Here is a 215,224-nt window from a genome sequence, read left to right as displayed (position 1 = left end):
TGCCAATGTACTGGCATTGTTTTTACCATCGACGGCTTTTTACGGCCGTGTGCGAGCGAAAAAGCCCGGCTTTCCCGTGCACAAGCTCTCTCTCTCTCTCTCTCTCTCTCTCGCTCTCTCTCCCTTGCTTTACCGATTTACGAGTTTAGTAGCGTCGAGTTTAATATGTCGTGCGATTGCGTGAAGCGCTGAAAACGATACGAAGTTCGTTGATCTATTCTTTCTATTGACTGATAACTTTCGAGGACCATTTATAAGCAATTTAAAATTGACCTATAATTTTCATACTCATTCGACATTCTAATACCAAACTCTATATTAAAAAAAATAATCTTCTCCGTATCATTCAAACTCCCATAACAATACTCGTCAGAATGCTCCAAATATATGTTGTAGAATGGTCACAAACTTATATTACGTCGGAACGTTACTACAGAAATCATAATTAAATTAGTTTAGGTATTAAAGTTATAAATAATATCAGGCGTATAAGTAGAAATATTCGTATTTTTTGCTGAAAATAATCATTTATTTCATTAATAAAAGGAAAGAATACATTGATCAAAGTACTGTTCAATGCTAGCCACTATTTTTTCCTATCTTTCTAGTAATTTGCGGATTTCTTTTCCACAAAATGATACATCTTTTAACTCAATTTTTGACTTCTTCAAAAGAACGGAAGTACTGCTCAGCCAAGCCATGCGTTATCGATCGAAACCCGGTAGTCGGAAGGAGCAATATCTAAAGAATACGGCTGGTGGGATAACACATCCCAGTTCAATGCCTTTAACGTTTTTTATCAGGTTTTGCAACATGCATCTGAGCATTTTCGCGTAGAAAAATCACTTTGTTATGTCTTTTGGCATATTCTGATTATTTTTCCTTTAATGTTTAGCTCAATTGCATCAGTTGTTGTCGGTATCACTTACCTGTGATGGTTTCACTTGGTTTTAGCAGCTATAGTACTTCACACCCTTCTAATCTCACCATATACAGAGCACGAGCTTGAAACCATGAATATTTGGCTTTACCGACGATGTTGATGCATGATCAGATGGTCCCTGTGATTTTTTACGCTTTGAGTTATCGTAATAGATCCACTTTTTATTACCAGTCACAATGCGATGCAAAATTCCGTCCTTTTTTGCCTTAGAAGCAGCTATTCGCAAGTGAAATATCGTCTTTCAACGATTCTTGTTTTCAGTTCGTATGGCACCTAATTTTGTTGCTTTTGAGTGAAACCCAATGCATTCTAGCGCTATAAAATGGCCGATTGAGTAACTTACAATGATTTTGCAAGTTTTTCTTACGCTTGACATGAGTCATCATAGTAATGCCTCTAATTCTTCGTGTTCAAATTTTTTTCGCTGGGCCAAGATGTTCTTTGTCTTTGATATCAAAATCGCCACTTTTGAAATGTGCAAACTATTTCTGACACATTGTAACATCTAAAGCATATTCAGGGTATACTTCTGAGAGCAAAAGATGAGCTTTAAATGGATTTTTCTTTGAATTAAATCAATAAAGTAAAACTTCCCGCAAATTTATTTTGTTGGCACGTACTCGTATTTTGATATTCTCATCGAAAAAAAATGTTTGTGTGTTAACTTATATTCACTTTGATAGATGAAGTTCAATAGATTTTTTGATGTTCTTTCAGATAGAATAACTATCAATTTCAAAAGAATGGCGCGGATGACCGATATGAAGTTGTTAACGAATGTGAACTTTTCCCTCAAATTCCTAACAGATCATAAATTTAATATCAAAATTTTGATATAGGTTTAATTAGACGTTACAATAATACACGCTATGTAAAACACTTACAAATTAACAATAATAATTAGAATTTAAATGTTTAAAACGATAAAATTGAAAAAAGAAATAATGTTAGAGTCGAAACAATGAATCGGAAATGAAATATGCAAATTTTGATATTAACAATGATTTGTTTTAACAAATAAAGTAAGTATTACGTTGAATACCGATACCATACAAGAAATTGAAAAAGATGATATGTCCAGGTATCGACACCATAGGAGAAATCGGAAAATGTAATATATGAAGGTATCGACATCGCATGAGAAGTCGAAAAAGTAATATGTCGAGTTATAACCAAAGAAACAATTATATCGAGGAATACTCTGGGCACTATTTCAATGGACTAGGTTCTATTGAGGATACCACTATAGAAAGAAAATCACGCCATATTTACCTCCATGGTTGTGAGAAAAAAATATTATTTATACATATATTTAATTTAATATATAAATAATTTTATTAAATCATTTTTTATAATTATAAATCATTTAAAAATATCTTTGAATTAGGAGTTGGCTTTATATATAACGCATAAGATCACTATACTTGATCATAGGAAATTCTATGCGAATCTCGAGGAGACGCTCCTACCACTCATCCAATATCTTTCAAAGCCCCCTATACTATAATTCATAGCTATGCGTTTATTACAAAGAGAAAGACCTAAAGTATATATGGATATAGTTACATATTTTAAGTATACGCAAGTATCTTGGTCAAGGAAATTGATGTTTGTCGTCGCTGTAAGCAGGTATGTGTGTCGATATCGGCGACGCGACATAGCGCCTCTCGCTATCTGATGGCCCAGTTTAGCAAACTCTCAGCTCTACCTCCTCCTACTACTCGAATGCCACCTGGACTTATCTCGGTAATAGATTCTCGCCTCCAAGAAGCGCAAGGCTTCGATAGCGATCGTCGTCTCTCCCTCTCTCTCTCTCTCTCTCTCTCTCTCTCTCTCTCATCGGATATTTTAAGCTCCGACAGCTTCTGTCAATGTTACACGACAGTTGTCCGTAGATAAATGTCTCTAATGCGCATCAAGCTATGCATTTTGAACTCAACTCTACGATGGCGACGACAACATTGACGCTGAGTATCCAATCAAGTATATATGAGGATATGCTTGATTACATTATACTAACTAGTTTACGTAGATTTTATTAGGATGATAGTATTGGAATTATCTTAAGTACTTGTATAACGTTGTAGCTTAAACTAGTTCTCTGTGTTGTTAGATCATTAGAACAAAAAAGTACAAATGTATTCTTAGCTTGATTATGTAAAAGTATATAACATGAGAAACCGTTGAACAGAAAGATGCAAACATGAATGTTTGATAAACTACAATGTGGTTAACGAAAATTATGATTTAATTGATTTGCATTAGTAACATTTTTGTGCTTAATTGAAATTCTTACGATTACGTTAATAAACATAATTGTATTCTTCGTAATAAAAATTTGATATTAAACTGCGTCGTAAACAACGGTAAGGTCCTCTTCGCCTCGTCTTATAGCGGAATTTAATTTCTCTCGAAAGTTGAAATACGCAAAGTAATAGCCCGACGGCAAAGAAAGAAAAAAGAAAGAAACGAAACAATTAATGCTGGTCGTAGTGAGAGAGGGTGGCGCACAATGTTAAACAAAGTCCGCGATGAGAGAAAAGAAGAAGAGAAAAAGAGACGACTGAATGTTGAAGTGGAATCAGTAGCAGCAGCAATTGAGAGGGAGAGAGAGAGAGCGAGAGAGAGAGAGAGAAAGAGCGAAGGAAATGACCGAATTATTATCAAGCTCACGTTTCCCTCGGCTATCTTATTTAAAAAAGCCGCGCAAACAGCTATCTCTTGCTTGCGCGCGTGTAATATTCGACGCGCATCTCGTCGAGGGAATTATACGAGCGACAGAGAGAAGAGGCTCCGACGTCTCCTCAGAATCTGAGCAATTTAATGGAAAATTCGTTCCAGCTGGCATAGTCGAGTGAGTGAGTGAGAGAGAGCATACCAGTGCGAAAGACGAGTAGAACGAAGAGAATGATAACGCGTAGATAATAAGAAAATGACAGAGAACGAAAAAGCTACCGAGAAGATCAAAGGAGCTTCTATGCTTTTTACGGCAATGAGCGAAAAAGGCTTTCGTTATTACCCGTAGTAGTTGAGAACTAGAGATAAAAATTGATTTATAAACTCGTTTTTGCACAAGCGTCAGCGCACGTAAGCTATGATTTTTACAAGTTATTTTTTCACACTGATGGTACACCCTCTTTTTTCTCTTTCTACTTCGAGGTTTTGGAATCGGAAAATAAATTGAAGTGCATTCGATTAATGTTCTCGAGTGGAGTTCCTTTCATTCGTAAGGAAAATTTTTATTACTGTTTGATTGCGGCTCTAGCTGATCGAAAAACTCGCTTGTTCTCGAGAGAGCACTGTAATTAGAAGTGTTGAAAAGGGAACGCGAAGAACTTATTCCCTTTTTTTTTAATAAATCGATCAGATAAGTCGGCGTCGACAGTATATGAACGATACTGTCGATAATTCGCTCCTCAGATTGCAATTAATGTTCCGTCTTTCGCTCATAGTTACGTTTATTAATTCCACTGCCTCTGCAATTTCAAATTGATGTATAATAATCATATTGAAGAGACTCCGAAATTTAATCAGTTGACTATAAACAGAACTTTGACATGCATTGCCTTAAAATTGAAATCAAAAGAAACTATAATGTTTGTTTTTTTTACAACAAGCTGACTACCTAAATCGCGCTCTCGTGAATATTTTCTATACGATTTACATTATACGATTTATGCAAACGCTATACGTATGTACTTAGAAAAACAAATTTTTTATCATAAGTTTAAAAAAATTATTTAGTTTTCTCCATTCATTTGAAAATATTCCAAACGTTATAATATATCGTCATGTGCTCTTTTATACCATTTATATCTATTTATTCTTCCATACTTATAGTACATTTGCATAATCTACTACTTTTGTTTGTTTTATCGTTCCGTCAACTTATTTCAGCATCGAATAGTCGTTATTGAAGAGGCTATCATTAGGCAACCTAGACCATTAGGTGTAATTTACGCAACTAGGTTGCATTATCATTAAACACCGGAATGAGAACGTCTACATACTTTTTTTTAGCGGAAGTTCGATAAATGTGTAAATAACTTTCTATAACTCTAATATAGTATTTAACGTAACAGATAAATTTGTATTATTCAACTGAAATCATATCAATTTTAGTTAAGTGAATGGATTACTCCACTCCACTCAACTAACTTTTATAAAAAAAAGTTTAATGTACAATAAATTTTTCGGAAATGAACTAATATTACAGATAATAACAAATCTAGCTCACGTAACTCACTAGATATTAATTAGTAAACTGCTACGTTAATAACTATTCTGTACAATATATTAACTCTGTATGTTTGTCATAAATAAACTGAAGTCGCAACATTTGCAATTGAATGCTAACTATTTCAAACTCGTAGCTTGGCAGTATTTCAGTAACTAGTGACGATTTCACGTTTCGCTTGACATTCCACCAGACTTTATGTTATTCTTTTTAAGTTAACTTTCATTTAAAGACTACCCCTAAAAATGTCTTTTTTACAAACAACCATGACAATTTATTCATTTGTTGTGAGTTACATAAGCACCGCGTTTCTAATTGACTGCCTTTCGTTCTTTTTACTATCAAGTTTGAACTGAGGCAGTAAACTTCATGACAACGATGTGATAACAAAAATTGCTTTTTGCAGTCATTGTTTCACGTCGTCTAAAATTCTACGGCTCATTTTCATATTTGTCCTCGAATGAACAATGTATTTTTCAAATTTCAGATTGCAGTAATGAACAATAGTGAGGATTAAGAATTATTTTTATATATTTTTTAATAAATTTGTTTCAGCGCGGATTTCTTACTCTAAGCGTTGAATGAAAATCATTTGTAAATTCATTCTAAATACCAGCCCATCGATTAACTTCATACACGATTTCCATGTCATTTACAGCGAAAAGTTAATGAACGTTGTAATCAAACTGACAGTAGAAAATGATCATTCAGTTTTCAATTTTCTATGAGCAGCATGGTTAATCTATAAAAATAGTTCTATTGATTCTAATCGTTAAAATCATCAAAAAGTAAAAAAAGCTAAAAATAATGTTTACAAGTTTATTCAACTGCAAATTTTTTTTTAAAAGGAAAAAAACCAAAATAATATAAACACGAAGATGTTTCTCACTTAGCATTAAGAAATCCAAGGCGAAACTTTTGCAATTATCGAAACGTATAACGTAGAAAGAGGATAAGGGGGGGGGGGGAGATAGAGAGAAGGCAATCCTTTCATTCTCTCGTATCCTTGAAAACTAGCGTGTAAGTGGTGCACAAAAACGTCCACACGAGTACTGAAGTACAACAATAAAGCCCACCCCTCTATCCTGACTCGTAAAGTACAAAGGTTTTTAACACCCACTTTCCTACCACTGAGCTGCATACGCGTAAAGTAAGCTGACGCAATACAATCCGATAGACCTTTGCTGCTACTACTCTCTCTCGTCCGTGTTTTTTTTTTTCATTTCGCCCTTGTTATTTTTACCGACTCTGAAATATCATCCCAAGCGACAAACTTCAAGTTGATAAGGCTATTTGTCATTTGGCGAAGAATTCTTATTTTATCCAAGCAGCTGTATTTCCTTTTATTTTCTCTTTTTCCTCTTAGCCGTGCGTCGTTTGATATTGAATGATATACGTAGAGAGAGAGAGAGAGCGGATAGTTTTATTCGATATATCCTGGCATGGTGTTGACAAATAATAAAACAAGAAAAGATCGTCAATCTACAGCTTTATTGGTTGCACAAGAGGGAGGGAGAGAGAGAAAGAGTATACCTCCATGCTGCTGTGACATATACACATTGACGGGAACACCAGCGTCCGCGCACACGTTCATCGATATTTTTAATAGACACTCATTCAATCTTGCATCCACACTGACAGTTTGGCTCGCGTGCATGAATTTATTTTCATTTGTCTGTTTTGATCGAGTAACTATTGCCATAAAATACTCACTGTGAAATGTGTCGTGTAGTGCGCAGTCAAATAAATGTTCAACCTATACGTAAGTAGTTTTTCACACGCATAGATTATTATTTGAAAATTCAAAAGGTAGCCTATTCTGAACTAGTGACGTATGGCTTGATATTGGCTTGTAACGATTCTTGAGTAATGTGAACTATCTATCGAAACTGGAAAGACCAGCTTCAATAAGGACCAAACCATTTTTTCATTTCATGCGAAGCGTGCGCATAAGAGAAAAAGTTGCGAGAAAAACATAAAAACAAAGTTGTCTGGGTGATATGGCAAAGCCAGTAACCTCAAGCCAATACGATAGTCGTCAGCTATTGTCAAACAAACACAAAACTCCCTTATAAAACTCATATTCAAACAGCTATTCCGCGGCGCAAAGAGGCTGTGAAAAAAGAGGTAAGAGGTGGAGTCTCCCGTTAGCAAAGAAATCGTCGCGAACAATCATCGCCCAAAGTTTCAAAGAAAGATCAGCGTCTGTTTATGAGTGCTGTAGCTTTTATCTTCAGTTCTACACGGCGCGGCGCACGGGACTTTAATCAAACGTGAGCCGCTTTACGAGTGCTAGACGAAGGAGCCAGTCAACAAAGGTGTAAACCCACGTGGAATTTCAGATACGCGCCAGTGGCTCGTGACTGGAGCTCCGGGGATACTTGCGATTAATCCGAAACCAGATACCCACACCGCAACCTTTCTCTCGTGCCTTTGTGAGTCCCTATGTCAAACGATCCGTTTCGCTCTCGATTGTTAAAACCCACCTTCCTTCTTTCCTTCTTTTACCGATCACAAAAGAGCTCATTAAATTTTATCTTCGCGTTTTAATCTTTATAACCTTTCGCGCCAAGCAGATTTCCGCGAGAGTTGAGATGAATTCTGGCAAAACGCCTGACGGATGGCCTACTTTCCAGCCACGAGAACTGATTACCAATCGCGTGCGTTTGTTCCCTTCCAAAACACCGCTTTTCAGTGCTCTACAACTGCCTAGCTAGGCAAGAAGGGCGGGGGCAAAGGCTCAGATTAACGCTTGAATAATTTGCTCGAGAGAGCTACTGAGACTGCATTAAGATTGGATTGGTGAGGAATGAAATTAAGTGGGCACAGAGAGAATCTAGTATATGTCTGACTGAATCCGCGCTAATTCTACTTGGATTACCTGTGTGGCCTCTTACAGACGCTTCTCCTTTTTCCGATCGTTCTTTTCGTTCTTTCTTTTAAGTACTTAATGCATTTCTACCACTGAAAGTATGAAATAACTGAAAATCATCCGTACACATACGTAAGAAAATTTTATTCTATTGAATTGTCAACTTGTTTCGCGACAGTGAATTTATATTGTATACACAACAGAAGATGTGAAATGAAAATCTGCATATGTTGTATAAATTACTCCAATTAAAAATTATTAGACATTTTGCAGTGGCACAAATAATAATTTAGTAATACGGATTCAATATACGTCACCTCCTTCCGTTGAAATATTTGATCAGAGATTCTACAGAATTTCATACATCAATATTTGTTGAATTTTCGAAGAACGATGCATTCAATTTTATATAGGGTAGTAAATGTAAGCTATGAATATTTGACCGTTGAAATAGTTTTTTATTTATTTCAACACTCTCAAATACTCAAAACTTTTCAATGCCTTTTATATATCGTGGATATTATAAAAAATTTTTTAAGACTCTAAAATTAGAGAGATTAGATAAATCTAATCATTAATGCATAATCTTCCAACAACAATCGACAAAATGCAAACTGAATGAAATAACAGTTAAAACGAGTTTGTAAAATAGCCTCTTCCACAGAGCAAGAGTAAAAATAAACACTATAAAGGCAAAACAAAATACAAAACTTGCTTATGAAGCAGGCGAATATGAGAAAAGTTGAAAAAATAAAACTGGTCTTGCGCGGGCGCATGCCTGTAGTTGGAAAAACGAAAGGTAAAACGTAAGCCCGCGCAAGAGTGTATTGATTAAGCGTACCTCGTCGAAAAATGACATGCCACCTAGCATGCCGCGCTGCAATAATTTTTACTCTTGTCATACACCAAAAGGGAAAAATATAGAAAGAGAGAGAGAGAGAGAGAGAGAGAGAGAGAGAGAGAGAGAGAGAGAGAGAGAGAGAGAGAGAGAGTCAGCGAATTCCGCAATAGTTATACCGCACTACTGCCCGGCGAGATTTTTCAATTTTCATCTAATTGTTCAGGCACACTTGCGTGTCGAGATTGCCCATTGTATACCGTATTTTGTCTTTTTTTCTGGTTAGTTTTTTTTTCTTTTTGTTTTGCCTAAGGATTCTTGAGTATACGAGATACGGATTTAATCAGGCCCCACTATAAAAGCGTGATTAGCCATAAATTCCAAGCTACGTACGCGTGTAATGAGCCTGTAAAAAAGAACAAGAAGAAAAGACGACGGCGTTTCTGTTTGCGCGTTTTCTAGGATGGTCAATATGAGGTGTTTGGGTGTAAAATCGAACGTTCATTTTTTACGTGCTTTGAGCTGGAAGCAATATAAATAAAAATTGCAAGAAGCACGTGTGTGTGCAAGCGTAGAGATAATAAAAAAGTTCGGCCATATGAAAATAAATCAATGAGCACGTTTACGCTCTAATAAATGTTGCGTTCGCGAGCGCCGAGTTAAAAACAAACGAAAAAGATGTGAACTGCTACCGCCGCTGCTGGTGAATAAATTTTTAATGAGCCCCATTCATCCGCAAGTGAGTGGTTTATTCTTTCGGAAAATTAAAAATACAAAAGACTTTTGCAGCCGACAAAATTGTCTGTCATTTATTTCGCGCGTTTCAGATTTTACTCTGAATTGTGAATTGCATGGGAAGTGACCTGACGTTCATAAATCTTCCACGTTTCTCAATCCCAACCCGAACCCGACTGACAATTAACCTAATTTACGAATATAAAATTTCCCATCTTGTGCGTGCGGGCGTGTGCGTCCGTGCGTGTTTGTGAAGAGCATTTTTTAGCAGTTGCCGAGCGAGCGAGCGCGGCGACGCGACAATGTCACCCAATCCCGTTCATTAACTTCACATTAACTTAGCTTCATATTTTGATTGATGGCTTCAACTCAAAGCGAAAATAATGACGAGAAGGAGCAAGAGACAATGCTTTTTCCGAACGTGTTGACTGTTTAGGAAATGAGTTTGATCGATTGAAAAATGCAATTCTGTGTAATGAGGAGAATAAATGTTGAAAAAGTCGACAGCAAAATAGTTTATTTGGCAAACTGACAAGAATAAGGTTTTTCTGATGGATGAAAAATAAGCAACAAATTCTTTGCGACATTGCACCTAGAACGTGCTAAACTTTTCGAATTTTTATTGAAACAAACATATATATTAATACATTTTCTTATCGCTTATTGAGCGAAGCCTTTATACTAAAATATCGAGTAAAAAATCTTTCTACTTTGTTGATAACAGGCTGCCCAAAATCAAGAATATCAACTACATGCATTTTTCTAACCACAGCACTTTTGAACGGTTATTTTTTTCTGAAGAAACTAACAAATCTGTTAACGAAACGTCAGTTAGTTGTTTTCTTCCGTATGCTTCCATCGATCTGGCAAAGCTTCAAATAAAACAAAATCAAGAATATTGCTCTGAATAATTTAGAGTGATACTTATCGTTCCCACAGCTTAACACGTACTCAGTATTGCAATGACCATCGAGGTTGGCATAAATCGCTAACCTTCGAGTGTGGTAGCTGCAATTAACCCATTAATAAATCTTGTGACGTAGTTGTGATTCGGATCTTTGGTTGAATTTCTTGACTAAACGTGATGTCAACGTATTGCCGAAGACAATAGGGCGTAAATCCAGGACATAAATTAAGCCTTTGGAAATGCAGAGCGACTTACTGATTGTCTGGTGACTGAAACTTGAATCCGACCTGGATAGCTCTTTATACCCGTTTACTGGTTGTATAGCAACGAGTTGAACGTCAAACGCCCGTCCGAATGCTTCTTCTGAATGCGTTGATTTTTTGCAAGACTTGTGTAGAACGTAATTTATTTTATATTGAGTGTTGTATGTCTTTATGTATGTTCAATTGTTTAAATGATTTCGTCATGATATGACATCCACCCATCAAGAACACAATCACAAGTAATATTGATTAGACTGGTTTAATGATCTGATAGCGATATAAAATTAGCTTCATTCTCTTAATTTTCCATAAAAAATCAAAAGCATGACGTAAGCCTGAAAGTAGCATTGTCACTATCCTATCACGAGTCATTAATATTAGAGTCCTATCGCCTGAGTTTATAAATTTGTCAACTCATTGCTGATGACTCATTCTCCTCTTTCAAGTTCGTGAGCTGACTTTCAACTACTTCGTTGATCCACTTTTAATCAAAATCAATAGACACAAGCAAGTTTGAAGGCCGGATTTTAATCTCAAACATGACATTATTATTTCATCGTTTAAACAATAAAATGTGATAGGTTTGTTTTATTCGTGTGTATTAAATTTTACATATTCTGTTTCTTAAAGCGGATAAGACGAGTTTCAAGCAAGTTCATGAAACTTGACATTAGCAGTTTCTACGTATAGATTGATATTCATTGGATCGTGAAATTTAGCAAGTAACCCGTTCGCTAAAAATACAATAACTTTGAAGTTATCGTGGAACTGTTAAACTTGTACAAATACGTTTTGAAATGAATGTTATATCCGTAGAAAAATTTTTTACCTCTGAATTAAAAAAAGCCGCTAAAAATATCCTGAACACTGAACGTTCTCGCTTGTAAAATGGAAAAAGTCTCATGGAAAAAGCGGCAATTCAAGCCCTTGAAAAATAAGAAAAGACCGTCAAAGGTTAAACAGCCGGGACGGAACGTCAACCAGCCATCAGAATTGTCATAAACTGGAAACTAAAAATTAGCCTGGTCATCGACCGGGCATTTGTCGAAATAAAAAAAAAAGAAGAATAGAAAGAGAAACGTGTCGTGGAGAGGGGGTAAAAGCTTGCAATGTCAACAGTAATATCGTTTAATACACGCCACGGTAATTAAAAGCTTCCATTCGGTTACTTGAGCGATCGATCGATATACGCGGACCCCTATATATACCATACATACACTCACTGTCGCATGTGTACCAACTCAGTACGAGTAAAGCTTGTTAATATCAGCTTCCATAATGGCACTCGGACAAACGTGCTCCTCTATAAGCTTATATCCGTATGTGAATGTACACCTTAGCTACGAATGGGTTGTACAGACGGATGTTTAACAGGCAGTCAATAACAACATATTAAATACTTTACTATTATTCGATAGCACTGAATAAAGAATTATTTGGGTATTCGAAAAACGCAACAAATCACATTTGCACAAACGAATAAGTACTGTGAATAAGCTTGTTATTATCAAGATTTCAAAATAGCTTCATGCTGTCAAGCTCTCAGTATTACGAACAAGTCTGACCAAAATATTCATCGACTATTCTGTATCCTCTTTACTCGGTTATCTGACCTCTTTGAATATTCAATGAAATGCGCGAAATACAGAAATGCACACGAGTATATACACTAAGAGACGTTTCGTGTTTCATTATTACTGCTTTTGCCTCTTTTATTCTTTCTGACATTGTACATAAAAAGACAGCTAAGCTACTCAAGTGGAATATTTTACTTGGCACCAACTCTTCTGTTACTAGTTTAATCAAGAGTCGCGGCAGCGAGTCGCATGCAAGGAGGCACGAAATAGCCAGAAAACAGCGGCAGCGCGCGACATTCTACACAATAATCAAAATAACGATTCCAGCTTCTGGTCAAAATCATAAATTTATTTTCTCGCTGACGCTTTTATCATTTATTATCAGAGCATAGTTTCACGTTTATCGACGTAGTTTTTAGAAAGTTATTTGAGGTACAAGGTTTCACACAATATGTTTGTTTAGGCTTTTTTCGTAAGACCGAAAAATTTGGCGCCTCACGTATCGGTAGAGCTATAACATCTTTCATCTGAAAGATTGTTATTCTAGATTCTAAATTACTATATTGTATACACTACAACATTTATATATATGAATATTTATAATATTAAACTGTAGTGAGTGAAATGATTTCCCATTGCAATACATTAAAGCCTCATGCGAGTACGCTAAAATCTAGAAATAGTTTAAAAATCATTGTTTCTCTAGCTACGTGCTAGTGCATATAAAATATAATTTTAATAACTACTACGAAACGCCAATGTTCTGTTAAGCATGTCCATATAAACAGTTCAAAATTGGCGCTTTGTAGAACTAATGAAAATCACAATTTGTGTACATTTGCATGCAGCTACAAATTAATGATTTTGAGCCTATCTCTGGGTTTTACAGCGTATTAGCATAAGATTTTACTTTCCTCGAAATGTGTGTTGTGAAGGTTAACGGGGAGTAAAAAAAGATAATAAAAATTTCAAATTCAAACGGCGTAGATGCAAATAATTGCTGAATGTATGATTATGGTGAATGAAAGCACTCATGTAATCTTTCACGGCATACTCTTCACGATGACCAAAAGTCTTATGGTACATTAAATCCAATGTTGTAAGAAAATTATTTTTTCAAGAATAGACTCACAGTGCAAGAAAAAAGAAAGAAGCATCTTGAATATTCACTCATACAGGCATCGCAGAAGCTTGCTGTTGAATAATAAACGAGTTTTGTGCTGCAAAACTCTCTCGAGCGCTCAAAATTCTCAACGTCTCCTTATTGTGTAGGCGGCTCGCGCTCGCATATCTTCGATTCCGTCATCGACAGACACATGGAGAGAGCGAGAGCGTGCTCATGGTTTATTCAAGTAGAGATGTCTAGCTGCGACGAAGACGACACTCACGAAAGAGAGAGACAGAGAGGGTCAAGCATTACGATGAGTGCATATATGTGTGTGTGTGTGTGTGTACATACATACATACATACATATACACGTATATAGGACGATGCATGCGCATGCTTGATTGCACCCTCAGCTTAATTAAGCAACGTCTAAGTACGCTCCTCTCAGTTATGTGCCGCGTGTATTAGGTATTGCAATTTTCGAGGAGCGCTGCTACTCTGCGCCGTTTGATGTGTCCAGCATGCGTTTGTGTATTACATCGAGCTGTTCCTGATTCGACTTTGCGATGAGAGAGATATTGTACACGAGACTTGCACGTTGCTTTTGTTCTCAGGGGGATATTGCCATGATCGCGAGCGAATTGGAAATTGACGTGAAGGTAAGACGTGCGAGTTTGCGTCACTTACCAAAAAAGAAATACAGGCGCACAGGTGAAAAATGTACTTGTTCTTTTTCATCGGATGTCGAGAGATATCGGTATACAAATATAAGGTCTCGAACTCTCGATAAACACCCATGCGTGCGCGAGGAAACTCAATAGGCAAAATCAATCTCCATGGAAAGTACATTTTAACATCTTTCGTAAAGCACTTGCAATATTTTCAAGAATTCAACTCGCAGCCACCCCCGATCGGCGATACGATATACTTGTCTAACTACGCAAGACACAAGTTAAAACCGAAACTGACGATGGTGAGGAAAATGAAAAGAATGACTAACCGGCAAAAACATAATAATAATAATAATAATAATAATAATAATAATAATAATAATAATAATAATAATAATAATAATAATAAATCGGCCATATGGGTCAAAGGCAAACCGGCTAGGAGAATACAAGCGTCTGGCAGGGGGGAAGATTACGCGTGGGTGAGGGTAGATTCCGTCACCTACGTTAGCGTATATTTGACCCCAAACTGCACGATGGCAGTGTACGAGGAAAAAGTCGGTAAGCTGGAAGACGCCCTCACAGGTCTCCCGGGTGACTTTGTCGTCGCGGGAGACATGAACGCGAGAGCGGTCGAGTGGGGTATGACAACGACGGACAAACGAGGAAGACTGCTTCTGGAAATGGCCGCAAGGCTTGATCTGGTAGTGGTCAACCAAGGGACGACAACGACCTATAGACGACCGGGCTTCGGATACTCAATACCCGATGTGACGATGACGTCAGACAGGATCTCGTCGCGGATAAGAGGATGGCGGGTGACCGAGGACTATACAGCCAGCGATCATCAGCACATCGTCTTTGAGGTGACAAATCAATCGACGAACATACGAAACGGACAAACTAGAGACAGGACTTCAACGTATTGGAACTTACGACGACAAGATAGAGAGCTGTTTGACAAACTGCTAAGGGAGGCACCGTTACCCGCCGAGTCTGTCCCGGCAGAGCTTGGTCTGCGGGAGCGTGCCGAATGGATAACGGACAAGACAACGGAACTGATAACGGAACTGTGCGACGCCACGATGACTCGACGCAAGGGCCGAACACACAAACGAGCAATGTACTGGTGGACGGACGAGATTGGCCTCCTCCGTGGGGAATGCATTGCCTGCCGCCGGAGGATGAACCGCGCACGGAAAAAGAGCAGACCAGACGCGGACGAACTATCGACAGCGTACAAGATGGCACGTAAGAGACTGACCACTAAAATAAAGGACAGTAAAAACCGATGCGCTAGACAGTTGTGTGAAGAAGTGGAGCGGGACCCCTGGGGACTTGGCTACAAGATTGTGACCAAGAAATTGGGGGCCCTTGGCCCTTCTGAACCAAAAGACAAAGACACCATGAAAGCAATAGTAGATGGACTTTTCCCAAACCAACCAGAGACGGAAGAAATGACGAACGAACAAGAGACGACAGTGCCAGAGTTTGTCGGGGCAGAGCTTATTAAGGCTGTGTCCACGATCAAGCCTGGTAAGACACCCGGACCAGACGGTATACCGGGAGAGATCCTCCAGCAGATCGTGAGCGTACGTCCAGGACTCCTCCTGGATAAGTATAACGCGGTCTTACGTGCGGGCATCTTTCCCAGACGATGGAAGACTGCTAGACTGGTTCTCCTGCATAAAGGAAAAGGAGAGCCGAATAGTCCGTCTTCCTATAGACCCCTGAGTCTTCTAGACACAGCGGGTAAACTTTACGAAGCGTTATTGAAACCAAGACTGACGAACGCGGTAACTGCAAACGGAGGACTTGCAGGAAACCAGTACGGATTCAGACGGGGCTGCTCAACTATAGGGGCGATTCGACAAGTGACCGACGCCTTTCGGCGGACGAGGCTCGTGTGCTACGGAGCGAGGCCAATAGTACTTCTCGCGACTCTTGATGTCAGGAATGCCTTCAACTCCGCTCGGTGGGGGGATATTCTGGAGGCCCTACAAACTTTCAGGGTTCCCGAATACCTGATGCGGGTGATGAGGGAGTACCTACACGACAGATGGATTCGATACGAGACGACCGACAGAACAGTGACCAGACGAATCACAGCAGGAGTCGCCCAAGGCTCAATCCTTGGACCCGACTTCTGGAACATACTGTACGACGCACTACTAAGACTACCGATGCCACCGGGGGTGGAGCTGGTTGCCTACGCCGATGATGTGGCTGTGGTGATAATAGCCCGTACCCCGGAGCTGGCGCAAATGCTTCTGAACCGCGCGATGTTACGAATCAATAGATGGATGACTGAACGCGGACTTAGCCTTGCCCTGGCCAAGACAGAACTCATCCTTCTGACGGGAAGCAGGATTAATACCCTGATTCCCATGACAGTCGGAGAGGTATCGCTGCGGACCAGTGGGGCGGTCGAGTATCTGGGGGTGACCCTAGATACGAAGATGACCTTCTGGCCGCACATACAACAGACAGCGAGGAAGGCGGCAGAGAGGACTTCCGCTCTCAGTCGTCTTATGGCAAATACATTTGGACCGAGACAATGGAAGAGACGACTACTGATGACAACGACCCACTCGATCATGCTCTACGGGGCGGAGGTGTGGGCCGACGCGTTGGGGGTCAAGAAATACTGCAAACGACTGACAAACGTACAAAGACAGGGAGCACTGAGGATAGCCTGCGCCTACAGGACAGTCTCGGCTGAGGCTGTCCTGGTGGTGGCGGGGGTTATCCCGATAAACATGCTCGCCAGAGAGCGGAAACGCGTGTACGAACGAAACAGCGACATGACCAGAACGGAAGCTGCCCAGGACGAAAGAACTAGGACGATGACGGACTGGAACAAACAATGGAGGATGAGCACGAACGGAGCATGGACTAGACGACTCATTGACGACCTGAGACCGTGGACGGAGAGGCAATTTGGGGAAGTGAATTTTTACCTGACCCAGTTTCTTACCGGCCACGGGTACTTCAGGAAATATCTGTTTGACAGAAACAAAGTTAACAGCGCCGACTGTAAATACTGTGGATACAAATGTGATGACGCAGAGCATACATTTTTCAAATGCTCACACTGGAACGACGAAAGGCAAAGACTGGAGACGACGCTTGGAAACATCACGCCCAACAACATTGTGGCAAAGATGCTACAAGACAAAGACTACTGGACGGTAACGGCAACGTACGTTGAGACTATCCTACGAGGGAAAAAGGCGGACGGTTGCCTGGAAGTCGAGTGTTAGACGAGAAGAATGCGGGAGTAAATGGTATGAACAAATGGATGAATGTGAATAAACGGACGTAACGAAACGATACAGGACCCGTGGACAACGAGAGGACTTGACGCGGTTCTCCAGCGGGAAGTAATGCTTACGCGGTTCCCCGCTGGAGAATGGTGTAGGTGGACTTTACTACTCTTCCCCGGATGGTTTACCCTCCGGTTGAAGAGAAGCGGGATTTGGGCGGTCAGCTGGTCTTCGACGACCCGGAGGCTCCTTGCGTTCGATTGATAGATCGCTTGAAACAGCCCGGTCTGAGAGGATCAGCGAGTCACGTCACACGGCGGGTGGGAGAGTGTAGGTGGGTAGCTTCGGTGAACTGCCGTCACACTCCAACCGTTATGGTCCATGAGGATTTATCCTGTTTTTTTACCACCATAAAAAAAAAAAAAAAAAAAAAAAAAAAAAAAAAAAATAATAATAATAATAATAATAATAATAATAATAATAATAATAATAATAATAATAATAATAATAATAATAATAATAATAATAATAATAATAATAATAATAATAATAATAATAATAATAATAATAATAATAATAATAATAATAATAATAATAATAATAACGCCGGGCTGGTCTAGTGAGTGGTAACACCTCACTGGGCAAATGCTAGCTTCCAACGTCCACGACGTGCCCGGTGGAAACGTTGTCCGTCGCGTCAATGCTCTGAGCAGCAACGCCATAACGGACACGGCCAAGAGGAAGATATGGCTCACAAATGACGCAAAAGATAATGGTATTCTGCCGATGTGTCCAACCATTAATCACTTATACACATACACACTCACACACTACGCAAACACTCACACACACACGCCTTCTGGCTAACCGGGGAAGTGAATGCTCGGCGACCCTATAAACGGGCCTTACCGAAAAGCGAATGGTAGGGGACTCCTATAAACGGAGCCGCCCGAAAGCGAGTGAAGGGGATCTCTCTAAACGGGCTCTCCCCGTGAACGAAGCCCGGTTTTGCCCACGGGCACTTACATACACGCACACATCACAGGGGGGAACACTGAACACACAGGGTAAACACACAGGGGGGGGGGACCTCAGGGGCCGTGCGTTGTCCCAGCGCGGTTCGTGGAGTCGCGACCACGAGGGACCACTAGCATAACGGGACAGAAAACTATGGAAAATGCATAAAGAAAACATTGATTTACCTCAAGTGGTAATCCCTTCTCAGGGAGAATCCACCCCGGGTTCCGATCGGGTGAAAGCCCCGGTGGCCACGGGCAGCGGCAAGGATTTTGAGGGCCGCACCTTGTGCATGGCGAAGAGGAGGACAAAACGAAACGATACGAACAAAAATACACTGAACATACCAGAACGACAGAGGACAGACAGTGTATCAAGTGGCGGCAGCGGGGTGAGTTACGCCTCCACCACAGACAACCAAGAACAGACGTCAGGACGAACACCCACGATAAACAAAACACGAGACATGACTGAACTACTAAGGCTAATACAAGAGACGGCGACAAAAATGGCCGAAGCAGCAAACATACAAAAAAACATGAATATGACAGTGAAGACTGGAATCAAGACAATTCTCGAGACTGTGGACATTGCGCTGCACAAGCGGATGGACACAGCTCCGGAAGGACACCGACGAGACAGCAACAAGACAAGCACGACGACGAACAACAACGCAGAGACGCCACAGACGAAACGGAAACGTTCGCTGACCGGAACCACGCCGGAGCCCTCACAAAAGAGGCCACCGATGACAGTTTCGACCAAAAACTGGCAGACCGTTACACGGAAAAAAACAAAAAAGAAAACGGACGCAAGGAATCGACCTGACAAGGACAGACCGGCCCACCAGAAAAGGGGACTCGCTGTCCTCGTTAAACCGGGGACACATGCGTCGTACTCCGATATCGTCCGAAAAATCCGGACAACGATCGATCCGAAGGAGAGTCACGTACAGGTGACGACCCTGAGGAAGACTAAGAACGGTCTGTGCCTATTGAAGCTGCAGGTAGACGCAGACAAACCAGACGGACGCGACGTATTTGAGCGACAGATCCAGGAGGCCATCGGGGAAGCGGGCAGTGTCAGGGCTATGACTTCCAAGGTACAATTGGAGATCATGGATCTGGACTGCGTTGCGACTCCGGAAGACGTGACGGACGCGCTCAGACGAGAGTCTGGGCGAGACACAGACTTTCGGGTCCACATTTTCGGTCCTAACCGCGCTGAGCAGTATATGGCGGTCTGCGAAATGGAATCGCGAGAAGCCGAGGCGCTGCTGCGGCGCGGTCGGATCGGAATTGGCTGGGTGCACTGCCGCGTCCGAAAAAGACTGACGGTGACGAAATGTTACAGGTGCCTGGGCTTCGGCCACGTGAAGGCCGAATGTACGGGCAAGGACAGGACAAAATGCTGCCGCAAATGCGGCGCATCCGGACATTACGCGACGGAATGCAAAGGAGAACCGGTCTGCCCACTGTGCTCCGAGGCCGGGCATGGGGACGTCGCCCACCTCGCCGGAAACGGCAGGTGTGCCGTGTTCCGGGCCGCGCTGGAGGAGTGCAGGAGGCGTGCCGGAAGACGGACAGAGTAGTACAAGGAAACTTGAATAGAAGTAGGACTGCAGACATGCTCCTACCGCAGATAGCCGACGAACATGACGCGGATATTCTGATCCTGTGTGAACCATACAGGAAAAGGATGTCCCAGACATACATTACAAACAGGACAGAGACCACTGCTATCTGGGTAAGGGGCGCCGCTCAATTTCGAGTCTCCAACCGCGGAGTCGGGGACGACTACGTCTGGGCTACAGTCGGCGCTGTCACTTATGTCAGCGTCTACTTGACACCCAACTGCACCGCGGCGGAGTTCGAAAGGAAGGCGACGCTGTTAGAGGACGGGATCAGGGACCTGCCCGGAGATGTCATCGTTGCGGGGGATCTTAATGCGAGGGCGATCGAGTGGGGAATGAACGAAACGAACCGACGTGGACGACTGCTGCTGGAAATGGCCGCAAGGTTGGACCTAACAGTAGTAAATACGGGACACACGCCGACGTACAGACGACCAGGGATTGGAGACTCCATCCCTGACGTGACGATGACGTCGGACAGAATCCTGTCACGGCTGAGGGGGTGGCGGGTGGTCGAGGACTATACAGCCAGCGACCATCAATACATCGTCTTCGAAGTGGCGGGACGGACAGAAACGAGACAAACGAGAATCCACCAACCCCCGCGGTGGAACCTTAACAAACTTGACCGACAAAAATTTTCGGAGGAGTTGACGGCGGCATCAGCCCCGGGGTCGAAGATTCCTCCTGAGCTAACGGGCCGGCGAAGAACGGAAAGACTGACAGACGAGACGGCGAAATTAATAAACAACTTGTGCACCAGCACAATGACGAAACGACGACAGATACAAAAAAGACGACCACAATACTGGTGGACGGACGAAATAGCCGAGCTACGCAAGATATGCCTGGCAAATCGGCGACGTGCGACGAGGGCTGGAGGTGGACCCGAAAGGGAAAACCTTCAGGCCATATACAAAACAGCACGGAAGACGCTGACGAAAGCAATACGGGACAGCAAGACGCGATGCTGGAGGAAGCTCTGCGAGGAGGTGAACGAGGATCCCTGGGGAACCGGCTACAAGATTGTGACCGGGAAACTAGGGGCCCGAGTCTCACCGGCACTTAAAGATGCCGAAACAGCAGGACGGATTGTTGACGGATTGTTTCCGACGCACTCGATTAGGACAAACGTGATGGATGACGTGGACGCACAAATGCCCCCCGCTTTTACCGCTGAGGAGCTCATCAGAGCAACGAATGCGGTGAAGACGGGTAAGGCACCGGGACCGGACGGAGTACCATCCGAGATCCTCCGGCTCGTGGCTCGTCTACGGCCGGAGATACTTCTTGACTTGTACAATACGTGCTTGACGACAGGAACGTTCAGCGATCGGTGGAAGGAGGCGAGGCTCGTTCTTATTCCAAAAGGTAGGGGCGACCCTGGCACTCCTTCGGCCTACCGGCCGTTGAGTTTACTTGACACTACTGGTAAACTCTTTGAACAATTACTCAGACCGAGACTGACGGACGCGATACAGGCCGGAGGGGGTCTCTCAGATTTGCAATTCGGCTTCAGGAGGGGTCGGTCGACGATTGGAGCGATCCAAAAGGTGATTGATTCTTTCCTGGAACTAGACAGACACTGCCATGCGGCGCGACCCATTGTGCTGCTAGCGACGCTCGACATCAGAAATGCTTTTAACTCGGCCAGGTGGGTGGATATCTTGGAGGCGCTGAAAAGCAACTTTCGGATTCCACCGTACCTGGTTCGGGTTGTGGAGGATTATCTGAGAAACAGACGAATAACGTACGAGACGATCGAAGGACAGGTAACGAGACAGGTCACCGCTGGGGTGGCTCAGGGGTCGATACTGGGACCCGACTTTTGGAATGGTCTATACGATAGTCTGCTTCGGCTTGGGATGCCACTCGGAGTGACCCTCGTCGCCTACGCTGATGACGTGGCAGCGGTGATCACGGAGAGATCTCCCGAGCTGGCGCAGCTGACGTTGAACCAGACCATGAGACGAGTTGGACGATGGATGACAGAACACGGACTGCAACTCGCAACAGAAAAGACGGAACTTATGCTTCTCACGAGAAGACGCATACAGACGATACTACCCATGAGAGTGGGCACATACGAAACGGAGACCAAAGGGGAAGTCAAGTACCTTGGGGTAACCCTTGATACGAAGATGACCTTCTGGCCTCACATACAGAAGACAGCCCGAAAAGCGGCAGAGAGGATAACATCCTTGAGCCGCCTGATGGCAAACACGACGGGACCGAGACCAGGAAAGCGGCGACTGCTAATGGCGACAGTTCACTCGATCCTCTTATACGGCGCGGAAATATGGGCAGATTCCTTGAAGACAAAGAAGTACTGTAAGACAATGACGATGGTACAGAGACAGGGCGCTCTGCGAATCGCTTGCTCCTACCGAACAGTCTCTGCGCAGGCCGTCCTGGTGGTGGCGAGCGTAATACCCGTGGATCTTCTTGCCTCGGAACGCAAAAGGATCTATGGGAGCAGCGCAGACATAGGACGAAAGAACGCGGCAATCGTTGAACGCGAAAGGACGATCGACATGTGGCAAGACCGATGGACAGAAGAACGAGGTAGCAAATGGACGAGACGACTGATACGGGACGTGAGACCGTGGCTTGGAAGGAATTTTGGAGATGTGAATTTTCACGTCACCCAGCTCTTGACGGGCCACGGGTACTTTCGACGGTACCTCCACAATATGAACCGAGTACGAACACCCGACTGCAAGTATTGTGGACACGAACGAGACGACGCGGAACACACGTTTTTCGGGTGCGACCGCTGGACAAGACTCAGACGAGAACTAGAGACAACAGTTGGCAACATCACCCCCGATAACATTGTAGAGGTGATGCTGCATAAACCTGAATGGTGGCGTTTAGTCGCTACCTATACGGAAACCATACTAAGACGTAAGAACGCGGACGACTGTCTGAAGGACGACTGAGCAGACGGATTGACGCGACGTAACGACGCACGGTAAAACGATACGAACGAAGGAACACAGACAGAACCCCCAGTCAGAAGTAATATCAACATAGTCCCTGGCTGGGGGAAGGACAACAAGGAGATGGCGGTTTAGTGGGTAGGCCTGTCTTTTTTTTTTTTGGGGAGTCCCACATACCTCCTTAGATCAAGACTAAGGGGAATCCGCAAAAAGGATTCCGCAACTCCTTGTAAAAAAAAAAAAAAAATAATAATAATAATAATAATAATAATAATAATAATAATTATTATTATTATTATAATAATAATAATAATAATAATTATTATTATTATTATTATTATTATTATTATTATTATAATAAATAGTAAACGCGGACAAAGGCATTCGAAGTCTATTTGTTGCGTGCCAAAAGTGCAGATCCTTTGACATGTAAAGCTTTGGGAGGTGCAGTTTTTTCTTGCATCGTTTCTGCATGCTCTCCAACGAAAACTCGCACTCTCGACCCTATTCAATAATTCAGTAACAGGGCGTTGGTAGATGAGAGCGCCTCGTCTTAATTTTCCACGGATGCATTATTAACGCGATCGACTTTTCCCGCGCGGAGAGAGAGGGCTCAGCTTCTCGCGCATACCCGCGTGTTGCTCTTTCAACATAGCGCACAACTCCGAATTATTCAGTTCGAGGTGGAAGCGTTCCTAATCACTCAGCGGCTCAATTATGCATCAATCCAACGAACGAGACCAGAGCTATGTATGTACGTCCGACTCAGCGAATTAAACGTAGTTCTAGCTCTGTGCCCCTTTGCTAAGAATCGATCGAAAAATCGATAGAAAATAACGAAAACTTTGGCATAATGGTTATTTATACTAGTTTATCAGACTTTTTTTCGTATGACATAAGTCTTAGTTTCGTCTCTTTGTTTAATTTAATATGCGATTCTCGAGAATATCTATATTTAGTGAGCATCGCTACACTGAAGAAAATTTAATGAGGGTGTCGAAATTTAAGCTTGCATCTCATTATAGCTTGCGTTGTCGTTTAAAAATGTCGTGTGCTATTTGATTGGATGAATAATCATACCGGTATCAGGACGTTTATTCTCTCAATCTACTTTAGCAATGCTCGAATAAAATTTCAGATATTTCTTCGTTTACCAGTGTTCTGAAATAAGCTTCCGCGCCATAATGATGCTTCGTCTGTTTTTCTTGCAAATGGCGATAAACAAAGAGTTGGATTAAAAATTAAAAATACTCAACCATCAAAATTAAGGGACTGGAAAAAAAATTGTCATCCTTTTAGTCACTAAGTACAATATTTACCTCATTTAAATTTGAGAGGTTAGCAGAAAAACACGTCATTAAAAATGAATGGGGACAGAAGGGAGGGAAGGGAAGAGAGGAAAAAGTTGCGGTGAAAGTTGTGCACGGGTTAATGAAAATTCAGCCGAAACTTTCCCATTGAATATTATAATGTTAAAAAAGTTTCTGCGTGACAATAAGATTTGCAATTCAAAAAAGAACCAGAGTTTGACAAATTAGTAAATTTCGTTTATATTACTTTACTCTCAAGGTATAGAGCTCAATATTTTTGAAAGCCGAGTGAATAATATGAAGGTTTAATTTTTTAAACGAACGTACTCCAGTTATATAACATTAGCGTGATTTTAAATATGTATTGTTCTGCGACATTCCCAGTGAAATGAATCATTTATCTTCTGTAAGATACACTGCATCAGCAAATAATTTACATTCGGATTAGCAGACGAATCGGGTGGTTCATAAGTGTTCCGTAAAAAATAACGAGACCATGTTACTCGACACAATAAATTATTGCAGGTATAAATTTATATTCATAAATTTCAAGCAATAATCAGAATAAAAGCTGCTCTACGAAACATTAAGTCGAACCCTTAGTAGTAGAAGGCTTATTATTGAGGATAAGATTTATTCAAACCATGCAGAATTCAAGCTGACGATTCTCAATTCAAGTCTCTCTACCTGCAAATGACGGCATATCAAAGAGAGGAACTCGGAAAGAAAAAGAGGATGAAGCTTTTGAGTTGACGACAATATCTCGTCGGTAACAAAACGCCAAAGACGTCGATCTAATGCTGGCGAGCTTTGAATTCCAAGTTGGAGATTTACAATAAGCTCGAACATACTTCGCGCACGTACAAACCAAGTTCGCAGATGCGTGAGGAGTTATATAACGACGTTGATCCCTTATTATATATATAGTGTCTATCATGGAAAAGGAGTTGCGAGAGTGCACGTTTGCACGTTTCTCGCGCAACACATGACACGTCGCTGATAACTTTCTAATTCCCAAGTTCGCGCGCGCCAAAGTAAAGACTGATTATTTTGTGTAATTTAACTAATCGCTTTGCCAAAGCCTCAACTTTCGTGTCGACGCACGGAGCGCACGTACAAAGATGATTATGGATTTAGCAAAGTTCTTTGGCGATTGAGACGATGACGGTGAAGAAGTTTTCATCGATAATTTATTCGTTAATTAGAGCTTGCAACAGCGGCACATGAGAGAGTATATGAAATTTGGTATTCTCTTAGTTTGAATTTAAAGTTCGAAGATTACGAATCTTAATTACTGTATACAATTTTGTGCTATCTTAGCTATGCGTACACTCCGCCAAGTAGCTGAGCAAACTGACAAGTTCAGCGGGTTATTGCGTTAGAGAGGATTCACATTTATTAAGAATCGAGACAAACTTTGGATTTCATGCACTTCATTGGATAACAATCGATTAATTGATCAACTTAGTTAATTGGTAATAATCCTCGAATAGAATGCAATCGAATAGTTAATGATACCGTGTCATTCCTAATTTTATATTCTTGACAATAATATTTATGAGAGAAGTAATATCAAATTGAAAGACGGATAATTTTTTTATTTCAGGAATGTTTCAGTGCGGTACTTCGATAATTGGGTGAAATTTAGTAAACGAGAAATTTCTTCACAGCTTATGTTCCTTCATACATATCGACATTATTGTAGAGAAAGAACTATCAACGATTGTTCAGAATGAAAGAGCTACAGTAATGTTCTATCCATTTTTTCCACAATAATGTAAATAGATTATATTTTTGCTCATTGTAGTTACTCTTGTGCCGTCTGATGTGAGGTGTAAGGTCAGTGAGAACTCACTGGTACAGTTTAAATCAAAGTATAAATTTTTGTAGTTAACATGTTGTAGATTCCTTTCGTAGTAGATGATACATCAATCTCATTAATAGATATGAAATTAAAGAAACGATTTATCCCTCTAGTTACAAAATACTGCTGCATATTTTGGTTATGCCAGTGAACGAGTTGATTGATAATGGTAATCAATATGAAATAAAAGAAAATACTATAGTACCATTTTGTTTACATGTATACCCATAAAAATAAATCAAAATACGTTAAATTAACTGAACTCCAATTTATTCAAATTAACGAAACGCTGGAGTTAAAAGAAGAAAAAAAACTAGCTGCAGCCATCTTGACGCACGTAAAACTCATATTCGCTCGCCGGAGAGTGAAAGAGAAAGCGTTGCACTTAGATAGTCTAAAAAATTCAGGTGAGATAATCATTAGGGCAAAGTGGTAGAGGATCTTGAGAACTCGTTAAAATGATCGTAGATCAGGTCTCCTCGCTTTCTATCTCTTTCTCTCACTCTCTCTTACAGGTCAGGTTGATATGCAAGTCGTCGCGTATGAAGAAGCAACGAGAAGTGGCTTAAGGAGAGTGAGATAGAGAGAGAGAGAGAGAGAGAGAGAGAGAGAGAGAGAGAGAGAGAGGGTGAACTAGAGGATTTGATTTATATGTTAATCGCCAGACAGATGTCGTGCGTCGTACTCGTCAGCCAAGTGCGCAATCGCTACTCCATTTGCGTTCCTGTCTTCTCTCTTAGAGAAAAGAAAGAGGCCACTTCCATTTTTCTGCTGCAGTAGAAACTTTTCCTCAGAGATTTTTCGATTTCCTTTCTCTCTTCTCTCCGAACCTTTGTTTTTCTTGCTTCTATTTCTTTTTATTTTTTTAATCTTACTGAATTTTTCAGGATTATGAAGAATACATTGAAAATGCTTGCAGCTAAACAATCAAGGTTATTAATTATATCTGTGCAAGTGATGTTGATGTACTTCACAATTTTATATAAGTTTGTTTTTATTATTTATGAGATTCGAAGAATTATATATATATTTATATTTTTGTTGGAGCCTATGTTGATATTTTATTCATACTACCCAATTTCATGAAAATTTACGTTCTATTTGCTTTATATAAGAGAAATATATATTACTTTAATTAGGTATCAAACTCACATTCATTCTAGCATGATATAAGTTAGTAAAGTATGAAATTTGATGTAATAAAAAATAAGAATGATCGGATATTGTACAAGTAAACTATCAAGAAACTCAAACATTATATTGCAATTATAATGTTATTTAACCTATGAATAGTCGATTTAATAATCCTTTTGTGATTAACATAAAGAGAAATAATTATCTAACAACATTTGAATATGTAACTATGAACTTCATTATTAATTGATTCACTAATCATAAAGAAACGTTATTCGCGTAAATCTGATTCTTAAAATAATTAATGATGCCACCTATATCAAATAAAACCAGAATGAAAATCTAGAATGACTAATCCATATTTAATCATTAAAAAGCGATACATTAAATTGCAAGTAATAATCAATATCAAAAAAATCTACAACACTTATATAGTCGAACACATACAGGAGCATAATACGATATTTGCCAACATCATTCAATTGTTAATTAAATGACATGCTATCAGTTAATCATTTCATCGCGCGTGCGTGTGTGTATGCGCGTGTGTGCGTTTTGTCCGAGGCAAGTGGTTCGACTTTCAAATCCTTTTCCCGCTATAAACATACCGTTCAAACGATAAAACTAGCCAAATTTTTTCAACCCTGAGTTTATTTAAAATAAAGGAATAATCACATTTTTGCAAAGTATTTTCATTGAATTACTATTTAGATTTTACCTCAGAGGATGTACATGTCGGCATTGATTTACGTAGGCGATCGAGTATTATTATTAATTATAAGTGTGTCGTCCGCTTCAATATGTATTAGCTTCATTATCTCATAACATTGCTCTTACTATTAACTTCCTGCTAAGCAATGGCCGACTAATCGATATACACATCATGCATAGCTAGCACGTATCTATTACGCCACACATATGCTAATCCATTATCGTTGAGTATTACTTAGATACGATTTTACATGTGTTAGTTTGACCAAAAAACTTACTATAGTTTATTGAACTATACTAAGTACTATGTAAAATCGAATTATTACATTGAACTTTTTTTATGGATGCATTGCTATAATCCGATGTATACTTATAAATATTATACGACGTATAATATTTCATATTATCAAGTAAACTATCTTGTTGCATTATTTCTTCATCAATTTATGACTTAAAGATTCATTAATGATTACACATAAGATTATCACATTGTAGTATTGATATGGATATATAGTGCATACACTAGTTTTACCAATTGATGTATCAACGCTGAAGATATCGATTACATTTTATAACACTTTACACAGTCGAGCCTTCGTCATCAAGATCGTTATAAAGGAAAATTTCGCCAGATATACAAAATCTTGACTGCAACTCTATCAATTAAGCTATATGTCCCTACTCAAAGTGAATATTACAAATCTGATTTGCTATTTCGGAACAAACGTAAAAGCAAGAGAAAGAGAGAGAGAGAGAGAGGGGGGGGGGTGGAGATAGATTTGCTTCCAGAATAAGATCCACTGCAAGTCAACAATGTACGACCAATCAAACTATAACAAAGTTCTATCCTAACGGGATTGCCAACATAATTGAATTGAGTACCACGTCGGTTAATACACAAATGCTGCATTGTGTGGTGATTTCAGCATTTTCTGAAATTAATCTATAATATTTACTTATTTATAAGACCTTGCACATAAAATAAAAAATGTTAATGTAACTATTCCTCTATTATTATAATCGATATTTGATACGGATTTAGAAAAATGAGATTTTCAGACTTTTTGGAAAATTAAGCTTTTTTACCATTTTTTATGATACACATAAGCTGTCTTTAACTGTATACAAAATAAAAGAAAAGTATAAAGGCATGGAGATTATAAATATTTAAATTACACCTGTGTAATTTGTGTTAGTCTGTAGACTGACATTCAAAAAAATCTAGAAAAGCGATAATATATTTCTTATAATACTTGCCGAATCGACCTCTCGTTATAACCATCATAAAATAGCACCCTTGTCCTTTAAACTCTATTTTTTTATTAGAGATATTTTTTTTCATTGAGATATCATTGATTGATGTTAAGTATTTTAGCAGTTTTGCAACAACATTAAGATCACAGGTTACAGGGGTGGGTTGGGTTAAGGCAATTGGGATTCAAGGGTCTAGGGTTACATAAGTCGGAGTTAAAGTAATTAGAGTTCTAAGATCAGGGCTTATATGGTCACAGGTTACAGAAGTGGAGGGTTAAGGCAATTAGAGTTAAAATATTAAAGTACTTAATAACCACTGATATCTCGATGGAAAAAAATAACTCTAATCCGAAAAATGGATTTTAATGGGCAATAGAGCTGCTTTGTCGTGATTCTATTAGTATTTGAAAAAAAATGTATCCACGGTGTTAGCTAATCTCGAAAATAGTAAAATATCGTGATTTTCACACTTGTAGCTTAGGATATCTTGAGTACCTTAGGTGATGGAGCAATTCTGAAGCCAATTATTGGTTCAGCGTTTCGAAAATTTATGGAAATAGTACATTACGATACAAGTGCGCAAAGTAGGCGATTCCCGCACGCGCGAGGGTTACCGACCGAGCGAAGCGAGGTCGGTAACGCGCGTGCATGATCGCCTACTTTTCGCACGCGTATCGTATACTATTTACTCGTACGAGATGCGAAAAGTTCGATTATACTTTGAATTTGTGAGATGGGTGGAAAACGAAGGTTTTATAATTAAGGAATAAATGTGGAAAAACACGCAAAACATTTTTTTCCCCATTGACAATGTAGATGGCGAAAAATATTGGGAAAACGAAGTCCTTTCCCACTCCACCCAACTCATTTTTAAAAATGAAAATTCAAAAACTATGTTCTTGAGGTCCGACGGAAAACATTCTGCCAGTACAAATTTGGCAGTTGTCCTTTCGCGTTTGTCCTTTCTAGTTCCTTGCAATTCAACAAAAATGTCTAAACAAAAGGTGCTACAGAAATAAATTTGGCAAATGCAATAGATTTAAATAAACATTAAATTTAAAAACATTTAAATTACATTAAATTTTTATAACTGTAATGTAATCATAAATATGTCTGGAGATAAAAAATAAAATTGATTTTTCCTAGATTTTTTTCATTGGAGAAAATTTATCTTCCTTAATTACAGTAACTGGCGAAAATTTGTCTTCGCCAATTACAGTAATCGGGAAAAATGTATCTTCCCCAGTATTCCCTCGTTAAACTTTGTAGGCATTGACGCATTTTTTCCGTGCGCAAAGTATTTCCCCCACGCAGTTAGCGTGCGCAAAGTATTTCCCCGTGCGGGAATGGGTTTGCGCATTCGCAGTTCCGTGTTACGATAAGCGTGCGGGAATCAAGGGTTTTGCACACGGAAAAGCGTGCGCAAAATCGAACTTTGCGCACGCTGTGCGAGAATAGTACATTACGATACAAGTGCGGGAAAGTAGATTCTTGTCTCGTGTGGGTTTTACGCCCGAGCGAAGCGAGGGTGGAAGGGTACACGAGACGAGAAACTCTTTCCCGAACATGTGCCGTACCGTATTTTTTGATACGACGTGTGGAAAGTGTAATTTTCAACGCACGTTTTCTGCCGAGCGTGCGGGAAAGACGCACTTTGCGCACGGAGTGTCGAAAATATATTATCGTATTTTTTCCATTTTGAATTTTTGTCGGCCTCTACTATTTGAAAATCAAGTTTTAGTTGCTGGCCGCTCTTTTCTCAAATAGCTGACCAATTTAGGCTTACATGTTCTTGAATAATCTGGTAGCCCCTGGCACGAAAATAAATAACTTTCATATAAAATGAAATGTAATAAGCTTTAAATTCATTTGTACCATCTGCATAACAATTTTATAATTCCTATCCCATAGAAAATCGAAAATAGCCAAAAGTACGTGATCTCAGAAAATTTGCTCCTGGCATAAAAATGTTGAATTTCCGAAAAACAAATACTAATAGATACCTTTTAATTTGTACCAACTAAAAATATCTTCTATGCATGTGCCGGTGTAAAATCATAATTGACGCGCAAAAATATTATATTTTGATGAAAGAAACAACGTCATCACTTCAATTTAATTTGTACCATCTAAAGATAACAATTTTAATATTTGTATTCCTTATAAAAGCTAGGAAAAATTAAAAAAACAAGATCCCATAAAATCTATACACCATATGAGATTAGTGCATAGTAGCAACTGTACATTACTCAGTTGTAGCATAGAGTTTCTGCGCACTGCATACGTGAAACTTCAATTAGACCCTAGCTTAAAAAAATAATTTTCAATAGAATGGAATTTGCTCCACTCACCTATGTTGACCCAAGAATTTACTCATATTACATTTTCCAACAAAAAAATATACGAAGGTGTTTCTTTTTTACGCAAACTTTAAATGATAATATCTTGCCGAAATATCAATATTTGTTCAATCCTAAGATCTTAAAAAATTGCTAACTATTACAAGAGAGTTGACTCGTTATAATATATTTGAAAAGTACATTATTTTTTATAAAGAAATTTAATATACATACACTAATAAAGCAGCCGCAGCCAACTCCGTAAGTTAAGTATGCGCAAGACGACTGTTTGAATAGCTTATGATACCAATTACATTATTCAAATTTCTTTATAAAAAATAATGTACTTTTCAAATATATTATAACGAGGCACATTTCTTGTGATAGTAGGCAATTTTTCAAGATCTTAGAATTGAACAAATATTGATATTTCGGCAAAATATTATCGTTTAAAGTTTGCGTAAAAAAGAAACACTTTGATAGTTTTTTTGTTGGGAATTGTAATGCGAGCAAATTATTTGGCCACCATGGCTGATTTGAGTAATTTCGACTTTATTGAAAATTATTTTTTTTATTTTGACTATTTTCCGTGGCTAATCTAGAGGTGGTGGTGTTTGAGCCATTGTAGCTCTCGAGAGCCAATAGGCCAATACGCATTCATGATTGCAATAATCGTACATTAACTCATAATCCGCGAAGTTCAAAATTCCAATTATTTGCGACGATTGATCATCAATAATTTTTAATTTATTCCACAAAATTATTAATCCATTCACTAGTTCATCATTTAAGCAATAAATTTTGTTCATGACAATTATTTGTTCATTCACAAATTACTTCTTTAAAAAATCAGTGAACTTATTGGTTTAGACCTATAACCCAAATTGGAATGGGATTAAAAAACTAGAAAAATTGATTTAAAAAATTAATAATTAAGTCAATCGTTAATTCATAAGATGAACTAACAGCATCCAAAATAAAATCACAAATAGAATAATAATTTACCAAATTAAAAATATAAAACCCTTTGGCGAATAATGAAAGGCCCGTGACCACTAGTCAAAATAGTGTGCATAAGTCTCAGCGTGTGTAGCACTTCACCTATGTTATGCGGCAGAGGTTGAACGAACAAGAAGCGATCGACCGTTACCACCATACACCGACGACACGCCGTCGGTTTTTTCTACTCTACACTCACATACACAATCTAGTCACTTTTTTTACAGGGGTCCAATTAACATAAATATATCTGGTTAAATTTTAGTGATATCCGGTTTCAATGTTAAGCTTTCATACTTTCAAAAATATCTTTTGTTTTTCGTTTAATGCTGATAGCAACAGGCAAGCTGTTATTAATTGCTACAGTAGTACGAAAAAGAAGCAGAAGATATTTTTAAAAGGAGCAAATATAGAGCTATTTAAAATAAACATGGGATTTACACAATTTATAGTAATGTTCATTTTTGAATGTTTTTACTAATACATAAAATTATTTATATGAAATAGTTATTCTATAAAGAAATTGTTTTAATGAATTACATTCCATAACTTCACAGAATATTACAATGTTAATATAGTAATATTGATTGCAATAATGTAGTAATTTATTTCTTGATTAAATATTTGACATTTATTTATTAATTTAATTATATAATATTTTAATTTAAATAAACATTTTTGAATAAAAATTAATTCAGTATCGAAACAGTCGGAACGATATTCATTAGAATTGAAATAGGATGTCATTAGAATTTAACCGAATATATTTATATCAATAGGATCCTAACCACCTTACCTATTTGCTATCTCTCTCGTTCGCACGTGATCAACATACCTATTTTTGCAGGAATAATATTCCTATTTTGCACGCAACCCTTATCGTTGTGATGAAATTTGTTATAGACACGATGGTCAGATTAGATTATATTACGTGTAAGTGGTACTACGTACGTATTATTACTAGGACATATGCGCACTGCTTCGACTAGTGGCGATTATAGTCTTTAATCATAAGTTAAAACAGTTTAGATTTGTAATTCGATAAATAATTATTCTATTTGCGATTTAATTATTTAGATGCTGTTAGCTTATCTCGTGAACTAACGATCGGTTTATTTATAAATTATTTTATAAATTTTTCTAATTTTCTACTCCGATTCAAATTTGGGCAATGAGTCCAGAATCAAAAAATTCAATGATTTTTTTAAGTCATAGGTTTTTGATGAACAAACAAATATCTTCAACAACATTTATTACTTAAATGACAAACAAAAAATATAGTTATTTTTTTCAAATAAGTTAAAAAAAATCTATGTGCTAGCTTTTAACACTTGATTTCATCGATACTCAATTGTTGAAAATGATTTGAATTTTCAATTTCACGGGTTATCAATTAATATCCGGTCAATCTACAATATGCAATCATGTATGCGCGTTGGCATATCAGCCTCAGTTAAAGAGCCATTGCCCTCCAGTGAAGATAAAGATATAAGATCCATGCTATTAAAAAAAACTTGATTTATATTTTTTACAGAAAGATACAAATTATAATTTTTATATTTTCAGTTGATACGAATTAAAAATAACCTATTAGCATTTTAGTTTAAAAAACCGTCGTTTTTGTGCCAAGGGTATAGATTTTTAATCGTATGATAAAAAGAAGAAGTAAATATGCTGTACGATTACACAATTTTATAAATGTATAATTTTTATGATTCGTATTTACCATAGAGGAAATGATTTCGAAGTATGGATAAAAGTGGCAGTGTCGATGATTCAATTATAAAATGTACGTGAGAAAAATCTACACTTTAATAAAGTCAATGACCAAGCGTATAATTTGCGCAGGTCAGTTAAACGTCATCTCTCCGGGTAAATATTATTCTTAGCAAAAATTATAGGAGGTCCAGTGGCTTTAATCGTCACAGCGTTGAAATTTTGTGAAACAGGAAATTAGAGATAGTGGGACTACCTATTCTGACTGTTTCACTTTTAGTTTATTATCAAAACTCCCAAAGCAAACTTTTCCAAGATATGCTTATCTCGAAGATCCTCCTATCTGAGAAACTCTCTTTCAACTACAGTCTCTTTCTCTCTTCCAGACAAGTTTTTCCCGGCAGATCGTCAACATGTCCAAGCTGTTGCTGCTGCCGCTTCTATTTCTACTCTCCGTCATCGGTATTCTCCGTTCACGAAAGTAAGTTAGAGCGACGAAAATCTCTTGAACTTGCCTTTTTTTGCAGCTACGGAACAGAGTAAACAGCCTGATATAGCCGACTTTCCATACCTCGTGAGTTTCCTTTTCCTCTTAGTTTTTTTTATAAAACTTTTTACTTTGCATGTATTTTTATTACTTTCAAAAGATAAACAACCAACAATGTGGCAACTTTTCTCGTGTGATTATTATTTCGAACACACATTGCTGATGCAATAACTGTCCATGCGCGCGCGAGCAACATTAGTCAGATCATATGAGAGGATTGCTTATTCGGAAAAGGTGTAAATACTAAGCCATCGATCACACATTCAATTTGACTTTCTATCTTATTATTATTTTTATTATTATTATTAGTGGTGCGCTTGTATTTGCAGAATTGTTTTCATTGATGATTACTTTATTGAACAGTACATCCAATGTGCCGGTTAATTTCGGGGACATTCCTTGCTGATACAGGCTATTATCAATTAATTATATAAAAGGCGCATGCATAGTGTAACCCTGGGCAGAGGTCAGAAAACATTTTCTTGTACATATCGCGCCTGCGGTCCAGTATGTACACCCAACGTGGATTGAATCGCGACCCCCCCAGTTAGGTTGGTATGAGACTATGAGTGCTACTTTTAGTCCGTAACGGTGGTTTTCAGATCGGCCATAGTATAACGCTCGTTCTTAAATTATATAATTAAAACCTAAAATCAAATAATCATGCATCTAAATTCATTATTCGGCAAACAATTAATTTTAAACCTAAAAACAAATTAGTAACGTTTTAGCTTTTTATCGTATCTTAAAACGAATTTTCCCGCGGTTTCTTCGTTCAATGCAACGACGGAATTCTCATACCAACCTAACTGGGGAGGTCGCGATTCAATCCACGTTGGGTGTACGTATTCCACTCGAGAAATCAATTTGAATTTTTTAATTTATAACCGATTATTGCATCCGCTTGATCGATGTTGGATTTTCTTTGCAGAAGTGTGATTTTAAACATTCTGATTTTAAATATTCTGCAGCAATAACAACACTTTGAAGTGTTTTATTATTACCGTATTATTAATGCAAAATACCAATATTCGCTAGCTGTACTTAACATACTTACCGAATGCATATTTCAACAAAGAATTCAAGTTTTAAAACTATTGGCAACGAAATAAAAAAACATAAATCACGCTCTCACTCGTATATCTTAATACTTACACCACACACGCAGTTGCGAGTTTTACCTACATCCTAGCCATATTTAAAAATCCAGAGACTAGCGAACTAAACAAAAAAGATAGACTGACACATAGTTAGACAAGAGGAATATTAGATTGAAGTGGAAAGGGCCAAAAAAGCAAAATAAATATTGTTTTCGCTTCGAATTTGCCGGGGTGGTGGTCCGTTGATCAAGGCAAAAAAATGCAAAAGAATTTGCGAGTGAGCGCGTGCACGCGCGCAATGACCCAGTAAAAACTGCAAGACACGAAGTCCTCGTTATTTCACCTCGGATTTAATTTGGAGGCAAAATCGAATTTCCCGACTCCTAGACGATATGCGTATGTATGTAGGTGTCGGTGCGCAGAGATGGGAGGCACGTGTGCAGCGGTGCCCTCGTCCACGAGTCCTGGACAATAACGCCAGCATCCTGTATTTACGAGTACGTATATTTAGATAGATCCGCGTGCTCACCTGACTTATTGTATTTTGTTAGACTATTGATGAGGTGTACTACTGAACTTTTTCTTTAGCTCTGCTGTACCAAGGATCAGTGTGTTCACGGGTTCAATGGATTTGTATCGACGGTCTACTGAAGCGAGGATATTTCACGTCAGCAAAATTATTGTACATCAGAGCTTTGATAAAGATCTGCTGACTAATGATATCGCCATGCTCAAGGTAAATGAGTTTTTTTTAAGTAAAACAAATAAATAGTAGGATAAATCCATTTTCATTGATACCCTTGGCTAATATTGATAGAGCGAAAAAATTACTTGGAAACATCAGTTAACAAGTTCTTTTCTTTAATTTTTACATTGACAATAAATAAGTCATAGAGATGTATCCGGAGAGTTCATTTTTCACATATCTACAACACCGTGCAATTCCAAAGGTAACAATTTTCGATAAATCTCAGAAATAAAGCAAAAAAAAAATAATATCGACGACTTCAAATAATTTTGACATCGTGTATTTCCCGCTTGTCAATAACACTTTTAAATGCCAGTCACATTGGTGATCCACGGCCGCAAGAAAACTACATTCGAATAGACGCCGGGGTAATGAGGTTGAGCGCAGCCTTGTCCCCAAGACACGATTCCATAGAGTGTATTGTTAGCACTCAGAGGTCCACCAGAATCACCTTGGCAAGAGTCTTTACCGCCGGTTTTCAACTGACCAGCGCAAATCATGCGTTGGGTGATGGGTTTTACTCGTGTATAGACGTCCTCGCATGTCTTGCGGTCGACTATTGGCAGTGTCACTCGCATCAGTTGCTCGGAACTCGCTCCTCCTTGCTGTCATGGCAAATACGCTTTGCGGTTTAGACGATCGATCGATTCGTTTGACGACAATCACACCAGCTTTAGTCTGGTTGACAGCCAATTTTAGTTTTTTCTTTTTTTTTCACGGGTCATTCGAAGTGATGTTGCAGTATTGTTATTTGTAATATACAATAAATGAATCAAAAAATCGTTTGGCGTAACTTTACGAGTAGGAAGACCAGAATGTAGTAAGAATTAAGAAAATATTTATAGATTAGGCGAAAACCTTGCGAATAAACGGGCATCAAGCGTCCAGCTTGCGGAGCGCTCGTATCAGCAGATAATACAGTATTGTCTACTAACCGAGGTGGCACCCCATCCAGTCACGTTGACAATCTCGCCAGACAGCAGTTCTCTCTCGGGTAGATTGATGGGTCGCATGTTGTCTCCATACTGGAACTCGTCCTCAATCTACAGTACAGCAAATCTCTAACTCATTTACACTCGATTCGAAAAATAAAACAAATTACATTTGCTTTACCTTTAACAGCGCTATATCGTAATCTATGGCAGCAGAATCGTAGTTGGGATGACGTATAACTTTGGCGACTTTATGAAAAGTGCCATGGATACGGCTACTACTGCCAGCTCCGATGCGATACAGCGACGTCTCGGCTCTGTTGACAAGAGACGAGTAAATGCTCTATGTGGCATCAGAAAAATTCAAAGAGGAATCGAGCCTAATAAATTACCCGACACAGTGACCAGCGGTGACGGCCCACTTCCGGCTTATGATCGAAGCGCCGCAAGTGTGCAATCCCGAGCGCTGTAACGTTAGCTGATAAGGATGCCGTACTATGTCCACCTCGACACCACCTACTATACGATGGTCCGGCAACAATGATCGTTCTGCGTACACTGCAAAGTAAAAATGTTAACGAAATGCCTCTTCGATTTTTCCTCTTTATTTTACCGAAATGACGATCGACGAGGAGTACAGCGAGTAGTGACAAGGTGATTCTCATGTTGGCTAGTGGCATAGTGCCGTTAGTTTTCTCGGTACTTTATATAGGCTGGCACTTTATCGCGTTACGACTAGTATTTACTTATCTCTTTCGCCTTTTTTCGTACAAATCACATTTGTTCTTATCTCACATTGTTAAATTATACTGATTAATAACAATTCGCGATCAATTGATCGTTGTGCCGGTTTTCGATGAACATTAAATAAATATTGATATAATATGAAATAGACTGTGTCATAGTTTGATAATTTATTGTAACTATAATTGGATTAAACTGTAATAATGACGTTGATGTATATAATTTTGTAACGTGCAATAATGTGTTTCGATGTCATTAGCCGCGACAAGCGATATTGCAAGAAACGCACACAATATACTTAAAGGGTTTTACTGAGCTCAAAAATGATTTAACAATTTGGTAAATTGACGATAAAAGGGATACCACTCCGAATAAATTTCGAGCGTTTTAGTGAAAATAAAGCATGGTTTAATTTTGTAAATTATTTATGACCATAAAAACTTAAAATAAAATAATTTTTTAACGCATTTTCATTAGCATTGCATTTATTTTTAACGCGTTTCGATCTCTTGAATTTTATAGAAAGGCTTTCAAATTTTCTAATCAATAATGATCCAGCCTAAAAATAGTCGTGAAAGCATGAAGAACTCAAATTTAAAAAATGGTAATTTATTAGAGTTTTTGTGAAATTTCCAGATAAATTTGATACCAATATAAATAAAATATTCAAGCATGGTTCGATATGTAAATGCATAATTGACAAAATTAGTTCAACTATGGTTGATTAAATATCTCATAAATGTTCATGCGTAGCTCAAACTTCTCTCCATACTTTTTGTCGTCGAATGTGTTTAAAACAAAAAGGCCCATTGTAGAAAAAGCATATGCGCTACGATTTATGTTGGCAGACCAGGACAACAAACGCTAATCTACCAATATTCCTACCTTCATCGAACAAATATCATTTAAAGGACGGCAGTGTGCTGCATCTGGTTGGTTGGCGAGGATCTAAGCTTTCAGTAGAGAAAGCTTCGCTCGTAAATCAACGCTCATGTATTAACTCGATGCCACGGTACCGTGCGCTTACTTCTAAAATGTTCTGCGCTACCAACGCAAACTTATGCCAGGTACGTACATGTGTATGAAGCCACCACTCCCATACAAGCACCTCATTTGTCTCTTTATCTACTTTGAGTATTTTTCTTGATATGCATAGCTGGACATTGGAGCAGTGCTAGCCAACGATGATGTACTTGTTGGTCTTTTGTCGTCGGTTGATGCTAAATGCGTGTATCCTGGTGTTTATATCAGACTTGGTAGCTTCCTACCTTGGATTAACAAGATTCTATCCATCGATGGTTCACTTGCTGCCTGATTGTTGTATTTTTATTTTTGTACGTACACATAGACACACACGCATACACTTTGTAGACACTTACTTTTCCCGCTAGAAAGTATAAACTTTATTAAGGGTGGCGATAGTTTTGGCTAAGGAATTTTCTCATTTGCTCCTTTTGCTCTGCTTGTTCAAGAGTTTCGATCTACATTTCTATTTTGTTCTCTTACATGTTGTAAATTTCTATAATTGCAATTCTTACTTAGCAATGACATTATTTAATACCAACAAAAAGACTTTTAAATAATGTGGCACAACTTTATACTAAATTCACATTTGAGACACAAATAATACAAATAATACACAGCTATACAAAAATAAGCGATACGCAATTTGTGAAAATAGCAAGTTAGCCTGCAAATAATCAATAGATCAAGTCAGTTATGAATATCAAATTATCTGAAATTGATCTGCGCTTTCAAGATAACAAGATTACATTACAAAATTCACAAGAGACTGCAAAAATACAAATTTAAAAATAAATATAGCAAATGTTGATAACCAGAAAGCCCAAAAACTAGAGTAATGCATTAATTGGATATTTCAATAAGCTGCAGCAATATCAGAGTCGCATATCGTTCGTTATTAAATTAAAGAGTAAATACCTAGACGACAGATATTGCAGACATAGTCAGCCTACAATTCACAGATTTATCAAAAATGTCAGAGCATGACATCAGCTCTAACTAATAAATCTCCGAAAAGTCGCACATATATCGAAGCCTATACGAGTATACGTCTTTATCTGCGCGCGTTGGAGAGGGTTTCGACGAGCTATTTACGAGGAGGGGGGTTATGCAACGAGGGGTTTTAGCCGTCAAGAGACGAGCGAGCGTACAAGCTTTATGCATAAATTAATGCTTGCCGGACATTGCCGCATGTATATTCATTACGATCTATGCGATAAGTCACAAATATATAAAGGTTGGGTAGTTGCTGCATGACGGTAATTTATCGGTGTCGAGTAATCGGCCACTTTAATGCCCCCGGCAGAAAAAACCACATCATTTGACAATTTTCCAATTTCACGAAGATCCCGAGCCGTCTTCCTCTGGTTACATAGAAGTATTGATTTTTTTCTTGAGCTCCCGGAGACGACGAATTATCCTCTGCTCTGTAACCCGCGCGGAAGGAGACGTGTTATAAATCTATTTTGTCCCCGATTTAGATGTTCTAGCTATGACGAAGGATAACTTTCGATGACAAATCCACGATGGACAAGCCTTTTATCGCTTTGTACGGGACAAGATTTTTTTTATGAATACGTGATTACGATTGTACCATGCTACCATGCCACTGCTGATGTGCATGCGTGTGTGTGTGCGCGCGAGCGTGTCACTATCAATAATTCCTCAGAGCGAGTGAAAGCTGATGTAATTGTAGCGAATGTATTCGTACTCGTGATGGCTTGTGAAAAATGCATGAACATTTGTTTAACGGACAGTTGTTGTATATGTTTTCGTGATTGCTGTTGGTGAGTTAAAAGGTTTTTTATTTTCGCTCTAGCGTGTGTGTGTGTAGATTACGATGCGACATTATTGGATCGCCATAGAAAGACAGAGACAGAGAGTGAGAGAGAGAGAGAGAGAGAGATAGTTGCTGTTAACAATTTTTATACATTCAGATTAGAATAGTTTTGAATTTTACAATCGATAACCTGCAATTGTTTTGCAGTGATACCGAATGAATTTCTTTATCTTTACCATCACATATGTAACCGGATTTTTCGAGATAATATTTCATTAATCTTTTTCACTCCTTGCAATTGTATCGTAAGATTGATTTTTATTTCTTAACGATAACCTGAATACGTATGTAAAGTTTTTCTTTGTTTTGAAATTAACCTAGAAAAATAGAATACTATATTCTTAAAATAGATTTTTAGCTTTTTCAATGGCTTATTTATTAACCATTTCACTACTTTGACATATTCGCTAATGTGACCAGAAATAAGACAAATAACTAAGATTTACTGTTTTACCATCTATTGAAAATAGATGAGCAATTTCTCAAACAGAAAACAGCTAAGTATTGACGAGCGTTTTAACGCAATTATTTTGCATACTATCCTTGAATATTTTCATTTCATTAAACTAATAATACAAGTGTAATTTTGCCTTTAATTCCCAACAAAGCCTATAAATTTAATAAGGTCAAAATACTATCTCATAACGTATAATTAACCTTGATGAATAACGAACTCTCGATCAAATTATAAAATTGCAGATCAAATAATGTGACGATAATATAGTCACAAATTAAATAGTTTGTTTCGTCATTAAGTGATGAAAAAAAGAAAAGAAGTTAACATCCTCCGGCAAATTGGCAATACCCATTAATAACCTTAGGAACTGATCATCGCGAAAACTTTAGCGCGACAATATCGCAAAAGGGGAAGGGGACTATGCGACAAAGCTCTTGTCCGGGATGCATAACTCACTGTTAGCAATGTGTACAAGGTGCCGAACTATTAGCCAACATTCCTGATAGGCCCGCGTATTATCGATTATGCCGCTGCCGTGGTGGAGGCTGTACGCCGCCGCCGTCGGCCATAATGCCAATTACCTCGGAAGAGTAACTACGCTCCTGGCATTCCTGCAAGTGAGAGAGAAGCTGCTGCTACACTACTGCAGTGCAGGCTAGCAACGCCTGTTAATCACCTCGCCTTTTGTTTTATCTGATCTGCTCTCTCGCGCGAACTCGCACATGCACCACACATTGTTCTCCTCCCCTCCCCCCATCTCTTGTTATCAATTTTACATTGGTCTTGCTACAGTGTGATAGAGGTGATTTGTACGGAGCAATTCCTATTTGATTAGGCCAGCTCGTTAATGCGCTTGTTTTATGGCACTTTTCTACAACTTGCACAATAACTTAAAATATAACTGAGCTTTACTAATCGAACTTTTCTTTCGCGTTCAATTTGCCTTTTATTGAAATAATTTGAAGCGGAGGTTGATATTTTTCAATAGTGTTTATGTAAAGTGAGTCAATTTTTACTATTAAAATTTTGTCCACGACTCTACAATATTATTTACATAAGGATCTGGGAGGAAAGATGCTTCGGCTACTTAGCAACCTACTGGGCATGCAGGTTGCGACATCCGTGGAAGGAGAGAATGCAATACAAAATTCACGACGAAGAATCAATTAAAACAAAGTCTAATGCCAGCCAATTTAAACAAAGAAATTTAAAAGAAAGAAACAAAATTTATGACCCGGCAATACCTCGCCCATACCGGCGATCGGGGCGAGGCGGCATCCTCAGAGAAGCATTAAACCTCGGCCGGTCGGCACGAATGCTCGCCCGCGCAGCGATGAACCGCTCCGGCCGGTTTCGAAGACCATAAGTTGCTCAACAGTCGCACTAATGCTCACCGTTGAGCAACAGATCACCTCGAATCGATGACTCCCGTGCAAGGTGTGCGCGCGCTCGGTAACGGGAGAGAGAGTGAGAGATCTCCCGCTGCCGTAGGTATCGCTGCTGTTACGTCACCGTTCCTCCCGCTGTTTTTGCTGTTGAGGTCCTCCGAGCGCCGATGACAGCTGATGAAGCGTCGGCTGCACCGTTACGAAGACTGGGACAACTCGGCTCACCAAACAAACTGAACTAGGGTGCTGCAATGCTGAGAGCGTCTTCTTTCCTTACTGTTGCCTCCTCGGCGTCCTGCCTGGAAGTTGCTGGAAGAGAGTGAGCGCCCGCTCAACGCTCGCACGCACGCCGCGCTGGCCCTCTCCCTGTACTCCCAATCCCTCGATCTCTCCTCTTGCGCGCGTCTTCGCTTTCACGGCTTGTCGAAATCGGCGTCGTTCCTCACTCCCGGCTTCGATAATCCGCACTTCAAACATACGAATCGGGCATGAGAGGTACGCTCACGCACGCACACATGCGTCCGGTCTGACGAGGGCGAGCGTGCAAGTACTGCGAGGCAACGGACAAAGGCGAAATCGGAATAACAAAAAATAACGCTAGAATGCTCTATTATTTACTAAACGTAAAAATCAAATGTTTTATTGCAAATAAATGAGGTATTTATTAATACATTTTTCGAGCGGAAATTTATTTCATATTTCGTGCTAATTAATTTGCGTGCGTATATTGCATCGATGGCGCGCTTGTTAATTATACGGAAATATTTATAAAATAATTGACTCAGAAGTAACTTTACACGAGACAAGAGCAGGTTTATCAACGGTTAGTATATAAACTTTGTACACCGTAAATAACTCTTCCCGAACGACACTCGTATTTCACTTTTAAAACTTCGCAATAGGGATCTGTATTTTATGCGTCGCGTATTTTGTGAAAAAAAGGAAAATCTTTTGTTTACTTTTTATGCAGTTTTTACAGTTTACGCTGTTTATACATTAGATACGTGATTCTTGATACTACAGGTGAAGATAAAACATAAAACTATCGCTATATAGAATTGATGTTCTTTTTCTCCACGCAAATTACTGGATAAATCAATTGCTTACCTTTTTTCTAATTTGTAAAATTCCAATAGAAAATATAAAAATTCTTTTTTTTTACAGAAAAGTATACAAATTGTGAGAACAAAAAGGTTTATAACACAAGAAAAATTTTTCACGCAGCTTTTATAGCTCCCATTTGCATGTTACGTTAACTTGTAAAATCCGATTAAAAAACGTAAAAAGTATAGTGAGAAGTTGTCCATTCAAAGCTAACTAGATTTGAACGTGCAGAGTAAACTTTAAGCGAACGTGTTCTGACCTATATTTCAAAACAAATGTTTTTATATCAAAGTTCACTTGTGTTATAAAAATATTATTATTTACATCTTCAAGAAAATCTTAAAAAGAAATAGCTTGTCCACGTCTAATATGTAACTAATTGGTTTATTCTTACCATCAAGTAATGAAGTAGATTCTAAAAAATTTTCTCGAAATACAGGTCAATATGTATCATCTAATCATTACTCAAAAAATACTTTATTAAAAAAACACGTTAATTATAAAAATAAGAAAAAAGAATGTACTTTAATGCATTAAAAAAAAGAACATCAAATTTAAACGCAGATGATCCTCCATAAAACGTCGGCAGTATAGGAAGGTGCATGGCAGACGCAGCAGCTCAGAGGCCAGTCTTTTCGCTGATCCAGGCGCGCAACGCCGTGACCCGCGTGTAAACGCCAGGGTAGGCAGCCTCGGCACAGCCGAAACCCCACGATACTACGCCGATCAGCCGACCATCTTGCACCAATGGCCCACCACTGTCGCCCTGTAAGGTGTACGATTTAGCTGGGATTTCGTCTTTTATATCAGAGAAGAAGGAATTCTTTTTGTCTCTTTCTTTCTCTTTTCTTTTTTTACAGTGATTTACGAGCACTGCTTTGAGAATAAGTGGAATGTACTAGTTCGCTTGTTTTTTTAATGAAAGCTGGTCGATTTATGTTTCCTATGTTTCGATTTAGATATTTAAAGCCATACTCAAACGGTTTTTTGTCGTTCTGAGTCATAACAATGAATACTGAGCGTTTTAATAGCGTTTTAATTTGTGAATCTATTCGTTTTAAAAATAATTAGTAGAGGAATAATGTTATGAAGTTGTCCATATCCAAATCAAATCTTCTAATGCTATTTTTCAAATAATCTACTTTTCGTAATTGTTATTTATCTTCTAACGGATAATTTCCAAATTTATTTGAGATAAATTAAACGATTAAAAGAAAATCAATATTATAATGAAGTTGTATTATAGACAATGAGAGATATGTATTTAAAACTATGACTAATATATAGTAAAAATGATTATACATCCGAAAAATATACTAGTCAGATTATTCGTTAATAATAAAAGACAAATTCAAGTAGATTGAAAAAGTAGATCAACACGCAATTAATTTAATTCCACAACTGTTTCGCACTTGACTAATAGCTTTGTAAATAGCCCGCGTAATGTATCGATTATGACGTCTCTCAGAAACAAGATTAAACAATTTGCTCTTCGTCCAACCGTAAAAAAACCAATCAACTACCTGGCAAGCATCACTGCCACCAGTGCCAGCACATAGCATCCTGTTAGTAATGCGTTTACGTCCGTATAATCGTTGGCACTCGGAGTTGGCTAACAAAGTGACGGAGGTCTGTCGAAGTTGGTTACTTATTTCACCTTGACTATCGAGTACTCCCCAGCCACTCACCGTAGCTTCACTACCATCTGAATAGTCATCGGAGTGGGAAGCCAAGTCGATCGGTTGTACGTTCCGGTTGAACTGCAACGGCGACTCAAGCTATAAAATATTAATTATTAGCGTCACGACAAAAACATAAGGTGCTTGCGAAAGGCGTTTACTTGGATAACGGCGATGTCGTAGTCGGACTCGCGCGCACTGTAGTCTTCGTGGACGATTATCTCACGCGCAGTTTTGACCTGACCTCGACCACTCAGCGTCGACGAACCAGCTTTTATCGACAATGAGCTTGGGAATACTCTGAAAATATGTTATCTTTATTTTAATGGATTTCCTTCTCTTTGCCTGTTGTCTGTGAACTTTACGTACGATTTTAAACAGTGCGCTGCTGTGATGATCCATTCCTCCGAGAGTATGGCACCCCCGCAACGATAGCGTCCATTGTATCGCAAGAAAACCTTTCAGCAAATTGTTCACAGTGACATTTTATTTTCGTGCGAGTCTAAATTTTTTTGTATACATAAAATATTTACTTGATAGGGATGCTCGGAAATTGTGGTTTTGTAACCACCGACAATTCTTCGGTCATCTTCGTCGACGATTTTCTTCCCAATTGTTGTTGAGGGATCATCTATGGATTCTCTTGGATCTGTAGATATGATTTAAAAAAAATAGACATTGATTTGACAGCAAGGCATCTATAAAAATGTTGTACAGCCTATAATGCGACAAGTTTCTGTTCACAAAATAACACATATATTCATAATTTCTTATTAGAAAATACTAGATGCTCTCGACTGTAGAAAAAAACGCCACACCCATTCAAAATACAGAGTGTTTTCAACAGAAAAATCAAACAGAAACGAATGTTTTCACGTATGTAGAAATAGGATATATTTCATTTAGCACATTATTGATTGAAAAATATATGGTTTTCACTTTAGTTACTAACGCACCGCAGTTGTGCTTTTTAACTAACGAAGCTGTATGTTTTTGACAGTATAAACACTGATGGATATTACACGAAACCAAACGAAAACTCAAACGCATTCAACTACAATACTTGAAAAAAAATATGTACAGATACCGAGAGAAAAAAGTAGCGCAATTCGGTCAAACTATTACCAAAACCTGCGAGAATCTCGGCGTAGGTGCAGCGTACAAGCAAACAGAGCACGACGACCGCGATGTGAATATCCATCACGCAAACGCTATGAAACAACGACTATCCATTCCGAAGCACGGAAAGTTGCTTTTTAAAGAGAAGTCAGTTAATCGATGTCCCCAGAACCCATTAAAAAAATGGGAGAACAAAGTATACACCGTTGCGTTGCGCAGCAATAACGAATCTTACGAGGTTAATTGCTAAGTAAAAAACTCGGTCACGCGCGTGCGGCACATCTTCTCCATGGGAAAGACACAAGAAAGGAAGAAAAAAATTGTAAATCGATATTTGTTCTGCAGAAAAGCGCGATTACGCAAAAAATACGTACAACTTTTCTTGCTTTCAAATGGCTTCAAAGACACGTTGAATTATACGACAATGCTTTAGGTCTAGAAGTAGGATAATTCATCGTTATCGAAGCTTCATGGGTGCGACAATATATACAAGGCGCCGAACTATTAGCCAACATTCCGATGTCTCTATCGATTATCCTACCAATACGCTTGAAAATCGGTCTAATGCCAATTATCCTGCCGAACGCCAACGAGAACGCTTATCTCGTGCCTTTTTCTCTCTCGTTTTCTTCTTTTCTAACGATGCCGCTATCGATTTCCGATATAGTTTGACTTTGTACGATTATCACCCCATGTTCCCCCCATGTTCCCCACCGCTGCAGTGGAAAAATGCAGACTTGTGGATTATTCGCGATTTTCTCGTTTTCTCCTCTTGCTTGAATCGTTATAATTAACGGGAATATCATGTTGAAAACGTATATAAAGAGCGAGGTCAACTTTTAGTCCACGTGGCTCCTCGAGACGGGAAGCGGAATTCTCGACATACGTCGCAGAAAGAAAGGAAGGCCACGTTTCGAGACCGGCTAAGCGCTAATTGCGTTAGGGAAAGCGGAGAACGCAGATAGAACCAGAGCTAAGCAGTCAACATGCCGGAATGCCCGGCCAGTGCAGGACTACGGCATCGATTAGACGCTACAGTGAGTAACGACTAGGAGTTTCCCTTTGTGACCATAGCTCGGGTTAAAACACGACAAAGTGAAGCCGATTGGAGCTGCTCTCGAAACTCGACGCGTTATGTTAAATTGTGTTAGATTTAGGTTGCGTTTGCGTTACATTTAAGATGCGTCTGCAATGTAGCGTAGCAACTTGGTCATACCCGCTCATCCGGACCTTCTCGAAGACCACCTTTCTACGCCACAGTCGACCTGGTGGTGGCAGACTCGCAGGAAATGTGAGGCTTTTGGCCCTCGCGGCACTGAGGTCATCCTCTTACAGCTAGGAACATAAGAGACGTTCCTAAGCTACATGATAGCGAGCGCCAGAGCTAGTAAAGAGGAGAGGGTGAGCCCTCGTTAGGGCCTAGCGCTACAGCGACGGCGGAAGGAGAGAAGCAAGGGAGGGGAGAAAAACTTGAGCCCCCGCCCTGCGTGGCGGAAAACAATTAGTATCCGACTGTCCTTCAATGCAGTAAGAGCTCAATCCTGTGTAATCCTGTGCATTACAAAAGAAACTGTTGTAATAAAAAAAAACTAATTTGAAATCATTCTTTTTTATTCCTACTCAACTTCGCCCCTTCAACAATTCATCTATAGCGACATTGTAGCATTATGAGCCAATTAATGTGTATTAGCACGATTTAAATTTCAAGTTGAACATAATCTTCGTTAGATGAAAATTTAATAATAATAAATACATTACTAAATTATCATTTGCCGAAATTTGTAAGCTTAATCAATGTCAAAGACATACATAAATATATAGAAAAACTACGGGAGAATATTAACCCAAACGCTACCCAGGTTAAAATCCTATCCCCTAGGGAAACGTAAAAAAAAACGTTCTCCTTCCATTAAGCAGACAAACGTCGTTTTAGCAAATATCGCATGATAAGACAGTGCAGTACGTAGGGGCGCTAAAACCGGAAGGTCGAAAGCGTCACAGACGAAATTCTCGATATTGACGGCGTAAAGCAAGTTGATTAAGTCAGAGAGGTTCCACAAGAAGCCTTAGAAGACTCAGATGGGGTAGATAAATAAATGTTCTCAGATCAGAGAAATCTGAAATTGGCCATAGTCACAGTCAACAAGATAAAAGTAGAAAAATTGGAACAGTTTGATAGACGTGGAGTAGGCTGCATCAACGCAAAGGTTTAAACAGTAGATTAACTACGAGTACACTATTTCCCTTGTATTGAGAGTTTACTATCTATTCAAGGTTAAGAAGAATAAGATGGCTAGCGGGCCTCCGATGATTTGACGCCTGCTTATAATTGACAAATCTAAAAAGGTCAGTGAGCTTTTCTACGATGAGAGAACATGCTTATGAACTGCTCTGGTATTTCTCTGACTATTCTAACGATCAAGAGTTTCTTGATTTTTATCCCCCCCCCCTTTTTCTCCACCAAAACTATATTATACTCTTACCCATGGTATCAGAAAATTGTAATATTTTATTAGTCTCAATAAAAGATATAATAAAAATAAAAAATATATAATAAAATAAATATGAATCTATATAATATAAATTTTATAAATATAATATATAAAATAAATTTATAAAATCTTATAAAATATATATTATAAAATCATATTTTGAATAAAAAATATATTTCCATAAAAAGCTTTTTCTCCGACCAATCAATCACGCACGGAAATTCGATCTTGCCATCGCGGTTTGAACAATCGACGACAAGGAAATCAATCGTGCGAAATTCCAAGTTTCAGGTGAGAGTACAAGGTAGAGAGAGTCCAATCAGGCAGTTGGCAGAAATAACAGAGCTAATCCATTCCCACACTCAATTCATACGTACATACATACATAGAGTACGTACACGTGACAGACAGAAGGACGAGAAAATCAGAGAGGCTATAGGAATAATGCAGCGGCTTGGTCAATCAAAGCGCTGTAGTTAGCTGTATATGTTTGTATTTGTTCGTTAAATCAGGTATCGATCGTACACGTTTCTCTCTGTCTCTGACAGCACGTACAGTAAGACTTTTTGCTACTCGCATTTCCGTAAAGCCAGGTAGGCAGATCGCGTGCGCGAGCTTAATAGCTTACGTATACGAAACTTCATAATTACCTGGTACAACGTTCAAGTCCCTTAAGTGCGCCTAAATATTAATAGTTACAACCGCAACTGTTTCATTGCCGGCTGCGAGAGAACCTATGTGCACGCGCGCGATTTAACCTCTGCAGAGAGCGCAGAGCGAATTTGCTTACATTGTCGCCTACCCACCTGCTATGAGTATTATACTTCTCTTCGAGAAAGCTTATATGCACGCCGCTGGCTGTACTTTGGAACGCATGTTTCGGATAGTTTTTATGATCGTCGTTAAGCTGCTGAAAATTACCTCGTTTTGGAGCTATTGCGCATGTCTTCGCATTTTATAATGCGTCTCACGGACTGAATCTTTATTGACTTTTACATCATTTTGATGGTTTTCTTTTTGCTTCAAACAATAAATTAATATCTTTGTTCATGCGAATCGTTGAATCATGGCCACTCCTTACCTATAATATGTCACTGTCAGTGTCCGTCAACAAAATTCCATAAAAGTCCATTATAGAAATTACTGTTGCTATTTATCCTTATGGACTGATGAATTATAAAAATATTGATTAATCCGATAAAAACACTAAACTCAAGATCGACCGAATTGATAACATCTTCGAATTATCGTCAACAATTGTTTAATTAACGATGCATTTCTGTCTTTAGAAACTTGTGAATGGCCATAATCAAATTTATTAATTATTTACTTGTAATGTTATTTTAGATCCACTTTGTAAAACTTAAAAATTATTTTAAACAGTAAAATTAAACGATCAAACGAACTTCCCTATAAGTGAAGTTCAATCAAAATTATATATATTCGACCTCCATCTAAACCACTACATATAAAGTCTACGTCATCTTGACGCTTGGTATTTCATAATTTAGAGTTCAGGACGGAACGACGTAAGTTGTAAGTTGTATTTGCTTATATCTGAAGCTGGAGATGTGCAGCATGTTGCATCAGAGGCTCTTGTCGCACTCCCTTCGTATCATTTAAAGACAAGGAAGGTAAAAATTTGTTAATATTTTTTTTATTGCCTCAGGTAAGTATTATTAGCTAGTAATGAAAATCCTTGGCGAGATTTACTTGAAGGGTTATCGTTGCGTCAAAGTAGCCTAATTTAGTTCGGATAAGTTCATTTTTTTCTAGTATCTCAATCGTTTGACCAGAATCGGGCCGTACTTTTTGCCCAACCAGACTACATTTAGAGATCCGATGAATTATGCGAAATTACAGATCGTACACAATGTCTTCCCTTTGAATTCCACGATCAATTTTGCGTGGGCCTATTTCTTATCCTCGATTGTTTTGACACCAATTTCTTCAGCGTCTAAAATTATGCCTAAATATCGATAGCACGCAACGGTAACAAATTAGTTTTTTCATCGTCTTCGAGGAAACCGAGTGATTCGAGTAACTTTATGGTTGTTCCTATATTTTATAGATATTTTTTGTACGTTGCTCCGAATAACGAAAATTCGTCAAGAAACACACATCAAGTCCATCCTGTGCTGTACAGCTAGTAGGTGATTAGTTTTATTAGTTTGATAAACAGATATGGGCTTATTGACAAGCCAAAAAGGAATACAGGTAAACTCATAAATTTCACCAAGAAAAAAAGAACCGTAAATATTTGCGAGAAGTCAGATGAATCAGTACGAAATAGTACGCGTCTTTCAAATACACGTTTGAAATAAGACACCTTTTCGACGTTAGTTTCATCGTGGTTCGGTTGTTTTTCATTTTGAAATATGAGGCATCATGTCTGATTTTTAAGATTGTCTTTTCGAGAACAATTTTTATTTAAACGCTCATTTCTCGATGTATAATTATCCTGTCACATTCCGTTAGAATGTTTTTCTGCATCGATTAGTTTTTCTTTTATCAGTGAGCGTTTTGATTTAAAAACACGGGTGAGCGCATCACCAACAGCTGCCATGGTGCGGTTAAAATCATTTCTATTTCAGGCTGCCACAAGTCCTATGTCTTTTCAGCAATCGTTCTCACTAAGGGTGGTGTAAACTTCGACATTCACTTTTACCGTTAGTATTTGAGTAAATACTTGTCGCGAAGTTTTACGCACTCTTCCTTTTCTAAATCTAATGTGATCCATCTGTTCCAATACGTTACCAAGTTAAAGTACCAAGTCATCTGTTTGAAATTCGCGTACGCAGGATTTTTTCATAACAAGCCTAAGTCTTTTAGATCTATACTAACAGATTGATTTGCTCCTTCGTTATGACATTATCGTTGTACTACTACCTGAGCGGATGAATGGTTTAACTTATATAACACCAGATAATATAGAGGAAGACATTGTTTTTGGAGGTGCTAAACTCACCCTGAATTTCATCGTTTTTGCCAGAGACTATATTACGGTATTGATCATGAGCATTTGGACGATGTGCATTGCATTGTGTGTTGATTTGTTCGTCAAAAAATTAATTAACATTGATTAGTTAATCCACTAACATTATCCGTGTAACAAATAGATCTACGCACAATATACTGCGCAGCATCCAAGCGCGCATAACCATATCACCACAGTAAGGCTTCACATTTAGGGGCTCAGGTTTCGTTCCTGCCTGGGATTCATCCGGGAATCATCCGTCAGTAGCTTTCTCGAGTGGTCCTTGCTATGGCATCGCATCACGGGCATTGGACTGCGTGACACGCTGCCACTTCTTGATGAACTCTCACCGGAGGAGCTGTAGTTTCTCCAGTGAGTGAGACATGCTTCTCTGGTATCGCCGTGTGTCATGGCGGTTTCATGCATTGGAACATTCTAATCTTCTCATTCACAGTAGTGATCTCGTGGTCTCGAGTGGCATCTTGGTTGGACTCTCTGACGGCCGTCACCTTGTATCTCGGTTTGGAGACTTTGTATAACTTTCGTCAAGTTCTTGACGATTTCTTCCATTTTTAATTATTCCACTGCGTTTCACGTGATGCAATGCCGGCCGCACGAAAAAACGTTATGGGGGGTCAGTGGCGCAAGCCGCTGAGGTATACCGTGCTGCGTAACAGCATCGCCAGATGCAAGAGAACGCAACTTCCGTTCTGAATTCTAAACTTTGGAACGTCAATCATAGAGATGACGTTGAATACGTACGTAATCATTGAAAACGAGGTCGAAGCCTAATTTAATAAAGACACCAAATACAAAACAAAACGTTCGCGCTAGAGCATTAAACAACCATTATAATAATCGCAAAGTCATCGTCTTTTCCGACGGAATGCAATAACACCTGTTTAATCATCGTTCCGAGACACAGACAAGTCAACTGATAATATTTATTGTGAAACGCGGAAAATTCTTTTGATCGTCAATACAGTCCGCTCGGTCAATTGACAATCATATAAAGATCTTATCACTCGCCTTGGACAGACGTCAATTAGCATAATTTCCAATGATTCGCTGACTCGCTCTCAGTTCTCCGAACTTTGTGACAACGTTTGATCGATGCCCAGAGTAAATTTATCCTCAGTTGTGCGACGACAACAATGTCGTCATAAAATTGCAGTCTCGCACGCGCTAGCCAGTCAAGCGCCTCAATCCAGACGCTTTTTACTTCCTTTTTCTTCCGTTTCTCTCCATCTTTCGCACGACCAATTTCCTTGTCTTATCGTGGCTCTTCATTATCGGCTAAGATTACGAGTATTTGTGCACTCTGATAAGACAAAGTCAATGATCTCCGTGTAAAGGAAGCTGCTCTCTGACGGAAATCACTTTCTTTAGTATTACCAAAAAGTGAGAAGAAAAGATCGGGTAATTATTTTCTCTGATTTTTCTTGTATGATTTTGGCGTCGGTGCCTAGTAGTTTACTTGCAAAATAGCTGAGTAATTGGAGCTATTAGTTCGCTTAAAGATTCATTTCGAATAAGTATTGTTGAAAAGATGACTAACTTTATTCAATTTCACCGTTCGATTGTTGAATGGATAATACTGTGGCAAGTATTTAATGTGACATTAATAATGCATCTGATGTTTCTCGTCACTCAGTATGAAAATCAAATGTGAGTCTCACGCTAAACAACTTACGAGCTATTTAATCATTTGATAAATGGCGACATCGATGGGTCTCGAATGGGACTCGTCACAAAGAAGAAAAAAAGTGGACGGAAATGCGTCAATTAAATTGTAAATCAATACTCGATCTTATCGTTGGCCCAGATCTTATGTCAACGCATTTGATCGTTGCAGATTGAGCGATATCGTTTAGCGTGTATTGTGCATCGAGCGCGCGCAACGGCCTGAAAAATGGAAAAATGCAATGGACGCACGGAGGGTCTCTCTCGCTCTTCATCTCTTTCTTGATCATGCAAATGACTATTTCAGCGAGAGCGAAGCTGGCGACGCGTTGATCGTCGGATTTATATGCTAATAGGGTCCGCAGCTCGAACGTTAGACGGGCCATGTATGTTTGTACAAAGATGCCAGAAATTCCAGCCTGCCCGAATATTTTGCTCTCCCTCTGACTTTAACCTCTTCCATTATCGATGCCTCTTCCGCTAGCGAGTACTACTATTATATTAGGTGGCTACAGTCCATTTTCATGCATACTTTATGCCGTGGACATTATCATTTGCATATTTATAGGGATACTTATTGAACACTTGCCACGGCAGCAGGTTTTTATGTTAAACGTAGCTACTCGAATCGTTCGTTCTTTCTTCTTTCTTACCTCATGCTTCCGTCCATGTAGAGCCGTGTAGGAGGGAGGATGTTTTACAAGTAAATCGATGCAAGTACACATCTTGGAAATTTTTCAAGAAAGTGCCCACGTAAATTATGTTACGCAATAACTATGGATTACGATTGGATCAAGCAGGTATTACTTGTCGAATGTATATGTGCGATAAGGAACAAAACAATAATATATTAAATTCCTTAGATAGAAGCTGATATAGGTTTTTCCGAGCTTTATATAGTGTTCACGCCAAGCAGCTCAAGTTCAGTGCAATTGAACAAATAAGCAACGAAACTTATTGCGACGATGTCTCGAGTCTTCCTCGCGTTTGTAGCGCTGTGCGTATTCGCGTGCCACGGTGCACGTTTGAAAATTGTCAACGGTCAACTGGCTGATATCAAGGATTTCCCATACATGGTAAAGAATCATACATGAGATAAAAAAGACAAAACCGAATATTCGTGTACGAGTTTATAGGTTTCGCTACAATATAACGGGACTTTCTTCGGCCATGACTACGATCATTTCTGTTGTGGTAGTATTATCAGCAATGAATGGATCATAACTTCTGCTCAATGTGCCAATGCGTAAATCGAAAACTAACAAAACAAAAGAAGAAGAAAAAGTAGAAAAGTCTTATTATACTGAATCTTTGCTAAAACTTTCAGGTTTGATACCGAAAAGTTTCATGTGAGAGCCGGCTCATCCAAATACTACGAGGATGGAGTAGTATACAAGGTAGCCAAAACATTTCTACATCCCAAGTTTAATCAGCTTAGCTATGATTATGATGTCGGCTTGCTTAAGGTGAGTTCAACTGTTAAACTTGCTCTACATTTACAAATCACAAGTATTTGGGTTAATTTTTTTTTCCTTGAATATTCAGCTGATCGAAAAGATCAAATTTACTAGGAACGTCGAAGCTATTAATTTACCAAAGACAAGTTTATCCATTGGTTCGAATGCGAAATTATCTATTGCGGGATGGGGTGCAACGCAAGTGTGTATTACTATATATACACTTGCATAATTGTACAGACATTAAAAATAGTAAAATTCTCAGTTACTTGGGCCGATATCCGACCTTCTTCATGGAAGTCAAATTGAAAAGATAAGTCGTGAGAGATGCAAGTATGCCTATGGATCTAACAGACTCACTGATAATATGTTTTGCGCGTTCACTGAAGGATTTGGACCATGTGTAGGTGATTCTGGGTCTGGGGCCATTCTGGATGATCAGATAATAGGTAAATATGATAATTTCTTGCAAGTATGTTTAGACTTTTGACTGTAATTATTTGTCGTAATTATCTTGTATATAAGGTGCGCGTGCGTGTGCATCATTTTTTAATATAATCTTATTTTAATATAATCTTAACGATTAAAGCGAATCGATTTCAAAACAAATGAAACATAACTCTGTTTGGATTGTATAAAGGAAAGTATTTCATTTACTTATGCATATATTTATTACATGCATGTCTAAAAGGCTTAGTTAAAATCAATCGGAAGTAGAAATCATTTCCGTTTTTTAAAAGCAATGTGTTTATGAGCAACAATAGTTTTATGCATCGAAATTCTATCTTGAATCCAATCCCATTTGGTCGAATAAAATTAAATAATACAGCTTCGCTAGTACAAGTCAATAGGCTAAAACAAGTTTTCATAGTAGTTTTTAAACTAAAGGACTACAGTGATTAATGAAAAAATTTGAATTGAACAAGAACCTTGTTGCTAAATGAAGTAATAATGTAATTAAATAGGTGTGACGTCGTGGACTTACGGCTGCGCATACGAAAATCCAACAGTATACGCGAAGGTAAGTTCAGCGCTCGAGTGGATAATCGGAACGATGAGTCATGATAATGAAGAATCTTACCAAATGGTTTTCTAATTTCACTGTGTCGTCGCATATCGCGCGCGCACAATAGTATAAAGCGTTTTGTGCCAGGCCGTCAGATCCTCCCTCAAAATGAACAACCTAATGCGCAAGCTAATACGAGAGTGTGTGCAGGCGACAATAAAGGCACCCACGAGGGCGGCATGTGCGCGCCGCTTATTGCGACAATTTTGGCAGAAACTCGGGGAAAGAAGATATTAGCGGCGCACACATCGCCACCTCATAGTAACATTGGCACTGTATATTTTTTCTTTATTTTACTCGTCTGTAACTGATGTAGAAATTAATTGATTAAGCGTGTGCTAGAACAAATGTAAATTTAAAAGCGAGTGAGAGGGAGATTCACAAATTACTAGAGTGATGATGTCATTAGTTAAGATTATCCGTGAGACGATTTTTTTCTCACCGTATGCTTTCGACTTTAGTCCCTCTATTACGCAAGCTTGACGGACGAGCTGGATGATGCCAATGAGCGATGAGGTGAGGCTTCTTTATAATGAGATTGTCATCCCACTGGAGAAATGGAGTGCGCATCTGGAGTGTAGAAAAATAGCCGCGATTAGATGTTCTAAATGCTGTTGTATTCTTTTTATTTCCTCTCCAGTGGCTTCTCTTATTGTCCTGTTTATGTATTAACAGTCTTTCGAGATAAGTTATATACCGTCGTTGAATATTCACTGAAAATCCGAATAACAATGGCAGTAAAATATAAAAGAAGGCATAAATTTGATCATAATTGATTGTATTTACAAAAAATATTTATAAAATTAAGAAATTCCATGAAATAAATAATGAATTTTTATTACGCTTCTGTGATTATTGTAATTTTGTGCATTTAATCAGGAAAAATTAATTTCAATTAACTTTACAGCATTTTAAACTAACCACATATTTTAACATACATTTTTCAATCATGATAAAGTAACATATACAGTTTTCTCGGCAAACATTATGCTAATCATTCTACCAGTAAAATCTACTGTACGAGCATATAGTTGATAAATTCCGTACCGTTTCCATCATAAATTCACAGCCAAAGAATTTTCTAATTACGCACGATCAAATCGAATGAAACTTGACGTAGAAGTGTCTCTTGCTCCGTTGGAGAAAGTGAGGAGTAAAGCAACATTACAAATCCACGAGGACAGCTGTGCCGCGCTGATTCGAATTTTCCAGGGACGGTGAATTGGCTGTCGTAGCGTGAGCCATAACGAGCGAGGGTGAGAGAAAGCCATATTTTCTATGATAATGCGCAATTAAAATGTAAATGAGCAGTAAGCGCGGCTGTCCTAAGCAAATATATTTGTAAAAGCAAGCGCGGCTGATCGCCAGCGCAGCGTCGCGTTGTCGCGTTGGCTGCCAACTTTCCGTCTTGCTTATTACGCCGTTGTCCTTTCCTGACACATCTGCATGACCCTTTGTTCGCTCAGTCAAACGCATTTTCTTTTCACTTATCAATTTTATGGGTGTGCATTTGTCTACATAAAGCTTAATTATTTTTAATATTTGACACTCTATTGTGGCGACGGCTCGTGCATTTTCTTCTGGTGGCATTATTATGGCAATATGGACTTCAGTCGTAAAAATTGCTTGCAATCATAGGAGGCTATGAATAAGTCTACTGCTTGAAGATGTATTCATATACTCATCAGACTATGATATTTCGTGAAAGTTCACAATAAAAACTTATAAAATTCTCGAGAATCGAATGTTTAGTTTACTTACTTATTTATATATCACAAAGACGTAATTCTATTTATCATAGTGATTGTTTATCTAAAACAATTTAACTGCCTGTACGATAGCTAAGTTTCGTTATTTTCAACCAATAGCATTGAACAAGAAGGTGCATGAGGAATAATTGGACTAATGAAATACCACACGAGAGTCAGCGAAGCAAGTTGATATTGAAAGTAAACGGTATTAAATCAATGGAGTGGACACTACACTGTCCTTTTAAGAGACCTATTATATTTTTATTTCTATCATAGGATGCATTAATTATTATCTTTACTATAATCAATTTTACAAAATGAAATTTTTAATTCAGTCTATTCTGTACAATTAGCTTTACGCATATTTATAAAAAAGAAAAGGTTTAGTTATTACGACCAGCTAGGAAAAAGGCAATATTTCAAAAAAGTCTCGATATTCGCTGTATTCAATCGGAATGGAAACAGAATAAAGAGCCATTTGTAAATTGTTGATACATTCAACAATGAGCAATCTTGGTTACGTGACTGCGCCCATATTGTAATTTTGCCAAGACGTCTTGGGAGCGAGCAATGAAGCGTTTCAACTAGATCAAACGGGTTGGTCTATGGAAATCTCGCAGCCGTTTTGGCTTAATCGCGACTCGTGTTCACTTCGCAGCCTCTCACTATATATATACATATAACAACCAAGCCTTGGGCCATTCCAACACTCCTGGGACTCGGAGAGGAGTACAGGTCCAACAACTACAACTCGATGTGTATACCTTCATTTATCTTGTTCTTCTACCGTTGAGAAAGAAGCTTCTACTGTTGCTGCTGCTTCTTCTTCTTTCTTACCTTTTCATCGTTCGCTGGCACGCGCGTGAGTGAGGAAGAAACAGAGACGTGGGTTTAAACGTCCTCGTGCACGTACAAGCTACTTCGCGCTTCGCCAAAAACAAATAAACTACTAAATATACGTGTTAGGCTTTTACTTTTATTTTCATCAGTGCTGATCTCCACTAATTAGTTACACACCCATCTGCTTTTGATGCTTTTCTTTCAAGATGCCTGTTGTTTATTTAGATGTTTGCTGTTTGTTACTGTGTCGGTACTCGATTGCTTAAATAAACGTTGGATCATATTATAACAACTGGAACACAAACCAATGTGTGAAATTAACTCAGTGAACTTATCTAATTCTAAAATATAAAGTTGCAATTATTTTATTAATTGACGTAGTATATTTGCCTCCAATTTATACAATTACAGTGACATTTATAATATTTGAGTCCCAGTTTGATAGATCCTATAAATTTGATATCCTATAAAAAAATGATAAGTCGTCAATATGAAATTTGAAATATTCGTTATATAAATTTCAAAATAGAAAATTTATATTTCAGCATTCAATTAATGTATAAAAAGTTTCAAGTAGCACGCTGAGTCCTTTAAATTCGAAACCTGTCAAAGTCATTTTTGTCATTTACATTTCACGTGCACAGCATTAAGAAGTTTGTTTCCATATCTATATGTATAAGTCTATCGAATGATAATTAAAATTAATTCTTATTTGTCACATTCAAACTGAATACAGGCTAAATAATCACCAACCAACGCTAAAATACGTGCGATCAATATCTCACTTTAAACTCTTCCAACCACTTTGATATTGATATAAATATATTTCAATCAAGCTCCAGAGAGAAAAGAATAAGGGGAAAATTCTACAGGTACTCTATATTTTTTCCAATTTCACTGCGTTTACCACCCACATATCTAAACAATAATTAATATAGCGCTAGCTATATGAAAATAGGAAAGAGAGAAAAGAGAAAAGAGAGGTATTCCAACAAAAATATTTCTCTGAGCGCATAGTTATGAAAGCAGCAATTTGCACACAAATGATGGACAATCAAGCGCCATTTCTTTCATCGTTCGCGCTCGCGGCAGTGGCGTTTTTCAAACGGCGAAGTTTGCTGAATTATAACGAAAATAAATGAAAGGAAAACAAGAGAATATTGAGGCGCTTAGAAAAAAGGAACTTGGTCGGCGCTCCATTTGTCATTCCGCATGCCCTTGCCGCGAAAGAAAACACGGAGAAAGACGAAAGTATATGCTTGTTCAATAAGCCGTTGCTAGATAAGTGGCTTTTGCAATGCACGATCGCTTGTCTTTGCACAGTTGTAAGTTTAAAGAGCAATTGCAAATACGAAAGAGAAAGTATGATGAAGGAAAAGAAAAGAAAAGTATAAAAATATCTCTCACAGCGACGACGGAGTGCAAGGGAAAAAAGCCTGGCAGACATGATATTGGAGACGGGCGTGTGCGTCTAAAGGGGTGGCACAGCCCAAATAGAAAGTTGCACGCATGCAAATTCCTCGGGTGAAATGGCCAAGACGTTCGCTACTCGCTATAAGTAAATAGAAGTTTTCCGAGGTACGACTTTCGCCAATGCATCTGCGCGACTTGGCAAGCATCTGTTCGCGATATGGGATTTATCCTATCCCACCGGATACTTTCTCCGAGACTTTTATTTCTTCTCCTTTTACTGAACCAACTCGAACGCCAACTTTTTTTGCTCTTCTTTTTATCCTATGGTCAACATATCCCCCTTAATCCTCGCGTTTCACACTAAACTGACGAGTGTTACAGCCGAATTGCAAATGCTTCTAGGCGGGTGTGTGTTGCACCACTTTCCAATTCCCGGGCCTCTGTACAACGGACTGCCTATCCTAGCGATTTCAGTAATTTTCTTTCTTTAACGAGACAATTATATTTCTTCGAAGAGGAGAATGAATATAATTTTCTGTCTACTTTCCACGATGGGAAAGAATTCGTCATGATATTCGGCTTGACGTTTCATTTGACGCATTTTCTAAGCAGCGTCAAGCTTAAAAACGAAGCTTTCGCATTTATAAAACTTGATCTCTTAGTTTCCTGGAATATAAATTGTTCGTTCGAAGATTAAATGAGACTTGTCATCTTCCAACGTAAGTCAAACATTTTATTTTGAGTTTTTGCTCTTCCGAGTTATTCGAAAATTGACAAGTTCATTTTCCGGAACCCTTTAGACCCATTTATTGATTGATTTGTTTCACAAATTATCAAACGTCAACATTTCTGAAATATATATTTCACAAATCAAAAAAATTGTTGTATGTTATAGTTATATAGCCGAAAACAGAGAAATTAGTTATACTCCTGAAACAAAAATGAATCGACAAATTGCTCAATAGAATCTCGAAGTTTAAGAGTCTTTTTTGTCAACTTGATGAAACTGTCAATTTTTGCTGTATCGAACATTTGATCTTCACACAGCTAATTCAGATCTCCTAATCTACGACAGGTTCGTACACTGTGAACTTTTAGCGTAGCATATTTTGCACAATGTACACAGTCTTATCAAAACAAGTTATTTCGAACATAGAGGCAGTAGCAGCTTTCAGATTATGAGTCATTCCACGTTCAGTGATTTCTAGTTTTCGAGTATATACACGAAAGTACCAGAGAAAATCATTATGGAAGAATTGTAAATTCTCTTCAGAATTATTTGTAATATTCGGTGTTTAAAGTTCAGTTACAACAGAGTATTCAGATATAATTTTCTAAGTAGAATAATACGCGTGTGCGCGCCGGATGGAAAACTTTGCTAAAAAACTTGAATACTTTATAGCGCTTAGTTTATTTATACAATATTACATAGTCTGTTGATATTTTTTATTGTATAAGTCAGATCCAAGTGTTTCAAGTTAGATTATGAAATTAATTAGAATACACACAGTTAGATGTATTATATTTGTAAGACTCTACTTTTAATAAATAACTCTCGTACATGTTTTATTATAAAGCAATCATGTTTTCTAACATACCTCATACGTATATATTTCTCTCTTTCTTTCTTTCACATCCTCATTTCAGACCTTACATCAACTGTCTCTCTTCATACACACGTTTCGGATCATCCCTCAGTAACAAACGTCTACAATCCTACATATTTTACTAATGTTTTACAATTTTTTACGGTAGATTATTTTTAATTTCTATGTATAAAATAATTATATGCAAACTCAGTTAATAAAAGGTTAATTTTATATAGTACATAGTGTTGATGGAATAAATTCTTCCAACAAAATAATAAATCCATTTTAATTTTGACAAGATACGGGGATATATATAAATGAGGCACATGCGTACGGTAACAAATCTGAGCTGAAACTTTTTTCCTAAAGATACAACCTAGAGAAAATATCTCACCAAAAAAAAGCTTGTTTCGTTGCAAATATTGATCCTAGTCGAAAACTTATTTCCACCCCCCCCCCCCTCTGTAAAAACGTATAATTGTATTTCAAAAGAGAAAGCTCTATTATTGCCATAAATCAAAGAATCAATTCGGAAATAAGTTCATTGTCGCTAAATAATTATATACTCCATATCAAATAACTTGTGAAAAAACACTTATAGTTTCAACGGGAATAGTTAGCAATCGTATAAGGCGACAATACGCAGACAAATACAAACAAACAGACACGCACGCTCTCATATGCGTGCGCTTCAAAAACGATGTAATTCATCTACACACGTACATACAGTGTTGAATCAGGGTCGTCGTGGTCAGCAGTTCGTGCGCGTGGAAGCGATTTCATGGGCCAATTTGTTTACAACGCCACGGTAGTTTCTTTAGTAATCATAGCCGCGTGTTTATCGGCTTGTCGCTCGGCTCATTCTTCCTTCTTTTTTTTCCCCGAAGCACTCATCCGCCCGCCCGGAAACGTGCTGATAACAATTATGCGCGTGTCAGATAAAAAACAAAAATGTACTTCTGTGGGAAATAGGCCGAAAAAAGCAAACGAACGCATACCGTTGGTCGTTTGTCTTTTTCCGCTAAACCGATTCATTATGAATTTTGTCAGCTCGTGGATTTTTCCTGTCTGTGATTTTCCTTGTTTTTTATTTTTAGCTTTGCTACTTGATGAGCGATCACATCGTTTACATAACATACAAACGTGCGCGGCTGCGGTCAATTAATTAATTCGGTTTGATTATCGCGCTTTGCTTTTCGTTTACCATAGCGCGCGGCTGTTCTGTACAAACACGATCGCTTAATTAACTATGTATATGTGCGCGAATTAGAGGCGTACGCTTTCATAATTTATTAGTTTGACAAGGCGAAATGGAGTGTTGAAATTCTCTCTCTCTCTCTCTCTCTCTCTCTCTCCTCATTCCCTTTTCGAAAGTTTAAGGAACTGTGGCTATGAGTTATTTATTAGAATGGTTCTCTCAAGTAAAGACTGTATATATCATCTATTTTCAATCGTAATTAGTGAAAGATATTCATGTACACCGCTTGTCAATCTTCATTGGATACAATGAAACATTAATGAAAAAATCGACCATGCACTGTAGATGTATATATTTGCTTTCAAATATACAAAATGCTCATCATAACTGCTGTACTCAATATCCGTTCGACGTCACAAAGTCAATTTTTCTCGAATATTTAAAAATAGACACAGTAAAAAGTTTTCATTCAATTGAGTGATAAAATTTGTAACACAAAAGTATTCATTTACACGCTTAAATTTGAATTATCGAAATTAATTGAATTGAGTAATGACAACTGATTGAAATAAACAATTTATTGCTGCGCCAAGTGGTAATCGGAAAAAATAAGGAATGAAAAATTGATGACACCAAAAAAAGAAATCTCTTATTGCACGTATCTCGAAAAGAAATCAGGTAAAATATTCAGGTTTGGCCTGGCAGCTTCTTCGATTTCTGAGACATTGATAACACTCTAAAATGTAGTCCTATATTTAAAGTGAGACAAATTGAAAGCAAATGATGACTGTGATTCGATTTTGGTGTATCGACCGATACGTGGAATGCTATCGATCAACAATGAGCATTGAAAATACAAAAGGCTCATGCATGAAATTACACGAACATTCGCGATCTAACGGAAATGAAAAGCTGACAATTTGACTGATGTAATGCTCGCATTTTGATGCCAAAAATGCTCGCATATCGCAAGCACGAATGAGATTCGCGGTGGGATAACACGCCCAACGGAAGAATGGTCGCCATGCTCGCAATCGATGTCTAATGCGGGATTACGGCTGACGGGCGTAGTATATAGCGCCCGCGCGATTCACATAAATTAGGCGCTGCGACGGAATCCTGAGCACTCTGGAAATTAGCCGCGTAATCCGGGCGACAATCCTGTCGACTGGAAACGTCTTTTCTGACTCTCTTAGTCTGGAAACTTGTGATTACCCGCATCTCTCACTAGTGTAGCAAATATTTGATGGAAAAATAAAAGTGGAAAGAAGAAGGAAAAGTAGTGTTGAAAAAATACGCATGTAGATTAGATAAGGATTACAGAAGCGACGGAGGACGATCTTGTTGGGATTTGCCTGAATTAATCGACTATTGAGTCGCTTTTGGAAACTCTCCCTTGGCGATTTCATCTATATAGCTCTTGCTATGTACTTGTTAGTTGACCCAGGTGCTAGTCTAGCGACGCTGCTACTGTGGGTAGAATCGATTGAAAACCGATAGCTTTCATTGCGGATAGTAATAGCACGTTATTTTAGTGTAATTTGCGGAGAAATAACCGATTCGCGTTCGGATGATTATCAAATGCAACATTGACGAAGGCGGCATTGAAATTCCTTGAAGTAATTTCAGCACGGTAATTCGTAACGTTTTCGATAATTTAGGGTTTAGAAATCTACACTACACGTGAGAGAAGCGATGGAGTGTCGAATGCCGAATGCGCGTAATTTACGATTGCGAGTATTTGTGTTTTTGAAAAAGAGACGTAGAAGCGTCTCACCCCAAACTGAAGCGCAGGTTTATAATAAAAAAAGGAAAAGGAAAGTGTGGCATTAATTCTGAGTGTGGAGTAAGGCCTTAAATGACGTAAATGACGAAGGGCAGCAGCGCATCGGTCGTTTCGAAATCTCTACATGCTTTTCCGTAAAATAGAACTTTTACTGCTTATTAAAATAAGTAGATAGGTAATGATGAGAAATGAATAAAAAAGATGGATACAAAGTTTCTCTCACATCAATATTTCACAATACAAATGTAACTTTCTTCATTTACATATTTTTTATTTCCCATTCTAAATAATAGTATTATAACAATCACATTCGCAAGGCTTCAGGTAGATTTCAGGTCAAAATTAATTAATTAACTCTTTTAACCAAGACTCTTGTTACCTGCTGCCTAGAGAGCTTAATTTTTTTCAATGCCTTTATCTCATTTTATACGCATATGTTAATTAAGCTAGTTTTCGTGCACAAATTAACAAAAATTTTAGGATCATTCTATTTTTATCAAAATAACTGTTCGCAGAAGAATTTTCTTGAGTAATTGAAGCTCTTTAAAACTTGTTATAACATTTTTTTCATCATCTCATTTTTGACTAGTATAAGCCGTGAAATGAACCGTACTTTATAAAAATGTTTTGCTGAGATTCTAAACGTTCATATAATGACGTAGAATAAATAATTAATATGCCAAGGCCAACTTGGAAGACCTAAAATCCTTTATCCAAAAAAAAATTTCTTGAAAACTAGGTAAATTTGATTAGAATCTCATATCGATTGACATTCACTTTTGTCATTAAATTATTACAATATAAGTGACATTCAATTAGTACAATTAAAACTTACTTATGAAAAATATACTCGACCAATCCAAAAGATATTTACAATTAAACGTATCCAAAGGTATCAAGTTCTGCTCGACTCAAGCTTAGCTCGTGAATAAGAAATTTGCTTAAGAAAGAGCATAAAACGTGATCATAAGCATGCAACGTTGTTAAGAATAAAGCGATGTCACTCTCGTAAGAATTAAAGCTCTGCCGAGCCATAGTCATTTAAAATACTAAACAAAAAGAAGTTTTTCGGTGGTAGTAAGATCAGAATTACTCACGAAGGCTAAGATTGGATAGCGTAAACGCGAAAAACAGAAGCGACGCACACGGTGTCCAAAGAAACAAATGGAGAACAAAAAGAAGTTAAGTTACTTTCGTAGCTTCAAAAAAGAAAAAAAGGAAGAAAAAAGTAAACAAACAAAAAAAGTAAAGAAAGCAACGAAATGCCAAGGGTATAAAGAAACGCAAAGCAAAAATCTAATAATTTAGTCACAGAGAGATGCTCTCTCGTATCAGAGAGAAAAAGTGAGGAGGGGGGGGGCGGAGAGAGCTTGCGAGAGTAAAAACATTATTACGTTTTACGGGGTGGCCGAGCTTGTACATTTACCTCTTCCATTTATCCCTCGTTCTCGCCGAGCTTATTTTTCCCTACCTTTCTCTCGGGCTGTTCCATCTTTCTTCCTTTATATCCCACCCAAATACAACCACCTACGTGACTTCAGTCGGAGGAAATTAAACCAGCAACCGTACCGCAGTGAATCCGCCTCTTCCCTTAACGTCTCTCGCGTTCACCGACAACAGCTGACACTACATACGTTTTGTTGCGAATTTGAACGATTGCTTGTTTATGCTCTTTTATATATATAGCGCTGCTGCTGTTAGTTGGGCTATATAGGAGTTCATTTTGGACATTGTCGGCCTACATAATATGATCATGTTGCTTTTATTAAAATTTTTACTAAGCTTTGCTTTTTTACAACGACTTTTCCACGTGTCAGATAACTTTTATTCTGTTCTTCCTTGTTTTTCGACTAAATATGAAATTAATACTTCTTATTATTACTTTGACCTAATAATATCTGAGTGTTAGTTGGGTGAATTTGTAAATGTGTTTTTATAAGATTTCATGGGCATCAAAATTCGATGTACACTGATATTATTTTGTTCAGTTACATTTGTATAAGTCCATTGCTTTTATATTACAAGTTACTCAAATGATACATACCTAGGAACTATTTTTCTTCTTATACAGATCGTTTGTTTTTAAAAGTATCAAGATATGGATCATTAAATATATTGCATCACAAATTAAATTTTCAAGCAAGCGTTTTGCAATGGCAGCGAAAATAAAAAAAGAATTTATAAATAAAATGATAGATGTTGTTTTCTTAATTGTAGTTATTGTTTTTATTATTCCATTAAGAACTACGTTAACGTGGAACGCTGCCGTGGTACACTAAGTACCTCTACACATTAGTCTTTTTTGAAACAGTTTATTATTGAAACACAGTACTTTTGTTAATAATGATCGCTTTAAAAAACAACTGTTAATTTTCAAGATTAATGAAATGACGATTGAATTTGTTTACTAAAATGAAGTTATATGAGTATAAAATATAAAATTTCATCCGTTCAAATTCGATTTTTAATCATTTTATCACTAGTAATAAAATAATATGAAAAATTTGTTACTTAAAATTTTCTATATATTATGATCAATGAATTTGTAATAAAAATATTGGACTATCTAATATTGTTTATAATATAACAGTATTAATAAGATAACTTTGAGAACATGGATATTGTGACGTTAATACTATTTGTGATAATATTATAGTCCAACATTCGTTATATTTTCAAAATACTTTTGTTAAAGTAGTAGATCGAACAAATTATTATATTATAATTCAAATTTATCATAACTTATCATACATTTTAATTAAATTGACAAAAAGAGTGGAATTATCTTTACTCTCCGCGATATTCCACTGTTTTGAAATAGACAATATTTTTTCGTCAAGTAGCAAAATCAATATATAAACAAAACTCAAGTGTCTTCTTTATTCAATCCAGCAACGGCCTTTCAGGACTGCAGTGTTTCCGCAGTCTCAAGCTTAAACACTCAAGTACTTTCGCACAGTCTTTACCATTACAAAAAAAAGAAGTTTCTTTTAGCAAATTTACAACTACAATTGAAGGTAAAGTAAATCTTTTATTTTAGGTACTTTGCAAGTAGTTTTCACATCTTGCAAATCACTTCAAAAATATGAAGTAAACAAAGAAGTGAAAAATTATTATCTTAGCAATAAAAGATGAATGCAAGTCTCAATTTTTCAATCGGAAAAGAAGATTATAATTTTTGTATAAAGTAAATAAATGTACAGGGAAAGAAAAACATTAATACGTAATTAACACAATAGAAGTTATAACTTTTATTTCTCAGCCACGTAAGTCGTCGATACACTTAACATCTTCACAAATTTATAAAAATGCATAATAAGCAATCGCAAGATTCCGCTATCAACTTTTGTTTTTGTACACATTCGTAAAAATTTTCATATAAAACATCTTTCGATCTTTACAGCTTTAAAAACCCACACATTATCCAAAAATGCAATGCGTTCGAAACAAAATGAAAGTAATTTCAAAAGCATCAAATGTTTCTTTTATATTACATGAAATTCATACTTTATGTGGATAAACAATGATTGGATCGATATTTTCATTAATGTTCAGAAAAAAGTTTACGAATTACATGTATAATTATCTTACGCTGTCCACAACAGAATATATTTTGTTTGGCACATTAATGTACTCTGCCAATAAGATTAAATGCGCCAGATTTCTATATTTCCTAACACATTTTTCCGTATAACATTTTTATTCGCAATAAGTATTGCGTCTGTCAGGCTTATCAACTAAACTTATTAAAATTACTATAAATTGTACGGTACAAAAATTGTAAAAGTGTTGAAAAGCTTTCGTGTTAAGATTTCATCTTAAATAAATAATTAGACATATAATATATAATATTGATAAAAATTTCAAAGAAGAAAAGTGACATAATTTGAAGATCAATGAGTTATTTTTTCTGAAAGGACAGTAAAAAGTATTGTCAAAAAATCGAGTTATAGAAGAATACTGTTTTCGTTGCGCTAATATTTATTTAACCCTTTATTCCAAGTTTCAATGTCTTCGTAATATCTATTCATTACATGTTATTTCATTTAATTAGTGATATTTTTCGTTATCTTTTAGTTTAGTTATTGTGCTATGTTAGATCATTTCGTAAATTTGCTATTTCATTTTTCAACGTGTTAACAATTGCATCAAGATTTTTTTATTCCTTATCAATGACTGCTTACCAATTTCGATTGCCAATTTGATAAGCCAAAAAAAAAGATTTTACAATTTCCTTCTAAAAAGAAAAATTACGTATAATCCATGCGTACAATTGGCGAACCAATGGAAAAAAGAAAAATTCACTTACTCGATGGGTATCAGCACCAAGAGAATATCGATAGGATGCGTGTAAAGGAATGTGCATCAGGCCATTGATTGACAAAAACATTGTTGCTATCAGCGAGGATTTTTGATCATCTTGAGTGGATCTCGAGTATATCGCGCAAACACCTCCTTCTTGAAGACTTCAAAGTGTTTGCGATTGACGCTGTTCTGTCGCTCTCGCCATGCTGGCCGACTCTTACGCGTCTGCAAGCCCCAATGGACAGTGAACACCGGTGAGAGTACCTTGAACTTGTAACCAGCTACGTACATTTCGTACACCTGTAATTATTTCCAAACCGCGCGTAATGTAGAGAGTAAACGACGACGGCTGAAAGCCAGAATTAATTAATAATCTCTCGTGCGCAGTAATTATACAAGCTTTGCGGTGGCGCCCTCGCCTACGTATATGTGCACATTTGAGCGATCAGGAATCGCAATGAAAATTTGCGCTAGTTCATTACAAATGGAGTTGATGAGACTAATGAATGAAACGATTCTTTCTCACATCTTCAAATATCTTTTGCACAAATATTGGATGAAAATAAATTAGTCCTAGCATCACAGGAATTGATTTATCTGAAAATACAATTAGACTTGAACTAAAAGCTATGTACATTAAGCTAAGCATAAATATGTTTTAATGATTAAGGTTACTTCTAACATCTTATTTAAACTTGTAGGTTCATGAAAATAAACCTCTTTCTATCACTTCATTAAAGTGTTTCAGCCCCATGGAAACCACAACGGGAGAACGAGGTGGACAAGGTTGCAATGTCCTCCCGTGGTGTACGAATATACGATTTTTCCACGCATACCCGTAAAAGGGGTGATGCTGCGCCCTCAGCAGGCGTCAAAGAACCACATTGACTGTCTTAAATTAAAGTGCGTCGTATACGTGCGATGCATCATGTTTACCGCTCTCGGCTGCGTAGAGCACTTTACTAAGGCTGTCAATGCGATTCTCATGCTCCCTGCTATGAGTGCGCACAGTCATCACTGCACGCAGTGTGTGGACGTCATGTTGAATAATAAAATTTTCAACACACATGTGTGTCCGATCAATGCTTTGTGATAGCGGCTATGGTAATAAGACATTTCTAAACGAGCATGCGAGGTTCAACATGTTCGCGTAGTAAAAAACATGTTCTCAAGGTTGCTCATCCAGTGATTAGCGACGTTGCGCTGCGACTCAGAAAAAAGGTAAAGTGTAAATGGAAAGGAAAATTTTTAAGCGTAACGAAAAGATGCGACGTATAGAAATTTGAACTGCGATAATCTATGTTATTAGATCATAACGTTTAAGGTATGTAAAGGACTGAATGCGTGCTATAAGTTGCAAATGCAATTGATCGCATGACATGCTGCGGCAAATTGTAGATGCAACTCTCTCAGTGTATGCGCCTACATGCCGTGCATTGTGCACCACCGTGCTGCATCGCTAAGTTACAGCTGCGGGTTTAGCCCTGGAGGCTGTGTTCCCCGCAGTACGCACGTGACTACAATACTGTTGGGCCCTCACATACGAAAAGGGTCAGCACATAGTTAATCCTTAGCCGATTGTTGGTGAGCGGAGAGCCAGCAAGACCGCATGGACCAGGAGAGTAGGAACGTTGAGGAACTATGCGCGCGTAAAGGCCCAAAGCATTATCGCGCCGTAGCAACGGCGACTGATAGGAAGAACAAAAAAATTTGAGCAGCGCCCGACAAAGCGGAAAAACGATGGTTCTTTTTTGAGCGCCGCCTATGTATATCACTTTGACAACTTCATATTTTTCTCTCGCGCACGTGTATCTTTGATCAATCTAAAATGGCGTCCGAAGGCCCGAAACTATTTCAAAATTATAGTAATATGCACTTCTGAAGTCTAATCAAGTTTTAGTGGGCAAAATGACTTTTCTGAGTTTTGTAACAACAGATTGGATGCATATTAGCAAAATTAGGACAAACAAAAGATTTTCCAAATTGTAGCCACGATGAGTCAGTTAAAATAACATATTTACACTGCTTTATAGCCACTGTATAGTCTTCAATCCTCTTTATTCAATAGTTTTATAAGCTTTCAGAACTATTAAATCTGAATTCATTATTAGCTTATCAACATTAAAAACGGCGGACCGAAAACTCAAAAATAACGATTCAGGAAAAATAAAAAATACTATCATATTCAACGTAAAATTTGAAATCAAAATACTTCTATTCATTTTCTTGCTCAAAGCCGCCGTAATTAAATCAAAAGTTATGAAAATATCAGAAATTGGAGTTTCCCAATTACAAGGAAATAAATTCTCTTGAAGACCGTAGTTTTCATATAGATTTTCTTTTAAATTTACGAATTACCATCTTACGTTTATGAATGCTGAACTTCGGAGAACATTTGGTCACAAAATTATTTCAGTAGCTATAATGGCAATGTTATTTTTATGAATTTATTCTTTAATATAATGTATCCAAGTTTGTATATATCTCACAACTTCTGAAAGGTAATCTTATCCTAGATTGGATAATAAAAGTTCCACAGATACAGGATAGCGGCTTTAAGCGAGAAAACGAATAGAAGTATTTTTATTTCAAATTTAACGTTGAATATGATAGTATTTTTTATTTTTCTGAATTGTTATTTTTGAGTTTTCGGTCCGCAGTATTGGATCCACCATTTTAAATTTTGATAAGCTAATAATGAATTCAGATCTAATAATCCTGAGAGTTTATAAACTATTGAATAAAGAGAATTGAAGATTAAACAGTGGCTATAAAACTATGTAAATACGTTATTTTAGCTGACTCGCCGCGGTTACGATTTAAAAAATCATTTATCTGTGCTAATTTTCTTAATATGCATCAAATTTATTGTTTTAAAACTTAAAAAAGTCATTTAGCACTCTAAAATTTTGATTAGACTTCAAAGGTACATATTACTATGATTTTGCAATAATCTCGGGCGTTCGGACGCTATATTGGATTGATTAACAATAAAAATCAAAGTATCTCGAAGTATATTTGTGAAGTACAACTTTCGGATTCCGCATCCTGATGAGTTAGAAAGTACCGAGAACATAGTTAAAAAATTCTTTAACAAAAGTCGATAATCTGCATTTTTTCTTGTTCATTGTTAAAAATAAACAATTTGCGGTCATATACTAATAAATTTAGCGATGCCATTTTAAAGATGAGACTTTTCACATAAGAATGTGTATCACAATATTTATTTTACACGGATTATAACTGAAAGGCACGAGCTTAAAGCTAACGTTAAAATTTGGCCATTTGAGCGTCAAATGATAAAGTTTAATTGTAATAAAACCGCTTTTGTCCTTACTGTTTTTTTTTACGTCAGTTATTTAGTTCAATAATAAAGTTCGTTATTGCTTTATACTTTCTCATTTTTTTCATTAAAATAATCATTTCAAACATCCTAATTATTTTTATTTCATCTCATCTCTTCTCAACAATATTTATCAAAGAATAATCTTGAGAAAAAAAATGTACGGACAAGCGATTCATAGACTTTGAATAGAATTGAATTTGGCTCTTTTTTCGCCAATATCATAACGTATTTATTAAAAAAAGTATCTTATACACGTAAGTATAACTCTCGAGGTATCGTGAACCGATATATTGGTCGAGTTATGGCTTGAGGTTCAATTTAGTCTCTCTTGGGCATCTCGTCTATTATTTACCCCCAAATTGTATTTATGAGAAAGGCGTATTACTCGAGATATAGAGAAGAAGGAGAAAGAAAATGAAAAAGGACTCGTATAGCTATTCCCAACAATCGAGGGATATGAAAAGAGGCGAAAAATTTTTTCTTTCTTTTTTATTAGTCGCAGTAGTGTATATCTCTCCGTTACGGCAGTCTATAACGAAGGCAATATAACGAGATGAAAAAAAGTTTTATCCGATCTAACCCGATCCGACTGAATCAGATTCGATCTACATTTTTTAAGGACGGAGGTATATATGCTAATGCGAAAGAGCTTTTTTGTTCGCTTGCTTGTCAAAAAATTTTAGAGTTAGGTTTTTGAAAGATGCTACGGCGTAAATTTGCTCACTGTCGCGCACTAACAAATCATTAATAATTTATCAACGAGAAAATAAAGAAGAGCTTTAATTTGAATGAAATAATAGATCGTAAATTATGGCACAGTATAGGAAAAGCGTTCATTTCATCGTACTCTCCAATGTTCATTCGCCACAACCAATTAAAAGTGGAAAAAGTAATAACGAACTATTGAACAGCAAAAAAGCCTTTTACGCGCCAAACACGCCATTCAGACATTCAAGCCATTCTAGCACTGAAAAATAAAATATCACCGCATTATTCCCAAAAAACAAACAACATCAAGGAAAAAAAGCAGCTCGAACAGCACTCGAAACTCAACGGCGGCGTATACGTACGTATTTCACACGAATGCGCAAACTCTCCGCCGCGGTGAGCGTATGTATAGTAATCGCCGTGCAACCTCAGAAATTACAGTTCTCGTCGGATAAAAAGGAAGAAGCTAAGGCACATGAAGGTTCTTTTTCGACGGGGGGAGGGAAAAAAGGTGAGAGCGAGATTTCCAACGTTAATAACGTGTGCAAGTTCGCGTGTAAAAGTAGTAAAAGCCTCTGCTATTAGCCTCTCCCGTCGTGCGAGTAATCTGAACTCGGACAGGCAACGGTAGCAGCTCGTCTCTTCAACCACACACGTGCAATTACTCGAGCCAGCAAAATTTCCGAAATTCGCCATAAAATCTACACCTACAGTAAACATCGCGCCTTACATATCACTCGAAATCTATGTCTGACTCTGCAAAATAATTGAGAAACGCGCGCTGCTGCTGTTGTTCTGCACAGCTGTGCGACGTATATTGTAACTCCTTGATGTATGCATTGTTTGCGCGCGTGAATGCCGCGGATGTCTGCATGATTAGTGTCACTTTTGGCGCTGTCTTCGTGTATAATTTTGGGAACGGAAGAGACAATGCCGGTGTGGTTGGATTATTATGCTACGTGGTGACGTGACGCGTGTATTATTTTGTAATCCAGGATATGAGTGTTAATTGTGCGAAAATGAATATTTTCAAGAACGATAATGTTACTCTATTCTTTTCAGTTATTTGCCTATTAAGCTGCATACAAGTAAGATGCACTTGATTTGTGTATTTCGAAGGAAGACCAGCTTATTATCTTTCTAAATCTGGCATAGAATTATTCCTTTGATATATAAGAAATATTAAACACCTGTAAACGCTCAGTATATTAAAGCACGAGTATACATTACGAGCAAAGTGGGGAGACTCGTGCGTAACATAAGGCGAATACAAATTTCTAGCAGTCGGGCATTCGTTCTTTTAGTATATTATCATTATGTAACCGATGTACTAGCATAAGATATTAATTTTAGTTACAATATATATAGCGATTATACTATGTATGATGATGTTTCATTCCCCTACCCTAAGTGCAATTGATAGATCACAACTCGGACAAAGCTAATTATAATTTAATTATGCGAAGCGAATTTTATGTGGATTCGAATTATCAATCAACATGTAGATAATATCTGCGAATAATCAATCAAAACCCACATAAAATTCGTTCAATGCTAGGACACGGCAACGTCCAGAAAATACACTGTCACGTATAATCAACTTAGTAAGTAATTTTTCTGTCGACAATTTTCAAAAAAATTATTTCAGCTAAAGACGATGAGCATTTGGAACAATAATACCAACCGGATATAAGATTACCGAATGGAAAGTAGATCTATTTCGCTCAAATGGCGTTACTTTCAAAAGAAATCATTCGTGAAGCTATAATGAAAATTAAATACGTTGGACTTTTGAAATAGATATATGAAGGCACGTCAACAAAACTCGATAAGAAGGGCAAATATGGCGTCTTATAAGCAAAGTTGGAAAAATCGATTGCAGAAACGTGGGCGTGTACATAACGTCGTTGCGAGAGGTAGGAAACTCGTTTCGCGGATAGTTTACCTGGGTGTTTCTGGTGTATCCGTAGCCCATAAAACGCTCGTCATGCGGTGGCACGATGTCTCGAGCAACATAGAACGGCTCGTAGAGGAACTCAAAGTTGGTCACGTCGTGGCTCACGTAGGCATGCCCGTTTTTTAAGTTCTCGTTGCCTTTATTACCAGCGCTCACGTCCAGCATCCACCTTTTACGACATAAACGCACACAAATATAACCTCCGGCTTCGCGCATGGCAGAAGTCCATGAGATAAACACGATATTCTACCGATACGGTTGCGAGTCAGAGAACTCTCAATATTTGACTTTCTCGAGGGGATTTCGATTCTGAAAAATTCCCGGAGGGACCGCGGATGCGTACTTCGCTGGAAAAAAAGACACGGTTTCATTAGTTTTTCATCAAAACTTTGCCTCGATGCTCGTTGTGTTTTCTAGGGAATTGTTGGATGTTGGACATCTTTCTATTTTTACTAAAAGTTGTTATAACATTCAAAACAACTGATGTGGTAAGAATATACATAGCTCCGATAATTAAAAGAGGTTGTATTCATGGAAAAAACTCAGTCAATCTAGAGTTAAGCCAAGTTAAAAATGACGGAATATTGAGAAGCATAAACGTATCTTTATCAGCTAATTTGAATAAAGCTCGTGGAACTCTTTTCCAAGTATTAAAAATAAAAATGAAATAAAATCAATTGCCATATACTTCGGCGAACAAAAATACATAGCAACATCATTCCATCTCAAGACTATCGAAAAAATGAATAACAAAAGAACAAACTGAAAAAACTTTTATTTCTTGTACTAACCTCGTAAAATTCGTAGCGAACTGATTGTGTATGAAAACCTTCTGATGAAATGGCCTCGCCAATCCTTTCTTAGCCAACCTGATCAATTCGCTCTTACTCTGTGGAAATCTGACCCTAGCGTCAAGTTCATAAGTAGGTATAACGTAAGCGCATTTATCGCACTCGTCATTCTTCAAAAACTCCTCAAGTACACGACTAAGATTTGAGCTCGGTACAATATCGACGTCGGTGAGGAAAACGTAATCAGTTTGACAGTTCTTCCTTGCCAGGTTGCGCATATGATTCTGCGGATAAACGTTCCTTATACGCCAGTTAGTCTGCTCATTGGAAATCGAGCGAGTCATTTGATTGAGCGTTGCTTCGGGTTTCTGGCAGTCAAGGAAATCGGGTAGGGGATAGTATCGTGATTGCCTTTTGGGAACTCGATTTTTCGGCACAGCCAGCGAGAAGGTAACTCGCTCGCGTATCGGCTCGTAACAGCGTCGCATATATTCCAAATATCTTTGCATCACTTGGAACTCTTCATCGCCAGCGGCGAACAGTGCGACCGACATCGAACCAGTCCACTGATGAACAACTTGTACCAACGAGCTTAACTTTTCTAACGATGATTGCGTTGCTAGGCATACTTTCGATTTCTCCGATATATCGATGAAACGATTACCCGTCATAACGTTGTCGAACATGCGATAGAGTCTCCGGGCATCCCAATGGCCTAAATGTACGTCGAGATTCAATACTGCAGAGTCATCTATCGAAGCTTCTTGAGAGTACGGAACCGAGAATGAACATGGATTTGATTGTGTGGGTAGAAGATCCGACTGTATCAGATCCTTGTCCTCGATGTTTAGCGGCTCCACGCAACTCTCCGATTGCAAGAGTAGGAATGTCAGCAGCATGTTCGACAGGCCGAGCACTATCACACTCACTAGACCGAGGTTCCATGGTCGGCATCCCAGCTGTAATTTAACAAGTTCATACCTTTGCTTAGATTAAACATTATCAGTTGATATTCGTGAAGTGTCACTCCAGCATTTACTCTAATTACAATATTAATCTAATCAATTACAACTCTCAATATTATTCATTTCAAAGAAAAGGATACATAGGGATGAGAAATTATTGTATTCAATATACTTTTCAAAGATACGATTGGAAAGGTTGATAAATATAAAGACGAAGAGCGCAAACTACGCATAAAAAAGGTATTTCATATAGATCTATCAAATCTTTTAAAAGATTTATGAAAAAGTTCTTTTGGCTTTGTTAAAGAATAATCATGAAGTAAAGGGTCTCCTTTAACGTATTTCGTATGTCCATGTATATATTCTTAATAACAAAATTGAAAGACGTGAACAGTGATATAGATATTTTTGAAGAAGAAATAATCAAAATAATGTTAAAGATATTAATGTGTTGAATAATGTAATTGCTTGTAAATAGTAATACAGTATACTGTACGTAGCTTAAATGCTATTTTAACAAGCTAGAAATTATGATGAAAAGAATGTCAATTAAATCTATTATTATATGTGCGATGAAACACTGAATGTGCAATATTTTAAATACTACATTCTGGATGGATATAATATTTATTATAGTAAAAATACCATTAAAAAAGCTCATGGTGCAGAATATATATGAAAAATTCACTAAATAACAGTACTGAAATAATTAAGGGGGAATATGAAAATTATACATTATGCAATAATAATAAGAAAAACTTAAAAAATTGAAATATCTGCTATGTACAAATCACGTTACTTATTAAATAGTAGGGTGGAGCGAAACGGAGACCCTTATCCCCTTCTTCGAGTAATTTTTGGTTTATTTGCCGAACACTACTCCTCCAAAAATATTCAACCAATTCATTCCAGATTTTAATAATATATTCTATTAGGGTTGTGGATTGCACTGTTTCAATTTTGTAATAATTTGATGATTCGTTTGCAAATGATAAAAAAAGTAATTCCCTATGCTACAAAATGAGTAAGGTAGAGTCAGTGGTTATCATCGTAACTACAAGAAATCTTGGATAAATATTCAATAACAGAGGCGACACGAACCAAACGGATTGGTGTTGGGCATTGATAAGATTACAACGTACTTAATTTATATAAATAATTTATTTATTATCTCTAGATTGTAAACCATTATTAATAGCATTCTTATTGTTTAAATAAGTTATTTATTATAATATGTTGTTATTTATTTCTTATTTTTCCAATTGTATCATGATGCTTTTCGGTTATTAAAATGTGCTGTAGTTATTATTTATAATTTTTTATAAGCTAATATGGCCCGTCTTTATGGTCAAGGGGTCTATCTAGTATATTACGCATTTAGGCTGAAAAATGAGACATTATATTAGTTTCGCCACGGTCTTTACAATTACAAGTCGATCTGATGTCCTTTTTTTCAGGCGTGGTATGTATGCGATGTTTCATCATATTCCTATTGGAAAATAGTCACTAAATGCCGAAATTCTGGCTGGAAAGGCTTTCCTGAAATTTGCAGTTCAAGACAGCAGGTGCAGACGTGACGCACCATATTGATACGCGAGACAAAGCCAAGCATGTTAAAGGTATAGTCGCACATGCGCTTACCACCTTCGCCCCGCAAATACAGGGAATATCTTCCTGGCCGGATATCATGTTTTGACCAAGTTTTTACTCATTTTCGACTCACTCAGCTTCATCCTGGTTGTCAATTCTTACGTGCTATGGACTTACCAATACTTTCTCAGCCTGGGTATAATGCGTAATCTATACTATTAATATGTACTGTTAAAAAATATCTAGATGAATTACAAAATATTTAGAATCATTTAGTAATGGGAAATATTAATATTAACGTATTAGAATTAGATATATTCATTCAGTATTCTTAAAATTATATTTTTGAATAGTTTCTAAGACATTTTCTTAAAAATTACTTTTCTTTAGACTTTGTTCAAAATTAAAAAATAATTTCCTTTTTTTGTTATCCACACAGCGGAAAAAAAACTAAGTATACAGTACCACTCAAAACATTTGCCACCCTGTCGACTAAAAATTTTAAGCTTCAAAGTTTTATATCTCGACTTAGAGTAGCTCTAAAAAAATTCGCGGGTACATATTTTGTAGAGTTATGCAGTATCTATCAAATGGTGAGAGATACATATCTGTTTTTTAATTTTATTTTAAAAGCTATGACGTCGAATTTAAACACTAAATTTCATTTTTTATTATTAATTTTAGTTTAATTTATTTTAGAGGGAAGTAAAATAAGTAAAAATCTGTCTTTATCATTTGATATCTTGTCCGAAATTCCTACCAAATCATATCCAAGAAATTTTTTTACAAAATATGATTTATTATGAGCTATATCGTATTTTATTAAAAAATAGATGTTACGTGTTAAATCTTTACATCTCAGAAAATGTACTCTTTACAACAAAATTTTATAAGTAAAATTTGTTGTATTTTGGTTAAAAAACTGTTTATAAACTTATAAAACGATAGAAGAGAATAATTTTTCTTTCATTTTTTTTAGTTTGGAATTTTCTACATTTTTTTTTTTTTTTAATTAAAAACTTAATTATTAGTGTACATAAATAGTAAAATGTATAAAAATGAATTCTTATTAGCCAAAAACATAAATCAATATTTTTTAAATTGTGTGTATCTAATATTTCAAACATACTAGTTATAATCTATGTAAGTTGATTGTATGTACGTAAGTACAAATTTAGGTAGTTTATTTACCTTTATTGACCTGATATGACTTTTCGACGTAAATCTAGTCAAGCGTATTAAAACTATAAGTTTGGTCATTAAAATTATGCTTCAGATGATTTGATCTTTAAGAACAGACAGGAGTGATTTTCTAGTGTCCGGATTTGTAAAATTATCGTTGGTATTGCATATCTTGAGTTTTTTTTTTAATTAAAATGGGGAAAAAAGACAATTTTACTGTTGAAAAAGTACAGAATTAATTGTTTTACATAAGCTTGAAGAAATAATCAAAAATTTCTCAAATTTTGAAAATTCCAAGATCAGTCAAGTATAATTTTAACAAATTTAAAGATAAAGGGAATATTACAAACAAATATATTACAAAAGGATATAGAAAGACAACAAGTGATCAAGACAAACATATTTGTGATATTAGTTAAAAAATGAAATTTTGTTTTAGAAAACAAGCTTTAAAAAAAAATTAAAAAATAGACATATAACTTACGCCACTTGATAGATAGTGTAAAACACTAAAAAATAAGTACCTACGTGTTTTTTTCACGACTACTCCAGTACGAGATATAAAACTTTAAAGTTTTAAATTTTTAGTGAACAGAATAGCCAATGATATTGGATGGTACTGTAGGCAGCGGTGTTTAAAGTCGTGATATTCGTCTTAAAAATTCAAATTTTTAACAGGACGTCTTAAATAAATTTATAATTTTCGCAGTACATTTTGTTTAATTACAAAGTCAATTTTCTTTACATGTTTATGAAAAACTATATTATTTTAGCGATTACAGAGCGATTATAATGCTATAATAAAAACATGAATACCGGTGCATATTTAAAAGTTACAGCTATCGAGATTTTTGTTCATGCACTAATAATTACATCTTTATAACATGCAGCTACGCAAAATTTTATTTTGTAAAATACTATAATTTCTCTATGTTCATATAATTCAATAACACAGGTCGACAAAATTTGAAAAAAGTCCGCACTCACAAAGTAGACAAGGTATTTTCGAAGGGATTTGGTAAACTGAATCCGAATCCGAGCTTAGAATTATCCATCACCCTCAGTTTTTGAGATAATTTAACCTAAAAGCGTCAAAAATACGTTTTCGTGTTGTTTTCCAACCCCTGTAACTTTATGAAAAAATGGTTTTTTTTTTGTGAATTTGACGACGCTATCTTATAGAGCAACTCTTACTCTTCAAAACGCACTGTTCATTTTTTTCGATAGAGATATGACACATTGAAATATAATAAATTTGTATTTTCGCAAATGTCATTTAAGCATAGGAAAGTTTCACTGAATGATAATACTGGTAAATCTATTAATGTACAGAATTAATGAGTTAATGAACTTGCGATATCATTTTATTTTTTAGCAGATATTTTTTAAGCGAAACTTTCATCCGCTTAAGCGACATTTGCGAAAATTTTAATTTATCATACTTCATTGTGTTGTATCTCTGTCAAAAAAAAATATTGAAATAATAAAGAAGGCATTTTGAATGGGAAAAAGTTATTCTTTAAAGTATCGTCGTTAAATTTGCAGATTTTTTCAGAAAGTTATAGGAGTTGAAAAACAGCAGAAAACGTATTTTTGATGCTTTTAGGTTAGGATATCTCGAAACCTGAAGGTGATGAAGCTCGGATTCGAATTCAGCGTATCAAATTCCTTCAACAACATCAAGTCCGGTCTATAAGTGTGAAAATGTGTTGGCCTGTGTAATCTTCGAAAGATTTTTTATATAAACAACGCTATTAACCTAACATTTTTATGAAAATAAACTTTCTAACTTAACTGTTACATGAGAATGTCCTCAAAAATGTTTTAAAGATATAACAAGACTATGAAATGATGAAACATGATATTATATTAATAACATTGTTGAATTAAATATATTAAGTTATAGGGTATATAAACTAACAAATTTATTCTTTGATCACTATTCATTAGTTTCTAGCTCAGAAACCAATAATACATTGCATTGATAGTAAAGTAACTAAAGAAAACTACAACAAAAGTCAATTAGGAACATTTATTAATACAATAATCCAAATCTAACAACTGAGTTAAAAATTGCTGAAATAAAATGTTGCATAGAGATATAATACAAAAATACTAGTAAAATTATAGAGATGAGCTTCATGTTGTCATCAAAGTCGTTATTTCAACATTGTCTTAACGTGTATTGAACTATTTGTTGGTTCACACTGACGTAAGTAGCCAATGGGCCTCTCTCACAACAGATTGCTTATCACGATATTGACAGGACCTATCGCTCACGATAGCAATAGAAAGGTAATAGTCAGATAGAGCTGTGACATTGGAAAGATTTTCATAACATTAATAAACTGAGAAGTAACATTCCAGAGAAGTATGAGAATCTTTTTTGTCGATGAAAATAACGCTGTCTTCAACAATTAAAATAGCTTTATCTCGTTTGTGAATTAGTAAGAATATTTTTTTAATTTCATAGTTCTCTATTACAATGTTTCATGCATTTAGTATGTCTAAGACACATCAACCAATTGTCATCACAATTAAACAGTGATCTCGGGTTAGATACCGTCGTTTAATCTATCTCCGGAATAAATATGTTTTATTGATTAATTAATACGCAATTATTAAGGATTAATACATTTTATGAATTACTTCTTCATATGCAGAATGACTAACTACACTTTCAATGAAGTTATTAATATTTCATAATATTAGGTGAATGCAACAGGAATTACAGATTTAATGCTCGTACTTATGCCCAAAGATTTCCCGACCGGTGCCATTGTTCACTTCAACAAGTGATAGACATTGAAAGGAGATCACGAAATAATCTACTTCGTTGTCAATAACGAGGAAATAGAATTCCAAAATAATAATTATCCATGAGATTAATTACAGTGTTGGGATTAATCCATTAAAATCCACTAGTCAAACTGAACGGCAAGTTAAGTCCCCCGAATTACAGCTCATAGATTATTTAATTCTATCCCATAACATCCTTGTCACATTATTCTATTCGTCGCACAGGAATTCAATTCAGAAGATCATGTACTCAAGACATAAATTTTTAGGTGGGCCTTTGATATGTTGAATGGAGATCTCGATTTTTTTCGGAAGGTTTATTTCAGCGATGAAGTAACATTCAACAGTAACAGTACTTTGAATAGATACAACAGCCATTATTCATAAGCAAAAAATCTACATCAGTATCGTGAGGTGCTCAATCAACATCTTCGGAGACAACATTTATAAGTTGACATATTCAATCGTCAAGTAATTGTTTTTAACGGGCTATTGACGGTCCAATGTATTTAGTATTCCACTAAAATGATTAGCGGGGATACCGTGAGAATGTTCCGATTGCAATTAGATTGAATGTATGGCTTCAACTAAATATGGTGCTCCTGCTTATTATTCTTGTATCGTTCAAACATTCTTAAATCAGCAATTTTCAAATCCACGATTTTAGACAAAGTCGATCAATCGTATGACCTCCTAGATCTCCGAATTTGAGCCTACTTAATTTATTTTCGTGGGAATATGTAAAAAATGTTGTTTTTTATGAATATTCTTAGAAAACATTGAACATGATAGATAGAATTAGAAGAGCTTGTGAAATATTAAGTTCTGAAATATATAGAAATATAAAGCATAATTTTCACCAGAGATTACTGACGTGTTTGCAAAATTAATGGTGGACATATCAAACATTTGATTCATAATCGAATAGATGCATCTTAAGTATACGATCTTGCCTTGACTGCCTCGAATCTCAACACGATCTTACCTTGAAGCATGCATACATACCTTCTGCAGGAATTAAAATCTTGTTGCTGGTAAGAAGGTTAAAACTCTGAACTTAAGCAGCTACGGGCAAGAGGTTTTACACTGTGCGACTAATAAGTCCTGTCAATAACGAGATAATTAATTATTGAGAGTAAGGCCCCCTGGTTGCTTACCTCTGTACAAATTAACAGACATTTTAACAACCAGTACGGCAATGTAGAAAAAATGATGGATCACAACATAAAAGCTCATTTGTAGAATTTTCCACTTATTCTGAATTCGGAATAAAAAATGAAGTTCGAATTTCGCATGACCATGGGGTGACCTTCCTAGACTCCTGATATGAGGGGCGTCCAATAAGTCCATGATTTTGAAATAAAAAACACTATTTATTTAAATAATTCTAATTCACTTTTAACATAGTCACCTTTTAATTATCTCTTCGTTCGATGAAAATCCGCATGTCAAGTTTACATGTTAGGAAACAAAAAATAATCTGAAAGGATTAAATTCGAAAAATAAATCGAATGAGGAAGTATTTCGCAGCGTAAATTAAATAATTTGACGGTTGCAATGGAAGTCATATGAGCCAGTGCATTATCGTGGTGGAAAAGAAGTTTTTTACACTACATAGGGTCGCGTTTCCTTCAATATGGCATGAAATCGATCGAATAATAAGGCATAATATTCTACTGTGATACTTTTTTCGGTCTATTAATATTACTTTCGCGGCTGATCGTACTGTCTTTTCTTTTTTGGTGTAGACTCTGAAATTTGAAGAATTCTCAACTCTTACTGTATTCGGGGGATCAAAAAGTAAGGATTTTTCTATTAAAAAAAAGAAAGTGAACCTTGAAATGGCCTCGCAAAGCATATTCAAGGTTAACTTCGTTATCATTATCAGTTGAATCCCCTGAATTACGTAACTTTTATTTGAAACATTTTTTAAATATTTTTCAAAGTTTTCCTACTGTCAAAGTTAAAATAAGGCACAAAATGAATGCATTACTTGAAATGTAGTTAACTGTTTAAATATTAGTAAATTACTAAACATCGATAAAACAGTCTATATATGTCTCTTGGTAGATATGAAGTAAGTGTAAATGTGTACTCGTAAATGTTGAAATTAAAATTCATAAGGAATATACTATATATACAATGCTTTTTAATTAGACAGAATACATTAAATACTGCTAAAACTCTGCCTCCAGATCGGTAACAACAACGGTAGTAAAGGCTGTCTCATTTTCAAGACGTTGGATCTACGTGTACCTTTCCACATTGGCATCACCTCATCATATATCAAAACACATATATATCTATATACGTCGACAGGTTAAGGTAAGAGAGCTCTCAATCATCAAAAGTAAATAGCCATTACTTCGTCAGTTTCATATAATCGGCTATGCGAGCCTCAAATGAGATTCAATATATAACGATCTTTATTTATAGTATTCACCATTCTTTGTTATTTACATACATTGATTGCTACCATTACGGCTTTTCTCCTCGCCACCGAGGAGGTGTTTATGCCTATAAACCTAAACCGTTACATTATGAATACAAATTTACTGTTTGACTTATTTACATAACACCCACACACATCCTTTATGTATAGTAGCTCATGCCTTCATCTAATGACCGTTCAATCGTTCAATCACCTGTCTGATTAATTTAATTTATGAGATTTATTTGATTACCCTTTCTATTTTTGTTTTTCATTCCTACTATTTGCTAATTATATCATAAAAGAAAAACAATTAGTAAAAAAATATTTAAGCTTCTATAACAAAAACTCAATGTTATTTATATTATTGTATATATATTTCTGTTATCAAGTTTTTTTTTGTTCTTTAGGTTAAATTAATAGTACATATGATTCCTACAAACAACAGGAAATTTCTTTCTCTAGGTTAGTGATGAATACCAGCTAATCAGTAAAATATTGTAAATCCGTTTTTAAAAAATCAGGGTAAGGCATTTAATGACGTCATGCGATATGTTAACGTTTTATTATTGGTTACATTTATCAATGAAGAGAGGTTATATTTGGTTGCGGAGGTTGGTTATAATAAGCTCACAATAAGCTCGTCGATATGAAAAATTGATTTGAAATATCGGTTTGTTTAATAAGCTAATCCGATTGACTGTGTTGATTAATCAATGTCGCGCTTTTTTTTTTAATTATTTGATCATAGAGCTCGATCAATCGGCCTATCCTCTGTTCTCTTCCTTATTTTTTTTCCTCTTATTAAAAAAGTGATGGATGCCATGTTGAATCATTTTATTCGTGATCTGATTGGTTGAAATACGGTAACGTGATATACTGTTATGTAGCAACAAATAAACGTATATGTGTAATTTCGAGTTGATATTTTAGTAATAAAAATTCAATTTACCATAATTCATATGGATCATTTATAAGATCATAAAACTAAAAAAAATAGACTACAGTATTATTCTTTTAACATTAATTTTATGACATTAGTATCGAGTAAATTGTTTCGTAAAAGTAAGTTAGAGGTTATGCTTTGAAATTGTTCTAATTATTTTCTATTGCTAATCGATAATCTGGTTCTTAAATGTGTAAGATTGAAATAAATGTCATAATCATAAATCATAAATTTGGAAACGTAGAACTGTTTGACTATACAGATTTTTCCGCTGTAATATATGGTTGGTAAAAAAATTAAAAATCTACATTTGAAAAAATAGTAAGTTATGTTAAAGATATCAATAAAAATAAAAATAAAAATAATATAATAGCGTACGGAACGCGTCTGCTCTTATATTTAAAAATTATAGTTGACCGAATAAAAACATTTTATTCGTTATCTAATTGAGTGAATGTACGACACGTAAGTCACTGTTATATGTAAATCGGCACTAAATAATAAGCTAAGGCGTTTAGACTCAATCGATTTAATCTATTTATACTCAATCAATTAGATCATGAACAATTAAGAGAATTGTAAATTTATATTTCACGTAAAATACTGTGAATTGATTTTTGGTGTATTCAATATCGTTGATTTATTAAAATTTTTTTTAAAATTTAAGTTATAAATGTAAATAAACCATCCAAATGGTCACAGATGAATAGTTGAAAAACCATTAAAAAATATATCTGTTGATATGGAGGTATATAAAAATTTAGAAAAGTTGCAGAAATAATTTTTACGGCATATCTCAAAGTTAATCAATAAATACTAAAATAAACATTTCTCGGAAAAGTCACATTGAATTTGTAAAGCGCTTTTCTATATGAAACCAACTCTTCCATGACCGACATTTTGAATACTTGTACGAAGCTTCCTTTTCACACGGTATTATTGCTTTTAATATCGAATTTACGTTTATCTAGGCGAAAGAAATTTTACGAAAGACACGAGATTGTGCATTGAATTTAAAGGCAGGAGTGCAATTCAGTAGGAATTTTGCTAAGCAAAAAAGAACTTTTACCTACATGCGATTCGTTATTTATTCAACGAAGGTGTATAAAATAACTTGCTAGATTTGAAAAAAGTATCCCTATAAGGAGGCTGTAACTTTGAAGATAAAAAAGCGCGATAACAAAAATAAATTCAAACCCTTATTAACTACTTGCAGTGGGCGAAAATGAGTTTCGCTAAAGCGTAAATCCTGACGATGCCAAAAGCTAATTAAATGTCAAATAATACGTTGAATAAACCAAACAATTTCACTCACCTCGCTTTTATACATGAACTCTGCCACGTTGGAAATTCTGCAAACAGGTATGCGGAGAAAAACCGCGAGAAAGTAACTAATGCCATCTTGTTATAGTGCGACGCGCATATTGCACCGTCTCGACCGTTAGCGTGGTAACGCAGTCAAAGTTCGGCTGAAGCGATTTCCAAGTTAGCTAGGAGAAAAACTATCGGCAAATCAGCCGCACGGATTGGCTGTAAATTACAAGTTTCTCTTGAGCTCGTTTGCAATTTTGCCAAAGCGATACACAAGAAACTCGCCCGGCCTCGTCGATAAGATAATTAGCAACGATCTTTCTTTTCCTTTACTGCGAAACTTTAGGCTGGGCGATTGAGTGTAAGAGAAATAAAAATCTTCTTCTTACGAGCTTCACGTGTTCCTGACACCAAATGACAGGCATTGTGTGTCGCTGTTGTTTAATAATAGTTTGCGCTTTTTTGCCAGATCAATCAACAGGTTCGCGTTTAATTTTGTTTTTTCTTGTTTTTGTTATTGCAAAAGTTAATGTTAATGAATCCCGCACCGCCTGGACGTCAACGTATTATGCGGCAGTGTATTAAAGTAAACATTTTTTTATACTTTCGCTAGTGAGCGGGAATTTGCATGACAGTGAGTCGACTCTCTGTTAACGTGTGCAATCTTTTTTATGACTCTCCTGACAACGTCCTATGAACTCGAAGCTATGGCAGCATGATATCGTTATTTGCTTTACGATTCAATAAAATTTGCGAAAACCTTATCGGCTCTGCATATAAACATGTATACTTTTTCGTCGTGAAAAATACATACAAAGAGCAATCTACGTGTCGAAAAGTGACCACTAGACACACAATTTTTTTTAAACCGCAAAACCTAAATAACGAAGATTGGCCCTGTTGACACTTTTTTTAAACACATCGTCGTCGCCGTCGGCACAATTATTTTGCGAGTAGTAGTAGCGGAAGCGTGCGTTCCCGTTTTTTTTTGGACTGTGAGAGAGCGAGAAAGAGAGAGAGAGGCACAATTATGAATGACGTAGTGCCGGTGCGTCCGCAGCCAATTGTGCAGCATTTCCACGAGTGCCATACATATATACCTGACTTGTGCAACAAAGGATCGTCGAAATTAAAAGAGCAAGAGAGCGCGCGAGCAGAGTTTCAGAATCGCGAGTCACTTTTTTAATTTTACTTTGTCGTGCTGCTCTCGAGTCTCGTAATTAGAGCTGACCGAGAAAAGGGCACACGAGAACAAGTCTAATTGCCGCAAGTCTTCATAATGCATTGCGAGCTATGCTCAAAAAAATTCAAACGAGGGTCTTTCGTCAATGAGTGACGACGGAAACTCTCTTAATTCTTATACTTATTTCCCCTCTTCGTTTTGCACGTCTAACGTTGATTAAAGTCTGAAATAGCTCACGAGATCTGAAGAAAATGGGCACGAGCTTTATAAAATTAAATAAAAACAAAGACACGGACACGCTCGGTCATATATTCAACTATCTGCTGAATATCTAATCACGTTTACCATTCGTTAGCGATGAGTCCTTTTTTGCCCACCTACAACGACGACGGCATCAGGGTTTCTTTTCTCGCTTTTTTCGTCTTTTTTCCGTCTTTTTTCGCGAAAATCCGCTAGAAATGTCAAGTTGCGATCGACGTTTTACATTTAATCCATGAGCGGAGTTTCGATGTCGAGAGAGACTTTTATCGGGAATCCAAAGTGACGTATATTGTTTTGTATTTAATTCACTCACTTTGGTCACTGTGAGAGCTACATCAAGCATTCCAGTTTTATTTGTCAACGCGACTGACCCACTTATATTGCAACGGCCTTAAAAATCATTAAACTCGACATTGTTTTAATCCTCTTTTTGTTTCGTATTTTTTCCCTCTGCCAGGCGTCATTCGCTCAACCATTAAAGATAATTTTATGCATTGTGGCATATATGTATATAGAACGCACTAGACTCGTTAAAATTTGAAAATCACCAGCGAGAGAAAGAGAGAGAGAGAGAGAGAGAGAGCACATGAATAAAGGATTTTGATTTGTACGGGGCTTTTTTCCTTTTTCCCTCGTTTCAAACTCTCTGACATTTCGTTTATTTCGTGGATGGTGGCGACCGCCTGAATTATAAAAGAATAATTAATGGCTGCAGTACGCCGCCGGATATATACACATAAAGATGCAAAATATCGCACGGAAAAAAAGGACTTCACATATGCTGAACAATCAATGGCACGGACGCAAAACTGTCAGTTTTAATTTTTTTAGAGGAATTATTGGTGATGCTTTTTTACCGTGATATTTTATGTAAACTTTACTAACGAAGCGAATAATCCCAAGAGCATTATTTGCTGTCCAAAGCTGACTGACGTGTTCGACAAATAAAGGAGCGGAAGTGGGAATAAGTTAGCAATGTTTTTTCTCGCTTGAAAGAAGATTTATTTGTTCCAGGCAATTTAATCAATCGATTTTCAGCGCTGAAATAAACCGAAACTCCTTGGATGAATGCCATGTATAAATATTGTTAAAATAAAACATTAAAATTATATAAAAACATTTGTAAATGATTGAACAATCGAATCCAGCTCGCGCTCGATGTAAAACGGCTCTCACCATCGGAAAGTTATGTAAGTACCGCATGTAAAATTATTCGTGGCGTGACCCGCGAGAGAGAGGGAGAGTTAATAAATGAAAATCCGACTATCCGGAAGTCTACTCTGTGTATTTTACATCAGCTCTGCAAGCGCTTTGAATTTGTAACAAGGAGCATCTCATAAATGTTGAGGGGAAAAAGAGAAGGGAGAGGACAAGTGGTGTTCAATTTTCAGAAAAGCCAATGAATGATGCATGAGTGATTTTAAATCAATTAAATGGCTCGTTTTTGGAATATTTTATCGAATTAAGGAAGTGAAAGAAAACGAATAAAACCATTTTTAGAAAGAATTGTATTGTCAGATTGACGTAAAGTTCGATGAAAAATAAAAGTATTTGATACGAAACCAGTTTACCCATACTTTTCAGAAATAATTTATTCCAGTCAGTTTCGCCACTTTCGCAGCAGTCAAAAAATCCTTGATATTATAGCTTTTAGAAAATCATTTTAATCGTTAATCTTAAAAAATAAAAAGTCACATATCTCAGGATCTGAATGTATATCTATTATTCCGAATAGGCCAGCAACTTGCCGCTCACAAGTGTCCAAAACTTAGAGATTTTCAATAAACTAGCGCCTCTCGCACCTATTGCGCCTCTCACGCCTCTCGTGACTCTCGCGCTCCTCACGCTTCTCGCGCCTTAGTCAAAAGGGTTTCTGTTGTTCGCACGTATAGGTAGGTCTACACACAGAGAAAAATAGAGGAGTAAAACGAATTAAGCTTTGTTGCCTCGGGACGCTACGGATGCAACATAACATAATAATTCGATGACTGAAGCGTCGTACATCGAAAGAGAAGCTTCGTCCGTAACTAACAAGAGCCTTTGACGTGACTGCGTGCATTCGGAAAGTTGCCTAACGTTGAAAATTGGCGGCAAACTCGCGCATGCGCAACCAACACATAACAATTCACCGAACAGCACAGCTGAGCTTTCTCTCACTAGCTAAACAATTCTCAATCGAAATTTGCCCATTTTGACGCGAGTCGACAAGGAATAAGCGTAGCAACTGACCTGAACCATTGATGAATGTCGACAGGCAAAACGACAGTACTCAGCTTGTCGCTCGGCGTACATTCAGACTTTTATTTCGACCCTGCCGAATCCTTTCGCGCAGTTCACGTTCCTGACCCTAAAGCCCCCGCTGACGTTCTCCGAGCGGATGTGCGTACGAAAATTCAGGCCGTTGGTCCAACTCCTAGACGCACCTCGGCACCACCGTGCCAGCAATGCTCGCCGCCATGTCTGCGCGGATGCGCGCGCGTCCTCCCAGTGCTAAACGATCGATTTTTTGGCCCCTGCGTAATGTGCTGGCACGCGTGGTATCGTGAGTCACGCCAAAAACTAAAAAGAGGGCAGAAAAGGCAATCTTGCGACGGCTGTATTTAAACTGCTTTAATATGTATGTGATTGCCACTTTTTTCCTCGGCTGCTAAGCACAGGTATATTGCAAGCTCTTTTTGCTCCTTATTTGTTTTTCTTCGTGAAAGAATGAATTATTCAGCTTGCAACTGAGACAGGATCTTAGCATAAGCGTGCATAGACCAGAGCGACAGATCCCAATGTTCGATATGTATCGTGAAAATGTCGAAGATCGCGTTTGCTGCGTAATCCACGATTAAAAATGTCGTTTGCAATTGCTACCAATAGTAGAGTATGAAAGAACATTGGCTGCTTTTAAGCTTATCATGACGTGCGCGCGCAAGTTCTCTCAAATCTCTCTCACGTTCGTTCGCATATATACGCACACTCGGCTAAATGCATCCCAATCAGCTAGCCAATTAATCATACGCACATGAGCGAGTATGTCGAGTAGTCTATTAGATAAATAAATGATTCGTAAAGCATCGACGGCAAAAAGGCTACACGTAAAGTTGAACAATGTTATTATTACTCTGGCATTCGCGCTTAGCGCGAGTCAGCATCCAAATTTGCATAGTTGATTTGACAAATGTTGATTGCGCGTGACGCAGCGTGGCTATTGTATTTGAGGCGCAAACGCGTACAATCGATAGTTATATGCCGCTGAGAGCCTACTTTATGCGATCGAGCTTCGGCGGCTCCCTCCTCTGTGAGCGCTCCAATGTACACGTCATTATTTTCGTGGCCTGCGTCGGCGCCGACGGCAAGCTTCCTTTCCAATCTAATCACATCTCGCACCATCAGTCTTTCCCTTTTGCCTTCTCGTTGTACTCCGTAAGAGATATTTTTGCGGAAGCTCGGGTTGGCTTGGCTTGGTCGTTCGGTTATACGATCAATCTGTGGACGCTCAGCTGTACGGCACACCAAACAGCCGCTCTGCGTATAATACACTTTTAAACAACTAAGTGCAGGCTGCAGGAGCAACATTTAGACAAGTTAGAGCGCTTGCACGCGTAGATTTATCGTCGATGTGCGTTTGGAGCGCAAAGAACGAGAGCCAGCGCCCACGGCAAATTGAAATAATGATTTAATTGCGACCTAGACGATTTATTGCCACGTGTGTGCAGGACATGGGACATGACGCGAGATGAGCCCAAGAGAATCGAATGTGATCGAGACGCGGAGTATAAAGGCGATCAGAATAGAGAAGACGTAGTGCAGTAATTCAGGTTAACAATAATGCACGAATGAGCCGTACATAATCGTCTGTTCAATGCGTATATAAATCGTTCGAACGGTCATCGTTCAAAGACACCGCGCCTCTTTTTCGGGCCGGAAAGAGTAGTAATGATCGATTTTGTCGAAAAACTTGCCCGGTTTCTCTTCGACAATAATAGGACTTTTACGAAAACACTCTGATCAATCCTATCTTGCAAGCGAGCAAGAGAGTTCGCTTAACGAGCTCATCTATCATTCTTTTCTCATTGAAATGTTTCTTTGCTCAGCTCGTGCAAATTCGTCGTCTATTCGTATTCCTCTTCCTTCTTTGTGGATCCTCTCGATATCCTGGTAACCGTCTTTTTTCCCTTCTTACTGTTGTCATGCGCTGTATTTTGACAGTCAGCAATACACTTGCTTCAGTAGATTTATCCGTTACTGGCTTTGTCTCTTTTAATAACAAACTTTCTCTTGATTGTCAATGTGCACATTTATGTATGAGAAAGAGAAAGCTTACCTTTGAGGCGACTCGACTATTTGGCTCCACACTCGCTTCCGACGAGTTGAGATTCTGCAAAGAGCAAAATCAGCATTCGATTGTGATCTTTCGCGTGGAACGTAAACAAATTCAAAAAGCGTCTCTTTACCTATTGAAGCCCATCAACTCAAAGCTTAATGATTTGGAAAGTTGGCGCGTGCGCTGAATTGCTTTGGAAAATTTACGCGCTCAACTTTGTCGAATATAGCTCGTTGCACATTTATTACAAAGCAGCTCTTTCTACTCGTCACCATTAACTTTTCCCGTATCTTCTTCATTCTGTCTTTTTTTGCTGTTCATTCCAAAGAATAAGAAAGTTTTCCGCACTTGAGAGATTAATCTTTATATATAGACCCTGTTTATGTTTTCATTTTCATACTCAGGCTACCAAAACTATGTTTTTTGTTCGGTGTTCTTAATTTTTAGCCGAACAAAACATTAAAAATTATATTACTTTGACTCGTGTATTAAAGTGAAGTTGCATTTCATACAGACTTTACTCATTGGGAATTGCAATTAAAACAACTATGGTAGTTAAATAAATAACAGAAAGAGTTACGCGTTGGTGATGCAACGCTCTTCAGAAGAGTACCTATTACCATGATAAATTGGTTCGAATATTGTCTATATAGTACAAACTTTTCTGCGAAACTTGGTACAACCTGAATATTTATAAAATATATAAACAGCACGCAAAAAAAGCCAATCTCTGACCTACGATAGAACATTCCCCAATGGGAATGTTCATACCGATTGTAGTATCAGGTACTCTCCAACATATATCGATAAAGCGTTTTTAAAATAAAGAGAGTACTGGTGGTGCCCTTAAATGTATCTTTTCTTTGCGTAACACGCCAGGTTAAAATCTAAAGGTAATTTGACAGTGGCACTATGTGGCTACGGCCTGGTCGGCGCTTTGTGCGTGTACTATTGAACTTGTGGCTCATAATAGTACGCAGCATCATACACGTACATCGAGCCAACCTTCACGAGAAGTAGTAGTAGTAGTGCGAGCTCGCTTAATAATTTTTTTCTCTCATTCACTCAACCCTCTTTCTTTGCGGAGGTCTAATTAGCACGTCGCTAAGACGTCCTCCTAGAGCTGATGTAAGTTGCTGCTACGCGACATCGAATAAAAGGGACCTTCGCAAATTACGAGGCACTTGACGGCGCGCGCATCAACAAAAAGAAAGAAAATCGAGCAGCTGTGAAAATGAAATTTAATATCAAAGAGTGGAGCGCTGAGAGGCAGAAAAAAAGAGCGTTGCACAAATGGAAGCAAGCAGAGGAATCGAATGTACATAATGCCAGTAGAAGAGAAGCTATACCTGTAACAATTATTGCTAATTATACGCCATGCTTGCCTACCTGTCAGATCAAAGGCATATTCTCCGGTTACTCTTCTCTCCCTCTCTTTCTCTCTCTCTCTCTCTCTCTCTCTCTCTCTCTCTCTCTCTCTCTCTCTCTCTCTCTCTCTCTCCCTACCAATGCGCCAAAGGAAAACGAGTCATCCATTAGCTTTGTCTCCTATTGATATAATATGGTTATGATATAAAATAAAAAAGAGATCGTATGCAATAGAGAGGGAGTTAGAGGGCCACTTAGAGGTTAGCGTAATTGCCAATTAAATGCTCCCTCAATATCGTTGCCAATTAACGGACGGCAAAAAATTCTTAGGTCAGCCTTTAATATCTTGCAAGGGTTACTCCTTTTGGATGCTATTGTGCGTGAACGGTTTGCGGCACTTGCCATGTCTCCATGTAAAACCTGCCCCTGACGAGGGCTACTTGATGAAAAAGGTTTACTCGTCATAAGATTGTTCATTTTTTCCGGCTTTAGAGGACGCTATTGGTAATCTGATTAGCTGCTTGGCTTGAAAATTATTACTCTCCGCGCGTCTTGCATTCATCATACATCGAGTTTATGGTGTATACATATACACATATACACACTCGCGCGCGCGCATGTGTGTGTGTGTGTGTCTGTGTGTAACCTACCAATGACTTCTTTTTTTGTTATTTATATGTTCATGATTCGTTAATACCACGATAAACTTGCAGAAACGAAATCCTGTATTTTATTAATACAAGTCTTTTTATGTATGTAACAGAAAACGGATGCGTACTACGATGGTTTCACTTTTTATCCATTAGAGCAATGCAACGTAATACGAGGAAATATTATTTCGCAAACACGCTTTTGCTGAATTTGGTTTCATTTTAAAAATCGTGGCCACAGAAACACATGAAGTGTGAATTCTGAACAAATCTAACATCAAAGGCTTTATAACATCAAAGGGAAAATGTATGTTAAGAGAAGGTTGAGAGCAAAAGTTAAATAATGTGTACACTTGCTATTTTCACACAATTTATTCAAACAATTATAATATTTAGCCGGTTTATTTCCACTCAACAATGGTAAGATGAAGCGCATACACACGTTCATATAATGACAAGAGTGACTTATTTTGAACTCGTTGTTTCAAACAATGGGTAGTTTTCGACTTGAAACTGACTCTGAATTTTCTCTTTTCCGCTTGTCGACAAATCAGACGCCATCACTATTGGGCCCCAGGCACGCGCAATTTGCTACGCCTATACTATTCTTCCTTTTATTCTGTCTGCCTGTAGTCATGATTTTCAAATACGTATGACACAAATTAAAATTTTCAATCTTGCTAAGTATCCTTCAGTTGTACAATTGCCATAACCTGAGGGTCAATATAACATAAGTTAATTTAAGATAACAAAAATAAAAATGAAAGTCTCTACCTAATTATAGATCCATTAAATTAAATTTACTAATGAAAGATTATCGACAACTCGATATCATATATATATAGTCAAATATATTAAAGTCACTCAATCGTAAATAAGTAAAGCAATAGCAGATAACTTCAACTAAAAATTAAAGAGGACATTTTCTGTGTAGCAAGTACGTTTACCGTAATGTGTGTAATGGCAGGTTGTCGACAATTAATGTAAGTCTTTCATTATGACAGTGCTCCGAAAGGAAAGGGTCAAGCCGGGTAGAATATTAATTAAAGCACCTTCGTGGGTGCTCTTAGAAGAGAGAAATAATTATGGACATTAGTCGGTAGAGGATCCGAGCGCGCGCTTCATTAAAGCTCCTGAGAGACACAGAGTTGAGACGACAAGTGGCGCGAAATTTCAGTTCTCGCCGACGAATAAGCGATTGCCGACCAGAACTTCCTCTGCTGAGTAATTAATAATTATTAACGTGACGCCCGCGAGGACGTGCTATGTTTGCACTGCTCTCTCTCTCTCTCTCTCTCTCTCTCTCTCTCTCTCTCTCTCTCTCTCTCTCTCTCTCTCTCTCTCTCTCTCTCTCTCTCTCTCTCTCTCTCTCTCTCTCTCACTCGACCGACTTATTCTTATGAACAAGAGAAATCTCTCTCACTTGGTTTGCCAAGCTAATCTGTTATTTACGGTCGTCGCGTTGTTTATGCTGACTAAGGCTAATTAATTAAAGCACTTTTGTGAAAATATATACTCGAGATGGATTTGTTCTGAGGGATATGAAATAGAAAAGAGATTACAGGAGGTTTCTTTCATGGATCTTGATTAAACGTTCATCCAGATTTTAAAATGTTAGAAAGGAGAGAAGTTTAATGATCCCCTAAACAAGGATAAACACACATTGCTTGCAATACCACAAACATTTTTAAAAATATGTACGGATAAATCGTTGCTTTCAGTTTATTTTATTCAAGGGTTGACCACCAGTTTCAGTTTTTTGATAATACTTTATAATTAAATAATGTCATTCAATAAATATTGTGAATTTACTTAAAAAACCAATTAATATTAATTATTTAATGTTAATTAATACGATATCAGTTGATTAGTTACACATCAAATGAATCACTTAAGAGTTAATTCCTGTAACATTCGGAATTTCGAACCTCAAAGGATGAACTAAATTAAATTCCATTCTACAATGTCTGTAGTCCAGTTTAAAAAGCCATTTACATTTTATCTTCGATAGCGATCTACTTACACAAAAAAGATGATTCAGTCTTCAGACACGCGATCACAGAGAATTTCTCTAATGGAGCCTGCTCAAAACCGCGAGAATAAAGGAGCGTGGAATTCGATTGACATTCGTATAAGTAAAGTGGAACAAATTCACAGTAGGATATGGATGAAATGAATAGGTGAATATGCATGCACGAAACGGCTGGGATTAGATTAAACGCTATACGGAAAGCACGAGACAGAAAGAGCGAGAGAGAGAGAGTAAGAATGGGCTTCACAACATGGTGTTGCGCAAAGCTTGCGAGAAGGAAGCGAACACTCTGCAGCGCCCGTTCCTTTCTCTCTCGCATTCTACGCTTTATTAGATTCGGGTAGTTGCTCTTGCATGAAATTCCCGGATCTATTGCAAAGCATTAAGAGACGCAAGCTCGCGCTTGTTTCTACGAGCGCTGCCTTACCATTGATGCTTTAATTTCTCTCTCGGCGAGAAATATACCTTTTTGATGGCTGCCTCGGTTAATTGGCTTGAGTCCGAGTCTTTCGTCGCTTCGTTTCTTTTGCTCTCTTTTCAAGTGTGAGCGCTATAAGTTTCGAACTGACACTAACATGGCTGTTTTGTAGTTTTTCTGAAGTGAAACTTATGATGCCACGTCATGCCCTCGCTGGGCTTCTGGAGTTGAAAACGAAATCGTAGAGTTACCATTCAGCTTTACCAAGAGAGGAGGAAAAGAGCGACATCAAAGATTGAGAAAATTTTTCAAGAGAAAGTTTATTTTATATTATACTCGTAGTTATCGTTTACGTTATCTGATATCAGTATGATGAACCATTCTAATGGATTAATATATTTTCTCAAAGTTTCTGAATGTCGCGACAACAATTTTATTTGAAAACTTCATATTCTGGCTAATTATGTAATTTAACAAGAAAAGTTCACAAAAATATCAATGGCTTGTATTTTCTAATACTGTTCAGGATAAAAGAAGCCAGAAAAAAAGTTATTTGAAGGTGTGCCTAACATTGATTTAGGATGTTATTTATACGTGATCTTTGGCACTAATCAAAAATTGATCGTTTTACGAAACTTTTAGTTCAGTTAAACTATTTTTTGCATGATATGATAAATAATATTGGTATTCGTTATATTGATACAAAAGATAATTCTTAAATAATTATAGTTACTATATAAAACGCATCATCATACATAGACTTAACAATAAACTCATATTAGTCAAACGAATGTCAGAATTAGGTGGCAGTGACTTAGATAAAATAAGCGCAATAGCAGCCGTGATCTGTTGATAGTCACTGTGAGTACAAGGTCGGAACGTCGCCTCGGCGAGTGGCTCCTGCTCAAGTGGCCTATAATCTCGCTTCGATCGAGCCTTCGATCTGACTTCTGATCCTCCCCGGAGGCTGCAGGCAATAGACCTTGAGACGATGGTTTGCTTCGTGATGGTCGCAACCGTAAGTTGATAGGATACTGTTGTCCTTCGAGGATTCTACAACTACTACTGCTACTGCTGCTTCTGCTGCTGCCGCTGCTGGTGCTGCTGGTGCTGCTGGTGCTGCTGCAGCTATTGAGTGAGAGAGAAGTTTCCCGACGTGACTTATTTTTCTCGCTGACCGCTCGATATTGATACGGCTCGATAGTTTCTTTCAGGAGATATTATTACTTTCGTGTGAATTCAATGAATATGTTATCTTTTGTTATTTTCAACTACACCATGTTCCTTTAGTCTAACAATATTATAGTGATCAAATATAAAGTTACTTTAATAATGGATATAATGTTTTACGACGCCGTACATTTCATACAAAATAAATCGATCAAAGGCTTGCAAGAGTTCATTGCAAAGAAAAATATCACAATATTCATTTTGAAAATGAACATGAGAATGAATAGAAATCATAATTCTTCTTCATTAATTAAAAGTTTAAAGATGTAGGCATCAAATCTTCTAAATGAATGAATATTTCTGTTCATGGGAAAAGCTCATCCGAAAAAGAAATTCATAAAAACGTCATTAAAAAATTTTTCTAGTCGTGAAAAAATTCTACATATTCAGCCAGCAGCTTTTACCAAAATTAAAAGTCTCTTATCATGAAAACATGCTCACACTTGTTCATTATTCCCCCGACGGAAAAAAGGATAAAGAAAAAACAATTCCATTAAAACACGATGAGGAAAAAATAATAATTAACAACATGAGTGTCGTTCAATTAAAGAAATATTATAAATTATAGAGATCTTACGCAATCTCCGATGATAGTGCTACAAGTAAGATCCGAGCCGCTGCCTCAGTAGCGTATTACTAAGCTTTTTGTCGTCAACGATGACTTCTCGTGCCTCCGACGCATTTTCCAAGCGAGTCACAAGAAACGAAATGCGGTTATTCTAGCTGCTGCTACTGTTATAGACGAGTTTCCCTCACAAATACATGCTTTCAATTTGAACTCTGTGAAAACATTTGAATATTCTTAATATTCTTAACTACGGAAAATCGATATGATTTGTACAAGATGTAAATTGTTTATATATGTTTTCTTGGAAGATATGCGTGTTATTTTTTATAATAACTCAACTTTAGTAAATTTAATTTTATAAGATTTATGTAATTTTCTGATGATCAGAATTATAATCAAATATCTGCAAATGAATAATAAAAAACAAATATCAATTGAGGTCATATAACCAATTAAAATATTAATAAATTATTCCATTAATTACTCACTACTGATTCTTATTTTAGATGCTTCTGGGACGTACAACAGTGAAACTGCCGCATTCTCCAGAGACTCTAATGAGTAAACTGACATTTTCTGTTAGAGAATTATTCATCGAATAAAGTTCAAAAAGGGATATATGTGCGGACGAACAGGTTAGTTTAACCTCATTCGAATATTTATTTTGAAAGTAAAAAAAAATACAATACAAATACCAACTTATCCTACTATATATGTACGTGTGTGCGCATGTGTATGTACAGCGTGTCATATTTGATCGTGGGCAATAGGACAACTGTAAACTTTGCAAAATATTATAACAATGTTTCAGATAAATAATATATATCCGAAACATTGTTATAAAACTTTGCAATATATAATATATAATAATAATATATAACTTTGCAATATAATATATAATATATAATATATTATATATTATATATAATAATTTTCAGAAATAAACAGTTGTATAGTTCACTAAAGGTTAACTGATAATGACGTAAACTTAATCTTTAACTTGATTTTCAAGGTTGTTCCGGGATCATCTATGTTTTTTTTAATAAGAAATCTCTACTTTTCTCCTTGGATTCAAACAGATGGAAAATTCTACGTAGAGATAAGATATCATATGCGGAGTCCGGGAGGGTCACACCAAAATCATGCAATATTCAAACAATTACTTTTTTATTACGGATTCAGGAATAAACGGAAAATTCTACAAATGAGATTTCATGCTGTAATCAAAAAAATTATTTCTACATTATTTTAACGCGTAGTAGCCACGTCTAGCGCGCGTTCATACCACCTTTCTCATTTTTTTATGTCAACTTAGGGGCTGTTTATAAACCGACAGTTTTGCAAACGAACTTAAATACTCTAATACACGATGAAATACATATATAATTATATATAATTTAAAAATTTCACAACTGACAACTTTGAATATTAAATAAAGAAATAATCAACTGGAGTACGAAAGAAGCAAGAAAATTATTTCATAGTTTTAAATATACAAATATAGCAAAAATTGTCAAATAATACTAATTCCTAAGATATTTATTGATGTGTAATCTTATTCATAACTTAATGTTATAAACAGCAAGCTTTAGTTACACTTTTACGGTAAAGAAGAAATGTATAAACCTACTTAAAATTGATTGTGTGCTAAGATTTTAGAGTTGAAAATTCAAATTAATTTATCATTTTCATACAAAATAATTATGTGACTAATTAATTTATATCTTGCTTAATGTTGATATACGTTATTTACGTCATTAGTCAGTTACAGTTCGCAATCGGAAAGTTAATTTATTTACAAAATATTTATATTTTTTATATTTAAACTTCACAATTTAACACATTAAAAATTGCTATTTCAACGATCTTTCAAACTACAATTATCCAGGATGATTATTCTTCATTATTATTTATTACTATTACTATATCTACAATAATTTTAAAATTTTTACAGATAACAAAATCTAATTATTGATTAGTAATAATGAATAATTTACATAATCTTGAAACGTAATATCTTATTTTTTTTAAAAGACTTATCTCGCGCCTAATCAAATCAGCGACACATAGTTATATATGCGTGTACGTGATGCGTCATATCACGTAACCGTCTTTCAGCCAATCACATCTCGAATAAAATTATTTCACTCCACAGTCTATCTCATTTAATAAGTAAGATTGCATTGGTTGTTGGGGTTCACACTGACTTAGGCAGCCAAGAAGTCTCACTCACAATCGACTTCTTACTGCGATATTCACAGGACCTATCACTCACGCAGCCCGATATCCCTGATCCGCCTAAGTTCACGATTGCAATAAAAAGGTAATCATCAGATAAAGCTGTGATATTAGAGAGATTCTTATAACTTCAATAAAGTTACATTCCAGAAAAGTATAAGAATCTTTTTTGTCGATAAAAAAAAACACTGTCTTCAACAATAAAAAAAGCTTTCTCTCGTTTATGATTTAGTACGAACATTTTTTCGATTCCATAGTTCTCTATTACAATGCTTCATGCGTTTAGTATCTCTAAGAAATATGTAGAATGACTAACTATCCTCTCAATGAAGCTGTTAACATTATAATAATATTAGTGAATGCAATAGTAATTATATTTTTACTGCTCGTACTTAAGCCTAAAGATCTCCCAGTCGGCGCCATTCTTCACCATAATAAGTGATAGACATTGAAGTGAGATCACGGAATAATCTAATACGTTGTCAATGACGAAAAAATAGAACTCTAAAATAAAAATAATCCATGAGGTTGATTATAGTTTTAGTATTGTTTAATTTAAAAGAACAAGAGGAAAGTGAAAAGTTACTACTAGGTGAAGGGTGTGTAGGTGCACAAATAATGAAATTATTTGTATGATAAATCGAGAATTTATTAGCGTACATAAAAAATCTCATAGGGAGGGAAAACGCGGTGAGATGGATACAAATCAAGTTAATTGTTATAACAATCCAATTTGTAATACTATTAACTAATTAACGGTGAGGCTCGCGTAGCCTGTACAAAAATCGATAAATTGGCCAGTTGGACGCGCTTAGGTTGAGAGCTCTCTGACCTTTGGACGACCAACGCTCGAGCAATTAAGTTCTCGTCGAATGGGAAGGTGACGCTAGGACGAAGAGAGGAGCACGTAGTTCCGACGTCTCGAAGACGGAAATAGCCCTCACTACGATACTTCCGGGTTGCCAATTTGGAGGCAGCGGGGTTTGGCCACACCTTATAGGAGCGAAGGGTTCTTAGCTAGCGCAGTGGAAGATCCGTCGCTAGCCCCGTCAGATGCCCACGAGGCGCGCGCACGGTGTAATTTGCAGAAATACATACACATGCACGCACGTACGATGAATATTGCAGAGAACTTGTCAGTAAACTCGTAGCTGTCACAGAGGATCGCACGTGCGAGACACAACTAAGACGGAGAGGTATCTTTAGGTGAGTGTGCATAACTAGATATTCAGACAACTGAACTGACGACAGCGCCTCTGCTCGCAGAACATCTCGTAGAAAGCGGCGATAAGTGGGTGGAGAGTTTTCCTCCCTTTTCTGCTTTGGGTCCTCAAAGGGTCCAGTCGGTCGAGGAGAGTGACACATGGCGCGTGTTTATCATTCGCTACCTGAGTGGAGGGCGCTAGGGTGACCACTTCTTGCAGACTAATTTCAATTCACACGTTTATAGGCTAGGGTTTCCCCGGTTAGTGTGAATATGCTCAGCGAGGCGATTGAGAGCCACATTTCTAACATGTGGACCAGGCATAGCTACTGTTGAAACACGAGAGCACGCACGTTTACTGCTTGGTTTCGGGTCATTCGTCCATCGAAAAACTGTTGTCTTAAGAAAAAGTGTGCAAGTGATCAAGAAAACTAGGGAGCGTAGTATGCGCGAACAGGTAATGATCCATTTAAATCCTCGAGTTAAACCGAACGGTAAGTAAGTTCCTCGAACTACGGTTCACAGATTATTGAAATCTATCCGATATCATTCTTGTCACATTACTCTACTCGTCGCACAAGAATTAAGTCTAATTAAGTCTAGTTAAGATAATATACTTAGGACATAATTTTTTAGATGGGCTCAAGACATGTTGAATGAAAATCCTGATTTTGTTTGGAAGTTTTGTTTCAGCGATGAAGTAATATTCAATAGAAACGGGAGTTTGAATAGACCCAAGAGAAATTATTTGTCAGCAACGAGTTCACATAGATATCGTGAGGTACTCAATCAACATCTTTGGAGTCAACATATATGGGTTGGCATGTTCAATGGTCACGTAATTGTTTTGAACGGGCTATTGATGGTCCAATGTATTTAGCATTTCACTAAAATAATTTGACAGGATACCCTGAGAATGTTCCGATTGTAGTTAAATTGAATGAATGGCTTCAACAAAATACGGTGCTCCTGCTTATTATTTTTATATCGTTCGAACGCTCTTAAATCAGCAATTTTTAGATTGACGAATTAGACAAAGTCAATCAATCGCATACCCTCCTAGATCACCTAATTTGAGCCTACTTAATTTATTTTCGTGGGGATATGTGAAAAATTTTATTTATGAGGGATCTCCTTAGAAGAGCTTGTGAAACGATAAGTTCGGAAATATACAGAAATATACAGCGTAATTTTCACCAGCGATTGCCGTTGTGTTTGCGAAATTAGTGGTGGACATTTCAAACATTTCATTCATAATCGAATGGATGCATCTTTAGTGTATGATCTTGCCTTGACTGCCTGAGTTTCTACACGATCTTACACCTTAACGCACGCGTACAACCTTCTGCAGGAGTTAAAATCTTGTAGCTGGGAGGAAGGTTAAAACACTGAACTTAAGCAGCTACGGGCCAAAAGCTTTGCGACTGGTAGGTCCTGTCAATAACGCGATAAGCAATTATTGTGAGTAAGGCCCCCTGGCTCCTTACCTCTGTACAAATTAACAGACAGCTTAACAACCGGTACGGCAATGTAGAAAAAATGATTGATCACAACATAAAAGCTCATTTGTAGAATTTTCCGCTTATTCCGAATTCGGAATAAAAAAAGAAATTTGAGTATCGCATGATCGTCGGGTGATCTTCCCCAACTCCTGATATGAGGGTCGTCCCGCATTCCCGATACGAATTGAATGGATGCATCTTTAGTATGCGGCAAAAGCCTTGACTGCCTGGATTTCTATACGATCTTACCTTAACGCACGTATACACACCTTCTCCAGGGACTGTAAGATTTTATAGTTAGTGAGAAGGCTTAAATACTGAACTTAAGTAACTGAGAAGAAAGGGTTTTTTACGCCGTATGATTACATTCTGTCACTAACGTGATAAGCATTCTCTCGTGAGTAAGACTACTTCGCTTCTTACGTCAGCGTTCAAACTTAATATTTCGAATTCAGAATAAAAGATTAAGTTTAAATATCGCATGACTTTGGGTTGAACCTCCACAAATGCGTATTATTTAAAAAGAAAACAAATTTAACCTTGAAATGATCTTCAAAATCATGTTTACAGTTAAATTTGACATTATTGTCAGTTGATTCCTGAAAAATTTTGAGATATCCTATTGTCTAAGTTAAAATAGGACAGACTATACGTGCACGCGCGCGCATAAAATGTGTAACATATTTTATGATAGTGGCAAGAATAAAATATATTTAAATTGTGTTCCATCATTTATTATCATTATAATTGTGCATGTAATACAACCTAAATAAAATGTTTATACTAATTAAAAGTTATTTCTTAATGGTAGCATATCCAAGTATAAAGGTATAAAACATTATTATAAGCTCAGTATTATGAAACCAATAAACTAACTGGTATGACATATAGCTCTTATAGAATATATGTAGGTTGGAAATTATAAGATGTTGTATATGTAAATAAAATGATATTTATAAAAATGGTCTCAATAATTAATATTGTTTACTTGACACTTAAAAGATATATCTTAGCTATTTAAATAATATGTAAAAAATACACGACATAGAAAATACGATTTGGTATTTAAAAAATCTAAGCGCATTCATTTGATTATTTAATTGTCAAAGTGAAATAAATCGATATCCATGGAAGTAGAATGGTTCCTAATAAACATATTATTCATCTCATTCGAGCACCCTTCGTCAAATAAATAAATATCCAACTATATAATCAATATAAAATTAATTGTCCGGGCTCTTTTCAAAGGTAGACCCAGGTGTATCCTGCGCTTCATTGAGTTTGCGTATTCTCTGTATTTCCTGCCTCCTAGTCCTACAAGCCAGCATACGTATGCTTATTAACAAAATCATTCAAACGCACACACATATATATATATAGAGACGCAGGCACAAGTGCTCATTAATAATGAACTTACCTGTCAAGAGCTTCCTCGCACTCGCGTTCCTCCCGACGACTCTGTAATAATCGGTAAGCCACACAGACGCCAAGTAATAATATAGGTATGAAGATTGCGAGTAGGATGCCAAATGCCATTCCTGCCTGTCGGGAGGCGTATTCTTGCTGACCTGTGTGCCAATGTTTTTTTTCTCTCGTTTTATTTCGGTGATATTTTATTCAATAGGGTAGGAAATATATAAATGGGATGAGGAATGAAAATTTCACAAAACAATTCGAGCGGAAATTTCCATTCCACACATTAGTCTCCGACTACAGATATCATAGCCGTAAAGATCGGCTCACTTAAGTTAGTTCAACAATCGTCGCAGTGTATATACGTTTCAAGCATGGAATAAAAATTTCATGGCTCGGATTTTTTCTTTTTTACAAACAACAATGTCAAAAAGAGATAAAAGCATCGTCTATTTATATATTTTTTTCATTTATTTCCTTCCTTGATAGGTATGCACGACACGTCCCCTACCCCCAAATTACGAGCACCTCGTCATTTCTATTCCACGCTCGTTTGCCTTTTATTGTGTCTATTACAATTATCTAGAAAGAGACGTTTCGATCAATCTTGAGAATATACGCACACCTGAGCGTTACCCAATACACACGAGACCTAATAAAAATACGTTTATCGCTGATATGTTTTCATCGATGAGACGCAACATGCCCGCACGGCTTTTTTATGGAAAATTTGACGAAATTAATATTTTACAAACGTATAAACAAGCGTATAAAATTAAAAAAATTCTTCTTCGATATCCTATAACTTAAACATAAGTAGATTCGGTAATTTTTAATTTATGTCACTAAAATAGATTTGTCGATAATTTAAAGATTTAATAACTATAGGTCATTTACAGCTGAGAAACTTGTTGAATTCTTTTGGTACATTTATTTAGTCAATAATACCGATCTGGATAGTTTGTTATTGATCAACTAAGGGATATTTCCGAAGTAATTTTTGCATAGAATCTGAATCCGAAGCCAGAATTTGTCGGTCACGTTAGTTTTTTGTAATATCTTAACGTAAAAGTGCAAAAAAAGCAGTCTTTTTTTTTATAAATTTGAGGTTTTGTAACATCTTGAAAAATTATTTTTTTTAAATGGATCAAATCATTTAAAAGTACAACTCTTACCCTTTCAAGACTCGTTTTCAGATTTCAGTTCTTTTCATCGAGATATCGTAAATTGAAGTTAAGTATTTCAGCAATTTCATGACATTAAAATACAGCATATTGTAACGACAGTTTCTCTAAACTCAAATTTCTTTAACGCTCGAGTATGTTCACCCGTGAAAATATAACCCCAAACACTAAAAACTACAATCCTTTAATATTTGAGCCCTGCAATCTCTGATGTTATTACCTCAAACCGAAATGTCCTTGGTATTAACTAATGTAAAACACGCAGATTACGAGGCACGATAGTTTAACATTTCGGGGTTTAAGGATCTAGGGTTATAGTCTCGCTTTTTATATGGTTAACAAATTTAAAAGTTATAATCTCGTAGAGTTCAGTGGTCCAAGGTTAGGTAAATTAGAATTAATAGAATTCAAGTTATGCCTCGTAGATCACAACATTCCAAGGTTATAAGGGTCTAGGGTTATGGTTTTAAAGGGTGTAGAGTTCGAGGATTATGAAAATCAAGATCGTAAGCTCTGAAATAATTACCTCTCAAGTTACAGGGCTCGAGAATTGAGGAAGGAGAGATTTAAGGGTCTAGAATTATAGTCTTGTAGGTTATAGGACTTAAGAGTGAAAACCATTGGAGTTAAGCAATCCGGCGTTACAAAGTGCTATATTTTAATACTGTTACGAAATTACTGAAATACTTAACTTTAATCTACGATATCCCGAGAAAAACAAAAATAACTGAAATCTAAGAAATGGATTATAAAGGAGAAAGAGTTGTACTTTTAGATGGTTTGATGTGTATTGAGAAAAAGAATTGTTTACGACGTTACAGAACCTCAAATATATAAAAAAATCATCTTTCAGGTTAAGATACCTCAAAATCTAACGTGATGGACAGATTCCGACTTCGCATTCAGATTCTATGCAAAAAATTACTTTGGTAATGATCTTTAGTTATTCAACAACAATCACATCCCGTAATTTTGCAAATCTGTGATAATCACCGGAATTATTCGACTCTTCAAAAATCTTAAGTTTTCATCATGTATCATTTCCTTTCTAAGGTAATTCGAATCCTAATTCAGACATTTATTATTCATAGTTTATTTGTAATCAGAGAATCTTTTTTACTCGAATCAATAAAATGATTTGCTGCTATAATAATTGAGTTTCATAATATAGCTTCCAAGCTAATACAGATGAATTTAATAAAATCAGCAAAATAACTTTGAATAAAACGCGATATAAGTACGCAAAAATACATTATTCTTCCTACATTGAAGTATAAGCAAGACAGTGAATGAAAGAAACGAAAAAACAAATTAATCGACCGCGCTCCTAAATCGCGCTGATCTTAGTAGTTATAGATGATGGTGTTGACGAAGTAGTAGGCTTAGAGCTTAAAGTAGGACTATCCTCCTTAAGGGTCAAATCCCACTCCTTGTCTTCAAAGTCAATATCTGGCTTGCCAGGTAATGGCTCGTGAGTTCTATAGACAGCGTCGTACTTCCTTCTTTTCCGAGTACCAGTGCCAGTAGCATCAGGACTCGAGCTTGACTCGCTGAATGGTGATGCGCCACGATATTTCGGTGGTGTTTGTCGCGATGACGAGAGCCAAGATGACTTTCCGGAATCGGTGCCGTCTTTTTGCCTTTGCTGCTGCTGCTGACTTCCACGGATTATCACAAAGATAATGCCGACAATGATAAGTGCCGGCAACAGAACTGCCACTATTATACCCATCGCTGTCCAGGCTGTGCGTTGTGTGTACTCGATTTGCCCTGGTTATTATAGATGGATTTTTTGCATTTTTTTTCCCCGCGGATGAGTTACAGGCTTATTTTGCGACGATTGTTGATTAGAGATATTGGGAAGCTATGGGGCAATGGCCTGACCAGATACAATATGAGCTTAGCTTATTAGACTATTTCCGTTTTTTAAATTTACTTAGTTATTAAATGCAAGAAGAATTGTTTCCTTTTATTGGTAACATAAGCTCAATTCTTGAATTTTTATAAAAATATTACAGATGCTAAATATATACTTTCACATTATTTTTTGTTACAATATCCTTTTTGAAAGTTTATGAATGAAGTGACGTAGCTAAAACTTCCGTCAGCATATTTTATTAATGTATTAATTAAAAAAAGAGAATTTAGGAGAATTCTATTTTCATTGCAAAGTCAATTTTGAAATTATTAACTAATCAACGTTTTCTCAGAGTAATTTCGAATTGAGAATTCTATATTTTAATCAAACGACGGATAATAACTGATTCAAATATTTCGATTGCATATCTATATTAATACCCAACAAATTTTGCAAATGACAGTGTATTTATTTATTTATACTATGTTTAATTATCTATATTACTGTGTCAACAAAATATTTCGAACGAGATCAAAGCAACGCTCATCTTGTACCTAGTTTTTAATATTTGGTTTGCACTTACGAAGACACTCGGTGTATCCATATTCAGGTAAGTCCCAACGTCCTTCAGGCAAACAAATTCTCCTTTGATCACCGACAAGTACAAAACCTTGATTGCACTCGAACGTCACTCTCGTACCCGGTATAAACAAGAAGTTACTTTTACGACCAAATCGAGGTGTTTCCAAAATTCCACACGATATCGCTGTTTTCAAAATTAACAGAAAAGTCAGATTTACTGCAAAACCAAACGTTCGTTGCAAAACAATACTTACTCCTTTTTAGATTGGTCTCCCGTATTTGCGTCCAGGTGTCATAGTAATTCTTCGTGAAATGCGCCAAATCACGATTCAAGCTCATTGCATAATCGTATTTACACTGATAAGAGTCACCGCAGTAGTCATGTGCATTGCGAATATCCTCCTGCCTAGAAAATCCAGAGATCGTATAATGTAATTTCCATTTTGTCGACTTCAAATTGAATTCGAAATTATATTCTACTACGCGAACGAGATTGAAAAAACCATACCGAGTACTGTTCAGAAATTCTTCAGGCATTTTTCTCCATTCAGGTTCGAACGTTTTGTTGTTGTAATAACTGGCAGTACGTCCAGACTCGCGATGAAATAAAGCCCCACCTTTAGTTGGATCTTCTTTATCCTCTAACATCCATTTTATGGCAAAGTCTTTGTGCACCGTTTCAAAATTATTCAAATTGCTGCTAGACGTTATTAGATTATCTGGACTAGTCAGGTCATCAATGATGTCATGACTCCAGTTACCAAGCAGTCCTTTAGTTTTATTCTTCGAGAACAAGAAATTGTAATTTTATTATTTCGAGCAACGAAAAAAAAAAAAAAATATTATACCATGTAAGTCCAAGGTAGATACACTCGAGCTGACATAAAACCTTGATTTTCTATAACTTCAACACCAGCACCGGTATCGAACATTATTATAACTTCACTTTGATTGAGAATATAGTTGGGAGTGTAGACAATGACACCAGGGAAATGTTGAACTTTTAGAGAATTCCGATCAAAGTATACACGCTTGCCGTTGCTGAACACGTCCAATCGGTAACGCCATTGCGCGTAACTTGGTCTCAACCTCACTTCGATAGTTGCTGTATTGTTACCTCTCGCTGAAATCAACATCGATTAGAATAATCATATGCTCTTTGAGGTGTAAAATTGTGTGTTCAAAACAAACCTGCAATAGCAGTAAGATGTGTAGCTCTGACCTCTCCCCAAAAATTATCAAGCAACTGTTCGAACCTTCCCTGAATGTCGAGCTTATCCTTCAAATCATCTACCCTTACCAATACAAATTCTCCTTTACCATTGAAAGTGTATTCAAGACCATCGAAAGTTGCAATATGGGGATCACCAAATACAGCACCAATAGCCGGTGATTGATATGCAATACAATCCTGAGACGGGCGGCGTTCGAAACGTAAAGTTTCGCAACCAACGGCTTGCTCTTCTTGCCAAAAACAACAGGTATACATAGGACGAACGTCGTGGTACCACTGTGACAAAGTAGGAACTTTGTTAGCTTCGTTCCACGGTAAGAAACCAAGATTGTGAGAACGACGTGGCTTGGAACCCCATTGCTGATCATACGATAACATCAGCATACTGTTCTTGTCATAGCAACATTGTTGCTCGGAACCGTCCCAACTTTAATTCAACAAATATGAAGAATTAGTTAATGTTAAAACTTCGGACGTAATGAAAAAAAGTATATATACTTAGGTGCACCGGTGATAACGCAATGTACGGCACCTTTGTTATAGAAACAATCGGGGTTCGAGTCTTTGTCGCAGTTTGGATCGGCTAAAAAACGTCCTTTATCGGAAAGTGCATGTTCGAGAGTACAAGGACACAAAGATATACCCGCAGCAAAATTTTTGAGGTAGCGATCGTTCATGAGCCATTTATCACATAGGTAATGAGGCCATTTTTCACCGTATCGACGCTCCCATTGTGGATTAAAATACCAGCCTAAAGGGATGGGACGACTCCACAGTACTCTATAAAACAAGAAACGAAGCATGTGTTTAATTCGTTTCGTCGTTTGTAATGCAATGAAGTTATACACACTTACGGGCTAATTTCAAGATCATTATATTGATGAGGATTGGTTAAGTTTATCTGAATAAATCCAAATTCCATATCAAGAGTTCTATAGTCTTGTCTATTTTTGAAATTTGCAGGGGTTATCGTATATGCGCCAGTGTTGGTGGTACCTTCCTACAAACCGACATTACAGCAAGAATAAATAATCCAAACTTTACGTAGACAATGTATACGAACTTCAATCATGTTGATGTATTCGAGTTCAGGTTTAATGGTCGTCTCTCTATAGCCCCAAAGTGATATTTGCACGACTGCGGCAGTGTTACTAGTCAAGTTATACTGATTCCAAGTAATCTTTATTTCAGCCGGATCGCGCTCGTGAACAGCTCGCGTGGTAAAGAATATTTTCTCAGTTGCCTGTGATGGTGCCTCTATAAATATAAAATAATTGATTCGATTATAAAAATTTTATTAATGGTTTCAATAAAGTAGAGATTATTATAAGCTGTTAATATATTTTTTGACAGTCAAATGAGTAATTTGGAAATGATATTTTCGATATTATCTGGAGCTTGTTGCACTGAAAAATTATTTCACAAGCTGTGGTTATTTCGATAATGTTTCGCAAAAGCCTACGAGGATGGATCAATAAGAGCCCATGCTTTCAATAAAGGCTTTTTTCAACATTCTTAATATTTTTTGAAACCCTCTAAAAAATATAATTTGTCAAACTCTTCAAATAAACTTCTGTCTCGATAATGACCTGAACAATGAGTTAAATTTTTCCTCCGCGAATCTGTTTTCATGTTGAGGAAAATAAAAAAATTGCAGAAAGCTAGGTCAAGTACGTAAGTACAGTGGATGCGACAGTAATTCATAGTACAATTCACACAATTTTTCCACGGCGATTCTGGATGAATGAGCTGGTGCATTGTTGTAATAAAATAGCACTTTTTTCAAACGAAGCAGTATCTCTTGTAATTTTTTATCAAATTGGTTCAATAAAGTACTGTAGTATTTTATTGTGATAGCGTTACTTTATTCAAAAAATTCGAATAGAACTATTCCCATGAAATCCCAAAAAAAATCGTATCCATGATCTTTCTGGCCGATGGGACTATCTTGGCCTTATTTGGAGTAGATTCGCGTGGAAAAAATCTACTGTTTTAATTATCCCTTGATCTTTAGTGAATCGAGATTTCATTAATTGTTAGTAACAGTTCAAAAACTTCGGCGGATTTCGTTAAAAGGATTCAAACACTGCTTCTAAATTAGCATTCGTATCCGGTCATTAACCACCGGAAACAACCATCAGGCCGATAGATAGCTTTCTCATTCCTAAATTATCGTCTAAAATATTGATTACTGTAATGTATAATATGTCTATACTCTCTACTACTTGGTACACTTTCGTTCGATGATTATTAATTATAATATCATAAAATTTTTCAACGACTTCCGTAGTAATTAATATTCCCGTAAACTATATCCAACTTTGTTTATATTTCTTCAGGCGTTTTACCGTCTAAAAACAGAATATCGATATCGCTCTTTTCCTACTGTATCAAAAAATACTGAACACCTATAGTACAAATGGCTGTCAAATATCTTAGAATCACTTTGAACATTTGTACGGCATCGTTTTAAACATAGTGCACGGTCGCAACATCTACTAATTTTAGAAACATCACCTATCTTCAAACATGGATTATTATTGGTTCACTCCCGTATATAGAATCTTTTCTCGAAAGATACAGAAACGCGAATGTAGTAGCTATAAGTCCAAGAATAGATGTATTAAAGTGAATTACCAATGAAGTAAAATCCTTTCCAGTCGTATCTACCCTCGTTGATGGATACCGCCAATCTGACATAGCCTTCAGCCAACACAAATGGCTGCACACAAATAGCCCTATTCGTGTCAACATACTTGCCGGCCACTACTTCAGTGTCAAAACGACACTTGATCTTGTCGGTTGGTTGGAAGCATGGACCAGTGATATTGACAACTGTACCACCTAACATATTGCCACTTTCCGGTGCAAATGTCAATGGCAAATGTGCTCCGGCTGACGAAACGTAAAATTTTGTTTTTTAACAGTAATTATATTTTAAGTCTTTTCCTTGAGATCACAATGTAATACCCTACTTTATGCCTTCAATTATCATAATTTTAAAGGAAAAAACAAAAAAAAACAGCATAACTCTCTTCCTTTGCATCTCAGTTTAACATCGTTAGTTCATATTTTTGTGCCTTCGAGTCACAACATGTTTTTTCACCATTGCGTAAAATCATTGCATAAAAATGAAAAAAACATGAGAAGAAGTCGAAAACTGAACGTGAACTTCATCGACGCAAATTTCATTATAAAAGAAAATTTAAGGTTACATCTAACGAAATTTTTTTTGTTTTTTATTTCTGTTTAATAACTTAATAAAACTAGCAATTTTGCACTAATTATGAATTTTTTCATTCATTGTTGCATTTAACATCTAAGCTAAGATTAGTCAGTTGTTAGCCTATGAAGGTTAGCTTTTATACGAGCACGCATTTATTCAGTTTGCGTTTGCAGACGATTCATCGAGTTCGTCATCGGACTGGAGTGATTCATCTATTGCATCATGCAGTGATTTATCTTCACGCTCATCATCACGCAACATTCCACCGGAAGACTTATCCGACGTTGTTTCTAGGGCGATTTCAATGACTTCTGCTGTGTTAATAATTTTACTCAAGTTTTATCTCAAAGTCTATCGTCGGGTATTCAGGCTGACGAAACGCAAATTTCTTGGTCTACATCACGCAAAAGGAATCTGCGCTTGATGAACGTTTTTCGGAAGCTCTTGTTAATGTTAAGCGAAATGTTTCTGAGAAATTATTCGCGGCACAGATGAATGATCCGACAGTTGTTCGATAGAAACATGTGTTATTGAAAGGACTACCATCAAAAGAAAAAGACAATTTAGTTAAAAAGTACTTTTGTCCAGAAAACTGCGGTTTCATTGAATCTCCAAAAATCACTGATGAGTTGAAAAGTTTTCCATCTGCTTTCCACAAACTCAGGACATTGAAAAAGATAACCGTATTGTTTTTTAGTTAGAAAAAATATCTGTGTGTTTCAGCATTAAGTTCTATTATAATGCCTTTTATAAAAATGAGGTTATTGATAATGTACAATTAGTGAATATTCTAAGTGAATCATATAGAGTAATGCTCGATCTACAACTAGACGAATCATTAACCAGAAAAGCTTTGGTTGTGTTGAGTCTCAAGCAGGCTTTGAAAGATATTTTAAATTCAACTTTGATTGATGAATATTTTTTTAGTGAAAATCTTGAAAATAAAATAAAAGCAACACAAGTTTCAACAAATTCAACAAGGCATTTATGTCAATGAATAAACCTAATTCAAATTCAAAAAACTTCAAGGGCCCGTTCCGTCAACAGTCCAACAAACAGAATTCCTATTATGCTATTTTACTAATTTTTATAATCTTTCTATCGTTGATAACACAAGTCGATAGAAATAAAAAAAGTCCTGAACCAGAAATTAGATCTTACGTACCTAAAGGATTTAGTATATTTATGTTCTATGGGTTATGGAATATATATTGAATGTTAAAACTACTTCAGAACCTGAAAGTTCCTAATCTCAATCGCAAAAAAGCACTATTCTTGGCCCAGAAAAAATTTTTTTTATTTCCAAATTGAATTTACAATTTGTCTATGAACAATAAGTAAATGATATATTATTACGTGATGGTACTTCACCAATGATTATTATTAGTGCGTTAATTCTATGCTATTTTATTTTTCTACAAAATGGTGTTTTATATTTTTTAAATCTTGAAAGTGTTGGAGTTGTGTGCATTAGTTCCTTTGGTAGGCGATTTGGATGCTCCATTATTCTGCTGGTATACAGTGCCGCTCACGCACTTTTACCCCCCCACGGGCAAAATCAGTCTAACTTCAAAGTTTTATATCTCTGGTAGAAATTAACGTACAGAGACGCGCGTGGGTGCGTTTGAAAGGTCTTTCGGAGAGCTTTCAAATGATATGACTCACGGTTGCCATCGATTGTTTTTTTAAATTTTGCAACAATTATGCAAAATTGAAAATTCTGAAATTTTTTTATTATTTTTGACAATTAGCCAATTTTGGAAAAAAAATCGTACGAAAATTTGAAGTATACCATTTTTTAGCTATTACCAAGCCCTATCTGAATCACTCATCAAAAATTTATTTTCGTCAAATATGACACGCGCACGGGCATTTTTTCCTGGAAGTAACAGTTTTTTTCAACATTTTTTATCTCCGTCAAATTGTAACAATCGAAAAAAATTTATAGGACAAAAAATGTTTGTTGTTTCACGTAGAATACTGCAATAATTTTTTTTTTGGTTTTTCGAAAAATTTTTTTTTTCGGTTTAAATTATTTTTCAAGGTCGAAAAAAAAAAATTTTTTTTTTATGTAATTTACGATACTTGTTATGTAGTATTATTGAATGGGTGGAAAAAAATTTTTTTTTGTGGTTTCTCATCTTTTTAGCGTACCGACTGTGAGAAAAAAAAATTGAAAAAAACCGAAAAAAAAAAATTATTGCAGTATTCTACGTGAAAAAACAAACATTTTTTCTCCTATAAATTTTTTTCGATTGTTACAATTTGACGGAGATAAAAAATGTTGAAAAAAACTGTCACTTCCAGGAAAAAATGCCCGTGCGCGCGTCATATTTGACGAAAATAAATTTTTGATGAGTGATTCAGATAGGGCTTGGTAATAGCTAAAAAATGGTGTACTTCAAATTTTCGTACGATTTTTTTTCCAAAATTGGCTAATTGTCAAAAATAATAAAAAAATTTCAGAATTTTCAATTTTGCATAATTGTTGCAAAATTTAAAAAAAACAATCGATGGCAATCGTGAGTCATATCATTTGAAAGCTCTCCGAAAGACCTTTCAAACGCACCCACGCGCGTCTCTGTACGTTAATTTCTACCAGAGATATAAAACTTTGAAGTTAGACTGATTTTGCCCGTGGGGGGGTAAAAGTGCGTGAGCGGCACTGTATATGCTGAATGCTACTTTTATTTCCTCTTTTACTGCGTTTATGTTAACATTTTTTCTTATATATTCATTTGCTATGAACCATGGTACATCAGTAATATATCTTAGTGTTTTGTTTTAGAATCTTTTAATTATATTAGTATTTGACTTGATAGTAGTACCCCAAAGTTGTAAGCCATATGTCCATACTAGTTTTATTATGGATTTGTATACCAATAGTTTGTTTTTAATTGATAATTTGAATGTTCTCCCCAGTAACCAGTAATATTTTCTCGTCTGTAGATTTAGTTGTTTTTGTTTAGTTCAAATATGATCTCTTCACGTCAGTCGTCGGTCCTGATGTATATTGAGATATTTTACTTTATGTCCTTATGCAATTGATTGCTTATTTATATGTACCGGTGGGCAAGAAACTCTTTTTTAAGTATAAGTTACTGGTATTGATTTTGTTTCATTAATCATTATACTCCATTTATTAAACCATTTAAGAGCTGTATCCAAATATTTCTGCATAATGTAAGTGGCTGTAATTTCATTAGCATGCGATATTAATATTACTGTATCATCGGTATACGTGGCCATGTTAACATTTTCCATTTCAGGGAAATCATGGGCATATATTACGTATAATATGGGGCCAAGGACACTTCCTTAAGGGTCTGATAGGTAGACATCAGTAATTTCATTATTTATTCTTACCTTAACAGTTCTGGAGCTTAGATATGATTCTAGTAGAAAGTAGAGTTTTTTTGGTAGGATTTTATTTAGCTTATATAAAAGTCCTTGGTGTCAGACTTTATCAAAAACTTAAGCAACATCAAGAAGTACAGCATTACAATATTAATTTTTTTCAAAAGTGTTTCTTATTTTTGTAGTAACTCTATTTATTTGTTCTATTGTAGCATGATTATTACGGAAACCGGATTGGTGGTTAGGTATTATATTCTGACCGAATAATATTTTATTTTATTTTTTATTTATTATTTTTTCATAGATTTTAAATAGTGTGGGCAGTAGACTAATTCACTTGTAAGATGTAGATGCTGCGACGGTTTTTTCCGGTTTTAGTATAAGTATTATTGTTGAAGGAAAATAGTGTAAACGAAATATTAAATTTAACACGATAGTTATATATCTTACTGCTTTTATAGGTAATTCTTTTAGTAACTTTGTATTTATATTATTGTGACCGGGGCTCTTCGTATATTTTAGATGATTAATTATGTTTTGTAAATGTTTCGCAAATGTGTTAGTTTCATCAATACTTGCTCTTTGCCCACGACTTATTATTTTTTAAGATTGGAGGAGAGAAATGTTGTAGTTGATTTATTCTTTTAGTTTTTTTCCAAAGTAAATAATCTATTGCCTCGGTTGCAGTTAGGTTAGTTAAGTAATAATTTATATTTTCATTTTTTTTTATCATCATAGAGTATTTTTTTAAGTTCATCGGTTATATTTTGTTTTATCAATTTGCAATGTAGTCTGTTGCCATATCTTAATTTTTTTTCTTTGATTTTGTCGGATACAAGTTAGGAATTTCTTTAATTAAATTTTATTTATTTATAGGATATTCAGGAGTTGCGTTTTTAATGGCATTATGAATGTTGTTATTTAGATTTTCAAACGCAATATCAATATCGTGTTTTGTTTTTAGTGGTATATTACAAGCTAGTTTTTCATTTATTATTGTTATGTAGAATTCCTAGTTTGTTTTTTTATTATATAGAGGTCTATTTTTTATGTTTGATTTAATTGATGAATCGAAATCAATAACAATTGGGAAATGATCTGATGTTAGATCGAAACATGATTTGACTGTTAAATGTTTGGAGCATAATCCTTCGACGATTGCAAAATCTATTAAATCCGGCAGTTTATTTGTATCAGAGGGCCAGTAAGTAAGTTCGCCTGATGATATTGGTGTTTGGCTTTCAGTTTTCGTTACTGCATATAGAATTGCTCCTTTTGGATTTGATGTTATTGCTCTTGAACTCCATCAAGGATGTTTTGCATTGTAGTCGCCTCCTGCAAGGAAGCGATTTCCCAAACTATCAAAATACTTTTTGTATTATTCTTTGGTTACTTTGTGTTTTGGAGGGTAATATATGGCTGAAAAAATTATTTGACCGTTATTATCCCTGATGCAACATTTGTCGCTTGTATATATTTATAGTATTTATTAGTATAGCTGTTCCTCTATGTGCTTTTCCATGAAGATAGTTTGTACAGTATAGCGTATATTGTGGTATTCGTAGAAAGTTTTTATATGTAAAGTGCGTTTCAGATATTAACATTATGTCAATATTATTTTCTATAAGAAAAGGTTTCATTTCTTTGCGCTAAACCGTTAATGTTTTAAATTGCTTTTTTTATTTTTGCATTCATTTGATTTTGTTTATAAGCGTAATAAGCAGATTTCGCATCGTGTCAATTCTGTTCATCAGTTCTTCGGGTTTTACTTCAATAAAAAAGATTGATGATGGTTATTTAATTATTTTATGTTTAATGTTTATAATTCTTAATACTTCATGAATAAATGATTCTATTTCTTTTTTTAATTCATCGAGGTTTACCAACGTATCCATATTTTTTAGAACCGATTTATATGGTTTATTTTCCTTTTGTTGGAACGTGTAAAAATCAGTATTTTTATTTTTCAATTCTGTTACCGTTTGTGAAAATAGTTCCGTGTTATTAATTTGAATTTTTACCTCGTTGTTATTTAGTACTTTTAATGTGTATTCTTTTTTGCTACATTATCGAGTAAATTTTTAAGCGGGCAAACATTTTAAATTCCGTTAACAAAAATCGGTGGTGCTTTCGCGGTTATAACAGTTACAGATGTTGTTTATAGATTGTACTGCTCTAATTGTGTTATCGTTTTCTTTTCAGTCAATACTTCATACTGGTTGCTTGTTTTCAATTTGTTATTTGAGTTTCTCAGCCACTGATATGTGGTTGTCTTCTCTTAACGATTTTGTTTTCTTCTGGGCTATTTCTTGACCTTTTGATTTGCACGGCTTTCTATGCAACTGGTTTATTTCTTAATTCTTCCGAATCATCTGTTGATGTTATCGTCTGCACTATTTTTGTTGTTGAAGCCATATCGGCTTAAATATTTCGCAAATGTATAATGGTTTATCTTTGTTTTGTTTTGGTTCGATTTGTTTATATTAACCGTACTATTCTAACAGTCGCTCGAATTTTGGAAAGCAATTAATCGCACATCCTAACTGTCTGAGTACTGTAAGACAAGATATGAAAAGAAATATATCTTTATATATCAAGGTACATCGTATTAACTCAAATCTTGAATCACCTAATCTGAGGTTACGGGGTTCGTAGTTTGAAGAATTTTATTTAGGGGTTTGAGCTTATAGACTAGTAGATTACAGGATTCATGGGTTAAGAAAATTTGAATTTAAGGGTTTGAAATTATAAGCTTGCAGGTTTGGAGGTTAAAAATAACGGAATTAGAGGTCTGACGTTGTACAATCAAAGAATATGTGCTTCGAGATTTGAGGAAATACGATATGCCTTCATATATAAAAATTTTTTCCTCTTCGTATCAATTTTTCAGAACCAAGAATAATGCTTTCTCGTATTTCGAGGTTAAAAACTTTGAGGTTCTAAAGTAGTTTTAACATTCAATATGGATTTTACATCTCATAGAATATAAATATACTATTTCGGTTCATATCTTAATTTGCTGGGTTTCAAAGTACTAGCGAAATTTCGAAAATACTTAAATTTCAATCTTCGATATCTTAGTTCAAAAAGAAATCCGTTTTGAAACGGTGCTATCCGTTTCAAAAAAAATTATTGACGGTAGTAGATAACCACGAATATAACTAAAAATCGTATTTTTCGTACTTATAGGTTTGAATATCTTGAAAACATGTTATGTTGGGTTATTAATTCTGATGCCGGATTTCGGTTCAGCGCATCAAAATCTTTCAGCTATTCAAAGTCTCGTTTCTGGTTTAGAAATTTGTCGGCCTGTGTAATTAAGATGCATTTGCAAATACAATACTTAATTTATAGTTATTAGTAACTCTACATTATGATCTCGAGGAAGAGGCTTAAAATATAATTAGACAATTAAATGAACTTACCATATGTGACGAATAATTATAATTGTATGAAAAGTCTCTTCCGACAAAATCAGTTCCATCCAATGCTTTTACCTAAATGTTGTTTAGTAAACAACGGCCCTAAATATTACAGTAGCATTGTTCTCCAATACTTTAAAGAAATGACGATGTTAGACTGAGATATGAGGAGAGAGAGTTATATTGTTTTGTCTTTTATTTTTTACTTTAAAATTGTGATAATTGAAGACATAAAGTAGAGCACTACATTGTGATCTCGAGGAAAAGGCTTCTCATAATTACGATTAAACGTCACATAAGATAAGTTCGTTTAATGGTCTAATTTGTTAGAACATCGTGTAAGATCGAAAACAACAAACTTACCAATATCCTTGTTACAGTTGCCAAGCATGATTTTCTCGTCGATACGGAAAATATGCCTACCGGGAAAACCATTTACCCAGCCGCGACTTGGAAGGTCGCGCAACGTTGACATTTGCGAGTAGGGCAAGTACTCGTAGCTTTGCGTCCCATTTCCCCCGTTGAACCCGATCTGCGATATCAAGGACAAAAGAAAAACCGATTTTGATCGCGAGTATTCTCGTAAAAGTTCTTTCGCTTTATTTCAGTTGCGCTCAGTAGCGGGGGAAACAACTCTGAGAGAGCAGAATATTTTTATTTGCACCGCACTGATGACGCAGACTGAGCGTATAGATGAGATGAATATTGAAGAACACGCGATTGAAGATCGATTTGCTTACGCGAAACAAGCTTTTATCATAGTTTCCTTCTGACGTATATTCGACAGTTTATTGAATTGCTGCAACATTTTTGCACGTCTTTAATTTCTGTTTAATTTGCCTTTGTTGCTACTTATTTGAATTCTATGACGAAGACAAGAAGAAAAGCGAGCCTTATAATTTCATTACGCATGTGTCTAATGGATGGGTTATAATTTTATGATCATATCATATAAAAATAATTTATATTAAACTTTAGGTGGAAAAATAAATTGATTAAATTTTAGGACGGATCGCGATAAATTATATTTACTATGATTTTTTCGAACGTCTTGGTTAGAACTGCACGACCTATTTAGAAGATTATTTGAACTACAGAATCACTATGTAAATTCAACAATGCAAGCTATTCGATGAAAAATGAGCTACGTACTCGCAATTCAGTCGTTGGACTGGTAATGGATTCTAATGTCAAATAAAATTAAACGACGTGAATTTTTCATATCAACGTAGCTGAATGATCTGTAGTATTTTCAATAATTAATAAAGATTCACAATGAACAAAATAAATCAAATAGGCTCACGTAAGCAGGTACACCACCCTCTCCACCAGTAGTGTCACCACCTGCTTCGGTATGGGTGGTCCACTGTATATTAAGATAATTGAAGATCGCGTAAGTGTAGACTTCATCGGTAGCCAATACCATCTGAAAGGTGTTGGTACTGCCAAGGGATATATCGATACCACCTGCGAATGACATGTTCTTCCACGTGACAATCACCGCATGTTTCGGCTGGAAAGTATCCGCACCGACGACACCCTCGCGAATATCCCACACCAGGCGCTCGCGCACCTCCACACCAAACTTGTCGGTCCTCTTCTGAAGATCGCGCTCTAGACTGAAATTTAGTTGAATTTAGGTACATGATTCACAGAGATAAACTGATGATATCGTACCGGAAATAAACGCCAGGCTTGCGGCGATCAGCGTCATCTAGATTGAGGTTGCCAATGCGACATTTGCTAAAGAAAATCCCAATGAAAGCTGGATCGTTGCTTTTAGGCCAGTCTTTTACTGGAAATACCAGTGGATAAGTATAATGCTCAGGTGGATCGCTGAATTCCAGAAAACCATTCATCGATAGCTGCAACGATAATTAAGCTCTAAAAGTTCTACTTCACCATACGACATTTCGACTTGATTAGGTGGACATTTTTTCATTTTTGCTTTCAATAATAGTGTTAGTATAGAATAAGCTAAGAGGTCTCTCCCCTTTTATATGAAAGTCGTCTATTTTCAAAAGAAAGCTCCTGATTCGCAAGTATCAGTAAGACATTGTTCTTGTTCTTTGGAAGAAAGCTATCTCGAATTTTGTTAGAATAAACCGTTATGGCTTCTAACATCAGACGACAATATATAAATATACGAAAAGCCTAGTATGACTACTGAATTCCGCTAATGTTTGATAACTAGATAAGCAGAATTTCAACTAACCCTCGTGTAATTGTAACGAAAGCCGAAGAACGGCAATTGGAAGTTGAAGTTCTTGTGAATCTGCGCTATTGAATTGTGAATGTCCCTTTGATAGTCGCCCATGTGGTTGTTGCCACCCTTACCAAAGTACCAGTACATCAGTTTGGATCTGATTTCTTTCAGTCTGGTCTCGCTGATGACGTAGTTGGCCGGCAATTGATTCAAATCCGGCGAGTGCTGCTCCCATTCGGGACGGTCCGATGCATCTTTATTTTTGCCAAAGAAATTAGAACGAAAACTATTTATGAGCTAATTGATAGATCGATTATTTTTTATTTGCGCAATCTGATGGCGCTAAAGTAACATTACGTAATTTAAAATCAATACGAAGTTTTAGCAGAATTTTCTTTTGTTCCCTTCAGTATATTAATCTACTAACGCTCGTTAAATTGCAATCACCAATTAATCTTGCTTTAAAATTAATGATACTTGTATATAATAGCGACTCAATATTTCTGTATAAATTTGATTTTTCAAAATATTCTTTAACTATTCGAAAATCGCGCGAATTTCAAATTAAAGAACATTGACAGAAAAAACATTTTGAAAATACAACGTGATCGTATATTGACTTAATTAGGCCACTTCCAAATTTTTTATTACCAAAATGTTATATCATAAAATTAAACTTGAATGAATTACCAACGATTAATATAACAACTATAAAATATAAAAATTTTATAAAGTTACATTATTCATGCTCAATATATTAGCACTAGTGCTGGACCATGTGGTATTGATGGACTTGTGAGTTTTTAACTCTAGATATTCGATAAAATAAACTATAAAGAAGATTAAAAGTAATTTTTATTACATGATTGCAAGTTGTAAGTTGAAAACGTGTAAACAAGAATAACTCAATGTAAGATATGAGTAATAATAAAGCTTCATTAGATATCAGTAATTTTAAATGAATTTATGATGTGAAAAGTTGCGTAAAATCTTAATTAAATTGTTTTTAACTTCATTAAAAAATTACAATGTAAGAAGTAAGTCAATACCAAAATGGCATGTGAATTCAAACAGCGCCTCATTAAATCTAAGTAATTTCAAATAAAGTCTTTAAAAATAACTTTTAAAACAATGTCATTTTTGTCATCGCAAGTTTTGATTGGTTGGAAACATTTGATTTATAATGGAATATGAAATATAGAATAACTTTATTCAATATTTATGAGTTAAACTCCTTAAATTGCATTCTATTTTAAGAATCGGTGACTATAAGTTTTAATATAATGAGATCAGAGTTGTAATGATACGAGATATATAAAGAAAATTAACGAGACAGATGTGATTCATAGCAATATTATTACAATAGTACTGTCACATGAAATTACAATCGTAGGATATATTGCGTTATATTATGAATTGTAAAATGGCGATAGTGATGGAATATTTTCAAAATAAGAATCTTCAAATAAAAAGCTAGGTAAGAACGCATTAGCTGGTGCAATATGCAAATTAAAATTACGTTAATACAAATAACGCGTACTAATAAAAAAGTAAAACACATTGATAAAATCGGACATATATTACACTAATAGAAGAATAAAAAACATCTCTCTAATAATTAATAAATTAACCATTACGAAACCATTACGATGCACATCATTCTAGTAAAAAAGAGCGTAGTAAAAGTTTGGAATAACGAATGATTCGCTGGCGATTCATGCAGATACATGAGTTAACCGATAAACATTTATTATGCGGGAAAGAGATAAAACGAGAAAGTTTTTCCCTTCTTAAAAAAACGACCATCGGATGTTTTGAGCCTGGAACGACGTTTATTTTGAAATTAATAAAATATTTCAAATATCGATATCACGTATTAAGGCTTTTATAATCATTTATGATAATTTGTTTCAACATAACTATGCAATTTTTATAATAATTAAATTGAAAACTATAAAAAAAGTATTCAAATAATTAAAATATAACGGCATGTAGGTGGCAGTGTTGCTGACGTTTGTTTATAAATAGTTTTTGGTTGAAAAGAGGTTGTGTTCTATGTTCTTTAAAAGTGTATATAAATAACTGGAAAATTTGTCGATCTATGTGGTGTTATAATAATAAGATTTACACGTAGAAATTTCTTTTATAAATATTAATATATAGCTGTCATTTTTTAATTTTATTCTATTATATTAGATTTCCGATTGAATTAGCATTTGCAATGACCATTAAGGAAGCTCAAGGTCAAATATTTGATTACATTGAAATAGATCTCAAAAGAAATGTTTTTAATTACGGACAACGTTGTAATGTCTCGACAATATGATCGACTGGATTCATTAAACTTATATCTTGGAAAAAATAATAAAAATAACATTGTTGAAAATTATATGTACAAAGAACTTTATTATTAATGGTTGACACTTTTTAAACTTATTTAATAATTTCTTTTTATATAAAAATTAATTCTTGTTCATATAAAAATAAATTATCTTATAAAAAATAAATTATTAAAAAATGAGTAGCTTTTTGAGATAAGGTAATTCTTGAAGTAATGATGTAATTTTAAAACGTTTTATAGGAATTCTAGTAAAATTAAAAAAAAGAGGAGGACCGCGTCGACTAGGGCTGCCGCATCGCAGATATATATCCAGTGGTTTCACGCTATAATTAAGTAGGTATACCTATAGATTCTTATTCGTTTCTCGACTTACTAGAATCAATGTTAGTAATAATCTAATTTTAGTTGAACGTGAGTTATTATCCCAACCAATACTTTTTCTTTCAATGATTGCGATGATTTGCAAACTTTAACGATGAAATTATATAGGTTAGTAGATTTTGAGAGTGATATAATTAATTTTAAACATTAGCTTTTATTGCGGCAAATTTCATCCGTTTTTTCGTGCCTTAAAAAGCCCAACTTCGGTTCGTGGGAATAGATAATTAAATACTTCACAAAACTTTAGTTGGGCTTCATATTCGAAACTGCATCAATTAATAGAAGTTCATTTCATGGAACATGGAAAATAATCTTGTGTGAGAAACTGAATTCTAAAATCTCTGGAAAACTAACCAGTTAGCGCAGTGTAGGAAAATGCACTTTTCCGGGGCTCGTGTACCGCTTGGGCAACTCGGAAACAATAACCCTCAGTGCGCGAGAAGTACATGCAGGAAACGTAGCAACTTGAAACTTTATATTTTCTCCTTTGTTTTCCATAGTGCGCAATGTGGTTTTCGCGTCCCATGAGCGTCACACTCGCGACCGGGCGCGGCACCCGATAAGCCTCTTCATAGCTCTCTCTCTCTCTCTCTCTCTCTCTCTCTCTCTCTCTCTCTCTCTCTCTCTCTCTCGCTCTCTCTGTATCATTCGGTTGCGTGTCTCGGGAAAGAATCATACGAAACACAAGCTTTTCTTCTTACCATAACTAACGTAGGCACTATTCATCTCATCGGTAAGTAGCATTCTTGATGCAATTTCCGTTGCATCGAGTTGCAATTGCTCGACATTTTGATCGATCGGCATTTCCACAGCAACGGGACTAATACTTCCATGAGTCAAATCTTCAACTTCGGATATTTCAGTTTTAGCACCGCCCACTGGTTCGTTTAGACCAAAAGCGCGTTCGAATATTTCCAGTTGTCCTTGCACGGCTAAAATTGGCAGAAGGATTAACACCCAACATTTATTTGGATGCATGTTCAACACGACTATATTTCTTCTTTTTCTTTCTGCACGTTTGAATACGCGACCGACAGGTAAGAGCCGCGCCAGTAACTGGAGATTCGGGACTATACTCGGTTCAGCTCTAACAAACCGCACAAAGATAAGACTAACAGATAGCCAGAGATAAGGGAAACCGTGCTTATCTCTTTACTTCTCAATGCTGTGCACAAGGTATGTGGCGAGGAAACTCACGGACGCACAGGTTGAGAGAAAGAGAGAGAGAGAGAGAGAGAGAGAGAGAGAGAGAGAGAGAGAGAGAGAGAGAGAGAGAGAGAGAGAGAGAGAGAGAGAGAAAGAAACGGATGGATTGTATAGCTTCTTTGACCTAATTCACAAAGACCACTGATCTCTCGAACGACGTGAATGGTATTACATATAAGATGAAACAATATTTTGTTTAAAAATCACAGTTTATTTCAGTTTCGGAGTTAAAATGAAAAATAATAATTAGTTGTTTTTTGTTTGTTTTTAAAAGAAAAAGATAATTAACAGAAGGACAATAATAGAGCAAAAATAATCGACGCTGATTTTTGTTTTCTCATTGTTTTTCTTTTTATATATAAAACTTTTTTTCCGTTAATTTTTTTTACCTAGAGTTCATGTTTCGAGGAAAAGTTTATAAAGTAGAAATAAAAAAAGAAGAAAAAAGTAGTAATAAGAAAATCAAAACTTAAAGAGTTTGAACATTAAGTTGTACAGAATCTACACAAGAGATATAAACTGGATTTCTCGATTGCGCTGGTATTATACACAAAGAAATCATTACTTCCATTCAATTCTTATTTTCTCTTCCATATGAATATGATGACACTATTCTTCTTTTTAAGTTTGTTGATTTTTTTCTCTTTTTTCCTTATTACGATGGCGATGAGTTATCGCCGTTGGTGTCTAAGTAACCGCCCGAACCATTGACCACAAACGATGTACCCAAACCGTAGAGATGTCCACAGTACTTAGCATCATCGATGTTATCTTCAAAGAACATCTGACGAAAAATTGAATATAAATTAAAATTTTATCAAAACAGACAATATTAATTTAAAAAAGACGACATCAAATATATTTTTTGCAGATACTCGAAAAGTTATGCTTCAATCAAGTTAACAAGAAAACAAGACTGTGGCGGAAGCATATCCTTTAAAATAAGCCCAACCTACCTATTAAAATTAACTTGCAGAGAGATGTGTGGACATAGAAAAGCTTATCAAGTTTTTTGTTAATATTCCCGTTTTAAGGTGAATAAAAAGAAGAGTTTTTATTTACATCATAATGTTTTGTTAACTATGTTATCCTCTTAAGGTGTACTTCAGAAAACATTTGAACATAGATATAAGCACACCTGAAGGGTATAATCTAGTTAGCAAAACTATGATGTATCTAAATACGCTTCTTTTTATTTATACACCTTGAAACGGGGACATAAATAAAAAACTTTAGTTATCATAATGAACCGAATATTTTACAATTCTTTAACAAAAAAATTTAGTTTGAACCCAGAATCTCCTTTTCTTTTTGAATCTGGCAAAAATAACGCGAGCAATGTTTATCAAACTTATATTTGAAAATTTTTTCGGTATCAGAATTGTTTCCTTGTTGGCACATATGTACCTAGAGAAAGTAGATGGAACATACCTCCCTCATTTTAAAAAAGACCATTCCCGTTAAAAGTGAGTCTGAGCCAGCTTGATGCTGAGGACCCACTCTTTGTAGTTCAAGTTGTTCTGCAACTTCTTGTAACCCACCTTTCAAGTTTTTACAAGACTTCATAAGATACTGAAAGATATATAATTCAATTGTTATCAATTCTCCTAACTATGGATAAGCAGAATAAATAAAACCTAATATGTAATACCAACCTTTACGTCATAGATTGTTGGAAAATATATCCTCAAGAGCTCAAAAAACTCACTTTCATCTTGTGGTAAATTTTGATCTGTTAAAAGCTTCATCAAGTAACCAAAGTCATAACCAGAGTGAAAAGACAGCCATTTGATATCGTCAACTAACACAATTCCCGAAGTCATTAACAATTCTGCAAATTCTAATGGGTCTATTCCTTCTTCTTCGTGCTTTTTAAATTGAATACCACTATTAGTTAGCATATCTATGCTATCTTGGGCATACATGTCTTCTCTATTGAAATTCAAAATTCGATATAAAATAAATGTGACACCTACACAACAATACAACTACATAATAAATTACTTACTGCAAATTGAACTTGAAATTGAATTGCCATGTGGTATATCCTGGTGGTGTATTTCCTTGATCATCAAGAAATGTGAGACCTAATTGGATAATTTTTAATAGATCTACATTACAACGTAATAATTGGTACTGGTAGTCTGCACTTGTTCTAAATTCACCTGTAAATGATAAAAATTTCATGGATTTTTGTTTTTTCTATATCTTTTTCTAAGTAATATATTTACCAATAGGTCTCGCAACAACTCCAGGAAATTCTGTATCCATGGCAATATACTGATATTGTTGCACAACTTGTCTCATTGTACGAAATTCATCTTCAAGGTTATGGGCCCAGACATCTCTGATTCCACACTCTTCATTGCTGGGCATATTACCTCCCCCTTTCTGCTGCCCTAAAGGGTTGGCACCACCTATGAACAATATTACACAGTAATTAGTACAACTTTTGTATAATTTTTCAGAAACTAAAAAATTTAAGGATAAAATACAATAACAAAAAGCATAATAATATATCAAAATTATACTGAGAATGTCCTAATCAAGCATTAAATATTTAAAAAGAGTAACATTGGAAAAATTGTTAATTATGTAAGCAAAACAAGAACTTGGAAGGTCTTCATTTATAGCACGAATAACAAAAGAACCTCCAATGGAAAGGACACTCCATTTAAACTCGCGTAACAAGCACATCTTCTCTTGAAACAATAGTGAGTGCACATTTTGGATGAGCCTCAAAGTATGGAGTAGCATAATCTTTTCGAGAAGTTCACAAGGTGTTTATAGAACATAAAAATCAAAAAGAACCTTTGCGTCTTTCTTGAATCTCCTGTAAATACGTATGCAACACATAGTTTTCAGAAATCTCTGGAGTCTTGGGATAGACAACAGTAACAAGACCATCTGGTCGTTGATACAACATATTGACACAGACACAAAATCACACAAGTTATCATAAATCAACCTGAATACTAAGAGGTAAGTGAGGTGACTACCTGTGGCAGAGGGCATAGGTGTGGTTTTGTTTGTAACAGTTTGACGAGAGGTAAGCCAATCTTATTGTTGTCCCTGTCGTCACTGTTTCCCAGTAGGCCTCACATCACTAAAATCAAAACATTACACGTGCTTATCATTTATTTCCTATAGTCCAAAACAAATCGCTAAATTTCGGCAATCACTTTCAACATTGGCAACGATGAAATTTTCATATGAAACCGGGATAAACGAACAACTCCTCGCAACCAAAACATCACTTTTTTAGGTTAAGATTGCGGTGAATATCAGTTATTCGGATTTCTCGCTGTTTCGAACAAAAAGTTGAGCTAATTAATATGCTATCAATAGCAGATACGCTTGATATATAAAAATAAGTTAATAAATAAACAACAAAAGGTTATGTTGACTTACTAAGGTCTTTAATTGCAAAGCTTCGAGAAGCCTGACATTAGAAGTCTAGATGCATTAGATCCTGAAAGGTAGTGAGTACTTGGAAAGAAATATATACTATACTATGTCAAATTGTTCGTTTCGATTTGCAACCTACTAAAATGAAATTGCACCCAAAAAATTGAATTTTCAAAAGTTATAAATAATATAAAATTTAACACGTATAGTAAGCGATTACACTCTGAATTTCAAAAAATTCTATGTATGTATGTAGTCAAATTATTCATTATTATATGCTTTCTAATGAAGATTTATTAGTTTTCGAAAAAATGTTTTACTTTTCTCAATAACAAGAATCATAAATTACACTACAAGATGTATCCGTAGTCCGTACTCTACTCAGTACTACATATATGCCCGTGAATATGTAAATTACATACGTTGTATCGAAAAAAAGTCGTATATTACCCGTCCATTAATGTAAATGATGCTAAGAAATCTATTTTAGCATGAAAAGATTGATAATTCGGCTTATTATTTAGTAATATGCTACAATAATAAATTACATTTTTTAATAATTAAAATCTAATTTTGTTATTTTAATTTTTTATATAAAAATAAATTGGTATTAATGGTGTATCAAATGTTTGTTTTAAAGATGTTTATCTCGAACATTATTCAGTTAAATTATTCAAAAAGAAATGCTTTTTGATTTGTCAATGTTATTCAGATATATTTTGCCATTAAAAAACATTTTAATTAATTAGTTTTCGGACACTTCATTAATTTTTAAATATATTATTCGATAAAAGTCATATATTATCTAAATTATCATAATTATAATTATTAATCCTTGATTAATGACTTTTAGTACTAATAATTATTAGAACTTTTATCAACTAATAAAAACAAAAGAAATATTAAGTAAATAAATGCGTGTGTGTGTGTGTGTGTGTGTGTGTGTGTGTATATATATATAAATCGACTACCGTTGCAATATAAGGATAAGAAAATCGATTATTGTATTTGCGTGACGTTTAAATACTATTTCTACTTACGTAAACTAGCTCAATCGTTAGCAAAAATTATGCGCAGCTTTTATATCCAATCAAAATATTATTATAACCATTCGATAAAGAATATTATATAAATAATAAATATTATTTTTCACAACAGCGATATATGCACCCGAAAGATCAGTCGGTAACATAGATCTGCACATTTTCATATTAATGTATATATATATAGGAATGGGTTTTTTCTAAAATGACCATCAATGTTAGAAGTAGATTTTTTATGCCATGTGAATATTGAAGTACTTAAAGTTATTGATTATTGAAAAAATAAGCCATTCCTATCAGTATAGTTCTTATACTGGTAGGATAAAAGAACTCAGTGAAAAATCAACGAAAATCAACCGAAAAAAATTATAGAAAAATTGCGCATAGTTAACAAATATAGCAAAAATTATTTATAACTCCGCGCAATTTCATTTTCATTGATAACATAATTATCAAAGTTGATCACTCACAGATCATCGATAACTGTATCTGCGTGGATTTTTAATTTCAATAAAGTTTTTAGAGAAATAAATCTGTTCAATCGTTAGCAAACATCACACGCAGTTTTTCTATCAAATCAAAATATTATTATAACCATCCGATAAAGAATAAATATTATTTCTCACACAATCATACGCACATGCACCTGAAAAATCAGTCGGTAACATAGATCTGTACTTTTATTATTGTAAAGGTACACACTCTTATATAAAAGCTGTATTAATAGTAGGAATGGATTATTTTTTTAAATAACCGTCAATGTCAACTATCAACAAGTGGCCGCACTTGTTGATCACGACGAGTGACAAGAGAGTGAAAAAGCAAACGCAAGCTAGCAGCGATTAGCGCGAGAGCTGCTGGTGTTGGTCGATGGCACGTCGGTTCCTCCTGATCATTCATTGGGTTCGTAGAGCGACGGTACGTTCCTGATTATCAATTGCGCCGGGTATCTAACTCTCTAGGCTCAAGGCTGACCATGCGGGCCTGTACTTCCTGCTAAGAGGGCGCGCAGTTACCACTTGATGTATAGTGTGTTGAAAAGTAATGAATAGTATACATTACGATACAAGTGCGGGAAAGTATATTCTAGCTTCGCTCGGGCGTAAACGCCACACGAGACAAGAATCTACTTTCCCGTACTTGTATCGTAATGTACTATTAACTCGGGTGATAAGCTTTGCCCATGCGGGAATCACCTACTTTCCACGCTAGATACGTAATCTACTGTTTCAGTATATACTTCCGTCAAACGACGGTGTCTAATAAAAAAAAGTATTTTCAATAATTTCACATCATACAAAAAAAAGTATATTTTAGTTTTATTACCGCCTACATTTCATAATTCGCGCATGCGTCCTGAGCATTTGTACTATGTTGAATAGAGAATCACTTTTATTAATTATTTGTTATTAGCATTAACAATTTCAAAAAAGTAAAGTAGGCTTAATTAAGATTAACCAAGGTTTAGTTTTCTGAACGATTACTTATTAAAAATATTGATTATTTATCGAGATATCGCTGTTGAAAGATTCCGTAAAACAAGCATTATTCATTAATTTTTCTCAGAGTACTAGAAGGGTGCTGTTTAAGTTAATAGCACATTTAGAGGGTGCAGTTACAAATAATTCGACTGGTATTTTTTTTGTTGATAGTCTGCCGGCTGGGTTAGATGGCTGTTTCCACTTTAGTACCAGCCTCTTATAAAAATTTCTAAGTAAATTCTTATGTAATTTCTTATATAAATTTTCGCGTAAGATCTAACTTATAGTTTTCTATTAATGAAGTCATTGTACACGATAAGTTCTTATATAAGAACTTACTAACTATTTTGCAAAAAAAATTTTCAATTATTATTTTGATTGTACGCGAAAAAAATGATAAGAATAACTTTGATTTTCTAATGAAACTGTTTCTTAGTTGAAGTTTATAAAACATAATTCATTTTATTTACTATATGAAATTAATACAATAATTATATGATAATGATACCAGATGTGCGCACGAAAATTATGTGCACAATAATTATTTTTTATTGTACATAATTCACTTTTGCATGATAGTTTATTTATAACGATATTTAAAACTCATAATTCTTCTTTTAATTTAAATTCCGATGCACAACTCTAAAAATACTCCTTGTGTAAAAACAAATTGACGAAATTTACTGTACATAATAGGTTGTATATAATACAACCGTGCGCGATTTTCTGCACACCAAAAATTAGGTGTAATCTGATTAGAAAAAATTTGTAACAGTCCATGGATATAAAATTAATTATGCTACTTATTCCCATTGGATTTGGTTTAACTGATTCCGTATGTGCGCATAACTTTTATAATTTGATTATATATGATGCCTAATACATCTATAAATAATAATAAAAATTGTAATTTTTATTACAAATGTAAAATTGTGCTTTCTCTTTGTAAAGATAGACCACAGAAAAAAAAGTAGCTCTTCCTTTTGTATAGCTTGAAATAAATCGGAGATTTTTTTTCAGATAGAATGTTTTCAAATAACAATACAATCACAAATATTTTTATTGTTTTAAAATAATTCCAAGATATATATTTTTTCATATTTTCTGTACAACATATTAAACAACGTCGACATCACAAAAAATCATATTTAAATCACTCTCTTCCCCCCTCTTACTCCACACACACACACACACACACACACGCGCATGCACGCACGCCCGCACACATCTGTAAATATAATAAACTTGCAAACGCACATCGAACATACGCTTAGATAAATACATTTTATTTATTTTATCCAACAATTGGAAATTCCGTATGTAATTCGTATGGACTCGACATTAAAAATTACGTCATTTTTATGTTTATCATCTTTGTGTTAGCGGCTTCTTCGTTCACAACATTAATATAGTTATAGTGAATGAAATATTCCACTTCTTTAAGATATACTAATTTACAACATTGAACGGCATATTTTAAATTGCCATTTGGTTCACATAAAGTGAATTATTAAAGAACATCGATATGTAATCAAACAATTCATTAAACTAAATCTATAGTTTATTATTATAAATAAACTTTGAAAATTATGTAGAATTTTACATCAGGAAGTATAATATTCAAAGATTTTAGATTAAATAGTAACAATGAATCTATAACAAAGAGTTGGCTAGTCTATATTTGTTAAAATGATGCAGGTTGTAAATAAGTAGTTCAATAAAATTCGACAGTCTTCATAAATCACATTAACACGCAAAAATCCGCAACAAGTTGAACGAATAATTCAATGGTCCTCTATTTATTGTGCCTGTATTATCAACTGGAACCATAAACATTAAACTTTGAGAATTTTCCAATTTTAATTCCAATTTAATTCCCTACGAGTAAATTTAAATTAATTTACTATAATTTAAATTAATTTACTCGTGGAGAATCGTTCTTGCTCCAGTTAGAAAAATTGTAAAACTTGAATTACACAAGTTGAAAAGTCAGTTTAATAAATATTAGACAATAAACTTTATTTGTTTTCCGTAATTCTCATCTGTTTGGCGCGTTCAGCATTGAACGTGTACCTAAAAAGAAAATAAAATCAAGCAATTAAAAATTTCCTTGTAGAATTTCATTATATCAATAGTGACTATGACATTTACCTAAACATTTTTATTTTTTTTAAATCGTCAAGTTCCTTATTTGCTCGCTCCAAGACATTCAAACTTTTCTCGTCTAATTCTCGAAATCTATCGACATCTTCTTGCGTGCCGTATCTCTTGAGATTTTCAAAGAAAACCCGATAGGACATTCTCATAAGTCTATTTTTGGATTTGAGTTTGCGATAAAAATGAATATCCCTGGAAGACTTTGGAGTTTCAACTAGCTTTTCTATTTCTTCGATGAAACTATGCAACTTCATTACAGCTAATGGATATGATTCCATGAACGAGGTAGAAGATTTCATATAGTCCTGAATGATAAAATACATTTCCAGTTAGTTTCGTATCCAATTAAAAAACGATACATGCTTTTTTAACACATAACACGCGTAAGCACGCGTGTGTCGTTTTTTAACTTTTAATAAACAATAATTTGCGCATTTTTTGGTGCTCTCTTCAAAACGCACGTTATTTCGAAGAAATGAATAATAAAATAAATAAACAACATGTGTCCTATTTGCGTGCTTTTTGCCTTAATGAACGTAAACAGGCATGGTGTACTCACGGTGCTATCAATGCATTCTTTCAAATCCCATCTAACTTTATCATTTCCTTGATGATTCTCGGTCGAGCTCTGCGATGCTGCGGCAACTCGATGACGCTCATCCCAAAATTGCTGCATCTCTTGAATGTTACAGTACTCTGGAATATCTGTCAGATTAGATAATATTCGTAAAAATATTCAAAGAAATATTAAGATATTGAAGCGATTACCAAAAATGAACTTGCGTACCTGAAAATGCCTCATCGGTCCTAGGATCGATCGGAATATCGGAGTCGTTGCCAAGGTCGACCCGTTCTGTAATCTGCAACCTTTCCTCGAAGGCTCTAGCGGCCGCGTCAGCGTCTACCCTTTGCCTCTCCTGCAGATAGTGCGACGCAACAGGCTGCTCTTCGTATCTTTCAACTAAGAAACAAGACCCAAATGTTTTTGTTTGCAAGTCGACGGCCGAAAGGGTCTCACCTGCGTAGTCTCTAAGAGCCACGGTATTGGCCTGGCTGCATGCTAACAGCGTAGAGTTCTTTTGCTTGATCATCTGGAGTGTGTCCTGCAGAGTCTTCATTCTCAGCCTGACGGCCTGCTCGGTCTCCGTGGCGCTCTGCAGTTTATCGCCGAGCAGGTTGGCCATCCGCAGGCGTTCCTCGTGCATCGCGCGCCGCTCCTTCTGCAGCTGCGTGCGCTCCAGGTCATAGAGCGCTGTCTGTCGCTCCATCTCTGTTTGGACATCCGTCAGCTGACGGCGCAACTCGTCTATTGCACTCGCCATCTCGCCGAAGCGCTGCTCGTTGGCCTGCTGACGGGCCTGCGGGTCCTGGTGGAGGAACGACTCTTGCGGCGGCATCGCCGTGACTTTCGGGGATCTTGGGCTCGTAATGGTGAAAGCCGGACGTTTGAGCGTTGCTTCGTGGAAAGTCTCGTGCGTTGCTGTTGCTGCTTTGAACGAGTCATGCGCAGTCTTATCTTCCAAATCAACTCGGCAACGAGCTGCTCCCAATCGAGCGGATCTTGTCTTGGGACTACACTTGAGCTTGGCTCTGTTTGAAAAACCACGGAAGCAAATGAATTATCCAAGCTTCGTAGCTCGTGAGAGTGCATTCACTGACAATGAGCCTTCTTCGTACAAGTTGAGTTTCTTTTTAATTCATTGATGATTGATCGAGCTCTATTTTTGACGATGATAATTAATGAAACGAGAGGTCGAATTAATCAACTAATAATAAAACAAATCATTTGCCCGTGGGTACAGTGAAAGTGGTGTAATTTATTCTCTTCATCGGTCACATATTAGCATGAAATTAACTTATTCTTGTTGCAAAACTATTACTTTAGATAAGAAGATACAAATAAGTACGAGCACGTTAGACCTTCCCTAACATTTTTTAATATTTTCCACTCGCATGTACATCTGGTTTATCATTTCACGCACAAACTTAAAAGTGAGCAAAGCGAAAGCTTATCGATTATTTTGTAACTTTTAACGACGATCAACTATCCGCTAAGCTTCAATATATACGTATACCATTCAGCCATGTTCGATTTGTTCGACTCCCTGTATGAAAGAACTTACCACGTGACGAAGATCGAGAATGATCAATTATTGTTCTATGTGATCCCAACAGCCGACTTTCTCAAGCTTCAATAATACGTCAAACACGTCTCGCAACGTCCGTCTCTTTTGTCTACTGCCCATCGACACACTCTGTCTGTCTCTCTCTCTCTCTCTCTCTCTCTCTCTCTTTCTCTTTCTCTCTTACTCTCTCTCTCTCTTGCTCTTTTGCAAAAAACCGTCAATAACTGGCTAAACGAAAGCGAAGGTCTGCCTTCCGCGACAGGATCCTATGCACGAAGGGAAGAAAACACGAGCCGGCCTATATTCCACACCCGGATCTGCGTGCGCATCCTGTTGCGCCGCTCTCATGCGTGCGCGCTTTACAACTTGTTCGATTTTTCTTCCTTTCTCTCTCTTTTCTCTCCTCCCCCTCTCTCGATCCCTCTCATTCTATCATCGCCTATATAATATATAGCACAGACTTTCCATTCGTAACGCGCGCAGTTTTCAATTAGAAAACAATGCTTAACCAAAAACTTAAATTCGATTTTTGCTACGGTATAATATTATATGTGTGTGTATGCGTGTGTGTGTGTGCGTGTGTATTTGTGTACGTATAACTTCTTTATGAACATATATATAAGTTCGCAATGTTTTGTTACATTAGTTCTCATTTTACAAGAAAATTATAAAAATATTATTTTATTTTTGGAAGCCCATTACTGTAATTGTAAATGTACGGCACGTCCATTATTTCAAAGGCATTCTTGCAGCCATGCCAAAAACATTCCTATTTTTCGTTGCCGTCGAGATGCGCAGCGATTTTACGATATCAGCAGCGTGACATTTCCAAAAATCATTATTATTAAAAAAAGTAACAAAAACGAAACGTCTAAATGCTAAACATCAGTTGGCAGCTACGAGGGTCATTTGAAAAATCCGTGCAAAGTCAGAGAGATGGCGCTACTAGTGCGTATCAAGGTTATTTTTAGTTAGTGGCATATCTTGGAAGAGCACACACCAAGTTTCAGCCAGATCGGCCAATTACTTTGCGTTTTACATTCGTTTCAATCAAAGAAATCGAGTGGTTGTAAAAAAATGGACGAAAAAGAATTTCGTGTATTGATTAAACATTACTTTTTCAAAGGCAAAACGCCTCAAGAGATTAAACAGAAGCTTCATAAACATTATGGTGATTGTGTACCTTCGATTAGAATGGTTTATACTAAATAATGGTTTATACTAAGTAAATGGTTTATATCTTGCACCAACATTTGGACATGAAAAAGCTATCCGCTAGATGGGTGCCGCGATTGCTCACGATTGACCAAAAACGAGATCGTGTAAAGTGTTACAAGAATGGTTTGCAGCTGTTCCAGCAAAATCCGCAAGACTTTAAGCATCGTTTCATCACTGTAAATGAAACATGGATACATCACTACACTCCTGAGACCAAAGAATAGTCTAAACAATGGGTTACTAAGGGGGAATCTGCTCCGAAAAAGGCGAAGACAATTCCTTCGGTCGGGAAGGTTATGGCGACTGTCTTTTGGGATTCGCAAGGAATAATCTTCATCGACTATCTGGAAAAGGATAAAACCATTACAGTCGAATATTATTCATCGTTATTGGATCGTTTGAAAACCGAGTTGTTAGAGAAACGTCCACGACTGGCCCACAAAAAAGTCCTCTTCCACCACGACAATGCGCCAGCTCACGCCTCAGCAGCTGTGGCCGCAAAACTGATGGAGATAGGGTTCCAACTCGTTTCACATCCCCCCTATTCTCCAGACTTGGCTCCGTCGGACTACTATTTGTTCCCTAATATGAAAAAATGACTGGCGGGGAAAAGATTTTATTCAAACGAGGAGGTGATTGCAAAAACGAATGCCTATTTTACAGACTTGGACAAATCCTATTATTTGGAAGGGATTAACAAACTAGAGCAGCGTTGGATGAAGTGTATAAGCCTGAAAGGAGACTGTTGAAAAATAAAAAAGATTTATTAAAAAAAATCAAGCAGTTTTTATTTTTGCACGGACTTTTCAAACGACCCTCGTATTTCAACATCTTAATATTAATCGATTTTTAAAAATTAAATTTTCTGTAAAAACTCGAGATGATTGAGCTTAACACACCGAGCCAAATATTAGTTTTTGTAGAAGTCAAATAATATTAGTGTTCGCACATTATCTGAATAATGGAATCCGGCAGCTAATCGTCCACTGGTAATTCTTACACAGCTGATATTTAAGTATCTGCAAAAGTATGTACTTGCCTGACTGCTAGCTAGCAAAGTTGAGCTTTTTTGTCTAATCGTTTGTAATTTTTATTTCTCATGGCAGCTTACTCATAGTATTCGCGGTATTTTCTAATTAGTCCTGGAGGAGCATTGGCCTCTTTAAAAATACTTTTATGTTTCATCAGCAATTTATTTAATAAAACGATGTGAATCAACGTTTCCTCTTTATTGTATATAATAATCAGCAAGATTTTCATCCATAATGAGGGAAGGTATTAATTATTAATCACAGTAATCATTTTTTTGTACTTCGTAGCAACGTAAAATTCAGTGTCGTATATAATTTATTTATGAATTGATGATATATGATACATAAAACAACGATCTTGCGTATGTATATATTTCAAAGTTTTGATCACTAATAGTAATAATAAGTATCTGATACCGTTGTGTACCGATGGTGATGGTGAAATTGTGACCTTTTGTTATAAAAATGTGAAAATCAACGTGCGAATATAAATTTGTTTATTGCAACAGCTTGTTCTTTACAAATGAATAATTTAACAACAATTCTGGTCATTTTTTTTTGTTTGCAAAGGATATATTCTCATTTCATACTATGCTGTGGATTTCGTTTATGAATTCCCTCAGTTAATTTTTAACCATTTTTAATAACTGCATGTTACTTAAATATCTTCTGTTGAAAAAATTGTTAACTGATGAATCAAATAATTTGTCTTTCCGGAGTAACTTTGATTGGTTTACGTACTTAAAATATTCTTAAAAACCTGTTTGAGTCGAAAGATTATTATTCAATATTACGTCATTGTTTCCATGCAAAAAGGATTAGCTACCTTTAATAATTAGAGGAAGTTCTTAAATGAATAGAATTGTCAGAATACTCGTGATATTTTTTAGTTTTCTCTTATTATTTTACACATGTTATCATTCTTTCTCAACTATACAATATACATTTCACGCATCGAACAACGCAAATATTATATAAATCACCCTGTTTTGCGCCTTTTTTGAATGTGCACCGGCAACACCGAATATCAACATTATTTTAATACATTGAGTGTATAAAAACTTTTCGGTATTTAGCAGTGCACTGTAGGGCAATAACGCAGGAACATAAGAAACGTTCGATTGACTTTTTAGTCTCGCTTCGCTTTACGCACTACACCACGCTTTCAGATAATCAGTATATAAAAATTGTTTCATATAATTCTATTTTATACTTGTTATTTACCAATAAAGTTGCTTCTGATGATAATCATAGACTGAAAAATAGTAAATAAAAAAGAAATCATACCGAACGTCTACGGTTTTAAATACTTTTAAGGCGGAATGGAATGCAAACCGAGTCAAAGTAATTCTTCGCTCATTTCACTTTATATTACACGTTCCTCACTTAAAATTACTTCTATGGCATATAAAAGGTGAAAACATACAGTAATAAATACAGAAGCTCTATGTAACGCATACATAATCAATGCAAAAGAAAGATGAAAATAAATTGACAGTTGTAGTATATAAGAAATGCTATCAAGTGCATTGCACAAGTTTCTAGAAAAAGTGCATAGCCAGTCTTGTAAAGAGATTAAAAGATGGAAACTCGCTCAGATTTTCCATAGAAAAAAATACTACAGCACCTGATTTTCCATACTTTGAAACATATCTTAGATATAAGGCAATAGATATTTAGAGTCACAAAATTGGATCATTACAAACAATTATCATAACGAGTGAAATTATGATGAACAAGAATGATGCATTTTGTTTAATCATACTTGACATTTGCTTGAATTTACGTACAGTCGATTATTCACCATTTATCATCGTTATTGTACAATTGTAGTTGTAGTTATTTGATCATTGACGTACAAACATTATTATCATCACAGTAAAAATAATTCATTTTTGTTTCATTTTCGCTTCTCATTCGCTATTTTATTAACTCTAAGAAACTAATGCCTGTAACTTAATTATATTTCATAAATGAGATACAATTCGCATGGTCCAACTATATTTTTTACGCGTGCCTATTTTCTGTGGAAATTTTTTGGTGCAAAATAATATCATACGTAAAAGCTCTAAAAAAGAAAATAAGATTGATATTTCGTTGCACATGGTTTTAAATTTCGATAAATAAATATAATCTAGTCACATGCTTCTCTCTCTCTCTCTCTCTCTCTCTCTCTCTCTCTCTCTCTCTCGCTCACTCACACAAATAAAAATTTATCCTTCGCGGTAAAAGAAAAGAAAGATAAAATTCTTTTTTTATTTTTTTTCTTTTTGGCGTACATTCTTCGTAAAAAAAAATTAAGTACTAAAAGACAAGAAGAAAGACGAAGGTCCATTAGCTGCCTGTACAGATTACCGTTATACGATTACAAGTTTGTCTACTATATACAATGAGAAAACTAGACAACTCAGTGCCGGTCAGACCGAAGTCTGAGTGACGCCACCACTTAGCCACGTCCTTTCGTTACTCTTTTGCTGGGTGATCTCAAATTCCGAGTCATCGATCTCGCAGAGATTGGTCGACAGATCGCTATTACTAATACCTGGACCCAGCAATGAATTTCTCTCCTCGAGGCTAGTAATGACGTTGGTCGAGTCATCGAGCCGCTTGCGGTTGCGCCTGGCGCTTGGAAAACCATAAGGCACTACGTTGTCGTCGTCCTCCTCGTCAGTCACGAGGATGCCATTCAAGGGCTCCGTGTCGCCTGTATGGATGTTGTAATGTGGCAGGTATGAGTTTGGATGACGAAGGTAACTCTCGGAGCTTTTGTATTTGTATTCCTCACTACCACTGTCTAATGGATTCAAACCTCCTTTGCTGCTCGTATAGCGCTCCGATAAGTCTGTACCACATTCTGAATCACCGATATACTCTGATTCTTGGTCCTCGATCAAAGTTTCTATGTCGCGTGTTGGGTCTATCGGGCCATGCACTGTAATTTTGAATAATGGTGTGTTATTAATATGATTGACTTATAGTTAATAGAATTTTCCTTTCAGCAAATACTTACATGGAGGCATTGCGGACACCTGATGAGTGTTTGACTCATTACTCTCATTACTATGGAAACTGGAAGAATCGGGTACTTCGCTACCTGGCACCTCCGTAATATTTGGCAATGGATTTTGACTTGGTCTCACCCAGTCTGAGCAATCCCAGTGATAACCTGAAAACGTTGCAGACAACACATGTACTGTAACATGTTCATGTGAGACAGCTTGTTCATCACCTTGCAGGGTTTTTTCACCTGAATGATATATCTTTTTAAATTTGGATTAATCATACAATTATTTGATCAAAAGTGATTTATTGTCGAGTACTCAAATCAAAGTTAGTTTTTTCCAGAGTCCTTTTGTGAATGAAAGCTGTCGCACTTGATTTATCAGGTTTTCATTCATTTTAAATTCAATTAAAAATGACAAACTTACCACCAACAATGCGGGGATCGTCTTCCATCGATGAAAGCGATGCTATGGAAGTCCCACCAACTGAGGTTGGTACTTTTCTTATTGAATTCAGTAGAAGTCCTCCAGTGGTCGATTCTGGTACCACTGGGCCGGCTCGTTTCAGGTCTGGAATTATTTATATCGGATAAGTTTCTTTGTATACTCATACATAAATACTGTACTTCATAAATAAATATTAAATTGCTACTTCATCATATTCTGATTTTATAAAAATATTTTTTTTAAATATGCAACTTGAAAAACATATATTTCTTAAAGAGAAAAAAATTTTCATGCCAAATGGATAGTTGTTTTAAGCTTTTTAAATGTTAACAGAAGATTAACGAATTTATATTTATGATTTCACCATCTGCTAAATTAAAAAAAACTTGAATGAGCGCAACCAAAAATTGAAGAATCTAGAACAGGTTAAGGTTAATAAAGGACTGAAGGACAGGAAGACTCCTTACCATTCTTAATTTTGGTAGCATCGCTGATGAACGAAGCGAGCTGCATTTGTTCTTGCCAGCTTGCTTTTTCAATCGCTGGTAGATCAATAGTAGGATTGGGCGGTTGCGTAAGTACGGTATTCCTATTCAAATTCCGTAAGTAATCCGGTGGGAAGTTTTCTAATTCGTCACCGGCACTACCATAACTCCTAAGCGTATCAAGATTATTAAGTGCTACCGCAGCAGCCGAGCTAAGTAGCACTTGCTCGTTATTAGATGACGGGGTATAAGAGGCAGGACGGGGTGGACATTGGGGAGGACATTCTCTCTGCAACAATGAACGTAGTGTAAGAAGCGGTTGCTCGTAAGCAGTAAATCTACACATACATCATACCTATCACTTACCTGCACCACTTCTAAATTGCTAAGTTTCGAGCTACGTTTGAATTCGTGCTCATTAGGACGAGCCGAGTTCAAAACAATTTGTTTACGCGTCTCATTGTTGATGTTGTTGGCGCGAGTTCGCGTGCGCTTGCTACGAATGCGTCGACAGGTGATGAAAAAAATGACTAGGAAAATGTTGACCAACATTGCCAAGCCAATCCATATTAACTGTTCCCACGTGATTATGTGGTTGGAGATATGTAAGCCGGTTGCGTAGCCGGCAGGATTGCCACAATTCAAGCCTGTCACTGATGGTGGACAAACGCAGCGATATGAGCCAAGTTCGTTCAAACAGGTCCCACCGTTAGAGCATGGATTCTTCTCACATTCGTTAACATCGAGCTCACAGTGTTCACCAGTGAACCCTTGACATTTACAGATTGGATCAGTGTTGCCCTCCTCGCAGATACCACCGTGCAAGCAAGGATTTGGACTGCAATATCTGCAATGAATTGATATTTTTGCAATGCATTAAAAAAATTAAATGAAAAAATAATATAACCAACTCACCTGCCGAATTCACAACGTTTTCCACTGAGACTCGTACCAATGCACTCGCACGCAAAATCACCGATCTCGTGCAATACTCTACACCGACCTCCGTAAAGACATGGCGACGATGCGCATGGATCTGTATCAATCTCACAATTGGCCCCTCTAAATCGATTGTGACACTGGCACTCATATCCACCCTCTTCGGTTTTACTTTCCGAGCACGTACCACCGTTTTGACAAGGTTGTGATCCGCAAACACCTTGCGATACGAGAACAGTGCTAGGTTCGCAGCTGAATTCGACATTAGCAAATCGCTTCAGAATGACAACGCTGTTACTCGAACCACTCATATGTAGTGGCACTGAAACCTTAGCGATGCGCACGTCATCCATGCAGCCAACGAAACCTCGTTGCACATCCTCGAAACCCAAGATTGATGGGTGCGAACGAACTTCAGCGCCAAGGTATAACTCTTTGGGTTGTAAGTTCAAGATCTCGGTGATACCAGGTGCAGAACCTTGAGCTAAATGTTTGCTATCAACGGTGAGTATTACATTGTTTCCTTCGCGTTCTAGTTTAATCTCGTGCCATTGGCCGTCACTGATGTAGAAGCTATTCACGCGAACTAGTCCTTCGCCACTACCTAGATCGAATCGGTATTGCACGGCACCGTTCACGATTTCAAGAACGTTATAATCAATTGTGCCAGCTGCATACATTAGGCTACCAGTTGGTTGTACACTACGAATACGGAGTGATAGATTTAATTGGTTCTCAATGATTTCACGAACGAGAAATTTTTCGATCTTGTAGCGTGCATAACTCTTGCCACTAAACGATATTGGATTGCGTGGAATGTAACACGATTCATCGTGACACTTTGAGATATCAATATCGCAGGTCTGACCAGCAAAACCCTCATGACATTGGCAGGTATAGCCTGTTACTGATGAATCGGGCACACACACCTTCAAAAAACACATTAAAAAATTCGTTTCAATATTTTAGGTTAGAAACGACATTAAATATTTATAAGTTAGTTTTACCTTGAAACCTGGACATGGATTTCTCGCGCATTCATTAACAACAACTTCACAATGTGAACCATCATAACCTTCCTTGCAAGTGCATTCGGTGCGATGTCGATGTCTTGGTGAAACAAAGCTGACTACATCAGTAGCGATAGGACTGATCTGCTGCGAGTCGAGAATGACTTTGTCGTGACATTCGCCGTAGACACAATAGCCTTTACTACACTTGTAACGCACGATATCTTCGATAACGAGTTTCGTAGAGGCTTCCAGTTCCTTAATATGATGACTAAGTGCCTCTCGTATGTTGTCGGAGTTATAAAACTCATTGGGGCTGGATCTTTTCACGGCGAAAAGTATATCCAGATCATTGTGAACGACCGTTTGTCTGATTGCTCGAGATTTGATGACGTTTGTTTCCGAGTCGGTAGAAGGTTGTACACTCAAAATGATAATATCTTTTAGCCTGCAATTCATGGCGTTTCGCACAGTTCTTATGAATCCTTTGCGATGTTTAAGAATGAAATCTTCAGGACTAACTTCACGGAATCTCACAATAACAGAATTCTCTAACATAATGTCACTGATGAGGTCGACGTTGACTTTGACGATTGAGTATGAAGTAAATTTGCCGTCTGTCACGCTGACATTCACGCGATACTCGCCAATATCGAGTCGTGGTAATGCCACCAGCGTACCGTCTAATTTATCTATTTGAAAGAAGTCAGTATTTGGTCTATTTGGTGATGTCGGCACAAGACTGTAAAGTAGAGTGTCGTATGGATCTTTATCCGAGGCATGAACTTTGCCAATAATGCCTCCAAGATACTCATCCATGTATGAGTTAATGGTAATTTCGAGTAAAGTTATCACAGGTGGATACTGCGACTCCTCGATGATCTTCACGAGAACGTAGGCATCGGAGTACAATGGTGGGCTTCCATTATCGAAAACCCTGATATGCAATAGATACTTATCTTTGACCCTGTTACTAAATTTCGTGGCAGTGCGTAAAGTACCGTCTTGCTCTAATCTAAAAGCATCGCCTTCGTTACCCGATCTGAAGTCAAAGGTGTAAGGATCTGCATTTGGTTCTGCGTCGGCGTCGGTTACTGTAAACTGAAGAACAGTATAACCGAGTGGTTTATCTTCTTGTACGACAGTACTATAATTGGTTTGAGAGAACAACGGTGGATTATCATTTGCATCGAGAATCTCAACGTTAACGATCACGTAATTTGACATCGTTGGAATGCCATTGTCGCGTGTGTGTACTTCGAGTGCATAAGTGGCGATCGTTTCTCGATCAAGACTACTGGCTACGGAGATTTGACCAGTATTTTTGTCAATGGAAAATTGCTTTAATCGATCACCTCGCTCGATGGCATAAGTCACTTGGCCGTTCTCATTGCTGTCGAGATCATTAGCAAAAAGTTGAATGATTTTTTCGCCTGGTTTTGCGTCTTCGCGAATTGAAGCTCGATATGACGATTGACTAAACATTGGTGCATTATCGTTGCTGTCAAGAACTGTGATATTGACTGTAGCATGATTTGACAGTGGTGGTATTCCACCGTCTATTGCCTGAATTGTTAGGAAGTATTCTTTGGCTCGTTCGTAGTCGAGTTGTTCGGCAATCGATACCGCACCGGATTTTAAGTCTATCTGGAATTTCTTATGTTCGTTACCACCAACAATCGAGTAGTATACTTCTGCGTTTATACCCGTGTCTTTAGATGTAGCCAAAACCCGAGCTACTTCAGTGCCCACGGCATCAATCTCTGGGACTTGAGCAAAATAGTATTTAGACGTAAACTCTGGCGGATTGTCGTTGATGTCTTGTACATGAACTACCAGATAAGTTGTGGTAGACAGTTGAGGTATTCCTTGATCAGAAGCTTGAATGCTTACGTTGTACAATGCTTTTGTCTCCCGATCTAAAGGTTTGGCCAGAGTTACGATGCCACTATCCTGGGCGATGATAAAGTGATCGTTAGCCGAATCGATGAACTCATACCGAATTTTCCGATTGATACCGATATCATCATCTGTTGCGTGAACTTTAGTAACAAGTGTACCAATTTCCACATCCTCCGGTAGCATCACACTGTATGCCTGCATACTAAATTTTGGCGCATTGTCATTTAGATCGGAAATGAAAATTTCTAGTTGTGAAGAACATTCCCATGATGGCTTGTCTCGGTCTTGCACATGAGCGGTTAGTACGTATTTAGCCTGACTTTCACGATCGAGCTGACCTGCGGTCTTTAAAACGCCGGTTTCTTTGTCAAGAGAGAACTTTTCGTTTTTCTCTCCGGTTAGATAGAAACGTAGTTTAGCATTTGGTTCGTCATCGTAGTCTGTTGCGAGGACTGACAGAACGTAGCTACCTGGATGAGAACCTTCTGACAGGATTTCACGATAGCGATACTTTAGGCAGTATGGAGGATTGTCGTTGACGTCGAGAATCTGGAAAAAATCAAAATGTTTTATTTATTTTTAGAGTTTAATTTTCAAACTTGATTCTCAAAAAGTTCAAGAGCTTACATGAACAGTAACTTTAGTTTCGAAAACAAACTTTCCATCAGTGCCAAAAACGGTCAACTCATAAGAATTCACTATTTCTCGATCAAGTGCCTTAGCCACGTAAACCTGTCCAGTCGATCTAATTGCAAACTGCGACCTTGGATCACCAGAGACAATGTAAAAATCAAACGGAGTATTCATATCTACATCTTTATCAATTGTTGTCAACTCAACGACAACAGTTCCAGGCAGTGCATCTTCTTTGACAGCAGCTTGATATCCAGTGTCGTCGATGGCAAAAGACGACGGATGATCATTATAGTCTTTCAATTTAACAAACACGGTGGTGCGTGCAAAGTGACGTGGGTTTCCATTATCGGTAGCGACCACCTGTTAATAAATCGAGAGTATTAATATCGGATTATCCAATTTCACCATGAGAATTCCATTAGCTAGATTGGATGAGCATGCCCTGAACGTGATATTAATGACGAGAGATTAATTTGATATACGGTTCGCATCAAAGCGATATTCACATGCTCGCGCGTATGATATGCCATTTTATTACCTGGAATTTGTAATCGGGCTGTTTTTCTTTGTCCAGTTGCACGAGACTTGATATCCAGCCGGTATAAGCGTCGATGGTGAAAACATTTGCTAATTCACCGATATCTGAGCCAAATGAGTAACGTACTTCTCCATTGCTTCCTAAATCCTCGTCGTGAGCGATAACTTTTAAAATTGCCGTTCCTTCGTCAATATTCTCTGCTACTACAACGGTGTATGGATTACTTTCGAATTTTGGCGCATGATCGTTCTCGTCCAACACTTGCAAGCTAATCTCTGCTAATGCAGTTAATGGTGGACTCGAGTCTGTTTCCGCCAATACACCAATTAAGTAGCTGTCCCTGATTTCTCGGTCCAAAATGACTGATAATGTTACTCGACAGGTCTTCGGATCGATTAAGAAGGGAAAGTTATCACCCGCTGAAATGATTCGACAGGCAATTGTGCTGTTGATGCGAGTTACTGTTTTCAAACGAGTGATCGGTGTGCCTATTGTCGACGCTTCGGGAACGAAAAATTTGTCTTCCTTGCGCTCAAACAACGGCGGTATTTCCTCCGGACCCATCACGTAAATATCCAATGGCACGTCGACGTGGTGTGGATTTATACCTTTGTCTTGGGCTCGAATGAACAGTTGGAACACTTGGTTTTCTAATAGAAACAAGCAAATATTAAATCTTGTCAACTTATCTACCCCTTGAAAATCAAAAACACTTACCATGAGTTTTAACACTCTCTTTCAGAAAGATAGCCCCATTATTAGGATTAACCCCAAAGACATTTTTAATTTTTGAACTCGGTGGCTCGAACACTGAATACTCGATTTTGGCGTTATCACCATCGTCGGCATCAACGGCTTTGACCTTCATGAACGGCACATTGACAGACAAATTTCCGTAGATAGAAGCCTTATACTCTCTTAAAAGGAAAGTCGGAGTATTGTCGTTCTCATCGGCAACTCGCACTCGAACGATCACGAAACCTGATTTTCCACCGCCATCAGTAGCCATCACGATTATCTCAAACAATTTGTGTACTTCTCTATCAAGAATTTTCTTTGTTGTTATATCTCCAGTTTCCTTATCAATGTCAAAAAATTCTTTGAGGTAGTCCGAAGTAATCGAGTATTGAATAGTCCCGTAATCGCCAAAATCCTTATCAGTAGCAAGAACATGGGTAACCAACCATCCAGGTAGTTGATTCTCGGGCACAAATACCTCAACTACAGGATTTGAAAATCTCGGTGGATATTTGTTCGCTGGTAGAATCTCAATCTTAACTCTGGCAAAACTTGTATATACACCATCGCTTACCGAGACATTAAGTATACTCATTTTCTCATCTGCGAAGTTCTGCATGTTAATAAGATTGATTATACCGGTCGATTGATCGATACTGTAAGTCTGTTGATTATTGCCACCGACGATTGTGTACGTAAGTTTGTCATCGAACAAGTCTGGATCCGACCCCGAGAGTACAGTCACGAATTGGCCTCTTTCGGCTTCCTCGGACAAAAAACAACTGTAGGACGATTGCTCAAATTTCGGAGGATTGTCGTTCATGTCAATTACACTTAACCATACATGCGTTGTGCTCGATAAACTTGGTACACCTCGATCAGTTGCAACAACGGTGAAATGATGCGAGTTTGCTGTCTCGTGATCCAACGGTCTTTTCAAGTACACAATTCCTTCTTCCGGATCGACGTGGAATAAATCAAAGTTATTTTCGCTGTATTCTTCCGCAGTCTTGTTCTCAATAGCATAACGAATTTGTTTGTTGATGCCTGTATCATTGTCACGCGCGGATAACCGCAACAGTTCAGTGCCAAAAAGTGCTGCCTCCGACACGGAGATGTTGTAAGAGTCTTGACTGAATTCCGGGGGACAATCGTTGACATCGAGCACCAAGATGGAAACGAGTACTTCTGCGTAGACTCCGGACACGCTGTCTGTGGCGCGTATCGTCAAGTCGTATTGCTTCTTCTGTTCATAGTCGAGTTCGTCCACCACGTAGATCACACCTGTGGCAGAGAGAAGACAAAAGTTTGCTAATGCGAGATGTTGCATGTTTCAAGAGAAACGTGCCGAGTTTACTAAAATGCGTGTTTGTGTAACGTACGTACATGCAGATATAGATATATGTATATCTGTTTTTTATTCACATGTGCACGTAATAAAGCTCACTCAAGGCAAATTAGTTTGCGTTCATTAAAAAGTAATATTTTTTGCTTTTTTTGAGTAGCGAGTTTGGCATATTAAGTTTTGTTGTCATTTTTACTTGTATATGATAATTAAATAACAAAATAAGACTACACACACATAGATAAAGATTGAATAAATGGCCAGTGAAATATCATAGATACACACAACAATAAGAATTAAAAACGGTAAAATACACATAAAGAATTTAAAAAATAATATAGCACAAAAGATGATTTAGTATCTTTTTAGTACTTAACAGCAAATAACACTGGCCGTTATATTAAAGCTCATTCATTGTGTTCCAAGACAAGCTAAACAGCACGAAACGAAAATTGAATAAATCTACTTTCGCGAACAAACATAAATGACCAAGCAAATTTCCGAGATCTAAAACAAGTTTCTCGGCTTAGATAACTTTCCACAGTCTAAAATATGTATTCTAATCATAAAACTGAAGCAGCTTTAATGAGTTTATTTGCTTCTCGTGCTTTTGCCATACAAAACTGATTGCATTGAAAAGTTTTATGAGTACTTCCGAGGAACTTGCCATACTAAAAATTGAATTCCAAATCAGAGGAACCGCGTCACGCAGCATAGTTTTAATAACTTTTTAAAGCGACTTTCTCCACTATCGTCTCTCTCTCTCTCGCTCTTTTCTCTCTTTCTCTCTCGCTCTCTGTCAAAATTCGCTTTTCCTTTTTGAAGAAAACAGACGCGATACTTGAAGAGGGATAAGAAACGCGCGTTAAAGAACGCATGCATCCAATAGAAATAAAGCTGAGCACGCAATGGAGTTAGTTCATTCGCTGAATCAATTGCATAATACAGGTGAAAATGGCAAAAGAATCTAGAGAGAGAAAGAGAGAGAGAGAGAGAGAGAGAGAGAGAGAGAGAGAGAGAGAGAGAGAGAGAAGTACGATGTGAAAGCGTAATCGCTGGTCCATTCATAATTCACACAAAAACGCAGGGGCGAGCGCTGCGACTTTCAGTGGCTTCTCTCTCTCTCTCTCTCTCTCTCTCTCTCTCTCTCTCTCTCTCTCTCTCTCTCTCTCTCTCTCTCTCTCTCTCTCTCTCTCCCTCTCTCTCTCTCTCTCTCTCTCTCTCTATCTTTTTAATTTAATAAATGATGGTGCATGAATGACGAGGCAAAGTTTTCAAACTTCGCGCATTGTGAGCGCCGCTCTTTTATCGTACAACTAAAGCCCACAGATCCGAAACAAAAAACTTTTTGACTACCGCAACACAAGTTTTATTTTTAGACAATAAGAACGACGCAAACCAAAAAATATTCAAGAACATAATAAAAAGTAATTTTCTTGCGCTTTGCTTTTGGCGCGTATCAACTAAAAATGATAGGGGCTGATAGAGTTGATATTTACAGCAAATGCAAAACGGCAAATGTTAATATATACAGAAAATTTAAATAATCATGCGCAAACATGAACTCAAAAACAAAACGAGAGTAATGCATGGCTAAGACTATACAAAGTAGCGTGGTTTTACAGAAAACAGTGTATATAAAAACAACAGATTAATTTTTGGGATTTTACTATACTCACAGGGGCCATTGTTACCGTTGAGAGCTGCGGGGAATGTGAAATAACAAAAAAGAAAAACAGATTGTATTTTGAATCGATCAATCACGAAAAGACTTTATAAGATACTATTTCTATACACTGACTTTTAAACGTGTACATGTACAGAAATGAAAGGTGGCAATTACCAGTATTGAAGTCGAGTGCGAATTCCTCAAAGTCATTGCCCCTGGTGATGCTGTAAATGAGTTTCCTATTCAACGGCGACTTCGCCTGGATGGACAACGAAAGGGGTGAGTGAACCTCGATGCTCTCGAGCACGCTATCCGTGTAAAATTGTTTGTCGAACACCGGCATCGAGCGGTCGATCACTTTAAGGTTCACCGGCACTTCCACCGAACATGGACTTATTCCTGTTGAATGTTAAGGTTAATGAAAACGTTAGTACACACAACAAAACGACATCATTGCAATGTTTTGTATGCGATCAGTCTCTATTATATGCTATACCTCCATCGTAAGCAGCTATCATCAATTGATATTCGCGATTATGTCCCTCGAGATTCTGCTTCAATGATATTTCACCTGTCTTTCGGCAAACTTTAAACAACTCCCCGTGGCCTTTTTTCAGCTCGTATCTGACTTCTCCGTTATCACCGCTATCCAAATCCACAGCATGAACCTTGAAATGAAAATTATTTCTGTATTAAATTTTTTGGATTGCTTTCATGAAGTCGAACCACGACGTTTACCTTCATGATAATTTCTCCTTTCTGCGCGTCAACCGACACGATGGCATAATACGGCAAATTAACGAAAATAGGACAATTGTCATTGATATCAAGTACGGTCACATTGACAATAGTATGGGCAACCCTCTGTTTAGGCATTCGACTTTTAGCTTCGACTATGAGCTGATATTTGTCACAGGCTTCCCTGTCGAATCGTATCCCTGTAGTACTGATTACGCCCGAAGTTGGACCAATCACAAACAATTCCGTTGGATTTAGGATCGTAAAAATGATGTACTCGTTCAATGCTGTACCGAGGACATTGAGGACTGTCACTGTTGTGATTTTTGTGGAGTTTTCAAGCACGGTCCCCTCGTACACATCTTTATGGAAAATCAAACCGGAACTTTCGGATTTTTCGACTTTGATGTTGATTTGTGCTATGCTTGAATACTTTCCATCAGATACTCGAACTTGTAGTTGATAGTTTTTCCGCATGTGGTCTGAATTGTTGATTATTAATGTGCCATTTTGAGGATCTACGTGAAACGTTTGGCCTTGATTTCCGTCGATTATATCGTACCTAGTAAATGATGTTTATTTATTTTATAAAAAGTTGAATTTGATTTATAACTTATTTTGCTTATGAAATATCTTTAATTGGTTAATTGTAAGATTGAACTATAAATCAGAATTTCTCAATGAAATAATGTAGTTGAAATAATGGACGTACCTCAAGGCCGATTGGTTAGACAAGGTATTGGTAGTGTCGGGATCGTAAGCCTCGACTTTCACGACCGCGACATTTTTCCAAGTAGGTAGCAGTACCGTAGTATTATACTCGGATTGTAGAAATTTTGGCGGGCAGTCATTGATATCTCCAACGGTAATGATGACCTTAGCAGTGCTCTCGAACGAAAGTTTAGGTTTTCCAAGATCTGAGACTTTGACGCGAAACTGAAATTCGGGTATAGTCTCGTGGTCGAGTAGCATGACCGTGCGTATAGCTCCGGTACTCGAATCTATATGGAAAAATTTGCGCGGTAGTTCCTCAACGATGTCATAATTAAGTAATGCGTTCAACTCTGAGTCTGCGTCCTCGGCTTTAATTACCAACGGTGAGCTTGTGCTGTTAGCGCTAAAAACTAACGAGCCGATACTTGCTGCTTCACTCACCTGTATATCAAAGACATTTTTATTTTAGTTTCTTTTTTAGTTGCTGGCAGATACTTTTTCTCTTGCTGAGATTTTTTTTTCAATGTATGTATGCACGCGCGCGCGCGTGTATGTAGTTGTAAATGAAATATTTAACGAAATTATTTTACATCAATATTCTTAAAGAAGTTCGTTTCCACCACATTTATACAATAATTGGTGGATAATACAATATTGAATGAGTATTTAAATAAATTTTTATCAACATCTTCACCTGCAAATGTACTTTCATATGAAAAGTAAGGACGAGTAAAGTAATAATTATTCTCAAGAAACGAACTGTAAAAAGTACAAGAGATGAAAAAGAAGTTACCTGTCCGGCGTAAACAGCTTGCATAAAGTGCGGCGCATTGTCGTTTCTGTCAAGCACGTGAACAATAACATTACACTGTGCAGTAGATCCAGCCATATTAGTCGCAGAAATAGTCAAATTATAAAACTTAAGAGTCTCGTAATCGAGTTCCTCTTGTGTGCTGATGAGCCCGGTACTGGGATTGACAAAGAACACGTCGCCCACATTGCCTAAGATAATTTCATACTGCAGGGAGGAGGTGGATCGTGCCTCGACGTGCTTAACAAAACTACCAGCCTCCTCGTTCTCGTAGATCTCGGCAGCCAATTCGCCATTGCTCTTAACGAAGCGTGGTGGCGCATTATCCGCCATAGTTACCATCACGTGCACCGGTATGCTCGTCGACAGCGCTGGTGAGCCGTGGTCGGATGCTTTCACAAGTAGGATATATTCCGACGATGTGGTCAAGTCGAGTTCACGAGCTACGCGGATGACGCCGAGCTCGGAGTCTATCGAGAAGACGTTACCCACGTTTCCTGAGGTTATCGCGTAGGTTATTTCTGCGTTCTCACCGCGATCGTGATCAATCGCTATTACCTGCAAATTTTCCAAAATGTTCGTTTATTGCGTTAAAACTAACCGGACGAGAGTGAAAGATAGCTGAAGCAGCGAGAATGACTGGTATAGCGAACTGCGCTTCCGCTAGCAGTGTAATCGCCGTTATTCGAGAATCTAAAATTACTAACCTGCACAACAGCCGTGCCAACGGCCGAGGTCTCGAATACTTTGCCCTGGATGATCTCGCTGATGAACATTGGCGTGTGATCGTTGTGATCATGCACGGTTACCAGTACACGCGCGTAATTCCTCTTAGGCGGAGTTCCTTGGTCTTTCACCATCACTGTCAATACGTGTTCCTCGATTGTTTCTCTATCCAGAGCTCGATTCAACGTTATCGTGCCAGTCAACGAGTCGACGTTGAAGATTTCCAGACTCGCTTGGTTTTGCGCATTGTGCAATGAGTAAAATACCCGTTTGTCTTGATCGAGATCTTGAGCGTGAAGTTGAAGAACAGTTTCACCCTTCTCGACCACGTTCTCAGAGATCTCGACGCGGTAAACCGACTCGCTGAATTCCGGCCGGTGGTCGTTGATATCGATTACTTTGACGAACAGTTGGGTGTATGCCACGTTCACTCCGTCGGTCACGCTGATCGTCAAGTTATACGAACTTTGTGTCTCCCAATCAAGCTGGCGCGCTAACAGGATGTTGCCGTTGTCACGGCCAATCACAAACTCGTCTCTTGGATCACCGTCTAATTAAAAACAATTTGATGCGAGAAAATTACAAACGATCGCTTCCAAGTAAAATCAACTTGCGTGTATGGATTAATTCGTTATTTTTGCGAAGCTAGCAGTGAAAATTCAAATGTAAATGAATATCACTTGGTAATTATCCGATTATTTATTGACATTGAGTTTTACTGAAATTCCGCTACAAAACCGCCAATGATACAATCACGTTTCTTTTTTTAATTAACTACCTAGCGTTTGTAAGGTAAGAAAGAAGTACATTATATTCAATTGAGCTTTGGCCAATTCCAAGTATAACGCAGAACAATCTGATGTACTAAGAGAGAAAATTAATGAAAAACTCTAGGAATTTTCACTTACCGACGATATCGTACCAAAGTGTATCGCCGTCTTTATCGCTTGCCTGCATGAGAGCGACAAAAAAGCCGACGTTATCGCTCTCCGTCACCTCAACACTTTGGTTGACACTCTTGAAGACGGGAGGATTCGCCGATTCTTTGGGTGTTTCCACTACCTGTACTGAAATTCTCGCTTGATGGCTGCGTGGCGGTTCTCCCTCATCCGATGCCCGTATCTGTACAAGATATCCGACAATAATTTATTACTTCAAACTTGGGTTCTGTGTCTTTGTTAATTCAATTATTTTTCTCGAAATATAATGTCGAACGTAAGTTTCTATTATTCATGTTAAGATAGTGAAAAAAAAAACTTTGTTCAACGTAAAATTTGCGCATGCAGTGTATAAATAACCAGCTAACACGACCGCAGCGATTTATTTGTCATCTGAAAAATTGAATTTAAATATATTCATGACGCGACATTTGTGAAAAAACCTAAGCCAGCAATTTTATACGAACGAGAATGTCGTTGTTTCCGTTGTTGTTAAGAGTTACATAATCTACATCGGTATCCATGAAGGCTAGAACAATTCTGTTTTACATTTTTTTTCTCGAGAGCTTACTCTATCTGAGATCAGAAATCTAGAATTGGAGCGCAAAAAGGTTATGGATCGTAATCATTCGAAATTCAAGGCAGACACTGCGCCTCATCAATATGCGTTTGTTAATCTCTTTGAGATTCTTAATCGAAAAAATGTAAACTAACTTGTGGCTTTGCGTTTACGTAAAACGATTCTTTTGAAAATATTTTCCAATAATGTATAATGCAAAAATGAATGCATAAAATAATAATGCATCGTGACTTAAAAGAAATATCATCTTTAAAAACATAACTCACGATCATATCAAAATCTTGCCCAACCTCGAAACCACCTTTTTGCGAGTAGACCATGCCGGTGTGCGGATGAATTTTAAACTTGCCTTTACCTTTACCGCTCTTGATGCTATACTGGATTTGCCCATTTTTACCGATGTCTTTGTCGTGCGCCAGTGCCTATAAGAGAAAATGTGTATCATTGTAATGAAAAATATTGGTTACTTTTTAATAAATGATTATAATGATGTTCTAATTGCATGGAACAATTGTGTTTGAGTTTTGCTAACGATTCAACATACTCATTTCTATAAAAATTAAATTAAAACTATACGCGGATTCAACTTCTGATCTAGGAATGTTCAACTTTAGGAATTTTTATATTGACGAAAACTAAATTTATTATGAAGACTCTGCTTCATCATACGGTATGATTGAAAAGTGGTTTATTGAATTTCGTTGTGACTGTAAGAACACAACTGATGCTGAGTGTCCTAGCTGTCCGAAAGAGGTGACTACTCAAGACTTGATCGATAAAGTTCCTGATATTGTACTCGCCGATCGCCGATTAAAAATGCGTGAGATTAGTGAGGCTCTTAACATTTCAGTAGGATGTACGTGGAACATTTTACATGAATGTTTGGTTATGAGAAAGTTGTCTGCAAGATGGGTGCCACGCTTGCTCACAGCTGATAACAAGCGAGTTCGTGTCGTTGCGTCTGAGCAATGTTTGAGCATGTTTCAACGTAATCCAAAGAAGTTATTGCGACGCTACGTTACTGTCGATGAAACATGGATTCATTATTATACGTCAGAAATGAAAAATTAGTCGAAAATATGGAGTGGTCCAGATGAATCTGCGCCGAAAAAAGTGAAGCTGGTACGATTAGCCGAAAAAGTGATGGCTTTAATTTTTTGGGCCTCAAGTGGTATAAAACTAATTGATTACCTACAGAATGGAAGAAAGATTACAAAAGTATATTATACCTCATTATTAGACAAATTCGATGTCATACTGAAGGAAAAACAGCCCCATCTAGCGAAAAAAATAGTTCTTTTCCACCACGACAATGCACCAGCTTACGCGAGCACTAGCTCATCATTGCAACGACCAAATTATTTGATTTAAGCTATGAAGTACTTCCACATCTACCTTATTCTCCAGATTTGGCTCCTTCTAATTATTTTTTGTTTACTGACACGAAAAGAGTAACCGCAAAAATAAGCCATTTTTGGCCTTTCTGGCAGCCCTTAAAATCTTACTTCAAATCTATATTAAATGATACTTTATGATGAGACTTTAATCTACTGAAAATTCCAGATTAAAGCTGCATTCAGTTCTCGATTTATGAAAATAAAAGAATTAGTTCTAAAACTCAAAAAAATAATTTTACAGTTTTTACAAATACTAGTTTAGAAAAATAGTATTATTAAATTATATTCTGATAAAAATATAATTTCATTGCCAAATTACATTGCTACATTTGTAAACAAAAAAATAAATAGGAAACAGAGAAAATTATGAAAGAACTACTGTCTCGTAGGAATCAGCAGTGAATAATGAAGTTCTGAGATAATAATTAATTCTGAATTATCCCACTTTAAGTAAATGCAGTATGAAACAAACATAACTGTGAGGTCCTAGCTGCATGCAGGAACCTCCTGCAGAACGTAATCATTACAATACATTATTACATTGGTAACCTTATTCATAACAACAACAACAGCAATAACAATAATAAAAACTATAACAATTATTAATCTATCAATCATTAATAAGTTCAAAAGTGAAATTAAGAAATAATGCCAATTTCTTCAAAACAGTAAACTATAATCTGGGACAATTAATAAAGCTTTTGATTTTGTTAAAGTAAAGAATCGCATTACATTTTCCTACATTTGTATAAATTATTTAAATGATTGATTATTTAAAAAATTCATTTCAAATTAACATTCAACGAAAAATTGAACAAGGATAATCGACTCTCGGTGAAACAATAAAATATAATAGGTAGTTAACTTTTTCTTTATTAAATACATACTCTTTAGATTATAATATTATCAATTTCATGAATAGCGTTATAAATAACAATACCAGCATTTAGTAAAAAAATGTGTTGTTCAATTACGTCTTATACTTTCGCGCAAAGATGGTTGCCATTATTATAATTTATGTTGAACCTTATTTATATTGATTTATCAAACTAGGAAATGTTTGAATAATTGATATAAGCAGGAAGGGAAGAATTTTATATGTTCAATTTTTTTTAATTATTGCTGTATGTAATAAATCGGAAAACGATAACTGAATTGAGAACCCATGCAAAATTGACAATTTTGATTATCGATATCTTAAGAACCAAATGCTGCCACAATTTAGAATTTTCAGGAGATAAAAGTCTCATAAACGATTACTTAGCACAGATTTGAAGTTAGATTTCAAGGACTGCCAAACAAGCGAAACTTACGGTCACTCTTTACTTTGCGAGTAAAAGATTTTCATTCAACGAAGAGATAATTGCTGTGACAAATGAGTATTTTGAAGAGATCGATAAAAATTACTTTTCAGAAGGCATCAAAAAGCTTGAGCACCGCTATAATAAATGTATAGAGTTGAAAGGAGACTATGTTAAAAAACAAATTGGAGTTATTTAAATAAATAGTGTTTTTTTATTTAAAGTCACGAACTTATTGAACGATCTTCGTATATACCTCTAAACTAATTTTAGGGAATGAAAAACTTATTTATCTTTATAAAATTTTTTGCAGATATCTTACTTAATATATAAAGAGTTAATCTATATTGTTAAGCTACATTTGTTGATAAGGTTTCAAGAGAACGTGTATCAATTTATGGATCGATATATTTATTAGAAGAAATTCTAAAAACTATTTAGTGAATTAGTGTTGCATCGTGGTGACGATTATTTCCGACACTTTTTACCAATATTTTCGTTAAAATCATAAAAAAGCCACGGTGATTTATATTTTGAACATGGCATTCACTTCAGAATTTCATTAACTTTGTTATATTAAAGTTTTGTAATGTTCTTAATTAAATTTTTTTGTTATTTTTCCAAAACCAAATGAAAAACTCTGTGTCTTATAAAAAAATTCATTGAAAACTCTATTTCATCTCTTTATAACTAAATGTACGGATTTCTTTCCATATTAAAATTCAATTAAACATATACTAAATGGAGTTTCCAATGTATTTTTCTGTAAGACACAGATTTTTCTATTTTGTTTTTGAAAAATAACATATAAAGAAATTTAAGAACATTATAAAAAAACGAAGTTAATTAAATTCTGAAGAAATTGCCGTGTTTAAAATTATAAGTTACCATGGGTTTTTTATGCTATTAACGAAAATTATTAAAAATGCCGGAAATTATTTCCGCAACACCGCGCTGATTCACTAAATATATTTAAAAAATTTTTTTACTGAATATATAGACCTATCAATTGAAACACGTATTCTCGAAACCTTATCAAACAATGTGGTATAAACAAAGTTATAATTTTTTGTGGACAAATAAAAGTTAATATCGTATTCTGGCAAAGAATATCAGAAACTAAATACTATGAGGAGTACTTCTAAATTTTTTCGCTTCGATCTATCTATAATTTTTTTATAACAAGCGAGTAGAAGGCTAAAATTATTTTTTTCATCGCGCAGCTACTTGAAGTTAAGTACTTGGTTATAGAATCTCCTTAAAACAAGAAATTTAAGAACAATCTACTTATTAAAATTCAGATATTAGCCAGTTTTATTAAATTAAACCAAGTACCACGCCGAAAAAATCTGACAACTCTACATAAGACGGAAAGAAAAAGTAGATAGACGCTTGGAAAACTAAATGACATTCAAACAAAAATTTTTACCTTGATTGAAAGGTCAAATAAATTGCGTGAAGGATAGCAAGTGTATGCCGCATACACTATAAAATCCTGCAGCAAACTCTATAATAATTTTTACATAGTTGAAAATTCGGATTAAAAGCAAAGCATACTTTACGATAAAGCACATAAGGGGAAAAGGGGCGTTTTCAGCACCACGCGAGCGGCACGTATATGATATTGATTTCATGCAGAAACAGGATAGGTATGTACAAACACAAAGCGCATTTGCTTAGCACATACAATGCAGCGTTGACAAGTGCGGATACATATGAATAAACTAATAGGTTTCGCTTTGGAATTTGTGGGTGAGTGAATTGAGCTTAACGGGCATTGTGGTTAGTTAGTACGCTCAGCAAAATGACCATTGAGGGTAGGAAAAAGAGACAATCGAGCCTACAAAGCGTCTATAGCTACATTTTTTGTCGAGGGTTTGATTGTTGGTATATACATGCAACGCACACACAGACACACACATACACATACTCGAACGCGCGCACGTACACACATGCTTACGTACCATGATGGATTTTTCTACCTTTCTTGGCGAATGAGGTAGTGAACTGTTGCACGCATGATTTTGATATTATTTGATTTTTTGGTATTTACATAGCATACATTCAAAAGTTCTTCCTCTTTTGGAGTCAGTTTGTGCTTCTTTAAAGACATTGACAAGTTTATGGTTAGGAAATCTATTGGAATTAATTGAAGTGTAAATATCGCGTGCATTTAGCTATCAAAACTGCATCTGTGTTTTACTGATTACGATCATCAATAAGCACGAGTATGTATACATATTATGAAATAACTTTCAATCACTGATGCATAAATGAAGCACTAACTTTCAAGCAAACATATGATCACAATATCGTTTCCCAACAAATGATATTTATAATTAAATAATGAAACATTTACAATCAAACATCGCTAGTTTACTGTATTCTTATTTCCAAATCATTTTGAAACCTTCAATCAATCTGTCAAATGTCGTAACGTCTTCGCACGCCATGGTTAGTGCATTGTTGTTACAAAAACAGAGATGAAAATTGTGTATATGCGTGCAGTAGCGCGATGATCAGAAGAAGGAGGAGGAAAACACCTTACCCTGAAGACACGCTTGCCCGAGATACTATCAGGAGGGAAGCTTTCCCAGGTGCCGTTTTCGAGCAGAGCGTCAACCGCGAGCTCCGACTCGACTCGTTGATCTCTGTCACCACCGCCGGATCTTTGCTATAAGTAAGCAGCGACAAATCAGAGAAAGAAGAAAAGAAAAACAAATCACAAAATATAACAACACAATTTTCCTTTCTTTCTCTATCTCATCGCAACGGTTCATCGCAAAAGGCTTTTCTTCAAATGAGTGTTAAAGCGTATAGCGTATGGGGATGTCTTTTATCTTTAATCCTTTATTTTTTCTCAAGGAAGAAATAAATTATGTTTTACGTTAAATGTCTACGAGATAAACTTATTGTGTGGAGGGAATAGTTGATTTTTCAATTGAATTTTGTTCTCGTTAGAAGCAATAAACTGTTAATAGTATAATTTTTTTGAAAATTAATTTTTCTCATAACTGAACTAACAAACAACAAGTAACAGAAAGTAATAACTGAATTTATAAAATGTTGAATTTAGGTTTTTAGTAAATAATTAAGCTGGTAAACATTAAATTACCCAATCGTTTGTAATTACTTTATGAGCTACAGGTAGCAACCCTCAGTTTCCACAACAGAAAACGAAACGCAAACAAGTTAATGGCTTTCACTTCAACATACAGAAAAAAACCAACTACACAAGTACAAAATTAGATAAGTACGGTGCATCGATTCTAAATAAAGAAATCACACTAAAGATAAACACAATTAAAAGCCAACAATAAATCACCTCCGTATAAGAACAAAATCAGACAATTCAAAGACCAAACAATGTGTACAATGGACTGTGGTGTCCTAAGAACAAACAATAAAACTCCCACAAAACGATACGTGCTTCCTTGCCGGTAAAACCAATCATGAAGAACTCTTTTGCGCACCACACCATACACGCAGCCAGACATACGTAAATAAAAATTTTCATTGGATAGAATTTTGTGTTTCTTTTACCTGGAAAAGAGGTTTATCAAGGGACAGTGTGGCTGGAATATGAACAATGTAGAACTTGGCTTCGAACTCCGGTCCGTGGTCGTTTATATCCTCCACTTGAACCACGATCCGCGACGTCGACGACAACGCTGGTCTACCATCGTCTTTCACCGTCACCTGGAAAGATACCACTTATATACATACATACACACACACACATACACACACACAATTTTACACTTTTATACACAGACACTAAATTTGTCTTAAGATAAACATCGCCACAATTGCTGCTGTTGCTACTGTTTTCATGAAGGAATCTAAGAGTACATACGTTTTATTCTATTTTCCTTTTATTCTTATTAACGTCGGGCTGAAGTGTTAAGGGCTATAATTTAGTTGTGTATACATTTAAATAAACTGCAATTTACAATGAAATTTATAAGTAATAATCTGTGATCGAAATTTAATGAAGAGGATCGATAAGAATCAGATACATATCTCGAAAGTAATTTTTCACTTATAACGTCGCTTTGTGATTGAAATTAGTAAGTGAAACGTACCACATACGATCGAATAAAAAATTGACTGAAATAGATTTATGAAACGAATATACAAAATTTTGCCATTTAATATTAACTTATTCTGTATTAATTAAGTAAACAGTAAACACTGGCCATTAGAAACGGATATATTTCAATTAAAGGCATAACAGCATTCGAAAAGCACCTCATCAGAGCTTTCCAAGAATAAGCATGTAATTAAACAATAAGCACGAGTCAAGTAGAATTGACAAACAAGAAAAAGCGGCACACGTACGGCTGGTTCGTTTCTCGTCATTATTATCTCAATTAGTCAATATTCGCAATTAGGACTTCTTTCTTAGCTGGCCACCGTATGGCAAAACGGACAGACGGACGGAGTTGGGTCGTTAAGCGGCTGAAATAAGGGTGGGAGAGGGGGTAGAGAGTTGGACGAGGAAAGTTCTCATGGAGTACTATCAGCTTCCACAGGCTTCCCATCTACTCTTCTCTTCCTCCTACTTTCCCCCGAAATTCAGTTTACGCACAGGTGTCGCTGATGACTACGCGATTGCGACAGCTCTCTACTGTCCAAATACCAACACACATTTATCCGTGACACGGGTAATTCCAACACAGTGGAATCCTGGCGAGGAGCAGAGAAAATTCTTGTTTCACGCTGATGGTAGGTAATATTCGTGTTATTTTTCCACGGAAAAAACTTTTTTCGACGGGAGAAAAGTCGTTAGACCGAAAGCTGGTTTGTTCGCGCGCTGCAGATGAGATTGCTAAAGAATCATGCGGAACACGCATTAAATTTAGAACGAATGTTTCTTTTTCTCCAAGTTTTACGATCGCGTAATAACGTTTATTTGAAGTCGCCGAAGAGAAAGAATCTTAATCGAATTACTTATGCAGAGTATCTATTTAATCTGATTTCCTCGAAATTTCAATTTGAGATAACTTGGTTGTTAAACTTCCAAGTACAATTTGTGATTTCATTACAAATTAATTTCATTATAAATTACACTGTACGTAGGTACACGGATATATAAAACTTCGAAACAGACATCGAAATAGAAAACTCTCATTATTCTTCTACAAATAGGCGTATAAATATATTTTTCGTCGATGTAAACCTTCGATATTTTTCTCAATTCTCTGCGTGTCACTGGGACATCATTTTTACCCGCCACCGGAAGGTAGAACAAATCGAAATTGAAAAGAATACTCATCAAAGCTCCTCGCAAACTCACATTACTCACGCCGAAAAAACTTTTCAATACGCCCGCTACATGGATGTTACAGCTGGTGTAGTAGAAAGGCGAATTTACGAGATTGTCCTGGAATTTCTTGTGCCCTTACTTCCGTTATTAATTGGTCTTCATTTTTTGCTTTACACGCGCGAGATGTAAGAAACGGCACGGCCAATTAATTCTACCCGACGTGCAAACTTGAGAGAGTGAGGAGAGAGAGAGGAAAAGAGGTAAGGAAACACTAGTGTAAGAACGCAGAAGAATTACAGGGAATGAGCAATGTGCAAACCTTGTGATTTACATGCAAATGGAAGGTGTGTGAGGGGGTGAGAACGAGAGAAAGTTAATGATTTGGATTATTGAAATTGGGATTCTCTCTGTGCGCTGCTGAATTTTGCGCCAGCAAGATTCTGATTTTTAACAAATACTTCAGTACGAAATTTTATGAATGACTTTCACTAAATATTGCACGCTTATTCTCTACGTGGTGAAATGGAAAGTAATTGTTTTTTCTTCGTCAAATTCGAATTTACAGACAGAAAATTAAAAAAAGTTAATTAAAAATTTTTAATATTGTAATAATTGTGTTTCTGTTTCAAGTTTTTTCATCATTTTTATTTTTATCGTAGTTCATCGAAATTTTCTCATTAATCAAAATACAAATATTCCAGTAATCTATGCAAGCAAATAAAAAACTACTAGGCATCAAATGGGTTTTCCGAGCTTCTCTTTTCCATGTCAGCGGCAACAGCGGTGGGCTTATTCAAAAGGACGTGGCCGTAGCTCTCTAGAAAAGGGAGTTATTCCCACGAGTGTCGCGTGACTTTCAAGCTCACTCTCGGTTTTCGTGAATACTCTGACTTGTCGACCACCATTGAAAAGTGCCGCTGTCGAAATCCGTCCTTCTTCCGCAGAGGAAAAAATCCGATTTGGTCAAATCTTGAAAAGGGTGCCATAACTAATAGGGAAAGTTAGTTAATCGGCTCGTTGAGTCTGAATTTCGTTTCTGCTTACCGCACAAAGGGTAATACCTTAATTACACACGGGCAGAGACGGTCAAGTTAAACTTGCCACGGAAAGATAAACAGCTTTAGCCATTCCACTAACGAGATTGCCAGAAGTAGAAGAAGAAGCCGCAGTCGGCTATGAAATTGAAAGCGTATATACTTGTACTCTCTTTGGGGTTACTTCTTTTTCTTTTGATAGCGGTATATACATGACAGAAAGAATATATGCATAGAGAAAGAGTAAGAGAGAGAGAGAGAGAGAGAGAGAGAGAGAGAGAGAAAGAGAGAGAGAGAGAGAGAGAGAGAGAGAGAGAGAGAGAGACAGACAGACAGACAGAGCGAGAGATATGATTTTGATTTGCTGCGGCTCATTTGACTTTTCGATGTCCTCTCTTCCACACTACTCCATGAGACACCTGTGGAACTTCGTTTGCAAGAGATGCTCACTCTAGAGACATGCTTTCACTCGTGTTGCTTTTGAATTCTATATATGCTGGACGAATCGTATATACGGATCGACTTTTGTACATGGCAGAAAGGGGTTTACGTTGAATTCTACGGTGAAATTTTATATTTCTCTTCGAACTGTTCTCTGTACGATCGTATACTAGTGGGGAACAGATATTCCTATAGCGCTCTATGATATTGAATATTGAAGAGCGGCATACTTTTTTTTTTATCTGGTTTTAACAATTAGGAAATTACGTTTAAAATACTGTATGTGTACGTGAAGCATTCTAGATGAATTACAAATAAAATTGAATACTTAGGAAAAAAATACTAAAAAAGCGAAACAGAAAATATAAATGTTCCATTAACGTCATTAAAGTTAATGAAATGGATTAAAGAATATAAAATTTAATTAGGCTAAGTGAAGCTATACGTTGCGCATCCTCGGAGGCCACACTCCGACCAAGTTTTCATTTATAATCAACATCAATGTGCGTGTGATATGGTATTTCGAATATATGTATACGTATGTTTTTTTTAATTCGTCTGATCGGATAGATGCGAGACGAAATAATAAAAATACACGTAGCTAATAGGCTCTACGCACAAATTTAAATATTTTTTACTTTTATTTCACGTGTTATGCGTAAGAATTTTTTTTAGAACTAATTTAAAACGAGTTACGTGATGTAATTTTACAATTTTTTAAAAGTTTATTTCATTTAACCTGTCTAACGTTTTTCTTTCTTTTTTTTTCTATAATAAAGATCAAAATGAAATTCTTAGCAAATAACCAATTTAAAGCTTGCCTTGAGCTTACAAGCTTGCATTAACACAATGTTACTTGTATAATTCAATGTGACTTTAGAATTGAAAAATTAGTCACTTGATATCAAATTACAATCAAAATTTAATAACGAAAGGGGGTGATTTTTACAAGAGAATTGATCGACAAATAGCAATCTCATGTGACTTATATACTCATAATACTCATGTAAATCCCAGCGCGAGCGTCTCTATGAGCAAATAAAAATTGATGATTCGCCGAAGCAACAGCAACAGTGGCAGTGACGTTGGAAGATAAGATTCCAAAATTAATAATCTCTTCTCGTCACCACGTGATACAGTTTTCGGACGGCAAAGGATGCCCTGTATTTTTATTGCGGTGTATTTTACCTCGAGTATGTGCTCGGCCTGATTTTCTCGGTCCAGCTTGCGACCGCTTGTCGTTATTAAGCCTGCAAACAAAGAGAAAATGTTCCACTTAATCAGTTTTATTCCCTACTCCCCTCACAACAACGAAAATATCGTCTTGCTTGTGTGTACTCCGCAGAGTCCTTTAACGCCGACCGTTGACTTTGATCAGTGTTGTCTCATTATCAACTTGTTTTTTTTTTAATGTCCCGGTAGGATTTCTCTAGTGATCTGACTGCTGACCGATGTGTGTGAGAGAGAGAGAGAGAGAGAGAGAGAGAGAGAGAGAGAGAGAGAGAGAGAGAGAGAGAGAGACAGACAGACAGACAGACAGGCAGAGAAGCCTTTAATAGCAGTGTTATAACTTGCTTCTCTGTCTCTCTCTCTCTCTCTCTCTCTCCCTCTCATTCCGTGACTGTATGTACATATAAAAGCTCGTACCAACTAGAATTTTAGAATATTTACAAAAATTTTATTCTGTACAAAAGTATATATTCGATTATGAAATTACTTACAAACGTTAAACGTTTTAGTGGCTTTTTTAAAGTTCCAACTCGTAAACATTCGGAGTATGATATTTCATCAAACATTTTCTCATGTATGCTAGTGACATTTGAATTTATGCACTTTTGTTTTATTTTTTGTCATTTCCATGCGAGCCTTGCTAAGGCATCCCAACGAAAAACTTTAGCTCGTAAACCGCCAACGCGCTTTGCGAAGATTAGCACGCTTAAAATTTTCACGATGCTCTTTTGTTTTTTTTTGACAAAGAAAAAAAGGAGGGAGTTTGTAAAGAGACAAGAAAGGATGAAAAATTCCATGCGGCCAGTAAAAAAATATTCAAATAAGCGGAATTACAACGATTTGCAAAAATTTTGTTCCGAAAACTCTTTTCCTTTCCACCGAAAGTAACGATTCATCTAAAAAGAAAGCACTATGCTTAACTCACCACTGGATGAATTGATAAGAAAGTAACCCTCGGCGTTGCCACTACTGATGGAATAAGTGAAATCCTGCTGCGTAACATCTTTGTCGAAAGCACGAAGTTGAAGCACACTAATACCGGCCGGCGAATTTTCAAGCACGGATGGATAGTAAACCGGCTGCTCGGTCAGCGGTATGTTGTCGTTCTCATCTAGTACCTCCACGTACACCTGCATGTAACAAGCAAAATCTTGTATTTCGTGCATTTAAATTTTACACGGAAACGAAACATATTCGAAAATTGCTCGCGCCGGAGTACTAAATTCATTACGCGTGCGCGCACATACATCAAATTTCCTCCAGTTAAATAATGACTGAGGGGGAGGAGGACAAAGCACATGCGCGTGTGTGTATATTATCCAATCAAAATGCATGACGCACCTGCAGTTTGGAGCTGAGCGGAACAACGCCGTGATCCTGTGCATAAACGGTCAGCCAGTAACCGCTTTTGGCCTCTACGTCCAGTATCGCTTTGGTCTTGATGTTTCCTGCAAAATTAGAAGGAATTTCAATTTGTATTTAGCAGACGAAGAATCGAGATTTTTGCGTGAAGGTATATTTGCAAGCGAGAGAGAGAGAGGAGAGAGAGAGAGAGAGAGAGAGAGAGAGAGAGGGGTAACACGACCAAGGCGGTTCCCGAGCGCTTGTCGACCATTGCCCTGGCGAATAATTAAAGTGCCGCGCCCTGCAGCAGCAGCAGCAGCGCGGTATCGCTCATTATAGGTTGCAGCGTGAAAATGATTTATGGCACTGAGACGCTCTTCTCTTTTTTCGCTTTGCGTCAGGCAGTCGGATGATCTTTGAAGCTCTATTAAAAGTTGCAGATTTTAATCGTCGCAGAGTTTCGTTTGAGTTTAGCTTGTATTTTACTATTGCATGTATTGTACTGTTGGCAGTTAAGTTGGACGTCACGTTGGCTGACAGTTGAGTAAATAAAAATTCCACGCCGAATCCGCTTAGCATCAGCAACACTTCATAAAATATTTTATCAGAGATTACACCGATGTCTTCGTGTATTGCACAGTTCACTTATAGAGAAGTGGGCCACTATATAATGCTCTTTTGAGCAAATTGAATTGGCGCGTGTCGTTCGATATTACAAGTTTATCAATTACTCGCGCGTAAATAGCACTGATACTACCCGAGCGTGTAATGGACGAAATCACAGCTCACATGCGAGCAAATATGTAAAAATTAATTGTTATTTAGTTTGAAACAGAATGTAAATTCAACAAAGTTAGTAGGCGAGTAAAAATGTAAAACTAATTTAGACTCGCGTAATTTACAATTATTTCCAACACAAGCGCACGGCCTTAATCGCGCTTATCAATAGTTCGACAGCGATCGATCAAAACAGAGATTATAGATTATAGAGAGATATTGATATTGATCTAATTTTAATCCACTGTTAGAGTATAACTCTATTACAATTTTAAGATTAAAGAGTGCAGAAAAGCGAAGTAGCGTTTCATGACCAGGCTAGTTGATGTAACATTAAGAACGGCAAAAACGTTAACTGTCACGAGGTTAAATGATTGCAATAAAGTAAAAACGCAGAAAACAAATGCAACAGCGCAAAAAATAAAATTATAATGATAGCAATAGTGATAGTCATGAATCCCAGAACGTAAACTAGCAAACCTCAGAAGAGAGAACTCCAAGGTTCGATCATACATATGTGGGTTGGATATTCGTGTCATCATGGGTACTGATCGATACTTACAAGGAAGCCGAAGTTAAGACAGCGAGCAGGTAACCTTCTCTCAGGTAGCAGACCAAGTGGGAGGGAAAAGCCGATAAACAGTAGGCAAATTCAATTTGTCAAACCATATAATGTGAAATTCTCGCCTCGAGCTGTAGTACTCAGGTAACAGTAAGAGGAAAAAAAGCCAGGATTTGAACTCATATAGACATTCTTCAAAAATATTGGTGTACTGGTAATACTGATGTCGTTGAGGAACTTTCCTATGCGAATCGAAAAGGATCTCTTCCAAGCTTCGGTTCGTAATATCTTGCAATAGAAAACGGTAGGTGGGTTTCTGGGAAAGCGTCTAGTAATGACATCGAGATCTAAGCAAGAGAGACGAGCCGTCAGGTAACGTAGTGAGCCATTGGAGACAATACGATACATTAAGTTGGCCATAACAAGATTTCTCAGTAAGAAGAGGGCAAGCCACCTGAGCCAAAGACAATAAAATGATATTTGGGTGGTATATCACTCGAACAGATGAATAAGATTAAACCAAACCAAACGCAAAGCGGACGTAGGCATTCTGTTATCTGTAGTTATGCTGATTGAGTTTTGTCGAAATCCATGAAGACGTATAGGTATAAGAAAAGTGTGGGAAAACTAAGGTTTCCAAAAAGCTCTTCTTCATACAAAGTGAAGTGAGCTCTTGAAGAATTTGAGAAAATGAAGAAACCGGTAGACTTGTCTAATGATGTTAACCAAGTAGCGCTTCCATTTGAGGATAGAAGAGATAATAATACCGAGACGTTTAACCTCCAGTGAGTAAAGAATTGAGGTACTATCAATAAAAATTTTGGTGCAGGCATAGGGATCAACGCTACACTACACAGGTAGATAACTTTTGTCTTACAACATTTAACTTGAGTCTGTTGGCTCCGACCCAATTGACGACAGCTTGTAGTCGTACTGTGCTCTTCAATATTCCCTCTGCAATGTTACGTGGGAAGCAGCTAACATAGATTTGGGTTACTGGCGAGATATAGGGTATAGATTTGTGTTATCATCGATGCAAAGGATGTAATTTGTAAAGCAAAGAACGCTTGAAAGATCATTCATAAACATTGAGAAAAGCAGGTGTCCGAGTACATACTCCCTTACAGAACGCCCGAGGCAGCACGTAATCACTCAAAGACTGAACTAACCTCATCAACCAATGCCTAAAATATGGTTCGAAATATAACGAATACCTCTAATAGAGAGATCCCGAAGCTTGCGAATTCACGATTCATGCAAAATAAAATTGAACCTCTTTGAGAAGTGAAAAAACACAAGAACAGTGATCTTGCGCTTCTGAATGACATAGCGGGCATTATCCAAGAGGATAGTCTCGATAAAGTGGGCCTTCCGGAAACCAGCCTACCTAGGGTTAAGAAAACTATTCAACTCAAGGTAGTGGAGAAACTGCTAATGTACACGCTGTAAAAACTTGGACAACTCGCAGAGCTGCGCAACAGGACGCGACTTTGGCCGGATGGTGAATGACGGTGTTCTTTATGAAGTCAGGAAAATTTCCAGTATTGAGCGAAAAGAGAGAGGGAAGAATTTATGCGTACAATGCGAGTCTCTGGTCGAAAATTTCACACCACTACCTTCGCGAATTATTAATCGCTTCCTACAGACAGCATCATTTATCGAGTTTCTAAGGCTAAACCGCAAGGATTACGTTTACCTCGTTCGCGCTTTTTTCGCAACAGCAAGCAGCTTTGATATAATTGCACGAGTGCACTCTGAAATTAAAAAAAAACTCCTAGGTATTATCCCGTCATACTCTAAAAGCCGCGTCAACGCTCTTTTTTTTATTTTTCTTGCAGTGATATCAGTAGGACTACATTTTGTAGCTAAGTTGCATGAGTCTCCTTTATTCTTCTGGAAAGCACTTATCTTTTTAGATGGGGGGAATATAAGAGAGAGATTGTAATATACAAGTTTTTGGGGCAGAAGATATAAAGCTTTGATATGTGTTCGTTACTGAATAATTGACGAGAAATAAGTGTTCGCTTTGAACGCTGGATTAGTGAATATAGGATAATTATAGGGTATTATAATAAAAACGAATGACTCCGATAATAAAAATAAAAAGAAAACCACAATAACTTACATATCGCTCGTATGATTGACTAAAAGTGTATGAATTTTAACTGCACACAAGAGCAACCGTGACACAGAAAAAGAAAGAAATACACGTAAAGAATTTTACGTATACTCGTAAATTGTGAGAAAGGAGAGAAAATCTGATATCACTTACAGTGAAGCTAAAAAAATGCCTGCAGGGGGAGAAGCGAGAAAATATGTATCTTTTGTGCGATCGACATCTGTGCGCGTGTGTGGGCCGCATAACTCGCGAGCACTTTTGCGAGTGCAATGCTTTTTAATTAAAGCCTTCGCTGGCAGCAGAAGTAACAGCAACAGTAGTGGTATCAAAGTTCGACGTTTTAAATTTCAGATACGCTAAAGTTTCAATCTCGATTGACGTGTGAACTTCTCCTGTTTTAGAATTTCGAAAGGAAGAAAATGCCCGTCGAAGCGAGATACTTGTTCCTTGATCAAATGGAAAGAGTGCATGTAATTGTTTTTACATTCGGCACAGAAACTCGTGTGCTTTTACGTGTGTGATTAATTTAATTCGTGGCTACCTACACGCGAATCGATTTTCAAACGTATGTGCCGCTCGTTAAACTTGTTGAAAGATCACGTTTCCCTTTTATTTATTTCTCACACTTCTACAGTAGAAATGAATTAAAACACTAAAATTTTCAAAGGAAACTCAAGCATACGTAGACATACACGTAGCAGAAAGCTGTCTGATCAGTGCATCCCATGATGATAAGTCATTGTTCTTTCTTCGATTTCTCCGCCCTTTCTCTTCGGTTATTAATATAGGGGACAACTCCGACGTTTCCATCGCGTCATATCGAGTCATAAATACCAAAAGAGCGTGCGTGGTTTCTCCCTATGCTCACGTCATTACGCCAACCCCCTCCCCCTCTAACATTATTATCATACACGTAGGAGGGGATCTTTCTTTCTTTCTTTATCGAAAAACCCGTAAACATATACAAATAAACGCAATGAACGGCACTTTATCATGTCTCTTTTTGATGAAAATTGTTTTCTTTTGTTATACTGCGTACCTTGGTATATTGTAAACCGCTCGTCGATATAATTCAATTGCCTCCAGTGTACTCGTATTCTCTTTTTCAACACATTTACTAATTGCTTCTGCGCGTACATATGCAGAAAGAAAACGCTCGTTGAACTATTTCTATTTCCCGCAATCGTGGCAAGACGTTTACTGGATTTTTGCTGGAGTGTCTGCTACGCTGCTGGCGAGATATCGATCGAGCGGAAAATTGCCAACGCAAAAATTAACGTCGATGTCGAATGATACAATTCAATTTCGCGTAATCACCAGGCGATGATCCACGAAAAAGGAATCTACTGAAAATAAAGTTGCAGTGGCCGTCGTCACATCCAATCTGCGAGTCGTCGATAAAGCCCATAATCGAATTGGCGAACCCAATATCGCGCCCTCGCTGTTATTAATCTATATATTTCTCGCCGATAAAAACCGCGGTTAGTGCTCCGAAAACCTCTTTATCGTCCAGGGTCACGGCCATAATTTCATTGTCCGAACCGTTCTCTCCCTCTCATTCTATTCATTACGTGTCTACCGGCTACTGTCATAGCCCCGCAATTTCTTCGAATACCTTAATGGCTTTTGCGCGTTTCTTCTCTTGTACTTTCTTTCCTCCTCTCATCGCTAAATAAGTTCAAGATCGATAGTTCGAGACGTTAGAAGCCTTCATCGGCTCTTCTTTTATTTTATCAAACGATAATGTCAAAATATGTAGGCGAGCAGGCGAGAAATATTTTACGCGTATTGCATTTATGACGGGAATCGGAATGCGGAAACTCACGACAGCTACTGAATGGCCATTGATTGAATTTTCATGAGCCTCAATTGATATGTTTATTCGGCTCTGTTAGCATTACGTATTGAAAACTTCGAAACATTCGAATTGCAATTTTTATATAAAACACCCAATCAGTATTTTTCATGCTAATGGATTAAAGCAAGAATAATCCTTGAGTAACGCTTAGCTGCAGTGCTAATCGAAAAATTCAATTATATGCCCTTGCCTCCGCATATGTGGCTCATTCAGATGGCATTAGGCATCACAATAAGTCTAGTATAATAAAAAAATGATGACGATGCGCGACTTGTTGATATAAAAGATCGAACATCCATATTCTTCTCGCTCGCTCAACAGCAGCAAAAAGCACATTCTACACACTCCTTTGTAAAACGAAAAATGCCGACGATAGCTTTCTCTCGCGCTCTCTCTCTCTCTCTCTCTCTCTCTCTCTCTCGCTCTCTCTCTCTCTCTCTCTCTCTCTCTTCGCATTCCCGTCGTAGAAGTTCCCTTTTTCATATCACTGAGCCCTGAGGGAAAGAACGGCAAGAACAAATGATAAACAAAGGTTTCGACATTATCTTTGGCCAAATTGCTTCAAACTTATCATCCTTCTGGCTTACCCAACCCTAAGTATTTATTGAATTTTCAAACTTTCTGTAGAAGGATTGATTTTTCAGAGAAATTTTATGGATAATACATGTTACTCCGTTCTTTAATTATCGATCGAGTCTTTTGACTTTTTGTAATTACGCGCGCAATAAAATTGTTTCGAATGCAATTCTCAGTTGTATGGACATGTTAGAATTTGACTTTGAAATTCTCCACTATTTGCATAGTCCTCGTTCCCACTAACCAATACTTCCACAAAGCAACGAACTCTTGTACATTTCCAATCATAAACACACATAGGATAGCGCACAATGGCAGAGTGCTTCTGGAACTCGAGGTGCACTTTCGCACAGCGAAAAGTAATCAAGCAGAACGTTTCGCAATCATGACTAAACACGCGGCCGTTTTTTTATTATTACTCACCTGTCCTGTCACTGAGGGCATGTATACCGAAACGTTCGCGCGATAAATCAATTATTTTACGACAACGAATCTCCATTTGCCAGCAGTGTATGCACACATTGCCGCAGCGAGCTCGTCGACCGCATATATATACGTTCGCATACGCGAAACGTTATTTACATGAACTCGCATTTTTTCCTCCTTTCTTCCCAAGCGATCGCGTCGTTTTTCACCTTTTGAATGGTACGAGACAACTCTCTTTTTGTGCGGCTGCATTGTGTAAAAAACGTGAATGTGTCTACGCGACGCGCGTGGAGGGATTTTCTCTCTCTCTCTTTCTCTCTCTCTCTCTCTCTCTCTCTCTCTCGCTCTCTATTTTACTCGCGCGCGAATAGTGGATAAAAGTTAATCTATGTGTTCTGTTCTACGCAGAGTGAGAAGTGAGATTTTTTTGTCAGCGGATTTATGATTCATTTTACGAGATTTTGTTGTTTTTGCATGAGGTTTAATAAACTTTTCAAAGGATATTCCAATGTTTCAAAAAAATTCTCTTTTGCATACTATAAATACGCAAATATAAGAAGCCAATTTTAATTCTAACAGAACGATATGTTCGGATAACGACAATCAAAGTTTCATCATCATTAATCAGTAAAGTTAAATTTAAAATCCTCAATATTTCTTTCCCCAAGACGTCGACATCTGATTGAAACGTATATAATTAGTCATACTTTTCAAAGCTCGTTAAAATTATAGTATCGCTTGATTTAGCAAGAATAAAATAACATTGCGTGGCTGTACGACTTTTAAAACAGAAATCAAACGAATACTTATCGATCTACCTTATATTAAAAATCGAGTCTCATTCGTCACCACCTATAAAACATGACAATGTACACTTAATCGCGTCGAATCAACAGCTCGTCATACTCCAAAAAAGTTTCGAACGAGCGCGAGGGTAAAGTTTCAACGACGAGGAGAGGTGCTCTGTACTAATTTTACTGAGTACACAGTTTTACGCTGAGATGATGAAGGAAAGTTCGATTAACCAAGCTTTAGTAAGTTGTTTGACAGAAAAGTTGTGCGTTGTATTTTCTTTTTCATGTGCGTACGCTGTCATACCTTGGGGATGTATTTCCGTAGTGAGAGGAAAAGTTGGATTGTAATTCGACGACTACCCTGCTGGATGTATTATTTTTGTAAATCTGACTTTTTCCACTTTGATTACTTTACGCGCAGCTAGTTCAATTTGTTGGGCGGAGCGAATTTCATGAAAATCGTGTTAATATTTGCGCGGAGAATAGATAATTAATGTAATAAAAATTTAGCAGCAGTTTGAAAAATCTATATACACTAACAATAAAAAAGGCAAAGAAAATTATCAGTAACAAATGAATACAAGACAATACAACTCCACTATTGGAAATAGGCGTTTTACACAAAGATGATTCGCTAAAATGAACTACAATTGTGCAATAATTTATATACATGATTTTTTCTTTTTTAAATTTGTTTTGTTTTATTTATGATGTACTGACATCTTGCGTATAGGTACCTATGTGTAACACTGTAAGTTTTACTATCTAGCAAAATATTGGTCAAATAATAATAATAATAATAATAATAATAATAATAATAATAATAATAATAATAATAATAATAATAATAATAATAATAATGATAATACGCTGACTAGTTCTCAACTAAATACTCCCCCCTCACTCTTTTTACCAAAATAGCTAAAGCGAAAACTTTCTTCGCACAACTCTTCCACGACTAATAATTTCTGACTGTATTTAAATTTTTAATTTTGATAACAGGAAATATCATTTTGATCTGAAGCTTGCAAAAATACAAAATAATAACGTTCTTGTCGGTAAACGTTGGACAATAATTTACCTCCTCTCTCAATGTTCACTATATTTTTACCGCAAAAAGTAGAAAAGTCGTACCTTCATTTTTCTTTTCATCAAGTATACTCGTATAACACGAGGCTTTTCTAGGGAAATTCTAGTATAATTACCATGTTAGTAAAACCTTTCACATCTTAGACAGTAGATAGTATAATAGCAGATTTTCCCTTTACTCTAAAATTCATATTTTGTCTCGGACGATTTGATCCATAAAAACGTGGCACTGAAAACAATCGAAAAAGCGTGGTAGTCAAGTGCAAAGAGAGAAAGAGAGAGAGAGAGAGAGAGACTTGCTTTTGCGCTTCATTAATCGTCAAAGACTTGGTCTTCGTCGACTCTCGTCGCTCGTGGGAGAGAGCCGTTATGTACTGGAACAAAGCCGCCTGAGGGCCTGGACGCGACTGCGAAACTCAACACCACCACCCTACTATACATACGATGAATCCAGACTCGTGCGCGCACGTTCATCATCATCTTCTTTTTTGTCGTCAAGTGCAATTATTCAGCTTGACATGACGTCGAGAATGCATAAACGCTTCGATGGTTAATTTTCGGCGGAGTTAAGTTACGTATATATTGTTTCTTCTTAGACACGAAGCCTTGATACACGCGAGAAACGAAAGATCCATTTTTCGTAGCTCAAAGTTATAAATGATATGCAATCTAGAATTACATGGTGTATTGTAACAATATGGAAAGTTTACGATTCGTGTCTGATGTTTGAGAAATTGTTTCTCTTGTATGGCCGAAACGCAGCTTGTTTTAATGTTCCTATAAATTGTTTCATACTTTTCCGTCGCGCCTGGGCAAGTAACATGAGAAGCTTAGATGTGACTATGACATCATTTGCACGATCGTTATTAAATGAAATTATTCTATGACGTGGATAATAATAGCTCGAGATTCCACTATAATTAGAAAAAAATTATTTTTATTTTTAATGAATTATTACGTCAAAGCGCGTGTATTTATAATTCTCGCATTCAATCATACCTTCGTGATTACACAACTAGTCAGTAGCGATAGTCTACAAAAAATATTCATTAGTCGAAATAAACCTAATCACTATTCGTCAATAAAGAAAATCAGTGTCAGATTTATATTGAAACAACAAGCGAGGCCTTCAAAAATATATAAGCGTATATGGGGGGGGGGGGGGGGATATATAGAGAGAAGGAGAATGAGGTCGAATAATAATGATTTACATTAACGGGCAAACACAGTAATGTGACCTACCAACTTATCGGTCAAACTTTTCACACACACACAGCCTAAAAAGTTTTTAATTCTCTATGTACGCGAGGAAGGGATTAATGAGGCGAAGTTGTATTGTCGAGAAAACCTGTTATCGCGATTAATTATTCAACCGACCGTCTGTTATCTATCGACAAGGGGAATTTTGAAGTGTAGGTGTTTTATTATAAAAGCTGAAAGAGAAGAAGAAATGGCCAATTGTTAGGACATTAATGTTTGATTTTGGTCGATGAGAACACTGTTGATGGCAATTGGAAAGAATTTAATTGGATATGAATGCCAACGTGTCAACGAAACGTATTTATTTATTTATTGCTCTTAATTAACCCTCCTCGAGATGAATAGGCGTTGGCTCTTTTGTTTTCAATATATCCTGAGGGCTGACCTTATTTTTCTCCTCTTTTACGGCGAACTTCGTAAAATGAACTGCTGCTACCTTAAGTTTGTGTAAGCTATCGATATGAAAATCTTTTAAACTCCAAATATGAAAGAAGCAGAATTTCATAGTTTGCCGTGAAGACGATTTTTAATTTCAGTGGAATATACAATTAAATATCCGAAATGCAAACAACAGAGGAAACAGCCAAAGAAACAGAGCAGTTAATCTCACAACGCAGCAAAAATCAATCGCGAATGAACGAAAAAAGTTGAAAATTTTTCATTATTATCATTGTTGAAACAAAAAGTCTTCCTCTTAATATTTAATTAGTTTTTATTTTGTTTTTTTCTCTTTTTGAACATGTTCTTACTATGCTAAGGCGAATTTTGTTCGGGAGTTAATATTGATTTTCCTCGGCGGAAAGACTACAAGTCCAGTGCCTACTGCTACTGTTATATATGCAAACTCGACTCACGCAACAATCTACGGTTCAACGGACTTCGACCGGCTGCTGCTGCTTGTAGCTAACGATCTCGTTATCGCGGGGAGACCCTCTTTAGGTCTAATTCCTTCTTATTCTCGACAATCACGACACGATCGATCGACTTAGAATAGCTAGCTTTGCCTACGACTCCTTACGCTTACACACGAGCAGCAAGAATACATATTGAAGATCAACGAGTAAAATGGAATTTCCTTTCTTTCTTTTTCTTGTCTCTATTTGCTCGATAAAATATTCTTGAGATTTAAATAGATAAGTTTTATTCTGGGCCTGAATCTTGCTACGGCGCTGTTGGAGATTTTTGAACAAAGTCAAACAAAGTTTATAAAAGAAGAAAAATGATTAGAATCAAATAAGTTACTTGTACTTATCACGTAGAATACTCGAACTTATAGCTCAAGAAATTTGTCATTAAATTTAACGATCCATTACTAAGAGTGAGAGAGCGACCTAACTTCTCCTCTTCCTTCGACTAGAAGTTAGTATTTGCAAATCGATTACTCAGAGACATCGATGTGTGCGTATGCTATTCATCCGGTTACAAAGTTCACAACCAAGTTGTAAGTATACTTACAAATCTAAGATACATCAAGTTTGTATTGCTCTTCTCTCTCTCTCTCTCTCTCTCTCTCTCTCTCTCTCTCTCTCTCTGTCGTGGCGTATAACGGAAAATAACTAAAGCAATGATCAAAATGTATGTTTCCATCTCTATCAACCGAGCGGTAAAAAAATATGAGAAATAACTTCATTCAATTGCCGCAATCGCAAGAGAAAAAGATATCGAGTTCTCACATCAAACAGCATACCAATATAAATTCCTCTGTCACAGAACTTTAAAGATTTCATTAAATGTAGAGTCTTCAAAAAGTTTTACTCTCGCCGAATCTCTGTTGGTGAAATTATTTCCAAAGAGAAAGAGAGAAAGAGTGAGACCTTCTCCTCTATTCTTCATCTTTTGCTTATTCTCTCATTGTATTTCCCAGTGCTCTTCGCCGATAAAATTTTCAGGGCAGGAGGGGCTAGCGAGCAGTGCGCTTTGGTATTCGATAAGCTGAGAAAAAGTTCGATAATTATATGCACTCGCCCGTGAAGGAATAAAAGAACGGAGGGGAATTTCTTTTTTTCGCGTGCAGATGATTAGCCTCTTGCTTAAAAAATCAGATTTTCTCTCACGGCACAGTGGTGGTGGAGTGGTGGTGCTTTGCGTGACTATGCTTTAATGATTCCCCAGAGAAATTCGCGCAAGTAAGGACTATATACTCGCGCCGAGTACTGTGTAATGATGCGCCTCGCGCTAAACTTCTCGTCTTTCTAAGTGATTCGATTTAGATGACTCACTTGGAGCGTGGCTTTATTGACTCACTACATTTTCTCTCTGCTGATAACTACGCGATATTATATTTTGATACGTCGAAATCGGCAATATTTGGTAATATTTAGTAATGGCTAGTTTATAAACAATCGTGAACCGACAACTAATTTGGTTGTTCGAAAGTAACTTTGTCGCGTCAAGGAAAAAAAAACAATTACATGCACTTTCTCGAAAAAAAAGGAATAGTACAGTCCATGTCGATTCGCTTTGCATTTGAGAGTGGTACGCGCGCGTGAAAATTTGACTCGTGAGCTTGCGAAGCAATATACTTTCAAACCTTGCTACCGCCGCTCGCCAACGAATGTGAGACGTGAAAGAAAGAGGAATTTAACAGTCGGGCATGCTGCATTCCTGCGAAAGTTGAGAGAATAAATTGAATTTTCGTAGGCAAGATACATCGAAACAATTTTTTACAGGACTGGGTAGATAGCTTTCGAGTTTCAAGGGCATTGTCACAGAAATTTTAAAAACGGCATTAATTGCTCTAACTGTCTCTGATATCTGTGGTGATTTTTCATTTTCAATTTATCAATGACAAATAAGTAAAAATCACAATTCTTCTCCTCGCGATGGCTATTTTCTCTAAAAATCTAACCTACGCGATGGCTATTTTCTCTAAAAATTTTCATTGAATTTTTAAGATTGATGACTTGAAATAAAAATCTTAATTTCCCTTGTCATTCTATTTTTCACGCGCCGTACTGTCGCTGTTGGAAAGCGATGCCATCGTCATTTAATCGACAATATAAGAGACGTGGTTTGTCTGATGGATAAAGAAAAAACGAAGACATCACATTTTTTCGCTACTCTCATTAATGACCTAGTTGTCCATGAAAAATGCAAATGTTCTTCCAGATCGATATTTCCTTTTTGGATTTTTGGCGAATGTAAGAAAAACATTGATTTGGCTGAGTTTGAGGCAGGAGCGCTTTCTCGCCGTGATGTGTTTGTTCTCAATATGCTCGATTCTACTTTTTTTTGCTCTCTATCGTTAACTGTGAAAAATTTCTAAGTGAAAAATCGCAGGGGATACTCGACCCCCATTGGTCTCGACGGCGTGGCGTTGATTTATCGGACTTATTTCAGCCGCCTTGTTTTTCTTTCCTTCCTCGCGGCAGCGTTAGCGCGCAATAAAATGTCACGATAGTGATGCAAAAACGTTGCAGTCGGTTAATTAAAAAACCTCACTAGTAATTACAAAACCTTCCAATTGACATATTCAAAAAGTTCCTCAATTACTTAACTGCGGTAACTTTACAAAGCCCACATTACCTTTTCAATAAATAAAGCTAATGAATATCATCCTTGCAATAGCAACGCGCTTTAGATAAATATAAAATAAAAGGAGTTTTGCGCACAAAGAACTTTTCAACGTACAGCGCGGCAAGCCGTTGGCCGCGTAGTTAATGCCGCGCGGAATGAAAGTTGCTCTGCTATACCCTACAGTCGCAAATTTGCATATAATTTTAACTTTTATCCCCTTCGAGCGCACGCGATCTGCCTACTGCTGCTGCTACGTTTTTAATCAAATAGCATTTCAATGAGTGCAACTCTATTACGATAATATTATTCGATTTCGACACTCATATAATGAGTTCGCGATGACGCACAAACGGCTGTTTTGAATAGTTGTTATTAGAACGGATCATTCAATTATGTAATTGATAAAGAGTTCCTCTGATAACGCCGATTAATTTTGGATAAAGATGTTAACAATTTTCCAAAGGTTCGGCTACTAGTTGTTTTAAATTGTTTTTCTATTTCAGTAAAGAAGATAATTAACATATATTTTACATGCAATTGTTTTCGACGACTACAATACGAACTATGACCACTTGCTATAAAGTAATTATAATTGCTCGACTATAGTGTGTAGACAGCGCTGTAACATTACTATTATGTTACTTTGATTAGTTTTCTGCGATCAATCAATGCAACGTAATTGCCAAGTTACTTGAAATTTCGCTAAGCTCCGCGTGAAAATTGTACCGACCTCTGCTCGAACGAGTTGCGCACCCAAAGTGATTCCACTCCCAGCCGGAGAAAAATCTGTTCTATTCAAATTATCAGGTGCTCATCGAAGTATAACAAGATCGTAAAAAAGGAAGGATGAAGGGACGAAAAATCGCTGAGGTTAGGCTGACGCTGCAAGCATAAATTTTCCTCGTCGCGGCAGTAGAGCGCTAATCTGATAAACGCCCCTGAAATCCGAGTAATTCGTAAATTCGGTCCGTGTCGCCACCAACATATCTCGACGGAATATGCCTCTCTTGAACAGTGAGAGAGAGAGTGCATACTTCAAGTCGCATGCCATGGCAGGCGCACACACGCCCACTAACAGCACGCCAGCACACCAAGATATATCTATAGAAGAGTTTAGTTTTCTGCGCAATGAGCTTCCGTGCATGCGCGCGCACGCACGCGTGTGTGTTCTGTGAAATTCTCACCTTAAACAGAAGAAAAAGGAAACCGTGCTCTTAGATATACACATTTTCTTCTATTTGGGTCAATTTGTTTCTATTTAGGACAGGATTACTTTGACATATCTGTCGTTGGAACGTACGCTGGGAAATGCATATTATAGCTTAATCTCTATATAGTTGATTATGTACACGAGGTTCCAAAAAGGCATAGTCAAGTTTTTTACTATTTTTTCGATGTTTTCCGGATTTTATGAAAAATTCAACTTATAAAAGTATCAAAGGTGCGTTTTCGTTATATAAGAATTTGCGAGGTTTTGTTCTATAGAATCTAATTTTTCAGCGCAGACGGCCGTAATCGAGTTATTACGTGAAGAGGATACTCAATCGGTAACGTGGTCGCTTAACCGCGAATAGCACCACAGCTGTACTGGACGGCTATTACGGTCGACGTTGTGTCATCCTTAGCCATACTAAGCTCACAATATTCAAAGATGATTCATTCTCAACCGTGTTAGACTCGATACAGCGACTTACGGCGAGCTACTCAGTCGTATTCCGGGCTACCGCGAAAGGCGCATTTTAGCGAAACGATTAGTACAAAAGACTCAAAACCTAACCATCCACGCTGACAGCAGTGTAAGTCTTTTCCAATGCACTTACAATACACAGTTTTACATTCTTGGAATGTTTTTTTAATACTAAGCAGATAGTTATTGGATAATCTTAATACCATCTTAATATTTATGAAGCTGAAATCGATAGCCTAGCAAATGAAGCAAGAGCCTAATTTCTACCTGAAAAATCGAAAGGATTGTATGAGTTGCAATATAAAAGATTGAACGAATGGTATATAGAAAAGAAAATAACTGAAAATAACACAAATGAAGAAATTTTGCTGGCTTACTTTCAGATGTTGTCAAATAAATTTGAAGCAACAACTTTGTGGGAAACTTATACAAAATTAAAATCAATGCTAATGCTCAAAGAAAAACTGGATATAAGTAGATAGATAGCATTAAAATGTTTTCTAAAAAGAAAAGAGAAAGGACATAACGTAAAAAAATCAAAAGTATTTACAAACGAAGAAATCCGTAAATTTTTACAGGATACCTCAAACAAAGATTTTTTCTTGTATAAGGTCTGTTGAATATGAAATATAATATATATATATATATATACTTTTTATATTGCTGTAATAAATACACATTTTTTAGGTTATTCTGATTTTGGGTCTATACGGTTGTATAAGAAAAATCGAATTACTAAATATAAAACCTTCACATGTAAAAAAGCAAGACTCAGTATTTCAAGTACTCATTCCAGATTCAAAAACAAGAAAAAGAAAATCTTTTTATATGAGTGAAGAGATGTATCCATGCATCCAAAAGTACATAAACCTGCACTCTATTGACATGGATAAATTTTTTGTGCAATACAGAAATGGTATTTGCACTTGTCAGGTAAAGCATTCAAATGTTTCAATTTTTATAGTACTGATCTATAAAATATTCTAAAAATTTAATTTAATATGTGCAGAATGTAGGAATAGAAAGTTTCATATAAGTCTTTTTGTAAACGATAATAAGTGCTTGACTTTTGTTTCTCAAAATTCATAAAATTAAATACCACTTACTAAAAAATGTTTATCAATAAAATTCCTGTCACCCAAAAATTTTTACAAGTCTCTATATAACTGAAAATGTACAAAGACCATCCATGCTATTGAACGTCCTACACAGTAAAGCAATAATAAAAAAAAGAGTTTTGCACATACAATATCGGAATTCGTTGATCACGGACATTGAAATGCAAATTCATCCAACAATCAATCCGTAAGTAATAATTCTGTACTCCCATTCCCTTGAAAAAAAGTCGACAATTGGTTTTCGCCCGAAAGAGACAACAAAAGAACATGGAAAATTAATTGGAAAAAGGGACGTGTTGTGATTATTTTTTTAACATTGTCACTGAAATCGGCTATTGATAAAACGTCAGTTGCCATGTAGAAGCGAGCTTTTATTGTAATCGTACCGGGAAGGAAAAGGCCACTGCTACACCATTTTCATGTAAATTCATATACGAGAGAGAAAGAGTGAGAAAGAAGAGAGAGAGGGGGGGGGGGTGAATGCTAGTCGATAAACGTCTTGCGGTGGGTGAAGACGGAAAAAAATATTGCCGATGATGTAACAACGACTTTTCAGCAGGCTGCGTCGACGACGGAATTTTCTTCAGTCAATTTTACGAAATACAACTTCGATTACCGTATATCTTGGAGATGTTTTCAAAGATTTAGCTTAAGGTTAAGTTTCTTTTTATAGGCATTAAATCATTGAATATGAAAGATTTTTTTCGGTAACCAAACAAATGAACGATAACTATTTTCACAAAAAAATAAATTGTTTTAAAAACTAAACCGCATATAGGTAAGTGAACACATACGCTTACTCATATATATGCATATACATGCATACGTGTCTATGTATGCATATGCCAATAGGAAGAAGCAATGTCGGAGCAGAGATTTGGCCGATAAATTATCAATTAACCAGGTCGTCGATTATTGGCGCAACGGGAAAGAGAATCGTCCTTTGGTTATATATGAATAATACGCGTGTATTAATTTGATGGGTTTTCCGCACGGGGGATGCATTAGCAAACTACACCACGATATACAGGTTTTGCGGTCAATCGCAAGTTCGGTTTTTTTATTGGATATCGATCGACTGTACATGACCGTACGCGCGGATATGAACAAAAAAAAGAGGCCGTTTGGATTAATGAGGCTAAATACGCTGCCACGATTTAAATCACAGCCGCACGGAGCGTTTATTAATTGGCTCGTTTAGTCGCAATTATCCTCACAACTGCGTCGCACTGCTGTGGCATTATAAAATTTGATTATACTTGTCGAATGTTTCACATGTCAAGGCTTTTTCTGTGGCTACTTCTAATTGACGTCTTTCTTTTTGATAGGCCTATTTTCCTCTTGTTCGTTTTCGACATTTTCCATTTTGTCCTAATTACTTGATCGCTAATTTGCTAATTAATTAATAATCCGGCGTGACGTGGATGCATCGCACAATGAATTATCGATTCAAGCGTCATTCGTGAGCTAGTTGCTAATTCAATTCGGAACGCTGTAAATCCAGAGAAAGAGAGATAAATTCACAATGCGATTAACAAACACGCGGAGCGAGGCAGTATGGTACCAGGGTATAGTTTTCGGAGAAAGAGCAGTGTGCGCAAGCTGTGGCCCCTGCGTACGAAGTTTATCGTACGCGGATATTGCACGTAATCAGGAACCTTCTCCGCATGACTCATGAGTAATCACTGCGCAAGAGCACCAGAGAAAATGTTTTAGCTGTCTTATCGGACAACTTGACGATAGAGAGATATATATCCGTCTCTACAGCGAATGCTATGTGAGGAATTTTTGTAATTCTTCTTTATCTTTCGCGTTTTCACTAATTCACTATTACTGATTGTAATACTGTATAGATTTACTTATGTTTGATGAGTCAGTCAATTTTAAGGATTCTCAGTAATCATTGTTGATAGCGAACCGTTGCGCGGCATTTAAAATATTACTCGCTCCTCGCTGCGTATATTTTAATCAATTATATCAGCCCATGATACGATTTTCAGATTTACACGTTCGTCGTAAAAGTACGATTTTTTATTTTCAGATTTTCATTTGTTTGCGTATTTGCATATTCAACGACTCGTCTTTTCGCGCCGTGATCATGAAAAAATAAGGCATTTGTTAAAAATGCGCCTCGGAGCGTTGCTTACAAACGTTAAACAGTACTTGGGTAACAGAGTTTATCAACATATTGTCGATTAGGAGCAAGCAAAGAGATGCAAAGCTTTTATAATCGTAATATAGAGGATATACGAAGCGTTCAAGGCGCGGTGATTTGTCTTTCAGATGATTAATTTTTAAAAGCGTATATATTGAACGTTTTGCCAATTAATTATCAATTAAGCGTTGCACTGACCGTGCATCTCAGCGACGACGTCGTCTTATAATATAATTTGAGTTTTGGATGCGCCATCGAAGCCAAGATCCGTGCGTCGCTGATAGTGGGCCACCTAACGGTACACTTGAATTTCGCACACATTAGAGAGAACTAATACCGTTTTACTGCCTTATCGTGGACGGCAATTGAACTACAACTGTAATCGACACTTCATTTGAGTAATAATTCTATTGAGATTGACAGATTTTCATATCTGTCGGAGATATCTTCGTTCGTAAATTGCCGTAAAGGGAGGGGGGGCGCGAGAGAGAGAGAGAGAGAGAGGACGGGTGATCATTTTCGTCCGTGGCGGACATCGCTCTCGCACTCTCGACGCTTCCCTCTCCCGCCTGTAGATATGTTTGCAACGACAACGATTGACTCCGTGCAATCGTTGCGACCTGGTTCTAATCTTTTTCTGTTGCTAAATTGCTAAATTCAATGGGAAAGAAAATGTTTTTCGTTGGATACATTTTTTTTGGTTGAGAAAACATTGTATCAATGTTTATCGCATTATAAAGATTTTTATTCTTTATAGCGAACTCATTTTTGTTATTCAAATATTGGCTTATTCTAAAAATACTAATGCATACTCAATAATTACTTTCTACATGCAGAGGAACTAACTTTTTTCAGGTTCTATTAAAGCATATCTTTAATAAAAATTTAATAACAACGATTGAATTTAAATTTCTGAGGAGGTTAATGAATTAGTTAACCAAACATCACAAAAGTGTTGTATCATTTTTTTACCTACACCCATCGCGTCCAATTTTCTTCACATACAAAAACGGCAGATGAGAAAGAAATGCAAAATTTAAATAACAATTCTGTTTCAGGCAGTCTTCAACAGTTGTATATTAGCTTATCGGTTCGTTGCATATTGAAATAAGTCAAATATTTTACGCTCTATTTATCACTGGATTTTATTTACACTAGTGTTATTTAGCGCGCCTCGCGCGCTTTTTTTAAATATTTTGTTATTATTTATTACATTATTTAAACCTTTCACATGTCATCTTCAAGATTTCAATGGACACGAATAAGTCATGCTGTTTAAAATAGACTACATACGTCAATATTTATTGATGAATAAAAATAGAACATGCACCCATTTTTTCTCAAAAATCGATGAATTTTTACTCATTTCAAGATATATCGGAAAAATTATTCAAAAGATTAATCGGCCTAAGATCAATAATACTATTATACTATTATACAACACTAAACTTACATATTCAATAGTAGTGATTATGACTCCAATCTTATATTAGTATGAGTAATACATTCAACATCGTGTACTTTTTGCTGCCACTATAAAAACACCCGTGATTATTCTTCTAATTTAACGGGTTTAATATTTTGATAATTAATTTCCTTTGTTCGCATACGTTTTAATTTAAAATATACAAAAGATAAATATGTAGTCTCTATTTTATTTTTATTCATTCTCTTTTTCTTTCTACCAAATTTTAACACAACGATATTGATTGTAGTATCGGAGATGGTTATAAAATTAATAATTTGTACAAATAATTTCAAAACATAACGTATTCTTAAACCAATTTACTAACATATTTCCATTCTTGCAGTTTATTATCCATGTTAATTATTCATAAATTGAATTTATCGCTAAAATAAAAATCTTACACTCTTTGATATATAATAATAATAATATTTCAAAGTATAGGAAAATTCAAAATTTCGCGTTCTATTTTTGCATCAACAAATCACAACGCTTGATGTCAGCGACTCATCTTGTTTTAAAGATAAAATAGGAATAAAATATGTAAAAAGTATAAAAATAAAAAATAAAAATAAATATAAGGCAAGGATAAGGATAGGGTAGAACCATAAGCTGCGCCTAACAATTTAATTTTGTTTCTTTTTTAACGTATTGGTTCATGGTATCAAGCTTTCCATAGGATTTCTCCATATCAACAAATATATTATTTTAATTTAACTGTTTTTTCCATTGTTCATCTGAAACCATTTGGAGAGTTTGTTTACATTTATAAATTAAATTTCAAAATTTATTTAAAATAAATTAACGATGCCGACTGCACCGAAATAAATTCGCAGAATTTCATATAAAATATCAATTTACCATTCTTCGCAATATTGATCATATTTATCTGAAGCTAAACTTTACAATAAAGACATATTTAATTAATTTATATGTCAAATAAATAAATGCAATTGAAGTGCATTAAGATTACTTTATCGTATTTTTTTAAGGTTAGGCCATTGAGAGAATGTGGAAGTCATTTACAGTTTAATGCCTACAAATTATTATACTTATTTCTATTGATAGATGTAAAGTACTTCGATTTATTATTATGACCGATTTACTCATAATTGTGACACACGTGACGAAATTCAGTCAATCAGGTCATATAAAATTACTTCACTCAGCATCACTTTTTCATATAGGAAAATGAAAATATGTAGGTTTAGATAAACTTTACGCGTTTTTACCTTCTTTTTTATTTCTTATTGTTATATCAATATTAACATATTTAACAAATTACTTTTTTCAAAGGTAGATTTTTCAATTTTTTTTAAAAACCCATATCACAGCGGAAAATGTGTATTAGTGATGAAACATGTTTTCAAATTTATGATTTATTATATCAAAAACTGCAATAAATATAATCTTATACTATTTTTTTCTCAACGGGTTAATTTATTATTAAACTTTCATTCTACTTTTTGAATAAAGATTGTAACATTACAACTTTTATTTTACACATTCAAAAACCAAATTTTCGATTATTAATAGAAAATATTTAGAGCAATTTCAACCTATATCATTTGTATGAAACAATTTCTTCGTTGTTAGTTTCATATTATGAGTGTATAAACAATATTACAGTCTACTTTTTTACTTCCTTATCTTCAAAATTATCCGTATGATAAATTATGATGATTTGAATTTTTATTAGTAAAATCTCAATTATATCTCAGCCATCAGAATACTATATGCTTCAACGTGGTATCCATCACTTTTTTATAAAACTGATAAACAATGAACTACATTATGATCATAAATGATGAATGAAAGATTATATGTTTTATATTTTATTTTTTTGCTAAAAACAAATTAAATTAAATCTGAAATAAAAAATCAACTAAAATCAATTTAAATTCTCGCGGTTTTTTTCATTTGGGCCAATCAGGTCACGAATAAAATGCTTCAATATGGCTTCCATCACTTTTTAATAAGAGGATTATATACATAAATAAAAATCTTACACCAAATGAAACTTTTTTAAAAATCATTTCGAACGAAAAGTCTTTGCAAATGATCAACGAACGTTTTCTCTCGCGATTAATAAACAAACCATCCAACGCATCAAAAATCCAATCAAATCGGTACGAAAAAACGTACCTGTGGCTCAATTTGTTTTAATCCGACAGCAGCAGTACCGTTCGAAAAGAATTCGCATCCGTTAAATTCACGTTTCCGAGCGAGTCAATCAAAAACCTGAGTCGTCGAAATTTTTTTCCTCTCCAAATATGCAGAGTAAAAAAACGCACAAATTTTTTCCGCAGAAAGAAATGAGATATGAAGTATATATAAATGTTAGAAAAAAATACGTGAGCAAACGCGAGGAGGAAGTTTAAATTGGTAACGATGGTAGCAATTCGAAACTTACGAGGCTATAACCTAACCATGCTTTGGATTCTCTTTTTGCTAAAAGACAATTTTGTTATACCGACGTAAAATACATTACATTTTTGGAAAATTTCCTTTATCGCTTTTTCCCTCTCACCGTGTATTTTGGACAACCATCCTGATGATGTTGTACCGCTTTTTCCTTAATACCCTTTCATTTTCCGCGATGCGTCGTAGTAGAATCATAACAATATTCGACTTTCTCACGTGCAACATGACAATTCCATTAACCATCGATACACTCGCGTTACAATCATTTGGCATTCGATGCGCGAAAAAAATACGGCATTAACGCGCTTTCGAATCACATGTGTACAGATATATAAGCAAAAGAGAATCGTATTATACGATAGCCACTGGGAGGGTCTTATCGCGAGAATCTTAGCTAAAATTCAATTAAGCTACATTCAAAAACTTCAATCTTTAGAAAACGCGATAACGTAACTCCCGGTCTAAATACTTTGCCCATCCAAATATAAATAACTTAAACTTCGTTACTAAAACGTACCTTTTTCAAGTTGTTTACTTTTCATAATAGTTTTAAGAGATATATTTGTAAATTAACAATTCCAATAATAAATAACTTATCTTAATTTCTGAAAAAATTGCTCCGTATTTCCTCTACAAAATGCAGCATTTTCTTTCTAATAAACTCTTTTTTATCATTCAAATTTTCAGAGATACAGAGAGTTGAAAATTAACATTTTTTTAATAAAAATGCGTATAAAATAGCTAAATTTAAATACACAACTTTTTAATTAAATTAAACAATATATAGTGTTTTTATTTTTTCTAAATCCAAATTGTTTGTTAGATATTAAATTACAATAATAAAAAAAGCTAAATAACCTTTTATGTATTATTTTTTCAATAAGTTTTGCTAAGTTAGAGATTAATGATATTGACTTATAATTTGTTAAATATTTTTCTTTAGCTTTATATATTGGTATAATATTCGTTATTTTGAAAGCATCAGGCCAGATTTCATTATCGATGTAATTATTTATTATATTATTTAGTGACTTACTAATATCATTTGATTACATTTTTAACACTTTTGTATTGATGCCATCAATAATCCCGTTTTTGTTTTTCATTTGATAAATGATTTCATTTATTTTTTTAGTATTTATTTCTTTGAGACAAATACTTTTGCTATTTATATCTGGCATTTTGATGGTTTTATTCATATTGACATTAACTTTATAACTTAGTTGTTTTTCATTATTGCAGAAAAACTCATACATTTTTTTTGCAAATCCATTTGATTCATTAATTTGTTATTATTATCTAGAATGTAATTTATGTTATGACTATTCTTTAGACTCCTTACTAATTTATTGCTTATCAATTTCCATAAATATCTTTGATTGTTTATGTTTATGAATAGTATACTTTTGTCAAATTTCTCTTGAACTTTATTAATAATGTTGCGTCTTTATTCCAGATATTGCATAGTTTTTCTTTGGTATTACATAAAATGAGTATGGCTTTTGTTATCCATGCTTTTCTTGGTTGTATCGTGGTTCTCTTACTATTATTATTTTATTGAGCTTTACTGATGCATAGTTTTATTTTTTTTTATTCATTTGTTTAGCTAGATTTGGATCAGTTATTATCTCTATATATTTTCAGTTTACTGCATTCGCTATATTTTTTGAGTTTTTTAAAATGTATTTTTTTACTACCTATATATTAAAATTTCTTTTAATATTCTTTAATGACATTATAATTGGATATTGATCATTTAATGATGTTTTTTGCAGATATGCTTTGTATTTTGTTTTTTCTAGTTTAATAAAGAAATTGTCAATGCATGAACCTTTGTTGCTGATATCTGTTGATGGTCTCATGTTTTGAAAACCAGGACAATAAACATTTTCTAGTAAAACTTGTGAAAATACTTGATCTAGTATCTTTTGACTTAATACGTATGCACACTACAGCACCAACTTTGGAGTTCGGGTGACTTGATTAGTCTAACATCCACGATTTTACATGAAAAATCAAGCCATATTTGTACATTTAATTGACTTTAGTTGCCATATTGGTGAGAACTGTATAATTATCGATGATTGCTTTCTCTTTACAAATTTTCTGCTATATATAATTCTTTAAATTTTCTGCTATATATAATTCTTTAAATTTCATGCCATGGTAGAAGACTAACAATTTCATTTTCTTTTGCAATTAGACTTCAATAGTTAACAGTTCGATCGAAACGAAAGGAACTGCTGTGAATTAAGTCTTAACTAACGAACTCCCTCGTGAACTTTATGATTATCTAATTGACTGATTGCAGTCGAGAGTTTTTCTTTGCCTACAGAAAAAGAGAATATGTTACTGGCAGAGAGCGAAAGAGAGAAGAGAGAGACAGTGAGATGGGAAGGTCGGCAAGATCTGAATAATTCATGCGCAACCTGATTATCATGATCCACGTTTGCCACATCCCTCGCGCACCGTATATAATATCAAAACCGTCCGGCAGGGATAGATATCTTGCAAAGGAAACCATCCCCGTGCTCCACTTTATTTTTATAATTGTGTTGAAAGTATAACCTGAAGAAAATCGCGTGCATCGAGATTTTAAAAAATGCACGCACTGCTGTGCGCATAATGGTTAATCTTTTATTCATACAAGGCAGATAGCACAAAAATTTGAAATTCTTTCGTAATAATATTCTTACCCACCTTCTCCATATATAGTGATTACCGTAAATATTTACTTTGCTATACGACTACGTTTTATATTCAATTTTATTATAAATCCGGACTTGACGAATGCATTTCTTTTTTTTCCTATCGAGAAATAAATAATTTGCCATTGAATGTCTAGGAATTATTTTTTCTAGCTGCAAGAAAAAGACTCATTCTGTAGGTATGCGAACTTTTCATAAACCAACATGTCATACTCCTGCCCCGAGATATAACGTACGCGAGGAAAGAGAAATTCTGTCTGGCGGTTCTTTCTCCCTCTTTCAGCCAGCATTTGAATTTTAGAAAAAGCAATAACACACATACATACGCTGGCCGAGACAACCCATCCTGATTGGCAATTTTATAGAAATTTGAATGTCCATCTCGAGCGCAGAAAAAACCGGGAGAAGGAGAAGCGATCGATCCAGTAACTTTTTTTTTGTCGTTCTCCCTTTCGTGCAGCAGGGAGACAACGTGGAGCGGCAGTACTTGACACGCGCTGGATCTTATGTGTGTGTGTAATACTTAGGAAGAGAGGAGAGAGAGAAAGAGAGAGAGAGAGAATGTAGTGAGAGAAAGTGCATCTCTCTGACGTTTTTTAAGAGGAATTTAAAAGACAGTGGTTGGCTGCAGGCTATGCCTGCGATTTTTGCGCTTGTGAATTCAACTTTAATGGTTTGCAAAGAAAGAGAGAGAGAGAGAGAGAGAGAGAGAGAGAGAGAGAGAGAGAGAGAGAGAGAGAGAGAGAGAGAGAGAGAGAGAGAGAGAGAGAGAGAGAGAGGAGTATTATGCCGCGAGCTCAACAAAACTTCGTCTCGGGCTTTTTCCTTCTCCTTACCGAGAGAAATCTCCCGATTGTTCAATAAAGTTGTTGCACGTGGTAATTACGTGAGAAGGCGCATTTGCCAAAGTGAAAAGTTTCGATGAAATTGCAAAGAAGCAGCAGCAGCGCGCGTTCTGTTCTAATAACAGAAAGAACGCGGAATTGACGATAAAAAGCGCTTTATTAATTTCCTCGTCAACGGACACCGTCGACGACGTGCAGCAAAACCTTGATAGCACACGGGAGCTTTGATTACTTCTTCTTCTTCGAGAGCGACGACGACAGCAAACAGAGGTGTGCAATTGCAGTGGATCAGCCAATAAAACAGAGAGAAAAGCAACGCAGCGGAAGCCGCAATTACCAGACGGGCACAATTCGTTTGACTGTCCAATCGAGATAAATCCTACGATTCGTTTCGCTTCTTTTCTTTTCTACATTTTTGCTATGGCGGATACTTACTTTTATCGCCAACGATGTTACTCAATTATCCGACGATAGAACGTGCGCCGACGCCTACTCACTCCCCGGAAATTAAAGTGCCTTAATGGCCCGTTACAAACATGCGCTTGCACTGCCAGCCGTTTTTTCAGCCAACCGTGTAAGCTTTTACCATTATATTGGGACAAAGGTTAAATGCAAATTGCAATTTGTATTTTCTCCTTGGGACACAGAACAGTGGATTATTTTTTAATGAAGCTTATCGTTTTTGCTGGTTGGAAATTGAATCGCCGTTCGCGTTTTATAATTGTCTGTTGCGAGCTTTTGTCACATCGTACACGCGCGATTTTTCAACATTATACAGCTGTATAGCGTATGCAACTGTTAAGTTCAGTTTTTATTTAAACATAAGTCTAAATTAACAAGAGAACTTGTTTCTCTTGTCAATTTAAGAGGCATACGAGCAGCGATCGAACCGAAACTGCTACGTATGTGATTACTTCATACCTGTTGATTAGAGCATACAAATTTATGTATTTATAAAACCTAACTTTATAAACATCTGCCATTAACAAAAGTTCATGAATCGTGAATTTTTCATTCGTAAATTCTGAAAGTCATGAATTGAGTACACAGACGAAAAGTCCAGTGAGTATCAGGTTTTTCATAACATTTACCAAATTTCCATAATATTTCCGGGACCTTTCTACGACTTACTCGACTTTCTAGGGTCGTAGCAATCTTGTTGTTTATTGAAGTTTGCAAACTCGCTTTCACGTTCACGAGTGTTTGCACGTTTTATGATACTGGATTTCAAAAGCTTTTGAATGAAAATAAAAGCCTCACATTATTCTCTTCCACCAGGACATCGAAAGTTACGGATATAGCAGCTACTAAGCATCGATACAAAGAAAGAAACAAAAAATGGAAACTCGAAACACCGAGCTCCAGGGGCGATAGTCATAATTACAGTTAAAACCCCGCACAGCATGCTCGCGCGCGCTTAGCCCCACATCAGCAGCGTGTGCATCATATCCCCGGGTATATATGAATAATTCACCAGATGTATACGCAGCGGAGCAGCAGTCCTAATTCTTGGTTAACAAAAAGCTCTCCGGCAGAAATGAAAATTAGACGAGATATGGCGAAAGACGCTCGAGAAAGGAAGTAAGGAAAAGAAAAAGCTGGCCCGAAGTGCTAATCGGCGTAATGGCAGTACGGAGGCTCTTCTCCGTGTAGCTAATAGAAAGAAAGGCTTTCACGTCGAGTAGCATTATATACCATCCTCTTGCTTCCTTTTGTGTTTCTTTGTCTCTCGTCTGGAACCTGCGAAAAGGATTTTTCCTCCTTCGTCTCTCTACGAAAAAAATTCTCCCCCATTCCCCCGTTAGCGAATTATCGATGTCTCAACCTTTGCAGTGACCATATGAGATGTATGCTTGACCGATATTGCTTCCTCCTATTTTTAACAAGACGAAAGTAATATTCTAATGTATTATTTACCTTGGCGCCTCCAGCGCGAGCACTACTCGCCGCCTGCCTCGCCTTATTATTAATTCATGTTTATTTGACCCGAAAGTTTCGACTGCTGCAGTGCCAATGTAAATGCTCCGAAAATATTTACATGAATAAACTGAAATAATTATTGCTCGACTTTTGCTCAAAGAAAGCCTCCACGATTATTCTCTACATTCTCATTCATGCATTCATGGTGTTTGTTTGCTTTTTTAAAAATAAACCGAAAAACCAAAAAATTAACGTACGCGCAAGAATTTGAAAAAAATAAAATAAAAAGAATAACTCTATAAACCATCATTTAGTATGATGATTAGTCGTTGAGGTGTGCACTAAAAATCAGATTGGCATATATCGATAATTAATCAAACTAAGCATAGAAATTAGCAACCGTCAACTGTATCTCCACAGGCACGCGCGCCTAGCATTATCGGTAGTGAGTTTCGTAGAATTGTCGATAAATATTGCCTCATAAAAGCTATGTTATATTCATCCTTTTATGAGAGAGTCGCGCCAACGAACTGAGTGTTAGCGAGATACGCAAATATGCTCCTATTACGAGGAAGGAAAAAACTCAGAAAGAAGAAAAAAATTCGAGTGACAAATTGAAAAGCTTGCGCACATTGATTGATCAGAGTTGTCAATCGAAATGGAAAGATCCCCCTACCAGAGACGCGCAATTAAGCTTCAGTACACCAATCAGCTACTGCTAGTGAAGGTTTTTTCGGGCACACGAGTAATTAAGCTCTCGCGCTCCGACAAGAGATGCCTTGACGTTTATTAATCACATGTGCCTCGCTCATCAATCTTCTCTTCTGCCGGAACATCAATCGATCGTTATGCGTGTCCGCAGTGATAACGCTGCGATCTTATGTCAAGGAGTGTGCGACGACCAAGTAATCAGCCGTGCTGAGGAGAAGGAAATAAGTCTCGATAATTTCGGCTTAATCGCATTGTCACGTAAGCCTAATACCACATACGCTCACTTCCACTTTTGTCAAAATAGAAAACTTGCTTTTTTATCTAACTGCTGATTTGCTATCCCTGTGATGGCATGAATTATGTTTCTTCTACTCTGCCGAAGAGATACTACAAGTGTAATTATATTTCTTTTGTTCGTCTGTACAAATAAAATAAAATTCGATTATAACGGCGAGATTTTCATTTTTTATTCATATTTGATTGACTTGTCGATAAGTTGGAATCGCGGGCCCATTTAATTCTCCATATTTGCTTTTCACAGATTAAATTACTTAACTTATGAACTCACCGAATGAACGTTTAAGTGAAACTGCACGAGGGCTAAGTTCATACATTACGTACGAATTACTACGTACGAATCAATAGGATTCGAGAATAAAGTCTCGTCAATCCTCGATTATTTGAAATTAATTTGTTGAGAGAAAACGTAAACTTTAGTTAACACCATTTAATCTTAACGTAGAATAGTGCCTTCAAAAAACAATATTGTTCGAATTGCAATATTGTTCCTATTGCATTAGTAATCAAATACAATAAGAAAAACATTCATCAATTCGAGCTACGCATATATGTACGTTAAATATTAACATATTGCTTGAAAATAAATATTAAACACGTACATCAGAAATGTATATTAGATAATTTTAACGAGCTTTAATGCCACTAGTCTCAGAAAATAAATTTGATTCGGAATATGAATAAAACCTAGAAAGCAAAACTTTCTCAAATATTCATTCGAGGTCCTTCGGAAGCTAACGGGCCCATTGATCTTTACCTAACACACGGAAAGGAGAGTGTGGCGTTGGCGTTTATTGTGCAAACTAATAAATCCTAAAACTCATTGTATTATTAGACAGAAGGAAAAAGACCGGGAAAAAGTCGAGCGATTAATAGGCCGAACAGAAGTTTATCATCTGCGCGTGATGGCCCATTCGTTTCGATAGCCTTCCATTCTCTCTCTCTCTCTCTCTCTCTCTCTCTCTCTCTCTCTCTCTCTCTCTCTCTCTCTCTCTCCCTCCCTCTCTCTTGATCTCTCTTTCTCTCTCTCTCTCTATGGCCACGGCTCGCTTCATTTTTTACTATTTGTCCCTCTAGTGCGAGCTCACTCGCAGTTCCTTTTTCCGATAATTTGACGTTGAGCTATGCGCTGACGTATATTGTAATATGGATTCTGCTTCCGCGCAACGGTACCTTAATCTTCTTACTGCGTCGTTGTGGTGTTCCATCTAAATTAGATAGGAGAATTGTTGGCAGCTAATAAAACACCGATTACCTAGAATAGATAGCGTAATTGAAAATAAATCGCTCGAGAAAAAGAAGACCAAGGAAGTCTCTCTCTCTTTCTCTCTTCTCTCTCTCTCTCTCTCTCTCTCTCTCTCTCTCTCTCTCTCTCTCTCGCTCTCTCTGCCAATGGATTTGGATCCCTTTTTTGCAAGCTCTCAGCACGCGCAAGAGACGAAAGAATATTACGTAATCACGAGGAAAGGATGGATTTATTTTTGGTGAGTGGAGATTGCAAGCTATCAATCAGGAAGTTTATTCTGGAACATTGTCTATACGTTCACTATTATTTCAAGACAATTTAGAACCTTGTGATAATAATCTAAGCCTGCCACAATACATCTCTAAGACATTTCTCTGCATTTTCCATGAATTGTTAAAATATACTATAAAATAAAATGACTAGCATACCTTCGTAAATATACTCTTAGTAATAAAAATTGTTTCTACGATTATATTTGTCAGTTCACCATGACTCTTCCATGATAAACGTGTTTCAATCGCTAATGTTAAAAATCAATTAAAAATTGGCAAAACAGTATGTTCCATTCTTCACAGGCAAGCACTCGCCCAATAATTTCAAAATATATAAAAGCTCGGCTTTAAGCCATTATACATATGAAGTGTCCCCTTCACTATAAGACGTTTACTACCTCTTTTGACCCTCTACGTCTGTCCTCTTTCTCAAGCTTGGTATTGTATGTCAAAGGCCAAAGCTTGTGACGATCAAGCTTTTTAAATTGACTCTTATGTGTATACCGACAACCACGAAATTTTTTTAACAATCTAGGTAATTCTATTATTATTATTTTTAGACGCCATAAAGCTTTGAACTGTTTTTAATTAGAGCCAGAAAATAATAACAAAATAAATAAATAACTGTTAAACGTTCCCTTTTGCCGAAAAAATAGATAGGGGAGCAGGCAGCAGTGGCTTTTGTACGTGGTAAACGTGAAAGATCTCTCTCGAAACATTTAAGCTCAATTTAACTCTCACTTCAGCGCTGCAGTAACTGCAAATCCATTATTTTCTCAGAGCGACGGAGAAAGAGAGAGAAAGGGAAAGAGCTCGCAGCATGCGCGTCTTTGATAAACATAAACAAAGCAGCTCGCCCGTTTGGATAACAAAGCCGGCGCCGGACCAACTCTCAAAAGACATCGTCTGCCCATTAGCACCAAGTCGAAGCGTCGTTGTGGTCTTTGTACTCTGCGCTCGAAGATCGTTTGATGTGGTTTTATTTAACCGACTCGCGGACATCATCTTTCGCGCGCGACGTAACCATCGATAAAAAGTTATTCTTATTCATATAACCTACAAAGCGACAAATTGAACTCAAAAAACTAAGCGGAATAATATATTTTACCCCGCGATCATCCATACTGTCTCCTCACTATAAGTGTACACTTGCGCCCCAACGCTCTCTTCTCACTCTTCGTTTCGTTGAGTGCGCAAGTCAGATGAAGTTTACTTGAAAAAGTTCAAAGCGCCCGCAGAACGCGTCAGAATATCTTGTCGTATTCGTAATTGCTGTTTCTAGATTATCACTAGAGAAAGGAAGGAAATGCAGTTGCGCGCGGAGTGAACGAAAGTAATAATTAATGAAAAAGTTACACAAAGTTGTGTTTTTCCGTCGGAGGAATGCTCTCTTTTAACGAGAGTTTTACAGTGCTTTTAGAGTTGTAATCGCTTTCCGACACATGCAATACGATCGTTATGCAATATTTGGTATTTTTATCTTTTTAACGCGTGACTTAAAAAAAATTAAGCAATATATGATCATATAAACTATGGATCGATCAAATTGCATATTTCTTATCGTTATCGCGTAATACTAAAAATTTAACAAGACATTAATTACGTTAAGACTTCATCATGAAATTATTTTCGCACGGAATGCAGTTCACGTGCTTTAACACTCAGTTGCAAACAATAACCTTATCCTACCTTAACAAAGATAAGGTGTCTAACGGATAATTCGCTTATCATTTGTAAAATAGCTGCGCTGATTGCTCGAGGGACTTTAAAATCACAGCTCTTTGCGTAAATATAATGCCGCGCGTGAATAGCGCTTATAACGAATATTCCTCTCATCCGCGATAAAATGAATATTCAAGCGCGTGAGAAGCGGGTGTCTTCTTCTTTGCCTTCGTTGTGAAAGTTTAATCGAACTAATAACTGCTACGCCACCCGTCACCTAAAAACCATCAGATGCTCTTCATTCTTTTTCCCATATGAATTCGCGTCGAAGGTTTATTCTTTGAATTGTGCAGTAGGCGTGTCTAGCGCATGTGCGCGTAATATTTTTACGCTTCGCAGGGAAGAAATGATATATATCAACCCACTTCTCGCTTGAATTAGCCACGTAAAAGTGTAAGGCAAGTTGCAGCTGGTTCATTTTTAATTTTTTTTGACGTAAAACTTCTTATTTTCTATCATACTATATAATGGTAGGTGTATGCTCTGAATTATCATTTTTTCAGGTCTTATAACGGTATTTCTCACACGCATAACTGAAGTAATCTTATGAGAATATTTTACGGTCATATAACCGGATAAACGTATTTCGAATGACAGACAACACCAAAATAAGCAATCATCTAAGACGTCAAGAAATAAAAAAATAACTCACCTTCATCATCAATGCTAAACAGTCCAACACCATCTCCACCTCGAATACTGTATCCAATCCTGGAGTCACCACCCGGTGGATCAGCATCTTTAGCCTTAACTTGCGTCACGTGCGTACCAATAGCTTGATTCTCAGCAACACTAGCAGCCACGACAAAGTCGGCAAACACCGGCGTATTGAGATTCTCGTTGTCGTCAACAACTTCGATGATAAGTATAGTTTCAGAGCTAAGTTTTGGTTCGCCTTTATCGTGAGCGATGATCGTAAGGGTATGTACTTGTCGTTCTTCGAAGTCAAGTTTCTGCGACGTTCTAACTGTACCAGATTGCTTGTCGATATTGAAGAAATTTTCATTCTCGGTCTCATCAGAAAAACTATACTCCACGATGCCGGCAGGGCCGTCGTCAGGATCAGTTGCTTCCACGATTGCTACGACACTCCAGACAGGCACATCCTCGCGTACTTTGACAGTGTAGCTTGTGAGAGCGAATTTTGGTGCATTATCATTAACGTCGTCGATGAATATCCTCACCAAAGCCTCGGAATACAGCGCGGGACTATCCAAGTTAGGTTCGCCTTGATTTCCACCACCTTTATCAGTTGCGCGTATCCTCAACTCGTACGATGCTTGTCTCTCGCGATCTAGTCTTCCAAACACTGTTAATACACCTACGCTTCGGTCGACTTTGAAATCATTGGTGTCGGTAACCAGTGAGTAAGTGATCTTTGCATTATCACCCAAATCGGCATCAGTGGCATTCGCTCGGAATATAATTGTCCCATTGAGTGTATTTTCGGAGATTCGATAACTCGCCAAAGCTTTCTCGAACTTGGGTGCGTTATCGTTGACATCAATAACGGTAACAGCAAGCATTCTCGAGGCTGATTTTTGAGGTTTGCCAAGATCGTAAACCGTGATGTTTAAGAAATACTCACTTTCCCTTTCTCTATCCAGATGCCCAATAAGTCGCAATTCTCCTTTATCCGGGTCAACGCCAAGAACTGAGTCACTATCACCAGCCGATATTCCGAATACAAGTTTACCATTATAGCCAAGATCACGATCACGAGCAACAAGTCTCGCCAGTACAAAACCAATCGGTGCGGATTCGTTGACACGTATCTCGTTAGGGAACTCGACAAATTCGGGTGAATGTACGTTCTCGCCATATCGACTTGGCATCATTGTGTACTCGTCATCTCTTGATGGCATGTTGCTCTTTTCGGCAGCGGCGATCGCTTCGGTCAATCTTCTCGCTACTCCAGTATCGCGACATTCGAACGAACCGGTTTCATCAGCCAAAATCTTCGTTTGCGTGCTTCTCTTCACGTTTACCAAATTAATTCTTAATGAGTTGACGTCGGCGAAGTGCGTACCATCGGTTGCTGTTACGTTGACTACGCGCTCGGAACTTTTTAGATCGGATAAGTCGCAGGCAACCGACAGTACACCACTGGTCATGTCCAGTGAGAAACATCCATCATCGTTGCCTGATGCGATGCGGTAACTGATGATGTTACCAGCATCAAAATCGATTGCCGATACCGTGATGATTTCCGTACCTACAGGCACGAATCTGCTGACGTGTCCAACACAGTCGATCTTTTCAAATTGTGGCCTATTGTCGTTGACATTCTTCAATTTGATTTTTAATTGCATCTCGCTTTGTCTTCTATACGGCAATCCCCAATCATTTGCTCTCACTCGTAACAAGTATTCTTTCTTCATAGTCTCGTAGTCTAACAGTTGCTTGGTACGTACAATTCCCGAAAAATGGTCGATTTCGAAGGGCACTTTCTTAATATTGTCAATGCTATAGGATATGTAAGCATTCTCGCCGGAATCCTTGTCTCTCGCCACGACTTTCACAACCGACGTACCTGCAGGTTCGTTCTCATCCAAATACAATAACATTTCGGATCGTTCGAATTCAGGATCATTATCGTTGGTATCTATCACGTAAATTTTTACTTTCGCCGATGACTGTTTCCTTGTGCCAATGTTACCCTGATCCACCGCCGATACGGTCAATGTGTAAAAAGCCTTCTTCTCGAAGTCTAGATTTACCGCGGTGTACAGCATTCCAGTATCAGCATTGACATAAAACTCGCCACCTTTGTTGCCCCCAACGATTTCCAAAAAGACCAGAGCGTTCTTCCCTTCATCGGCATCGGTAACTTTCAGTCTTATCACGGGACTATTGATCGGCGTAGTTTCCGGAACCTTTACTTCGTAAATCTCACGACTGAAGATTGGCGCATTGTCATTTAAATCCGCCAGATGTACAGCCACAGACTTGTAACTAAACCTCGTTGGTGTACCTTTGTCCAATGCTTTCAAAGTCAGATTATATCCTTGTGGTGCTGTCTCGCGATCTAATAATTTGAGTACTTGAATACAGTACTCGCCGGGTATATCGTTAGGTCGAATTCGAAAATGACCGTCTGGATCGCCGGCTATAATGTCCAACCTAGCGATCTCGCCGTGAATACCTTCATCGCGATCGACCACACGAACGATCGCGTACGTATCGGCATTCGAATTTTCCATGATTTCCGGTAAAGGACGTATCGTAATCTCAGGCGCGTGCAGGTTCACCTGGCGTACGTGGATTGTCAAGCGGGCACTGCTCGCTTTTGGACTGCTGCGGTAGCGCGCGCCCCTGTCGCGTGCCAGCACCGTCAGCTCGTACATTGGACGCTCAATGTACCTGTGAAAAGAATTCAGTAGTTATTAAATAATCTTGAGCATGTAGTGATGAAGTTGTTCTCCATAGACGTAAATCGCCAATCAAAAATTAAACATGTGATTTATAATCGTCAACGTGGATAGATTTTCACGGAGACAAAATAATAAAATCTATTTTAATTAAATGCAATATCGATTTCAAGTAATGAAACGTAATGCAACTAGGTGTAGTTGAATAAAAAACCAAATTTTCAACAACACGTTGCAATGTGATCAAATGGTTACTTTTTAGTTCGTCAGCTCAATTCAATGAAAACAGAATTGAACTTATCATCATCAACGTGAGATATATTAATCTCACTCGCACTTGTGTTTTTATATAAATGCAATATAAAATGCAATATCGACAAAAATTCCGTCAATACAATGATAAACAGAAAAACTGAAGCATCCATTAACGTAATTACTTTTCATCTTCGATTTCGCGTCATTTTTTTCATAGGTCACGCGCATGGGTGTTATACGCGTTCAATGCAGCAGAATTATGTAAGTGTGGGTGAGCGCCGGCCGTATATTTGTTGGTGTTCGGTCTGCCCGGCATACATATTCTATATCGCGTATATATACGTCACACCGTTAATAAATCCACGTAACGATATTTCTTCGCAGCAAATTAAATGATACAGTACACTCACTGGTGTAGCGAAAAATTCGGTTTTTCTCCCTTCTCTGTTCACGTTGTGTTACGAATAGTTGCCTCGAGATTTTATGCTTTGTTCTGTTACATATTTTGTCGTTGAACAGCAACAATATATATGAAGATTACGTGCTTTATGACTAATTGAATTTCTCCTTTGTTCAAACGTTACTACGCTAAAAACGAACAACACATAGCGATCGATATAATTCGACCTTCCTCTCTCGAGAGATGGCGCATGTAACAAGAACGTAAGAAAAAAACTTTTGTTACTGCGAAATAAGAAAAATAACGAGCTTGAATATGGTAGTAAGGTAAAGCTCAAAATGAAGTTTACCGTCGTGTAATTTTATCAAAGTTGTTACGCGTGAAAAGTTCTATCGACATATATACCTGAGTGGCCTAGTAAGGGTGACAACCCCACTGACAGGATGTACAGCAAACTGCTGGTTCTTGTCGGCAAAACTATAATATATCTCTCCATTTCGACCGAGATCGGCATCCTCGGCTGTGACCTTAACGATACTCCGATGAATCTGTGTATCCTCGGGAATATTGATTTCGTAAACTGTCGGATAGAACAACGGATTGAGATCGTTGGTGTCAGTAATCATTACCGCAACTGTTGTTTGCGTCTCTAGCAAACTTATACGATTCTTCGAATCATATTTTCTGGCAGTGGCGCGTATTTCCAAATTGTAAAGATCCTTTCTCTCACGATTGAGAACGTCGACGTTACCGGTGCGAGTGCGAAGTTGAAGAAAGCAAAAATCACCGACAACGCGCTCCTCAGCTTTGAAGAACTTTTCCTTGTCACCCAACACTATACGGTATTTTATTTCCTCGAGATGTTGATTCCTGCGTAGCTGTATACCCATCTTATCGTCGGGTACCACGTACGTTTTACCCATCGAATTTTCGGGTATGTTAGCATTGTAGTGTTGCGAGGTGAATTTGAATTCTTCATTATTGCGGTAACTGTTGCGTGGCGAGGACGTTGTAGCAATGAAAGTGCTGCTAGTCGGCACAGCAAGGTTCAACACGATTGGTAAATCTTCCTTGAGGACTACCGGATCGATTGTTAGAAGGAGAAGGAGCCAGAGGGCCATCAGGTCTCGAGACGCCCTCTTCTTCGTCACTCCCATGCTTTTAGCTAGCTCATCGTTTTTGATAAGTCGATCACGACGACGATGATGCTGATAACGATGATAATGATGATGATTTTTGCTCACGGCGATCGCTTATTCTTCTTAAGCTCATCTGTAAACAGAAAGTCAATAAATTCGATTTAGGATCAATTTTGTAAATTTGTAAAATATTGAATGATTATAGATGTTAATCAGATGGATTTCAAAACGTTTTTTTGTTAATGAAGTAATCAAGAAATAACAATTTTAGGATCCTTCACAAAGAGCTTGAAATTTTATGTCTAAAAATACGAGAGACAGAAAATTGGTAAATTTAGAAATCCACCTTAAAATATCAATTAATTTATCATACCGGTGCTCGCGCGCATTCGTGAGTTCATCAAACAGATAGTACTATGTAATATTCTTATGCAATCTGTTTATCGATACATACAACTAAATATATTTTTGAGATTGTAATTATACTACTCGATAATATTATAAATTAATCTCTGGATAGGAACGTGCTGAATTTCACATGAGAGAGAGAGAGAGAGAGGGGGGGGGTCTAATTAATTTTGAAAAATATTACCGTTTGTTATTCCATGTATATAATTTGAATCATTTACAAAGTTAGCACCGAAATATACGCCATGCCTGGGGATGTATTGCAATGCTAAGGGCGAAGTGCATCCTAACAATGTTGATTTGTCAAATCGATGAGGATGTATGCGCTAATTGATTAAAGGCAGGCAATACAGCGATTTACTGTAATTGATGCTTACAAGTTAAACTACCCTTAAACATTATTAGATCGCCGAACTAGAAGTGTCATTGCCCATTAAGAAAATTAGCCACGTGCTGTAGACCTGTTTCGTGTGCAGTGGATGACTTGTATCGGAACCTTTTTTATAAATTAAAGATTTCTCCCGACTCATTTATTGATTATATGGTTTGAAAACAGTGAATTCTTTATCTTGACGTTTAGAAGAATAAATGTTTGTGGTGGCATTTCACTGAGCCGTCCTCTCGCGAAGAAGGCTTGTATCAAAAGATACAGCGCGAGCGTTATTGGCGTGGTTGTTCCATTGTTGTATCGGTTTGCTCGCTGCCTAACAAACTTTTCTTCTTTTTCTCGCGGTTATGAAATCGGATCTCTCGTTTTTCAACCAAGCTACAGCAGAAGCAGCTTTCCCAACGTCGCATCCGATCCACCAAAAAGCATCTTATCGAGAAACTACACTCCATTTGTTGCATTACCGCCTGTCCTCTGTTCGCTTTTCTTTTAATTTCCGTTTCTCTGTGGCGCAGCGTACGCTGCTGCTGCTGACGTCGGAAGCCTTTCTTTTCTGCCCCTCTCTCGCCGATGATATGTATATAAGCCGTTAAAAGAAGAAGCTTGACTGATGTTTGTTTCGTTTATCTACATCGATTCGATACCTCAGCGTATACTCAATAACGGATATTCTGTTCAAACGACTCACCACTAATTAAATTTTCAAGCACACAACGGTAAATTTACGTATTTTCCGAAAATTAACAGATATTTAAACCTCGTCTGATGCTGTAAAGTCAGAGACGTGTATGCATGACATACCTTTATTGCATTCGATTAATTTCATTACATTCAAAGGTAGATCTTTGGCGCGTGAAAAAACTTCTACAGAAAAAAGGCAATTTAAAAAACAAAAGGTCGACGCGTAAAAAAATTCTTATCCTCTACTTATATTTTTTATTTGCATTTACATTTCAGTACGTGAAGGATGGAAAGCGGGGCGTATTGCTATCGCTACGAGCTGTAGTTATGAAACAATATTTCGACAGCAATGAGTAGTGTGTGTTTACTGAGAAACATTATTTTCAACGTCGTCTACGTGCAGATATCTCGTGGTTGAAGATCTTTCTGGCGCTGTTGCCACGCGCAGATATTTAATTATATATTCAAAAAGACTTTCTTTTGATGGGAAGAATAGAGATAGCAAGAATCTATGTACTGCATTAAAGAGCCCACATCGATCAAAAATTGAATTGAAAACACGCGTGTATGCAACAAAATTGTCTCGAGAGAATAAAAATAATAGAGCACCAGTCTATAAATCAACGATCGACAATAATAAATATAAGAAAGTACCTGCGCATGAAACCGCAAGCGCATCGATAGAAAGCGATAAATTCCTAATTTACTGTCCGCCGAAAATGTTAAATATAATTGTATTTGTTATCGTGGTCGGCCACATACAGGAAGAAGATCGAAGCATCTAGTAAAATCATAAAACGCACAATAACCAAGAGAAGAAGAAAGGAGAGTAACGAAAATAGAATAAGAGAAAAAGAGGATGTAATTTAGTCGTCCGGTAAACACCATGCACGCACACACACACACACGCGTGCGCGCGCGACGATATATACCGTCGTAAAACTTTAAAGAAAAAAGCATTCCCAGTTTAACATTACGAAAGAACTCGCGCGCGATGAAAATTTGAAATTTAACGAAGGGACGTATGCAATAATTTTTTCCCCACGATAACATTTTTTTCGCTCTTTATTTGACGCTAAAAGAAAAGAATACGCCGACTTTCTTCCTCTTTCCGAAAGCTTTAGCATGAAATTGAATTGATCTTTGTAGAGAATTTCTTCGGAGCAAAAATTCAACTGGAAAATATCGATATACAAAAAAACGCGATCAGATATCAACGTCGTGATTAAATTTAATCAAGAGAAAAGGAAATGGAGTTTCTTTTTACGATATTGTCAAAATTGAAAAAGAAAATCATCCTGTGAACGAAAAATTTGTTAATTACGTCAATGAAGCTGGAAAATCAAAGCAACTTTGTCTCTCTGTGCGCCTCTTGATCACGCGCAGAGAAAATATATCAGAAAGCTATTAAACAGAGGCATCGTTAACTGGTTGGATATATACTAATTCTCATGGCGGCTTAATGAGATGAATCGTGAAACGTGGAGAGAAAATGACGAGAAAGACCAACATGCGGTTGCAGTCCTTCGAAGGGATGCCGCCTGTGAGAACTCTTTACTCTCCCGCAATATAAAACCAATGGTATGCGGACTGCAATTGACTTTGCCTAGTCATCGTAAAAATTTTTAGTTTTCACTTGCTGTTTGTTTGTTTTTAACCGTGCAGCTACAGCGAGCCTGCACGTATGAGACATTTACGTAGAAGAATAAACCTTTTCAGGTTTATTCGCAGCGAGGAGTTATCTTATATATATATATATATATATATATATATATATATATATATATATATATATATATATATATATTATTATCATTATCATTATTATTATTATTATTATTATTATTATTATTATTATTATTATTATTATTATTATTTTATACGAACAAGTTCAGTTTATAAAACATTTAATAAAATTGCAAGAGAATTAACACTATATTTAATATAATCAACATGTACATAAAACATTTATTACAAGCAATTCACGCTGACAGATTAAAACTGTTTTACGAACCAAAATTAAATCTGATTTTTTTGTCGTTGGGTGAATATATATTGTTTAATTCATAATTAGTCTCCGCGGTAAGAAAAGAAAAGAAAAGCATCTATTTCTATTAATATGTCCATATCAAACACCCTTAACGAACTGTTAAATGTAATTTTGAACGAAACCATAATAAAATAGAATATAACTCGCATGAATTAAGTGGATTAGCTGATGTTATTGTGAAAAATATAAATTTTTTTTCCTACAGCGTAAAAAACATTGTATTATAGTTATAACATTATCATGATGAACATTTTTCCATCATATAGTACTCTGTCAATGCTTTTATTTTCTTCTTTTTAGGTCCTAAAATATCAATTAGTTGCCCTAGAAAGTTCTTCTAACGTAACACCTTATTTTTAGAAGAAAAAAGTGGTTTACCATGCATTCTTAAACATTAGAGTGAATGAAAATCATTATTTTTTTCTTTAAATCAGTACTCTGGATTGAGTAAAAGATTTTCGAAATAATTAATTTTACCATTTTTATAAGAGCTTTTCCAAATTTCTAAAAAAAAATTTTGAAAGATATTTGTAAAAGTTCTCATGAAAATGTTAAAACTAACTATTTCGAAAAATCCTTTCTTAATCTAAAGTAAATCTGATTTAAAGACAGAAAATGAGCCCTTCAAAACTGATTCTGGTTGACTCTAACGTTCAGAAAAGCGTAGTAAGCCACTTTTTGTCTAAAAATAGAACACTTAATTGAGATTTTGGAACTTCAAACGAAGAAAAAACGCTGCCAATCCATTGGTAGGTAGTTAGCTTCCTCTTTATATTTGTTGATTTCAATTAAGGTTTGTTTGAATTAATTTTTGTTTTATATTAAAATTTAACTATTTTTTACTACAAGATACAATTACAAAATACTTTAAAATTGATGGATAAAACCAAAACTAATCAAAAATCAAAAATTAAAAAAATTAAAAAATTACATTGTTTTAAATTTTTAGAGTAATGTTTCTTTAGAATCACATAAATTTTTTTTTTGCACTCTTCTTTTGGAAAAACAAATAGAAAACGCTCTCGCACGTCTAATTCTATTCAAAAGAACTTAAATTATTGATAGTTCCATACATGCATATTACACGCGCGCGCACGCACACACACACACACACACATTTTTCAAAAATGGTGTTTTATGATTTCTGACACCTCAAGCATACTTTCATGATGATTTTGAGGAAATTATTTGTTCACTAAAATAAAGCTTCCACTAGGAAGAAGCAATAAAAGCATTTACCGAGAACGTTAATATGAAAAAACGTTCAACACAACTTCGTTAAAATGGGTTTTACACCCTATAGTAAAAAAAACTTGTAATTTTCACTGTTTAACACCAGCTGATCCCCTTAATGAGTTATTTTGTTACATAATATTCATCTATCGATCAAAATTGAATATTTTCCACTTTGATAATTTTTTTTGTTTTCTCTCATATATACTGAATAATCTTTTCGAAAAATATGAAACACTCGTCATTGTACTGGGAACGTTGTGGGGAGAGAAAGAGAGAAAGAGCAAGCGCTAAATTCAAACGCAATCCCATTACGCTCACTATGCACCGCCCACACGCACACGACAGTTTTGCGCAAGGCTCATTCACGTGTCGCCTTATCGGTCAGCGCCGGCAACTATACGCGTGACGAAATCGAGTTGCTCTAACACATACACACGGAAAACTAAATCGGCTTTCGACTATCAGATTCTTTTATTTTCGTTCGACAAAAACGCGAGCGTTTGTATTACTCTTGAGTAAAAAAAGTTATATTAACTGGTGCACCGAGGCACATAAAAAAGCTTGTTTTGCAAGAGGAAATTTCGGTCGGACGTTGTCGTACACATGTGCTAATAGTAGTACAGAAGTCATTGTGAAAACGTGTGTGTGTGCGTATATGGTGTGTAAAAGACCGACTGGAAAATGCACGATAGCAACAATTTGCTTTTCTATCAATAAGTCTTCATTTTTGGAGCTGCTTATCGAGAGAGAGAGAGAGAGAGATTTTTTCTGGAAAGACCGATAAAGACGAATATAGTGTGTACATTCAAGGCTATTGTATGAGAAATAAAGAGGTTGCGATACGTATAAAAAAGTTCGTGAATGAGTTTGATCGTTAAATACTCGTAGTGTTATTCCAGTGAAGTTAATACAACTTGATACTCTGTTTTTGCGATGAAGTGTATATAAAAAGCAATTAGGAACATCGTTCTTTTAAACAAACACTCAGCTCACAGCTCTGTTTTCCTGGCCTCCTCTTTGCAAGGCACAACGAGCTTCCGCCCATTAATAATCCAAAGTATTCGTACGCGTGAAAAAATATTTAGTCACGGGAACTAATTGTCAACGTGAAGATAATCCTTCCGACCTACAAAACCTTTCTCTTGCCAGAATCGCATACCTGCGCGAGAAAAAGCGAGAATAAAAGCCAGTGTCCAGCCTCACTCACTTGCAGTAAGTGCGGGGTCAATGCGCTCTCTAAGCCCCGTAGCACTGCGCTTCAAGGATGGCAGGGGGAAGAGAGGAAGAGCTTTTTCTTCACAGACGAAAGAAAGTTACTTCTGCCGGATAATATTTTAACTTCGAATCTCTTTGTCTCTGTCTCTCTATTTCTCTCTCTCTCTCTCTCTCTCTCTCTCTCTCTCTCTCTCTCTCTCTCTCTCTCTCGTAATAATAATCTTTTGAAAAGCACGCATCTACCATTGTCAAAGCAAGTACGCACATGCGGTGATTGCATCTATGCGAGGATGTCTTCTTTACACAAAAAACAAAACTCGATTGACAATCCCTTGCGAATAAGACCGTATGCAGTCCACGATGATTAAAACAGATTTACATCGTACCACTGTTTGCGATTTATGTATGTGCATATTTGCGTATGTGCATCATCTATTGAGTTTTACTTTACAAAGAGGGGGAAAAAGTTTCGTATTTATCGTGGCGTTGAATAGAGTTGACCGGCTATTGTATATTTCAACGCCGTTTGTTGAACAAAACTTTCCTTACTCTCCTTATTGACACTTTCACCCATGCAGAAGCAATATTCATGGCTATTTCAAATGAAATCTCTTCGATATTACACACATATTTGGAAGTACATTAAAAATACATGTCGCTAATATTAGAAACGTACTTTTTCTAAAACGAAACAGAATTTGAGAGCGTAGCTCGAACTCAAGAGAGAAAAAAAAGACCGACAATTAGCGTAGATGTACAAGTGGTAGGGCGCGAATGTATTCAAAACAATGGCTAAAAGGGCAAATTAGTCGTCATCTATATTTGTGCCGACGACGACGACGACAATAAGTTAAGGGTAACGGTCTCTGTTTTTTATGTCCGTTGATGTGACTTTCAAAAAGAGTAAGGGAGTGCGTTTGTCAAAAGTTAGAATTGAATTAGTTGTAAGGATGTACTTACGCGCGCGGGAAATTCGCAAATTCAAGTAACGGCTCTTACTAGAAGATTCATGCTAATGATTCGTCGTCGTTAGACATTCTTGGAAAAAAGATGCGTGCCGTATTTCGTCTCGCAACTAATGTATTACATAGACGCGCACACACAGACATGCAGGCGTCTACAAGTACGTATAACAAAAGCCTTCGTCGCGTCCGGTGAAGCATGTACCTCTTTTTTCCTCGAGAGCTCTAAGGAAGTAGTCGATAAAACTGGTTTGACGAGTTAGAGAGAGAGAGAGAGAGAGAGAGAGAGAACACACCTACGGCTTTTAGCTCTCCGCTGCTGGCTTTCTACTACTCGACAAAGACTGCTACTCGTCTAATTAATCTTTGGGCGTGCAGAAAGTTGTGCAATCCATCCATTCCCAAAGAGAGATACGCTTTTCATTTGGTATGTCACTTTTCAATGAGTAGGAAATTATTCTATAATTATGACACGCTATTCATTCGTTCGAAAGTTATTCGACGACTTGTGTGTTTGTGTCTTTTTCAATAGAAATTATTAATTATACGGAAAGTTTTAATTAGCAGTTGTGAGCTATAATGGCAAGATTTTCTTCCTTTTTTGCATAGAGAAAGCAATATATCAATGCAATTAAAGAAAGAACCTGTTCTATGCGAGAGATGGTATTGCTAGTGGTAATTCAAATCAAGCAGCATAGTGTTGAAAGAAAAAAAAAAATAAAGAGGAGGTTGGTACCAAAGAGTGGGTGTTGTTGCCGTTACTTCGCTTTCATTCTCTATCATTGAAATTTCGAGCAACTAACGTCACTATATATTGCTAGTTAGGATCTTACAGGTAAATAATTGGACGAGCGTTTACTTGTGAGTATCAATCGATTCGTGCACTTTCAGTTTCAACATAGTCGGTTTAATCAAATGCGCGATCAGCTTAATAAATTTATTACCTTGACGAACGGTGTTTTTCTTTTTTCTTTATGCAGATTACATTTCGACAATTTTCATTTGTACCTAATCAATGTATTTAATTAGCCGATGATTTTTCGTTGAGGGAATACTTTTTCCGAGGAATATTCAAAAAAAGAATTCGAGAAGGAAAAATATTTACTACCCTGCAATTGTATTTCAACTTGCAGTAAGAAATTCGTAAAAAATTCTAAAAATCAAATTGGCAACTTAAGTAGCTTGAAAAAATGCATACATCGGTAGAAAAAAAAAGAACAGCTTTGACTGAACATACAATCAGTCTTAGACACGTTAATTATTCAAGTAACTAATACGTAAGCTCCTGTTTTTTTTGTCCAAAAAAGAGAATTGAATTAAAAATATGGTTCTCTCGCCGACTTGGAGATTACCTTTTCTTTGAAAAGAGTAGTGAGTGAGAGCGAGAAGAGTTGTTCGAGGTTGGATGGGAAAACTTGGGTATAGAGTGAGCCAGTCGAAATGCAAAACTTTTGGTGGAAAACTCTCTTGAACGTATATTATGAACGAGAGAGAGAGAGAGAGAGAGAGAGAGGGGGAGAGGGAGAGAGGGAGAGAGAGAGAGAGAGAATTACGAGTTCTCTCTCATATTGTTCCAGCGAAAAAATATAAAGTGGCAATATCGACGTGAAGTGCGACAGTTTATCGACTCGAGGATGCATAGCATCCTCTTGTAACTTGAAATATTGCGGAAAGCGCGACATACATTTCCACAATAAAACTAGGCTACTGTGGGATTAATTATTCTATACGAGATCTTACATTTCGAACTGAAAAAGCTGGTCATTATTAAGGTGTATTGGGGCGAAGATTGCAATTGATTTAATCCGTATTGCTTGCTTGTTCTACGCCATTACGTGAATTTCAAGTATTAAGGGCGCGTTCCGACGTGTATACTGCGCGTAATTCCGCAGTTCCTCTCTTGCTTGGCTGTATATAATGCAAGTGTCTGTTTTGTGGTAATCTGACTAATATCTTCCGCTATAATATCACTCTTGATGAGCATTTTTCTGATAGTGTTTTCCTGCTATTCATATAACGATATATTTCGCTTTGAACAGACGAGCAATGTCGAAAATTTATTTTGCATTATTGATGGATCAATGTACCATGATACTGTTCTGAATAGCGTGTTTTTCGATAATTTCAATTGTAAAAAGTTCAATTTAACATAGTATTTAATGCATTTCCTGTGTATTCATTTAACGGAAAGGTGAATATGGTACATTTCAACATGGAATTTTTATTTGTCGAACTAAGCGAGTATTTAATAAAAAAGTATACTAATCAAGAACCGTACCGATATACAGTTGGTAGAACAGAGATAAACGCAAAGCGCAAAAGAAACTTGGCGAATATAAAGTTCCTCTTTTTAAACTAACGCATAAAGCGAGATAAGGTTTCAAAGTATAAACGGCCGCAAACTAATAATGTAACAATAAAAAAGTTTTTTCATTTAACTTTAAATCCATTACAATTATTTGAGAACGCGTGTACGCCTTTACATGTATGTATGTATATCTTAAACTTTTTGTCTTTGAATTATAACCTAATAAAGTGAGCATTCACTCTCTCTCTCTCTCGCTCTCTCTCTCTCTCTCTTAGTGTTTAAATTAGAGTGTACAGAATACTAAAAGGGCAACCGATTCGTGTACGTTCGATCAGTCATCGCGGTTTTTCGCTAAAACGACAATTAAAGCTTCGACAATGGAGCAAACGCGCGTTTCCGAAAATTACATCTGACGGGCAGAAGAGAATTTCTCTTTTATTGTGTGGCAGGCAGTGGCGACGATAAAATCGAGTCTTCTGAGCACCACAGAAAACGATTACGCTTTTGAGTAGCTGCACGCTATTTCCTCTCACCCACCAGGACTCTTCCATTATGATGCTCACGAGAGCGTTGAACGGCCCAGTCATAGC

The 215,224-nt window shown here is 36.5% G+C and overlaps 7 protein-coding genes, 1 long non-coding RNA gene and 1 other non-coding gene across 20 annotated transcripts; 3 read left to right on the top strand and 6 right to left on the bottom strand.

The window, feature by feature from the left end:
- Nucleotides 1-36,806: 36,806 nt before the first annotated feature.
- LOC131671788 (transmembrane protease serine 9-like) lies at nt 36,807-47,099 on the bottom strand. The gene is made up of 13 exons (XM_058948512.1): nt 47,024-47,099; nt 46,432-46,547; nt 46,268-46,356; nt 46,060-46,198; nt 45,908-45,997; nt 45,743-45,850; nt 44,847-44,985; nt 39,537-39,642; nt 38,277-38,365; nt 38,056-38,221; nt 37,845-37,980; nt 37,667-37,774; nt 36,807-37,336 (listed from the first exon to the last, which is right to left on the bottom strand). Exons 1-13 carry the CDS (start codon nt 47,097-47,099, stop codon nt 37,037-37,039), a joined length of 1,662 nt encoding a protein of 553 aa, XP_058804495.1. The 3' UTR covers nt 36,807-37,036.
- On the bottom strand, nt 46,520-91,491 carry LOC131671767 (beta-1,4-glucuronyltransferase 1). 4 transcript variants are annotated; one of them, XR_009302570.1, is made up of 6 exons: nt 91,274-91,491; nt 76,377-77,335; nt 75,574-75,754; nt 69,579-69,874; nt 57,135-57,262; nt 46,520-46,547 (listed from the first exon to the last, which is right to left on the bottom strand). XR_009302570.1 is itself a non-coding variant. In XM_058948458.1 (5 exons), exons 2-5 carry the CDS (start codon nt 87,617-87,619, stop codon nt 69,668-69,670), a joined length of 1,362 nt encoding a protein of 453 aa, XP_058804441.1. In that variant the 5' UTR covers nt 87,620-87,819; nt 91,274-91,491; the 3' UTR covers nt 68,525-69,667. The 4 variants fall into 4 exon arrangements, 2 of the variants coding, with proteins under 2 accessions (XP_058804441.1, XP_058804440.1); XR_009302569.1 differs by lacking the exons at nt 46,520-46,547; nt 57,135-57,262 and adding an exon at nt 68,525-69,506; XM_058948458.1 differs by lacking the exons at nt 46,520-46,547; nt 57,135-57,262 and adding an exon at nt 87,605-87,819 and having other exon boundaries at nt 68,525-69,874.
- Nucleotides 55,135-56,722, top strand: LOC131671781 (trypsin-7-like). The gene is made up of 5 exons (XM_058948500.1): nt 55,135-55,245; nt 55,306-55,415; nt 55,497-55,686; nt 55,892-56,075; nt 56,592-56,722. Exons 1-5 carry the CDS (start codon nt 55,135-55,137, stop codon nt 56,720-56,722), a joined length of 726 nt encoding a protein of 241 aa, XP_058804483.1.
- Nucleotides 91,492-96,982: 5,491 nt separating the features above from the next.
- LOC131671803 (U6atac minor spliceosomal RNA) lies at nt 96,983-97,103 on the top strand. Its single transcript, XR_009302573.1, has one exon. It is a non-coding gene; the product is annotated as a U6atac minor spliceosomal RNA (small nuclear RNA).
- A 2,840-nt stretch (nt 97,104-99,943) lies between these two features.
- LOC131671786 (uncharacterized) lies at nt 99,944-101,059 on the top strand. Its single transcript, XR_009302571.1, has 3 exons — nt 99,944-100,061; nt 100,129-100,257; nt 100,635-101,059. It is a non-coding gene; the product is annotated as an uncharacterized LOC131671786 (long non-coding RNA).
- A 744-nt stretch (nt 101,060-101,803) lies between these two features.
- Nucleotides 101,804-126,797, bottom strand: LOC131671784 (protein mesh). 2 transcript variants are annotated; one of them, XM_058948504.1, is made up of 16 exons: nt 126,472-126,797; nt 123,058-123,302; nt 122,520-122,707; nt 122,146-122,461; nt 121,206-121,374; nt 113,475-113,732; nt 111,901-112,094; nt 111,692-111,837; nt 111,336-111,617; nt 110,795-111,264; nt 110,452-110,726; nt 110,112-110,386; nt 109,858-110,009; nt 109,605-109,787; nt 105,984-106,134; nt 101,804-105,880 (listed from the first exon to the last, which is right to left on the bottom strand). In XM_058948504.1, the coding sequence occupies exons 1-16, from the start codon at nt 126,746-126,748 to the stop codon at nt 105,790-105,792; spliced, it is 3,672 nt and encodes a 1,223-aa protein (XP_058804487.1). In that variant the 5' UTR covers nt 126,749-126,797; the 3' UTR covers nt 101,804-105,789. The 2 variants fall into 2 exon arrangements, with proteins under 2 accessions (XP_058804487.1, XP_058804486.1); XM_058948503.1 differs by lacking the exons at nt 101,804-105,880; nt 105,984-106,134 and adding an exon at nt 106,869-108,933.
- A 381-nt stretch (nt 126,798-127,178) lies between these two features.
- On the bottom strand, nt 127,179-130,710 carry LOC131671779 (CCR4-NOT transcription complex subunit 7). Of its 3 annotated transcripts, none has more exons than XM_058948492.1 (7): nt 130,388-130,710; nt 129,976-130,082; nt 129,208-129,393; nt 128,985-129,141; nt 128,632-128,908; nt 128,408-128,548; nt 127,179-127,760 (listed from the first exon to the last, which is right to left on the bottom strand). In XM_058948492.1, exons 2-7 carry the CDS (start codon nt 129,989-129,991, stop codon nt 127,632-127,634), a joined length of 906 nt encoding a protein of 301 aa, XP_058804475.1. In that variant the 5' UTR covers nt 129,992-130,082; nt 130,388-130,710; the 3' UTR covers nt 127,179-127,631. The 3 variants fall into 3 exon arrangements, with proteins under 3 accessions (XP_058804475.1, XP_058804477.1, XP_058804474.1); XM_058948494.1 differs by lacking the exon at nt 130,388-130,710 and adding an exon at nt 130,159-130,251; XM_058948491.1 differs by lacking the exons at nt 129,976-130,082; nt 130,388-130,710 and adding an exon at nt 129,788-129,962.
- A 2,824-nt stretch (nt 130,711-133,534) lies between these two features.
- On the bottom strand, nt 133,535-137,757 carry LOC131671782 (uncharacterized). 2 transcript variants are annotated; one of them, XM_058948502.1, is made up of 6 exons: nt 137,189-137,757; nt 136,084-136,655; nt 135,853-136,026; nt 135,625-135,761; nt 135,060-135,370; nt 133,535-134,981 (listed from the first exon to the last, which is right to left on the bottom strand). In XM_058948502.1, the coding sequence occupies exons 2-6, from the start codon at nt 136,460-136,462 to the stop codon at nt 134,927-134,929; spliced, it is 1,056 nt and encodes a 351-aa protein (XP_058804485.1). In that variant the 5' UTR covers nt 136,463-136,655; nt 137,189-137,757; the 3' UTR covers nt 133,535-134,926. The 2 variants fall into 2 exon arrangements, with proteins under 2 accessions (XP_058804485.1, XP_058804484.1); XM_058948501.1 differs by having other exon boundaries at nt 135,625-135,770; nt 137,189-137,754.
- A 1,981-nt stretch (nt 137,758-139,738) lies between these two features.
- Nucleotides 139,739-205,488, bottom strand: LOC131671802 (fat-like cadherin-related tumor suppressor homolog). Of its 5 annotated transcripts, none has more exons than XM_058948526.1 (26): nt 204,653-205,488; nt 200,874-203,584; nt 168,672-168,778; nt 168,256-168,460; nt 167,289-167,350; nt 162,900-163,055; nt 161,905-162,030; nt 156,925-157,080; nt 156,049-156,262; nt 155,122-155,690; nt 154,397-154,972; nt 153,602-154,044; nt 152,890-153,451; nt 152,648-152,819; nt 152,326-152,550; nt 152,162-152,185; nt 149,117-150,421; nt 148,400-149,049; nt 147,853-148,221; nt 145,321-147,774; nt 144,290-145,242; nt 143,741-144,221; nt 143,357-143,663; nt 142,869-143,012; nt 142,451-142,606; nt 139,739-142,372 (listed from the first exon to the last, which is right to left on the bottom strand). In XM_058948526.1, the coding sequence occupies exons 1-26, from the start codon at nt 205,402-205,404 to the stop codon at nt 141,858-141,860; spliced, it is 14,394 nt and encodes a 4,797-aa protein (XP_058804509.1). In that variant the 5' UTR covers nt 205,405-205,488; the 3' UTR covers nt 139,739-141,857. The 5 variants fall into 5 exon arrangements, with proteins under 5 accessions (XP_058804509.1, XP_058804510.1, XP_058804511.1 ...); XM_058948527.1 differs by having other exon boundaries at nt 142,451-142,585; XM_058948528.1 differs by lacking the exon at nt 152,162-152,185.
- Nucleotides 205,489-215,224: the final 9,736 nt, after the last annotated feature.

Source organism: Phymastichus coffea, unplaced genomic scaffold, assembly GCF_024137745.1.
Source record: "Phymastichus coffea isolate CEN01 unplaced genomic scaffold, Cenicafe_Pcof_1.1 PCOF00135, whole genome shotgun sequence".
NCBI classification, from domain to species: Eukaryota; Metazoa; Arthropoda; class Insecta; order Hymenoptera; family Eulophidae; genus Phymastichus; species Phymastichus coffea.
This window is presented reverse-complemented; position numbering and strand designations above follow the sequence as displayed.

Coding starts and splice junctions, on each gene's coding strand:
- LOC131671788 (XM_058948512.1), bottom strand. CDS start 47,099: ATGGATATTCACATCGCGGTCGTCGTGCTCTGTTTGCTTGTACGCTGC. Junction 45,998..46,059: donor ACGACATCGCCGTTATCCAA/GTAAACGCCTTT, acceptor AATATTTTATAG/CTTGAGTCGCCGTTGCAGTT. Junction 38,222..38,276: donor CCTCGTCGATCGTCATTTCG/GTAAAATAAAGA, acceptor TTTACTTTGCAG/TGTACGCAGAACGATCATTG.
- LOC131671781 (XM_058948500.1), top strand. CDS start 55,135: ATGTCTCGAGTCTTCCTCGCGTTTGTAGCGCTGTGCGTATTCGCGTGC. Junction 55,416..55,496: donor TCTGCTCAATGTGCCAATGC/GTAAATCGAAAA, acceptor TAAAACTTTCAG/GTTTGATACCGAAAAGTTTC. Junction 56,076..56,591: donor TCTGGATGATCAGATAATAG/GTAAATATGATA, acceptor GTAATTAAATAG/GTGTGACGTCGTGGACTTAC.
- LOC131671767 (XM_058948457.1), bottom strand. CDS start 91,336: ATGTACGCCGAGCGACAAGCTGAGTACTGTCGTTTTGCCTGTCGACAT. Junction 77,336..91,273: donor GACATTCATCAATGGTTCAG/GTCAGTTGCTAC, acceptor GTTAAATTACAG/CTGGGATGCCGACCATGGAA. Junction 75,755..76,376: donor TTCGCTACGAATTTTACGAG/GTTAGTACAAGA, acceptor ATGTCGTAAAAG/GTGGATGCTGGACGTGAGCG.
- LOC131671784 (XM_058948503.1), bottom strand. CDS start 126,748: ATGCATCCAAATAAATGTTGGGTGTTAATCCTTCTGCCAATTTTAGCC. Junction 111,838..111,900: donor AATACATCAACATGATTGAA/GTTCGTATACAT, acceptor GTCGGTTTGTAG/GAAGGTACCACCAACACTGG. Junction 111,265..111,335: donor GTTATCACCGGTGCACCTAA/GTATATATACTT, acceptor GTTGAATTAAAG/TTGGGACGGTTCCGAGCAAC.
- LOC131671779 (XM_058948491.1), bottom strand. CDS start 129,902: ATGTTGTATCAACGACCAGATGGTCTTGTTACTGTTGTCTATCCCAAG. Junction 129,394..129,787: donor GATTCAAGAAAGACGCAAAG/GTTCTTTTTGAT, acceptor TATTGTTCATAG/GTGGTGCCAACCCTTTAGGG. Junction 128,549..128,631: donor CAACAATCTATGACGTAAAG/GTTGGTATTACA, acceptor TATATCTTTCAG/TATCTTATGAAGTCTTGTAA.
- LOC131671782 (XM_058948501.1), bottom strand. CDS start 136,462: ATGCCGCCGCAAGAGTCGTTCCTCCACCAGGACCCGCAGGCCCGTCAG. Junction 136,027..136,083: donor GGCTCTTAGAGACTACGCAG/GTGAGACCCTTT, acceptor CTTGTTTCTTAG/TTGAAAGATACGAAGAGCAG. Junction 134,982..135,059: donor AAAAAAATAAAAATGTTTAG/GTAAATGTCATA, acceptor TTTTCTTTTTAG/GTACACGTTCAATGCTGAAC.
- LOC131671802 (XM_058948526.1), bottom strand. CDS start 205,404: ATGGGAGTGACGAAGAAGAGGGCGTCTCGAGACCTGATGGCCCTCTGG. Junction 152,551..152,647: donor GATAGCTGCTTACGATGGAG/GTATAGCATATA, acceptor AACATTCAACAG/GAATAAGTCCATGTTCGGTG. Junction 150,422..152,161: donor CAACGGTAACAATGGCCCCT/GTGAGTATAGTA, acceptor TCTCTGCCACAG/GTGTGATCTACGTGGTGGAC.